Raw genomic sequence first — 263,386 nt, 5'->3', positions numbered from 1 at the left:
CCGCCCCATTTCCTTTGTCATTCAACAATGCACATTTGCTGCCTTTTTTTTTTTTTTTAATAAGCGATAGACAAGCTGTGGCCACAATAGCTGATGCCCTGGCACCTGCAAGTATTAGAAGCCAAATCTGTTCTGTGAATCTTAGCGATCCAAAAACTACCCACACCTGCCAGGTAGTAAAGGCAAGGATAAGGGAAACTGACCAAACAGTAACAACAACCCCGCAAGAACAACAATAAACCAGATTTAAAACACAAGACAGTAACCAGGTTTATCTTACACAGCCTACATTCACCTCCAGATTCCTAGACATGCAAAAGAGCCTGAGAAGATTTTTGGTCCTCCCCACTCCCCAAGAATAGCTATTCACAAGAGTTTAATACCCATGCCCCTATACTGCCTTAGGAGATGAAACTCGGGACTACTAGTTTTCACTTGCTTTCTCCCAATTGAGAAAGAAAATAACTGCCAGCAATATTTTTTTTCATCCACTTTCTCTCTTCATGTTATCTTTCAGGGCTTCATAAATATTAGTACCACCAATTACTATTATATTGTAAGAATAATCATATTACCTTCACCTCAGCCACACCTAACCTTCTTGCACAAATGCACAGGTCAGAATTCTTTAATTTGCACCAAATTAAGTATCTCAGCTCCAGCCAGCATTCTTATCTCAATAGCCTCTAGGACTCGGTGGCTCTCTTTAGTACTGGCACCTGGCTTTTCAGCACCAAGGACAGTTCCCAGAACAGCGGGATTGGGAGACACCTCCAACCTCTTCGCTCCAGAGCCTCAGAAACCTCTTTCCCACCCCCAGGTGATGCTCACAACTATAATGTACCTATGGTTGTCTTCTCTTTGCCTTTCAGAATATATAGAACATCTCACAAAGAAATATCCAAAACGAATCTGCCCTTCTTACCCTCGCAGCCCCCTCTCCTCTTACAAGAACAAAAGCAAACACTCACCATGTCTGAAACGGGCAACAGAGTCAACGAGTAGAGAGTGAAACCAGCTATTGACAAGACTGGGTTTGGCTCCAGCAAGAGAGGCGCTTTCTATATCTCCTTGGGAAAGGCCGGGTTTGCGTCAGTGCAAAGCAAGGTGCCCTTCGTTTGACATTTTCTTGATAATACAAGTTTGATAAATCATTACCCCCTTGGATTCGAGTTTTAAAGGGACATCAGCTGAGAGTACGCTGGCCAGTTGTCACTCAGGCGGGAGGGGGCTGCGTGTTCGGCGTGACTCATGTGGGTCTGATTACTAAACCGAAGCCGGCGGGAGGGGATGACAGTTTTCCTCCTCCTAATTAAGGGAAACATGGGAGGGACACGTCCCACTGCACCCAAGCCAAGGCGCAGCCACCAATGGATCGGATTGGGCTGCCGAGGTGGGCGTAGGGGAAAGAGTTAAATCACTGTCGTGTTTCCTTCTTTCTCTTCGGCTAGATCCCCTTGCCACCTCTCCAAACCTGCAGGAAGAGGATTCCGCAGTACCATGCTAAAGAGATGGAGCGTCGCACGAAGCACCACAGCCCTGCAACGGCTGTGCACAGGGCCCCTGCATTTCAAAGGCTGTACCAACCTTGCCTGTACCTGACTTCAGATTCCCAACCTCCCTGTCAACTAGTGTTGGGGGGAATCCTTAAAAAATAGGTCTTCACTTAAAAAATTGAGGTCTAGTGTTTGCATTTCTACATTATCTCCATGAACACAATGACGAGACATTCCTAAGTAAAATTAGGATTATTCTCATTGCATGTTTTAAGCTCCTCTGACAATATTATAGAGAAATAAAAAAGAAATTATTCCCAACACTGATCTGGTTCTTAGGTCACTTTCAAAGTCAAAGGAACTCCATTCTTTCTTCCTGTCCCTGTTGATAAAAATCCGCCACAGGCAGGGAATGACGCACAAGGTGTAATAGACCCTCCAAATCACCATCCGCGGCAGCTGGGCGGCAGGGCTGGCCCTCCGGGTGCCAGCAGAGGACGTTCTACCATACTGAGGTTAGGGTGGCCACGGTGAGAAAAAACGACGGGCTTTCCTGCTGGTATAAAGCAATGCCTGCAATCATAAGACAGGGAAGACATCTTTACAAAAGGGGTAGTTTGGAGCCTGGCAGGGGAATCGTAGCAAACGCTTCCCCTCTGGCCAGGCCAGTTCAGGGAACCCCAGGCCTTGGAAATGTGGAGCTCCGCAAAGCATTTTGTCCCTACCCTGCTGCCCGCAGCCGTGCCCAATGCCTCGGGGTCGGCGGCGTCGCACTCGACTGGGCTGTCCCCACGCGGCGTGAGGACAATGCTGCGGCGCCCGCAGGCGAGGCTGCGGCGGCAGATTGCGGTGGGCGCCCAGGGCATTCCTGCCGGGTCCCTCCGCCTCCTTCCGAGCCGCGCCAGTGCACACGGATGGCTCAGCTCACTGGCTCTGCCCCTCCAAGAGCAGCCGGCTAGGGACCCACGGTCTGCAGGATGATGGAAGGGGGAGAGGTTCCCTGAAGTGCCATTCCTCCCCAAGTTTACTGGGGGGCGGGGCGGGGAGCTTCAGGCCTCTTTCAGTTTTGATTGAACATTTATTAAGCTCTCAACATTGAACAATCGTTCAAGGGCTTTCCATGAATGGGCTTTTCCATTTAGCTTCAAAAACAGTGTTTGAGAAACTCCGTTAGAAAGCGGCAGACGGAGGCTCAGAAAGTCACCTTCGAATCCTGGAGAGTCTTCCTAACCCTCCCACAAGGCCGTCTGGGGGCCCGATAGCGCTTTCCAGGAGGGAAACCCAGCTAGGTGGCAGAGAGGGGAAGGCAAGTGGAGTGGGACTGTGGTGGGCTCTCGCTGCAGGAGGGTGAGAAGAGCAGGTGAGGCCAGGAATCCCACATGGGGCGCTTGCTTCGACCCTGGCGGGATCGTGGAAACACCTTGGACTCCCGGAGCCTCGGGGAAATCCAGTGGGCTCTGCCAGGCGATTCTTCCCAAACAGTCCGCAAAGAGTCAAAGCAGGATTCGAGAACTTAGGTAAAGGGCAGGCAAGGCAGCCCCGAATTTCTGCGCCAGGATGCGCACCCTTAGATCCGGGTAGGCCTCGCCCTCCCGGCCCTGGGCTGACTTCCAAAAGAAAGTCACGACTTCGAAGTCAGTTTTCGCAATTTGCATTTGAGCCGCCTCCGCCAAGTGCCAGATGCCAGCGCGCTGACGCTTCGGGGCGCACAGACGTCCCGACCCGGGCGGGAGACTGGAAAGTGCGCAAAGGCGGCGGCGTGCTGCTGCCTGCCGCCCCGAGCCCTGGCTCAGCCCCCCACCCCCGGGTCTGGCCTTTCCCCCGCAGGCCCTCCCCGGCCAAGTGCGCACTCGGTTCCCGCGTGGGGCCCGACGTGCGTCAGGCCCTTTGGAGGTGGTTGAAGTGGAGGTTGCAGTGCGTTAGCGGAGGCGCAGCTTTGGCTTCCCACCTCCTCCCCTTCCAGTGGCTAGACCCTGCAGAGGAGGGGCCGCGTGCAGAGGGAGGGGGAGTGCGGAGCGGGGAGACCTAGATGGGTCGATCTGAAGTCGACTGGGGTGTGGAGTGGCGGGCATCAGCCTAGCAGCAGGGCAAGGGTGCGAGGGCTGGGGAGAACGCGGGGCGGGCAGCGCCGAGGAGGGAGCCGCAGTATTAAAAACAAGAAGGCTCCGGTCCTGCCATTGCGGGCCTCCATCCCCCGCCCTCTGCCGCCGCCTGTTTGGAGTGATAATCTGGCTCTGAGCACCGCCGCCGAGCAGGCCGTAAATCCGCATCCATCAACGCGCAGCCATTCGGTCGGAATTAGCCAGTCACTATGGCCTTAATTACTTTGTCAAAGATGAAAAATAGTAATTGATTTTGCCCTCGATCGCTCTGCTCCCCCTCCTCCTCTTGCAGTTAAGCAAATAAATAGCTATTTTTGAAAACTCGTGTCTACCCGGCGGAATGTGGAGGTGGGGAGGGGGCAGAATTTAGTTAAAAAGAGGCCATCCAGTGGCAGCCCTGACGCCAGCCCTTGTATCAGTCGCAAGGGGCAAACTGGGACCCAGGCAGGGGAGGACTAGAAGCCCAGCCTTTGGCATTCAAGATGCTGCCTTCAACCGCTCTAGAGGAGGAAACAAAAGGGAGAGGAAGCGGTGTTTAAAACCCCTGGCTCTGGTGGTAGCCTGGCGCTTGCGGTGCCAGCTTCCTCGAGTCCGCAGGGCAGCAGGTGACAAACAGCTGCCCGGCCAGTTTGACAGAATGGCGAAGAAACTTGCCTGAGGTCAGAGCGCAGAGCCAGAATTTGAGTGCTGACTCTGGTCCATCGTCTGTATCTATGTTCAGATGATTTTGCTAGGAGCCACAAAGACCTAAAACTTCTACAGATGACAGGTGCACGGGCTCAATGTGGGTTTCAGGAGACAGTGAGAAAGCTGCAGGAAAGCCGGGCGGTTATTTTTGTCCCTCTTGTCTGCTAGCGCCTGGTTCTACTGGAGTGTTGTTCTGTGTTAAGAATGTGGGTGCTGCCAGACACACTACACCACCTCCTGGCTTCTGTGACCTTGGGGAGACATTCTCAATCTGTAAAATGACGATAGTAAGAATATGTATTAACCTCCCTAAAGGGTTGTTGGTGGATTAAATGGAAGTATGCCCGTGAAGTACCTACCCTGAGGCTGGATGCCTGGTATTCTTTCAATAAGCAAATGGTCATTTTCCAGACTTCAAGAATTATCTGTTTGAAGCCCTTTAGGTTTAACAAATAAATCTTTCTTTGTTTGAAGCCCCTTAGATCTAGTAAATAAACCCAGTTCTTTCTCCCTGGTCCAGAAGATTCACTGTTGGTAAACACGCACAGGATAGAGAGCCTAACAAGGGAGATAACCACTGTGCAATGCTTGGCCTCCTCAGTCAGTGGTGTGGTCACGTGACAATCAAGCATTTACCTCATTAAAAGACAACTGAGAGCGTCCTGAGAAAGTACTCAAACACAGCGCCTGCTCTGCTCGGAGTGTGTCCTGTTTAGGTGAAGGTACATCTCAACATACTCAGCAGAACCTTAGATCTCTGTAATCAGCTTCACTGTCCAGTTCGCCCTTGAACCTTGGGTATCAGGGGGACGCCAACTAATCAGGGCATGCCTCCCTCACCAAAGCATTTCAGAGGAGCCTGGAAGCAACTAGTCTGTGTGTAAAATGTAGGTCCAAAATAACGAGACTCAGACAGGCAGGACGCTTGTTCCTGAGTCAGCAACAGTGGTCATTTTCAGTTCACTGCAGCAAAACACAGGACAGTGGGCGCAGGCGCAGAAGCAGAGAAGTTTAAAACAAGATGCAGAGGACGTTCAAGGTCATCATAGTCCCATATGTCTGCTTCACAGTGAGGAAACGGAGGTCCAGGGAGGAAAAGAGAGTGTTCAAGGTCACTTGCAAATTAAGAAACAAAGTCTAGCATCATCTCTTTTTTTTTAAAGGATAAAAAAATCCACATTAGATCAACAGTGTGTCTAAAGCATGAAATGATTTTGTAGCCTTGAAAAGAATGGTTTAGAGCCATACAGTCGGTTTGGACAGATTCTCATAAATAAGAATGGCAGATACACTAAAGCATGTATATCATTCCAGTGTGTGTGTGTGTCTGTCTGTCTGTCTGTCTGTCTTCCAGTAAAATGTGGAAGCACACGCACTATATAGTACCTAGGATTACTGGTGGGCAGTGTGGGCATTGACATGAACAGAGAGGAGAGGGCAAGAGGTAAAAAAAAAAAAAAAGGAAGAAAAGGAAGAGTATACTTTGAAAAAAAATGGTTGTAATGGATCATATGTATAAATTTATGTTAAAATGTATATAAACAAGTTTTAAAAGAAAAAATTCAGTACTAAAACCTACTGCTTTAATTAATGAGACTATTCACCAGGCTACTTTCATTAGGAAGTATTAAGCCTACATCTATTTGACTGTCTTTCTCTAAGGAGTAGAACTCAGAAAAATGAATTCAGTTAATTAAGGATCTCAGCTACCGATATTTGGCTAATCCTCCTTCCTAAAGTCCTGCTGTTTGTCTCCTAGCTCTGCTGGGCTGGAACCAGGGTCTAATCAAAACCTTTAGGGGACATAGTTTTGGAAAATATGATGATTTGCTGCTCACCTACCCCCATTCTTGCAATGTCCATTAAGCTATAAGATAATTTAAACTCAAACAACACTAAACTGAAATTTTCTGATTGCTTATTCCATAATGACATTGATATTTTTCTGAACAACAACATATTCACTTCTTTCCCCTGCCTTCCCACAACCACTCGCCCCCCTGCTTTTTTTAAATCATTCTTTTGGTAGACCTGCTTTGTGAAAAGTATGAAAGTGTTAGTCGCTCAGTCATGCCCAACTCTGTTGGATCCCATGGACTGTAGCCCACCAGGCTCCACTGTTCATGGGATTTCCCAGAAAATAATACTGGAGTGGGTAGCCATTCCCTTCTCCAGGGGATCTTCCTGACCCAGGGATCAAACCTGGGTCTCCTACATTGCAGGCGGATACTTTACCTTCTGAGCCACCAGGGAAGCCCTAAGACCTACTTTAATGGTTGCATATGTTTGGGATAACTACTTAGTAATCAATATCCAAGTTTAAGTCTTGTGTTTATTCTGCTCTAAGTTCCCAACCAAAGTTGGGGAAACATGTTTTGAAAGAGACCAGGTCTCAAATATATTCACTATTAGAAAAAGAAATTTTCTAATACATGCAGTAGGCTTCTCTGGTGGCTCAGACAGTAAAGAATCTGCCTGCAATGTGGGGGACTCAGGTTCAATTCCTGGGTCAGGAAGATCTCCCACAGAAGGAAATGGAAACCCACTCTAGTATGCTTGCTTGGGAAATTCCATGGACAGAGGAGTCTTGGGGGCTACAGTCCATGGGTTGCAAAGAGTCAAACACGACTGGGCAACTAACACTTCACTTCAATGAACGGGACAAGAGAACTGACATTTTATTAAATGCTAATAAAGAAGAGTCTTTTTTCTTTCTCTCTTGAATGTCCCTATTTCCCCTGGCCTTCCGTTGCTCTCCTAATTAGTGGGGATGGGGTGGTGGTGGTGAGATTTGAGTTCAATGTCATGCAAACCTAGCAGGAATTCCCACAAGTAGAGCAGAACAGATGTTGGGAATCTTTACTGTATAGGTAGTTGATGGAGTTAACTCAAGGCTATTGAGTCAAATCAGAGTAAGGTTCAAAAACACACAATGGTGAGGACAGTGGCCCAGAAAGTGGGACATTGAAAATTCAAGATCTTTTACACCAGTGGGAGCTGCCAGGCAGCATAGATAGGTTTCTGAACCTTAGATTTTGTCATTTGGTAATGCCCTTGTAAATCAGGCCTAGGGGACATGGACATTGGCACTAAATTTGGTTCTATTGGTTCTAGTAATCTACAGCATTTGATATGGTATGAGATCATATCAAACAATGGCCTGGAAGAGTTCAGCTCAGTCTTGTCTATCGTTGATAGACAACTCAGAGTTCATTAATCATGATGGTAGTTGTCCCCTGGGATGTCACCGTTACGGCTTAGAAATGACCCATGATATGTTTAAAAATAAAGTCGTGGAGTCTGTATTCCACTAAAGAATGTTTCTATGTTCTATTTAAGCCTATTTCTGGGTGGGTTAACATGATATGCTCAGTGGTGTCCGACTCTTTGCAACCCCATGGACTGTAGCCTAGCTGGGTCTTCCGTCCATCCATGGGATTTTCCAGGCAAGAGTCCTGGAATGGGTTGGCATTTCCTCCCCCAACAGTGAAAATAGGGCTTTAGAATTAGCTGAGTTAGAAGTTTGAATCCAAGTTAAGCTACTTACTAGCTGTGTGTTCTTGGGCAATTACTTATCCTTCAAGCCTTGCTTTCCTTTTTAGTAAAATGTAGTAATTAAATGAGATTAAGCATATAAAGATGAACAGAGATCATTGCATCCAAGTACTGCATTTCTACTCTTTTGTTGACCATGATGGCTACTCCATTTCTTCATTCAATATCACAGTTATCCAAGTCTATGCCCCAGCCAGTAACACTGAAGAAGCTGTAGTTGAATGGTTTTATGAAGACCTACAAGACCTTTTAGACCTAACACCCAAAAAAGATGTTCTTTTCATTATAGGGGACTGGAATGCAAAAGTAGGAAGTCAAGAAACACCTGGACTAACAGGCACATTTGGCCTTGGAATGCGGAATGAAGCAGGGCAAAGACTAATAGAGTTTTGCCAAGAAAATGCACTGGTCATAGCAAACACCCTCTTCCAACAACACAAGAGAAGATTCTACACATGGACATCACCAAATGTTCAACACTGAAATCAGATTGATTATATTCTTTGCAGCCAAAGATGGAGAAGCTCTATACAGTCAACAAAAACAAGACCAGGAGCTGACTGTGGCTCAGATCATGAACTCCTTATTACCAAATTCAGACTCAAATTGAAGAAAGTAGAGAAAACCGCTAGACCATTCAGGTATGACCTAAATCAAATCCCTTATGATTATACAGTGGAAGTGAGAAATAGATTTAAGGGCCTAGATCTGATAGATAAGAGTGCCTGATGAACTATGGAATGAGGTTTGTGACATTGTACAGGAGACAGGCATCAAGACCATCCCCATGGAAAAGAAATGCAAAAAAGCAAAATGGCTGTCTGAGGAGGCCGTACAAATAGCTGTGAAAAGAAGAGAGGCAAAAAGCAAAGGAGAAAAGGAAAGATATAAGCATCTGAAAGCAGAGTTCCAAAGAACAGCAAGAAGAGATAAGAAAGCCTTCTTCAGCAATGAATGCAAAGAAATAGAGGGAAAAAACAGAATGGGAAGGACTAGAGATCTCTTCAAGAAAATTAGAGATACCAAGGGAACATTTCATGCAAAGATGGGCTCAATAAAGGACAGAAATGGCATGGACCTAACAGAAGCAGAAGATATTAAGAAGAGGTGGCAAGAATACACAGAAGAACTGTACAAAAAAGATCTTCATGACCCAGATAGTCATGATGATGTGATCATTAATCAGAGCCAGACATCTTGGAATGTGAAGTCAAGTGGGCCTTAGAAAGCATCACAACGAACAAAGCTAGTGGAGGTGATGGAATTCCAGTTGAGCTATTTCAAATCCTGAAAGATGATGCTGTGAAAGTGCTGCACTCAATATGCCAGAAAATTTGGAAAACTCAGCAGTGGCCACAGGACTGGAAAAGGTCCGTTTTCATTCCAATTCCAAAGAAAGGCAATGCCAAGGAATGCTCAAACTACCACAGAATTGCACTCATCTCACATGCTAGTAAAGTAATACTCAAAATTCTCCAAGCCAGGCTTCAGCAATACATGAACCGTGAACTTCCTGATGTTCAAGCTGGTTTTAGACAAGGCAGAGGAACCAGAGATCAAATTGCCAACATCTGCTGGATCATCGGAAAAGCAAGAGAGTTCCAGAAAAAATCTATTTCTGCTTTATTGACTATGCCAAAGCCTTTGACTGTGTGGATCACAATCAACTGTGGAAAATTCTGAGAGAGATGGGAATACCAGACCACCTGACCTGCCTCCTGAGAAATATGTATGCAGGTCAGGAAGCAAAAGTTAGAACTGGACATGGAACAACAGACTGGTTCTAAATAGGAAAAGGAGTACGTCAAGGCTGTATATTGTCACCCTGCTTATTTAACTTATATACAGAGTACATCATGAGAAACGCTGGACTGGAAGAAACACAAGCTGGAATCAAGATTGCCAGGAGAAATATCAATAAGCTCAGATATGCAGATGACACCACCCTTATGGCAGAAATTGAAGAGGAACTAAAAAGCCTCTTGATGAAAGTGAAGGAAGAGAGTGAAAAAGTTGGCTTAAAGTTCAACATTCAGAAAACGAAGATTATGGCATCCGGTCCCATCACTTCATAGGAAATAGATGGAGAAACAGTGGAAACAGTGTCAGACTTTATTTTTTTGGGCTCCAAAATCACCTAGATGGTGATTGCAGCCATGAAATTAATAGACACTTACTCCTTAGAAGAAAAGTTATGACCAACCTAGACAGTATATTCAAAAGCAGAGACATTACTTTGCCAACTAAGGTCCGTCTAGTCAAGGCTATGGTTTTTCCTGTGTTCATGTATGGATGCGAGAGTTGGACTGTAAAGAAGGCTGAGCGCCAAAGAATTGATGCTTTTGAACTGTGGTGTTGGAGAAGACTCTTGAGAATCCCCTGGACTGCAAGGAGATCCAACCAGTCCATTCTGAAGGAGATCAGCCCTGGGATTTCTTTGGAAGGAATGGTGCTAAAGCTGAAACTCCAGTACTTTGGCCTCCTGATGCGAAGAGTTGACTCATTGGAAAAGACTCTGATGCTGGGAGGGATTGGGGGCAGGAGGGGAAGGGGACGACACAGGATGAGATGGCTGGATGGCATCACGGACTCGATGGACGTGAGTCTGAGTGAACTATGGGAGATGGTGATGGACAGGGAGGCCTGGTGTGCTGTGATTCATGGGGTTGCAAAGAGTCAGACCCGACTGAGCAACTGAACTGAACTGAAGCATATGAAAGCTTCTAGTACAGTGCTTGGCACAGAGTAAGAGCTCTTCCTACCTTGAGATTGTGGGTTTTGATTGACACTATTCCCCATGAGATGTAGCAAAAAGACTCCTTCCTCTAGAGCTTAATTTTTTAAGCTTGGCTTAAAAAAAAGCTTTAAGCCAACTTTTTCTGTCTTTTTGAGAAAGACAGAAAACAAAAAGCAAATAAAAAAGGTTACCAGAAAAAGCTCAGAAAACAAACAACAAAGCAAAACAGAAAAGGACACCAGAAAAAGCTCATGTCTCCTTAAGAAGGATGGGGAGAATACAATTTGGCTAAAAAATACAGTAAGTGATGGACGTGAGTCTGAGTGAACTCCGGGAGATGGTGATGAACAGGGAGGCCTGGCGTGCTGCAATTCATGGGGTCACAAAGAGTCGGACATGACTGAGCAACTGAACTGAACTGAACACTTCTACTTGTACTGACATAGAGTAGGCCCTTAGTATTTTTGAATGAGTGACTTAAAAATCACAGGATAACCTCTTGATTTCTTATGTCATCTTACGGCATTTTCTAAATCATATTATTCTAACTTTTTGCTTTTTCATTTTGTTTTTCTGATTATAAAGATAATACAGGCTCATTAGAGAAAATCTAGAAAAGCCTAAAGATCATAAAAGTATATATTCCCCACACCCCAAAATACAGCCTATTAATATTTTTGTATAGGCCTTCTAGACTTTCATGTTATGAAGATTTTGTCTTCAGAAAATTGAGATCATGCCGTTCATGGCAAACAGCTGGAAAAAAAACGGAAACAGGGACAGATTTTATTTCGGGAGGCTCCAAAATCACTGTGGATGGTGATTGCAGCCATGAAATTAAAAGATGTTTACTCCTTGGGAGACAAGCTATGACAAACCTAGCTGCTGCGGCTGCTGCTAAGTCGCCTCAGTCGTGTCTGATTCTGTGCGACCCCATAGACGGCAGCCCACCAGGCTCCCTCATCCCTGGGATTCTCCAGGCAAGAACACTGGAGTGGGTTGCCATTTCTTTCTCCAATGCATGAAAGTGAAAAGTGAAAGTGAAGTCGCTCAGTCGTGTCCAACTCTTCGCAACCCCATGGACTGTAGCCCACCAGGCTCCTCCGCCCATGGGATTTTCCAGGCAAGAGTACTGGAGTTGGGTGCCACTGCCTTCTCCATGACAAACCTAGACAGTGTACTAAAAAAGGAGAAACATAATTTTGCCAACTAAGGTTGATCCATATAGTCAAAGCTATGGTTTTTCCAGTAGTCATGTACAGATATGGAAGTTGGACCACAGAGAAGGCTGAGAGCTGAGGAACTGATGCTTTCAAAGTGTGGTACTGGAGAAGATTCTCTTGAGAGCCCCTTGGACTGCAAGGAGATCAAACCAGTCAGTCCTAAAGGAAATCAACCCTGAATACTGATTGGAAGGACTGATGCTGAAGCTGAAACTCCAATACTTCAGCCACCTGATCCGAAGAGCGTACTCACTGGGAAAGACCCTGATGCTGGGAAAGATTGAGGGCAGGAGGAGAAGGGGAAGACAGAAGATGAGAGGGTGATGGCTTCCCAGTAATGGCTGGCATCATTGACTTAACAGACATGAGTTTGTGCAGAGTCTGGGAGATGGTGATGGAGAGGGAAGCCTGGCGTGCTGCAGTCCATGGGGTCACAAAGAGCCAGGCACAACTTAGTGACTGAACAATCTGCCTTTTCTCTCGCTTATATTGTAGATTTAGCTCTTCCCCATTGCCATGAAATATATATTATTTTTAATTGCTGCACAGATTTTCATGATATGAATACACCACAATTTAACTAATAAGTAATTATTGTGCATTTGAATTGTTTCCAATATTTATTATAAGTACTACTATTTATCTATCTATCTATATCTATCTATCTATCTATCTATATATCTTTGCTCACAGCTCTAATCTGGATTCTTAGTGCAGATTTCTAAATATGAAATTACAGTTTAAAGGAATTACACATTTTTGAGAACCAGAACCAGTTTGATTTTGTTACATTGATGCTTGCCTCCAGATACAGACATGGAGCTGTGTATGAAAACGTAATTGTGCTCTGAGCAGAGGGTGACAGTACTCTGCGTTTTTCTCCATTCGTCTTCCCAGCAATACCCAGCAATCTGCGAACACTTCTGGCTATAAAAAAGCCACAGGAACATAAAGCCTTAGTATGTTTCTGTAAAGACTAAACCAGCTTTCTCTTTAGCATGAAGGCATTTTTAAATGGAAAGAATATTACTTGGTAAATACAAATATTTGTAATTATCAGTATGCACGATATACAAGTTTTATTAATATAACTCTTAGGACCAAACAAATAAGCCCATCTGTTTACACAGGATTTATAATGACTAAATAGTTGTGAGAAATAACACGTTGTTAAAACGTGCAGGATCAGTGAATGCTTGCTCTGCATTGGAAATGCCTGGTTCAGGGCTCTCCCTGGATTCTGCAGATTCCATGGATGATGACATGGTTTTCCAAGTCATTAACTAGGGCACAGCTTTGGGGCCAAATGAGAAGCAACATCCAAATCATTCTAAGAGTCGGGGTGATTGGTGGAGCTGACAAAGGAAGCCCGCTCTGTCATTCAGCACTGTGGGAGCATTTGGGGAGTGTGCTTGCCTGTGAAGACTCATGGTTCACTGAGTCCATTGTTTCACAAAGGCCTGGTTTCACTGATAGTAAGAGAAGACGGTGAACTCTGCCCATACATGGGCTATTTAGGTGACACTGTCAAAGACATTTCCATTGTTTTTTTCCTTTTTTTCCTTAGAACTTTATTCTGCCTTTTTTTGGCATACCACACAACTTGCAGGATATCAGTTCACCAAGCAGGAACTGAACCCGAACCATGGCAGTGAAAGCGCCGAATCCTAACCGCTAGACCACCAAGGAGCTCCTCTATTCTGCCCACATTTTTTTTTTCAATAAAAAGCTTTTGTGTATTGCATGAGAGAAAAACATACGCAAAAAGAAGAAAATAAACATCACCCCACCAGGACTCTTTTGCTTGCAAGAGACAGAAACTCAATTCAAAACTAGTTGAAACTCCAGATAATAAAGTAATGTAATGTCTAGGTCAAGGTCAGAGTGGAGTTGACCTCAAGGTGGGCTGAATCCCAGGATGCTCACAGCCTGAGCATTCTCTCTCTAAGTCTTGGACGCTGTCGGTCCATCTGTCACATGTTCTCAGTCAGATTGCAGAAGTCATGCCACCAGAATTCTAGATTTCGTGCTCATGGATTATCATCCAAGGGGAAAGAGACAGCTACATCTGTACCTCAGTTTGGGAAGTTTTCGGAAAAGACCCTAATAGGTTAGACCCCAAGACAAGGCTTTTGGTGCAGGTAGAGTATTTGGGAAAGAGTACAAGGAAGCACAGATGAGGAGGCAAAGAAAGTTCACCAGATGGGAGAAGAGTCAACAGGGTGTTAATGAGTGAGTTACCACTGTGGGCAGCTGGAGTGCAGGTCTGGTGGGTCCCTCAGAGGCACCATATGGAACGTAGGTCAGAATTCTCCCTCCAGGGGACAGGGAAGCCAGGAGGCAATTTGTCCACAGACTCTCACCCCTAATTGGCTGAGGATGGTCCCTGAGGGTGTCAATCCCCAGCACTTGTGAACACTCTGCACTTGGGTTGAGCCGGGTTTCTATAGCGCTGGAAAAATGTCCGAGATAGAGAAACGAGAGAGACACGGGTGTCGGAGGTGGGAAACCGTCAGTATTCTGGGAACTGCCCAGCACTGCTGCAGGTGAGCTCCGAGAAGGGACAGAGCAGTGTGGGTGGATATCAAGAGCACTTTAGTTTGCTGCCCATTGAGACCAGTCACACCGGACACTGATTGGTCCAGGCTTGGTCACATGTCCGTTTCTTGGGTGCAGTGAGGCAGCATGCTGACCTCATGGAGGGGGAAGAAATTTCCCACCCAAAAAAGGAGGACAATTACAGTTATCAATATAAGTGCAGGAGAGACGACGGACATCATTATAATTATAAAAGATATTCACTTCCAAATTTTAATTCTATTATAGGATTATAGCCATTGAATGTCTTAGTAAATATCCTCCTAGATTGTACCTATTTACACATTTTTCTTTCTAAACTGGAAACATGTCATCTATGTATACTTTCACTTTTTCTTAATAGGATGTAATCCTTTCAATATATAGTGAACACTTTTCTCTATATGAAGATATTGTAGAAATATAAAAAACATATCAGTCAATATATTAAAATTTTTTGTACTAAATTATTTGATTAAAAGTAGAGTTGAAGGATAAATACATGAAATCCCATCCCCAGTAACCTCTCTACCCAGATGAAGAAGTGTTAGTGGTCAAACTGAGGGTATCAGAGGAAGCAATGCTAAAAAAGCACCAATTTTGGAATTATAGGGCTTGGGGTTTGAAGTCTAATTTTTAATATGGCCTTGGTCAATGTATTTAACCTTACAAAACCTCATATCTTAATTTACACATAGTAAAGGCTAAGTATTTAGCCTCTACTAACTTCCCTAACTTTACTAACTTGGGGCTTCCCTGGTGGCTCAGAGAGTAAAGCATCTGCCTGCAATGCAGGAGACCTGAGTTTGATCCCCAGGTCAGGAAGATCCCCCGGAGAAGGAAGTGGAAACCCTCTCTAGTACTCTTGCCTGGAAAATTCCATGGATGGAGGAACCTGGTAGGCTACAGTCCATCGGATCACAAAGAGTTGCATACAACTGAGCAACTTCACTTCTCAAAGGCTAAACAAAATGGCAGCTCTTACTATCATCATCTGTAATATAAGGTCCATCACTCCTTACTGATAGCATTGTTCTAAGGCTTGAATTAGGTCATTCAAATAATATGCCCAGGAGAGAGCTAGAGACATAGTGGGTCTTAATCAATGATAATGTGTTGCTGTGATCCCTTGGTCTTACTTTAAGGCAGACTTTCCTGCCAGGAGAAGATTCTGGGCACCATAGCAATCAAAGGAGCTGTTGTTCAGTTGCTAAGTTGTGTCTGACTCTGCGACTCCGTGGACTGCAGCACACCAGGGTTCCCTGTCCTTCTTCACTATCTCCTGGCGTTTGCTCAGACTCACGTCCATTGAGTTAATAATGCCATCCAACCATCTCATCCTCTGTCACCCTCTTCTCCTCATGCCTTCAATCTTTCTCAGCATCAGGGTCTTTTCCAGTGAGTCAACTCTTCGCATCAGGTGGCCAAAGTATTAGGGCTTCAGCTTCAGCATCGGTCTTTCCAATAAATATTCAGGTTTGATTTCTTTTAGAATAGACTGGTTTGATCTCCTTGCAGTCCAAAAGACTCGCAAGAGACTTATCCAGCACCATAGTTTGAGAGCATCATTCTTTGGTGTTCAGCTTTCTTTTGTGGTCCAACTCTCACATCCGTATATGACCACTGGAAAAACCATAGCTTGACTATATGGACCCTTATTGGTAAAAGGAGTGCGTTATGCCTAAAGAACCTTCCAAACTCAAAGATTTTTTACTTGGCTACTGACTCCCCTGAAATTCTACCAATTCAAAGTTCATTTAGGAGCATAACCAAGTTTTTTTTTTTTAACTTTAACATACTCCATGAACAACTAATTACACATTTACATCCTGGTGTCAACTTTATTATAGGGCTTTCCTCCTTACAGCTAATTGACACCTGCAGTATCCATAAACAAACACCCTTGTTAACAAAGATAGGCATGGACAGTGTTGTACCATAAGCTATCGTAGTGGAGGCCCCGAACAGTAGACATATTTGTGCTGTCAGAAGAGAACATGATGTTTCTGATCCTTGTAGCTATTGGAAGAGAGGTATCAGGAGGTGCAAAGATGCCTTAGAAAGGTAAACTTTCTCTCTGGTTTTTCAACTATTTTCAATCTGAGAAAGGTAAACTTTCTGTCTTGTTTTTCAACCACTGTCAATCCCATAAAATTACTAATAAGAATGAATGAATTTGTTCCGATTGAATTGAGTTCCAGTTTTCCACCTTTTCCCCTAGCTGTGGATGAAAATGCTCTAAATTAGGTCAGATGCCCTGAGTCTAGCACCAGTGAATTGTGCTGCCTCAGATAAATTACACATTTCTCTGAGACTCACTTTTTGCTGTTGGAAGGAGATGATAAATCTTGTTGTGACTAACTCTCAAAGCTGAGATAAAGATCAAATAAGATAATGGAATGGAACGAGCTAGGTGATTATAAACTACCATGCGATCATGGGAACCTGAAGCTCTATATTCCAATATTCAAGGGCCTAATGCCCACACCTCTGGGCTGAATCACAGGTGTGTGTGTGTGTGTGTGTGTGTGTATGTGTGTGTGTGTGTGTGTGTGTGTGTGTTTTGCCAGGAGAAGAAAGTGAAAGTGAAAGTTGCTCAGTTGTGTCTGATTGTTTGCAACCCATGGTATAATCCATAGAATTCTCTGGGCCAGAATACTGGAGTTAGGCACAACAAGATTTATTATCTCCTTCCAACTGTAGAAAGCGAGTCTCAGAGAAATGTGTAATTTATCCAAGTGGGTAGCCTTTCCCTTCTCCAGGGGATCTTCCCCAACCCAGGGATCGAACCCAGGTCTCCCACATTGCAGGTGCATTCTTTATCAGCTGAGCCAACAAGGGAAGCCCAAGAATGCTGGAGTGGGTAGCCTATCCCTTCTCCTGTGGACCTTCCCAACCCAGGAATGGAACTAGGGTCTCCTGCATTGCAGGTGGATTCTTTACCAACTGAACTATGAGGGAAGGGTGTTTCTTAAAAAGGAGCATAATCAAGGCTACTTACCTAAGGAATGGACCATTGTCAGGCCCAGAATGAGAAAAAGATGCCATGAGCTGCGTGAGGCAGTCTGCTGGGTGTATTCCTCTCTCTTCTTTTCCTGTAATAATTAAGTTTAGCTGGGCACATGGCAACCCAGCTAAAGATGGCATATCTAAGGGACTGCCCTGGTGGTCCAGTGGTTAAGAGTTTGCACTTTCAATGGAGAGAGTACAGGGAACTAGTCAGGGAACTTAGATCCCACATACCATGCATTACAGCCAGAAAAAAAACAGCAACAAAAAGCAAACTGTACCATGTGTTTGTGTGACTGAATCCCTTTGCTGTCCACATGAAACTGTCAGAACATTGTTAATTAGCTATACTCCAATAAAAAACAAAAAGCTAAAAATAAAAGAAATCCACCCCTCCCCCTCCCACCCGCTGCCAAACACAACAGCAACAACAACAAAAAAGAATGTATCTCAGCCTTCCTTATAGCTCAGTGAGCCCTTGTCACTAGCTTCTGGCCAAATGAGATATAAGCTAATGATGGGTGAACCCAGGGTCTTAACTTAAAACCTTGAGCATACGCTCTCCGTTCCTGCTAGGAAAGAGATGATGGCCACCACTTTGCGTCTACAAGGAAGAGCCACATGTTAACGGCTGCCTATCAACTTAGCACCCCTTCATTCATGCCTCTACTATGACATAAAGACAAACTCTTATCTAGTTTAAGGTACTGATATTTGGGGTCTGTTAGTTACAGCAGCTCAGACTTTACCCTAACACATTGGACATTCCATACAACATCAACAGGCCCCTGCCCCTAGTGGGAGCAAAAGTCTTTTTTCAAATTGAGGCAGTGTCCATGCAACTGACTGAAGGATTCCTTGCCTCCTTGATTTACTGGATGACCAATGAGACATTTTTCTTGAAAGCCATATCTGTCAGGATGGCCTGCCCAGGTCACATCCACGAGGCAAGCAGCATCTGTCTCAGATTGAAAGGAGAGCCTGAGTCGCCGCCTCTGCTGCTTTATTCTGTGCTGCTGTTGAGCTAGACTCCCAGGGGCAGAGTGGAGTATGTGTTCATTAATTGTATCCACCCATAATGATAATGGGTCTCTGCACGCCTGCTAGGATCCAGACAGAGTTTGGTACTTTATATCCATAGCATTCCCTGGTAGCTCAGCTGGTAAAGAATCCACCTGCAATGCAGGAGACCCTGGTTTGATTCCTGGGTTGGGATGATCCCCTGGAGAAGGGATAGGCTACCCACTCCAGAATTCTTGGGCTTCCCTTGTGGCTTAGACCATAAAGAATCCGCAATGCGGGAGACATGGGTTTGATCCCTGGGTTGGGAAGATCCCCTGGAGAAGGGAATAGCTACCCACTCCAGTATTCTGGTCTAGAGAATTCCATGGACTGTAATTTATCAACGTTTAAGCTTCCCTGGTTGGTCAGATGATAAAGAGACTGCCTGCAATGCAGGAGACCCACATTCAATCCCTGGGTGGAGAAGATCCATAGAGAAGGAAATGGCAACCCACTCCAGTATTCTTGCCTGGAGAGTCCCAGGGACGGCAGAGCCTGGTGGGCTGCCGTCTACAGGGTCACACAGAGTTGGACAAGACTGAAGCAACTTAGCAGCAGCAGCAGCAGAGTCCTATTTCCTGAAAACCTTCCAATGCCTACAATGATAATACTATCAAAAACAAACAAAAAGCATTTAGGCCTACCTTGATAATCCAAGATAATCTCTCCATCTCAAAACTCTCAATCATATCTGCAAAGTTCTCTCTTTCTCTGTTGTCATATGATAACATCCACAGGTTCCAGGAATTAGACAAGGGCATCTTTTAGGGGAACATCATTCAGCCTACTGTGATTTGTCTTCTGGGCTCCAAAGGTGCATGCCTGTCCCACACAGGCAAAATGCATTGACCCCATCCCTACATTCCCCCAAATTTCAACCCATTAAAGCATCAGTGCATCTGAAACTCCCATCTAAATATCATCAATTCAGACTTCCCTGGTGGGCCAGTGATTAAGAATCTGCCTGCCTATGCAGGTGACATGAATTTGGTCACTGGTTGAGGTGGATCCCACATGCTGTGAGGCAAGTGAGCCCATGCACCATACATAACTATTGAGCCCGCATGCTCTAGCGCCTGTACTCTGCAACAAGAGACACCAAGAGAAGCCACCGTGATGAGAAGCCCTCACAAGGCAACTAGAGTAGCTCCTGCTCACTACAACCAGAGAAAGTCCACGTGCAGCAGCAGCAAAGACCCAGCGCAGCCCAAACTGAATACATAAATAAGCTAATTAAAAATATAAATATCATCAGCTCAAAATTCCCAAATCTCATCATTTAAATCATCTAAATCAAGCATGAGACTCTGTATAGTAACATCCTAGGCCAGAATTCCCCTCCATCTGTGAACCTGTGAAATTAGAAAGCCAGTCATCTGCTCCCAAAATGGTGGGGTGGACAGTGACAGATATTCCCATTCCAAAGGGAGGAAAGGCAAAGAAGAAAGAGGCAAAACCCAGCAGGGCAAACTCCACTGGGTTTCAAGGCTTGGGGATGATCCTCTGGGTTGGAAGTTCTGTTCTCGGGGCCCATGACTTGAGGCAGGTGCTATTATTATATTCACTTTCCAGATGAGAGAAAGGAGGTGAGGAACCTCGAGAAGATCCTACAGCTGGGGACAGTGGACAAAGGAGACGTTACCAGGGCCTCCATCCACAGAGGTTCTGCATTTACAGAGGGCCCCAAAAAGACATGGGCGGTTTGGCTGTTGCAACTTACAAACATTTGCCTAGACATAGAAAGCAGACTTGTGGGTGCAGTGGGGGAAGGAGAGGGTGGGACGAATTAAAAGAGTGGAAACAGATACATTACCATATGTATGGAGAAGAGCCAGCCAGTGGGAATTTGCTATATGACTCAGGGGTGGGATAGGGTGGGAAGTGGGAGGGAGTTTCAAGAGGGAGGGGACAAGTGTTTACCTATGGCTGACTCATGCTGATGTGTGGCAGAAATCAACACAATATTGTGAAGCAATTATCCTTCAATTAAAAATATATTTTTTAACTTAAAAAAAGCCCTGCCTAATTACATAGTCTTTAAAAATGTTTTTGAACTAAGCAAAGCATATGTGGAGCTGTACTTTGCCCTCTCTGCCTAAATACTTTGTTTGCTGCTATAATTTTGACCAAAACCAGGCTTTTCAAACCATGAGAACTTGAATGGGAGACCCCTGACAAAATGGAGGCAGTTTTGCAATCATCCAGGAAACCTTCCCATGCTGGTCATGCATGTTATGAGTTTTCAGGCTGGTTGATATTGTAGGCTTTCGAGTCAGACCTAGTTTGGGGTCTGACTTTTTAGTTCCATGACCATAGGTAAGTTATTTTTAACCTCTCTCAGCTTTGGTTTCTTTTTTTTTTTTTTTTAAGGTCAAGCCTTTTACTTTTATTTTTTTATTTTTTATTTTTTTACATTTCTTATTTTCCTGATTTTTTAAAATATTTATTTATTTTTATTTTTTTACTTTACAATACTGTATTGGTTTTGCCATACACTAACATGAACCCACCACAGGTGTACATGAGTTCCCAACCCTGAACCCCCCTCCCACCTCCCTGGTTTCATTTTTTGAAAGTGAGGTAATAATGGAAACTACTTCTGGGTTTGCTGGCAATGAATACTGTAATGACATATGGAGTACTTAGCATGATCCTTAATAAACATGATCAATTGCTAATATTATTACTGTCGTTGTCATTTCTCTGTTATGGAATGCTCTCTGGAGCTGACATCCTCCCAGAAGGATAGTTCAAAGTCTCTGGTCCAGAGACTAAAAATCTTTTTTAAATACTTTTTTTTTTCTTTTTCCTGGCTATGCTGCACACGTGGCATGGAAGGTCTTAGTTCCCTGACCAGGGATGAACCCAAGCCCCTGCAGTGGAAAAGTAGAGTTTTATCAACATGGACCTTGAGGGAAGTCTCTAAAACAGATCTTTAGCAGTGTATTATTCAAAATATCAAATCCCTGTGCCCTTTTCACATTCTTCCTGAAAAACAATAACTGGAAATATTAAACAAATTCAATTTTCATCTTTTAGATTTCACGAAAATGTGTCCTTTCCCCGCTTCCTCTTCTCTTTCCCTTGGTTCTGTGTGTGATAAGGAAAAACACTTTCAGTGAATAAAAAGTTAGCAGACTTGTAAACCGGTTTTCCAATTACTGAGCTTCTATAACAACAACAAAAAAAGAAGGCATAGTAGCTCAAGGTGAGTGGAAAAGACAGAGATAAGAAAGCAAAGCATCATGAGGATCGATGAGAGCAGCTTTCCGAAGACCCAGCTAGTACTTTTCCCATCTTACTTGTCAGCAGACATGAGGGAATGAAGCTGCACGCTCACCACAAAATGCACATGTGCAATCATCCTTGCGCTAGATCTTCCTTCACTACTTTTACACAAACACACACACATGCAAACACACACTACAAAGAATAGCTCGGTCATGTGGTTCCAGCCCAAGTGAAGGTTAAGGATGAACTGAAAGTCCCGAGAGTGGAAATGGCCCTGCTAACAGTGTGAGTGGCAAGAGAAAGCATCCTGAGTCAAAATGAAAGAAGGAAGATCCTGGGGGAGTGATTATCTGGAATCAGCGTGCTTTGATTCATTGGTATTTTCCACGTTCCGTCTTTGATTACAGACTCCATCTTTAGAAGGCCAGATTTGGACAAGGACAGGGCAAATTGCTGAGGCCCAGCACTGACTGCTAAATAGCTCTTGGCGACTCTACTGACTATCTTCTTGACTGAGTGGATAGCCAGGGGCTTTGTGAGCACATGGGTATTTATCCTTTGAACCAACTATGGGAATTTTCCTGCAGTAGCCCGCTAGACTAGGTATGACCTAAATCAAATCCCTTATGATTATACAGTGGAAGTGAGAAATAGATTTAAGGGACTGGATCTAATAGAGTGCCTGATGAACTATGGACAGAGGTTCATGACATTGTACAGGAAACAAGGATCAAGACCATCCCCACGGAAAAGAAATGCAAAAAAGCAAAATGGCCGTCTGAGGAGGCCTTACAAATAGCTGTGAAAAGAAGAAAAGTGAAAAGCAAAGGAGAAAAGGAAAGATATAAGCATCTGAATACAGAGTTCCAGAGAATATCAAGGAGAGATAAGAAAGCCTTCCTCAGCAATCAATGCAAAGAAATAGAGGAAAAGAACAGAATGGGAAAGACTAGAGATCTCTTCAAGAAAATCAGAGATACCAAGGGAATACTGCATGCAAACATGGGCTCGATAAAGGACAGAAATGGTATGGACCTAACAGAAGCAGAAGATATTAAGAAGAGGTGGCAAGAATACACAGAAGAACTGTACAAAAAAGAGCTTCACGACCCAGATAATCACGATGGTGTGATCACTCACCTAGAGCCAGACATCCTGGAATGTGAAGTCAAGTGGGCCTTAGGAAGAATCACTACAAACAAAGCTAGTGGAGGTGATGGAATTCCAGTTGAACTATTTCAAATCCTGAAAGATGATGCTGTGAAAGTGCTGCACTCAATATGCCAGCAAATTTGGAAAACTCAGCAGTGGCAACAGGACTGGAAAAGGTCAGTTTTCCTTCCAATTCCAAAGAAAGGCAATGCCAAGGAATGCTCAAACTACCGCACAATTGCACTCACCTCACACGCTAGTAATGTTCAAAATTCTCCAAGCCAGGCTTCAGCAGTATGTGAACCGTGAACTTCCAGATGTTCAAGCTGGTTTTAGAAAAGGCAGAGGAACCAGAGATCAAATTGCCAACATCTGCTGGAGCATCGAAAAAGCAAGAGTTCCAGAAAAACATTTCTGCTTTACTGACTATGCCAAAGCCTTTGACTGTGTGGATCACAATCAACTGTGGAAAATTCTGAAAGAGATGGGAATACCAGACCACCTGACCTGCCTCTTGAGAAACCTGTATGCAGGTCAGGAAGCAACAGTTAGAACTGGTCATGGAACAATAGACTAGTTCCAAATAGGAAAAGGAGTGCGTCAAGGCTGTATATTGTCACCCTGCTTCTTTAACTTACATGCAGAGTACATCATGAGAAACGCTGGGCTGGAAGAAGCACAAGCTGGAATCAAGACTGCCGGGAGAAATATCAATCACCTCAGATATGCAGATGACACCACCCTTATGGCAGAAAGTGAAGAAGAACTAAAAAGCCTCTTGATGAAAATGAAAGAGGAGAGTGAAAAAGTTGGCTTGAAGCTCAACATTCAGAAAACGAAGATCATGGCATCTGGTCCCATCACTTCATGGGAAATAGATGGGGAAACAGTGGAAACAGTGTCAGACTTTATTTTTCTGGGCTCCAAAATCACTGCAGATAGTGACTGCAGCCATGAAATTAAAAGGCGCTTACTCCTTGGAAGGAAAGTTATGACCAACCTAGATAGCATATTCAAAAGCAGAGACATTACTTTGCCAAAAAAGGTCCCGTCTAGTCAAGGCTATGGTTTTTCCAGTGGTCATGTATGGATGTGAGAGTTGGACTGTGAAGAAGGCTGAGCGCCGAAGAATTGATGCTTTTGAACTGTGGTGTTGGAGAAGACTCTTGAGAGTCCCTTGGACTGCAAGGAGATCCAACCAGTCCATCCTAAAGGAGATCAGTCCTGGGTGTTCACTGGAAGGACTGTTGCTAAAGGTGAAACTCCCAATACTTTGGCCACCTCATGCGAAGAGCTGACTCATTGGAAAAGGCCCTGATGCTGGAAAGGATTGGGGGCAGGAGAAGAGGATGACAGAGGCCGTGATGGCTGGATCGCATCATCGACTCGATGGACATGAGTTTGAGTAGGCTCTGGGAGTTGGTGATGGACAGGGAGGCCTGGCATGCTGAGATTCATGGGGTCGCAAAGAGTCTGACATGACTGAGCGACTGAACTGAACTGAACTGAACTGAGCTCCTCTCCTGGCCTCATGTAAAAAAAAGTCATCCCAACTGGATTAACACAGCTCTCTTTTTTAAAATAGAAGACAAGTGTTTCATAATGTTGTGTTGTGTTGGTTTCTGGTATAAAGGTGAATCAGCCATAATTATATATACATTCTCTCCCTGTTGAGCCTCCCTCCCATTGAGAGAGTTAATTCCTAGGCAGGTTGATAAGAAGTCCACGGTCCCTGAGGTGGAGAAAGGGATCTGGGGCTCTTGAAGTGGAGATAGGGGTCTGGGGTTTTCAAAGAGGAGGTAAGGACAAACTTTTTTTTTTCCTTTACATTACTTAGTCTTAGTCACATTTTCTTTAAGCCTGGAACTGATGATTATACAACAAACAACTCAGTTTAAACTCTGTACTAGGGATTATATAACAATAATGTATCCTGCTTGAGGACAGTTTCTCCTTCCTGAAAACCTTCTGGCTAATCCTGTTATCTTAAAATGTAAATTATGGGAGTGGGTCTAGTAAGATCTTTACAACCTTGAGACATTCTTTTGATTTATTGTAATAACTAATTAAAACAGTATATAACTTCCTTGCTAACACTAAGAGGGGGGCACTCTCCACCCCACTTCTGATGTCTATGTCAGAAGCTTTCTCTGTCCCTTTTTATACAGTAATAAAACTCTGCTACACAAAAGCTCTTGAGTGATCAATCCTGGTCCCTGGTCTTGAAGTTAAATCTTCTTTGGAGATCACGAATCCAACACCATTCACTGTAAGCTATCACCATCCTGCCTCATCTTACCCCTCTTCCACTTGGTTTACCTTTCATACACAGTTCACTTTGTGTGACATATATTTATTCAGTAAATGTTACTGAATGCAGTGTTCCAGAGAATAGTAAGGAGAGATAAGAAAGCCTTCTTTAGTGAACAATGCAAAAAAAAAAAAGAAAGAAAGAAAGAAAACAATAGAATAGGATCTGGATAAAGATGGCGGAGGAATAGGACGGGAAGACCACTCTCTCCCTCACTAATTCCTCAAAAGAACATTTCAACGCTGAGCAAACTCCACAAAACAACCTCTGTAGGCTGGCAGAGGACAGCAGGCAACCAGAAAAGCAGACCATTGTCTTCAAAAACAGGTAGGGATAAATATAAACGACGAAAAAGGAGACAAAGGAGGTGGGGAGGGAACTCCGTCCCGGGAAGGGAAGCCCGTCCCGGGAAGGGAAGCCCGTCCCGGGAAGGGAATTTTAAGAAGAGAGGTTTCCAAACACCAGGAAACACTCTCCCTGCCGAGTCTGTGGCGAGTCTTGGAAACCCAGAGGGCAACGTAACAGGAAGGAAAAATAAAGAAATAATTAAAACCAAGAGATTACAAGCCCAACAGTAACTCCCCCAGCGGAAAAGCAGCACAGACGCCGGCATCCGCCATTGGGAAGTGGGGGCAGGGCAGGGACGCGCGGGAGGCGCGGGCTGCAGTGCTTTGTAAGAATCGGGCAGGAACGCCCCACGCGCAACCAGAACGATCTAACTTGCGCTAGCAAACCAGACTGTGGGATAGCTACAGCACGAAAAGCTCGAACATAAGACGCCGCCAGGACCGAGCACAGAACAAAGGACGGAACGGAAAAAGCCGGCTGCAGACCATCCCCCGCCGGGGACAGGCAGCCAGAGCCGTAAGGACTGGAAAGGGGCAATTGCAGACCCGGAGAGACTTTACTTACCTAACTGCAAGCGGGCTTCTTTGCTAAGACTTCTGGGGGTGCTGGACAGTCACAATCTGCCTCACGGGGGACGCCAGCGGTCCACCCAGAAAGTTGAGCAGCAGCGACAGAAAAGGTGACAAGCCGCGGCGATCACGCTCGCCAAACTCCTGAGCTACTCGGACCTGGGAAGGGCACAAAGCGCAGTCCCAGCCGAATCTGTGCCTCTGAGGGCTGCCTGAGCGCCAAACATGAGCGGCTTGGACCGGGAAGTGCACGCAGCCTAGGGCCAGCCCCAGACGGTTCCCGGCTGTGCATAGTAGAGCCGGAGCGGTTTGTGCGCCGCGAGAAGGGACAGGTCAAGCGGGGCTGTGACACTGAGAGCACACGACAGCGCTATTAGTTTGCGGCATTCCCCCTCCCCACAGCGCGACTGAACTAGTGAGCCTGAAAAACCAGCAAACGGAAGAAGTTAAACAGAGGGAACCACCTTGGAAGTGATCCCACACGGCCCAAAACATCAGAGAAGAGCCAGATATATTTTTACTATTTTAAAAATCATTCCTTTTTTTTTTTTTTCTTTCTTTTTTTTTTCTCTTTTTTTTTTCCTAACCTTTTTTTTAATTGTTAAATCTTCTATTTCTCCTCTAATTTTTATTACTATAACCTATTATTACTATTTTAAAAAAAAAAAAAAGACTTTTTTTTTTTTTTTTTTTAAGGCAAACACCATATATAGCCTTTGGATGGTTGTTGGTGGGGTTTTTGTTTGTTTGTTTGTTTTGGTTTTTTTTTGTTTGCTTGTTTTTTTTAAATAATTCTTGGTTTTTTTTTCTTTCTTTCTTTCCTGCTTTTTCCTTCTGCTTCTTTTCTTTAATATTGTATTTTTGAAAATCCAACCTCTACTCTAGATTTTTAACCTTTGCTCTTAGGTTTTTGTTGTCAATTATGTTCATTTAAAAACCCAAACTTCACGACCCAAGTTTACCTGAGAGCGAGATTACTGGCTTGACCACTCTCTTCTCCTATAGACTCTCCTTTTTCTCCACCAGGTGGCCTCTGTCTCTTTTCTCCCCCATCTCTTCTCTATCCAACTCTGTGAATCTCTGTGTGTTCCAGACAGTGGAGAACACCTAAGGAACTGGTTACTGGCAGGATTTGTCTCTCTCCTTCTCATTCCTCTCTCTTATCCTCCTGGCCACCTCTGTCTACTTCCTCCCTCTCCTCTTCCCTGTATAACTCCGTAAATACCTGAGCGGGCCAGACTATAGAGCGCACATAAGGAAGTGACTACTGCCTAGCTTGCTCTCTCCTCTTTTGATCTCACCGCATCTCATTCCAGTTACCTCTAACTACCCCCTCCATCTTCTCTTCTCCTTGTAACTCAGTGAACCTCTCTGAGTGTCCCTCAATGTGGAGAAACTTTTCATCTTTAACCTAGATGTTTTATCATCGGTGCTGTATAGATGGAGAAGTCTAGAGGCTACTGTAAAAACTGAAGACCAGAAGCAGGAGGCTTAAATACAAAACCTGAAAACATTAGAGAACTCTTGAATTCAGGGAACATTAAGCAATAGGAGCTCATCAAATGCCTTCATACTTACACTGAAACCAAGCTCCACCCAAGGGCCAACAAGTTCCAAAACAAGACATATCACTCAAATTCTCCAGCAACACAGGAACACTCCCCTGAGCTTGAATATACAGGCAGCTCAAAATTATTCCAAAACCTTTGATGTCTCATAACCCATCACTGGTCACTCCACTGCACTCCAGAGAGAAGAAACCCAGCTCCACCCACCGGAACTCCAAGATAAGCCTCCCTAACCAGGAAACCTTGACAAGCCACTGATAGAACCCCACCCACAGTGAGGAAGCTCCATAATAAAGAGAACTCCACAAATCACCAGAATATAAAAAGACCACCCCAAACGCAGCAATATAACCAAGATGAAGAGACAGAGGAATACTCAGCAGGTAAAGGAACAGGAGAGTTGCCCACCAAACCAAACAAAAGAGGAAGAAGTAGGGAATCTACCTGAGAAGGAATTCCGAATATTGATAGTGAAAATGATCCAAAATCTTGAAATCAAAATGGAATCACAGATAAATAGCCTAGAGACAAGGATTGAGAAGATGCAAGAAAGGTTTAACAAGGACCTAGAAGAAATAAAAAAGAGTCAAAATATAATGAATAATGCAATAAATGAGATCAGAAACACTCTGGAGGCAACAAATAGTAGAATAACGGAGGCAGAAGATAGGATTAGTGAAATAGAAGATAGAATGGTAGAAATAAATGAATCAGAGAGGAAACAAGAAATACGAATTAAAAGAAACGAGGACAATCTCAGAGACCTCCAGGACAATATGAAACGCTCCAACATTCGAATTATAGGAGTCCCAGAAGAAGAAGACAGAAAGAAAGATCATGAGAAAATCCTTGAGGAGATAATAGTTGAAAACTTCCCTAAAATGGGGAAGGAAATAATCACCCAAGTCCAAGAAACACAGAGAGTTCCAAATAGGATAAACCCAAGGCGAAACACCCCAAGACACATATTAATTAAATTAACTAAGGTCAAACACAAAGAACAAATATTAAAAGCAGCAAGGGAAAAACAACAAATAACACACAAGGGGATTCCCATAAGGATAACAGCGGATCTTTCAATAGAAACTCTTCAGGCCAGGAGGGAATGGCAAGACATACTTAAAGTGATGAAAGACAATAACCTACAGCCCAGATTACTGTACCCAGCAAGGATCTCATTCAAATACGAAGGAGAAATCAAAAGCTTTACAGACAAGCAAAAGCTGAGAGAATTCAGCACCACCAAACCAGCTCTCCAACAAATTCTAAAGGATATTCTCTAGACAGGAAACCGAAAAGGGTGTATAAACCCGAACCCAAAACAATAAAGTAAATGGTAACGGGATCATACTTATCAATAATTACCTTAAACGTAAATGGGTTGAACGCCCCAACCAAAAGGCAAAGACTGGCCGAATGGATACAAAAACAAGACCCCTCTATATGTTGCTTACAAGAGACCCACCTCAAAACAAGGGACACATATAGACTGAAAGTGAAGGGCTGGAATAAGATATACCACGCAAATAGAGACCAAAAGAAAGCAGGAGTGGCAATACTCATATCTGATAAAATAGACTTTAAAACAAAGGCTGTGAAAAGAGACAAAGAAGGTCACTACATAATGATCAAAGGATCAATCCAAGAAGAAGATATAACAATTATAAATATATATGCACCCAATATAGGAGCACCGCAATATGTAAGACAAATGCTAACAAGTATGAAAGGGGAAATCAACAATAACACAATAATAGTGGGAGACTTTAATACCCCACTCACACCTATGGACAGATCAACTAAACAGAAAATTAACAAAGAAACGCAAACTTTAAATGATACATTAGATCAATTAGACCTAATTGATATCTATAGGACATTTCACCCCAAAACAATGAATTTCACCTTTTTTTCAAGTGCTCATGGAACCTTCTCCAGGATAGATCACATCCTGGGCCATAAATCTAAACTTGATAAATTCAAAAAAATCGAAATCATTCCAAGCATCTTTTCTGACCATAATGCATTAAGATTAGATCTCAATTACAGGAGAAAAACTACTAAAAATTCCAACATATGGAGGTTGAACAACACACTTCTGAATAACCAACAAATCACAGAAGAAATCAAAAAAGAAATCAAAATATGCATAGAAACTAATGAAAATGAAAACACAACAACCCAAAACCTGTGGGACACTATAAAAGCAGTGCTAAGAGGAAAGTTCATAGCAATACAGGCATACCTCAAGAAACAAGAAAAAAGTCAAATAAATAACCTAACTCTACAACTAAAGCAACTAGAAAAGGAAGAATTGGAGAACCCCAGAGTTAGTAGAAGGAAAGAAATCTTAAAAATTAGGGCAGAAATAAATGCTAAAGAAACAAAAGAGACCATAGCAAAAATCAACAAGGCCAAAAGCTGGTTCTTTGAAAGGATAAATAAAATTGACAAACCACTAGCCAGACTCATCAAGAAGCAAAGAGAGAAAAATCAAATCAATAAAATTAGAAATGAAAATGGAGAGATCACAACAGACGACACAGAAATACAAAAGATCATAAGAGACTACTATCAGCAGTTGTATGCCAATAAAATGGACAATGTGGAAGAAATGGACAAATTCTTAGAAAAGTACAATTTTCCAAAACTGAACCAGGAAGAAATAGAAAATCTTAACAGACCCATCACCAGCACGGAAATTGAAACTGTAATCAGAAATCTTCCAGCAAACAAAAGCCCAGGTCCAGACGGCTTCACAGCTGAATTCTACCAAAAATTTCGAGAAGAGCTAACACCTATCCTACTCAAACTCTTCCAGAAAATTGCAGAGGAAGGTAAACTTCCAAACTCATTCTATGAGGCCACCATCACCCTAATACCAAAACCTGACAAAGATGTCACAAAAAAAGAAAACTACAGGCCAATATCACTGATGAACATAGATGCAAAAATCCTCAACAAAATTCTAGCAATCAGAATCCAACAACATATTAAAAAGATCATACACCATGACCAAGTGGGCTTTATCCCAGGGATGCAAGGATTCTTCAATATCCGCAAATCAATCAATGTAATTCACCACATTAACAAATTGAAAAATAAAAACCATATGATTATCTCAATAGATGCAGAGAAGGCCTTTGACAAAATTCAACATCCATTTATGATAAAAACTCTCCAGAAAGCAGGAATAGAAGGAACATACCTCAACATAATAAAAGCTATATATGACAAACCCACTGCAAACATTATCCTTAATGGTGAAAAATTGAAAGCATTTCCCCTAAAGTCAGGAACAAGACAAGGGTGTCCACTTTCACCGCTACTATTCAACATAGTTCTGGAAGTTTTGGCCACAGCAATCAGAGCAGAAAAAGAAATAAAAGGAATCCAAATTGGAAAAGAAGAAGTAAAACTCTCACTGTTTGCAGATGACATGATCCTCTACATGGAAAACCCTAAAGACTCCACCAGAAAATTACTAGAGCTCATCAATGAATATAGTAAAGTTGCAGGATATAAAATCAACACACAGAAATCCCTTGCATTCCTATACACTAATAATGAGAAAGTAGAAAAAGAAATTAAGGAAACAATTCCATTCACCATTGCAACAAAAAGAATAAAATACTTAGGAATATATCTACCCAAAGAAACTAAAGACCTATATATAGAAAACTATAAAACACTGATGAAAGAAATCAAAGAGGACACTAATAGATGGAGAAATATACCATGTTCATGGATTGGAAGAATCAATATAGTGAAAATGAGTATACTACCCAAAGCAATTTACAAATTCAACGCAATCCCTATCAAGCTACCAGCCATATTTTTCACAGAACTAGAACAAATAATTTCAAGATTTGTATGGAAATACAAAAAACCTCGAATAGCCAAAGCAATCTTGAGAAAGAAGAATGGAACTGGAGGAATCAACTTGCCTGACTTCAGGCTCTACTACAAAGCCACAGTCATCAAAACAGTATGGTACTGGCACAAAGACAGACATATAGATCAATGGAACAAAATAGAAAGCCCAGAGATAAATCCACACACATATGGACACCTTATCTTTGACAAAGGAGGCAAGAATATACAATGGAGTAAAGACAATCTCTTTAACAAGTGGTGCTGGGAAAACTGGTCAACCACTTGTAAAAGAATGAAACTAGATCACTTTCTAACACCGCACACAAAAATAAACTCAAAATGGATTAAAGATCTAAATGTAAGACCAGAAACTATAAAACTCCTAGAGGAGAATATAGGCAAAACACTCTCAGACATAAATCACAGCAGGATCCTCTATGATCCACCTCCCAGAATTCTGGAAATAAAAGCAAAAATAAACAAATGGGATCTAATTAAAATTAAAAGCTTCTGCACAACAAAGGAAACTATAAGCAAGGTGAAAAGACAGCCTTCTGAATGGGAGAAAATAATAGCAAATGAAGCAACTGACAAACAACTAATCTCAAAAATATACAAGCAACTTATGCAGCTCAATTCCAGAAAAATAAACGACCCAATCAAAAAATGGGCCAAAGAACTAAATAGACATTTCTCCAAAGAAGACATACGGATGGCTAACAAACACATGAAAAGATGCTCAACATCACTCATTATCAGAGAAATGCAAATCAAAACCACAATGAGGTACCACTTCACACCAGTCAGAATGGCTGCGATCCAAAAATCTGCAAGCAACAAATGCTGGAGAGGGTGTGGAGAAAAGGGAACCCTCCTACACTGTTGGTGGGAATGCAAACTAGTACAGCCACTATGGAGAACAGTGTGGAGATTCCTTAAAAAATTGCAAATAGAACTACCTTATGACCCAGCAATCCCACTGCTGGGTATACACACCGAGAAAACCAGAATTGAAAGAGACACATGTACCCCAATGTTCATCGCAGCACTGTTTATAATAGCCAGGACATGGAAACAACCTAGATGTCCATCAGCAGATGAATGGATAAGGAAGCTTTGGTACATATACACGATGGAGTATTACTCAGCCGTTAAAAAGAATTCATTTGAATCAGTTCTGATGAGATGGATGAAACTGGAGCCGATTATACAGAGTGAAGTAAGCCAGAAAGAAAAACACCAATACAGTATACTAACACATATATATGGAATTTAGAAAGATGGCAATGACGACCCTGTATGCAAGACAGGAAAAAAGACACAGCTGTGTATAACGGACTTTTGGACTCAGAGAGAGAGGGAGAGGGCGGGATGATTTGGGAGAATGGCATTCTATCATGTATACTATCATGTAAGAATTGAATCGCCAGTCTATGTCTGACGCAGGATACAGCATGATTGGGGCTGGTGCATGGGGATCACCCACAGAGATGTTATGGGGAGGGAGGTGGGAGGGGGTTTCATGTTTGGGTACACATGTAAGAATTAAAGATTTTAAAATTTAATAAAAAAAAAAAATTAAAAAAAAAAATAAAAAAAATAAACCTCAAAAAAAAAAAAAAAAAAAAAAAGAAAACAATAGAATAGGAAAGACTAGAGATCTCTTCAAGAAAACTGGAGATACCAGGGGAATATTTCATGCAAAGATGGGCACAATAAAGGACAGAAATGGCAAGACCTAACATAAGCAGAAGAGATTAAGAAGAGATGGCAAGAATACACAGAACTATACAAAAAAGGTCTTTATGACCTAGATAACCATGGTGGTGTGATCACTCACCTAGAGCCAGACATCCTGGAGTGTGAAGTCAAGTGGGACTTAGGAAGTATTACTATGAATAAAGCTAGTGGAGGTGATGGAATTCCAGCTGAGCTATTTCAAATCCTACATCATGATGCTGTTAAAGTGTTGCATTCACATGTCAGCAAATTCAGAAAACTCAGCAGTGGCCACAGGACTGGAGAAAGTCAGTTTTCTTTCTAATCTCAAAGGAGGCCAATGCCAAAGAATGTTCAAACTACTGAACAACTGTGCTCATTTTACATGCTAGCAAGATAGTGCTCAAAATCCTTCAAGCCAGGCTTCAACAGTATGTGAACCAAGCACTTCCAGATATACAAGCTGGATTTAGAAAAGGCAGAGGAACCAGAGATCAAATTGCCAACATTCACTGGATCATAGAGAAAGCAAGGGAATTCCAGAAAAAATCTACTTCTGCTTCATTGACTACGCTAAAGCCTTTTGTTGTTTGGATCACAACAGACTGCAAAACTCTTAGAGAGATGGGAATACTAGACAACCTTACCTGCCTCCTGAGAAACCTGTATGCAGGTCAAGAAGCAGTAGTTAGAACTGGACATGGAACAATGGATTGGTTCAAAATTGGGAAAGGAGTATATCAAGGCTATATACTGTCACCCTGCTTATTGAACTAACATGCAGGACATCGTGCAAAATGCCAGGCTCAATGGATCACAAACTAGAAGCAAGATTGCCAGGAAAAATAGCAACAACCTCAGATATGCAGATGATATTCACTCTAGTGACAAAAAGGGAAGAGGAACTAAAGAGCCTCTTGATAAGGGTGAAAGAAGAGAGTGAAAAATATAGCTCTGAACTCAACATTCAAAAAACCAAGATCATGGCATCCAGTCTCAACACTCGATGGCAAATAAAAAGGGGAAAAGAGGAAACTGACAGATTTTATTTTCTTGGGCTCCAAAATCACTGCAGATGGTGACTGCAGCTATGAAACTAAAAGATGCTTGCTCCTTGGAAGGAAAGCCATGACAAACATAGACAGTGTATTAAAAGCAGAGATATTACCTTGCCAACAAAGGTCCGTATAGCTAAAGCTACGGTTTTTCCAGTAGTCATGTACAGATGTGAGAGCTAGACAATAAAAAGGCTTAGTGCCAAAGAATTGATGCCTTTGAACTGTGGTGCTGGAGAAGACTCTTGCAAGTCCCTTGGACTGCAAGGGGGTCAAACCAGTCAATCGTAAAGAAAATCAGTCCTGAATAGTCATTGGAAGGACTGATGCTGAAGCTGAAGCTCCAATAATTTGGTCATCTGATGAGAAGAGCCAACTTATTGGAAAAGACCCTGATATGAGAAAGACAGAGGGCAGGAGGAGAAGTGGGGGGTGGCAGAGGATGAGATGGTTGGATGGCATCACTGACTCAATGGACAAGAGTTTGAGCAAACTCTGGGAGATGGTGAAGGACAGGGAAGTCTGGTGTGCTGCAGTCCATGGGGTGGCAAAGAGTTGGACACAACTGAGCAAGTGAACAACTCCTTTGATTGCTGTGGTGCCCAAAATCTTTTCCTGGCAGGAGAGTCTGCCTTAAAGTAAGATCAAGGGATCACATCAACATATTATCATTAATTAAGCACCTACTATGCTGCAGTCCATGGGGTCTTGAAGAGTCAGACAACTTAGCGACTAAACAAGAAACTATTACTGGGCAGTATCTCTAGGCAAAGTATCCCTGAGAATACCATAAATTTGACAGACGCGTCTCTTCATTCATTAACCTATTCATACACTGAATGAAATTCATTCATTAATCTCAGGGAAGATGACTCTTAGGCTATTGTAATACAATATGATGAAGCTTGTATTAATAACAATAAACATTAACTGAATGATTATCAGGAGCCAGATAGGAAGTATATTACATACATTAACTCATTTAACCCCTATGACAATTAGATGAAGTTAATAACATTCTCACCCCTGTTAAATAGATAAGGAAACTGAGGCACAGAAAGGGTAAATAACTTGTTTAAGGTGACCAACTAGCAAGTAGGAGAGCTGGGCTCTGAACCTAGACAGCATGGCTTCAGAGTGGGTGCTTTTTGCCATTATGTTGGTACACAAAGAAGCTCTAGGCACCCAGGGTCAGGGGACAGAGTGTTTCAATCTGGTTCAGGTGGTAACTTTGCTGAGTATGGTAGGATGAGCAAGATTTAGTTTGGGGAGGTAGGTATATCCAGAATAAACGCTTTAGGCTTTAAGAGATACCCAGTGAACAGTGGCACAAACAAAGAGGAGGTTATTTTTCAACATAACAAAATGTCTGGCGGTAAGAGGTTTCTGACACTGATGCGGAAGCTCTGTGAAGTCTGGGTTCTAGTCACCTTCCCTTTCCTTTCCCCTACTGGTCTACAGCAGGTCCAGTTTCCAGGGAAGAAAGCTAGAGGGAAATGGGGTTGAGAGTTTTGACTGACATACCTTCCTCTTGGCGGGAAGGGAAAATCTTTCCTTATGTTCCACAGTGGCTTCCTCTAACAATCATTGAGAATTAGCCAGAACTAGGTTACATGCCCATGCCTAGACCAGGGCTAAGGCTCACCTTCAAGGGGTCTTCAGGATTCTGTAGGCAAAAATCAAAGAGTTTTGAGTAGGCAACCAACAAAAGTCTGCCAGAGGGAATCCAACGTGCAAAAACTTGACAGAAAAGCAGAGCATGGCAAAAATGAGGGGCAGGAAGAGGCTCAGTATCTGGAGGCAAGCTTGACAGTGGGCAAGATGTGAGTCTGGAAAGGTGAGAGCCCAGAGCATGAGGGGCCACGTGTGCCATTCTATGGAGCTTACCCTTCGTCCTGTGGACACAGGAAAATCAAAACCCGATTTTAGACAGGGCCACAACCCCAGGTGACTTGTTTAGAAAGATCATTCTGGCATCTCAGTGAAGATTAATGGAGGGGAAGAAGGAAGATGAGAGGCAGGGAAACTAGTTCAGAAGATGCTGCGGTGGTTCAGAAGAGTGATGGCGTCCTGTGCTCTTGCAGGGGCATGGTGGTGGAGGGAGGTGGACTGCCGTGTTTAGGAAGTAGAATCAAAGACGATGATTGGATTTGGGAATGAGGTCCCAAGCAGCATGATGAGAACTACTGATGAATACTGCCTCCATTTCCACTAGTGAAAACAGCAGTCATGAAGACAAGATTGCTGAAACCAAGCCTAAGGACTCAAGTCCAGGATCGTGAGTCGGCAGTCACTACAGAAAGAAATCCAAAAAGTCCATTCATTTTTTTAAATCTGAACTTTGTTTCTATCTGTTACCCATATACACAGCTCACATAGAGTATTTTCACCAGGCTTACAATAAGAAGCCTCAAGCCTTTGTCCCAACTCACCCCACTGCCTTCAAAAGAACACATTAGCTTCTCTAATGACATTACTTTTTATTCTTGAATACATCTGGTCCTTCTGGCCCAGTGTGGAGTGATTATTCTCTGAGTCTGTGGATCAGTAAGCTGTTTCTACATACTAAATCATCCTGACATTTAGTGGTTAAAAGCAATAATCATTTGTTTAGCTCACAATTCTGCAGGTTGGACTTAGGCCTGAATTCGGCTGGGTAGTCCTCCTGATCTCAGAAGGAGCTGGACTCCTTCAGGCATCCGTAGTTAACTGCAAGCTCTGCCCGGGGAAAGGCTGGGTAGCTGGCTATTGGACGGCATGCCTCATGGTCTCTTATCCTCCAGCAGGTTAGGCAAGACTTCATGGAGGATATAAGGATCCAAGAGAGAGAAAGGAAATATGCACGCCTTCTCAAGCATAAGATTGCTACTGGCTCACCACAACTCCTATCATATTTCATTGGCCAAACAAGTCACAAGATCAGAATCAACAACAGAAATGGATGTCCCATCTTGATGGAAAAATCTGAAAAGCCACTTTGCAAAGAACATGGATACAGAAGGTCATGAACTGGGGCCCTCAACTCATGCAACCCACCAGTCTGATGCATAGCTATTGCCCTGGAATCTCCTGTCAGTATTATCCTTGGAGTTCTTATCTTTTATTGTTGGATCCCCCGTATATCAGTCAGGCTTCAGAAACCATGCCAGTTATTTTATCTGTGTGTATGGGATGTGAAGGAGGTGGCTTAGCCAGTGCTGGTATCTCTAAAGGGCCATAGTAAAGTTGCTTCTGCAAGTGTTGGGAAAGCTGCAAACTGGACTCAACTGTCGCTACAGGAAGGAACTGGTTCTGCTCGGGTGAGTCCATTGTGATTCTCTCAGGAACTACAAGCACACAGGAAGCAAACAGGAAGGAGCAAGTCACTTTTTCCTTCTCCAGTCTCCCTCTAGTAACCGCTCCCCATTAGCAAGCTTAACCGGGGGCTAGCTGGCCACGGCATAGAGGCTTTTAGAGCCTCGGCCTCAGCATCACACAGCACAGTATAGAAGTGTGGGGTTGATACTAAGAATCAATAAGCTAATAACTGGCACACCTGTTGTCAGATTTCTAGGTCTTCCTCATTTCTTGTAACTCTGTAAGGAAGAATGCCTGTAAGGTGTATTTCCTCACATCTTCAATGTCTAAAATATGCTTAGTCTATATCACAATTCTGGTTTGGCACTCCAGTGTGCAAATTATTTCCACTCCTTATTTTGAAGACTTTGATCCATTATCATTTAGCGTCTCCTGTGGCCACTAAGTCTGATGCCATGTGGGTTTCTGAATTTTTGTATGTCACCTGTTTTCCTTCTTGTCTCTTGGAACTTTTCTCTGTGGAAGCTTTTAGGATTTTCTCTTTATCTTATCCCTGGTATCCTAATATCCTGGTATCCATTTCACAATGATTTGCCTTAGCTCTGTTTTTTTTTTTTTTTAATTCATCTGCAAAGTGCACGAAGTCTTTTCCTTAAGTTCTGGAAAATTTTATTGAAATGTATTGAAGTCTTTAATAACCTCTTCACCTCCTTTTTTTTCTGTCTTCTTGTTCTTTGGAATTACTATTAATCAGTTGTGGAATCATCTAATTTTCTCAGTGTCATCTGGCTTATCTCCCTGTCTTCAGTATGGTGCCCCTACCTTTAGCAATGCCTGATATCCCAATATAAGAATCTTTTCATTTTTACCTCTCCAGAGTATCCCTCAATCCTGGGATATGGAAGGATATTCAGTTGATTGTGTGGGGGTGGCAATAAAGAAGGTCAAGACACTACTTCTTACACAGACTTTCAGCTTATTCTGTTTTTAGTCACACTGGGACTCTGAATTTCAGATACATTTGATGCCTTCATTTTCTGAGTCTTTAGGATTCTATAGAATGAACCCGTCAGGTTTTGGTTTCCATTTTCTCTGATCAGCTAAGTTGGTCTTTCTTGCCCAACTTTTTTCTGCTTTTCATCTCTTTTAATCTAGTTTTGACCGTCAGAAACACTGGGTAGCATCGCCATTAAAAAGAGACAGGAGACATGCTCATCTTAATTAGGGAAGATGGCGTATGTGTTTCATAGGTTGTGGTAGACTGTTGCAGGAATGAACCAGAGTATCTGTGACCTTGTGTAGATCCCTCCCATATTGAGTCTGGGCTCGTTCCCTGAATCTGTGACTTGCTAATGGGACATTAGCAAATGTGAGGCATGCAGAGGCTAGTATACTGAGTTTTATCCTCTGGTTACTGGGAACTGGGTGGAGAAGCAAAAGCCAGCATCCTGGATGGTGAGACCACATGGAGGGAGAAGTCAAATCATCCCAGCTGAGCCCAGCACTCAGTCATACCAGCTCCCAGCTGACTGCAAATAAGTGAGCTAGTTAATTCCAACAGAACATCCACTTACCTGCTGCTGCTGCTGCTAAGTCACTTCAGTCGTGTCCGACTCTGTGAGACCCCATAGACAGCAGCCCACCAGGCTCCCCCGTCCCTGGGATTCTCCAGGCAAGAACACTGGAATGGGTTGCCATTTCCTTTCCCAATGCATGAAAGTGAAAAGTGAAAGTGAAGTCGCTCAGTCGTGTCCGACTCTTTGCGACCCCATGGACTGCAGCCTACCAGGTTCCTCCATTCATAGGATTTTCTAGGCAAGAGTACTAGAGTGGGGTGTCACCGCCTTCTCCGCCACTTACCTGAGCCTAGCCCAAATCACTGACTCACACACTTGTGAGCAAATAAAATGATACTTATTTTAAACTATTAGGTTTTGGGGTGGTTTGTTACAGAAGTGATAGTGATACAGAGGTGTTACATCGAGGTTCTCTTTGGTTCCCTTTGCATTTGTAGATTTCACATATCAAGGCTATGCTGTTTTTGTTCTATGTGTCCTTGCAGGTTAAGCCTTTTTTTAGCTCTGTAATATGACTTTAGTGTGGTTTGCTAAAGGAGTGGGCTTCCCTGATAGCTCAATTGGTAAAGAATCCACTTGCAATGCAAGAAGACCCCAGTTCATTTCCTGGGTCGGGAAGATCCCCTGGAGAAGGGATAAATCATATACGTAAATTACACCACATTTAATTGGAAGTCTCCACTCCTGCTTCATCAGCCCAACAGGTTATTTATTGAGCATCTAGTAGGTATCAGCAGCAATGGGCACTTGTAATGTGACTCTCACTTAATCTTTACAATAACATTCATTCGTCTCTGGTTTCTTCCTTAAACTGTTATGACCACATCTCAGAATTAAGTGATTTGCTGGAAGTCAACAATTAGAAAGGAGCATTGTTAGGATTTGTGCCCTCGACTGAGTGTTGACAAAACTCCAGTAGTTTTAGTAAACTCTGTTCATCTAGGAAATACACATTAGCAATGCACAGAGTGGGATGAACAGAAGACCCATTGCTGAGTAGACCTGACCCACAGCTGATTAGATATACTGGCTTCCCTTGAGGCTCAGTTGGTAAAGAATCTGCCCGCAGTGCAGGAGACCTGGGTTCAATTCCTGGGTAGGGAAGATTCCCTGGAGAAGGAAATGGCAACTTACTCCAGTATTCTTGCCTGGAGAATCCCATGGACATACAAGACCCATCGCTGAGTAGACCTGACCCATAGCCAACTAGATATGAGAGATGATAGTAACAATGTCTGTGAATCCAGCTCCTACAGATCTGCCTTTAACCCCGAGATTGCTAAGGGACAGCACCACCAACAAAATGTAACCACAGAGGCATGGACGTCTTAACTGGGGAAGATGGGGTATTTGCTGCTAAGGGGCTTCCTTGGGGCTCGCTGTCTGTTCTCCTTGGCATGTTCAGATCAAGGCCCCTCAGAGTACCACTGTCAGCATTGCCTGCAGTCTGCCCTTATTGGGGGAAGATTGGTTGGTGATACTTACAGGGCATTTTCCCAGGGTAAATGGGAGTTCCTGATCGAGCTCCTCAGTGGTGGGTGGGGAGCTAAGCCCTGTGAGGCTCAATATGGTTAATGGCTGTCAAATGGTTAAAACCCCAGGCGTTGCCTGGGAAGTATTCCCAGAAGGCCGCCAAAATGCCTTCAGTGCTCCATGTAAGGGAAATTAAGTGCCGAGAAAAGCGTGTTTAATTTAGATCCATCTGGTTTGTGTTGTTTCTTTTCCTTCTTTTTCTCCTTTTTCTCCAGGAAAGAGACCTATTCAAAGATACTTGTGATCACTCTAATCTGCTAGGAAGCTAGGGTATTGCCAGCCCAGCACAATGAAGAGCAGAGAGAGAAACTGCTCTGGTTCCAGATTAGCAAGGAGACGTCTTTGAGGCATAGGGATGGGGTTTGAGCTGGGGGCAGTATCAAGCCTGTCTTGCTCAACACTCTAACCTAGTATCTAGCACCAGGTCTGGTCACATAATAGGAACTCCTAGGGGTTGATGTGGACTTCTATAAGCGCATTTTTCAGTGTCACAGTGATTAGAGGCTGCTTCTGGAATTTAGTGGGCAGGGCACAAGAATGTTAGATATCCTACAGTGTCCAGGAAAGTCCCTCACAGTGAAGAATTATCCCATACCCAACACAGCTGTCACACGTGCTACTGGACACAGGGAGCTGAAGAACTTATTCATAGTTACCTGACTCTGGAATGTAGCTCTGCTTTAAATAATGGACGCAGGACTTCCCTCTGCCAAGGCAGGGGACACAGGTTTGATGCCTGGTCTGGGAAGATTCCATACGCTGCCAGGCTACTAAGCCCATGTGCCGCAAATACTGGGCCCATGCTCTAAAGCTCACCAACTACTGAAACCCGAGCACCCTAGCACCTGTGCACCACAAGAAGCCACCGCAGTGAGAAGCCTGTGCCCCACAGCGAGGGAGCAGCCTCAGCTCGCCACAACTGGAGGAAAGCTCGAGCACAGCAACAAAGACCCAGCGCAGCTGAAAACCCACAAAAATAACTGCTGGGATTTAGAAATGAATCCATCTTTGAAAAATTAGGAGCACAATTCATGTTTTCACAACCTGTATACACTGAATTTTTTTAAAATGGAATTATCGTGTAAATCAAGGGTAAAGTACACTTACAGTATGTAAATCATAACTATTTTTCTTTCTAATTGAAATATAGTTTCAATTAAAAAGAAAAAATAGAGAAACACAAAAGACTACATACTGTATGGTTCTATGTGAAACTCTAAAAAAAGAGACAACTAAATTCACTCATTTTACATACTATAAAATCCACTCATTTTTAAAGCGTTAACAATTCAGGCAAGCTTTTAATCAATTCAGTGATTTGGTAAAATTGATAAGTTGGGCTACCATCACCAAAAGGCAATTTCAGAACATTTCCATCCTCCTAAAGTGTTCCCTTTGGTCTCTTTGCAGTCAATTTTCATGCCCACCTTCAGCCCCAGGAAATCACTGATCTGATTACTGTCTCTATAGAGTTGTCTTCTTTTTTTCTTCCCCCAAGTCGTCTTTTCTAAAATTTCACATAAATAGAATCATACAGTATATACAGTCTTTTGCGTTTCTCTTCTTTTACTGAGCATATTTTTTTGAGGGTCATCCATACTGTGCCATGGATCATTATATATAAATAAGGATATAACAGTGATTTTTTAAAAATTATGTACACAGGTGGCTTATATGAGTTCTACTTCAGGATTGTAAGGAGGGTATTATAAAGAAAGAGTTTCAGGACTGGTGATTTTAAGGACTTTGACACCCGTGAATTTTTAAATCCTGTCCTCAGAAAGGCTTAATTAGAAGGGTAACTGGTAATCCAGATTTGAAGCAAACAGCAAATCTAAGCAATTGTCTTGCACCAGTTGCTTTGATCATCAAACTGTGGCCTACATTCAGATTCAGGCCAGAGTCAGAGAGACTGAGAGGGATAAGCAAACCCATGAGAACCATCATGAAACTTACAGGAAGAGCTTCAGATTCTTTAACTCAACCTGGGTTTCAGCGTGAATAACAGCTCAGACAGGCTGCTGCAAAAGGTCCAACCCTGAGAGAGCCCTGTGGGGGTCTATATTCCACACATCAGAAAGAGAGGGCTGGAAAAGGAGTCGGGGTCGGGGGATGGGCCAGTCCCATAGCCAGACCAGGTCTGGGGGATCCAGGGGGGGCTGGTAATTAGGTGCCTCTTCAGTCAGACATTCTGCAGTCATTTAGAGAAGAGTCTGAGCGGGAGACCCAAGTTTGATCCCTGGGTGGGGACGATCTCCAGGAGAAGGAAATGACCATCCACTCCAGTATTCTTGCCTGAAAAAGAAGCCTGGTGGCCTATAGTCCAGGAGGTCGCAAAGAGTCAGACATGACTTAGCAACTAAACCACCAACACTGAGCCGTGTGGGGGATGGTTGAGATGGAGAACGCGGAGAGCAGAGCTGTGTCCCCTTCCTGCCTCAAGCAGCCCTGGCTCAGGCTTGCCTCTCCTCTAGTTAACCTGACCCACCTTTCCAGCCCAGAAGGCAACACTTATCTGCTGTTACTCCAGAAATGGTGTTAAGGTCTCCCCACTGGCAACCACTCTTGGTAATTTTTCAGAGTATGCCTGTGTTCCTTTACCTCCATGGAGTCCTGGAAGAATACACAGAATGTTCTCCATTCCCTTAGTTTATTGCCGCTTTCTGGGCACTCCTTGTTGCAGGGACTGGAGACAGTAGATTTGCCCTTTGACCTGGCTCTGCGCCCAGTCAGGCTCTTCTCTCTCTCTCCTGGCAGCCTCGATAGTTAAAGCAGAGATGAGCATTCGTTAGAGCAGTAAATCTGACTCCGAGGAGATCAGGCCATGCAACAAGGTAGCTCGAGGGTGGCCTTGGAACCCTCTCTCGACCACCCCTTCAATCTGTGGTAGACAAGGAATCCAAGGGTTGGGCTCAGCCCTTCCCAGGGGGGCCCTCACTGGAAGTGAGGTGTGTGGAGACCCAGATACCTGTATGGAGCTGGCAGTTCCTGCCCAGGCTTGGGCACCAGCCTTCCATATAGCCACAGCAAGCTCCAAAGCTGGACTGGAGTTAAAAGCAGACACACAAGTCCTTTTGTGGGTTTAAGTCCTTTGTTGGGTTTAAGCTTTGGCCTGGGCCTCCTGGGTGAGCAGCAAGAGGTGGGTGGAGAGGCAAGCGCCCTGCAGCCTGGGCTGTGATGCCAGGAGAGCCCACGGCAAAGGCTGGCAGCACAATTCCTGTCTCCTGCTGCTCACCACATTCCCAGAGTCATTTTCCGCATGTTTATGATGGAGGAATCACTGGCTGTGGAACAGTCACTGTGTTGCAAACAAAGCATTATGGTTGGAGGTGAGAGGCAAAACAAATAGTAGGCACTTTAAAATCTGGCTCTTTTAAGGCGTCTGTAGCAAACTTCCCAGGTGTGGGGCGATTGGAGCTCCTGGAGCCCAGCAGGAAGCTGCTGAATTAAAGACATTTGCACAGGAAAGATAACAGTCAGCCTGGTTTAGATAGAGCAGTGCACATCTAGCTCTGGGAAGCCTGGAGCGTGTGCCTTGCAAGCAAACAGCAGTGCCTGTCTGAGCACTGAGAAAGCTGAACGAAGGGCTTTTAAAAATGAAATGATCATACCCATTGCTGTCAAGAACTAGAGCAAGAAACGGTAAGGTTATTTTTAACTCAGTTATTTGCTCACTGCTGATGAAGCACACGCTTCCTTGCACCCAGGTGGATGTAGACAGACAGCAGTGGAGAGAAAGCTGGGCAGGATGGAGAGAGATTAGGACCACAGGCTTTGGGCCACCGGTCAAGCTGTCTGCATTTGCATCTGACCCCTCAACTTTCTATCTTTGTAACCCTCTGATATTGTTTCTCATCTGAAGCCTCAAAGGGCTTTCATGAGGATTAAATGAGATCCATAGAAAATGCTTCTGTGTGTGTTAGTCGCTCAGTCATGTCTGACCCTTTGCAACCCCACAGATTGTAGCCCACCAGTCTCCTCTGTCCATGAGATTCTCCAGGCAAGAATAGTGCAGTGGGTTGCCATGCCCTCCACTAGGGGATCTTCCCAGCCCAGGGGTTGAACCTGGGTCTCCAGCACTGCAGGCAGATTCTTTATCATCTGAGCGACCAAAAAATGCTTCAGTTCAGTTCAGTCACTCAGTCGTGTCCCACCCTTTGCGACCCCATGAACCGCAGCACGCCGGGCCTCCCTGTCGATCACCAACTCCCAGAGTCCACCCAAACCCATGACCACTGAGTTGGTGATGCCATCCAACCATCTCATCCTCTGTCGTCCCCTTTTCCTCCTGCCCCCAATCCCTCCCAGCATCAGGGTCTTTCCCAATGAGTCAGCTCTTCGCATGAGGTGGCCAAAGTATTGGAGTTTCAGCTTCAACATCAGTCCTTCCAATGAACACCCAGGACTGATCTCCTTTAGGATGGACTGATTGGAACTCCTTGCAGTCCAAGGGACTCTCAAGAGTCTTCTCCAACACCACACTTCAAAAGCATCAATTCTTTGGCACTCAGCTTTCTTCACAATCCAACTCTCACATCCATACATGACCACTGGAAAAACCATAGCCTTGACTAGACAGACCTTTGCTGGCAAAGTAACATCTCTGCTTTTTAATATGCTGTCTAGGTTGGTCATAACTTTCCTTCCAAAGAGTAAGTGTCTTTTAATTTCATGGCTGCAATCACCATCTGCAGTGATTTTGGTGCCCAGAAAAATAGTCAGCCACTGTTTCCCCATCTGTTTGCCATGAAGTGATGGGACCAGATGCCATGATCTTAGTTTTCTGAATATTGAGCCTCAAGCCAACTTTTTCACTCTCCTCTTTCACTTTCATCAAGAGGTTCTTTAGTTCTTCTTCACTTTCTGCCATAAGTGTGGTGTCATCTGCATATCTGAGGTTATTGATATTTTCCCTGGCAATCTTGATTGTAGCTTGTGCTTCTTCCAGCCCAGCGTTTCTCATGATGTACTCTGCATGTAAGTTAAATAAGCAGGGTGACAGTATACAGCCTTGACGTACTCCAAATAGGAAAAATTTGGAACCAGTCTGTTGTTCCATGTCCAGTTCTAACTGTTGCTTCCTGACCTGCATACAGGTTTCTCAAGAGGCAGGTCAGGTGGTCTGGTATTCCCATCTCTTTCAGAATTTTCCACAGTTTATCGTGATCTACACAGTCAAAGGCTTTGGCATAGTCAATAAAGCAGAAATAGATGTTTAGACCCAGGCAAATGGCAAGTAGCCCATCAAGCATTGGTGACTGTCAATCACGTGACCACTAGTTTGTATACTTGGCAGCTAGCTTGTGAATTATCTAATGCTTACAGAGGTGGGGTCCTGTCATGGACACAGGTGAAGTCACCCACTCTTTCTCCCTTCTTGATGCACTCACATGGCCAGAGACATTCTTTTCCAGTAGGGCCTGGCTCCATTCTAAGGTGTGCTTCTCATCCAGAAAATGTTAAATTGGGCAAGATCCAAACGAATCATCATGTCTAGACCATTTAGTTTTTTAAGTGTACAATTCAGTGGTTTTTAGCATATTTTCAGAGTTGATTAACTATTACCATAATCTAATTTTGAAACATTTTCATCACACCACCCCAAAAAAATGGTACCTGGGAGCAGTCATTTTCTAGTTCCTCTCCCCACCAGCCCCCAGCCTTGGGCAACTACTCATCTACTTCTGTCCCTATAGACTTGGCTATTCTGAACACTTGATAAAAATAGAATCATATAATATGTAGCTTTTTGTCACTGACTTCTTCACTTAGCCTAATGCTTTCAAGAGTCATCATCACTTTATACCCATCAGAATGGCTATAATAAAAAAGACAATAACAAGTGTTGGTGATGATGTGGAGAAATGGGGACATTCATACATTGCCAGTGTGAAGTAAAATGTCTCAGCCACTTTTGGAAAAGTTTGGAAGTTCCTCAAAGGATGAATGTAGAGTTTCTATAAGCCCTAGCAGTTCCAGTCCTGGTACCTAAGAGAAATGAAGACATACGCCCACACAGAATCTTGTACATGAATATTCACAGCAGCAATATTCATAATAGCCAAAAAGTAGCAACAACCAAATGTCCGTTGACTGACGATTACTCTTTTCATTTTCTTGATGGTGTCCTTTGAAGCACAAAATTTTCAATTCAGATATAGTCCCAACTTCTCTTTTATCGCTTACACACTTTTTGTCATATCTAAGAAATCACTGCCTAATCCAAGATCACGAAAATTTACTCCATTGTTTTCTTCTGGGAATTTTATAGTTTTAGCTTCAACTATTTAATTTAAACCAACAGAGAAACTAAGACCAACTGAAGATATGATTTGCTCCAAATTACACTGCTAATAAGTGTCAGATGAGTAATTTTAAAAATAGTTTAATTTTGTATAATCTGAAATCAATATAACTTTAAGACCAAAGAGGGTCTCAAGTCATGTGAAAAAAAAAATCAGAGTCTAAAACCCAATTTATATTCACCCTTAAATAGAATCAACCTTTTATTTGAGGCCAATAATGATAAGAACAGAACCCATTTCTTGAGCAATCAGTCTGGGTCAGGCACTGTGCAACATGTATTCTCTTTCTAATTCTCAAAGCCACATAGTAAGTAAGTGCTATTATTATCCTTATTTTAAAGATGGGGAAATGCATGCTAAGAAAGCTTTTTAAGTAAGTTTTCTTAAAAGTCCCACAGTTAATAAGAGGCAGAGCTGGGTTTTAAACTCACGGCTCCTGCTCTTCTCGTAGGGTGTCCTATTAGAAAAACTAATGATTATTGCTGAAACCCTAATAAGTGGCTTCTAACAAGATAGGAATCTCCTGATGACTTGAACTGGACCCCAACTGTCATGCCCACTCTTTGTCACATCTGCAGTAATTTCTCTTGGTGGGGTTGTGTTGATTTGTGGAGGTGAGAATCCAGACACAACAAGCATTTGGGTTGCCATGAAGTCTTGATCCTTTTCCTTTAAATCCAATTTTCCACTTGGTTTGGCCACGGCAGGAGGATGTCAAATTCTGTGGCAGAGGTCAGTCCTATAAGGTGTTTATCTCTATTTACATAATTCATTAGAACATTTCATGAGGGGAAAATCCATCTTCCCTGACATGAGTCTTAGGATGGAGAGAAGCAATCCTAGGCTTAGCCATGCACAGAGGTCTAGGTTTGCAGTTTCAATCAGGCATATTATTTACATGTGGAAATTCCCGGTGGGAAGCTGAAGAACACAACTTAGGAGTGGTCCCCAAGTGGGAAATTGAACAGTACACTGAGCTCCTTTTATTTCCATTTAATTTACCATCGGTATCATTACCATTATTTTCTTAATCATTTCGCTAGCAATGCTGTAACTTGGGACCAAGGTAATTGCAGTCAAATGGGGAAGATGCTTATCTGCAGTATTAGTTAGCAAAGGCTTTCATTCACCTTTTTAGGGATGGGTATTAGTTCTTTCCTTTATTCATGGAGCATAGAGCTGCCTGGAAACACCAAAGATATTAAGAGCTCCCTGCAGCTTAATGAACTCTGTATTTGGTAGAAGAGAGATTTCTGTAATTTTTAGCTCACTGCTGCCTGAGAATGTATCACACTACACAGGAAGAGGCTTCCTGAGATGCTAAGAAGCCTGTGTGAAACAGGTCAGGCCTGCCCCACAGTCAGCAATGTGGAGTCAATGATCGTAACTTTGCCTTCAGTGACCTGACTCTACTATTTGACAGCTGTGTGACTTTGGGCAAGTGGCTTATGCTCTCTGAGTCTCTATTTTCTTGGCACTACTACTTATCTCACAGCTTGTTGGGCAGTAAATGAAGTAAGATGGGTGAAGGCTCAGAGCATTCCTTGGCCCATAACAGGGGTTCATTAAATGCTCTTTCTTTCCTGAGGAAGTGCTGGTGTGGAGGACTTTTCTGCTGAGTCTCAGGATTCTTTGAGAGCCAAAGGCAAGAAAAGTTTTGAGGACTGACTAGATAGGTGGTACCTTTTGGTTGGCAAGAATGAAGACCTTGGAGGGGCCACAGATGTGTTGGTGAGGGGACTTGGTCTCCATACTCACCATTAGATTCCAGGGATCATCTTGGCTGGGGAGCTGGAAACCCCATGGGACCCAGCCCCGCCCACTTCTGCACGTCACCCTTGACCTCTCCCCCACGTGCTCCACGCATTCCCCTCCCTGTCCCCTCCCCCATTTCCTCTGATGTGCTAGACATCCCGTCTCAGGGTCTTTGCATAGGCCCTCCCTCAGCCTGGTCTATTCTCTTCCTTCACTCCCTCCACTTGGCTGGAGCCTCCTCATCCCCACGGTCTTGTCTTCTTTGTCATGTCCTCACTGGACACGCCCCTGACGGGCTCTCATAGATCACCCTGTGCTTCTCAACAGGGCACAGATTGGGTTTGTAGCTAAATGGCTTCTGTTTGTCTGGGGTTTTTCATTTGAAACACCTTCACCACCACCTAGCACTCCGTTACTAGGCATATACCCTGAGAAAATCATAACAGAAAAGGACACATATGCCCCACCGTTCACTGAAGCAGTGTTTACAATACCCAGGACATGCAAGTAACCTAGATGTCCACTGCCAGATGAATGGATAAAGGTATGGTACATATACGCAGTGGAACATTACTCATCCCTAAAAGGAGCAAACCTAGAGTCAGTTCTAAGAAGGGAGGTGGACCTACAGCCTATTCTACAGAGTGAAATCATTCAGAAAGAGAAAAACCAGTATCATATAGTAACACACATATATGGAATTTAGAAAAATGGTACTGATGAACCTATCTGCAGGGCAGGAAGAGAAACTCAGACAGAGAGCACAGACACAGCAGGAGAAGGTGGGGTGAACTGAGAGAGTAGCATTGAAACATATACATTCCCACACGTGAAACAGATAGCTAATGGCTATATAGCTATATAGCACATAAAGCTACATAACCCAGAGAGCTCTGCCTGGGGCTCTGTGACAGCCTAAAGGAGTGGGATGGGGAGGGGCGTGGGAGGGAGGTTCAAGAGGGAGGGGACATATGTATACCTATGGTTGATTCATGTTACTGTATGGCAGAAACCAACACAACACTGTAAAGCAATTATTCTCCAATTAAAAATACATGAATTTAAAGTAAAAAAAAAATACCTTCACCACTAGCCAGTTAGTTCCTTGAAGCCTGGGTCTGGGAGGATTTTCCTACAACATCTCCCCTAGAGGTGTTCAGTCATATTCGTTGAATGGATGAGTTCAACATTGGGGAAAATGAAAAGGGGCTTTCGATGCTGTTGAACCCTCACAGTCTTGGGCTGAGACTTTTAAGCAAAGGCAGAATGAAATTGTTGATATTAACGGACGCAGTGCCCTTTCCATCCAGCCAGGACTCTTCTAAGTACTTCTGGGCGTTACCTTTGCCAATCTTCATAACCATCCTATTGTTACTGCTCCCTCCATTGTAAAGATGAGAAACTGGGACATAGATGTCTTTCTCAGGTAATAAATGGCTGAGCCATGACTTAGACCTAGACACTCTGGCTACCCAACGCATGCGCTTCACCCCTACATTCTACTGTTCAACAGGCATTCCTTCTCCCCTAGAGTATGTTGTCCTTCTCCAATTCTCCCCTTCCTACCACACCCACACATTTGAGGCCTCAGGTTTGAGGTGAAATAGCCCTTCCTCAGGAAGACGTTCTCACCTCCTGAATTTCCTATCCACAAATCCTGATCGGTTATTTCCTTGCCAATGTCAGGGCATGTCTTGTTTATCTCTGGACTCTGTAGCACCTAGAACAAGGCTCAGCACACAGTAGGTGCTCAAAAACTTGCTGTCAGTGTGCAATGCTCCAGTGTTCCCAGAAATCAGCTGTTAATAATACTGTACCCACTTTTGGTGATATGTCAACACCAAATGTTGAATATGTGTAGGTTTGACCCAACAAGCCCACATCCAGGAATTTATCCTAAGGAGATAATCAAGCAAGTTCAAAAGGATGTGGATGCAGGAATTGTTGACACTGGGAAAAAACTAGGAACAATCTAAGATGGTGATCAACGGGGGACTCGTTAAATAAATTACGTTCTCGCCATATAATGAAATCCTATGCAGCTATTGAAAAGGATAATATAATATAATACAGGTGATAACACAGAACTTTACCCATGTTATACTGGTGTTTAAAAAAAAAAGCAGACTAACAACTAGTGCTGAAAGATTCCTGCCAGGTGCCATGCTAAGCCCTTTTATACACATTAGCTCATTCAGTCCTCACACTGGTCCTGTGAAGTAGGCTTGTTCTATCATGATCCCTAATTTATAAACCAATGAACTGAAAAGTAACTGGGGAAGCCAGATTTCAGTCCATAGTCATCTTCAGAGCCTGTATTCTCTATTATACTGTCTCTGTGATCCTGTTAAGTAATGCTGCATAAACAGTATGACAAAGACTGCAAGATACCCCTTCATATCCCACTTCTCCACTTCTTAGTAAGACGATTTCTAGCTGGGCACACGGCTGTCAGAGTAAGGACTACATTTCCCAAAGTCCCTTGCAGCTGGGTATAACCATGTAACTTAGTTCTGGCCAATGGGATATAAACAGAAATATTATGCATTCATTTGGCACTTCTCTCTCTCAGTCTCTCTTTTGTTTCTTCCTCTTCCTGCTTTCTAGAATGCAGATGCTGTCCTTTGGACCATGAGGTGGAGGCCATAAACAGTAGAATGAGAAGATGGCGCAAGCCTGTACAACTGACACCAGGGAGGACCTTGCCAGTCCTGAACCACCCACCGAGCGCTGCGCGTGAGAGAGGAATGAGCTGCTATCCCAGTTCCATCATTGATATTTTGGTTGTCCATCATTTGTAGCTAAGCATAACCTAACGTGTGCACACACATGTGTGTGTGCACACGCCTAAAAACATTCCTGCAAGGATGTCCATCATCATGTTGACAGTGACTGCCTTAGGAGTGCAGGGTTTGTAGTGATTTTTACATTAGCTTTACCATTCTCTGGATATATGGGCCACTTCTTACAAAAGCACTACATTAAAGAAAAATATAGCATAATAACTTCTACCTTCTGCCCTACAGTTTTGGTTCAGTGGCCAAATTCTCACCTGCCTTCAGCCCATCCATAGCACTGTGACTCTGGCTGACAGCTCACCATGACTCTGGGTGACAGCTCATCGTGACTCCAGGAGACAGCTCACTGTCACTCTGGGTGACAGCTCTCTGGGGCACACTTCTGTCTTGCCTCTACTGAGATTCAAGCTTACATGTGCAAAAATGCATTTGCAGTACACCATCATTTTAGGAGGGGGAAGAAATATTAGCTCCATGCCCTCTTCCCCAAAGAGGGAAAGAAAACCAGAAAATCAAGCTAGTGTATCCAAAGAGAAGACAGATGGAAATACGCCTGGAGTTCGTTCATTTATTCAATAAATGTTGAAGGAGGGCCTATCTGTGCCAAGCTCTGCTCTAGCTGTGGGGATACAGCAGTGAGCAGGAAGGAGTCTTTGTTGTCATGAGTGCACAGCCTAGAGAAAGGGACAAATGTCACCCAGCACACACTGAGAGGCCTCCATGTTACTCTGCCATGTCGATCTGGTCAGTGTTTGAACCCATCTGTTAGTGACAGTTCCACTTTCCAGAAGATCTCAATGTCTCATTGCCTCCTTCAATCACTGGGAAAACCTTTTCTGTGTGCCTAGAAGCTCCAGGATGTAAACGGAATTCAAAAGGCAAGCAGGATAATCTGTTCTCAAGATTCAGCCAGTCTGATGGGAGCAGCAGCACTAAAAAATGGCAGCAGCTGGGACTCTCCTGGTGGCCCAGTGGTTAAGAATCCACCTTGCAATGCAGGGGACAAGGGTTTGATACCTGATCAGGGAACTAAGATCCCACGTGCTGTGGAGCAACTAAGCCTGAGTACTGCAACTACTGAGCCCCCGAGTCACAGCTAATCTGTGTGCTGCAATGTGAGACCCCACATTATGCAGTGAAGAAAATTAATTTAAAAATTAAAACATAAACGGCTGCCACCAAGTCAGACGGGAGTCAGATCCCCCACAGGCCTCTGCCTGAAGATCAAAAGGAGCCCTCCACTTGTCTGGAGAAGGGGTGCCAAGAAGGCTTTGGGCCACAGGGGCTGAGAGAAGTTCTGAGAGTGAATGAAAGCCACTGGGCTATGTCTCAGGGCCAGTGAAAATGATTCCACCTGAAGCACAGGCATCAGCAGTAGTAAAATTCCTGGGGACTCTTTATCGGTCAGGTATACCAGAAGACTCAGCTAAAGTCTAAACGTAGGATTCCGCCATCCATGAGATGAACAGATGAGCTGGGCTTCCTAATCCTGAAATGTGGCTGGAGTTAAGGGGGAAAAACAGGGTTGGGGGAGGGGGTCTGCTCAGCTGCTTATCCCCGCCTGGTCCCACAGACTCATGTGTGAGCCCTACAGGACAGGCAGAGGCTGGAGGAGTGGTTTTCCTGGGGCTGTGTGAAACCTGGAGACAAGAGGAGCCTGCTGAATAGACAAGCAGTGACCCCGCTGGTGGGAGGGGGAGACAGTTTGGCAGTAGCTGTTAAAATGTAAAACCTTCAAATATCGGGACTCAGTGGTTCTGTTTCTCAATATGTTCCTTAGAGGAGCACCCACACCGGCCTATGGGGATACCCATAAAGCACGGTGACTCCAGCATTGTCATTTCTACACAAACAAGACAAAACAGCAACAAATACAGGAGGAGAGGAAGCCGCTTCAGTGCTGGTCTATAAATAAACCTGTGTTTGATGTTATGCAGTAATATGCAAAACAAGAAGAGTGTGAAACTAACATTGTAAAGTAACTATGCTCCAGTGAGGGAAAAAAAAAAATAAAAACCCTCATGAAACATAAAAATAAAATAAGTTGCATATGTTACTACATTTCAAAAAAAAAAGAAAAGTGTGGTGGTGTTATGTACTGACATGGAAAAATCCATAACACACACCCATAGGTGAAAAAAAGGGTAAATTGTGGAATAAAAGAGTATGATACCATCACAGGAAACAGTAATCAATTGTTCCCATAGAAACTGTATAGAAGAGAGCCTGGAAACATAAATGCCAAATAGACAGCATAAATTTGTGCTGGGGAAAGGGAGACAAGAATCACGGCTGGGGAACCCTTGTCTTTACTGCTCTGGCTTGTTTAGAAAGGCAATGTATTTGTGCATGACTTGTGTAACCTTAAAGATTTTTTTTCAAATATTAAAATATATTAGCAGTTGATGGCTGGTAGGCTCCCTTTTTCCTAGGCTCCAAGGAACAGAATTCCTACTCCATAAATTACAGGATCACCCCAAACCACCCCCTCCCGCAGCATGTGCCTCGCCCGGCTCTGCACTCAGTCCTCTGCCTCCCACGCCCATCCCAGGGGCCAGGCCCTCATCGTCCCCTTTCAAAGATTCCATTACAGTTGTTGGCAGCGCCTTGACATTTGTTCACCCAGAGCTAACTGCAGGGCAATTCTACAATTACAGCGCAGTCTTTTATTTTATTTTTTCAATCAAGAGAAAGGTTGAACTTGTAATGTTAACCTGGTGTAAAAACATTTCAACCCAAAGACTTTGGAAATTGATTTTTGTGGTGAGCAACCTGGGAAACATTTGTTAAAAAGTTGCTCGTGTTTTGAACTATGAACCAGTAAGAGGTGGTGTGGGTGTTCATTGAGAGCAGTGGTTCTCAAAGGGTGGCCCCCAGATCAGCAGCATCTGGGAATCTGTTAGATATGCACATAGTCAGGCCCCACCCAGACATACAGAATCAGAAACTTAAGAGAGGGAAGGCCCAGCAGTCAGTGTATTAACAGGCCCTCCTAGATGATTCAAGGGCACACCAAGTTTGAGAATCTCTGATTTATACAGTGAGATATAAATGGGACAGCTGATCTGTGCATCTATGGAGTAATAGCCTGAGCTAAACTCTGCTCACATTTCTACTCTCCTTCAGATCTCAGCTGAATCATCACTTTCCCAGGAAACATTTTCCAGTTCTATGCTTCCATCACCTCCTGTATCACAGGCATATGTTACATTTATTTGTATGCACATTAGATGAATATTTGTCCCTCACTATGTCACACACACACACCCTAATCTACTTGAGGAGACTAGTGTACCAGGCACATGGCAAGCACTTCACACATTTGTGAATAAATGAATGAATGAACAAATGCTTCATAGAGAGTTTTCTCCTGACTTTTCAATACATTTCAACAAACAGATAATGAAGATCATCACTATTTTGCCTGACCAGCATTCCCACTGCCGGCCATGAGCCAAGCTCATCACTACACTCACAGGTCAGGTGAGCAGGCTCTCAGTTGACTCCAAGCTCATGTCAGCCTACTTGGTCAATTTCCTTTAACTACTGTATTCACTCAAATTACAGATCACAACGATTAGTATCTGATTAGCATTTTACAATGGCACCCCACTCCAGTACTCTTGCCTGGAAAACCCCATGGACAGAGGAGCCTGGTAGGCTGCAGTTCATAGGGTCACTAAGAGTTGGACATGACTGAACGACTTCACTTTCACTTTTCACTTTCATGCATTGGAAAAGAAAATGGCAACCCACTCCAGTGTTCTTGGCTAGAGAATCCCAGGGATGGGGGAGCCTGGTGGGCTGCCGTATATGGGGTCGCACAGGGTCGGACACGATTGAAGCGACTTAGCAGCAGCAGCAGCATTTTACAATTTCCAGAGTGCCTCTACTTAAAATATTAGCAATCATTTATTGGTATCTTTGGTGCCAGGTGCTGAAGTGATTCCTCTGAGTATGTGAGATACTTGTTATTTACTCTATGTCTTCATGGAAGGAGAAAGCCAGAGGTGGAGGGGCTGAAGTAACTGGCGCAGAATTTCTCAGTTCTTAAGTGCAGGCATGGGATTTGACCTCTGACTCTGACTGATTCTGTGACCTACGCCCTCTGCTCTCATGTTCTCTACTTATCTCTTATTCACAGACCCTCAGGTATTTGGATTCCATAACTGCTGCTTCAAGGTTACTTCTCCATGTCACTCCTGCTCACAGCATGCAATGAGAAAAAGTGTGTATCCCAGAGAGAAGATGAGCTCCGGACACAGACTGGGTTTAAATCCAAGCTGTGTGAAAGTACAAGTCACTCAGTCATGTCCGACTCTTTGTGATGCCATGGACAATCCACGGAATTCTCCAGGCCAGAATACTGAAGTGGGTAGCCTTTCCCTTCTCCAGGGGATCTTCACAACCCAGGGATTGAACCAGGGTCTCCCACATGGCAGGAAGATTCTTTACCAGCTGAGACACAAGAGGAGCCTGAGAATACTGGAGTGGGTAGTCTATCCCTTCTCCAGCGGATCTTCTGAACCTCGGAATTGAACCAGGGTCTCCTGCATTGCAGGCAGATTTTTTACCAGAGTCACCAGGGAGGCCCCCTCAAATGGTTGCTATGAGAACCAAATGAGGCTCTGGATGTACTGGCATACTTAGCGTAAGCAATAATCAATGCTAACTATATTACTGTATCTACTTCGAGTTCTTTATACATCAACTCTGATCTCTAGACACCTTTCAAGGCTGCATGTAATCTAGGCTCTTCTTTTCCTAACATTTCTCTTTATTCTACAAAGGTTCATCTTTTTGTTCTCCCAGGACAGGACATATGATAATCATTGCTATTGCCCTATTTCCAATTATAAAATGGGTGGATGCACTTTGAGAAATAAAATCAAACAATATACAAAACTACAGAGAAAAGTAAAAAAATTTCCAGATTCCAGCCCCCCACCCACCCAAGAAATAACCACTATAAAACATCCTTTCTTACTTCTGCGTGTGTATGTTCGTGTGTGTAATTGTGCCTAGACTGTGTTCTGAAATCTGGTTTCTTTCACTTAATAATATTGAATAGACATCTTTTTATGTCAGTAAATATTGATCATATCACCATTTATAACAGTTGCATAGTATGGTTTATTAAAATATGTTCTACTGATAGACTGTATTGGATAATTAGTGCTATATAACAGTGACTTAAAACAATTATAAGCAATATACATATTCTGTATAAATTATACATATTATATGTAAATTTCATTTATATATCACATGTCTGCAGGTTGGCTGGAGTTTGGCTGACCTAGCCTGGCCTCAGCTGGGCAACTCTGCTTCCATCTATAGCTGCTCTATTTATAGTTAACAAGGATGGTTCTTCTCCATGTATCTCTTTATCCTCTCTCTGGAGCCAAACAGCCAACTGAGGAATGCTAGAGAGAATACAAAAACACAGGAGGGAAAGCAGAAACACTTGAAGCCTCTTAAAGTTTAGGCTTAATGTCACTTCTGCCCACATACCATTGATCAAAGCATACCCATGGCCAAGTCCAAAGTCATGGGGTGGGGAAACAGATATTGCTGACAATGATGACACATACAGATGGAGGTGAAGAGGACCAACCATTCAGTCTATTATATAGATAACTAGTATGGTTGTTCAGTTGCTACGTTGGTACGACTCTGTGACCCCATGGGCTGCACCACGCCAGGTTCCTCTGTCCTTTACTCTCTCTCAGAGAGTTCTATATGAGAACCTTTCACTTTAATCTAGTTTGTTTCACTTTTTCTATTTTATATTCAGTGCTCCCATTTCATTTAGTTTATGTTTTCCAATTTCTCCATCTCTCTTATTAGATGTTCTTTCTCAAGCCTTTATCAAGCATAATAGAAAAACTTTTGTATATATATATATAAATAATATGTATGATAATATATTTTAGAAAACTTATAAATTTTTGCCTAACTAAAAATTTATGACATTTTGATGCCACTTGTTTGACTCAGTATGAACAGAATGCTAGATGAGATGATTGGATGGCATCACCAATTCAATGGACCTGAACTTGGGCAAACTTTACAAACTAGGCCAGGACCATTTCTCTAGGCCATCTAGAGGATGTGCAAATACACAGTTTGGAAATTGTATTTAGTAATTTTCTTTACTGTCAGGAGCTTTTTAACTTGTCTTGCAAACAAATCTCAACAAGGCAGAGACACCAGGATTTAAGTACAGGCCGCTCTAATTCTCCATGCATCATTCACACCAGAAAGTGAAAGTTGCTCAGTCGTGTCCGACTTTTTGCGACCCCATGTACTGCACAGTCCATGGAATTCTCCAGGCCAGAATACTGGAGTGGGTAGCCTTTCCCTTCTCCAGGGGATCTTCCCAACCCAGGGATCAAACCAGGGTCCCCTGCATTGCAGGTGGATTCTTTACCAACTGAGCTGTAAAGGAAGCCCCTGAACAAGGCCAAAAGCCAACCAAAGCTGATGTACCGAACCAGACCCCTGACCCAGACATCCCAGAAGCCATCCTGCCTCTCCAGCCCATCCCAGCCTCACTTTCAGAGGGGTCACTAGTTTTGGCTCAATTTCAAATGTTTTATTACCTAGAAGATATATCTATATGACCATACACATTGGTTACAAAATAAAAAACTATGAGATCATCATAAGAAGACTCCATTTTCCCATCCCTCTTCAACTCCACCCCTCCTTCCCAGAACCAACCTATTTTAACTTGCTAAACAATTTGCTTTAAATTTTTGCCATCACCTTTAAATCCTTAAATAATGTAACTGCTTTTTGACACATTCATTTTAGGCAATATCTGTTACTGTCTTTCTCTACAGTAGGAGAGGACTTTAACCTTCATAGCACCTAATATTCTTCCTGTGTCCATAATTGATTAAACACTTTACACATAAACTTTTTTTGGCTTATCCCATTGACACTAGATTGTGTTTTGAGTTACTTCAGCAGAAAAATTTTAGTGTCCATGCTTTCTTCTCTGCTTTCCTGCACACACTCCTTTCTGCTCCCAGCTTGTGGCTTGTCTTTCTACATTATGAAGGCTAGGTGGGCTTTTGCGAGATATAACCTGCACAGCCACAGCTGAGATTTGAGCTTAAGTAACCACTGTGATCTTCTGGGCTCAACATATTCAGGCCCGTCATCAAATATTGGTCACATATAATGACAGAAAACAGAGAACATAATTTTGAATTTCCTCAGCTATCTATTTAAGGAAAAAGGCTTTTATTTTTTTTTCCTGGATCACAGGAGTTGACTCATTAAACCAAACATCATAGCACAGCATGAGAAGCCAGGGCAGATGAAGGTGTAAGGGGAAGAAATCCTATTAGGGTTCCCAGCAGGAGGGTCCTTGGAGAGACACACACACTAATGAAACAAAGACCTGGGGCTGCATTCACATTCACGCAGACTCAGCTCCAGTCACCCAGGAGGAAAAAATGTGCTGCTTCCAAAAAGCATTCCAAAGGCACTGCTTAAACCACACAAGACCTTTTGTCTTTCTAGGGGTAAACATCCTCTAAGGTAGAGATGGGGACAAAATTTTGACTTAAAAAATTCCTTGCTGTTACTACTGTTATAAACTCTGTAAAGTTTGGAAGAGTTACCTGGTCAAAATTTCTCATTAGCTAAAATGTTCCTAATTATTAATGTCATTAGTTTATGTGGCTGTGTGCTGAAGAGATTTTGAGAGTCACTCATAATTGTGTCCTTATTTTCTTAGCTATTAATTCCTAATGAAGAAAAACTGTATTTCGAAATAATTTATTGGATTTTTAAAAATGTTTTAAAAGAAGTTTAAACTACATCTGTGTGCTGTTTCCACACACTTACTGAAACACCAGAATTAGCCTTTGCCAAATCTAAATTATACAAAATTATCTACTTTTTGAAAAGGATCAACATATAAATCAATTACAAACAGTATTAATGTGTATATGTCGATTAAACGATTTATCCATTTGCAAACCCATGGTTCTGTGGGCTCAAAACCATGTGATGGTCACAGGCTCTGAAATTTTATTCAAAAAAATTATTTTTCACTTTACTTCACAATACTGTATTGGTTTTGCCATACATCAGCATGAATCCGCCACAGGTGTACATGAGTTCCCAATCCTGAAGCCCCCTCCCACCTCCCTCCCCATACCATCTCTCTGGGTCATCCCAGTGCACCAGCCCCAAGCATCCTGTATCCTGCATCGAACCTAGACTGGAGATTTCTTACATGTTATTATACATGTTTCAATGCCATTCTCCCAAATCATCCCACCCTCGCCTTCTCCCACAGAGTCCAAAAGTCTGTTCTATACATCTGTGTCTCTTTTGCTGTCTCGCATACAGGGTTATTGTTACCATCTTTCTAAATTCCATATATATGTGTTAGTATACTGTATTGGTGTTTTTCTTTCTGGCTTACTTCACTCCGTATAATTGGCTCCAGTTTCATACACCTCATTAGAACTGATTCAAATGTATTCTTCTTAATGGCTGAGTAATACTCCATTGTGTATATGTACCACAGCTTTCTTATCCATTCACCTGCTGATGGACATCTAGGTTGCTTCCATGTCCTGGCTATTATAAAGAGTGCTGCGATGAACATTGGAGTACACGTGTCTCTTTCAATTCTGGTTTCCTCGGTGTGTATGCCCAGCAGTGGGATTGCTGGGTCATAAGGCAGTTCTATTTCCAGTTTTTTAAGGAACCTCCACACTGTTCTCCATAGTGGCTGTACTAGTTTGCATTCCCACCAACAGTGTAAGAGGGTTCCCTTTTCTCCACACCCTCTCCAGCATTTATTGCTTGCAGACTTTTGGATCATAGCCATTCTGACTGGCGTGAAATGGTACCTCATTGTGGTCTTGATTTGCATTTCTCTGATAATGAGTGATGTTACAACATCCAAGTGGTTGAGAAAAATAAACATTTAAATATGTAAAAATTATATGCAAGGTTTCCTAATTCAGAAAAGCAAAAATAAATTCAGATAATAAAATAATTAGGTAGAAGAAACTGGCATCGTATCATTGGTTAACTGCAGTAAACCACTCATCTAGATGATCGGCCAGTTAGATGATGCATTCCTTTTTTTGTTTGTTGATCTTAGTTTGCCAATCAGGGATTGAACCCAGGTCACAGCAGTGAAAGTACCAAGTCCTAACCACTGGACCACAAGGGAATTACTTGCATTCATTTTAAAATTCAACAGATGCTTATTGAGCTCCTATCATATGCCAGGGCACAATATAGCAGTTAATAAAATACACAAAAATCCTTTTTCCTCTGGAACTTTCATTTCTGGACTAATTATATTGAATAACAAACTCACACATTGACAGGAATAATTTTTTAATGAAAATAACTTTAAAAAAATAATGACCAGAGTGGTATTCTATAACATGTTTAGAAATCTCTATTATCAGGTTTAGAATAGCACACAGCTGGATCATAGCAGCTTCTGCATGCAGTCTGCAAGTATATGAAGAAAATATGTGGTATGTGCCTAGACACTCAGTTGTGTCCAACTCTTTGTGACCTCATGGACTGTAGCCCACAAGGCTCCTCTGTCTATGGGATTCTCCAGGCAAGGATACTGGAGTGGGGTGTCATAATCTTCAATACTAAAGCCAAACAGGACCAACAGTTTACCCTTTGAAAGAATATTTGTTAACATTATGCAATTTGGTGCTGGTGGGGGATATACTTTTAGCTCATCGAATGAATCATCTTCCAAGATTGACATGTTTTATTATACAGCATCAAAAATCAGTTATTACACCACCATGACTGGTTCACCATATGTGACCTCCAAATATGGTACCTTGGCATAGTATTTCAAGCTGAAGAAATCTGAGAGATGGCACATGAGGGGAAGAGTCTTTTTTTTTTTTGCTTGTCTGCTTGACTCGTTGCTTCTCAGTAAACAGGTGAACTGAAATCCACAGTGTCCAACAGAGGACATTAGAATAAACATTGATTTGTTCTGGTGATTTGTTTCATCTTCAGGAAGGACTTCCTAGGCTTCCCCTGAAGCAGGTCATAACACCCTCACGTTGAGAGTTGCGCTCCCAGTGCCCAGAGGAAAGGCACATCCTTATCTCCAAAGACACTGGGATGCCAGGAAGAACAGGCATCAGTCAGGGCTTGCAAAGTGTCCCCGTCTACTAAGCTCAGCTCAGCTTTGTCCTATGACACCTTTCCAAGACTTTCCACTCTTCATTCAGCCTAACATAAAGCCACTTGGGCTTTTTCCTTCTTCAGGTCTTCACTCACTTCCTTGTGAAGGCTTATGTGTCACATAAAAACTTCTATTAGATACATCCATATGCTCTTCTCTTTTGTTACAGAGGTTTCAGCTGAGAACATCAAGTGGTAGCTGCTGCTGCTAAGTCACTTCAGTCGTGTCTGACTCTGTGCGACCCCATACACGGCAGCCCACCAGGTTCCCCCATCCCTGGGATTCTCCAGACAAGAACGCTTGAGTGGGTTGGCATTTCCTTCTCCATCAAATGTTAGAGGAAGAGGTTTTCCTTCCTTGTCCCACTTACCTCAGTCTGAAAGAATTAGGAAGCTGTCAAGCCCTTGGTGATGGATACACACTTTCCAAAATTATAACTTTAGCTTAAAAACTGGAAACTAGAAACAAATTACATCAGTTGTCTTCACTTGAAGTAATGTCACTTTTTTTCTTTCCAGGACAATGTCTGTCATAGTTATTCTTTCCAAGTAAAAATGTTACATTAAAAAAGTGGCCAGATCAGCTTGCAACTCAGTGACACAAATGCTTTCGTGGAGACAGATATTGTTATTGCCATATACAATAAAAGTGCTTTATTAGTATATCATATAGAATGTTACAAGATGAGTACTCAAGATTTAATGAAATTTGTTTTGTTTTTTTTTAATCAAGGACATTTTAAATAGAGTATGTGGCAATGAAGAATACAATGACTTAGTATAGTTTGATGACTTGATCTGTGCTAGAGCCAGCAATTTTACCCGATTGCTTTTGTACCATCGGTATAAATATGAATACAGTGAAAAAGGCAAACAATACCTTAGTACTACTGCAAAAATAGTTTTGATTTCCTGGACTTCCTCTAAGAGGTTTTCAGGAGTCATGAGGGGTCCGCTGACCACAGTTTGAGAACCAGGGATCGAGGTTTAGACTGCTGTTGATTACCTTAATTTTAAATAACTCAGTGATAGACGATCTTTATGTATGTATTTAACTATACTCTAGATGTAAATGAATCTTAACCATATTTCATCATTCTGCGTGGAAAAGTTTACCTTTTCAGGAAGGAAACAGACACAAGATCTTAAAGCAACACAGCTTTGGGTTTTCCCTGGTGGCCCAGTGATTAAGAATCCACCTTCCAACACAGGGACATGGTCTCAATCCCTGGTCCAAGAAGATTTCACATGATGAGGAGCAACTAAGTCCATGCACCACAACTACTGAGCATGCACACTGCAAGTACTGAAGCCGGCGCACCTACAGCCTATGGTCCACAAGAGAAGCCTGCACTCCACAACAAAGAGCAGCCCCTGCTCGCTGAAACTACAGAAGCCCCACGGACAGCAACGAAGACCCACTGTAACCAAAAATAAATAAATGAACACATCTTTAAAAAAAAAAGCAACCTGGTCTTATCTGATAGCTAGGAAGGGACTTCACATACCTGCCCAGGATGCCTAGTACCTTAGTACAAAAACAATGCCACATTTTAGGCTAAAACCAAGCAAGGAAGGCATCGAGGAGCCTCAAGTCATGTTGAAAAGCACTGATATAAGGCCATTCCCCCAATTGTCTTTCCTAAGGTTGACAGTTTCGGGCCCTAAGTCTCTTAAAAACCCAGAGGTTAATGAGCTGCATGCGAATTCTTTCTTTTAGGCTCAGAAGTCATTCATTAGCTGACTCTGCTTGAAGCTTGTGGGTAAGGTTCAATCATCTCTAACTGTGAAAATTTGTCCATTTCTCTACTTTTTTTAAAAAACTTTCTACATGAAGCTGATAATCAGCTAGTTTTAACTTAGATTCCTGTTGCAGATCATTAAATGTTACAGTTTAAGACATCAGTCTCATAAATATTAATATTGTAATTTTAGGTACATCTTGGTCAATCCTTGAAGTCTTCATAAATGGAAGGTCTCCATTATTTTAAGAAATAGTCCTTATAAGCTATAACTTATTGTCTTCTTTGCCATGGCCATTAGTGAGTCATATGAAGAAATACAATTTCTAAAATATTGCCTATCTCAGGTTCAGTAAAATTTAATTTACTGAAATGAGCAACGTGGTGGAGTTGGCTCTGGCCTGCAGTTCACCAATCCAATAGTAGACAACACTTGACTTCAACTCTATTTTACTTACTTAACCTTTCATAATAGGCTGAAACTCCATGATAGTAACTGCATAAGAGATATGCATTTTGAGATATTTCATTACACAGAAAAAGTCTGAATACTGGGATGTTTAGATTTGCTGCAGTCCAGCAGCTTAATATATGGCCAGCAGAAGCTAAACAGGGCCTCATTCTGTTTTATTTTTTTCTGTTGAAGCTCTTAGCAGCACTGTCACCGTACTTCCTCTACTTGATAGCATGGGCATGATCAGTGAGATTAAAGTGATCTCAAATCCATAAGGTCACACAGTACATTCTAAATATTCCATTCTAAGAAGTAATAGGGGTAGAATGCTGAAAAACACAGGTGAATCAAACTATAGATTAAGTGATAAGAAACAAAAAAACTCAATATTTAAGCAGTATTACTTACTCACCTCCACTGAGAGGAATTATTTCAAAGATATCTGACAGCTCCCTGATTCACTTTGAAGTGTGTTCCTAGCATTTAGGGCTACTCACTCGACCACCTTGTCTATGCAATGCTGTACACCTGCAGTTCTGTTTTCTTGGAACACTGCTTCCAAAGTGCTCTGTTTAGAAAATACTGCTCTACCAGAGATGACTATTAACCTTGGATGAACCCCACACATTATAACATTAGTTTTCACAAAGGAAAATAGGAGAAAAAAATGTATTTTCTTAATGGGAATAAGATTCCTGGGACAGAGCAAACTGCTATCCCTAAATGCCCATCTGCCACAGCAGGAAAGAACGCTGTATTTATCACTATAAAGAGCTATGAAGTAGTTATTTTCTATAGCAGTTTAATGGCTGAAATTCTAACCAAAGAGCTAATATTCAGACACTTACATCTCAGAAAATATTTAGGTACACAAATTAGGATGTTCCACCCTGGGGAGGCTACCAGGAGGAGAATATCAAAAGAGACACTGGCTGCAAACCCCCTGAAAATCAAGCAAGACTTTTAATGAGAAATCATTTTGGAGAAGTACTTTTTTAAATACTAAAAACTACTTGTTAAGAAAGAAAAAAAAATTAAATGTTTTCCGGTTACTTTAAAAATTTAATGGTAAATCTTCATATATGGTAAATCTGACATATATATACTACCACTAGATAGCTAGTGGGAAGCTGCTATATAACCAGGAGCTCAGCTCGGGGCTCTGTGATGACCCAGATGGGGATAGGGGGCGGAAAGGAGGTTCAGGAGGGAGAAGATAGACATAGAAGATAGACACGGACACAGAAGATAGCTGATTCACGTTGTTGTACAGCAGAAACACAACAGTGTAAAGTAATTATATGCTATTAAAAATTTTTTTAAAGTTAATGGTAAATCTTTTTACTTTTGATCCATCATCCCATTACTCAAATTGTTATATGAAATACCCTAGACAGAAATTTAAAATATTTTGAGCTGTATTAGCAACAGTACACATTTCCAGTAGTGGCCGGAATCCAAACCATGGTGAAAACAAGCTGACTAGTTTAGCTCAGTGAAAAAAGAAACCATGCTTACGAAGAACGAAGACTTACATTAAGGTCTGAAATACCATCGTTTGATGGGGCTATTTTTCCTATTGCTGGAACTCCAGTTTTCTACTGAAGGCCAAAAGACAGCTTCTTCTTGATGTATTTTTTTGCTAAATAAATATTAAATTCTCTTGTAATCTTCCCACTCACTCACACACTACAGTAGTATCTCATAAGGTTGACAATTCTCAAACTGACGTAATGTAGATGCCACCACAGTCTTTGGAAGGGGTCCTTGACTGTATGCTGATGATGATATCACTGAGCAGGGACTAAGTGTTTTCTATGTGCCAGGCACATAGAAGTTGTTGAAATGTATCAGTTGAAATGTATACATTTCAGTAGTTTAAATGTATCAGCTCATGAATTGGCACATTTATGGAGGGAGAGAGAGGTTAAGGAACCTAGGATTACACAGCAAGTAACAGCTGCAGCCAAGGCTTGAACTGGCTCCAGAATTCATGCTTCTCAACACAACACTACGCTGCTTTGTGTGTGTCCTGTTGTGAAAATGAACCAGCTGATGAATGGAAATGAACCATGTGATCCACCTCTTCTTAAAATTCCTATTTTCTTAAAAACGATTCCTTTGCTAAGACTTGTTTTAAATGTTTCTAATTTTGTAAACGGCTTTGGTATGTGGAAATGTCACTTTATAATATTAATGGCTGTTGTATATGTTTACTGGAATGTTTTCTGTATTTCAAACTGGGTCAATAATTGTAAATGACACAATTGTACAGAGTGATAAAAGTATATTAACAGTTACATGTTTAACTTTGTACATAAAACTAGTTTGAAAAAAGTATTAGTAAATAAATACAATATATATCCCAATCTTTTAAATTTTTCTTTTGAAATCTAGGGCAAATGTATTGAAATGATTTCCTGGGCAGTAGTAGAAAACTATATGACTGAAGAATATTTGCAAAGAGAGAAGCAGCTAAAAAATGGGAACAGAATTATATACAACAATCAACTAAGCTGTCTTCAAATACAGTTTGTGTGGTCTCTTTTCCACATTTTAGTCCCTTACACTTGCTCTATACTATATCCTGATATTCTAGCAGATACAATTAAAACTATTTCTTAGAAAGGAAATTTTCAATAAAATGTGTAATACCTTGTGTACAGTTACTAGTTTCATAAAACATTATCCAAATAACAATCAATTACTAGTGTTTAAAATTTGTAGTAAGAAAATTATTAAAAACAACAAAAGATTATACCTCTGTTCCAAATTTAGGCCAATTTGAATGACTTTCAATACAGCTAAACTCAATGCAGGGATTATATTTTGTTAAATCTCACCGGCCAGACTTTCAAGAATGTGATTACAGAGGTGGATCACGAGGATCAGTTCACTCTGTAGCTAAATTACCAGATTCAAAGATTCAACATCCATGTGTTCACATAAGCTTCCTCCCCTACTGCCCGCCCCACCCCGACCATAAAAGCTGCAGATTAGTTGGCGCTTTTGTAGCCTTTTTACTGGAGACCATAAGTTTGAGTTGTATTGTTCAATGTAAGGGTCACAATGAGAGAACGTGGATCTTTCTTATTCTTGTGCACTGTGATCTTTCCTTTCAAGGCTTCACCTAAAGAAGAAAGGCAAAAATTGGGTTTCAGAATTCAAGGAATACAGTGTAGCAGAAAAGCAACATGGTACACTTAGAATTGATACTTATTTTTTGTTGTGAGAATGTTTCACTTTTTTTTAACTTAAAAATTTTCAGGACAATTTTATGTTTAATTTTTGAAGAAAGCAGATCTAATTTAGCTAGCATGGGTGTCAAATGCTTGTGAAAAAGTGTAACTACAGTGGTCACTGCAGCGTTGGGGACTGTTTATTGGACTCCTCAATATGACGCCCTGAGGTATGTCCTGGGCATATTATAAAAAAGACATGGTCCCTGACCTCAAAGCATTCACAGTTCAGGGCGAAGAAAATAGAGGTACTGACAATTATGCAACAGGTCTAATAGGGTATGCTGGCACAGAGGACTGGGGATGCTTGGAAGGCAGTAAAAGGCAAGGTTTCACAAGAATTAATTCACATGCTAGCAAGGTAACGCTCAAAATCCTTCAAGCTAGGCTTCACCATTATGTGAACTGAGTATTATCTAGATGTACAAGCTCAATTTAGAAAAGGCAGAGGAACCACAGATCAATTGCCAACATCTGTTAGATCACAGAAAAAGCAAGAGAATTCCAGAAAAATATCTACTTCTGCTTCATTGACTATGCTAAAGCCTTTGACTGTGTAGACCACAGTCATAAACTGGAAATTCTTAAAGAGATGGGAATACCACACCACCATAACTGCCTCCTGAGAAACCTATATGCAGGTCAAGAAGCAACAGTTAGAATCAGAAATGGAGCAATGGACTGGTTCAAAATTGGGAAAGGAGTACGTCAAGGCTACATATTGTCACTTATTTCACTTACTTGCAGAGTATCATGTGAAATGCAGGGCTGGAAGCAAAAGCTGGGAAAGATTGCTGGGAGAAATATCAACAACCTTAGATATGCAGATGACATCACCCTTATTGCAGAAAGCAAAGAGGAACTAAAGAGCCTCTTGATGAAAGTGAAAGAAAACTGTGAAAAAGCTGCCTTAAAACTCAACATCCAAAAAATGAAGATCATGGCATCTGGTCCCATCACTTCATGGCAAATAGATGGGGAAAGAATGGAAGCAGTGTCAGACTTTATTTTTTTGGGCTCCAAAATCACTGTAGATGGTTACTGTAGCTGTGAAATTAAAAGACGCTTACTCCTTGGAAGAAAAGGTATAACAAACCTAGACAGCATATTAAAAAGCAGAGATATTACTTTGCCGACAAAGGTCTCTATAGTCAAAGCTATGGTTTTTCCAGCAATCATGTACGGATGTGAGAGTTGGACCATAAACACTGAGTGTTGAAGAATTGATGCTTTTGAATTGTGGTGCTGGAAAAGACTCTTGAGAGTCCCTTGGACTGCAAGGAGAACAAACCAGTCAATCCTAAAGGAAATTAATCCTGAATACTGATTGGAAGGACTGATGCTGAAGCTCCAATACTTTGGCCACCTGACGCGAAGGACTGACTCCTTGGAAAAAGAAAAGAAAACAGCTACTAAAACTCTCAGAAAACAGCTACTAAAACAGCAATCTCAGGACATAAGATCAATATAAAAAATTAACTGCATTTCTATACATGAGCAATGAAGAATGAGAAACTGAAATAAAAAACAATAGCATTTATAATAGCATTGAAAAAGCATATAATTCTTGAGATAAATATAACAACATATATGCATCATTTAGTTATATCAAATTATGAAACACTGCTAAAGATGATCTAAGTAAATGAGACATCTTGTTTGTGGATGACACTCAATACTGTTTTAAGATGTCAATTCTCCCCAAAGTAATCTATAGATTCAACAGTCTCAATCAAAATCCCAGCAGGACTGTTTCATTTGGGCAGAATTTAAGTTGACTCGAAAACGCATATGCAAATTTAAAGAGCCCAGAATGGTGAGAGAACAGAATAAAGCAGGAGGATTTATATCATCTTACAGTGTCTTACTGGCATAAGAAAAGACACATAGATCAAGGAAACAAAGTTCAGAAACAGACATGCATACATGGTTAATTAATTTCTGACAAAAGAACCAAGGTAATTAAACAGGAAAAGAAAAGTCTTTTCAAGAAAAGATGATGAAACAACCTAATATAAATTTGGAAAAAGATGAATATTACTTTAAAAATCAACATGAAATAGTTTATAATCCTAAATGTACAGGCAAAAATATAAAGCTTTTAGAAGAACCATATAGGAAAAGCTGTGATGTTAGAGTAGCAAAGATTTCTTAACTTAGGCCACAGTAGCACAAAGTTCAAAAGACCTTACGAAAATGAAAGGACAAACTAGGATTGAGATAGAAATATCAGCAATGCATATGTCGGACAAACAACTTGTACCTTATTAAGATTCTTATAGCACAGTGAGATGACAACCCAACCAAAAATTGAGCAAAGTATCTTAAAAGAAACCTCACCGAAGAAGACATACAAATGACCAATGAACATATGAAAAGATGCCTCAACATCATTAGTCACGAGGTAAATGCAAATTAAAAACACAGCTGTCGCTACATCACTTGCAACACAATGACATATTAAACCTTATATTAAAATGACTGCCATTTTATATAAGTGTCGACAAAGACGTGGAGCAAACAAACCCACAACAGTGTAGGAACCTTGAATAGTATAGTCATTGTAAAAAAGTTTGCCAGCTTCTTATGAAGTTAAGTATTTATTTATCGTAAGACCTAATAATTCCACTTCTAGGTATTGCCTAGGAGAAATGAAAACATATGTTCACACAAAAAATTTTGCAAGAATGTTCATATTAATTTTATCCATAATGGTGCCTAACTGAAAACAATCCAAAAGTCTATCAGCAAGTGAAACCCTACTTACAGTAAGTCCATACAAAGGAACACTACTTGGCAACAAAAAGGAACAAATTACTGACTCACAGATGCACTTTAAAATATGCTAAAAGCAAAGAAGCTGGAGTATGTTCTGTATAATAACTTTGATATAAAATTCTAAAGAATACTAATGCCTTACTATTATTAATAGTAATATAATACATAGTGACAGAAAGCAGATCAATGGTTGTCCAGACTGAAAACTGAAGATGGGGATGACTAAATGCACAAGGGATCAACATGGAAACTTTTTAGGGTGAAGTAAATATTCTATATCTTGAAAGAGATGGGAATACCACACCACTCGACCTGCGTCTTCAGAAACCTGTACACAGGTCAGGAAGCAACAGTTAGAACTGGACATGGAACAACAGACTGGTTTCAAATAGGAAAAGGAGTACGTCTAGGCTGTATATTGTCACCTTGCTTATTTAACTGATCTACAGAGTACATCATGAGAAACGCTGGGCTGGAGGAAGCACAAGCTGGAATCAAGATTGCCGGGAGAAATATCAATCACCTCGGATATGCAGATGACACCACCCTTATGGCAGAAAGTGAAGAGGAACTAAAAAGCCTCTTGAGGAAAGTGAAAGAGGACAGTGAAAAAGTTGGTTAAAGCTCAACATTCAGAAAACAAAGATCATGGCATCTGGTCCCATCACTTCATGGGAAAGAGATGGGGAAACAGTGGAAACTATGGCTGATTATTTTTCTGGGCTCCAAAATCACTGCGAATGGTGACTGCAGCCATGAAATTAAAAGATGCTTGCTCCTTGGAAGGAAAGTTATGACCAACCTAGACAGCATATTAAAAAGCAGAGACATTACTTTGCCAACAAAGGTCCATCTAGTCAAGGCTATGGTTTTTCCAGTGGTCATGTATGGATGTGAGAGTTGGACTGTGAAGAAAGCTGAATGCCGAAGAACTGATGCTTTTGAACTGTGGTGTTGGAGAAGACTCTTGAGAGTCTCTTGGACTGCAAGGAGATCCAATCAGTCCATCCTAAAGGAAATCAGTCCTGGGTGTTCATTGGAGGGACAGATTTTGAAGCTGAAACTCCAATACTTTGGCCACCTGATGCAGAGAGCTGACTCATTTGAAAAGACCCTGATGCTGGGAAAGATTGAGGGCAGGAGGAGAAGGGGACGACAGAGGATGAGATGGTTGGATGGCATCACTGACACAATGGACAAGGGTTTGGGTGAACTCTGGGAGTTGGTGAGGGACAGGGAGGCCTGGCATGCTGCGGTTCATGGGGTCACAAAGTGTCGTACATGACTGAGCGACTGAACTGAACTGAATAGAGTGGAACATACATTTGCCAAAATTTATTAAACTGTATAAATAAAATGCGTAAATTTTTACTGTATGTAAATACAGAATAAAGTGTTTTTTAAAATGTGATGGCTTAGGAATAAATTCATAGATAAATGGAATAAAGATTCATTATAGAGATTCAGTAGATTCTAATTGGGGCATTTTACATCACTGAGCAAGAAAGGAGTCAACAGAAATGTATAAACGTAGTAACACAATATTTCGTAGTATGGAAAAAAAGTTAGAAACCAAAAGGAAAAAGTTGATGATTTGTTTATACAAAAATGAAACAAATTCTATAAAGCAAGATACTTTAAAAAGGCATAAAATGTGTCCCATTTTTACATTCCAGCCATCTTCACCAAAATTTGGCTGTTATTAGAATCCAAGCAACAACAGATAAAGAACGAAAGAAACCGGTAACAAACCACCACCAGTATCTGACTGCTTTGATTTGCATTTTGGTGATTATCAGTAGTGATGCTATTATTTTAAACGTTTAACCACCATCTAAAAAGATTTTTTGAGCATTTTATTTAACTCAGTGATTTTCTTGCTGATGTGCCCTAAGGGTAGTTGCTCTTTAAGTGGCTTTAGACATGTTAAAATGTGGCTTGTTTATAAATATCCTAGTTGATCCTTAGTGTAGGGTCAAAAAGGAAATGTTCCCTGGTGCCTATAAAGCAGGTTATCAAATACTGCATTTCAAGTTTAAAAAATATGTTAAAAAAGAATGTATTTAAGAGGTTTATGTATCCCTTAACTTAAAATACAGCTCAACATGTACGAGTAACAGATAATTAAATTTTCACAGAAGAAAAAATTTTCAGCATCAATATTAAATAGAATATTTGAGTAATTAAAAAGTCTTAACACTGTCTTATAAGCTAATATTGTAATTTTCGTGTTTTAAAACAAAACACAAACAAAATAACTTGCTGTAATAGTTATTTTGTAACCTTAATTTCAAAATGGAGATGCAAAACAATACTTATTTAAGTTAATTATACAGCACGAAGGGTCACAGTAATAAATCCACAGTTCACACTGCTGCACCCACTTCAATTGTTCAAGCCTGGCTAAAGTGCCAAGGTAACGGCTATAATGCAGTAGAGATAGAAGTAATTAATCAGTGTCAAATAGATATAAAGTGACTGATGTTGTTAAGCGTGTAAACTGGTGAGAGCTGCAAAGGACAGTCTCTATGCAGCTGAGCTGTATCACCTTGTTTTTATCATCAGCAGACGGCTATTAGTAAGCAGCACTGCAGTTCAATCAAGAACAAAACTGATTTCATTTCAATTCAGTCCTAGTGGTTTTTTCAAATTAGTTTCTTCCAGAGCAATAAAATTTCATTCCCCACAAGGGGGATAAATAAAAATCAGTATTATCACTACCAAAGCTTAGAGTTAAAAAAATGAAAACAAAAAAGGATTCTCCATCACATAAAAGCTTACTAATAACATATAAAGAGAACTAAATAGTATGATTTTAATAATATTTTTCAAAGCCAAACCACAAGAAAAAAATCTGGATCTTTTTAAAGAAAAAGGGGGGGGGGAAACCACTCTGAATTTAAACTTTAAAAGTGATCTTTAAATCCTTTAAAAGTATTCATTCTGGGAGGCTGGTTTCTAACTCCCACAATGCTGGGAATGCTCAAATGTTGTAGAGTATTTCTTTGGAAACTATTGTTAGAACTATGTTGTGGAAATAACAATAACAACAACAAACGAAATCCCACACCAAAGCAAAAACACATTAGGTTCATCATCTTATAGTTACCTTGTGCTGTTGGTCAAATGTAAAATTCCTATTCTAAGAAATTTCCTATTACACTGTCTTTTTCTTTGCTTTCCAAATATCCTGTCTGCCCCCAATGGTAGATTTTGTTGTTGTTTACTAGATAAGTTGTGTTCAACTCTTTGTGACCCCACAGACTAAGCCTGCCAGGCTCCACTGTCCATGGGATTTCCCAGGCAAGAATACTGGAGTGGGTTGCCATTTCCTTTTCTAAGGGATCTTCCCGACCCAGGGATCAAATGTCTTCTGCATTGTCAGGTGGATTCTTTACCACTGAGCTGGCAGGGAAGTTCAATGGTATATTTACCATTACCAAAAAATGACTTATCATTATTCAAAATATTAACATGTACACATACACACACACAAGCTGCATGGAAAAACTGTATAGGTATGTTCACAATATCTTGTTAAAAAAAATCTTGTCACATTACTATCTGGACAGTAAAATAAACTTGACATGCACAGCAAATTGTCATGATTAGACGCTTGGCTTTATTTAATTTTATCTAAAAATTGTACACCATATTAAGTCAAAAAGTAGTTTTTGACTCAAGCTATTTTTCGACTCAACAGTACTCTCCTCAGCCATGCCACAATTTCGGAGAACATCAGAGCTGACAAAATGGGGCAACAAAATACAGCAACTAGATAAATGCCCCTGGCATGTGTCACCCACGGTGATGAAAGGAAGTTATATTTCAATGACAATGCATATTACTGTACTTATTCATTCATTCAGGAGCATATTTATGACATGCCAAATATTGCACCAGATAAAAAAAGAAGTGAGAAAAGCAAATAACTCATCTATGAGAACCCCGTATCAGAGCACACTGGTATGTTATAACACAGATATACATATGCATTATCTGGGAGAAAAAATAACAGAACAGTTAACTTTTTAAGACAATGAGGAAAGATGTACAGAAATAAGCTGGGTTATAAAGGGAAAAGTGTAATTCATCAAGTGAAAGAGGTCAAAGTAGTTTGCTAGGTAGAAAAGTATCTCAGATAAAGGCAATGAGGAAGAAAAGACAGGAAAACTAGCTAAAAAATGAGCAGTACAGCTGGAGCATATCATGGGCTTCTGTGGGGCTCTGACAGGTCAGGGCTGGAAACGATGAAGAATGGTCAGACTGTAAAGGGTCATGGTAAAGAATCTGGATTCTACCCTGGGTATACTGAGGGTCCAGTGAGGGCTTTTTTAAAATTTTAAATTAATTAATTAATTTTAATTGAAGGCTAATTACAATATTGTAGTGGTTTTTGTCATACATTGACATGAATCAGCCATGGGTGTACATGTGTTCCCCATTCCGAACCCCCTTCCCATCCCTCAGGGTCATCCCAGTACAGCAGCCCTGAGCACCCTGTCTCATGCATCAAACCTGGACTGACGACCTATTTCACATATGATAATGTACATATTTCAGTGCTTTTCTCTCAAATCACTGCACCCTCGCCTTAACTTTATTAAGGTATAGATTATATATAATAAAACTATAACATGTAAAATTGCAGTTCAATGACTTTTACTTAATATTTCACTTCTGTAAACTTTCACCTACCTCAAGTATCAAGGTGCTCTCTTATGTTATTATCTAGAAATTTCAGTTTTAAGCTTTTATGTTTATGTCTATTATCCATTTAAAGTCAGTTTTTATATATTTGGTGTCAGAGAAGAAGAGTCATTATTTTCCTTTATGAATATTCAGCTGTTCTAACACAATTTTCTGAGAAGACTATCCTTTTCCAATTAAATTTATACTGGCCCTCTGAAAAAACTTCATTGACTATACAAAAATAAGGCTATTTCTGCATTTTCTATCACTGTATTAATCTATATATCCATCTTTTATATGTCAATACTATACTGCTTGTGTTAATATAATTTTTAAGTTCAGAATTTACATAGTGTAAGAAGTACAATATGGTTCTTAAAATTGTTTGGCTACAATAGTCTAGATCATTTGTATATAAATTTTAGAATCAGCACATTAATTTCTCTCTTGCTCAATTCACTAGCTCTGTATTTTTTGATAGATTTCCTAGAATTTTCTACGTATACATTATCTATAAATAATAACAGCTTTATTTCTTCCTTCCCAATGGTTTTAATTCTTTTTCACTTCTTATTGCACTGGCTAAGACTTCCAGTTTAAGAGTGCAGGAGTGCAGACATAAACACTGGTCACAGTGTATTTTCTTTTTACACATCACTGGATTCAATTTGCTACTATTTTGTTAAGGATTTATTCATGAGGGACATTGGTCTGTAGTTTAATTTTCTTGTACCATCTTTGTCTAATTTTTGCTTAGGCTAATAAACAAATGAAAATATGCTCAACATCACTTATTATTACAGAAATGCAAATCAAAACCACAATGAAGTATCATCTCACACCAGTCAGAATGGCCATCATCAAAAAGTCTACAAATAACAAATGCTGGAGAAGGTGTGGAGAAAAGGGAACCTTGTTACACTGTTGGTGGGAATGCAAACGGATACAACCACTATGGAGAACAGTACGAAGATTCCTTAAAAAACTAGGAATAACACTACCATATGACCCAGCAATCCCATTTCTGGGCATATACTCTAAGGAAACCAAAACTGAAAAAGACACATGTACCTGAATGTTCAATGCAGCACTATTTACAACAGCTAGGATATGGAAGCAACCTAGATGTCCATCAGCAGATGAATGGGTAAGTAAGTTGTGGTATATATACACAATGGAATATTACTCAGCCTTTATAAAGGAATGCATTTGAGTCAGTTCTAACAAGGCAGATGAACCTAGAGCCTATTATACAGAGTGAAGTAAGTCAGAAAGAGAAAGACAAATACTGCATATTAACACATATATATGGAATCTAGAAAGATGGTACCAATGATCCTACATAAATGGCAGCAAAGGAGACCCAGATGTAAAGAAGAGACTTTTGGAGTCAGTGGGAAAAGGAGAAGGTGGGATGATTTGAGAGAATAGCATTCAAACATATACATTGTCATATGTAAAACAGATAACCAGTGCAAGTTTGATGCATGAAGCAGGGCACCCAAAACTGGTGCTCTGTGACAACCCAGAGGGATAGGGTAGGGAGGGAGGCAAGACGGGGTTCAGGATGGAGGGAACACATGTTATTACCTATGGCCAATTCATGCTGATACATGGAAAAAACCATCACAATACTATACAGTAATTATCCTCCAATTAAAATAAATTCTAAAAAAACAAAACAAAACAGTGTAGGAGTGGAGCAAGTAGACACATGGCCTTGTCTCAAATTTAGTCTTTCTTTATTCAGCATGATGCTAGTGGTAGGCTGTATGGATGCCATCTGTCAGGATGAGGAAGCTCTCTTTTATTTCTAGTTTGCTGTATTTGTCATGAATTGATATTACACTTTGTCAAACTTTTTTTTTCTGCATCCACTGATACGATCATGTAGCTTTTCTTCTTTAGATTGCTAGCATGGTGGACTACAATATATGATTTTAAAATACTGAATCAGCCTTGAATTCTTGGAATAAAACCCATCTGGTCACAGTGTATTTTCTTTTTACGCATCACTGGATTTAATTTGCTACTATCCTGTTGAGGATTTATTAATGAGGGACATTGGTCTATAGTTTAATTTCTTATACTATCTTCGTCTAATTTTTGATATCAAAGAAATACCACCCTCATAAAATCAGTTCTTTTCTATTTTCTGGAAGAGACTGTGTAGAGTTGGTGTTATTTCTTTAAGTGGTTGGTTTCTTTCACTCAGTAATATGGGTTTAAGATTCCTCCATGTTTTTTCACAGGTTGATAGTTCATTTCTTTTTAGCACTGAATGAAATTTCATCTTCTAGATGTATGGACCATTTATATTTAATAAAATTATCAACATGTTCGATATTGATACAGAGGTCCCTAGAGCTCTTTTTTCTGACTAGCTTCTATCCCAATACTCTGCTCCACAGCTTCTGGCTTCTATTTATCAGTAATACCATCAGAGGCTAATGATTAGTAGAGTAAAAAAAAAATTCTTGTAACTGAGAATGACTATTTTTTCCTTTCTTTGAAATTTTGTTTTCACAAACTTTCCTCAGGTTGTACTCTTTTAGGGGAGCCTATTGGACTTACTATTTAAATGTAAGTACACACAATGGCAATAAAAGAAATACAGAATGTAGATGGTGCCACAGGGCAACATTAGAATCATGTATCTTCTTCACAGTATTCTGAGAAATCAATTACTCAAAGGATTACTGTGTAAAGAATAGTTAGGATTTCAAAATTTCACTAGATATAAATAATATTGTGTTGCAATTAGGTAGGAGAAAATTCAAAGGCTATCTTAAATCTCTCTGAAGATTAAAACATGAAAGAATTAGTATTGCCTTTAGAATTCTAGTAGTAAGACAACAAACAGTTACAGCGAGGGAAAAAGCAGTATTTTCAATTTTCCCAAAGTTAATCCAAATAGCAGAGTAAAAAAAAGCAAAGAAACATAAATGAAGATGTCTTTGCTTCATTGCAGTTTTGCTGTGCTATAGCTTTCCAGAGAAAGAGAAAATGACACCATCAAAGTTTTATTTCCATAGCATTACAACCTCAAAGTGAAAGAATGACAACACAGTGCTGCTTTACTCTGATGGTGTTTATTTGCATCTACTAAATTCCTTTATGCTTCAATAGTGAAATCAAAACTATATTACAATTTTATGAAATATTTTAAACATGGAGAATGATATAATAACCACTTGTTCAGTTTTGTCAAATCTTGACATTCTGCACAGTTCCTTCAGTTTTTCAAAGAAAAAGTTCATATATATGGCACTAAAGCCCCTGTCTGCAATCGTATTTCTATCCTCCTCTAGAGGTGACCACGTTGATGAATTCAGTGGTTATCGTAAGTGTTGCTTCTTAATTTACTACGTGTGTGTATAGCCTGTTGTTTTACATGTTTTTAAAACTTCATATAAATCAAACTCATATATTTTAGGAATCCTTCTGCAAATCTGTGCTCAATGTTGCTTTTAAGTGAAGTCACTCAGTCGTGTCCCACTCTTTGTGACCCCGTGGACTGTAGCCTACCAAGCTCCTCTGTCCATGGGATTCTCCAGGCAAGAACACTGGAGTGGGTTGCCATTTCCTTCTCCAGGGGATCTTCCCGATCCAGGGATCGAACCCGGGTTTTCCACATTGCAGGCAGACGCTTTAACCTCTGAGCCACCAGAGACACACAAACAATCTGATGTTGAGCATCTCTACACTGAAGTTTGGTGTACATTCAGTTTTCCCACAGTCAAGAGGCTTTCAGTGAAGATGGGACAAGACATACATGTAACAAGCAGTTAAAAAAAAAAAAAGATTCCATAATCAAATTCTAACTTTTGGTGTTAAATGTGTAGAAATATAAGAACTATAGGTGCTCATGTAAGTGAACAATCAGTGAGATGTAAAACAAAGGAATGCAGCATTGGATCAGCCTTTAAACACTATGCAAGATCTGAGGAGGTGGACCCAGTGGAAAGCATTCTAAACAAATAGATTTTGAATATAATAACTACTGAATGACAGTCTTTTTAAATTTACACTTTACTTCTATTGGTGATATTTCTGTTTAGTCACTTGGGAAATTAAAATATTTTCTTTTAGTTATAGTTTCAACTTAGTATATACTAGTTAATGCTTAACGAAAAATTTTCTGAATTACTGTGTAGTACTCAACATAGAGCTACACAATGGCATTGTAACTGGCAGACATCAGATTTACTTATGTAATGAAATGATATGCTACCTAAACTTTATGTACATGGTAAACTCTTAAGAACTACTTACCTTAGTATGCTATATTGCTTCAAATACAGTGGGCACAGAAAAAGCGGTTGTAGAATGGATGAATACTGTTTATTTCAGAATGAGTAAGACATCCACCCCTCTTTCTTTCTTACCTGCTTTAACTGAAAATGGCTTTTCCAATAGAAATATTGTTTGTTTCCAGTGTGTTTTGGTGCTCAGTGGGCCCGTAGAAAACACAACCTGCATTGGCAGAGTTCAAAAATGTCTGATGAAGTACAAGACTTTTAATATCACGGTACATTAATTTACTACATCAAATACAAGCTCCAACTACTCACAAAAGCAAAATGCTTATGATCAAATACCTTGGGGCACGAAAATAAAATACTTGCCTAGTTATGAGATACTTACCTTGTTGTGGCAATTCTTCTCAAAATATATATCGAAGTAGCCAGCAATTGCCTGTTTTTTAAAAAGAAGTAATATAAATAATTATTAAGCTAATCATGTAACAATTGATTTCATGGTCTTTTAAGTCACGGCAAGTAAGAAACCATTTCAAAGATTAGACATTCTTAAACAAATGGCACGTCACTATTTTCTCTAGAAAAAAAGATGTTAAAAATAAAGTAATGTAACTTGGCTTTCCCCCATATAAACAAGATAATAAGGGTAACAAGGCTAATCAGATACTCAATATGTGTTTAATTAGAGAAATGACAGTGCTGGACCACTGAAAAGTGAGAATCTACATGGAAAGAGGCTCATCCGGCCCCTTACCCATCCAGACTCTCCCACTGAGATGCTGCCATGTGAGTCTCATACAGCCGCTTCATACAGCCGCAGCAGTGTGAGACAGCCCAGGAGAGACCAGTAGAACTAGTACTGAACTAGACCAGCAGAACAGTCCAGACTATAGAAACACAGACAAATAAATCTACGTGATTTTGACATCAAGCCACTAAGTTTTGGAGTGGTGTGCTACACAGAAATAAATAACTGACACATACTATTTTGTACAAACCCAGTTCATTTCATTTCTTCTGATTTAATTCATCCAATTTTAAAGCAAAGTAGTATGATTATGTTTGTGATGAGATAAATGAAATTTTTAAATATTATATATTTTGTTTCTGAAAATAAAAATTACACCATTCAAATAAAACTTATGTTTTAGGTATATACTCCCAAAGAAGAAATCTGATGTAACTCTTAAGGTTCACTATAACTGCATAAAAGGCTGCTAGAAGAAATTAATATGTTCAATCAAATATAAATTTTAATTTCTTTTTGTGTAAAATTTAAATGATACCATTCCTTTGTCTTTTACTAGTGGGACAGACTTGACTCAACCTATTTTAAAACTGGCATTAAATAAAGCTTATAAAGTGTAAAAGTTAGAAACTGATTATCAAAAAGTCATATAAAGCTAATTTGTATACTTTCCTGCTTTTGTTAAAAACATGGAGTTTTACTGATTCCACATGGTTAATGCAGATTGAGCCCAAACCAAATCCAGTATTTAACCTTGAGGTTCATTATGCTTCAGATACCAAGAGAGAATCAAAATACTATTTATAATTCTGTCAAACAGAAAACAACCATGTAAGTCTCAGACCAATTCTTAAACTGCGTTCCTGCAGGAGAGAACTCCAAAACAGAACAGCACACTCTCAGAGAACAGAAATGAGGTTTGAACCACTGTCTGCTGAGATACTGCTGACAGAACTTATGTTCTGACCTTCACTGGACTGACTGCCTGTTAACGCCAAACATCAATATGGTCCAGATTAAGTCAGCAAAGAGTCCACAATATCCAGGATACAATGCAATACTACTCAGCATACAAAGTCCAGGAAAATGGAACCAACTGTCAAGAGGAAACAGTCAACAGATGTCAGTGCTGAGATGACCCAGATGCTGAATTATCAAACAAAGACGTAAAGCAGAAACGATAACTATGCTGGTATGAGTTAACAGCAAAGACACAACAGAGACACACTGAAATAAATCAAAGAGAAATTCTCAGTGGAGAAACAGAAATGACAAAAAGGGAACCTAAAGGGAATTTCAGAACTGAAAAACACAATTAACTGAAACAAAAAACTTCCTAGGCTGAATTGCAGAATGGAGAAGACACAGGGAAAAAAGTCAGTGAATTTGAAGTGAAATCAATTGAAAGGAACCAATTTTAAAAAACAAGGGGAAAAGAATGAAATAAAATGCCCAGAGACTAGGGGACCTATGGAGCTAACAGACATCTGACTGGAGGTCCAGACTGAAAAGAAAAATATGATAGAACAGGAAAAAAAAACCCAACACTTTTAAAATTCTATATCCAGGAAAAATATCCTTTAGAGAATGAAGGATAAAAATATTCCCAAGTGAAGGAAAATTAAAGAATCTATTGACAACAGGCTTTTTAGAAGACATTTTAAAGGAAGTTCTTTAGGCTGACAGGCAATTATATTGGAAGGAAACCTGAAATATCAAAAATAAGAAAACAACAGAAATGATAAATAGTTGGATAACTATAAAACACTACGTTCCCCCTCTGAATTTCTTTGATACCTATGATTATTTAAGGCAAAAAATTATAACATCATCTGGTGGGGTTTTCAATGTAAGCACACATAAGCACAAAACTCAGTGCAGGGGCTAGAGGGTAGGAGGAAGAATGAAATCTAAACCATAAATAATGTCTATAAAGTCTGCAAATAAAGAAGGCTCTTCAAGCAGCATAAACAAGGCAGAAACTTAATATAAGAAAATTTTTAATTTTAGTATCAAAACTAAAAGATAGAGATGAGAGAATATTTGCCATACATATAACAAATGGTCACTGTTCTTTGTACACTCAGTTCAGTTCAGTCGCTCAGTCGTGTCCGACTCTTTGCGACCTCATCAACTGTCGCACTCCAGGCCTCCCTGTCCATCACTAACTCCCAGAGTTCACCCAAACTCTTGTCCATCAAGTCAGTGATGCCATCCAGCCATCTCATCCTCTGTCGTCCCCTTCTCCTCCTGCCCCCAATCCCTCCCAGCATCAGTCTTTTCCAATGAGTCAGCTCCCTAAGCTACTACAAATTAGTAAAACAGCAATGCATCAAAAGAAGCTAACAAAAGACAAAGCTAGAGAATTACAAAAGAAAAACAAATGATTAATAGACATATTAAGAAAAAGTTTCACCTACTTAGAAAAAAATAAGTAAATTAAGACAACTGGATACAATTTTCTTTGATTGTGTTTTTTAAATGACATTATTCACAGTTGGTGGAGAAAGCAGCATTCATGCTGGGAAAATAAAATGAAATAACTTTTCTATGGAAAATAACTAATACATATTAAAAAGAAATCAGATGCAAAATAGCACACATGATATGACTCAATTTATATACAGAAATCCAAAAATAGCAAACTTAATTCATAGTGTTACAAGTCAGAAGAGGAGTTATCCTTGCAACAAGGATAGAACCTGGAAGGGGTTACATGGTAGGCTCCTGGGTTTCTAGTAATATTCTGTTTCTTAAGTTGAATGCTGGGTATATACACATGAGGGAAAAATTACTTTGTGTAATTTCGTTAAACTATACTTATGACTTGTGTACTTTTCTGTTTTTGTTCACTCAACTAAGATTTTTTATAATTTAATACTGGTTGATCCAGTAATTCAAAACTTCCAAAAAGTTATTCTAAGGAAATTATTAAGTATGCTTGCAAAGATTTAACTATGTCAATTTTAGCTGAAATTTTCGAAAACAGGTAATCAGTTAATAAATCACAAAATCTACAAATAATAGAATACTATTTGGCCATCAAAAGTAAACCTACAGATAAGTATTTACTGATTTGGAAAAAGAGTTGTGGTATACTATTAAGAGAAAAGAATAATATGTATTTATTTGGGGCACTTATTCTGTGTTACACAAATGTGAATATATAACTATCTGGAAAGATTTGACCAAGCTATTGAAAGTAATAGATAGACTTGGAATATCGATATTCTTCATGTTTATCTATCCAATTCTCACAAATATGGAGAACTGTGGTAAGTTATTTTTAATAGGACTTGAGCTAAATAATCCATAGCATTGCATAGAGAGGCATTCAATTCAGCTGTTATCTCTGATTATTTCCCTTAGTGACTCTCAAAAAAATCCGTCCTCTCTGTACCCCAAAGGCTAGGGCAGTGTCTAACATGTAAAACGAACTAAACTGATTTAAAGAATGACAAGTTTTACCCAGCTAGTAATTCTAGAAAAATAACATTTTCCAGGGCTTCCCTGGTGACTGAGATGGTAAAGAATCTGCTTGCAATGCAGGAGACCTGGGTTTGATCCCTGGGTCAGGAAGATCCCGTGTGGAAGGGAATGGCCACCCACTCCAGTATTCTTGCCTGGAGAATTCCATGGATAGAGGAGCCTGGTGGGCTACAGTCCACAGATCACAAAGAGTTAGGTATGACTGAACGACTAACACACACATTTTCCAATGAGGAGAGTAGCAAAAGTGAAAGTTTAGTCACTCAGTCATGTCCGAAACTTTGCGACCCCATGGACTGTAGAGTGACAGGCTCCACCGTCCATGGGATTTTCCAGGCAAGAGTACTGGAGTGGGTTGCCACTGCCTTCTCCAGAGGATCTTCCTGACCCAGGGATCGAACCCAGGTCTTCCACATTGTAGGCAGACACTTTACCGTCTGAGCCACCAGGGAAGTCCCTAAAGTTCCAAGTAGAGAAGATGCAAATGGGAAAGTAACAGCAATAGAAATTATTGAAACCCTCTCTATATGTATATATATTTTATTATAAAATCGTTGAAAAATGATAAATTTTATTTGTATTGGTTTGTATTAATTTTTATTGAAGAATAGTTGCTTTGCAATGTTATATTTGTTTCTGCTATACAGCAAACTGAAACAGTTAAATGTATACATATATCCCCTCTTTTTGGATTTCCATCTCATTTAGGTCTCCACAGAGCACTGAGTAGAGCTCCGTCTGCTATCTAGTACGTTCTCATTAGTTACCTATTTTATACATAGTTTATATACGGGGATGGGCTTTCCAGGTGGCTTAGTGATAAAGAATCTGCCTGCCAGTGCACGAGATGCAGGTTCAATCCCTGGGATGGGAAGATTCCCCTGGAGTAGGAAATGGCAATTCACACCACTATTCTTGTCTAGATAATTCCATGGACAGAGGAGTCTGTCCGGCTGCAAAGAGTCGGACATGACTGAACAACTGAGCAAGCACACAGTGTATACATTAAAACATTATGAAGACTTCTAAAGATTTTAGTAAGTGGGTTCTAGAGGGAGAGGGTTACTTTATAATTATTCTTTAAGTTATACATATGTTGTATCCTCTATGTTACCAAAAATGGAAGTGAAGAAAGAAAAAACTTCAGTGACCTAATAAAACCTTTCGTGAAAACAACAAATTTGGGCTGAAAAGCAGCTGTTACAGTGCTATCAGAAAATGTGACCAGAGTTTGAAATATATAAACTATATGAAGAGAAATGACCTATTTAACTCTGATTTAAAAAAAAACAAAACAGGCTGGTAATGTTAATATAACAGAACATTATAGAACTATAATCATGGAGTATAGGTTTTAATGAACACAAGAGGCTGATACACAAGTTTACAAAAAGTTAAAAAATAAACAAGATCTGAGAATATAAAGGCAATTTAGAATTGTCTTTCAATCCCTAAATATAACTTCTGTGAAATTTACTTCTCAAAAAAGAAACTAACCTTCCCGCAGATACCCAAAAATACAGTGAAAGAAATACTGGGTAGTTTAGCATAACCAAAAAACAAATAGTTTATAAACCCAAAGACAAACAAATAAAATAAGAAAGAAAAATAGAAGACATATCTATATCACAGTGCCCTGTGAAGGACATTATAGGATCTCCAACTCTTCATGCAGATCTACCTTCCTAATGATGTTTGCTTAAGGGTAGTGTTAAGATCAGTTCCACGGCAAACATTAAGCAGAAGCATGAGAAGTCAGGGAAAAATTCACCTGGGATTTAAAATCACATGCACATAATGTACTTATCAGAGAACTAAATGGTATTTACCCTCTAATACAAGCAACGCCTAGAATGACACTTTAAGGAAAGAGCTTTTTCTTCTTTTTAATAAAGTGATCCTTGATAATTAAAATAGAGATTAGGAAAAAAGGAAAAAAATCCTTAAACTTGAAACATCATATAAACTAGTTGAACTATGATCACTGTTTTTATTTCTGCAAAGATGTTATAAACAGTCAAATATGTCAGATGATTTGGGGACAAAACTATTCATTTCACTGCAGAATATAAACATGCAAATGTTTTTCAATTACAGTTTAACCTCCTTGTTACCACCACTTTGACACGATATCTCTAGGTGTTTTAAATGTTAATTTCAATGAACTCTGTGGAAGTCATTCAAATACAAGAATAAACAACCAGCACAGGAAATTGAAAATGATGCCAAACAGGCAATGGCAATAAATAACTGGAGCACATCTTGACATGTGCTTAAAAAAGGTCAGATAGATTGGAAGACCTGGCCACAGAATGAATTTCCCTTTTGTTCCATATATATCTCTAATTAGGGGCAAGGGGAATGCTAAGGAGAGAAATAAGCTTTGAAATTAAGTATCTATAGGAGCTAGGTTAGTTTGCAAAGGCAAGGTCACAATGAAATAAATAAAATTCACTGCCTTATACCACAGGCAGAAAAATACAGGTATAAAGTCACTAAGACTGAGAGAAAGTTAATGGTAATTAAGAACAACAGTGATAACGACATAAACAAACAGAATGAAAGGAAAATATATGCATACAGTAAATTTCTGGGATAGTTTGATCATGCTTATAATTTGGTGAGAATCTTCCATAATTACTCTGAAGTACATAGGAAAATAATACTGACATGTAGCTTTATTGTGCATCTTAAATATTCCGAAGTATTACAAGGGAGTTTCAGAATGAGCTATTTGTTTCTGCTTTGTGGATTTCACAAATCATTTCATGTGTACATTGAACCATTTAAAAAATCTGTTTTAAGCTACATTTTGTTTTTTCATCCCATACATACAAAGTAGGATATGATACATGCTCATTTGAAGAACAATAACATGGAATAAAAATGAATTGCTTTCTCAAGTATTTTAGTGTGATGAGTATTTCTTTAAAGAGGACGTATCTTGTGTGCATATAACAGGATGGCAGCCAATGAAGTGAGATCAGGCTAGACCTTATGAGGAAGAAGGAAATTAAAAATTATCATTATCACTATCACCTGCAGGGAGTAATTTATCATTTCTGTTCTTCATTGGTATCATGTTCCAGCAGCGTGTGGTTACAGCAGATACAATTAGGCAGCTGGCCACAGAAATAGGAGGATAATGTGCTTTTGATGGAGTTTATCCAAGCATGGAGATAGAGTGCTTGTAATCCATGCAGCAGAATCACTATAACAAAAATACAGTTCATTTTTTGTTGGAGTATTTCTTTCAAAATCTTAACATGGAATTCAAACGCTAACTGATGATGAGTCTGAAGCAAGTAAAGCAAGAATAAGAAGATAATGCGTAAAAAAGATTATACATTTTAAACTTACATCATTGTCTATAAACCAATCAGATGAGAATACAAATATAGGCCATAAAAAGCTGCTGCATAAAGAGCATGAACTCTGCTGGTGATAACTGGTATTTAAGAAGACATAACCAAGAAAATGAAAATTACATACTACATTATTCTCCCAATATTAACTATAGCTTAAATTATAGACTCTTCCCTCTTCAATTAATTTTTGATTTTATCCCAGGAGGAAATTTGCATCTTTTCTTTCTTTCATGATTCCTCTAGGGAACAATACACATTAAGTGCCATATACTTCTCAAGGGGTATCACCAAACTGAGTATCGTTTAGAAATAGATCAAGCAATATGGAAAGCATCTAAACAGACAATAGGTCTAAGAATATTTTTAAAAGGCACTTTTACTAAAAAAATTCAACATAAATCATTTTTGATCTACTAAAATATTCCCAAAGTACAACTGAAATTCCTTTAAAATTTACTAAGATTGCTCCCTTTTAGTCTACCTACAAAACTACCTACAAAGGCAGTTTTACAGAGCAGAAGGGATCACTACTTCAGAGACTAAAACATAGGTACTTGAATTCTGACATTTCATAAATCAATAGCTTATATGGCCTTACTCACCACTTCTTCCTAGCTAGAAACACAAGATACTATTAATTTATAGTCAATGATGTAACTAACCTAACAATATATAAGGTGTGTCATATGTTGACTTGATACTTACATACCGCAAAACGATTACCACCAAAGCATTAACTAAACCTCCATCATGCCACATGATTATCACTTTTCTTTTGCAGTGAGAACATTTAAAATCTACTTTTCATAATCTTCAACTATATGATATAGCATCGTTAACTACGGTATAATCACCTTGATGTACAATGGAGCCCCAGAACTTACTCAACTTCTAACTAGAAGTCTGTACTCTTAACCAACATTTCCCCATTTTTCCCAGTCCTCCACCCACTGGTAACCACCATTCTGTTCTCTGTTTCGGAATCTGGCCTTTTCATTTAGGTTCTAAGTATAAGAGATATCAAACAGTTATTTGTTTCCCTCTGACTTTTTTCACTTAGCCTAATACCCTCAAGATCCATCCACGCTGTGGTAAATGGCAAGATTTCCTTCTTTTTACAGTGGAATACTCCTCCACTGCATGTGTGTGTATATACAGTGTGCACATGTGCGTATATATAGTGTGCACATGTGCGTATATATAATCTTGTATCTTCTTTATCTAGTCCATTGTACACACCTCGGATGTTTCTATATCTTGACTATTGTGAATAATCAAGACCCTGTTTTCACTTCCTCTGGACATATACCCAGAAGCAGGGTTGCTGGGTCAAATGGCGGTTCTATTTTTAATTTTCTGAGGAACCTCTGCACTGTTTCCTATAGTGGTTGTACCTACTTACATTTCCACTGAAAGTGTATAGAGTTCCCTTTTCTGTATGTCCTTGCCAAGACTTATCTCTCCAATTTCTAAGCGCAAATTCATTTTCCCTATTACATGCTTCACCAATATCATATAGTCTTTTGTGCCTAGCTAATTTTATTATTGTTTTTGACATTCACTTATATGACTGCATATTACCTAGTTATCTGGCTCTAAGACATTTGTGACTATACAATTTATGTATCCAGTCTACTGTTGACAAGTATTAAGTGCCATCTTTATGAACATTCTTTTATGAATGTATCTTGGTGAACTGAAGTACTCAGTGCTGTTGGGTACATACCTAGGAGTGGAACTACTGCTATATGTACATATACCACTTCTGTTCACTTTCATTGCTTCCTGTATTTCTGGACTTCCATCCAGGATCACTTTTTGTTTGCTTTTATTATCTTCATTAATCAGTTTCCTGGGGCAAATTCTTTTTTGTTCACCTGAAATACCTATTTCAGCTTCATTCTTCATTTCTTAAGTTTATTTTTGGTTGTGCTGGGTTTCACTGCTGCATGTGATCTTCCCCCAGCTGCAGTGAGTGGGGGCTATTCTTTGTTGCAGTGCACAGGCTTCTCACGGAGGCAGCTTCCCTTGTTGCGAAGCACAGGCTCTAGGGGTGCAGGCTTCAGTAGTTGTGTGTGGCACATGGGCTCAGCTGCTCTGTGGCATGTGGGATCTTCCCAGACCAGGGATAGAACCCATGTCTCCTGCACTGGCAGGTGGGTTCCAATCCACTGTTTCACCAGGGAAGCTCTCAGCTTCATTCTTAAAAGTTATTTTCAGTTCAGTTCAGTTCACTTACTCAGTCGTGTCTGACTGTGACCCCATGGACTGCAGCACACCAGGCTTCCCTATCCATCACCAATTCCCGGAGCTTACTCAAACTCATGTCTATCAAGTCATGATGCCATTCAATCATCTCATCCCCTTCTCCTCCTGCTTTCAATCTTTCCCAGCAGCAGGGTCTATTCCAGTGAGTCTGTTCTTTGCATCAGGTGGCCAAAGTATTGGAGCTTCAGCTTCAGCATCAGTCCTTCCAATGAATATTCAGGACTGATTTCCTTTAGGATTGATTAGTTGGATCTCCTTGCTGTTCAAGGGACTCAAGAGTCTTCTCCAACACCACAGTTCAAAAGTATCACTCTTGGAGCTCAGCTTTCTTTATAGTCCAACTCTCACATTCACACATGACTACTGGAAACGTCACAGCTTTGACTAGACGGACCTTTGTTGGCAAAGTTATTTTAGTTGGGTAAAATTAAGGGTTGGCAGTTATTTTCTTTCAGCACAGTGAGGATGTCATCACTGAATTACCTTCTGTCTTCCAATTCTATTGTTCCTGCTGAGAAATCATCTATTTATTGTTCTTTTGAAGATAATTTCAGTGTTCTTCTTACAGCCCCACTGAGGCTTTTAAGATGTTCTCTTTGATTTTAGTAGAATGTATCTAGGGATATTCTAGGGAAAGTCTTCTGCCTTTTTAAACTGAAATACAATTCACATTCCATAAAAATTTCCCCATTTAAGTAAACTGTATAATTCAGTTTTTAAAAACTGAGTTGTACAATCATCACCACAATCTAATTTTATATTTTTATCAACCCCAAAGAAACCTTGTATCCATACTGCTCCTTTTATCCTCAGTTCTCAGATTTGCCTAGTATGAACATGTCAGATAAGTGGAATCATCACATAAATGGAATCCTCTCACAGCAGGCCCTTTTCACTTAGCATTTTCACTCATTATTTCAGGGTTCATACATTCTGCAGCATGTATCAGGATTTCACTGTTCTCTATACCCACATAATATTTCATTATATGGCTATACCACGTTTTGTTTATTCATTCTTCAGGTGATGGACATCTGGACTGCTTCCCTTTGTTAGCTGTTAAAAGTAGTGCTGCTATGTACATTTATGAACAAGTATTTGTATGGATGTATGTTTTCATTTCTCTGGGGCATGTATCTAAAAATGGAAGGATTTTTAAAATCATGAGACTGTTTCTTGTTTCTTCTGTATCTCTTGCCCTTCCCAATGCTGCATTCTGACATCCCTGTGTTGTTCCGGATATTTCCTTCTGACATAAAATCTAGTTCAATAATCCTCTCTACACTAATGACTTAATATTTGCCACTAAACTCTTTAGTTTTTTAGAATATCTGTTCAGTTCTTTTTCAAATCTGTTAAATTATTTCTTAAATATTCCCAACTCTTTTGTTCATAATTTTCCATTTTTGTTCTTGAACTTAGTAAGCATAGTTAAAGTCCATCTCTGATCTACCTACCATCTGTAACTCCTGGAGCTGTATTTTTAAACACACGTGTACTGATCTGGCTGCACAGCCTCAGTTGTGGCCTGTAGGATCTTTGCTGTGGTTTGACTGCTAGTTGCAGCATGTGGAATCCTAGTGCCCTGAACAGAGATCGAACCCGGGGTCCCTCATCGGGAGTGCAGACTCTCGGCCACTGGACCACCAGGGAAGTCCCTGGAGCTCTATTTTTATTGCCTGTGTTACCTGGTTCCTGATTATGCTGTCTTGTGTTCTTGTGCAACTGATTACTTTTGATTATGTTCTGACCATTATATATGAAAAACTAGAGAAATCATTCCAGATGCATAAAAATGCCCTTCTGGAAAGAATCTTTTTTTCCTGCAAAGAACATGAGGGTGCTGGCAAAAACCAAGGTCATCTTAATCTAATAATGGGGTTTGAGAATTTTTTGGGCCACGCAGATGATATGAAGTGGGCCTGAAGCCCTTCCAAGGGCTCATTTACTTCTGTTAATTCTCTATTCTTGGGTGCAATCTTTCTGGATTCCAAGGCAAAGCACTGGGGAACTTTTAAATGGCTCCATTTTTGTATTTCTGCCCATGTGAGGATATCAAAAGGGTTATACAAGTCCGTTAGCTGCTTCCTCTGAAGTGGTAAATGCCTACAGGGCAAAAGCAGTCCCAAATGCCAGTCTTGTTTCTTAGGATTTCCTTCTGAGTCTTGGCTTGGTAATGCTTCATTGATATATCTTTCTGGTACTTTCAAATAGATAGTATTTAGTTTTTTTTCAGCTTTTGAAGGTCTCAGTAAAAGGGTTACTCCATTTTACATGGTCTGCTGTTACAGGAGGCAGATTCATCACTGGACTGTTTTTGGTTTTTTTCCTATCTAAGGTCCGTCATCCTCTAAACTAGCTCCTTCTCACTTGTTGTGTCTCAGTTTAAATGTTACTTTCCCTGAGCAGCCTTCCCTAATTCCACAGAGATTATAACACACTCATTAAATGTTCCTGCATTTCCTGTAACAATATTCATTATATTCATAATGCTTTCTGTTCGACTGAAAATCCCAATAGGCCCTTTAGGGCAATCTCTCTGCATCTGTGCTTACCTCCCTATATTCACTGCCTAGGCACAATGACCGGGTGTTCAATCTAAACATTTAGTGAAAACAGCCGTGCAGTTACAAGGGCATGAAATAGCCTGGGATGTTCAGGGACCACAGGAAATTAATAAAGATTTGTTAATTGAGAGAACAATTAAAGAACGAAATGATATAATATGCTCCACTCCTATCAACCTTCAGGAAAAGGAAACTATGATGCTTTACTTCTCTTATCATTTCCTACTTTTTATTCAAAACTGGAATTTGATGTCAACTGCTCTAGAGGAATATTTCTTGATGTCTGTACTAACAAATAATCACTCCCCACTAATTTAGTGCAAACTGTATTATGAAGGCTTTTTGGAAGAAAGTCATGCCTAAGGTAAAACCTTAAATATGAGTAAGAGCTTGCCAGGTCAAGGGTACCTTTTACATATGCCTGTATCATTAAAATTCTATTACAGAGCACCATAGTACAATTATCTGTTTATATGCTGACCTCTCCTACTAAGTGAAGGTCTCTGGTGTCAGAGACTATATTTTCTGTTGCCCTCACTATGCCTAATACAGCACTAGAATCCAATACATGCCTGAATAAAAAGTCATCGTGAAAAGGTGTGTGTGCGCTTGCTTGCTTGCCATTTAAGAACTCTTGCAGCCACTGCTTCTTGAGCTTTCTATCTCTTGCTTCCTCACGTCATCAGTTTCTCACAGCTCAATGTCAATGGTTACTGTTTCATTATTATTCCACCTTTCATGCTGCTTTCCAATATTCCATAAAAGATATAAGAACTATATGGCCCATTAGTTATTCTTCAAATGGCAGAAAATACTATCAATGGTAAGAAAACATTAAATTTAAAAGTTTAAGAACAAAATAGTAGATAAACTGAATTTAAAAAATCAATGCAGAACAAAAAAAATTAGTTTTCTGACTGCTACAGAGGTTTAAAATCGAAAACTATTAAAACTCATTTTTGTGGCTAGGAGATTAAGCTCTACAAGATACTTCTTGTTTTTATAAACCTTCAGAAGTATAAACTAAGAGATGGAATACTGAAAGAAATCCTGACAGACAGGAAAGAAAAAGGCGGGGCAGGTAGAAGATGTGATATACTTTAATTTCCAGGAATGAACAGGGCTGTTTTTTCTCTCTTGAAATGTGAACTAAAAAGAGGGCTATTACCTTTCCATCTGAGCCCTTCTAAAAAGCATCCAACATCTGAGTTAGTAGACATTCAGTTTTTTTTTTATTGTGATCTTTGAATACTAAGTGAGACTAGCCCATCCCACATTCATGGGGTTGGATGCTGAATAAAAGGATGAGAAGAAAAGAAAAAAGAAATCAGATTTAAGGCTATGGTACAGTCTTCAGGGACAGCCAGGACATATCACCTGTAAAAGGAAGCGGTCTGCTGTAATAGTTATGTCACTGTCTTAGTGATCTAGAGGGGAAAACTGTGACTCTGAAAAACAGTAGGCATTAAAGAGTGATTTTGCTTTGAGAAGCACCTGGTTTGCACAAATGTGGCATTTTGAAAGAATGACTCATTTCTCTAATACATTAGGTATTCAGGGATATGAACAGCTTACAAAGTTTACTGCATATCTTTGGCTGTAAAGAAATTGGTACTGACAGACAAATCAGGGCTTCCCAAGTGGCACCAGTGGTAAAGAACCCACCTGCAATGCAAGAGACATAATGAGATATGGATTCGATGCCTGGATGGGGAAGGGCCTGGGAGGAGGGCCTGGCAACCCATGCCAGTATTCTTGCCTGGAGAATTCCACAGACAGAGGAGCCTGGTGGGCAACAGTCCAATGGGTTGCAAAGAGTCGGACATAACTGGAGCAACTTAGCACACACGATAGACAAACCAGTGACACTTATTTAATCCTGATGGAGTAAGTAAGTTCAACCTATGAAATCACACTCCCCATAAACAAACGAATCAGTTAAAAATAAATAAACAAACCCTTCTTTAAAAAGATAGGGAAGTGAATGGAAATATTAATCAGATCATTTTATGAGCATTTCTATGTGCCAGACAGTGGTAAATGCTTTTATGCACCGCCTCATTTCACCCTCAAAATGACACCCAGGAGGTAATTATTGGTATTATAATCTCCTCTTTTCACATAAAAAATGTCAAGGTCAGGTGAAGTTAAATGCCTCTTCTAAAGTCATGCTGCGAAAAAAAAAAATCATACTGGTAAACATGGCCCACTGGATTTACAGTTTGAAGTTTTTAACTGCGGCACTATGTTACCATCGTCTAAACTTTCCTCTTTGATTTACATTATTTTTTAGAAAACTCTATTTTAAGACTGGTCCTTTTCTATCTAGTCTTCTAGAAAAGAGAAAGACTGACTTCAGTTCAGTTCAGTTGCTCAGTCGTGTCCGACTCTTTGCGACCCCATGAATTGCAGCACGACAGGCCTCCCTGTCCATCACCATCTCCCGGAGTTCACTCAGATTCACGTCCATCGAGTCCGTGATGCCATCCAGCCATCTCATCCTCGGTCATCCCCTTCTCCTCCTGCTCACAATCCCTCCCAGCATCAGTCTTTTCCAATGAGTCAACTCTTCGCATGAGGTGGCCAAAGTACTGGAGCTTCAGCTTTAGCATCATTCCTTCCAAAGAAATCCCAGGGTTGATCTCCTTCAGAATGGACTGGTTGGATCTCCTTGCAGTCCAAGGGACTCTCAAGAGTCTTCTCCAACACCACAGTTCAAAAGCATCAATTCTTTGGCGCTCAGCCTTCTTCACAGTCCAACTCTCACATCCATACATGAACACAGGAAAAACCATAGCCTTGACTAGACGGACCTTAGTCGGCAAAGTAATGTCTCTGCTTTTGAATATACTATCTAGGTCAGTCATAAATTTTCTTCCAAGGAGTAAGTGTCTTTTAATTTCATGGCTGTAGTCACCATCTGCAGTGATTTTGGAGCCCCAAAAAATAAAGTCTGACACTGTTGCCACTGTTTCCCCATCTATTTCCCATGAAGTGATGGGACCAGATGCCATGATCTTCGTTTTCTGAATGTTGAGCTTTAAGCCAACTTTTTCACTCTCCTCTTTCACTTTCATCAAGAGGCTTTTTAGCTCCTCTTCACTCTCTGCCATAAGGGTGGTGTCATCTGCATATAAGGTAAATATTAAGTTCTGAGCCATCTGGTATATAGAACAAAAATTTATTTTTCCAATTCTTGACTCATCGTTCCACAAGAACTGATCTTTCCTTATGAATATATATATATAGATATATATATATATGTCTGGAAACATTGGATGTTTTAGGATTTTTTGAAGACCTGGATGCCAATATTAATGATGGTTTCTGCCAGAACATAAGTCAAAGGGAATTTGAACTGAGAAAATTACTTAGAGGTCATTACTCCAGGGATAACTGCCTCAATCAGAGAGGAAAATACCTGGTCAAACTCATTTATTATCACAACATAACAATGCTAATTGGCAGCCTCTGAGATAAGTCTGGGGAGAACTCCCCTGACATCTCTAATCAAGAGTTCACTAATACTGATTATTTCATTTTTATGCTTATTGCTGTGCTGAAGACAATATTTTAGTCCTGCTTGAGTGTGATTATTTCTCTCATAAATTTATTCTGATCCTGGGCTGACTTCAAGCATGACCCTATACCTATCTAGAATTAAATTGTGATTGGAATGTAGCTTAAGATTTTAACGTTCCACTCTAACTGTATTTCAGAACTGATGTTAGAATCCTTTACTCAATTTCAAGGTTCCTCATTTTGTGGACTTCTGCACTCTTGTCTCCGTAGGTTAAATAATGGTTTAATACTGCAGATGATCCCTTCCACTGTTCTACTCAATGGACGTGAAAAGACTTTAATAGGATGCTTTGTCTCTTATTTGAAGGGATTCAAAGTTAATATGAAGTGTGAAAGATAACTTTTTTAAAATTAAGTTTTTATTAATGATATGTTTCCAACGACAGAGAATGGAAGTAGGTAAGAAGGCAACTAAACATAGAGAATGGGTTCAAGAAATCTAGATTTTAAAAGGTTAAAACCCTCAGGGGTCCAGTTTCCTTCTGTGGCTGGGAAGATTGAAAACTAAGAGAGGATTAAGTGGAAATGTCCAAAATTTTGTAGACAATGCATAGGGTACACCTGGATTTTAATCAAATATAAAAAAATGAGAACTAACTAGGATCCCTTCAAATAAGAGACAAAGCATCCTATTACAGTAGAGTCATATATTATATATTGGGTAAGTCACATAAGGAAAAATCTTAAGATAATCAAAATCACTCAGGAAAATCCCCTTAAGGTTTTACATTGGAAAGTGAAATATAAACCATTCTTCAGTATGTTCAAGACAACCAGTTCTCCTGGCAATGGCAAAAATCAACATTTCTTTGGCTGGAATCCAGATGAAGTAGATGGCTTTCAGGGTGTCATGCTGTATTAAAAATACAGTACTCCCCACTTACCTGCAATTTTTCTTTCTTTGGTTATCTGCTACCCAGGAAAGTACTGAATGAAAATTTCCAGAAAGCAACAGTAAGTTTTAAATTTCAAGACCTTCTGAGTAGTGTGACAAAACTTCACGCTTTCTTGCTCCATTTTGTGGACAATCATCCTTCTGTCCACAGTATCACTGCTGTTTACACTACCTACTCATTAATCACTTTAATAGACTACTAAGTTATCAGATTGTTGAGTAAACCTTACTGTACTTAGTAATGGCCCTGAAGTGCAAGAGTATGATGCAGATAGTTTGAACATTCCCTTATTATGTCTAGTTATAAATTAAAGTTTACCACAGGTATGTATATATAAGAAAAAACACAGTGTATATAAAAAGTATGGTACGATCCTTGATTTTAGGCATATCTTAGAATGTGTCCTATGAGCATGACGGTGACTACTGCAAACACCTTGAGAGACAAGAATCACATGCAATCCAGCAAGATATTCATACTACTGATAAACTTGCAAACTGAACATAACTGAAGAAAGAACATATGTATTTCCCACCTCAGGCTCATTCTAGGGCACATATTCATTAAGTAAAATGGAGGGTAGTATCATCTGCACTAATTAGACCATTTTTTCTCTCATGGCCTCTTTTTCTTCTACTTGAATAGTTAATTTGGATTAAGTTCTATTTGACATGATGCTACTCCACTGGATTTGATTATTAAAAAGAAAAAAGAGAAAAAAAAAAAAACCTTCTAGAGCCTATTAACCTTGAGAAGTACCACAGGTTAGAAAATGCATCCACTTCAAGAGCAATTTGTGTAATTTTTTTTATTGCTTCTGCTTTCACTATCACATATCATATCTGGATGGAATATGTCACAAGTCTGACTTGATAGAACCAACCATGGAGTGAGTGAGTGAGTGAATTCGCTCAGTCGTGTCTGACTCTCTGCAACCCCATGGAATAGTTAATTTGGATTAAGTTCTATTTGCACATGATGCTACTCCATTGGATTTGATACAAGTCTGGCTTGATAGTACCGACCATGGAAGAGTGTCCTAATTTTCAACTGGAAATCACCACTTGGATATCTCAGAGGCATTTCAAATTCAACACACCAATAAACGAGCTTCTTATCCTTACCTCTAAACCTGTTCTTCTTCCAGGTTTCTTTGTCTCACAAAATAGTATCATAATTCTTCAAATAGTAAAAGAGAGAAACCATAGAGTCACCATTGTGACTTCCTTCCTTCATCCCCCCCCCTATCTAATCCATCCTCAAGTCTGGACATTTTACTTTCTAGGTAGCTCTCAAACACATCCGCTTTTCTCCATCTCCACTAAAGCTATCTTTATGTAAGTCTATTTCTTGTTTGAGGTACTGTGACAGCGGACCCATCAGTTCAGTTCAGTCACTTACTCGTGTCCAACTCTTTGCGGCCCCAGGGACTGCAGCATGCCAGGCTTCTCTGTCCATCACCAACTCTGAGAGCTTACTCAAACTCACGTCCATCTCATCAGTGATGCCATCCAACCATCCCATCCTGTCATTCCCTTCTCCTCCTGCCATAAATCTTTCCCAGCAGCAGGGTCTTTTCCAATGAGTCCGTTCTTTACATCAGGTGGCCAAAGTATTGGAGCTTCAGCTTCAGCATCAGTCCTTCCAACGAATATTCAAGACTGATTTCCTTTAGGATGGACTGGTTTGAACTCCTTGCAGTCCAAGGGACTCTCAAGAGTCTTCTCCAACAAGACAGTTCAAAAGCATCAACTCTTTGGTGCTCAGTTTTCTTTATAGTCCAACTCTCACATCCACATATACACTCTAGTCTCATAATTGTTCTTCATATTCCATCCATGATCTTTTCAATGTGCCCTTCAGGTCACATCATTCTCTTTAACAAAAACCTCCATTACTTCCCACTGATTTAAGGAAAAGCGTAAACAGCACAGGTGCTAAATGACCTGGACAGCTTACCACTTTTCTTCAAAAGCAGTCTACGTCTTCCAGCCACACTGGGCTTCTCTGAGCTCCTTTCACTCACCAAGTTTCTGACCAAAGGGGGCCCTTGTGTGGTTTGTTCTTTATAACCTTTTTAACTGAAATATTATATACATGTAAAACTAGAGATATTTCTTTTAGCTCAATGTAAGAATCATTTATTTTAGAATACAAGAATAAAATATACAACACACATCTAAAAGTGAGGAAATCACTGATAGAGCCCAGTGAACTTTACAGTGAGTCTTTACAAAGTAAAGACATTCAACTGTTACCCAGATCACGATGCAGGGCCTCTATTATTCCCCTTCCAATGATTAAGCTATTTCAAATCCTAAAAGATGATGCTGTTAAAGTGCTATACTCAATATGCCAGCAAATTTGGAAAACTCAGCAGTGGCCACAGGACTGGTAAAGGTCAGTTTTCAGTCCAATCCCAAAGAAAGGCAATGCCAAAGAATGTTCAAACTACCACACACTTGCATTCATCTCACATGCTAGCAGAGTAATGCTCAAAATCCGCCAAGCCAGGCTTCAACAGTACGTGAACCAAAAACTGCCAGATGTTCAAGTTGGACTTAGAAAAGGCAGAGGAACTAAAGAACAAATTGCAAACATCTGGATCATAGAAAAAATAAGAGAATTCCAGAAAAATATCTACTTCTGCTTTATTGACTATGCCAAAGACTTTGTGTGGATCACAACAAACTCTGGAAAAGTCTTAAAGAGTTGGGAATACCAGACCACCTGACCTGCCTCCTGAAAAATCTGTATGCTGGTCAAGAAGCAACAGTCAGAACTAGACATGGAACAATGAACTGGTTCCAAATTGGGAAAGGAGTACGTCAAGGCTGTTTACTGTCACCCTGCTTATATAACTTATATGCAGAGTACATCATGAGAAATGCTGGGCTGGAAGAAGCACAAGCTGGAATCAAGATTGCTGGGGAAAATATCAATAAGCTCAGATATGCAGATGATACCACCCTTATGGCAGAAAGTGAACAGGAACTAAAGAGCCTTTTGATGAAGGTGAAAGAAGAAGAGTGAAATAGCTGGCTTAAAACTCAACATTCAAAAAACAAGTATCATGGCATCCAGTCCCATCACTTCATGGCAAATAGATGGGGAAAGAATGGAAACAGTGAAAGACTTTATTTTCTTGGACTCCAAAATCACTGCAGACAGTGACTGCAGCCATGAAATTAAAAGATACTTGTTCCATGGAAGAAAAGCTATGCCAAACAGAGAAAGCCTATTAAAAGCAGAGATATTACTTTGCCAACAAAGGTCCATCTAGTCAAAGCTATGGTTTTTCCAGTAGTCATGTACATATGTGAGAACTGTACCATAAAGAAAGCTGAGCGCTGAAGAACTGATGCTTTTGAATTGTGGCATTGGAGAGAACTCTTGGGAGTCCCTTGGACTGCAAGGAGATCAAAGGAGTCAATCCTAAAGGAAATCAATCATGAATATTCATTGGAAGGACTGATGCTGAAGCTCCAACACTTTGGCCACCTCACGCAAAGAACGGACTCATTGGAAAAGACCCTGCTGCTGGGAAAGATTGATGGCAGGAGGAGAAGGGGATGACAGGGGATGGGATGGTTGGATGGCATCACCAACTCGACAGACATGAGTCTGAGCAAGCTACAGGAGTTGGTGATGGACAAGGAAGCCTGGTGTGCTGCAGTCCATGGGGTCACAAAGAGTTGGACACGACTGAGTGATTGAACTGAACTGAATCATTAAGTCCTCCCACAAAATGTAACCATTATTCTGATGTTTATCACTATACTAATCTAGCTTTTTATGAAAATTTAAAGACAAAAGCTTTTGTGTATTTGGCTTTCTCCCCCTTTTTCATGAATGTTCCATTCATGAAATTCATCCATATCATAGTGTACAGTCAAGATCACATTTTTCTCCCCACTGATGTATATTACTTCATAAATATACTGCACCATTTATCCATTCTACTACTGATGAATGTCTCGCTTACTCCTAGTCTAGGTATCCAGAAACAATGCTGCAATAGAATTCTTGTACAGGTCTTTTTGGTGAACATATGAACACATCTCTAAGTGTGAAAACGTGAAGCACGGTGCAAGCATGTGTTTAGCCTTGGTAGCTATAGCAGAGAGCTGAGTTTTGCAGAAACAGCGTAGGATAGCACCTTTGCCTCATCACTCTTATGTGTTTCTTAGAATACTGTTGTTAGTATGATTCTTTAAAAATATCAGATTATGAAAAAACTTCAAACATATACACGATTGTAGAACCTGAGCACCTATCACCTATACACAACAGTGACCAATACTTGGCACATTTGCTTCATATATTCTCCCTCTGCTTCACCTTTTTGGCTCAACTATCTTGAAGCAAATAAATGCCCGACACATTATTTCTCCCTTACCTGTGCACATCTCTAAAAAAATATGAACATTTCCTTATATAACTATAATACCTTTATCACATGTAACTAAATTCTCAATAATTCCTTGATATTATCTAATATCCACAAAGTGAACTTTAACATCTATCTCCCCCACTGATGCCTCATGAAGAAAAGAGCTGCTCGTTCTGGCTTATTACTATATTCCCAATGCCCAGTAGCCCTTAACACATCCTACTACTCAAAAACCAGTTCATGGAAATATAGAGATTTAAGTACTCTCAACAACATCTAAGCCTAACTCCAAAGGTTCACAGAAAGAGCAGGAAGTTCAGGACCAGGCTCTAGATTGTATGGTCATTCATTAAAGTAGAAACCTAAAACTGACTGTAGAGGTGGAATCTCATAATTAGAAATGCTCTCCCTCTAAGACATAAAACTTATTTAATGAAGCCTGTTAAGATATATAGCAGATGTCCCATTAAAATCTATGATGCAAGTTCAAGACAAATCTTACTATTTTGAAGCAGTGCAGATGTGTTTTAATAATTAGTTTCTCTAGCTGATTAGCTCGGCTGGGTCAAAATTAGGTCAATTTACACCCCAAAGTACTAAGAACTGATTCAATACCAAAGAATGAGTTTAAAATTAGTAGGCTTCAACTGTCAGGAATTTTTCAAAAGCTTTAAAAGAAGACTTAAAAGAATACAATTGCAAAGAAATGGGCTCATTTTGATGTCTCTTAAGGCATTAGAAAAATTTAAAGCTTAATTAAAACATAAAATGAAAACAAGGAGTACCATGAGTACTTCTTGAGAACCATGAAAGTTTGAATGGGAAACGTTTTAAAGTTTCTTTTAATAACATCTGTATTAGCCTTAAAAAACTGTAACTTAAGACCTGTTCTAAGTATCAGTGCCTCTTAAATATGTTTCTACTGTTTATCAAGTATATCATACTTCTTTAAAATAGAAAAAAAAAAAAACTGAGAGGTAACACATAATTCAGTTTCAGTTAACTTTTATTTTCATAAAATTCTACTTTTCCTAACTTAAAATCCTAAATACCTTAACTTTTGGTCCATCTAGTCAAGGCTATGGTTTTCCAGTGGTCATGTATGGATGTCAAAGTTGGACTGTGAAGAAAGCTGAGCACCAAAGAACTGATGCTTTTGAACTGTGGGGTTGGAGAAGACGCTTGAGAGTCCCTTGGACTACAAGGAGATCCAACCAGTCCATTCTGAAGGAGATCAGCCCTGGGTGTTCTTTGGAAGGAATGATGCTGAAGCTGAAACTCCAATACTTTGGCCACCTCATCTGAAGAGTTGACTCATTGGAAAAGACTCTGATGCTGGGAGGGATTGGGGGCAGGAGGAAAAGGGGACGACAGAGGATGAGATGGCTGGATGGCATCAACGCCTTGATGGACATGGGTCTGAGTGAACTCCAGGAGTTGGTGATGGACAGGGAGGCCTGGCATGCTGTGATTCATGGGGTCACAAAGAGTCGGACACGACTGAGCGACTGAACTGAACTGAAGAGGGATTAGCACTTCCTAGTCAAGGAAACAGTTGCTTTCACCTGCGAGCATCTATTCAATGCAGGGGCAAAGAAGCAAAAATGTCACGGCACGGGAACCTTGCTGGGACAAGGAAAAACCAACCAACTTTTAACAGCCAAGTCTGGGGTAGTATGGTGCACTGGATTCTGGAAAATTCTCAAAGGCTTGGCTAGTCCTCTCTGCAAGCTAAGAAAGTTGATGAAGCTGGTGCTTATACTAGAAAGTAGGAAGAGAGAGGTTTTCTTGTGGTGTTTAGATCTCAAAGCCAAAATCATCTGCAACCACATGGTTCACCGGCACCATTAGCCTGGTCTTGCTATTCAGCTCTCTTGTTATTCCACGAACTCTTGTCCAGGAAGATGAGGCAGTTTGTTTCAGGTACCTCAAGAAAATCCATGTATATGAACAATAACCCTGTTTCCAACTAACCCTGAGAGTAAAATATCCTCTTCTCAAACAGAAGGCTCAACTACACTGTTAACTCTTCAAAACTCAAGCTGAAACCCAACCATTACTATGTCTATGGTCAATCAAAAAAAAAAAGCACAATGTGAGAATTGTGAGTTATCTTATTTGGGGCAAAATGAGGACTAAAGCCCAGGAGACAGCATCTTAAGACAGCTCTGAGGAAGTGCTTTGAAGAAATGGGGTGGGGAGGGTTAGTACACATGTCATTTTGGGGACACGTGCAGTCAAGGACACATTTGGGCAGAGGGTTGCTGCTAGTCATGAGAAAGCTGTTGCTAGCCATGAGGGACAGATGTCTCCTTCAATGATTTTAGTGCTTTTCTAGATAAGAGGGATGCCAAGAAACTGGTCTCATAAAATCTTACCAAAATATCTATCTGTACGCCTCTGTTTTTCCCAGAGCACAGAGGGCATCATTCCACTCTGAACTCTTTTTATAGAGTGTTGAAGGTCAGCGACTGCAATGGCTAGTGACCTTGCAGAGGCAGAAGGAAACTGACAATTTTTGACTGGCATCATGAACCATGCCAAACCCAGATCAGAACCTTTCCTCACCCCTTTAATCCCTTGCTCTGAAATGAGAGACCCTTCAAAAATCAGATCTCCTAAACCTTACAAATATCTTGATTTTGTTTTCCTCCCTAAAGTCAGCTCTATTTTGATGGTCTTTCCATGAAGTTGGAATGAGGGAGAGGTCTAATTTTATGCTCAAGACCAAGTAAATTAACTGCAGTGGAATCTAGACCCAATCAAGCTCAACTTCAGATTAGATAAAAGGGATCAGGCCCTCAGAGTAGCTACCAGACAGAGGTAAGTGGAGATCTTTCTAGGTGAAAATATTAGATAAGTCTGTACTATCTTTTAACTTGGGCTGGTCAAAAAGTTAGTTCAGATTTTTCTATGTGATCTTATTTAAAAAACCGGAACAAACTTTTTGGGCAATGCAACACAATGACTAGCATAAAATACAAAGTTATGAAAAATGAGAAGAAATAGGAAAATCTGACCCACAGTGAAAAGAAACAGCAATAGAAGTAGAATCACAGGCAGCTGATAGAATCAGTAAACAGATCTTAAAAGAATTAGGTTAAGCAATTGAGATAAAAAGATTAACCAAAGTGGTCAGAAAGATGAAATATAACTCAAAAAAAAATCAAAATAAGAATGCTAGAACTAAAAAAGATGGTATTTAAAATGAAAATATTTATTGGTGACCTTAGCAATAGAAAGAATACAGATAAAGAAAAGACTAGCAAATTAAAAATTAGGTGAACAAAAATTATCCCAAAGTCAAGTTATTACATGGCTATCATACCTCAGCTTTTCTGTCAGTCTTTACATCCTTGGAAATAGGATAGACTTTCTTGTTTAAAATACTAATCTTTTTTTTTTTTTAGGGGGCAATGATTTTTATCTTTCTTTGTCATGAAATCTTGGCTATAAAATCTGATCACCAACTATAATTTTTCCATCAGAAAAATACCTCACTTCTGAACCCCCAAACTCAGACCACACTATTCATCCCTCTATATTCCTATCTTCACTATTCATACTACAAAATTTTACATTGTTATAAAGATTTTTAAAGTTACATTAAAAACCAAATAGCTCTCAAATGCCACTGAACTCATGCACTTTGATGAAATTCAAAATAAAGACTTTATTGTAAGAGATCATTAAATCCAAAATAAAGGTTACTAAATCCAAATATTTAAAAAGTGTGATTTTTTTAACTTTAATCCACTGTTTTATGTTTAACAAGTGCAATAAAAAAAAATTGCTGGAAAAATATTCTTCTTTAAATGAGGTTTAAAAACATATTAAGGAAAGTTTATACAAACTGAACATTATTAGTCCATGCTTTTACAGAGGTAGAATAAAAGAAAACATAATGCTAAAATTAAGGTATAAAAATCATTGCTTTAAGAGATGATGCACTAAATAAAAAACCTTTACATGTCAAAGACATTATTGAGCATGTAATCTGATAAAACCAGCTTAAATATTTTCATTTTTAAGGTATAAACAACTCATTTTTATATGAAAGGAACTATAAGAAGTCATTTAATGTATAGGATTAGGAAAAAGGATGCTTTTCTGTATCTTTATGGAGCTTATTCAGAAAGATATCAATATAAATGCTACTAGAATACACAGTAAGAGAACATTACACAATTATATAAATGGCATTAAAAAATAAACCTAAACTCACAAGATAAAACACACTGGTTCTAAATGATATAGCCTTAAATCATTTGCTTCTGAACACCTATGAACTTTCCATGAAAATAATGTTCACTTACTGCAAGGTTAGACAGGCTGATATGATAGCTCGGAAGTCAGCTGCTAACTAAAGCTGCATACCTCATCATAAGAGTAAAAGTGATTTGACCTTAACTGTGGATAATACCTTATGATACAGTAAAAAATGCTCAGGAAACTGCTGTGTATGTGTCACCAGCATTCATTGGAAAATTATCCTTCAATCATTACAGACAACCAAGACCTAAATCAAACCCTTTACGATTATACAGTGGAAGTGACAAATAGATTCAAGGGATTAGATCTAATAGACAGAGGGCCTAAAGATCTGTGGATGGAGGTTCCTGACGTTGTACAGGAGGCAAGGGATCAAGACCATCCTCAAGGAAAAGAAATGCAAAAAGGTTGTCTGAGGAGGCCTTACAAATAGCTGTGAAAAGAAGAGAAGCAAAAGCAAAGGAGAAAATATCCATCTGAATACCCATCTAAATGGAGAGTTCCAAAGAATAGCAAGGAGAGATAAGAAAGCCTCCTTCAGCAATCAATGCAAAGAAATAGAGGAAAGCAACAGAATGGGAAAGTCTAGAGATCTCTTTAAGAAAATTCGAGATTCCAAGGGAACATTTCATGCAAAGATGGGCTCAATCAAGGACAGAAATGGTATGGACCTAACAGAAGCAGAAGATATTAAGAAGAGGTGGCAAGAATACACAGAAGAACTGTACAAAAAAGAGCTTCACAACCCAGATAATCATGATGGTGTGATCACCAACATAGAGGCAGACATCTTGGAATATGAAGTCAAGTGGGCCTTAGAAAGCATCACTATGAACAAAGCTAGTGGAGGTGATGGGATTCCAGTTCAGCTAATTCAAATCCTAAAAGATGATGTTGTGAAAGTGCTGCACTCAATATGCCAGCAAATTTGGAAAACTCAGCAGCAGCCACAGGATTGGAAAAGGTCAGTTTTCAGTCTAGTCCCAAAGAAAGGCAATGCCAAAGAATTCAAACTACCGCAAAATTGCACTCATCTCCCACACTAGTGTGCTGCTGCTGCAAAGTTGCTTCAGTTGTGTCCGACTCTGTACGACTACATAGATGGCAGCCCACCAGGCTCCACTATCCCTGGGATTCTCCAAGGAAGAACACTGGAGTGGGTTGCCATTTCCTTTTCCAGTGCATGAAAATGAAAAGTGAAAGTGAAGTCGCTCAAATGTGTCCGATTCTTTGTGACCCCATGGACTGCAGCCTAGCGGGCTCCTCCATCCATGGGATTTTCCAGGCAAGAGTACTGGACTGGACTGCCATTGCCTTCTCCACAACACTAGCACAGTAATGCTCAAAATCCTCCAAGCCAGGCTTCAACAGCATACGGACTGTGAACCTCCAGACATTCAAGCTGGTTTTAGAAAAGGCAGAGGAACCAGAGATCAAATTGCCAACATCCACTGGATCATCAAAAAAGCAAGAGAGTTCCAGAAAAACATCTATTTCTGCTTTATTGACTATGCCAAAGTCACTGTGTGGACCACAACAAACTGGAAAATTCTTAAAGAGATGGGAATACCAGACCACCTGACCTGCCTCCTGAGAAATCTGTATGCAGGTCAAGAAGCACCAGTTAGAACTAGACATGGAACAACAGACTGGTTCCAAATAGGAAAAGGAGTATATCAAGGATGTCTACCGTCACCCTGCTTATTTCACTTCTATGCAGAGTACATCATGAGAAACACTGGGCTGGATGAAGCACAAGCTGGAATCAAGATTGCTGGGAGAAATATCATTAACCTCAGATATGCAGATGACACCACCCTTATGGCAGAAAGTGAAGAAGAACTAAAGAGTCTCTTGAAAGTGAAAGATGAGAGTGAAAAAGTTGGCTTAAAACTCAACATTCAGAAAATTAAGATAATGGCATCTGGTCTCGTCACTTCATGGGAAATAGATGGGGAAACAGTGGAAACAGTGACAGAGTTTGTATTTTGGGGCTCCAAAAGCACTGCAGATGGTGACTGCAGCCAGGATATTAAAGACACTTGCTCCTTGGAAGGAAAGTTATGACCAACCTAGACAGCATATTGAAAAGCAGAGACATCACTTTGATGACAAGGGTCCATATAGTCTTGTGCTGCAGTCCATGGGGTCGCAAAGAGTCGGACACGACTGAGCAACTGAACTGAAGGCTCAAAACATTTATATACAAATACTGCACCATGCTATATTTCCCAAAACATAAAGTCTGGTAATGCAAAATGTTAAATGGTAAATGTTAAAATGGTAATGCAAAATCAGAAATGCTATCAAATTTCTTTTGTGGTGTGGATATGTGTCTGTGTGTACGTTGGTGGAGGAGACTGCAAAGAAAAGATATTTTCCATTAAAGGCTCTAACAAACTTGAGAAAGCCATCTAAAAGCACTATCAGTTTACAGCACACACGCAATCGAAATTAAATGCAAAGAGGGTGTTCTAAGCATCTTGCTAGTTTGAAAAATGCAATTTCCTCCAATGTATTAATTAGGCCACAAATTGAGAATCTCACTAATAAATAAATGGTTATGCATATATTTAAAATGGGCTTAACGACTCAGAGAAATTCTCTATCTTATTTTTTAGCTATGCATTCAGGTTTCAAGCACAAGAAAGAAAGAGTTTAATGTATTTGAAGGTTTGTACTTAGCAATAAAAAACTGGGTACTGTTCTCTTCACTCTAAGAAAGCCATACCTCTTCCTCCCCGGGGTAACTTTCTCCATCTCTTTACCAGGCATTGCTTTTTATTTCCCACATTTTAATTAATTTTTCTGATTATGTAACTGAATAACTAAATTCCAATTAGACACTCATCCTCTTAATACCTTTGTTAATGGATTATTCCCAAGTAACCAGGCAAATAATCTAAAAAGTAGCCTTGAAGACTAGGCTTGCAGAGTAGCTCCAGACACTTGTTAAGTGAAGAGAGTAAGGAGTTGGCACTCCATCAAAGAGCAAATGCTAAATGCCAGGCTGGATGAAGCACAAGCTGGAATCAAGATTGCCAGAGAAATATCAATAACCTCAGATATGCAGATGATACCACCCTTATGGCAGAAAGCAAAGAGGAACAAAAGAGCCTCTTGATGAAGGTGAAAAGGAGAGTGAAATAGCTGGCTTAAAACAACATTCAAAAAACTAAGATTATGGCATCTGGTCCCATCTCCTCATAGCAAGTAGATGGGGAAACAATGGAAACAGTGACAGACTTTATTTTCTTGGGCTCTAAAATTACTGCAGACTGTAACTGCAGCCATGAAATTTAAAGACACTTACTCCCTGGAAGAAAAGCTATGACAAACCTAGACAGCGTATTAAAAAGCAGAGATGTCACTTTGATGACAGGGGTCCATATAATCAAAGTTATGGTTTATGCACTAGTCTAATACGGATATGAGAGTTGGACCTAAAGAAGGATAAGCACTGAACAATTGATGCTTTCAAACTGTGCTGCTGGAGAAGGCTCTTGAGAGTCCCTTGGACTGCAAGGAGATCAAACACCCAGGAGATCAGTCCTGGGTGTTCTTTGGAAGGACTGATGCTGAAGCTGAAGCCCCAGTACTTTGGCCACCTGATGTGAAGAGCCGACTCATTGCAAAGGACCCTGATGCTGGGAAAGATTGAAGGCAGGAGGAGAAGGGGATGACAGAGGACGAGAAGGCTGGATGGCATCACTGATGCAATGGACATGAGTTTGAACAAGCTCTGGGAGATGGTGAAGGACAGGGAAGCCTGGTGGCAAAAGTCGGATACAAGTGAGTGACTAAACAATGACAACAAAAGAGCAAAAGATAACTGGAGTAGATATGGGTGGATGGTTGAGATTCACAAACAATGAAAATGCAATACAAGCATTAGGCCACAAAATCTCACTCAAGTCAGGTTCATGTCAGAGTAACATACTTGGAAGGAAAGGAAGGTTTTACAAAATGTACATGATTAATCAAACAACTATAAGCTTACTTTGACAGAGTAAAGAGAAGATTTTTCTAAGATATACTTTTTCTTTGCTGCAAAGAGGATGGGCTATGGGGCTTATTGTATCCTATGAGCCAGTCAGTCCTACCCCTGACGAAGAGCACACTGATCATACACATTCTCTTCCCTCTTCCTCTCAACAACTGCTGGATTACTGGCTAGGAATAAGATTTTCAAACCTGTTTCAAATAGAGAACATGCAACCTCCTGTCTTTCACACCTGGAAGAACTCATTCATAACGTTTCTCAATGTTCCTTTAATAGTTTGTATGATCCCACTATGAAAGTTTCTTTGGGTTAGGAAAGAGTAAGTATGTTTCTCAAGATATTACAGTAATTTATCTTTTTCTTCACCCATAACATGGGAATATTAGTATCCATGTCAACTAATCATTATGCAAACTAAACGAAATAATGCTTTTAAAGTGATTATCACATTGCCTAACATACAAATGTTCAATGCCTGCTAGATAGTATCATCAACAAAGATAATTTATATTGACTATCTGACCACATAGTATCAGAAGAGTTAGCATAAATGTTGAGTACTAAAATTTTTATTTTCAATACCTGGCAGGCAGCCAATAAATATGATTTGAGACTATACATTCCTCTCAAGGTGAGTTACAGAACTATGTTATTTAGCAGTGTGATCACACACATATGCATCCCTTCCAATCTCCTGCCACTTTCTCTCAAACTCCGGGCCAGTCTCAATCCAGACTTTTACATTAAGATCATTCAGGCAAGCTGGGAATAAAACTGTAATTCTAAATGGTTCTTCATAGATATGGAACTCCAAATGTACAAGGACAAATGCAGCAGCACCTATTTGATACATTATTTTTCAACATAAATATTTTCATTACAATCTTTGGATTAAACAGACTACCAGTTTTTTTCCCTTTTTTCATTCTATTTTACTCTTTAAGTATACAAAATAAAACTAAGATCATCAAAGGATAAATACAATTTCTTTTAACATAAAGCTGCTTTCTTGTACTCTATTCCAAATAACAACAGAAATAATTCTATACAGGTATCTCCTGCTTTTCAAAAGCTCAGTTTACACCATGTCCCTTTTACAAAAGACCTACATTATTATGTTTTCCCTAACAGAAATAAATTTGAAGAGGATTTTTGCTTTTACAAAAGAAGGTGAAAAGCAAAAGTAGCATTCAGTGTTTGTTTTGGAGAGTGCCACACTCCTTTCCCAGGATTCACACTAGGCATCTCAGCATCAAGCCACAAGAGTTATGCATTGTATCTACACCTTATATCAATTTAGCTTATGTATCTTTAGCAAGATGTGTTCAAAGGTAACTTTCTTTGCTTTACACCATTTCAGCTTACAAAAAGTTTCACAGAACTCTCTACTTTCAGATAGCAAGGGAACCCAGCTTACGTGTTATGATACTTTCTCTAGCCTAACACTTCTGTGGCTAAAAGTATTTCCCAAGACTTTCTGTAACTAGGGTACGACATAATCTGCATTCAGCTATGCGGAGGTGTTGAATGAAGACTTGTAAGGAGGAACTGGACAGCATGGGTCGGGTTGGGGGTGGAGGACAGGAACAGAATGGTAGTGAAGTGGTTATTCATCTGGGGCTGTCAGTGGTGGCTACCTGAGTGGGCCAGGGGTACTGGGGCTAATAAGGCCTGCAGTGGGGAAGACAGCTTTTATAGCAGGCCAGTTCTGAGGTGGTGTGGTTCTATAAGTTGTTTCTGGAAGTTCAAAATATAGCCTATCCTCTAGCTCTGCCATTGTGTCTGGAAATCCTCTTATTTTCTTTAGTAAATTCTTTCTGCTTAAACAAGCTTATCTGGATTCTGTTGTCTGAAACTAAGAACCTTGACCAATACTCAGAAAATAAAAAACATTTCAATGAAACTCAATAAACTCATCTAATAAAGTTCAAAAATATGCACAACTAAAAACAAACACAGTTTTGAGGTCTTCACCAGTTTCATATTTGCTCTACTTTGATTTGTGCGGAGGTCATTGCAAGTAGATTTGAAATAATATTATTTAATAGTAGTGGTAATACAACAAGTAATGTCTAAGAATTACTTTATAGATCAATGGCCATTAATCAAGAGGTCTCTTTTAGACAGTCTCTTCAGCAAGCAGTGTAGGCAAAGTTGGACAGTCACATGTAAATCAATGAAATCAGAACATATCCTCACACCATACTCAAAAATAAACTCAAAACGGCTCAAAGATTTAAACATAAGACATGACCCCATAAAACTAGAAGGGAACGTAAGCAAGATATTCTCTCACATAAATTGTACCACTGTTTTCTTAGGGCAGTCTCCCAAGACAATGGAAGTAAAAGGAAAAATAAACAAATGGGACCTAATCAAACATGAGCTTTTGCACAGCAAACGAAACCATAAGCAAAAGAAAAAACAACCTACAGACTGGGAGAAAATATTTGCAAAGATGACAACCACCACCACCACCTCCAAGGGACTAATATCCAAACTATACAAACAGCTCATGCAACTCAGTAACAAAAAAACCAACTCAATCAAAAAATGGGCAGAAGACCTAAATAAATGACCTAAATAAGGACCTAAATTTCTCCAAAGAAGACATACAGCTGGCTGACAGGCACATGAAAAGATGCTCAATATCACTAATTATTAGAGGAATGTAAATCAAATCTGAGTCGGTAAAGAGTCTGCCTGCAATGCGGGTGCCCTGGGTTTGATCCCTGGCTTGGGAAGATCCCCTGGAGAAGGAAATGGCAACCCACTCCAGAACTCTTGCCTGGAGAATTCCATGGACAGAGGAGCCTGGTGGGCTACAGTCCATGGGGTCACAAAGAGTCAGACATGACTGAATGACTAACTTTCACTTTTCAAATCAAAACTACAAGGTACCGGCTCACACCAGTCAGAATGGTCACCATTAAAAATCTACAAATAACAAATGCTGGAGAGGGTGTGGAGAAAAGGGAATCCTCCTACATTGTTGGGGGCAATGTACATTGGTATAGCTACTATGGAAAGCCGTATGGAGGTTGCTAAAAAAACTAAAAATAGAGCTACCATATGATTCGCCAATCCCACTCCTAGGCACTTATCTAGAAAAAATTATAACTCAAAAAGATACACGTACCCCGATGTTCATAATACCACTATTCATAGTAACCAAAACATGAAAGCAACCTAAATGTCGACAGATGAATGGATAAAAAAGATGAGGTACAGATATACACAACAGAATACTCCTTAGCCACAGAAAAAGAATGAGATAATGCCATTTGCAGCAACAGGATGGACCTAGAGATTGTCATACTAACTGAAATAAGTCAGAGGACAAATATCATATGACGTCAATTATATGTGGAATCTAAAATATGACACAAATGAAATTACCTACAAAACAGAAACAGACCCATGGATACAGAGAACAGACTGTGGTTTGGTGTAGTGGAGAGGGATGGAGTGGGTGGTTGGGATTAGCAGACACAAAGTACACAGTATGGATAAACAACAAGGTCCTACCGTATACCACAGGGAACTATATTCAACATCGTATAATAAACCATAAAGAAAAAGAATATGAAAAAGAATGTATATATATGTATAACTGAATCACTCTGCTGTACAGCAGAAATTAACACATTTGTAGATCAACCACACTTCAATAAAATAATTTTTTAAAAAACGAGGTCATTTTTAACACTCAAGGATTATGAGTATCAAAACACAAAGTCTAGGAGTTAAAGGCTGGAGTCTGTAATTTCAACTGACCAAAATAACTTCAGTTTTTATTAATAAAAAGCAGAATTACAAAGTCTGGGATAAACAAATGGGAAAAATGAAATTTTGCTTTTCACCAATTAAATACATGAATATAATGGGTGCTTAACAATCATAAGTCTGGGATTTAGATATTTTTTTAAACTATAAAACCAACTTTGATAAAAAAAGACTTTCTCATAACATCAAAAAATAGCTAAAACATTTTTGGATATAAAATAATTATTGGCTCAAAATGAACTGAAAAAACTCTTAAAGAAATCACATAATCTTTTGTACGTTGATCTGAACAAATTATTTAAAAGAATCAGGTTGAAGAGTCAAAGTTTACATGACCATAATCTGTTTCACAGTTTCTGATGATAGTTTTCAATAAAAATTTTCATTTTGAAGATATAATTAGTATTTTTAAACCATGTAATTAAATTTTAAAATGATAAAAATATACCTATAATACCTATGTAAATTTATACATTGGTAAGGAAAGGTCTACGTTTTGTTAACATTCTAAGTCTCCTGGTAAAGGTATATACTATAAACTTAGTGTTAATACACATTTAGAAATTATTTAAGAAAAATTAATATATTTTAGTAATAACATTTCTGGCTACATTGTAGGTGTTTTCACATATTATATCTCACTAATCCATATAACTAGCCTTCAACACAGAAAGAATAACCATTTTTCTTAAAGCAGTTAATTAGTCTGCAGTACTTATTACCTAGGTAAGCTGAACAAAGTAACAAACTATGGGGCGGCAGAACCAAATGTGAATCTACGTTTGTCTAACTTTTCTAAAGCACCTACTTATTTCTATTAGAGCAGGCTGAATCTTTCAAGACAGGTATGCCATCAGTTTCTTCATTATTTTTCTCACAGGAATATAAAATATTATACCAAATAATCATCTTATTTCCATCTAAATTGAGTGTTAAGAGTCAGTGAGAGGAGCAGGACATTTCACTTTTATCTATGAAGATAAAGTTGAGTGCTCTCCATTAATTATATGATAAGTAACAGTGAAGAGTTTATAAAGAAATATCACTATGTAAACATGGTTTCCTAATACTTTCTCTTCTCAACTTTCTGACATCCAGTGACTTATTAAAACAGACCTATTCAACAGACAGATTCGATAGACTGTCAAAGGCAATAGTCTTTTTCATTTATCACAAACCTGGTAATTAATTCATTAGCCTGCCAATCAACCACACTACTAGAGAGATTTGTGAAGGTAGAATGAAACAGCTTACCGTGCACAATGATGTCTCTGTGATTTTTAGGGTAAAATCTGAAGAAAATTCCAAATCTGAAACAGATGTCGTATGACAATCTATATGCTACCCATTAAAAAAACAGTAGAGGAAAGGAAAAATAGTAAAAACAAAATCAGAAACACATAAATATTACTTTTTATGCAAAAAAATTACTATAAACCAATGCTTTGCAAACTTTAATCACCCACACTCTACTTTGGGGATTACTTCTAAACTTAAGGGCTACTAGCACTAATATTTAATTACATCTTCTTTAAATCAAATCAGTATTTTTTACTTAGACTGGTTATATGAATAATATATACAAATCATGGCTCTGTTGTGCTAAAGTTTTTTCTAAGATAGATTAAAATACTCTCAAATAAGAAGTGTTTTCCTGTGTTCCAACTAGAATCATTTTGTAAACCACCACTGGTACACATTCGCAATAAATTATGTGTGGTAAGTCAATCTTTATTGTAGGAAATGCCAACTTGAAAACACATGCTATTTAAAAGAACAAGGTGTTTTAGAATTCATTTTTGTAAGTGCATTTGAAGTTTGTTAGATATTAAGAACAACCATAACAATTCCAACCAATGAACAAAATCAACTATGAAGATTCACTTCAGGGAAAAAAATGGCCAAATATCCTTATTTTCCTGTTCTGTCCTAGTTCAAAGCCTTCTCCATTTCACTATGGACAGGAGATGGACTTGGGTACAGCAGTGTGACCCAAGGATGCTGTGCTGTGAAGGCTCTCATTGGCATTTGGCTGACCACGAATAGGTTGTAACACAGTGAACACAATTCACACGACTACTTGAGGCATTATTCTATTTTAAACAGTGAGAAAATTTTAAAGAAGCTACATTCTGGTTGCCTTTTATTTGTAACAGAATTGGGGAATACAGAACAGGCAACATTTACCTAAACAAACAAAAAGAGAAAGGCTATGTATACTTTTTAAACACCTTTGTTTATCAGTCCTAAATTTTCTATTTCAACTATTTTATTTACCCATAGCATTTTCGGGAATTAAGCCAAGAAATAACTAGAAAGAGAAATTAGCACCACGACATGGGACCCTTCTCTTTCTGTTCCGTCTTAAGATTGAATTGGCTATAACCATACATCCTTCCCTGAGTGGAAGAATCCAAATAAATCCTTTACACTCAGTGTACCAGGGCACTGAACAGTCCTATAGTCATTAACCATGCTATATTTTTTCTTAAAAGCTGAATGCAAGTTTAATCAGCTTGTTTTCTTGTTGAGAAACTTTACATATTAATTTAAGACTTTATCTACTTAAGAAAATTAATGAACTTTTACTGATTATCTGTTGAATACTTTGTGCCAAGAATAATTATTGATACTATGAAAGTAACAGTGTGATTAAAAAGAGACAGTGTTCTGAATTTAACACTAAACAAGCCATATTTATTTAATTATACAACTGAAATAGATAAATTAAGGAGTCTTTCACCAAAACCAACAGTACTATCACTAACTGCAAAATTACTCAACCTATGCAAATTTGACATAGCAAATTGTCAATAAAACTAGAGATTAACATGGTGAAGAATATAAAATTAAAATAGCAGGGTTTTAGTCTCATGGACATAGTCACTATAATTAATCTGAACAGGCTGGAAGAAATCTGAATGAGAAGTTAAACTGTGTGAAATATACATAATGAATAACCTGGCTGTAAATAAGAAGCTTAGAACTAAGGGCAGGAGGTGGTGGTGAAACAGAAATGACAATACCACAGGACTTTCTGCCTTTACTAAATCAATGATTCAAGCTTTCAGTGTAAGAAACTGTACTGCATAAAGAGAAGTGATTCCAAACAGATAGCACAGTCAACTGGTAAATATTATGACATCAAGTTGCTTTAATTAAAATGAAGAATGGTTAGTTTTGAAGACCCATACTTAAAATCAATTCATTAATTTGAAATACTAATCTCATAAATGAAAAATAAGAAAAAGCCACACCGTTAAAGAAAATTAGTACAGTACCCACCTTAATACTACAGGCGTCTGAAATAAGTGTCTTTGGATCTAAAATATCCACCACAGCCTCCGGAATGACTGTTTTCTTCATGCAGGACATGTTGAAGCCATAGACGTCATCCCAAAAAGCAATTCTATCAGCATGCTTATTCATATCACTTACTGCCACAAGGCTGATAGTGCAAATATCAGGGTAGACTGTAACAAATAAAACACCCAACAATTTAGTATTATCTCCCTTTATAACAAAATATAATCATTAAGGCTAAACAGAAATACCAAATCCAAAATAGAGATTACTAGCAATGGAGGGTAGGAAGATTACAATAAGGATTTCAATGATGAGCTCCTATTCAAATTATTTTAAAAGGGTGACACAATCTTGAATTTATTAATATTAAACATGCTGACTGTAAAAAGGTACTAGATTTTTACCTTATATGCTCCTCTGAAAAGTGTAAAGACAAGTCATTTCTAAAGATGTTATGTGACATGTAAAGAAAATTATGGGACAGAATTTTATAGCTGTATAGGAGACCAGTTCATATTACCCTTTCTTATTTATTATAAAAGGTAAATATTTAGGAGCACTAAATATGTGCCAATAAGTTACTAATTTACAGACTGTGGATACATGACCCTACTCAAACTTACATTTATACAATTTTGACAAATAAACTGACAATTATTTGTGATGTAATAAATACTAAGAAAGCAGAAGCATAAGGTACTAAGAGACCTACAGAAAAGAAAAAAAAAAAACAGCTAACTCAGGTTTGTTTATGGCAAGGAAACAAGGATATTATTACAATGAGAGCTGAAGAACAAGTAAGTTTGGAACAGGGAGGGGGAGATATGTTCTAGATAGGGTGGGCAGTGGGCATCTAGGAGCAGAGTACACTCCAACTTGAGAGGAATACGTAAGGAATACTAAGCTACAAAGGTAAGTAGAAACCAAAAGAAATAAAGCCAGTGCTGAGTAAACCACATTAATAAACTGGACTTTATTCTGAGAATAAGGATAACCCAGTGAAAAATTTTATATGAAGAAGCACCTGGTCAAATTTTGGTTTCAGAAAAGCCACCTGGAGTGCAATGTGGAGAATAAATGGTAGGAAGCAAGACTTAAGAAAGAGGCACTTGTAATAACTGAGCTGATCTGAGGTAGAGTGACGGCTGTGGGAATGCAGAGGAGGGGATCCAGTCAAGGGAAGTTTAGGAGGCAGAACTTACAGACTAAGACAGGCCGGCTATGAAAGCGAGAAACAGGGAAGAGGCAAGGATGACACGATTTATACTCAGTGACTGGACAAACTATGGTATTAACCAGGGGAACAGGGAATAAAATAAGGGCAGATTCAAGAGGACTATGAGAGTTTAATGCTTAGACAAATAGGTAAAAATTCCCAATCACCAGCTGATATATAGGCCTGGAATTCAAAAGAGGTGATCTGGATTCAATGCCAAGTGAGTAACTGTTGAGAGGTAGGGGAATAGTGTGTTAAGAGAAGACTCTTCCTTTTTATTTCCTTAGTTTTGGCTGTGCTGGTCTCCACTGCTGTGTGGCCTTTCCTGTAGTTTCGGAGAACGGGGGCTACTCTCTAGTTGTGGTGCGTGGGCTTCTCACTGCGGGGGCCTCTTTTGTTGCAGAGCATGGGCTCTAGAGCACAGGCTCAGCAGTTGTGGCGCGTGGACTTGGTAGCTCCATGGCACGTACGATCTGCTCGGATAAGGGAATGAACCTGTGTCCTTTGCATTGCCAGGTGGATTCTTTACCACTGAGCCACCAGGGAAGCTGAGAGAAACCCTCTTCTAGTAACAAGTAAAAGTCTGTAACACAAAATTTTTAAAATATTGATGCTCTTTTTTTTGGACTAATAATAAAATTAACTTTGTCCTTCAAATGTCAACATTTAGGAAATTGTATCAACACACTGAAAGCAAGTACATGTGTGCCGAAGAAACAAAAGAAATAATTTCACTCTTATTAACTTAGCCTTCAGACTTAAACATCAGAGGAATAACCCTCCTTCCTCCGAACTTTCTTTCCACAGCTGTAGGAATTTTATTATTCAACGAGAGCGGTACTAAATTATCTTCTAAATAAAGCCCATGATAAGATCTGTTGACAACAAAGCAACTGCTTCTTCCAAACCTGACATCTGAGATACCCAGAAAAAACCCTGGTGTACTGATAAGAAGTTTCCGAAGTCTTGTCTAAAGCAGCGAGTGAGTCAGGTGTGACAGCTGCACTGGGCTGGAGTCGACTGCTGGGTAACCTGAATTACTTCTATTTTCCTCTTCCTCCACTAACGTGGTAAGCCTCTTGACTGTGTTTAAATTTCTGATTGATATAAATTCTTCAAAGGAAAAGATATGCTACTGCAAATGGTGATTCAGCAAGAGTTATCTGCTATAGGAAAGGTATGCATGTTTAGTTTCCTGAACTAGGACCTTATGATGAGGAACACATGCCCTCGCAACTAAACTACCACCAAGTTTACACTTTGTCAGACTTAATATGATCATCACAGAAGCTTTCCAACATTATGTCCTGTAGTTTCACCCTTAAAGAGGAACATAATAGATCAGGGGTCAGCAAACATTTTATATAAAATGACTGCATTAGGTTTTGTAGGCTATATGGTCTTTACTGAAACTATTCATCTCTGGTGCTATGATGTAAAAGCCCCACAGATAATTATAAATACATAAGCATGGCTATTTTCTAATAAAACTTTATCTACAAAAATAAGCAGGACACTAGGTATCAGTTCAGTTCAGTCCCTCAGTCATGTCCAACTCTTTGCGACCCCATGAACTGCAGTCATGCACGCCAGGCTTCCTTGTTCATCATCACCAATTCTGGAGGCTTGCTCAAACTCATGTCTATCAAGTCAGTAACGCCATCTCATCCCCTGTCGTCCTCTGCTCCTCCCGCTTTTAATCTTTCCCAGCATCAGGGTCTTTTCAAATGACTCAGTTCTTCGCAACAGGTGGCCAAAGTATTGGAGTTTCAGCTTCAACATCAGTCCTTCCAATGCATATGCAGGACTGATTTCCTTTAGGATGGACTAGTTGGATCTCCTTGCAGTCCAAGGGACTCTCAAGAGTCTTCTCCAACACCACAATTCAAAAGCATCAATTCTTTGGCGCTCAGCTTTCTTCACAGTCCAACTCTCACATCCATACATGACTATTAGAAACAACATAGCTTTGGCTAGACGGACCTTTGTTGGCAAAGTAACATCTCTGCTTTTTTAACATGCTGTCTAGGTTGGTCATAACTTTTCTTCCAAGAAGCAAGCGTCTTACGGATATTGCTAACACAGATGAGGCAGTGTACATTCAAGCCACTTAACATGGTTCATGTAATGTAGTAATGTAGTAAAGTCGCTCAGTCGTGTCCGACTCTTTGCGGGTCCCATGGACTGCAGCCTATCAGGCTCCTCCATCCATGGGATTTTCCAGGCAAGAGTGCTGGAGTGGATTGCCATTTCCTTCTCCAGGGCCTTCTCCATGGGATCTTCCCGACCGAGGAATCAAACTTGGGTCTCCCGCATTGCGGGCAGACGTTTTACCGTCTGAGCCACTTAGAAACAGCATTAAGAAGTAAGGATAACTTTTCCACTGTTTTTATAAGGAAAAACTCAGTTACTACAATTAATTAAAAAGCAATTCTGATATTAGAGAAATGCAAATCAAAACTACAATGAGGTATCACCTCATACCAGTCAGAATGACCACCATTAAAAATTCTACAAATGATAAATCCTGGAGAGGATGTGGAGAGAAGGGAACCCTCTTGCTACTGGTGGGAATATAAATTGATATAGTCACTATGGAGACTCCTTAAACAGCTAGGAACAGAACTACCATATGACACAAAAATCCCACTACTGGGCATATACCCTGAGAAAACCATAACTGAAAGAGATGCATGTACCCAAATGTTTGTGGCAGCACTTTTTACAATAGCCAGTACGTGGAAGTAACCTAGATGTCCATCGACAGATGAATCTTACAGAAATCGTGGTGGGTGGGTGTGTGTGTGTGTTTGTAATGGAATATTACTCAACTATAAAAAAGAACCCATTAGAGTCAGTCCTAATGAGGTGGTTGAACCTAGAGCCTATTATACTGAGTAAAGGAAGTCAAAAAGACATTGTATATTAATGCATGCGTACGGAATCTGGAAAGACAGTACTGGGGAACCTATCTGCAGGGCAGCTATGGAGACAGAGACACAGGGAACAGACTTGTGGACACAGCTGCGGAAGCAGAGGGTGGGACAAATCGAGAGAACAGCATGGAAACATATCTATCACCATACGTAAAATAGATAGCCAGTGGGAATTTGCTGTGTGACACAAGGAGCTCAACTCAGCACCCTGGGACAACCCAGAGAGGTGGGATGGAGAGGGAGATGGAAGGGGAGTTGAGGAGGGAGGGGACATATATATATCTGGGGCCAGTTCATGTTGATATATGGCAAAAACCAACACAATACTGTAAAGCAATTATCCTCCAATTAAAAAAATTTGCTAACACAATTAGCATATTATAGGAAGTAACAATAACATATTTTAACTGTTAAAAAACAATTAAAAATATGTTGGTAATAAGAAGAAACAGACTAAAGAGGAATATGACTTAATTTTTTGAAGTTTATTTTTCAAGCTAATTATCAAATATATTTCACAAAGATATAAAAAATCATGGCCTCTGTATTTGTTAGAATTTAGAAATAAGTTTTTATCTTTCAGTTAGTAAGATCTATGAATATTCATGAAAGACTTGCTATCAGTGCTATAGGTCAATTTGATTCTTTATCCACCTCCTCACAGCTGGCTAACATTTTGGGCCACCTGCCAGCATCCTGACTAACCCTCTACCTTTGCATTCTGATACATTTGTCATCTGATTTTTGTCAGATACAAGCATAATTGAATAATTATTCCCTCTTGTAGGTGAAATTAACAAAGCACTGACTGGACAAAAGCCTTCTCTTAGCAGACCATTTATAAATTCATGGCTTTGACATCTGTGTCCTTCTCGATTCATTGCCCAGAATTCATTTGTCACTAGAACAGCTCACATGGTGAACAGATAAAGATGGGAAATCCTTTATCCCTTACAAATGCCTCACAAACTTTTGGACACTAAAGGATAAGGCTGAGATGCATGAAAAAACAACTCCTAGTAAACACTAGCATCATTGTTTGTATATAAATAACCAGAGAAGGAAAAGGTTTATAACAAAAAGGAGATAATAAATAAGTCAAAACAGACTGTTCTTTTCACAGTATATGAACCACATAGAGGAAAACTTTAGTGAAATAATAGTCAATGATAAAATGACTGTCACAGATCAAGGAAAATGCACTACTAGCTAACTACGTCATCAAATAATCGCAGAGTTTAAAAAAACTAATTTATATAATAAGGTTATCTTAAAAATCAACTGTTTATTTGGAAATTGGAACATTTCCTCATCATTAACATAATACTGACTGGGCCCACACTAAAGCTTAGCTAGGCTAAATTGTTGCTGTAATACACTGAAAAATTATACTAAAAAAGGTAGAAAATGATAGTACTGCAATATCACTGAACAAAACCAAAATAATAAATGTGGGAAAAATGAATCTGAAGATGAGGAAGGACACAGTGAATTATGGAAATACTGAAGGAAACCTCTAAGCACTATGACACAGAGTCAGTGACTGGTTATACTGAGATAAGTTATGGAAAAGTCAAGTACTATACAAAAGGCAGGTGAAGATGCCTAAACTGACTGCAAACTTTTATAATGTATAAATTTAACATGAATCTCATGTTTATCAGCTATAACTCAGGAGTGGAATTAACGTTTATTGAGCAACTACTTTATGTCAAGCACCTTATTTAGACTTTTGACTGATTCTGTAAAGCTAGATTATAATCTTCATTTTTCAGATAAGGAAACTGAAGTTCAGAGGAATAAAATAACTTGCCCAAATTACTGTTCTTAATCAGATAACTAGGAACTAGTCATCTGATGAAGCAGGGATTTAATTCGAGGTCTGACTGCAAAATTTTGTGCTTTCCATTATTCATGATGCCACATTTTGTGCTTTTCAAACGGAGAAAAAGGAAAGAGGAACTCAAGTGCCCTAATGAGCACCTGTTGGAAAAGAATGAGGAAAGAGAAAAGCATTGAGAAAGGTTAAAGATTAATAAAACTTCAGGGCAAAGTGAGGAAAACGGGAACGTTCTGCCTTACCCATGCCATCTGAGTAAAGGAATGAGGTGACAAAGCAAAAAGACACTAAAAAGGAGAGCAACCAAGCAGAAATGGGGGAGGAGTAAATACACTCTAGAGTTCAGCTTGCAAGGGAAAGGCATTCATAAACCTGGAATTCATAACAGAGGCAATTTCTTACTAGCATAGACCAATATTCCAGTGTATGTATCTGCCACTCTGTTCTGCCGCCCTCTTCTGACCTGTGTGTGAGATTTCCTGTTATGAGGCAGATCTGCTTTCTTTTACAGAAGCTGAAAATGAGAAAAAGTTGCTTTCCCTCCTTTGCAAGTTAGGCACGAGTCCATGACTGAGGCTCCACTAATGATACACACCTAAATCTCTGTCTACTTTTCAGAGGCAGCAATACCTACTATTGTGTACTGTCGCTGTTTACTTGCTAAATCATGTCAGACTCTGCGATCCCAGGCACAGTAGCCCTCCAGGGTCCTCTGTCCATGGGATTACTCAGGCAAGAATACTGGAGTGGGCCACCACTTCCTTCTCCAGGGGATCTCTCCGACCCTGGGATCCAACCTGAGTCTCCGGCTAGGAAGGCAGATTCTTTACCAATGAACCACCAAAGGAGTCCACTACTGTGTACATCTTAAATAAATTTGAAAAATAGGATGATTCCCGAGTTTTTGGTTCAAAAGTATCTGGAATTTTAATAAAAGGTCCCAGACATTGTGATGGTCTGTCAAGACTGGGAAATAATGACTTAGGAAATGGCTGTCTGAAAACTCTGCTTTGCATAAACAAAGTTCTCAACTTAATAATCCTGACGATTTATAAATTAGAGAAGCAGTATACTGAGAAGGACCTCATAAGGAAGCTGAATTTTGTTCTGACCGTATGAGAGGGGAAGAAAACTTTCATTTTCCTTGTAATGAAGGGCAATGAAAATAACATTCTTTTCCAATACCAGAGAAGATGTCTCCTTTAATGGGCCTCTACATTTTTATGCAAACTATAATTTTACAAAACTGTTATCAGTTCTGAGGAAGTTTCAAAACAACAAATTATTTCTTCGTGCTCCAACAGTATCAATTAGTCCAATTCTGGAGGATGCCAACTCTGATTATGACTAAAAGTGGAGTCTGCTAGGCTTCTACGGAGAAATTTACTCTTTTCCCTTTTATAATGAGAAGATATTTTGTGGGGGAGATTCTCAGAAACAAACAACTTAAGTATGCCATTCTTAACCAAATTTTCAGACTGTTCATGTATTTTATATACATCAACCTTTTCAGTAGCTATGAAGATGGGCATGATTTTGCTACTTAGTGCTAAGCCTTATTTTTATGATTAATTATATACTTTGCCCAAATTCTCTTTTGTTAGGTATCAATATCATAATTGTTTTTTCTTATTTGCTTGAGTATCTTTTTTTTGTCCTGACTTTTCTATGTAATTTTGTTTTGGGTGTACCATAGAATCAGGGTTTCTCTTGTGTTCCAACCTAAAATTCTTTTTCTTTTATAAATTAGTTTAGTCCATGTACACTACTGATATGAAAAGTTTTCTTGTTCCTATCATGTTACTCTGTATCTGCAGTTTTTGTTTTGTTTTTCAAGCAGTTCAACTGCACGACCTTTTCCCTTTTTTCTTAAGTATTAATTCTTTTATTTACGAAGTATGCCTTTTTTGTTCTAATAGCTAACTTTATAATTACAACCTTACAGAATATCTTCTGTTTGTCTCCTTTAATAGTATTTACTAATCTCCTATCACGAGTAATGATAAAGTTAGTGTATTTACTTGGTTCTTCCCCTTTCCTTTCCTCTTCTTAATCACCCAATTAATTTTTAGTTATAGAGATATATTGATAATACTAACAAAAATTACAGAAATGGCCATAAAGTTAGTACATAGCTTTATTTTTCAAAATAGCTAGAAATCAAATTATATCATGATTCATTTGACCTGATGGAGGTAATACTGCTTCATTTTTTTTTTTTAAGTCAATTCTACTAAGGTAAAATTTACATGCAATAAAACTCACTCTCTTTGCCCTTTTTGGTGTATAATCCTATGTGATTTGACAAATACGCTAGTTATACAATCACCACCACAATCAAGACACAGACAGGATTGATGACCACAAGCTTCACCACTCAATTTTAATCAACAGTATCATTTTAATATTACCTTTGTAGTACTAAATGTACTTATAATGCTATTATGTTAGTTGTCAATTTTAAATGACATAAACAGCCAACCCTCAAATTATGAAATAATGAATTCCATAAATTCCTATTAAAGATAAATCTGTGTAGGTATTTTGACACTTTTAGTGTATAAAACATTTGCATCTATGCTTCAATCCTAAAATATACATTGGTTTTCAACTTCCTTGTAAAAATATGCACTGGTCATGATCTAACATTTTCCTGGTTTTCCTCCTGATTTTTTGGTTGGTTGAATGTAAAACCACTACATTTCTGATATACAATTGGTAAACTGATAATAAGCAGAAAGTAGTTAACCCACTTTCAGTAACTTTACAAAACTTAAAAAAAATTATTTTATTTTTTTATTTGGCCTCACCACATGGCATGTGGAATCTTAGTTCCCCAATCGAGGACTGAACACAGGCACAAGGCAATGAATGCACCGCGTCCTAACCACTGGACTGCCAGGGAATCCCAACGGAAGTTTCATTAGTGATAACAACAGAAATGAGCACCTCTACAGTACTGTGGAATTACTTGGTGATTAGGAGAGCGAATACTTCAGTTATTGGCTGACTATGTTTTATAAAGGCCTTGCCATTATATATAAAGTGAGACATAAATTGAACTAAGATTCCTATAAAAATAAATTGTGGTCCCTCCATGCTTATATAGTCTTCAATAGTCTGTTTTTCATAATTCAGTTATTCTTTCTTAAATCTTTACATTACTAATTGCTTAGTAAATCTTTCATTAAGGAAAACATAAAACCCTTGTTTGCAATAAAAGAATGAGCATCTAGATGACCGATGATATTCACTGAAGCATGCTCAAACACACGAAATAGGCTAAACCACTTCATGTTACTCACTTCTGTCTTTTCCTACTTTTTTGATTCTGTTGACAAGTGACATTCAATAGCACCACTGAGGCAGCTGAATGCTGACCTCTCTTTAATACACCCCTAGAAAATCTGAGTGCTAAAAGCAGCTATATAAAAATATGGAGAGAGAGATTTATGCGTCTCTATCCCTCCGATGATGGAAAATAGCTCTGCCACTGCTACAACCTCTTTATTCACATGGCTGTAAGTTCTTAATGAATTTCATCAAGAATTCAATTTAAAGGTATTAAGCTGCTGTCAGTCCTTCAGTAAGATCAATGAACACCACTCAGGGAGGTATGGAAACAGTTTTCTGAAATCTTCCCCTGAAACAACTTCAAGGCAAGAATGAGATTCAATAAAATGCACTTTAGTAAAGAAACAACAAGGGACAGTCAATAGAACATGAATACTAGAGTCTGGCAGATCTGTGTTTAGAAAAACAAGTTCAAGGCTTGGATATTTAAATGTACCATCCAGGACATCTATGTTTCTAAAATCTCAAAGGGCTGTTGTGACGATTATATGTAATACAATAAATAAAGGCAGACTGTATTATTTGGCAACTAGTAGACAAACAGTAGATAATATTAGTTTTTAGTCATTAAGTATACTTGTCATAAAAAAAGCCACTGCAATTATTAAAAGATATAGCCAATTATTACAGGGTAAAATACATCTAAAACATTCTAGCCACATTCATGTCACAGATCAGAAACATATCTTGAATTGGTTGCAGAAAATACAGTGATAAAATGAGAGCATTTTGCAAAAGAAAGGCAATCCACTTAAATGTTATCATAAAAAGACCTCAATTGTACTGGAGAATTTTCTGTGCACTTTCTGTTTTGGCCTTACTGATTTTTACTGCCAAAGTAATTTCATAGAACATGAATGGGCTGGAGGCATATGTATGCTCAAGTGCTTTATGATATCAGTTCAAAATGTATCCTCCTTTTCATCTACTTTTATATAGCAGTTTTATCAACTATACTCTGACCACAGAAATGACTTACTAATTCTAAAGCTTTGAGAAAGGGAAGGTCCAGGGAAAGGTGAGTGAAGGGAGACAGATGCTATTCAACTCAGTTTTAATGATTCAATGCAATAAACATGTGTTATGTACTATCTATAGTCCAGGAGCTGTAGAGCTCAGTAAAGAGCCAAAGATGAGCAAAACATAATCCTGAGGACACTCTATCTGTATACAGCTGTTTACAGCAGAAAGCCTATAAAACACAATCTCACCAAGTATGCAGATAATGTGAGTGAAAGTTCACTACAGACATGAAAAGGAAGCCTTCCACATTTATTGGGATCTATTTTAAAATACTGACTGGTATGCGGTGCTTTATAAATTTAACAGAAACCAATATTTAAATGTTCTTGTTAAATCACAGGAAAGACAGCTTTATACATTTAGTGAAGCCATGGAAAATTTGCTACCAAAGTAAATGATTTTCAACCTAGTATGAAAAATTGTTTTGGGGAAAAACAACAACTAAATGTCATAAATACAAACAAACAAATCAAAAGACTCACGTGTTTACGAGAATACCATTAACTCGGGAGTCCTGCCTATCTTATATTAATATAATGTTCTACTATCAACAGTACACTAAACAAATGTCTTAAACCTTCCTCTAATGGAAACATCTTTCATCTCTATTGGGAACTTTCTCAGTCATGCATAGTTTATTTGAAATCCAAAGGTTCATTTGGTTCTGCCAGACTAAAATTAGATTACTAAAACTAGAATTTTATACTCACCCGATCCTCCTTTTGCCAAGTATTTGTTCTTTGCATAAAGGACAGAATCTAACATAGACTCAAAGAGAAGAAAATAGCCCTATTTAAAAAAAAGGAAAAAATGTTTTCAGAAATGTGCAATATCATCATAAGCAGATAACTTTAAATATCTAGGCTACTATTTCAGCAAAAAATAATTTTTTGACTCTACAATATAATAGTCTTCAAAGTTTGAAATTACTTTTTGCAGGAAATTCCCCATGTAATAATTAAATCAAGCCAGGGTACAAAGTGGATCCAGAATGTTTATTATAGTAGAATGTAATGAACCTTCTCCACCTGTGCTTCCACTTCCTAGACTACTGCTTCTTCCCCATTAAAAGCAAAGTTTCACATAGAAATTACTAATATTATATAACTTCCTGGAATATTGCAGTATGAATCTAGACCAATTGTCCTATTTGCCCTCAGAGAACATTTTTGATTGTCACAACTATTTAGGAGGTAAACATCCTTTACTGATAAACATCTTTTACTGACACAGGATGGCCCCCCAAACAAACAAATGTCTGATCTCAAATGTCTATAGGGCTAAGGCTGAGAAACTGGTCTAGAATATCTTTTCCCAAAGTTATTTTCTGCCCAAAGACAATCTCTTTAGAGAGTTTTTTAAAAAAAGACGAGAGGGGACTTTTAATCAAAGAGGTGAGGAAGAGCAGATGCTCTATTCTCCTCAGAGAGATTCATAATGCAAAATAGCACATTAACAAGTTCTGAAAAGTGTTACAGTGAAGAGTATGGCATATTTCCCACTTTTTGACTAGAGACCTTTCTTTTTCTATGTAACATATATCAACATCTTGCAGAACTCTGCTGTCTGAAACACACTGCGTGAAACTTGGCCCCAGTGTACTCCAGATTCTGGAGAACACCACTGACTTCTTCACCAAAAACGGATAATCACAGCACAAATGAAAAGATAACTCACCACTTCAGTAAGTCCCCTACATACGAACCAGTTCCATTCTGAGAGCACGGCTGTAAGTCCGATTTGTAAATCCAACAAAGTTAGCCTAAGTAACAAGCTAACACAACTGGCTATATACTACTGTACTGTAACAGGTTTATAATATGTTTCATACAATAAAACAAAAAACAAAAAATTAAGAAAACGTTGTTACTCTTACAGTAAAGCAACTTGAAAAGTACAGTAGTACAGTGTGATAGCTGGGCATATTTGAATCTTTCAAAGTTTGCTACTTGAAGGTTCGTATGTAGAGGGCTTCCTGTATCGGTGTCACATACACAGCATATTCTAGCAGTATGCTACACAGTTTATTATAGAAATGATAAAGTAATTATAAGTGAGAGATCAAAGCCAGTTTCTATTAGTCTTCTTCTGGGACCCATCTCCCAATAGCCCTGAACAGTATGGAAAAGTAAGTCTTCAGTACAGTGCTTATTAGCATATAGTAAACCCTATTATTGCTAATATGGATTTAACTCAGATGACCATCATGTCTACTACTGCGGACAGGAATCCTTTAGAAGAAATGGAGTAGCCATCATGGTCAACAAGAGAGTCCAAAATGCAGTACTTGGATGCAATCTCAAAAACGACAGAATGATCTCTATTCGTTTCCAAGGCAAACCATTCAATATCACAGTTATCCAAGTCTATGTCCCAACCAGTAACGCTGAAGAAGCTGAAGTTGAACGGTTCTATTAAGACCTACAGGACCTTTTAAAACACCCAAAAAAGATATCCTTTTCATTATAGGGGACTGGAATGCAAAAGTAGGAAGTCAAGAAACACCTGGAGTAACAGGCACATTTGGCCTTGGAATACGGAATGAAGCGGGGCAAAGAGTTTTGCCAAGAAAATGCACTGGTCATAGCAAACATCCTCTTCCAACAACACAAGAGAAGACTCTGCACATGGACATCACCAGATGGTCAACACCGAAATCAGATTGATTATATTCTTTGCAGCCAAAGATGGAGAAGCTCTATACAGTCAACAAAAACAAGATCGGGAGCTGACTGTGGCTCAGATCATGAACTCCTTATTGCCAAACTCAAGACTAAATTGAAGAAAGTAGGGAAAACCACTAGAACATTCAGATATGACCTAAATCAAATCCTTATGATTATACAGTGGAAGTGAAAAATAGATTTAAGGGCCTAGATATAGAGTGCCTGATGAACTATGGATGGAGGTTCGTGACATTGTACAGGAGACAGGCATCAAGACCATCCCCATGGAAAAGAAATGCAAAAAAACAAAATGGCTGTCTGAGGAGGACTTACAAATAGCTGTGAAAAGAAGAGAAGCGAAAAGCAAAGGAGTCCAGAAAGAAAAACACCAATACAGTATACTAACACATATATATGGAATTTAGAAAGAAGGTAATGATGAGCCTGCAAGCGAGACAGTAAAAGAGACACAGATGTGTAGAGCGGGCTTTTGGACTCTGAGGGAGAGGGAGAGGGTGGGATGATTTGGGAGAATGGCATTGAAACATGTATATTATCATGTAAGAAATGAATTACCAGTCTATGTTCGATGCAGGATACAGGGTGCTTGGGGCTGGTGCATGGGGATGATCCAGAGAGATGATATGGGGTGGGAGGTGGGAGGGGGGGTTCATGTTTGGGAACTCATGTACACTCGTGGCAGATTCATGTCAATGTATGGCAAAACCAATACAGTATTGTAAAGTAAAATAAAGCAAAAATAAAATTAAAAAAAAAAAAAAAGAAAAGAAAAGGAGAAAAGGAAAGATATAAGCATCTGAATGCAGAGTTCCAAAGAATACCAAGAAGAGATAAGAAAACCTTCCTTGGTGATCAATGCAAAGAAATAGAGGCAAACAACAGAATGGGAAAGAAGAGATCTCTTCAAGAAAATTAGAGATACCAAGAGAACATTTCATGCAAGGATGGGCTCAATAAAGGACAAATGGTAGGGACCTAACAGAAGCAGAAGATATTAAGGAGAGGTGGCAAGAATACACAGAAGAACTGTACAAAAAAGATCTTCATGACCCAGATAATCACGATGGTGTGATCACTCACCTAGAGTCAGACATCCTGGAATGTGAAGTCAAGTGGGCCTTAGAAAGCATCACAACGAACAAAGCTAGTGGAGGTGATGGAATTCCAGTTGAGCTATTTCAAATCCTGAAAGATGATGCTGTGAAAGTGCTGCACTCAATATGCCAGCAAATTTGGAAAACTCAGCAGTGGCCACAGGACTGGAAAAGGTCCGTTTTCATTCCAATCCCAAAGAAAGGCAATGCCAAAGAATGCTCAAACTACCACACAATTGCACTCACTTCACACGCTAGTAAAGAAATGCTCAAAATCCTCCAAGCCAGGCTTCAGAAATACGTGAACCGTGAACTTCCTGATGTTCAAGGTGGATTTAGAAAAGGCAGAGGAACCAGGGATCAAATTGCCAACATCTGCTGGATCATCGAAAAAGCAAGAGAGTTCCAGAAAAACATATATTTCTGCTTCATTGACTATGCCAAAGCCTTTGACTGTGTGAATCACAATAAACTGTGGACAATTCTGAAAGAGATGGGAATACCAGACCACCTGACCTGCCTCTTGAGAAATCTGTATGCAGGTCAGGAAGCAACAGTTAGAACTGGACATGGAACAACAGACTGGTTCCAAACAGGAAAAAGGAGTATGTCAAGGCTGTATATTGTCACCCTGCTTATTTAACTTATATGCAGGGTACATCATGAGAAACGCTGGGCTGGAAGAAGCACAATCTGGAAACAAGATTGCCAGGAGAAACATCAATAACCTCAGATATGCAGGTGACACCACCCTTATGGCAGAAAGTGAAGAGGAACTAAAAAGCCTCTTGATGAAAGTGAAAGTGGAGAAAGTGAAAAAGTTGGCTTAAAGCTCAACATTCAGAAAACGAAGATCATGGCATCTGGTCCCATCACTTCATGGGAAATAGATAGGAAAACAGTGGAAACAGTGTCAAGACTTTATTTTGGGGGGCTCCAAAATCACTGCAGATGGTGACTGCAGCCATGAAACTAAAAGACGCTTACTCCTTGGAAGAAAAGTTATGACCTACCTAGATAACATGTTGAAAAGCAGAGACATTACTCTGTCAACAAAGGTCCGTCTAATCAAGGCTATGGTTTTTCCAGTGGTCATGTATGGATGTGAGAGTTGGACTGTGAAGAAGGCTGAGCGCCAAAGAATTGATGCTTTTGAACTGTGGTGTTGGAGAACACTCTTGAGAGTCCCTTGGACTACAAGGAGATCCAACCAGTCCATTCTGAAGGAGATCAGCCCTGGGATTTCTTTGGAAGGAATGATGCTAAAGCTGAAACTCCAGTACTTTGGCCACCTGATGCGAAGAGCTGACTCACTGGAAAAGACTCTGATGCTGGGAGGGATTGGGGGCAGGAGGAGAAGGGGATAACAGAGGATGAGATGGCTGGATGGCATCACTGACTTGATGGACATCTGAGTGAACTCCGGGAGCTGGTGATGGACAGGGAGGCCTGGCGTGCTGAGATTCATAGGGTCGCAAAGAGTCAGACACGACTGAGTGTAGAATGAATGAATGAATGAATTATTGCTAAAGGTGAACAAATATCAGTGTTACCCTCACTCAGCATTGTGAAACAAAACTGTTTTCATTCATTTGCTCTGTGCACAAATTAAGTGTCTAACAAGATCAATATACAACACAATGAACGATGTTTCAAAGGTTTCTATACAACCAGAAAAATCTGCAAAGCCTGAATGGGTAATTTTCCCAAGAGATTAAACAGCAAATTTAAATTTACAGAAAACACAGTTCTCATGTTTGAATCACTTAAAATGGAACCTAATTAAATTGCTGCTAGCAACTCTACACTGGCATTTACCTTTTCCCCCCAACTCACTAATTTATTGATAAGAAAATAACTGCCTACAAAACACAGACTTAGCAACAAAACTCTTATTAATGTGTTTACTTAGGAAAATTAAGGATTTGGACTTCCCTGGTGGCTCAGACAGTAAAGATCTGCCTGCAGTGCAGGAGACCCAGGTTCAATCCCTGGGTCCAGAAGATCCCCTGGAGAGGGAAATGGCAACCCACTCCAGTATTCTTGCCTGGGAAATCCCATGGACAGAGGAGCCTGGCAGGCTACAGCCCGTGGGGTCTCAAGGAGTTGGACACAACTGAATATGCGTGCATACATGCATGATAACAACAGTGACAATAACAATGGTATTCTATATCATAGTGCTGTTGCGAGACCTAAATATGTTAATAAATGTAAAAGGGTTTACAGCAGTAAATCAACTTATCAGTTTAACTAAAAAAAATGAGTACTTAAAAAATTATATTTGTAAAGGCTACTGAGATTTTTAAAATTATGTTTAATACATTAGAGAACGAAGGTTTACCAGATTCTTCAGAATCATATAGTATTTACTTAGTGAATGGTCCTTTATTAAAAATCCTTGACTCAGAACTAAAATTCCTCTTCTTTTTTCCCCAGGAGTCACTTTTTTCCAGACTATCCAAGACTATGTATATGTGTGTGCATACAAAAAATAAAAAGACCCTTCTTTAAAATCCTTGAAATCTCTTTGAAATTCATAAACAAAATTTTAAGCCCAATCAAAATAATCTGATCAAGTTGGCCAAATTAGTGCCAATTCAAACTTCAAGGTTCTCAGATTTTTTTCCCCTGGGTTAAAAATGTCAATTTTTCTTAATCCTCTGAAGTTTGGTATTTATACTTAATTTCCTATATGTCTACTTTCATTCAAAATAAAAAATATCAATAAACCGTTTTCCACATACCGCAGAATGATTACCCAGAATCCTGATCAAACAATATCAGAAAGCGCTTCTGAGGTTCTAACTATTTAAACAACGTAATTTTCACATCAGAGAAATCAGTACTAGTGAGGTTAAGTGACTTATTTTAGGATATGTAACTGGAAAAATAACTCTGGACAATCTTCAGATCCTATCATAAACACTGGCTTTAAGATTCAATTCCAAATGCTGCTAACCAAACTCAACCTGAGATAGCGGGCAAGCAAACAAAGGAAGGATAATCATCCCTTGAAGCACGAACATCCTTTCCTAGATGCCACGCCTTTATGTCACAATTTTTAGAGCGAGCCACCATTATTAGGTGGGAGAATTTCTGAAAGCAAATGATCAAATGTTTTTGTTGATACATGTAAAGGATTTAGCACAGTGCCTGGCACAGAGTTAACACATAAAACCTATTAAAGACTATATCACACAACTCTATTTTGGCAGAAGTCATAGGGGGTCTGCTACTATGGGATAGAACTGGGCTAAAATGGTAGAAGCAGGTTTCCTTCTTTCCCCATTCCCTTCCCTGCCTTTTTCTCTCTTCATTGGTGTATAACTTTAAACAATACTTTAAATCTACTTAACTTTGGTGTTTTTAATAATTTTGTTTGTTTTGGTTGTGCTAGATGTCCACTGCTGCACTTTTCCCTCGTTACAGCAAGCAGGGTCCACTCTAGCTGTGGTGCACGGTCTCACTGTGGTGGCTCTGTTACAGAGCAGGGGCTCGGGGGCGGGGCGGGGGTGGGGGTCGCTTCAGTAGTTTCAGATCCCAGGCTCTAGAGCACAGGCTCAAGAGGTGTGGCAAATGGGCCTAACTGCTCTGTGGCATGTGGGATCTTCCCAAACAGGGATCAAACCTCTCTCCAGCACGGGCAGGCGAGCTCCTCACCACTGAGCCACCAGGGAAGACCCTATATCAATTTCTGATAATACCTTTCTTCATTTCTGTAGCAAGATATTTGAATGGACATGAACTTGGGCAAACTCCAGGAGATGGTGAGGGACAGGGAAGCCTGGCTTGCTGCAGTCCATGGGGTCACAAAGAATCGGATTACAACTTGTCAACTGAACAACAGTAAGATATTTCTAGTATAAGTATACGACAAGGGCTCTATTCTGTCAGAGTACTTTTCTAAACTTTATGGTAAAGATCAACTGAACTAGCAAATCAGTAGAACAGCATTTCTTCAAAATAACAATGGATTACACATATTCATATTTAGCCCATCTACTAAATATGCCACATTATTATTATTATGGTCTAATTTTACAGCTAGTGGGCTCTTAGTTCCCCTATCAGGGATCAATCTTAGGCCCTGGCAGTGAAAACGCTGAGTCCTAATCACTGGCATACGTGCATGCTCAGCTGGGTTTGGCTCTTTGCAAACCCATGGACTGTTTAGTCCACAAGGCTCCTCAGGACATGAGATTATACTGGCAAGAATATTGGACTGGGTTCCCATTTCCTCCTCCAGGGGAATCTGCCTGACCCAGAGACTGAACCTGTGTCTCCTGCACTGGCAGGCGGATTCTTTACCACTGAGCCACCTGGGAAGCCCCTCTAACCACTGGACCACCAGGGAAAACTCAAGCCACATTATTTAATACTTGATGAAGACTGACAATTTTACTAGTCATTTATTTCACTTCGTATCTGGCTATCTGTTCAACTACTACCTCCTCAAAAAGGATTTTCTGGATTCTCCATATTAAATATCTTCTTTCCCCACCAAACTCCACCTCTTTATTCTGCTTTGTACTCTTATCATGGCACTTTAACAAGAACTGGTTATTTTAAAAAGCTGTTTTGCTTTCTAAAATTAATTTTCAAATGTTAATAGTGGTAAATATCATCATAGTAATATTATGTGGCCTTTATGGAATATCTTATTAAATTCATCCCTAAAGCACATGTTATTATTTTCATTCAGTTGACAAGGAAAATAAGGCTTAGAAATGTTAAATAACCTAAAATCATGAGACTTAAAAAATACAGCTCACAGTTAAAGAAACAGTTGAACAAGTCAAAATGTGAATCCTGGTCCATCTGACTATAGAGGCCAAGTTCTGAGTATCTATTCTATGTTGCTTCTTATTGATTTACCTGAGTAAAAACAAGACTTGGTATTCATATTATATTACGGAGCTTCCCAGGTGGCTCAGTGGTAAAGAATCCCCCTGCCAATACAGGAGATGCAGGTTTGATCCCTAGGTCAGGAAGATCCCCTGGAGAAGGAAATGGCAACAGTGTCCAGTATTCTTGCCTGGAAAATCCCATGGACATAGCAGCTCAGTGGGCTACAGTCCATGGAGTGGCAAAGAGTCAGACATGACTTACCACACACATTTGTATTATATTATGTTTGTAATTAAGGACTCAAGCGTTCTGAAATAAAAAATACCCAGCACATATTAAACAAGATTAGATTTACAACAGGTACCTGATTGATAATATTTCAGAGTGAAAGCTTAGTTGGCAAGTGGCTGTTAGCCAGCATTCACTGTGAAAAATATTACTTTAGAAAATCTATGAATATATGTAGAAACAAAACTTAATTACTTGTGAGATAAATTAAAATGTCTAGTTAAGTATATTAGCAGATGAAAAGATTCATATACGGACTGCTCACAGTTATTGTCCTTTCTCTCAACTTTCCACTTTGCTAAACTTCATTTTACTATAGGCTCCCTACGTGACAGAATGGGCTTTAATTTCCTGGGAATTGTCCTTGGTTCTGAACCAAGTCATTTATTACTGATATCACAAGGCTTTGCTCCAAATGCCCTGCTTGTCTGCAGTGTGATTCAGACTGTAATTTCACAGGCTGCTGCCTTACCTGTAGGGGTGCCATCTGGAAGAGAATTATACTCTGTACTTTCTCCCATGATGCTCATGGAGTACTCTTCTTCCCAAATTGACATTCATTTTTTAAAATTAAAATTTGCATTTACACTTCAAAAATTAATTACTACAAAAGGAACACACTGGATCAAATCTGGAACTAAAAGAGCCATTAACATTATTCATTGAAATGAATAATGGAACCTTATTTTTAAATGCCTGTTCATGATATCTATTCTTGGAATAGACAAAACTAACGATAAAAAGAAAGTTGTGATATCTTCAGAATAAGGTGCTTCTCCTGACTTTTTTTTTTTTTCAGTTCAAATAACTGAATTACTGATACACTCTTAGGCAGAATTAGCTAGTTAAAAAACTGAGGCTAGGGGAAAGCAAAAATAAAACAAAAAGCTAATCTGTAGAAAGTCTAGTGACAAACAGGCAATAATATGGATTTAAAGATAAAAATAAAAGATTATTTCAAAAACTAAACAAGCCTATAAAATCTAATCCCAAATTCTTTTTCATATTCTTTTCCATTACAGATTACAAGATACTGAATATAGCTCCTTGTGTTATGGACTTCCGAGGTTGCTCAGTGGTAAAGAATACTCCTGTCAATGCTGCAGATGCAGGTTCAATCTCTGGGTCTGGAAGACCCCTGGAGGAGAAAATGAACCCATTCCAGGATTCTTGCCTGGAAAATCCCATGGCAGATGAGCCTGGCGGGCTAGTCTATAGGGCTGCAAAAGTCTGACGCGACTGGGCGTGTACATGCGCATATCTTGCATTATACAGGAGGTCCCGGTGGTGTATCTATTTTATATACAGCAGTGTGTATATGTCAACCCCTTTCCCGTCTGGTAACCATAAGTTTGTTTTCTATATCTATGAGTCACTTCTGTTTTGTAAATAAGTTCACTTGCCCCATTTCTTTTTATTATTTTTTTATTTTTTTAATATTTTAATTTATTTTTTGGCCTTGCTACGTGGCATATGGGATCTTAGTTCCCTGACCAGGAATTGAACCCACATCCCCTGCGTTGGAAGCACAGAGTCTTAACCACTCAACCACCAGGGAAGTCCCCGCCCCATTTCTTTTAGACTGCACATATAAATAGTATCATGATGAGCTGTCTTTACCTGACTTACTTCAGTTACTATGATAATCTCTAGGTTCATCCATGCTGCTGCAAATAGCATTATTATTTTATTCTTTTTAATGGCTAATATCCCATTATGTGTATACACACATACACACACACACACAGTTTTTTCTTTTTCCATTTATCTGTCAATGGACATTTAGGTTGCTTCCATGACTTGGCTATTATAAATAGTGCTGCTATAAACATTGGGGTACATGTATCTTTTCAAATTAGAATTTTCTCCAGATTTATAAGCCCAAGAGTGGCATAGCTGGATCGTATGGTAACTCTATTTTTAGTTTACTAAGGAATTTTCATACTTTTCTCCATAGGGGCTGCACCAATTTCATTCCCACCAACAGTGTAGTAGGGTTCCTTTTTCTCCATACCTTCTCCAGTATTTTTATTTGTAGACTTTCTGATAATGGCCATTCTGATTGGTGTGAGGTGTACTTCACTGTAGTTATGATTTTCATTTCTCTAATAATTAGTAATACTGAGCATTTTTTCATGTGCCTGCTGGCCACTTGTATGCCTTCTTTGGAGAAAGATATATGTGAATTTCTGAAACAATATTCCCAATTCCCCACAGTGATTGAAAAAAATTGTTAATTATAACTGGATATTCTACTTATAAAAATAAAACAATTACTTGCTAACTCTTTTATTAAAGAGAATTATTGACATATTAAGTTACATTTATATAACAGAGTAGTCATACAATATTCATAAATTATAGATATTTGAGACTACAGGAAAGATGAACTCTATTAACAGCATGGATTCAAGGCTTGAAGAACAAGATCACATTCTGTTTCCTGCAAAAATGCATTTTAGGAGCTACTGATCCTCTGAGTTCAACATATATACCAGAAGAAAAAAAACAGACCATCTAGTTAGATGCATCAGTAAGCTAGTTGTCACCTTGAGAGTCATTTGCTAAAGCTATTATAAAGTGAATAAACTGGGAAACAGGAGATAAAGCCTATCGTCCAGCCCAAGTGAGGAATAGGAAAGGAAATGATCCTAAATAACAAAACAGAGACAACCAAATATATCTGCAGAGTAAATATAAACTTAAAATCTCATCTGCTGCCACCTTGCCCCCTCCCTGCCAACCCAGTTTAGAACCATGGTCAAATACGTCATCTCCCCACCCCAACACCATTTCCAGTAATTCTTAACATAAGCTAGTCCTCTTGTTAATTCACCACGCTAAATTACAATGTCCAGGTGGCAGGAAAAACTTCAATCATTTAAAAGTAATTCTGCAAAATACTTTGTTGGTAAGACTGAAAAAACAGGAATTCTCATACTACTGTTGGCAAGAAAGCAGAATGGTAAGATAAGTGCTATGAAGAATTTGGTAAAAATTGTTAATACTGTATATGCATTAAGTCTTTGACCCATCAATCCCACCTCCAGGAACATGAAATAAAATGAATAATGTATAAGAATATGCAATACATTTTTATTTGTAATAGCAAAAGAATAATAGAATTTTCATGAATGTTAGTTATTTATATTACATTTATCTAGACAATGGAATATTATCCAGCCATAGAAAAGAATGAGGAGTATTTCTCTACAATGATACAGAACGATGGTCAAGATATAATTTAAAATTTTTAATTTTACACAAAGCATAGAACAATACACAGAGTATGTTAACTCTCCATAACACAAGGGTAAAAATGTAAATATATACATATCTAATATTTTAAAAATAAGCCAAAAGCTAAAAAGGAAACAAAAATTTATCTATTAACTAAGGGATAGAAGAATGGAATCACTGAACTTTTCTGTAATTAAAACATAAATTTAAACTAAAAAGAGAAAAAAGCAATTCTTCCAAACTGAGGAGAAAGAAAACAAATACATCTGAAGGTATGTCAAGTTGGTTACATAACCAAAGGAAACTCATTACTTCAAATAACTGTGTGTGTATGCTCAGTTGTGTCTGACTCTTTGTGACTCCACGGACTGTACTCGGCCAGGCTCCTCTGTACAAGAAATTTTCCAGGCAAGAATACTGGAGCAGGTTGCCATTTTCTACTCCAGGGATTGAACCCATGTCTCTTGCATCTCCTGCACTGGCAGGCAGATTCTTTACCACTGCATCACCTGGAAAGTCCCCCTCAAGTAACTTTAAAACACAGTATTTAGACTATGTATTTCTCATGAGATATATATTCTAGGACAAAAGAAAATATAAGGAAATCATAAGTGAAGTTATAAAACTTCATTTACAAATTTTGTTACTAGTAAAATTCATATAAAATTTTTGAAACTATTATATAGATATATGATAGAACAAATAAGCAATTATTATTCTAAGAATCAAGATTTTTCTACGAAGAGATACAGTATAAAATCAAAGAATTAAAAATTCCATAATCTTAAATTGGAAATATCAGTGTAAATTCAAGGCTTTTTTTAATATTAAAAAAATAAAGAGACACATGCACCCCAATGTTTATCGCAGCACTGTTTATCATAGCCAGGACATGGAAGCAACCTAGATGTCCATCAGCAGATGAATGGATAAGAAAGCTGTGGTATATTACTCAACCATTAAAAATACATTTGAATCAGTTCTAATGAGATGGATGAAACTGGAGCCGATTATACAGAGTGAAGTAAGCCAGAAAGAAAAACACCAATACAGTATACTAACACATATATATGGAATTTAGAAAGATGGTAATGATAACCCTGTATGCGAGACAGCAAAAGAGACACAGATGTATAGAATGGACTTTTGGACTCTGAGGGAGAGGGAGAGGGTGGGATGATTTGGGAAAATGGCATTGAAACATGTATACTATCATGTAAGAAACGAATCACCAGTCTATGTTCGATACAGGATACAGGATGCTTGGGGCTGGTGCATGGGTATGATCCAGAGAGATGATATGGGGTGGGAGGTGGGAGTGGGGTTCAGGATTGGTAACTCATGTACACCCGTGGCGGATTCATGTCAATGTATGCCAAAACCAATACAGTATTGTAAAGTAAAATAAAGTAAAAATAAAAATTTAATTTTAAAAAAATAGCTATATCTGTCTACTAAGAATAACATACAACCAATGACAGTCCAGTAGTAATGAGCACTCCTAGATCCCAGACTGTGATCTCTAGATACTATTTCCCAGTGAAAGAATCAGGATTCTTTGGTTCCTTCCAAGTTTAGGCAGTATAAAGTGACTGTAAAGAGTTTTATACCAGCAGAAAGTATAATCTGAAATACAAACATACATTTTTTCTTTTCATCATTATACTGAGGATAACTAGAAATTGTTAAAGGGATCTAAGAGGTTAATTCAAATGCTTATCATTAGCTAAACATGGGCCAATTCAAAAATCAAAATAATAATTACAATGATTCAAAACACATCAAATATGAGTTCATAATGACACTACAAAAAAAAAAAACCCTCCAAAAATTTCTTTAGAAAATGCTGCAGAACAATTCATTATTCTAAAAATGTTACATAGAAAATATCCAGCATTTATTGCCCTTTCAACTATAAACTATAGTTCATAACCAAGTATTTGATGAAAGTACTTAGTAACAAAGAACAAATGATAGAATACCACAATTTTGCAATTTCTAATGAAATAATGAATCTAAGAGATCATTTTCAATGAATTCTAAAATCTTTAAGTCAAACACTGATAGGGAAATTTTTTTCCTGTTTTGAATTCCAACTAAGATCCTGAGAACAGAAAAAGGGAGGAAAGGAAGGAGAGAGTGTTCCACCATGACAATCCCACTAAAGCCACATGGAGTAGAGTAAAACGTTGTGATGGGGAAAGTGGTTACTTCTGAGTACTAAATCTGTGACTAGTTTGTATGATTCAGTTTTAGAAGAACTGAAAAATTAAAACAAACAAATCCAATTTAAAAATGGGCAGAAGACCTGAATAGATATTTTTCCAAATAAGACATAAAGATGGCTAACAAGCACATGAAAAGATGTTCAATGTTGCTAATTATTAGAGAAATGCAAATCAAAACCACAATGAAATAAATATCACTCACATCTGTTACAATGGCTATCATCAAAAAGTCTACAAATAACAAATGCTGAAGAGGATGTGAAGAAAAGGGAACCCTTCTACACTGTTGCTGAGAATGTACATTGGTGCAGCCATTATACAAAACAGACTGGAGGTTCCTTAAATCACAAACAGAACTACCATAAGATCCAGCAATTCCACTCCCGGGTGTATATCCAGAAAAAAACAGAAACACTAAATGAACAGGATACATATACCCCAATGTTCATAGCAGCACTATTTGTAATACTTCAGACATAGATTTTGAAGGACAGGGAAGCCTGGAGTGCTGCAGTGCATAGGGTTGCAAATATCAGACATGACTTAGAGACTGAACAATAAGACACAAAAGCAATTCAAGTGCCCAGCACTAGATGACTGGCCTAGGAAGATGTGAAACACACACACACGAATATTACTCAGCCATAAAAAATAGTGAAACACTGCCATTTGCAGCAACATGAACAGACCTAGAGAATTTTATGCTTAGTGAAATGTCAGAGAAAGACAAATGCTATATAATATCATCTATCCGTGGAACCTAAAAAATAGCACAAATGAATGTATATGCACAACAGAAATAGACTCACAAACTTGCGATCACCAAAGAGAGAAAAAGGAGAAGGGACAAATTAGGGGTACAGACTAACCGATACAAATTGTGAAGTGTTAGTCACTGTCAAGTCTGACTCTTTGTGACCCCATGGACTGTAGCCCGCCAGGTTCCTCTGTCCACAGAGTTGTCCAGGCAAGAATACTGGAGTGGGTTGCCATTTCCTTCTGGGTATCTTCCTGAACCAGGGATCGAACTCAGGTCTCCTGCATTGGCAGGCAAATTCTCTACCATATGAGCCACCAGATACATAAGCAACAAGGAAATGCTATATATCAGATGAATTATACCCATTATCTTATAATAACCTGTAATGGAATATAATCTGCAAAAATCACGAATCACCATGCTGAAAGTAACACAATATTGTAAATAACACACATATTGTAAATAGCACCATACTGTAAATCAAACTATCCTTCAATTAAAAATAAAAATCTAGAAGAGGATATAAAAAACAGATGAGTTTAACCGACTGTGAAAAATAACTTCAGAAAAAACCAGGTGGAAAATTATCCAGAGTGCAGTTCAGAAAGCCAAAACATTAGAAAATATGAAAGAGGTGAAGGGGCATGGAAAATGGAGAAGTCTAATAAATATACAATGGTAATTTTAGAAAGATTTACTAAAACAAGATACAAAAAACTCAAACCATAAAGTTTGATAAATTTGATACACAAAATTAAGAACGTCTATTCATCAAATTACACCAAAAAAAAGAGAAAAATGACAAGCCACAAACTGCCAACAAATATAATTGATAGAGAATAATGTATCTGTCAAGACAAGCTAGGTTACTCTGCACTAACAAACACCCAAATAACCAACTAAAACCAAAATAGACTTCTTTCCGATATGACAGATTGACAAGAAACATTGCTTATTATAATCACTCAGGGATCAGGGAAGTCACAGGGCCATATCTAACTTCACAGGAGACAGAAAGAAACATTCTATTATGAGCCTCAAAATAAAGAGAAGCAAAAGACAGAGTAGGCCAAGTAACAGTGTGATAATTGTAATAGATAAGAAACTCTTTCAGAAAATAAAAAGACAAAAGTCACAAACAGAATGATAAGCAAAAGAAATGAACAGAAATTTTATAGAAGACAATGCTGAAATGAGCTATAAGCTCATTTAAACCTGTTGTAGTTTTGATTTCCATTTATCTAATAATGAGCAATCTTGAGCATCTTTTCATGTGTTTATCAGCCATCTGGATGTCTTCTTTAGAGAAATGTCTGTTGAGGTCTTCTGCCCATTTTTTGATTGGGTTGTTTGTTTTTCTGATACTGAACTACATGAGCTGCTTATATATTTTGGAGATTAATCCTCTGTCAACTGCTTCATTTGCAATTATATCCTCCCATTCTGAGGGGTGCCTTTTTATCTTGTTTTTTGCCTTCCTTTGCTGCAATTTTTTTTAAGAAGTAAAACTCTTTGCAGATGACATGATACTATACAGAGAAAACCCTAAAGATACTATCAGAAAATTACTAGAGCTAATCAGTGAATACAGTAAAGTCCCAGGATACAAAATCAGTACACAAAAATCCTTTGCATTCCTAGACACTAACAATGAAAACTCAGAAAGAGAAATTAAGGAAATCAACCCACTCACCACTGCAACAACCAAAAAAAGACACCTAGAAGAGCTGGACTATAAAGAAAGCTGAGTGCCGAAGAATTGATCTTTCTGAACTGTGGTGTTGAAGACTCTTGAGAGTCCCTTGGACAGCAAGGAGATCCTAAAGGAAATCAGTCCTGAATATTCACTGGAAAGACTGATGCTGAAGCTGAAGCTCCAATGCTTTGGCCACCTGATGCAAATGACTGACTCCTTGGAAAAGACCCTGATGCTGGGAAAGACTGAAAGTGGAAGAAGGGGACGACAGAGAATAAGATTGTTGGATGGCATCACCAACTTGATGGACATGAGTTTGAGTAAGCTCCGGGAACTGGTGGTGGACAGGGAAGCCCGGAGTACTGCAGTCCATAGGGTTGCAGAGAGTCAGACACAACTGAGTGGCTGAACTGAACTGAGGAATAAACCTATCTATGGAGACATAAGAGCTGTATACAGAAAACTATAAGACATGAATGAACAGGTAGAGAGACATACGATGTTCTTGGATTGAAAGAATCGATATTGTGAAAATGACTACTACCCAAACCAATCTACAGATTCAATGCAATCCCTATCAAATTACAATGGCATTTTTTCACAGAGCTAGAACAAAAATTTACCAATTTGTATGGAAATGCAAAAGACCACAAACATCCAGAGCAACCTTGAGAAAGAAGAATCAAGTTGGTTTTCGTGACTTCAGACTATACTACAAAGCTACAGTCATCAGGAGAGTACGGTACTGGCACAAAACAAAATACAGACCAATGGAACAAGATAGAAAGCCCAGAGATAAATTCACATACCTAGGCACAACCTGTCTTTGACAAAGGAGGATATATTAAGAATAAGAATATATTATAAGATATATAATAAGAATATGTTAAGACAATGGAAAAAACATAGTCTCTTCAATAAGTACTGCTGGGAAAACTGGACAACTACGTGTAAAAGAATTAAATTAGAACATTTCCTAACACCATACACAAAGATAAACTCAAAATGGATTGAAGACCTAAAGGTAAGACCAGAAACTATAAAACTATTAGAGAGAAACATAAACAGAACACTCTTGGACATAAATCACAACAAGATCCTCTATGACCCACCTCCTAAGGTAATGAAAATCATGGCTTCTTTAACTTGTCCCTCGAAGTACTAAGAATAGCACAAGAGAATGAACTGAAATTCCAAGGAATTAGGGAGTACTTAACTAAAATCAGCTCTGTAAGGGCTCAAAAAAGTATGAAAGGTAGGTGTTTTAAGAGGCTGTGAGAATTTTGTATTTCGCTCCACAAAAATGATGATGATGCCCCCCCTTGAAGCTTCATAAAGATATAATTTGTCATTTCTCAATCACATGATTAGAGGTTTTCTAAATCCATGTTGTGAAGCACTGGAGCAAGATTATTTATTATAAACTGGTGGAATTTATATGATTACTCATGGCATGTGAATCAAATATCTGTCCCAGGATAATCCTTAAGTAGAACCACTTCATATTAATTATTATAATAATTATGACTAAGCCAACTCAGTTACATGAAACAGAGCTTGTAATGAACACCCATCTGCTTGCAAATGTAAACTGTTAAATTTTAGGAGCTTACTTTCATTCCCTGGCAAAGGTAAACAGTATTATTGAAAAAAAATTTTTTTAAATTGTTATACAATTTTAGAGTTTGAAATCAAAATTAACAAAAACTTCCTGTTCTCTGGCTAATATACTGAAAAATTTTTGTAAGGACAGTTGATTCATACTCCTGAGTAACTTATGCCCTTTACCTTCATAATTAAAATAATTTACAACTTATTGAGCAAAATGATTTTTTTTTAAAGTAATGCATACAGGACTTAAGCACAAGTAGAATGCAACATGGCACAGGGAATTATGGAGAGCCAAAAACAAATAAACCCAATCCAATCAATCATATATGAGCACAGAATCTCTTGGTAACTGCCACTTCCAGAACTCTGATGAAAGAGATACAAAACATCTAAAATATATTTCAAAAGCAAAAACTTTATCCACAATACATAAGTGTTTCAATATAAACACTTTGTTTAAAGGACTAAATATTTTCACTTACATTTGGTCTCAAGCCCCAAAGGGTTAAATTTCTCCTATAGCTTTCAAGATTATTAAAACAGCCTCCTCTCTAGAGTAACAAATAAAATGGCTGCAGAGTGTGATCTAAATTTTAATCTAAACAAATATTAAATAAAGGAGAGGCTGGGAAGCGATTAAGAATGCAAGTAAGAACATAGGTAAAGATTATAAAACTGAAATAACTGAACATAAGAGGCCTAGTCTTAATTATATTTTTACTGTTTTCATTTTATTCTTAATTCAGAATAAAGAAAAAAATTTAAGAAAAAAAATACTTACAAACCACAATTTCTGATTCAGTGTTCAAGTACTGTAACTATTTCTGTTAATATTTAAAATACTAAAAAAAAAAGCCTACTGAATGTATATTTTGTACTTTACCTGAAATAATCATGTAATATTAGTATGCTGCTGCTAAGTCACTTCAGTCGTGTCCGACTCTGTGCGATCCCATAGACCGCAGCCCCCAGGCTCTCCCGTCCCTGGGATTCTCCAGGCAAGAACACTGGAGTGGGTTGCCATTTCCTTCTCCAATGCATGCAAGTGAAAAGGGAAAGGGAAGTCGCTCAGTCGTGTCCGACTCTTCGTGACCCCATGGACTGCAGCCTTCCAGGCTCCTCCACCCATGGGATTTTCCAGGCCAGAGCTTCTAATTTATTTACAGAGCAGCAAACTGATAATTATTTTTGAAATATACATATAATACATTTTAATATGAAGAAAAATATAAAAAATCCCAACCCCAATAATCCACATTCATCAGCTGATGTTTGTATTTCTTTGCATTCATTATAGGCAGAGTCAATTAGTAAATACTAGCCATGGAAATAGAGGGTCTTCTGCTTTTACAAAGGGCTCAAAAGCTAAGAGAGAAGCACCCAGTATGTTCTTCCCTCAAGTATTAATATTCCTGATTTCACATATATTATCATTTCCAGCTTTTATTAACTGAATAATCTACTCAAGCAGCTCATTCTTTAGTTACAGAGTCCTTAAAAGTCTGTACAACTTTCAAAATGAAGTCTTAAGAGTAATCGACAGATCTCACCTCAGGAATTCATCTATGAACTGAAGATGGGGTCTGCAGATGAGAGACTCTTCACGTACCTGGAGTCCCTCCGTGTGTCTTTGACAAGTAATCCTGTGAGGTAATTCGTCTATATGAACATGAGGGCATGTACTGAATTAAACAGATGCCATGACTTGTCACTTTTATACTTCATGGTGCCTGTGAATAAATAGCTGGTCTACCTCAACAACTTCTCAAGGAAACAACTGAATACCTAATATTTATATTCATGTGGAAATATAGTTTCAATATACTTTTTGTGTTTATTACTGAGAAATATATAGCTTGCTGACTTTTAAAAAATCACGCCTTTTTTCCCTCAGAATTTTAAAAAACTTAAGCTATTTTTCAAAAGAGAATTAATCATAATCAGAAACTCCTGATTTAATGTGGTTGAGTTTCACACTGAGTTTTGGCACTGTATATATACTGGCTCATTTCTGTTTGACATAGCAAGAAATGCCAATAATTTTTTTTTTCTTTTATTGGAAGGGATATCTTTATAGGAGCCCGTAGGTTAGTGTTGTCAGGTTTAGCAAATAAAAAAATAGGATGCCTAGCAAAATCTGGATTTTAGACATACCTACAGTACGAAATTATTTGTTATTTTTTTCAGAAATCCAGATTTCACTAGGTGCCCTGTATCTAGCCATACTACAGTAGGTGCCTTGATAAACCAATTTTTAGACTTTTTAGCCCAGCATAGTCTTGAAAAATTTTAAATAAGGATTGTTATAAATTGATCAGTCATAGAATTTCCAAACTGTAAGAGTCTAAGGTAGGTTAGTTTTGATTTCTTATTTGTATAATAAATGCTTATTTCTATGCAAATATAAAAATATATTCTAGCCTTCTCTCTATATGCATATTTATGCATACATGTATGTGTGTATAAAATGTAGATAAAGGGTCAGAGGGCCAGAGTGACAAACTATGGTTGGAGGTTAATGATATGTAAAAGAATTTTTTTGATATTCTGATATTCTGGATATTTCTTAATTTTGGCTACAGTAAGATAAAAATCCTTGACAGTATAATTTTTAAAATAAAAAGACCCTACCTGCTGAGAGACATGAGAGTGAGGTTTAACTAAGGAGTACGAAGGTGAAGGGTGAAGGTGAAGTTGCTCAGTCGTGTCCGACTCTTTGTGACACCGTGGACTGTAACCTACTAGGCTTCTCCGTCCATGGGATTCTCCAGGCAAGAATACTGGAGTGGATTGCCATTTCCTTCTCCAGGGGATCTTCCCAACCCAGGGATCGAACTCGGGTCTCCCGCATTGGAGGCATATGAAGAGTGAGCAAACAATCTCTATTATTTCAACTTTATCTTTCCATGTTTTACCATTTTAGTCTGTTCTCTAGGGTGTAAGGAGAAGGCAATGGCAATCCACTCCAGTACTCTTGCCTGGAGAATCCTGTGGACAGAGGAGCCTGGTGGGCTCCATGGGGTCGCACAGGGTTGGACATGACTGAAGCGACTTAGCATAGCATATTATGTGCCAGAATGTTTTATGAAATTTCCATGTATTAATTCATTTAATCCTCACAAAATCCCTATAAGGTAAGTACAATTGCTGTCTTCATTTTAGAGAGAAGGAAACTGAGGCACAGACAGGTTCAGTAATATACCCAAGGTAACAAACCAAGATGCAGCAAAAGAGCACCAAGAATTCAGGTGTCTGACTCTAGAGCAATAAATATTCTTAACTCTGTTTCATCTGTGCCTTCCTCTGATGTATAGAAAATTATAAATAAGATTGTGTCTGTGGCCAGTGAATTTCTGTCTGGAAAAGTTCTCTTAAATATTCTCTCATCATTTACTCATACTGATCCCTTTGACAAATTCTGACCATATCAAGTAAATCCTGGTTCCCAGTCTCAGAGAATGGAGAAAGGTTTATGAACAATTAATACTAATACACTGTAAAAGTATATAATAGAAGCTTAAACTAAATTGCAAAGAAAGGGGGAAAGAGATTTATGTGATCAAGGTGCAAAAAGGGAAAGCTGCACAGGTGAGGTGATGTCTGAAATGAGTCGTGCAGAAATTGTGGCAAGTTGGCAGACAGGGAAGGTAGAACACATCAAATGAAATAAGTCAATCTGCTAACACAGATTTCTCTCATCATCAGTATATCCCATTAAAAGACAGATTATTTGTCAAAAATATAAATAACATGATTTTAGAAAGAGAAATAAAGGACATTAAAACAACAGTAGTCTCTGTAATCAAAAGAACATATTTTACAATTAATTTTATGCAACAAGTTACCTTATTTTTTATTTTGAAGCGTTTATTGGCTTCCCAATGGTAAAGAACATGCCTGCCAATGCAGGACACATGGGCATGGCAACCCACTCCAGTATTCTTGCCTGGAGAATCCCATGGACAGAGGAGCCTGGCAGGCTGCAGTCCAAAGGGGTGCACAGAATCAGACACGACTGAAGTGATTAAGCAAGCACTTGTTTGTTTAATTATTATCATACTGATTGATTTTAAAAAATACCAGAAGTCAGGCAATGAAAAGATGACTTTTTCTCTGATGGGACAACAAAAGAAATAAGAAAAATAAGGGGAAAGATTGACCAGAGAATATAAAGTTCAAAGTTACATCTTACATTCCTTATCTTGAACCACTGGACATTAGATTATGTCTACTTTTAAGTAAACAAAATACATACTAGACATAGACAATTTTATTTTGCTTAAAACTTTTCAGAGTAATATACATAAAAGAGAAAAAAAAGACGACTAAAAAAATCCTTAAATTCTGGTCATAAGCATATTTCTTATCAGGGACTGGAAAGGCAAAAATGTACCTATACAATTAAAAATTTGTGTTGCGAATCAATCTCTTATACTTTCTCTAACACTAAGATTAATTTAGCTTATCTAACTTACTAAACTACTTACATAACTATTATTACATCATTTAAGGTAAGAAGAGAAATCAGGAAAGGCCACCTAATCTTCATGGCAGTTGGCTAACATGGCATGGCTTCACTGCCAGACCAAACTAAAAACAACAAACACATTTCAACAGTTGAAAATGTAACCTATGACACGCTTCACAGCCGAGATTCTACAGTGTTGATAAACCAAATGACAAGTCATGTTTCTAAGTGATAAAGTCTAAAGTGATAAAATCCTGAAAAGCTATTTACCAACAATAAAGAGTATTAAGTGTGAACGAAAGGTACCCCATTATTGTCGGTGTGGGTGGTACATGCATACACACTACACAGACACCGGTGGTGGTAAAATGGGATGGGAAAGCTGAGAAAATTTTAGGTCATTTCTGTGAAAAGCAAGCCTAGACAGAAAAATCACAATGGACAATTTGAATGTATATAGTATGTGATCGTGACAATGTAACTTAAAGTTCACCTAATATATAATTTTGCTGATGGTCCTGATGACACAAAATAACATGTCCAAACAAGATTCATCTCTGGCAATTGTATTATGCAGTGCCACGATGTTATCTATGTAAACATTTGTAAGGAGAACATGCTGAAAGCCTAGATGGCAAACAACAACATCAAATCAGTCTATCTGGGCTTATTGGCTCATAGGACAAGAATCAAGGATGCTTACTTTGAACAGCATTATTAGGCCATCAGTAATGACAGGTCATAAAGAATGGCTCTATTGGTACAATAAAATGTAAAATATGAGAACAGATATTCATAGGCATGCATAGTAACATCTATATAAACTTTCTATTTAACCAATAGCAATTTTATCTATTTAGAAATTTCATTCAATAGAAATAAAAATGTAAAATTAAAGAGAGACCTAAATATGGAAACTCGTAATTCTAAGAGGCAAGTTTATTAAATGACACGCTAACAACGATTTGGGTTTTAAAAACACATTCTTATCTGAGAACATCTCGCAAAATAAAAGCAAAGTTCATGAACATCTGCAGACAAAAAACATATCTAAATTAAGCCATGAAAGAGTTAGTGGACCACAGTCGAAGCAAACAGATGTACATCTCTACAATATATGATGCCTACACTGCTATATTGGATTACAAGTTCATTAAACATCTGTGTCCAATTCTTCAAGGTACATTCTTTTTTTTTTTTTTTTTTTGGTTCTTTCTGGTTCAAAACACTTTTAAAAAGAAAAAAAAAAACACTACGCCATAGTTTAAATTTGAATTATTTTAATTTTTGCATCCCTACTGCTGTATGTAAAAAAAAAAAAAGAAAGGAACTTCCAAAGACAGGATTCTAATGCAAGGTATTTTAATTCTAAAATGCCAGTTCAAGAAAACGTGGCTTTAAAAATCATTGTTTAAACAACTTGGGTTTAAGTAGGAATATCTGAAAAAATGTTGGCTGTATTTTAGCAAGCATACTTGCTTCTTGTTTAGTTACGTAATTAGAATTTTCCAGCATCCAGGCTCAGAAATTCTAATATGTGTACCAAAGTTAGGAGAGGATCTAGAATATATTATAAATGATATTGCCAAGCCACAAAGATGACTCTATGACTGCTGTAAGTTACAGTGTCAAATGCTCCCTCTAACGTGTTTAACAAATCTGCTAGACACCAACCTCACTGATGCATACAAGGAAAGGCTGACAGCAAGATAATGCAAACTCTAAAATTACATCTTTGTGCGGAGAAAAAGAAATTTCTTAGCCATCACATGCTGGACACATGTATTTTTTTCCCTTTCTGAAGGGTTTCTGAAAGCATCTCAGTTGCAAAGAACGCACCCTTTTCATATCGGGTTCCAGTGACTCTGTATTGCTTATGTGACTGCCTTCCTGATAGAGGCAGAGATCATTCCTGACCAAACCCCCAGAATAAAAAAGTACTGGAACAAGAGCCCAGGGTCAGGGTTACACAGTGGATGCGGGAATTATGAGAGGTTTGTCAGGTAGGAACTGGAGCCACAAAAGAAACAATTTCTGCCAGCAACACCACCAGAGGCAAAAAAAAGAAAATGCCCTGGCTTCTCCTTTCATAAATCTCCCATTCAGTTCAGTTCAGTTACTCAGTCATGTCCGACTCTTTGTGACTCCATGAATCGCAGCATGCCAGGCCTCCCTGTCCATTACCAACTCCTGGAGTTCACTCAGACTCACGTCCACTGAGTCAGTGATGCCATCCAGCCATCTCATCCTGTCGTCCCCTTCTCATCCTGTCCCCAATCTCTGCTTTTTAATAATGCTATCTAGGTTGGTCATAACTTTCTTTTCAAAGGAGCAAGCGTCTTTTAATTTCATGGCTGCAATCACCATCTGCAGTGATTTTGGAGCCCCCCAAAATAAAGTCTGACACTGTTTCCACTGTTTCCCCATCTATTTCCCATGAAGTGATGGGACCGGATGCCATGATCTTTGTTTTCTGAATGTTGAGCTTTAAGCCAACTTTTTCACTCTCCACTTTCACTTTCATCAAGAGGCTTTTTAGTTCCTCTTCACTTTCTGCCATAAGGGTGGTGTCATCTGCATATCTGAGGTTACTGATATTTCTCCCATTAGATTTCCCAAGTCCAACTGAAGTTGGCAGTCACAGGAGCCGAGGAAAAGCCACCTGCAGTTTTAGCCCATCTCCATCAGACAGCAGAAAACAGAAGGGTGTAAAATGAGTCTTAGGGAAACAAGCCCAAGACCAGCACAGCTTTCAATAAAGCTCACATCATAATCGTGACAATCTCATAAATTCACTCAACATAGTCAGGTTTTTGTTATTGTACCAATCATGGGGTCGCCAAGAGTCAGACACGACTGAGCGACTTCACTTTCACTTTTCACTTTCCTGCATTGGAGAAGGAAATGGCAACCCACTCCAGTGTTCTTGCCTGGAGAATCCCACGGATGGAGGAGCCTGGTGAGCTGCCATCTATGGGGTCACACAGAGTCAGACACGACTGAAGCAACTTAGCAGCAGCAGCAGCAGCAGCAACTGGCTCTAAGATTTCAATTTCATATTAATACTTCTCTTGAGAGTCCCTTGGACTGCAAGATCAAACCAGTCCAACCTAAAGGAAATCAGTCCTGAATATTCATTGGAAAGACTGATGATGAAGCTGAAACTCATATATTCTGGCCACCTGATGTGAAGAGCAGACTCACTGGGAAAGACTCTGATGCTGGGAAAGACTGAGGGCAGGAGAAGGGGAGGACAGAGGATGAGATGGTTGGATGGCATCACCAACTCAATGGGTATGAGTTTGAGCAAACTCCCGCAGACAGCGAAGGAGGCAAGCCTGGTGTGCTGCAGTCCATGGGTTGCAAAAAGTCAGACATGACTGAGCAACTGAATGACAGTTAATACTTCTAGACAGTGTTTCAAGTTTCAAAGTTCCTGAAACATCAATATCCAGAAGGATAATTCTGCTAGCCTGGTCAAGAACTATCAGCTGGTTAACTGAGGTGACAGGAAGTTTTAGTAAGGTCTTTTTTTAGTTTGCTTACAGTGTAATCTGGGGTAATTTAAAAGATGCATTTCCCAAGAAAAATAAAATGATCCTTAGAGAAATAAGGGCTACATTAGGCAATACTTAGTACAAACTACTTAAGCTGCTGTCAGGCAGATGCCTCAAATGCACTTTCCCAAAGCACCTTTCTGTAGTCTTTAAAGAGGTGTTAGGTTTTCAGTTAGATGTAACTAAATTCATTCCTTCTCACTCAATTTTTAAGGGAAATCAGAGTACTGATACACATTACTTTGTTAAGAAGAATAAGGGTATTACGATCAAGAATTGTTAGAAGACAACCTTAGCAGGAAAAAACTCAACATACTGTTTTAGATGCAAAAGAGAAACTGCCAACAGTGACTGTCACAGGCTCTGAACTGAAATCACAACATTAAATCTAAAAGCGCCCTAATTCTAGCTATTTTGCTAGAATTGTTATTCAAAATTTATAGATAATTATAAAGCAAAACTCAATCTTTCCAAGAAGTTTTGATAAATTCACTTAATTAAAATACAGGTATCAAATACAGTTTCTTTAAAAAAACCTTAATACTTTCCAAATAGTTATCAAGAACTACTATATACTTGTCTAATAGAAGTAGCATATCAACAGGTCAAATCAGTTGACAAATACCATTAATTTTACTTTATAGACACTTTAAATACTCTGACCTTGATTTGTGGTTTCAAAAGAAACTATAAAGCTATAGAATAATATACCTTTATTTCATTATTTTAATAATGCCAATAAATACTATTTTATGAGGCATAGGTGGAGAAGGAAATGGCAACCCACTCCAGTTTTCTTGCCTGGAGAATCCCATGGACGGAGGAGCCTGGTGGGCTACAGTCCACAAGGTCGCAAAGAGTCGGACACGAATGAGCGACTTCACTTCAATAACTCACAGAGAAGGCAATGGCAACCCACTCCAGTACTCTTGCCTGGAAAATCTCATGGACGGAGGAGCCTGGTAGGCTGCAGTCCATGGGGTCGCTAGGAGTCACAACTGAGCGACTTCACTTTCACTTTATGTGGTATAGGACACATGGCCAAAGAGATCAGAAAGATAGGCTATTCAATATGACAACAACAGTAGCAACACCACATTATTTTGACATGAACAGTCTTAGTAAATCCTTAAAGAATCCTTGTAGGCTTTTAAGCAAACATAGTTAGGTCTCAACAAATCTAGAAAGTAGTATTATGACTTTAAAATTTAAAAAGATAATATATTCTCTTCTTAAAGACTACAAATTGCCAGTAAATAATTGCCACTGCAGAATAAACTACCATAAAAACACTGTAGCTGTTTTTAAAATAATGCTACCATTCTGCCATTTATCAAATATAATAAAATACGGAATACTTGCTACTTTATTCATTGCCTTCAAAAAAAATTAATGAAAGTAGTTTTGTGTGCAAACACTTACCATCCATTCAGATATAATAACATCCACTTTTTCTACAGGAAGACGAACTTCTTCAATTTTTCCTTTAATTAGTGTAATAGTATCTTCAAGTTTATTTAATCTGAAAAATGCCATAATGGACAAATTAAAACAAATTCTGAAAACTAGTCAAACTACAAAAATTCTCGGCAACTGTTCTTATTACTTTATAGAACTCAAAGTATGTTTGTTCAAAGTTTTCTTATTCCCCAGCATTACAATCGCTCTTTGGTCACTTCATGAATCCCCAAGAATGTTTGTGGTTAACAACACAATACAGCTGAACCAGTGTTTAAAAGTACAGCATAAAAAGAAACTCAAATGCTATTAAGAATACATGTCAATAAAGTAAAAAATAAAAGTTTTTTAAAAGGACAGGTGGAAACAGACCAGACAACAAAAGTATATTTTAAAGGGAAGTAGTTTGCCATAGCAGAGAGTTAGGGCCAGAAGCTTTACTCTGAATTCCAGGTCCTCTAGCACTTGTCAGCTAAGTGATTTTCAACAAATCATGTAACATCTCATTGAGCCTGAAATCATGTATAAAACAGAAATAGATACCTTCCCAAACTATTAACACTTCTACTAACAGTCTATTATGAGGATGAGATATTTGTGAAAGCTATGTACACATCCTTTAGCACTATATAACAGCAAGGTATTATCATAACAATATACTGCATGTTACATAAACTTGAAACTTTACTCCCATCATAAATTATTTAACTTTGTCCAACAGCATTCATTAGATACTTTTATATCCCTGGTCATAAGATTAGCACATATTTTTCATCCCTTCCCTTTGCAATTTCAAATAAATAACACAGATAATTTCAAAAAGCTAAAATTAAGCTACTAAGTTTGTATCTAGTTAAATAAATTTACAGTCTTCAAAGGCTGTATATCTGAATTACAAAAGATTTTTTTCTGCAAACAATGGAGGGATTCTCCTCCTGTAAATTTCACTGAAGTATTACATACATAAAATTAAATGCATTTTTATGGGTAAATTTTTTTGAACTTAAAAAAAAAAGAGAGAGACCTGAGTGGCCACTATCATCATACAGATTATTTTATGTAGAATATTACAATTTTCTCAAAAAGATTCATCACTGCCCTTTCCCACAAAACTCTACTATCCACAGGTAACTATTAATTTCTTTCTTTTACTACATATTATGATTTGTATTTTGTAGTTTTATATAAACAGATCATATTGAATGTACTCATTTGTGTCTGGCTTCTTTCAATAAGCGTACTTTTTAGATTCATGCCTATTTTTCTGTATATGAGAAGTTCAATCCCTAGTTACTGTTGAGTAGTATCCAACTGTATAAATAAAACACTTTTTGTCTATCCACACATCTGACAATGGATTTCTGGATTTCCACTTTTGGACTACAATGAATAAAGCTGCTACATGTTTATGTATGTACCAGAAGTACTCAGTTAAATGGAAGTGATAGAACTTTTTAAGAAATTGCCAGTTTGTTTCACAAAGTTCATATATGATTTTACATTCTTACAACATGTGAGCATTTCTGTTGTTTCACATCCTTGTAAACTTAGTATAGTATCTTTTTAATATTAACTGTGTGGTAAGATCTCATTATGGTTAAAAATTGAACTTTCCTAATGCAAGTCTTTTTTCCATATGCTTACTAGTCATAATCCCCTATTATCTTTTGCTCAAACATTTTAACCATTTAAAAAACTGGACCAGTTGTATTCTTATTTTTGAATTTTAAAAGTTCTTTACATTTCTGGATAAAAACTCTGGAAGAAAATACTGAATATTTTCTTCCAACCTGTGGCTTTTATTTCTGTAATAATATGTTTTAAAAACTAAAGTTTTTAATTTCGATAAAGACCAATTTATCTTTTGCTTTTCATATCCAAGAAATCCTTGCCTACATCAAGTATTTTGACCTATGCTTTCTTCTAAATTTTTTGTTTCCATTTTGAGTTAATTTTTCCAATATATCATCATGATCCTTTTTCCCATATATAAATATATAATGAAAAAACTTTTGTTAGAAAAACTACCATGAGTGATAGCTGCAACTCTATTGAAGAAAGTTTCACCAACCCATGGAATTACTTCAGAATCATTGTCAAAAACCAGCTAAGCACAGATGTGTAAGCTTATCTCTGGACTTTCAATTCTGCCCCAAGATTTAGATGCACGTCCTTGCACTAATACAACACTTTGTTGATTCTTATACTTTTAAGTCACAAAGTCTGACTGTATATATCCTTTAATTTCATTCTTCTTTTAAAATTCTTTTGGATATTCTAGGCCATTTGTGTTTCCATATGAATTTTAGGATCAGCTCATGGTATCGTTCTGCATTTTTTAGTGTTTATGCTTTGAACATAAACATATTTTGCTAAATTTACCCCTAAATGTTTAATGATTTTGATTGCATTGTAATGGTATGTACTTTTTAAGTTTCAACTTCCAGTTGTTTATGGATAATAACAGAAGCATAATTGATTTTCATATTTTGACCCTGAATCCCTCTGACTGTTGTAAAGGTTTTAGCTTTAGCACAGTTTTAGTGGCTATTTTACAGATTTCTTAGGATTCTACGTGTACTTGATCATGTCACTTGGGAGTAACGAGTCTTAGTTCTTTCAAATCTATTGTATTTACTGCCATTTATTGCCTTCCTTTAAAAGTTATTTATGGCACTTGTTAGATCCCCCGATACAACGCTGAATAGAATTGGTAAGAGTGGACATTCCTTGTTTTATTTTCAGTTATAAGGTGACAGCATTCATTTACTGTTACTTAAGATACACTTTCTGATGGTCCAGTGGTTAAGAATCCATCTGCCAATACAGCAACATGGGTTTGATCCCTGGTTCGGGAAGATTCCACATGCTGCAGAGCATCTAAACCCATGTGTCATAACTACTGAAGTCAACCTACCTAGAGACTGTAGGCTGCAACTACTGGGCTTGCATGCTGCAACTACGGAAACCTGTGCACCTAGAGCTTGTCCTCTGCAACAAGAGAAGTCACTTCAATGAGAACCCCATGCACCACAAGGAAGAGTAGCCCCTGCTTGCCACAACCAGGGGAAGTCCATGTACAGCAACAATGACCCAGTGCAGGCAAAAATAAATATTTAAAATATCCTCAAAAAAAAAAAAAAAAAAGAAGTCAGAAAACATTTCTACTGAGTTATTAATAAGTTTTGTAGGGAATGGTTCAAATCCTGGTGATCACGAGCATCTTCACAGGCTTTTTCTTTGCAGATTATCACTGTAGAAAATGTTGCAAGATACCAGAGAAACACATGACAAGGAAATACTGACCAATGTCAGAGGGTACACTGGGGAAGAAGCTGTTAAAACAGTTCATGCACAGCACCTATTGGAGGACATTCATTTCATGGATGAATTTTCCATTAAACGTGACTTACCATCCTAGCATTGTCTAAAAAGTTGTTAGAAATATTAGCAATACACTTTGATATGCTTTAATTTTCACTGTCTTGTTTTGTGTTTTTTACAGAAATACAACCAATATTTACATACTATGTTTTCGCACTATGAACAATTATATGCCAACAAACTGAACAACCTAGAAGAAATGGACAAGTTTCTAGAAATACATGCCTACCAAAACTAAATCAAGAAGAAATAGATAATTTGAAGAGACAAACCACTAGAAGTGAAATAGAATCTGCAATAATAAAAAATTCCCTGCAAACAAAAGTCCAGGAACAGATGGCTTCACTGAGGAATTCTACCAAACATACAAAAAAGAATTTACATTGATCCTTCTCAAACTCTTCCAAAGACTAAAGTGGAGGGAGCACTCCCAAAGTCATTCTATGAAGCCATCAACACAGTGATATCAAAATCAAAGATAATACCTAATATATATATATGTATGTATATATAATTAGAGGCCAGAATACCTAATATATACATACTTTGGTCTCTATCTTTGATGAATTCATCAAAGAAGCCAATATTTTTAATGAATACAGATGCAAAAATTTTCAACAAAGTATTAGTAAACTAAATCCAAAAACACATAAAAAAGATCATACGCCATGATCAAGCTGGATTCATCCAAGGGTCAAAAGGATATGTCAACACACTCAAATCAGTCAATGTGATACACCACATCAACAAAAGACAAGACAAAACCACATGATCATCTCAATAGATGGAGAAAAAGCATCTGAAAAAGATTCAACATAACTTCACAATAAAAACTCATATCAATGTGGTGACAGAGAGAACATATTTCAAATAATAAAAGCCATTTATGAGAAATCTACAGCCAACATATACTCAATGGTGGAAAAGTTGAAAGCCTTCCAACTGACTACAGAAAGAAGACAAGAATGTCCACTCTCATTGCTTCTGTTTAGCATAGTATTAGAAGTCCTAGCCACAGCGATGAAACAAGAAATAAAAGGTATCCAAATTGGAAGGGAAGAGGTAAAACTGTCATGATATACAGATGATATGATACTTAACTCTAAAGCCTTCACACAAAAACTACTAGAACTGATAAACAAATTCAGCAAGGTAGCAGGAGATTAATATACAAAAACTAATTGCATTTCTTTACCCTGAAATAGGAAAAAAAAAATCTCTTGAAACTGCATCAAAAAAATAAAATCCTGAGGAATAAACATGATCAAGGTGACAGACTTACACACTGTGAAATATAAAACACTGATAAAGGAAACTGAAGACAATTTAAAAAAATGGAAGGATATCCCATGCTCTTGGACTGGAAGAACTAATATTGTTAAATGGTCATACTACCCAAAGCAAGCCAAAGATTTAATGTGATCCCTATCAAATTACCCATGACATTTTTCAAAGAACTAGACAAATAATTCTAAAATTTATATGGAATCACAAAAGGCTCAGAATTGCCAAAGAAATCCTGAGGAAAAAGAACAAAGCTGGAGTTCCTGAAGTTCAAACTATGCTATAAAGCTACAGCCATCAAATCTACATAGTATTGGCACAAAAACAGACATGGGTCAATGGAACTGAAAAGAGCCCCAAAATAAACCACATACCTACAGTCAATGAATCTCTGACATAAGAGGCAAGAATATACAATAGAGAAAAGATAGTCTCTTCAGCAAGTGGTGGTGGGAAAGGTAACAATATATAAATCAATGAAGTCAGAACACTCCATCACAGCATATATAAAAATGAACTCAAAATGGCTTAAAGACTCAAAGACACGACACCATAAAATTCCTAGGAGGAAACATAGGCAAAACAATCTCTGACATACATCATAACAATGTTTTCTTAGGTCAATCTTCCAAGGCAACAGAAATAAAAGCAAAAATAAACAAATGGTACCTCATCAACCTTATAACCTTTTGCACAGCAAAGGAAACCATAAATAAAACAGAAAGATCACCTACAGACAGGGAGAAAATATTTGCAAATAATGCAGCAGACAAGGGCTTAATTTCCAGAATACACAAATGCAAAAAAGCAAAATGGCTGTCTGGGGAGGCCTTACAAATAGCTGTGAAAAGAAGAGAGGCGAAAAGCAAAGGAGAAAAGGAAAGATATAAGCATCTGAATGCAGAGTTCCAAAGAATAGCAAGAAGAGATAAGAAAGCCTTCTTCAGCAATCAATGCAAAGAAATAGAGGAAAACAACAGAATGGGAAAGGAGATCTCTTCAAGAAAATTAGAGATATCAAGGGAACATTTCATGAAAAGATGGGCTCAATAAAGGACAGAAATGGTATGGACCTAACAGAAGCAGAAGATATTAAGAAGAGATGGCAAGAATACACAGAAGAACTGTACAAAAAGGATCTTCACGACCGGGAGAATCACGATGGTGTGATCACTCATCTAGTGCCAGACATCTTGGAATGTGAAGTCTAGTGGGCCTTGGAAAGCATCACTACGAACAAAGCTAGTAGAGGTGATGGAATTCCAGTAGAGCTATTTCAAATCCTGAAAGATGATGCTGTGAAAGTGCTGTACTCAATATACCAGCAAATTTGGAAAACTCAGCAGTGGCCACAGGACTGGAAAAGGTCCGTTTTCATTCCAATCCCAAAGAAAGGCAATGCCAAAGAATGCTCAAACTACCGCACAATTGCACTCATCTCACACCCTAGTAAAATAATGCTTAAAATTCTCCAAGCTAGGCTTCAGCAATACGTGTACCATGAACTTCCTGACGTTCAAGCTGGTTTTAGAAAAGGCAGAGAAACCAGAGATCAAATTGCCAACATCTGCTGGGTCATGGAAAAAGCAAGAATTCCAGAAAAACATCTATTTCTGCTTTATTGACTATGCCAAAGCCTTTGACTCTGTGGGTCACAATAAACTGTGGAAAATCTGAGAGATGGGAATACCAGACCACCTAACCTGCCTCTTTAGAAATCTGTATGCAGGTCAGGAAGCAAAAGTTAGAACTGGACATGGAACAACAGACTGGTTCCAAACAGGAAAAGGAGTACATCAAGGCTGTATATTGTCACCCTGCTTCTTTAACTTATATGCAGAGTACATCATGAGAAACGCTGGACTGGAAGAAACACAAGCTGGAATCAAGATTGCCGGGAGAAATATCAATAACCTCAGATATGCAGATGACACCACCCTTATGGCAGAAACACAAGCTGGAATCAAGACTGCCAGGAGAAATATCAATAACCTCAGATATGCAGATGACACCACCTTTATGGCAGAAAGTGAAGAGGAACTAAAAAGCCTCTTGATGAAAGTAAAAGAGGAGAGTGAAAAAGTTGGCTTAAAGCTCAACATTCAGAAAACAAAGATCATGGCATCCGGTCCCATCACTTCATGGGAAATAGATGGGGAAACAGTGAAAACAGTGTCAGACTTTATTTTTTGGGGCTCCAAAATCACTGCAGAGGGTGATTGCACCCATGAAATTAAAAGACGCTTACTCCTTGGAAGAAAAGCTATGACCAACCTAGATAGTATATTCAAAAGCAGAGACATTACTTTGCCGACTAAGGTCCGTCTAGTCAAGGCTATGGTTTTTCCAGTCGTCATGTATGGATGTGAGAGTTGGACTGTGAAGAAGGCTGAGCGCCGAAGAATTGATACTTATGAACTGTTGTGTTGGAGCAGACTCTTGAGAGTCCCTTGGACTGCAAGGAGATCCAACCAGTCCATTCTGAAGGAGATCAGCCCTGGGATTTCTTTGGAAGGAATGAAGCTAAAGCTGAAACTCCAGTACTTTGGCCACCTCATGCAAAGAGTTGACTCATTGGAAAGGACTCTGATGATGGGAGGGATTGGGGGCAGGAGGAGAAGGGAATGACAGAGGATGAGATGGCTGGATGAGATCACTGACTCGAAGGACGCGTGAACTCCGGGAGTTGGTGATGGACAGAGAGGCCTGGTGTGCTGTGATTCATGGGGTCGCAAAGTGTCGGACACGACTGAGCAACTGAACTGAACAAACAGCTCATACAATGACCAAAAAAAAAAAAAAATCAAAAAATAGGCAGAAGACCTAAATAGGCATTTCTCCAAAGAGATACAGATGGTCAACAGGCACTTGAGAAGATGCTCATTATCACTACTAATTAATTATTAGAGAAATGTAAATCAAAACTATAATATTATACTACCTCTCTGATCCGAATGACCGCCATTAAAAAGTCTCCAATTAACAAATGCTGAAGAGGATGTGGAGAAATGGGAACCCTCCTATGCTGCCGGTGGGAATGTGAATTGGTGCAGACACTATGGAAAACATTATGGAGGTTCCTTAAAAAATTAAAAATAGAACTACCATCTGATCTAGTAACTCCACTCTTAGGTAAAAATCCAAAAAAAACAGAAACATTAATTCAAAAAGATACATTCACCATCATGTTCACAGCAGCACTATATACAAAAGCCAGGACATGGAAGCTACCCAAGTGCCCATCAACAGATCACTGGATTAATAAGATAAGGCAGGGACTTTCCTTATGGTCCAGTGATTAAGAATCTGCCTTGTAATGCAGGCTTGATCCCTGGTCGGGGAACTAAGATCTCACAAGCCGCAGAGCAACTAAGTCTATGTGCTGCGACGACTGGGCCCTCACACTGTGGAGCCCGTGTGCCACAACTGCTGAAGGTCGAGCACTCTGCGGTCTAAGTGCGGCAACTATTGAGCCCTCATGCCACAACCAGAGAGTCTCTGCACTATAACAAAAGATCCCATGTGCTGCAACTGAGTCCAGGGGCAGCCAAATAAATCATTTTTTTTAAGATCTCACACACACAAAGATATACACAATGAAATATTACCCAGCCATTAAAATATGAAACATGGATGGACCTAGAGCAAATCATGCTTAGTGAAATAAGTCAGAGAAAGATACTGTATGACATTCATATGTGGAATCTATAAAGTAACAGAAATGAATGTATACACAAAACAGAAACAGATTCACATAAATAGAATTCGACTTATGGTTACCAAAGGGGAAAGGTGGCATGAGGAGAGGGCAGGAATAAATTAGGAGTTTGGGATTAGCAGATACAAACTGCTATATATAAAATAGATACAAACAAGGTCCTACTGAATAGCACAGAGAACTATATTCAATAGCTTATAATAAACCATAGTGGAAAAGAATACATATATGTATAGCTGATCACTCTGCTGTACACCAGGAACTAATACTGCACTGTAAATCATGTCAAATTTAAAAATTATGTATCACATTTAAAAATACATAATAAAATATTAAGCACCTTAATACTTTTACTGCTGTAATAACTTATTTATAGTTTATTTCTGATATCTATATTCATAAACATATTACTAGGGAACATGAAAAGTCTTGATCCTCCATTTCCAATTCTTGTATCTTTCTTTTATTGCCTTGTTCCATTGTCCAGGATCTCCTTTACAGTATTGAATAGCAGAGATGATGGCAAGTGTCCCTGTCCTGTTTCTGAACTTAAACTCCAAAGATTCATCAAGTTGTGGGCTGTAGTTTTTGTTTTTGGAGATACACTGTATTGTGTTATAACACATTCTAATTCTAGTTTGCTAAGAGTTTAATATATAGACTGAAAGGATATGGAATTTTATCAAACTTTCTTTCCTGAGATACATCAATAAATTTTTCTGGTTAATTTTCTCAAATTTAACCAAACTTGTATTCCTGGGATAAACTTTATCTTCCAATATATCGCTCAATGGGCTTTCCCAATAGCTCAGAAGGTACAGAATCTGCTTGCAATGTAGGAGACCCGGGTAGAGAAGATCCCCTGGAGAAGGGCATGGCAATCCACTCCAATATTCTTGCCTGGAGAATTCCATGGACAGAGGAGCCTGGTGGGCTCCAGTCCAAGGGGTTGAAAGAGTCAGACACAACTGAGCAACTAAACAGACACTGCTCAATTAAGTTTCCTAACAGTTTGAATAGGATGTTCTCCATATATGTTTGACCAGTAAGTTTTTGTCCTGCCTTAGTAGAGTTCTGGTATAAAGGTTATACTGGCTTCATATATGGATGCTTGAGTCCTGACAAAGATGACACAGTACAAAGCAGAGGGGAAAATATGGTCTTTGGAACAACTAGGTCATTTTTAAACAGATTAATACTACTATTACTACTGCTACTAAGTTTTAAAAAGCTGGACCACTACCTCATACCATATACAAAAACAATGCCAAGTAGATTACAAATCTAAATATTTAAAAAAAAAACTATAAAATTTTACACAAGAATATAGGAAAACACCTCCATAAGGATTTTTACCCAATTCACATATAGTGGTAACCATAAACGATGATACATGAAAACTGAGAATTTCAGTACATCAAAAGATACTTGAAGAGAGTAAAAAAGCTAGAAGAATTTTTTCATTACATAAAGCTTACAAACATTTCAAACACACACACACACACACACACACACACACACACAAAATAGACTGTCTACAAATAAATAAGAAAAGGCCCAAGTCAATGGAAACCTGAACAAAAGACATAAACACATACTTCACAGAAAAGGAAATCCAAATGCCAATAATCACAGGAAAAAGTGCTCAGTCACATTGACAATCACAGAAATGCAAATTTAAATTTCAATGAGACACTGCTATACAACCAACTGGAAAAAATTCTTAAAGGTAGGCAATACCAACCCAAACTGTTATATACTACTGGTAGAAGTATAAATTGGTATTACCACTTTGGAAAACAGTCTGGCAATACCAAGAAAATCTGAAAAAACGTATTCCCTAAAGTCTGAACTATTTTGTCAATATATACCCCACAGATGTGTACCAGGCACATGGACAAAAAGGTTCATAACAAAATTGTTCTAAACAGACCTAAATTGGAAAACACAAAAATTCCCATCAAGAATAGAAAAGATAAATTGGGATATGCTAATCAATACCATTCTATGTAACAATAAACATAAATGAACACTAAAAATAATGTTGAACAAAACAAGCTAGACCAAAATAATGCATAATAAATGATTAAAGTGAAATATAAAGCAATATTAAGCAAGTGATTACTACAAAAGCCAGGATGGTCATTACCTCAATCAAGCAGGGAGAGCATCTTAATGATAAAGGACAGATGGAGATGGGAGGAAATCTAAAGTGCTGGAAATATTCTCTTTTCTATTACTTATTTGTATTTATGTTGCCACGTAATTTATGTGCTACATACCTTTTAATATGTGTATTTCACACAAAGTTTAAAAAGGATGCTTATATATCATATTTGAGCTTTTTAAAAGAGGTATTCAATAAAATTCTCTATGATGAAATTGCTGTAGTTGATTACATTCACTGAAATATTTTATTAAGGCTTAACAAGTACAAACACTTCAAAAGAAACAAAGAGCAATCTTCTTAGAAGATCAAAATGTTCCTACTGCCTTAGAAATATTTTCAGGATGCTCATGCTGAAACAAGACATGTCCTGTAAAAGGCCATCTGCTCAGGCTGTTTATTGTCTGCTACAAGTCATAATCCTATCTGCCTCAGTAATTACTTGTTGGAATATAAATACAACTGGAAAGATTAAGATTTCAGGGAATACACAGAAAAAAAGACAAAAGGCCATAATTCCCAGTGATTCTATATTAAAACATTGCAACACAGACGTGATTCAGAGATAATCCCTTTTACGAGCCTGCTCATCTTAATCACCACCTGATTTTACCATTCATGAAAAAAAACTATAGATTTTTACTTACTTTTCTTCTCTCAAGAGGCCAATCACTAAACATTACTTCAGCATAAAAGCATTCCAAATGAATTCTATCTCTGAAAACACCTGCTCAAAAACTAGCATAGCTTTAATTTTCAGAAATACAACACCATAATATAAACGGTATGTTAAGTCTCTTAACTAATCCAATAAACACTGAAATTATTTTTCCAAGTAGATATTTTGTTAGAGCAATAATCACTATCCTATATTATTTCCTATCTCAGAAGCAGCAATTTAACTTTTATCTCATGATACAGGGACATCATCATGAGTAATTATCTGATACTGGGCTTACAGAGATAAGACAGAGTCCGTGCACTTAAGAACATGGTCTAAGGCACTGAGAAGGGTGAAGAACACAGGCTTCACAGGAGCTAATATAATAAGACCTTACCTGAGTGACATTTGAGTTTAATCAGAAAAAGAGCATCCAAGACAGAGATATATGTGAATATGGGGGTAAAAGAAGGTGCCTCATCTCTGTATGCACAAACTGCCTGTGTGTGTATGTATGTGCGTATGGAAGACAAATCGCAAATTTGAAGAGCTATAAATAGTTTAGTATGATTAGAGCAACAAGAGGCAGTATGTAGTGACAAAGCTGGGAAGTAGTTAGAGGTAATGCTAAGGAGTCTAGTTTTTAGAGGCAATGAGGAGCCATTTCAGGATTTTTAGAGTGAGAAAACACGATCAAATTTGTAATGTACTTCTGCCCAATGCAATTTTGATAAAAAAAGACACAGTCTAGGTTCTAAGGAAGAACATGGTCTAGCAGGGAGACAGACGTGTAAACAGCATAAAGTACCACCAGTGTTCATACAATGAACACCTTATCAATTAAATGACATTTAAAGTTGGTGACAAAACGACTATAAAATTCACCTAGAAGACTACCTAGGTGATAATTATTTTTTCAAAATGCATACGGGGGTGGGGTGGGGGGAATACCATGATACAAAAATATACAAGGCATTTTATTTTGTTTTCAGTTCACTATGGCACCCAAACATACATGTTTTCCCCGTTCCCCAAGCATGCCCCAATGACAATAAAGTAATACAAAATGTAATAGATTGATAAATGCATGGAGATTTTAGATGGTACTATCAAAGAACCAAAGATATAATTCAGTGGAGGAAGAAAGGGCAATCAAATCATTTGGTAAACTTGTGAGGAAGGATCCAGTGCTCACTGCACACACCAGAAGACTCAAGTGTTGCCCAGAGCAGATCTCCCTCTTTTCTTCTGAGGCAGATAACAGAAAACACATACCAATTACCTTTATTAAGTGTATTTCATGAGCTGTCTCCCTCCCAAATGTATAATTTCTGTTTATAGGCGTGTCGCTAACACTGAGGACATTTACTGTTTAAAGTTAGCAATAACTTAGCTTCTCATAAAATGGGGGAAAAAAAAGGTTAGAGAATAATGCAAATTCAAGCAGAAAGATAATGGGTTTTCATCAAGCTTTGAATATTTCATGTCCTGGGTAGTACAAACGCATTCACTGATTCAACAAGTATTTAACTGAATACCTGCATGCCTGGTACCCTTCCAGATGGTTGCGCTATGTCCATGAATAAGAAAAAATCCCTGTCTAACCTTGGGGAGCTGATATTCTAGTAAAGCTTACATTTTCATGTGATAAGTCTTTAAAAAGCCTTACCAAAGTGCTGATAGTGAGATCTCATAGCAGGATCAGAGGTAATTTTTAGTTTTTCCATTTTCCTCTCACATCTTCTCAACACAAAAACATCTGTTTACTCCCTTTCTTCCTTTATTTAAAAGAGACGAGAACTGGTAGGGAAATCAACCTGGCCACACTAACAGAGTAGATGACAGGGAGCCAAATACATTAATTCAGGTAAGCATATAAAAAATACAAGAATGTGAATGAAGGCACAGATTTAAGCTACATCAACGAGTAGAAGTAGGATGGATTTGAGAAACAGCAAGGATTCTCATGAGGACTCTATCTCCAGTAAGTCTGCTGGTAAAAGAGAAGGCGAGGTCAAGTATCAGCCCCAGGTTTTCAATTTTAACCTGTGAGAAGAGCTAATGCAGGTCTGTTCTCTTCGTTCTTATCTCTGTAACCATGTCAATAACTCTCGATCAAACCCTAAAAACAAAACTCCTGAACATTCTTGTATTTACCGGTTAATGATGCTATTCAATTCACCTGAAGACGTGCTGCTGCTGCTGCTAAGTTGCTTCAGTCGTGTCCGACTCTGTGCGACCCCATAGATGGTAGCCCACCAGGCTCCTCCATCCCTGGGATTCTCCAGGCAAGAGCACTGGAGCAGGTTGCCATTTCCTTCTCCAATGCATGAAAAGTGAAAAGTGAACTCACTTAGTCGTGTCTGACTCTTTGCAACCCCATGGACTGCAACCTACCAGGCCCCTCCATTCATGGGATTTTCCGGGCAAAAGTAAAGGAGTGGGGTGCCATTGCGTTCTCCGCCTGAAGATGTGAACCAAGACAAATCAGGAGAACAGCATGTGTGAAGTTAACAGGAAGATTCCTGATACGCACCTGGCATCTGACACCACTGCACAATGGCTGATCACACAGCGGTCATGTGCCTATGCCCCCAGTTCTCTTTGAGAACCATAAACTCTTAGGACTCGAATTTCCTTGGGTTGAGGCATCTCTTGACAGTCTCTGAGGTTCACAGCTAGAGGGAAAAGCACATCCTGCGTGACTTTGTGGGAGCCTGTATGTGACCTCTTTACTGATGGGTATCTTTTAAAGAAAAGCTGTCCCTGGACTGCATTCTTTGCTATAATAAATCTTAGCAGTGAAGCTGTGAATACAACTTTATACTGAATCATGTGAGTTCTTTCAGTGAATCACTGAACTAGTAGGTAGTCATGGGATCCCCAAGACAGGACCATTGAGTAGACAGGAAATTAAGGAGGTGGCAGGATGTGAGAAAAACAGAATTTAGTTTCCATGTAAACCACCTTAATCACCTTCATTAGAAGACTTTTGAGCAGCAAGTTGTTTTTAACCATTTTTATCCTCATCACTGGTTCAAAGTTTCCTTCAGCTTTCATTTACTCTTTTATTATTTCTATTAAATTTAGAGGACCTCCCTGGTTGTTCAGTGATTAAGAATATGCCTGCCAGGGCAGGAATAGAGATTCAGACAGAACAGACGTATGGACACAGTGGGGGAAGGAGAGGGAGGGACAAATTGAGAGAGTAGCACTGAAATATATACATTACCATGTGTAAAACAGGGAACTAATGGGAAGTTGCTGTATAGCGCAAGGGGTTCACCTGGTGCTCTGTGACAACCTAGAGGGGTGGGACGGGGTAGCAGGTGGGAGGGAGGTTCAAGAGCGAGGAGACACGTGTACACCTATGGTTGATGTAGGGAGCAACCAACACAACACTGTAAAGCAGAGTTAACCTCTAATTTTTTTAAAAAAAGAATCCACCTGGCAATGCTGTTAACAAGGGTTTGATCCCTGGTCTGGGAAGATTCCACATGCCATGAAGCACCTAAGCCTGTGCACCACGATAACTAAGCCCACACTCTAGAGCCCGCAAGCAACTACTGAAGCTAGTGTGCTCTACAAGAGAAGCTACCACAGTAAGAAGCTGCCACCTCAGTGAAGAGTAGCCCCCACTTGCTCCAACTAGAGAAAGCCTGCACGCAGCAATGAAAACCTAGCACAGCTGAAAATAAATAAATGAACAAAAATAAATGAATTTAGAAACAAGATATGACAGAATATCCCTTACTTCAAGAATATATCCTAGTATATTTTGTGATCTTGTTCCAAATCTTATACATACCACCACTATCTTTAAATTCATTGTGTTAAGTTGCTGAGGCTGCTGCTGCTAAGTCACTTCAGTCGTGTCCAACTCTGTGCGACGCCATAGACGGCAGCCCACCAGGCTCCCCTGTCCCTGGGATTCTCCAGGCAAGAACACTGGAGTAGGTTGCCATTTCCTTCTCGTTACTAAGTGCCTAAAAATATTAAGATAAAGCTCCTGTCCTAGAATCTAGAGAACACTTACATGAATATGACTCGGCTCTTGGCATAAAAATGAAACAGATCTGCTTCATTTCTAACGGTATTCTAGGCACAGATAATATAAAAGATTGCATCTTTAAAGTTATACTGAGATTGAAAGTACTGCATTACAGTCACATGACAGATCAACCTTCTCATGAAAACTTTGCAAAAACATCCAAAAATCTGAAGAACGAGCTTTCCACTGCAGAGTCAATGAGAAACCAGAGGCAGTCAGACTGAAGGTAAATACTACCAGAAGCTACCTCTGCTTCCTGAGGTGAACAGTGCATACGATCGTCTGACAACTAGAGAGCTTTGCTATCCTCAGGATGTTTATGCTTCTGGAATGATTAGTCACCAGAAAGTGAGAGCAAGAAAAAGAAACAATTTCTCATTCCTCCCACGTATTACTTTGAGTCCTATTTGCCTCTTTAGAAATGCTGTATCTCCTTTTTAAATAAAAGAGATAAAATTATTTTATCATCTTTTTGAGCACCATTCAGGGATTGTTAAGTTGAATATGTTTAAAAGAATATGAAACATGTAATTATTCATCTTTTATGTATGGCAGAAACCAACACAATTCTATAAAACAACTACCGTCCAATTAAAAATAAATATATTTACAAACAAAACAAATCTCTTTCAATCCGTTTGACTTAAAATAGCCAGTGGTATATTTTGTTGGTTGAAATCTAGTTCCATGACTGGTACAATAAAAATGTTTTCCTACCCAAAGATTGGTGGTGGGGGGAACTATCCATCTTTTAGAATTTAAAGTATCTTGTTATAGATGTAAGCTTAGGGAGGTTTACAGAAATTCTGCTGTGTACAAATTTCTGGCAGCAAAAGAAGCCTCAGAATTGCTAAAGACAATTCACAGCCTGCTAATCAGAAGAGCTGCTTTCATTGATTGATGATGGTTCTAGAAAGATCCAGTGCAATAATAGACAAGTATAAGAGAAGCTGAAGTAAATTTCAAGGGAGGAGAGTGAATACATAATAAAGCTGACTAAAGCTTGAAACTTTATGGTATAAAAGAACAGAGATCATGAAACAGAATACAGAAAAGAGAATCAGCATATGTTGGTGGGATAGCAGCAAGAAATGATCATTTCAGAAACATAACCAATCAAATGTAAAGTGTTATTGGAGGCACTGGTGCCAAATCAAACATATCACTGTAATTATCTATTAATATTATCATAATTACTACAAACATTTAGTAAGCAGTTACATATCAACCGGGCTTCTCTGGTGGCTCAGACTATAAAGAATCCACCTGCAATGCAGGAGACCTGGGTTCCTTCCTGGGTTGGTAAGATCCCCTGGAGAAGGGAATAGATAGCTACCCACTGCCAGTATTCTGGCCTGGAGAATCCCACAGACAGAGGAGCCTGGGGTCTGTGGGGTCACATTTGAGTCCATGGAGTCACAAAGAGTCAGACACGACCAAATAACTTTCACTTCACTTCACTTACATGTCAGCCACTTTGCGAAGCACTGTAAGTGGATCCAATCTTTACAACAATCTTGTGAGACAGATACTACCATCAACCTCATTTTATAAATGAAGAAACCAGGGTTAAAGAAGTTAAGCAATTTGCCCATCAGCATAAAGCTAGTCAAAAAGCCAGTTAGAAATCAAGTCATATGGTTCTAGATGCTGAGAGCAGTATGCTATTCTGCTTTCTCATCTGGTAGAAAAATGAGCCAGAAAACACTGCAGATATTAACAATAAACTGTTTCACGGAAATTCTTCTATAGATAAATCCACAAACAGAAGAACAGAGGTTACTTCATCCACAGTGTACATTTCAAGTTTCTGAATGGAAAACGACGGAGAGATACTATGAACACTATGGAAATAGCTATCTTATCTTTTCACGATATAAAAAAGGCAAAGGAAAACATCTTTGAAGAAAAGTATAATGTTGGCTCATCCAAAACAAAAAGGTCTAATATTCAAATGCTATAGGTTCTAAGTAAAGCAAACTACTGGCCACAATAAATATGTGCCCTGTGAGCAGTGCAATGGAGACACAGCATAGCAGACTGGCTGTCAGGGTCAACTATGGGGTCCAATCCTGGCACTACTACAAATAAGGAAACGAATGTGTTCTCCATGTCTCAATGTCTTAATCTCTACTAAAAAAATAATATTATACTGTTTTTGTACCTACCTCAAAAAAAAATTCAATAGGAAGTACTAAGTTAATGTTAGCAACTTTTATTATTAAGTTGAAGTGCCTAAAACAGAATGCTAAGTCACTTTCAATAGATGCTCTCATGTAAAATTTCTATATATTCCAGCACTAAGTTTTATACACAAAGAATCTGAATATAATTATTGTAAAAATGTATCTCTAAAACGTCACTAGGAATTAGGGCTTCTGTGAAATAAAATGAAAATCAAATGAGTGGTATCACCACCCTTTTCTTCCACAGAGGAATTAAAATGAGAGTACACTGGACCCTCCTGGTGGTGCAGTGGTTAAGAATCTGCCTGCCAGTGCAGGGGACATGGGTTCAATTCCTGGACGGGGAAGATCCCACATACCACGGGGCAACTAAGCCCATGCACCTCACCTACTAAGCCCGAGCTCTAGAGCCTATGAGCACCAACTACAAAGCCCAAAAACCTAGAGGCCATGCTCCACAACAAGAGAAGCCACCACACTGAGAAGCCTGCACAACACAACAAAGAGTAGACCCCACTCAATGCAACTCAAGTCGGCACACAGCAACAAAGAACCAGAGCAGCCAAAAATAAATAATTTTTAAAAATTATTCTTAAAAAAAAGAGAGAACATCTAGTCTCATAGAAATCAAAAATGACGAATAAATATATAAATGAACATGGGTCTCCCATATTTCTAATAGATCCCTATCTTACATAATCTTACTATCACCAATAAATGTCATTAATTTATGTAAAACAATCTGTTCTTTGGGATAGTAGTTCTCACACCTGTTTGGAAAGCAAGGTACAAGCAAGAAGAGGGTGCTATTTACAGAACCCTCAAAATGATGTTGTAGTTAATGGTAACAAAAGAACTAAAAAAACTTTCCCAGATTATGGAATTGCATACACATATGCAACATATATGCATATTCTCCAATATGAAAATAATAACCACCAGTCTCTATCTATGAAAAAATCTAAGCAAGAGCAATGTAATTTTTTCATTAACATTCATTTGGTGCTTGTTAACAGTTAACAGTTGCTAACTTCTGAATACCTACTATTTGTCAGGTCAGGCAATATGCCAGAGACTGAGGTGTGTATTTTACTTACAACTTATTTACCTTGCTCACAACCATTACTGACTCCTAGTCATCATTACTTTCATTTTTACAATCAAACAGCTGAGGTTTCAAAGAGGTTAGATATTTAATTGAAGTTCCAACAATGGGGAAGGGGCAGAGCAAAACTGTCCAACTGAAACTGTTTGTGTATGTGCTTAGTTGCTCAGTCATGTCCGACTCTTTGTGAACCATGGACTGTAGCCCGCCAGGCTCCTCTGTCCATGGGATTCTCCAGGGAAGAATACTGCAGTGGGTTGCCATGCCCTCCTCCAAGGGATCTTCCCAGGCCAGGGATCAAACCCAGATCTCTTGCACTGCAGATGGTCTCTTAACCTCTGAGCCATGAGGGAAGCCTGAAACTTTGCATGCTTAACCACAACACTACACTCTACACTATGCAATAAAATCTTAAACATTTTATACAATTGTATTTAAATGTTATACGAATCAGAAAAGATCAACATTAATCAATTTTAAGAATAAAATATACGCATCAGTGAGAGGACCATTGAAGGATCATTGCCAAGAATGTAATGTAAGCATGGTGAAAGTTGTTTAGAGAGTATACCTTTAATGTTCTCCCTCCAAAAAAGAAATGGTAATTATCGGGTTGGCCAAGAAGTTGATTCAGGATTTTCTATAAGATGTGAGGGAAAACCAGAACAAACTTTTTGGCCAACCTAATATTTCATGTGACACAATGGAGGTGTTAACTAACACTATGGTGGTAGCTATTATGTTAATATATTAACGTATCAAAGAAATACATTTATAATTTGTTTTCATTAAACTCACACAATGTTATGTGTCAATTACATCTCAATAACCCTCGGGGGAAAAAGAATTGCTGAGAAGCCTGCTATTAAAATTATTTTGGAAATTATTCCTAAGTTGCAAATGTAACATGCTTTGGTTAAGTACACAACTAACAAAATCTAGTTTTATAAGTTGTAATTCAAATAAAGGTCTTCCTACTAGAATATAAGCCAACTGTGAGATCAACCACTGGTCAATTAACCTAACTTAATTCCTCAGAGAGAGGATGTATTTTTAGAGAATAAAATTAAGTTTTAGGGGATAAACTAAATCCACTCTAATCTGTGTGTAGCCATTTTCGACTTCACATTTTAATTTGAGTAGGCACAGGGCTACCAGTACTGTCAAAAGGAAAACGATAACCTTTAGTTTTCTTTTAGCTGAATTGTTATCTGGTAAACAAAATACTACTGATATATTGAATTTTGTAGCATATCTTCTAACATTACCCTATACATCCATGATTTCTAATTTAATATTATTATAATTAGCATATCCACAGTCATAATTGAAAAGAAAACTATATAAAAATAATTCTCAAGAGGAGTGAAAAGATTGTTCATACTTCAAACATGTTTAGGTCAATTCAACTTAAAATCTTCTTGTGCTGGAATGAAATTTTGCTAAAAGATAAGGGCCTTAGGTCTGCACTGGACAGCTATTAAAGACAAGAAAATCTACTAATCATCAAATTTAAAAATAATCTTAAAAAAAAAAAATAATAATAATAATCTTAACTGAAGCCTTAAAATGTGTTTACCTTATGATATCCATTGCCTGGTAAAGTATTTCAGACTGATCAACTCCAAGAACCTTCTTTGCCCCTGCTTTAGCAGCAAACATAGAAAGAATTCCAGTTCCACAACCAACATCCAAAACTACCTGGTATAATAATAAAAGAAAAAGAACAGATGTTATTGAGAAGGTCTAACACTTTAAATCCTATTCATATATGATGATGTTTCTGGCTAGAAATAGATAACAAAATTTAAACGTTACCAGTCAAACATGCTAATAATTTCTATTTGGGTAAACTGAACATATAATTACATTAAATTATTTTAAATTCATAACTGTTTTTGGCCACAGTTTATTGCAATCATATGCAACAATGTAAATTTAAGAAATGTTTTATATGAAATGAGCAATTCCCACAGACTTACTAGGGAAGTACTCTGTCTTTAATTTAGGTTCAGTAATTCTAAATTTTAACAGAAATAAGCTTTCTCAAGTTTGAATACCAGAAATTAGCCTAAGCAGGACAGTCTGATCCAATACAATTTAGAAATGGTTATAAATGAATCATGGATGTAGAATGTTGTCATACCCACTCCACTTTCTAAGTTTAATATTAAACTCATTTTAATTATAGAGGTACAATAAAAAACAGGCTTTTAGAATTCAGTAATTGGAGAATTTAAGTTTTCAAAAAGATATTATCAATGGTAGAAACAGTAAGAAGAATGAAATTTAAGATGTTATTGGGGATTGGAATGTAATAATTATTTCTAATCAAGAATTTCATACGGTTCTTCCCAGAATAGTAATAATGAAATCTGCATGGTCCACAGTAAAAAAAAAAAAAAAAAAAAAAAATTACCAAGGAAACACATTAAGCAAAATACTCAGAAACAACCAAGAATAAAGAATAGAGAGCAAAAGAGAATAGTAGTGTGATAAAGAAAACTCAAGCACAGAGCAGAGCTTAGGGCAAGGGGAGAGGATACACACACTCTCAGAATTTTAAATAGCTCCATGAACGCTTTTCCTAGCAAGAATATTGGAAAGGGTTTCCATTTCCTTTTCCAGGGTATCTTTCTGACCCAGGGATCAAACCCGTGAGACATCTCTTGCTTGGCAGGTAGATTCTTTACCACTGCACCACCTGGGGAGCCACTATAGGAAAAACAGAACTAGAATTTTTCTATCATATTGTTCAATCTATAGGGCTTCCCTAGTGGCTCAACAGGAAAGAATCTGCCAGCAATGTAGGAGATGCAGGTTCAATCCCTGGGTTGGGAAGATCTCCTGAAGGAGGAATTGGCAACCCACTCCAGTATGCTTGCCTCGGAAATCCCACAGACAGAGAAGCCTGGTGGGCTATAGTCCATGGGATTGCAAAGAGTCAGACACGACTGAGCAACTGAGCAATGTTCAATTTTTGTAAATAAACTTATTTACAAAACAGAAACAGGCTCACATGCTTAAAGAATAAACTTATGGTTGCCAGAGCGGGGCGAATTGGGGGAAGAGATAGTTAGGAAGTTCCGGATAGATATGTACACATTGCTTTACTTAAAATGGAAACCAACAAGGACCTACTGTATAGCACAGGGAACTCTGCTCAATGAGACAGCCTGGATGGGAGAGGAATGTGGGAGAGAATGGATACATGTATATGTATGGCTGAGTCCCTTTGCTGTCTACCTGAAACTATCATAACGTTAATTGGCTATACTCCAATATAAAAATTTTTTTAAAAGAATCTATTACATTGTTCAACAGCTATTTTTTCACTAGGTATTTTTCCACAAGCATAAGATAGTCAGCTTGTCTATTTTTTTTTAAGTCTTAGTATTTTTATGGGGACTGAACTAAAATATAAATTTACAGAACACAGACAATTTCAGTTTGTGTTTTCTATTCAGGAACATGGTAAGAATTTCAATTTGTTTTAAGCATCTTTTATGTTCTTTAGGAGTTTGGGATTTTTTAAAAATCTCTTTCATGTAAGTCCTGCACACTTGTTAAATAACATCTGTTCCTATGCATTTTATCTTCTGCACTGTTTACTAGTATAAGGGAAGTCTGTTCCATTACATTTTTAAAATATACCAGACCTGACTCCAAAGGAGAGAATCTGAACAGTCTTAATTTCTATTGAAGAAATAAGGTTGTCAAAAGGCTGCTACTCTGTGTCCCCTATCCTCTCTGCCCCTCTTAGAAGGTAGAAGCTGCTTAGGGAGAATGCGACTGTCCCTGACCATAATGTTACCTGTTTGGGTGAGTCAGCACATTTTAATATAACCACTTCACACATTAAGAAAGTTCAAAACTGTAAGATGAACTCTATAAAATACCACTGCAAAACCATTTTTTTAAGTTACAAATAAAATATACTAACCACACCATCAAGTAAATACTGTAACACAGAGCATATATATTTATAGCATGGTTATAGTATATCAACTTGAAATATTACATGCAATAAAATGATAATAAAATGTAAAAATATATACAACACAACAGTAAGTGATGACTTCCCAGAAACTTTCATTGAAATATTTGCAAAATTAAAAATAAAAGATCAGTGTAGAATTTACCAAGTTTGACAGCACAGTGCTTTGACGATGGTGTTTGGGAATACTGAATATCAACACTCATGAACTGTTTCTGGAAAGACAAGCTGGCAGCACTAACTCCATCCAGGGTAGAACCTTTCTGAACCAGAGAGTCCTCTGCTAGAATTTATCTTATTATTCTATTCCTACATTTATAAAAAGATTTTTAATATTTTTACAAGCATTATTTCTAATATAAAAAATTTGAACTTACGGACAATTTACACTGAATTTTTGAGCCATTAAAATAACATTAATAAGGGATTATCTTAGAGAAACTGCTAAGTGACAACAACTAAGTACAGCAGGATATATATCATGTACTCCAATTCAAGTATGTATTCTCTTGTAAAACTATACACATACATAATTTATATACATATGCATATATATATATATATAAAATCTTACTTAATTCTTTCTGAAGGAAGAGAGCTTTAGAGAAAGAAACAGATTCAGGATCATACAGCTGGTAATTTGTAAAGCTGAAACTCAAACATAGGTCAAGCTGCTTTTTTAAAAGTGCATACTTAAATTATACTTTTAGTTGCATACTAATTATTTATTACATCTAGCTCAGAGTTAGGTATTTGGGCGAATAAACTAAAACTTGATAGAACCAAGAAAGAGGGAGAATGATAACAGAATACACTAACATTATTTTTCAAAACAATGAAGGAATGTATATAAAACATTTTAACTGTAGATAACAATCAAAAGCATAAAAAAGGCACCAAACTGTGAATTTCTTCAATGAACTACAAATAGAAATTAATTATGAGTGAGTGAGAACAACATTACGCCACCCAACGTTAAATTAAATCTGAGAAACCATATGGCCTCCACAGGAGCTTTGTGAATTAAAACAATATTAAGAAAGGAAAGAAGGAAAGGAAGCAGGAAGGATGGAGGAAGAGGAAAAGAAACTTTAATTTTAATCCCTTTTCTGAAAAATAAATTTCTCTTATGCCCTAAACAATATATGATACAGAAGCTAGAGCTGTGATATGAAATTTATCTACCGAATGAAGAAAAATGAAACAAAAACAATGGTATAAAACTTAAGAAATGTTATTCCATACATTTTTTAAAAGAACTATATTTAAATAATTTCATGCACATGTTCTGTCATGCCACACAGGACCCATGCATGAAAAATAACGAGAACTAAAATGTCATTAATGAATCTCACCCAAATTATTTTCTCCTTAAATTGCAGTGGCACAGGGTTAAGGGCACTAGACTAGGACTAAAACCTTCAAGTCGTTTTTTTAGTTGCCTATTTTAGGACAAGTCTTTAACCTATTGGTTTCAAATTCTTCATGTATTAAATACCTACCATCCCTAGTTACAGGTATATTATACAGCAGAGAGACAACATGTTTGAAAATAGTCTGTAAGTTATCAAACACTATTTAAATGTATGGTAGTATATTTTCTACATCTGCACCCATAGTATAATACAAAGAAGAGTATTCCAAATCACATAAAATCTCTAGATTACTATTGTTAATTACGGAGAATTATATCCTGAATATGCTTTAAAGAATTAGAAATTGATACATATTTTACATTATACTCTTAAGAAACCATAAATGCCAAGCAAACCTAACCACACATTGATAAAAGAAAGCATGTTAGCCAAATTCCAATTTATTAATAAGCCCTGTCCTAACTGTGACAGATTTAATCTCTTCAGCAAAAGCAGTAGGTACAATACAAAATAAACTTTATATGTTTTCCATGGTCATGTATTTTGTCTGAAAGTGTATAATATATATGGTATTTCTATAACAGTTACTATCAAAAAATTAACAGCAGATAATGACTGTGTACAGGTCTATGAACCCAGTAAGATGTGTTTCATATACATAGAAATATTCATAATTACTCAATTTCCTGATTAATCTGATGATTACAAATACTTTTGTCTTTTCACTATTTTCTTATGTAATACAAGACAAAAGTCTATTCAGAGCATATTGAAAAAGAAACTGCTGCTAAGTCACTTCAGTCATGTCTGACTCTGTGCGACCCCATAGACGGCAGCCCACCAGGCTCCCCCATCTCTGGGATTCTCCAGGCAAGAACACTGGAGTGGGTTGCCATTTCTTTCTCCAATGCATGAAAGTGAAAAGTCAAAGTGAAGTCGTTCAGTTGTGTCCGACTCTTAGCGACCCCATGGACTGCAGCCTACCAGGCTCCTCCACCCACAGGATTTTCCAGGCAAGAGTACTGGAGTGGGGTGCCATTGTCTTCTCCGGAAAAAGAAACTACTTTTACTTAAAAAATTCCTACCTCATTGGTATCAAAAAATATTTACAGCATTCATATCAAAAAGTATTTTTAAAATATTTTACAAGATAGTTCAAAGATACTGCTTTTATAAAAACAGAAGTCCTAAAGTTTTAGAACCAGAAAAAAATTTTTTTAATCATTTTATAGATGAGGTCCAGAGACTCACCACTGTCTAAAATTATTCTGTGGCTGGATCCTGAGTAGCCAGGCAGAACTAGTGATTCCCAGACTAGTACATGTTTAAATTGTACACAACATATTAAGGAAAAAATAAAACCTAGGCATAATCTAACTAACTTGAAAGCAAAATGTTAATAGTAACATTATTTGCTTCACTGGAAAGTGTTTTTTTAGATATTAAATAAACTGTTCTAGAATTTTAGGTGCAAATATAAAAACTACTAAAAAAATGATAAGAGTGCTATAATAATAAATAGAAAGCAAATAAAAAAGCCAACAAAGAACTGATAAAAACTAATATTTAAAAAAATGAAATAATCTGCCTGTTGGGGAATTAGCAAAAACAAAGAAATACACGCCGTCATTACCTTATAGGTAATGAGTTGGCCAAAAGATATCAGAACCATATAAATTTCACATCTCCAACTCGGCTAAGTCACAAGTTAAACACTGCTCTTAGGAAACAGGTATGGAAAACAAAAAGCCAGTCATATATATATATATATATATATATATGTTATTCCAAGCAACATAAAACTCAGGAAAACAGTCTTTTCAATATATTAAGGTCGTGGGTCACTACTGCAATATCATATAAGGTCCATGAAATAACCTTAGAAAAGTATCTTTTAAAATTAAGGGGAACTATGAAAACCTGATGTTACCAGTATATATATTCTTCAAGTAGAAAGTGTGTGTGTATGTTAGTCACTCAGTCGTGTCTGACTCTTTGCAATCCCATGGACTACAGCCCACCAGGCTCCTCTGTCCATAGGATTCTCCAGGCAAGAATGCTGGAGTGGGTTGCCATACCCTTCTTCAGGGGATCTTCCCGACCCAGGGACTGAACCCAGGTCTCGCACACTGCAGGCAGATACTTTACCATGTGAGCCACCTGGGAAGCCCCTCAAGTAGAAAGAGAGGGGGAAAATTTCCAAGCAAAGGTATGTGAGTGGCACAGACAATCATATACTAGACTAAATTAGTGGATTAACTTCCAGTAAGGTGGAACAAATAGAAAACCTGAACTCTTAGGTAACATGCCAATGTAGAGAAGGAGGGAAAGAGAAAGTGAAGAAAAAATGGAAAAATTCACAAGGGAGGAAAAAATATATGACACAAATTTCACACACATACTCATACACACCATGAAGGATCATCTTTGAAATAACCAGAGGCAGTATAAAGACTAATTGTAAAATATAAAGTATCTCATAAAATGGTCTCAAAAAAAGGCACATAAAATAAATTCTACCTGAAAATATTTGACCCTATTTACCAAATGAGTTTTTAAATTGTTTTAACTAATTAATGTAAACTAAAATAATAATTAAATGCTTTGATATGGGGTTTATCTTGTACATTTGAAATTAACAAGAATCACAGTAAATCAAAAACATGGTTTAAGAAAAACTTACCTAACTGAGCAAAGTTTAAGTTAAATCACTATAATTAATGAATTTCAATTAAAAAAAAGTATAATGAATAACACCAATCAGCATTTCTGTTATCAGTATTCTGCACCACAGATCAGCATCACAAAAGTCTTCCATTAAATAAAGCCATTATACATGAAATCGGGCTTCCCTGGTAGCTCAGCTGGTAAAGAATCCGCCTGCAATGCAGGAGACCCTGGTTTGATTCCTGGGACAGGAAGATCCCCTTGAGAAGGGATAGGCTACCCACTCCAGTCTTCTTGGGCTTTCCTGATGGCTCAGACGGTAAAGAATCCACCTGCAACGCGTGAGATCTGGGTTTGATCCCTGGGTTGGAAAGACCCCCTGGAGGAGGGCATGGCAAACCACTCCAGTCTTCTTGCCTGGAGAATCTCTGCGGACAGAGGAGCCTGGCGGGCTACAGTTCATGGGGTCACAAAGAGTGGGACACGACTGAGTGACTAAGCACAGCACACACATGAATCAACTGCTGTCACAATGACCTAAGAGAGGATTTCTGCTACCCGAGATCCACATGAAACATGTAATTCTATAGAATATGCTACTCACCTTGTCTTTGAAGATATGCGGGTTTTGGTATATAAAATCTCGGTAACTTTTTGTTCGTACTTTGTCCTAGGGCAGAGAAAGGAAAACATCACATTGTACTTAACAAATAAAATTTTTTAAGAAGATATCTGCTAATTATCACATACATTTCTACAGCTCCTTTCTGCCTAGAAACCCATGTTTAATCTTTTTTTGCTACAAGAAAATAATAGGGACTTCCCTGCTAGTCCACTGGCTAAGACTTCAAGCTCTCAATGCAGGGGGCTCAGGTTCGATCCCTGGTAGGGGAACTAGATCCCATAAGCCACAACTAAAGATCCCGTGTGGTGAAACTAACACCGAGCACAGCCAAATAAATATTTTTTCAAAAAGAAAATAGGAACAGTAACAGCGACAACACACAAAGAAAACATTTAATAACATCACTGAAAGTCAAATAAGACCTAAGTTCTTAAAAATGTACATATTTTTGTCTTGACGTGCACCATCACTGTAAGACTTCAAGTGATAATTAATACTAATAGACCTGATTCCCTGTAGTAGAACTAGGTTAAAATATGAGAGAAAAAGGACAAAACAGACAGATTTGAAAATCAGTTACATAATGAAAACTGAAGCTAAACTGAGTACAGTTTTCTGAGAAAGTCATCGATCAGCACCTACGTGATTTATAATCCTGTTTTGTTTCTAGAACTGTCTGTAGTAGGAAATGATGCTTAAAAGCCTATAAGCCTAAAAGTAAATCATTTGAGCCCTACAGCCCACATTATGAGACTTCTCCACTCCGGCGTCTCACATGACCTGTGACTCAGGCAGGCACTGAACGTTAACATTTATGTTGGTTCCTGAACAGTGCCGATTCCCTTTTAAATCACCTCAGCTGAGACATGTACTGACAGCAAATTAAGGAGTAAAGGGCACAGTTGCTAAGGGAGGAAAATGAGTCTGATACAAATATCTCAAACCGGGAATTTTAAATTTCACACTTGGTAAAAAGTAATTATCAACAAACACTACATTTATACCACTCACATCACTGACAAAAAAAACATGTTCATGCCAATACTGGAATTAAAAAAGATATATATATGTCTTAAATTAGAAGTTGTTTTACGGGGGAATTCCGTAATTAATTCCATGTTTTATGACAGAATTAGTTCTAACTGCTTTACAAACAAAATTTTTAATCAGGTTTATTAAATTTATATATTTTAAGAATTATTATGAGAATCTAATATTCAAATGAATTTAGACATACTATTGAGTAATTAATTTTACAAATCTTTAAAAAAATAATATTTCATACATTTTTACTATTTTTATACTCTTCTTACACTATAACCAGTGATTTTTGCTGACACAACAAAACCCACAAAGGGTGAACATCAGTCAAGAAGGCAGTCACTCAGAAAGCTCTCACCAATCACACTGCTCTCATTTAATCACTAACATCCCAACTCCTGTCCTTAGTCCATGCACTGCTGCTCAGTTCAACCATAATCCTTCATCCGGCTCTTCCTACATATCCATCTGCTTTCACTCAGATGCTCACCCTGGTGCAATGAAATTCAAAGTATACTAATAAACACAGTGCTTTGGACATAGCAGAGCTTTGATTTAATAAATGCATTTTTGAGAGGAAAATCCACTGAATGTGAAAATCCAAACAAATTAAAGACAAGCCCTTAAACCATTCCTAAAAATTTATTCCAACAAAGGACTAAAACTGTTCAATATAAAATAAGGTAATAAACAAAAACAAAATAATCTTTTGCACTCACCTATTAAAACTAAGAAACACAAAAGAACAAGAGGTTCTTTTGCTTCTCAATATTAAGAAGCAAAATAATCTTTTAAGACTAGTTACATGGTGTCATGGAATTATTCCTACAAATATTTTAAAAATTTAAGTATGAGACTAAAGACAACAGAAAAATTATATACTATAAATTTTCCTGATATAAGTTACAGCATGTTTTAAAATACAGGCTCATAAAGGTGGACAGAATGCCTGAGTCAGCTACAAATACAATGAAGAAAATGAAGTAAAGAAAAATTATTTAATGGTACTATAGTCTAGATAAATGTTCACCAGGATAAACAATATTTTTCTTGGGGGAAAAAAAACAGAGAGAGAGAGAGATACATCTCAGATTTAAAACATTAGCAACAGCTCCTTTCAGAAAGATAAAGTGGTGAAGGATTTTGAAAGTTCATGTCATCTATTCTGCGATCAACTACATCTCTGGAATTCAAAGTTACCTTCATCTTGATTCTGAAAAATAAGATTATAAACTATCCTTATTTATAATCACTAAATAAGGCATATACAAAATAGTGTCATTAAAATACTGTATCTGAGACTAAGCAACAAAAAATCCAAATAATATTTTTATAAAAGCAAGGCCAATTCAAAGCATAAAAATAAGTCCTGTATGTATGGCTTCTCAATTTAAAATGATCATGTGAGATGATCAATTTTAATGATCTTAAATGTAAAGATCATGTGAGATTCTGGTAGTAACACAACCTTGAACAAATTATATGTGCTAAGAATTGTTTTGATAGGAAACAGAAGAAATATTGTGTGACATAAGGCAATATTTCATATTCGTCCACAGTATATAACTTAGCAAAATATAAAATGGACAAATAGTCTTTTTGAATGAACTATATCCATATTTCCTATGATCCAAGGAGAGGTGGTTACACTGTATATCAGCCACAGGGAATTAAGGCATGAGAAATTATATTAATAAAAATTCTTAAGTGATTCCAGATCTACAAGTGAAAAGACAGCACTGGGAATTTTCCGCTGGAACTTCTTAATGTACATCAAAAGGACTTAAAGATACTCTATCTGGTATGAAATCCTCTAGTTACTGAAATATAGCTACAAGGGTCCAGGAGAGAGATTTGGAAGTAAGTCCAAACTGGATTTCCCAGATGACTGAACCGAGAGCACGCAGATGTACTATCTTCTAGGAGTCTCGGTAACTTACCAGTCTGAAAAATCCAATACAATTTCCCTATCAAAAGCATTAAAGGTTTATGGCATTGAAACTGATGGGGTGATTTAAAATGACAAAATGGGCAAAGAAAAACTCCTTTAAAAAAAATATTCTAGACACAATAAAATTAATTTTAACGAGGAAAACGATGTGTGTCCATTTATTTTAAATAAATGCATCCTGGACTTAAAATAATTTATTACTTATAACTGTTACTTGCAATCCTATGCAACTACCCAAGGAACAACAAAAAGCACAACCAACCATGACAAGTCATTAGTGAAGAAATGACATGACTTTGCTTTAAAAGATCCCAAATAATTACAATTACTATTAATCAGCAAACCTCCAACTCTGCAATCCTGCAAAACTGACTCAACAAAATATATACATGTTATTAAATATTCCTGATTGTTTTAAATAGGTGTTTCAAGGAACACAGTCTTCAGGCTTCCATAAAATAAATCAATCTTCTGAGGAAGGATTCAAAAGGGAATTTTCCTTTTGTTGGTTTTAAGAAAGGAAAAAAAAAGGTAGTGACATCTAAAATTGACAGATAAACATCAAAAATTTTCAATAATGTTTAAACTCCAACATTTGTTAGCTATTTTCACTTTTACTAAATTAAAAAATTACACTTTGCTTTTTTATAATCTATAATAGATGATAAAATGTATCTATTATACCAGGTACAGCTAGAAATCTACTTATAGTTTATATAAACATTACCATTATAAAAATTAAAACCAACCAAGTTCAAGTATCTAATCTGACTTAGGAAATTCTTTCTATCATTGATTTCAAATGTAAAAAAGTTATGCCATAACTGTGAGAATTATCTACAACTAACTTTATACCAAAGAATTATTCTTTGCCTAAACTAATGACAGGACTGCTAATTAAAACACTAATTTCTCCTTCACACATTAAAAGGCAAACATATATTTCTTCCTATTTAAAAGTTGCTCTTGAGAAGCCTAAAATCATTAGCAATTTTTCCCATTGTCCCATTTTAAGCAAAAGTAATCTCATAATAAAGATTAATAATGATCTTAAGTAGAATTTACAGTAATTCTGATACTTCTATAATCTTTTCAACGTAAGATGAGCTATCAAGTACCAAAAAGATCTAAAAAGCAGTTCTCAAAAAAAAGAAAAAGGCAGTTCTACCACAGCATGTGTGTTAAGAACCAGTTTCACTCTATCTTTCCTTCAGCATGGACTTGGCACATCTGTGCTCTTTTCTAACCTTGAGCATTTCTTCGTGTATCCCATAATGCCCGTAGGAGCTGAAATAAACACCATCCTCATCCTCCAGGAGGTCTGCAATGGCAGTGGCAGATGACGGGCAGGCTCTGACATCTGCGTTCATCACAAAATCCTGAGCAAATTGTCTGTAATCAATTTGAAATACACCCTTGAGACAAGTTTATTGGACCATGAAAAAAGGAAAGGCTAGAGGCTGAGAGGCAGAGGCAGGAGGGGAGTGTGGAGTGTGATGAGCCTCTAAATCACGCTCTATCTTAAGCAACAAAAAGCTCCCCCTGCTGGATTTTAAGCAATATGCCCAACTGGGCATATTCAAACCCAGTTGGAGTAGCCAACTGCAAATTATGGCTGTTGATACCTTTCGACCAACAAAATAAGCATATTATGACTCTATTCACTTTTCTACTGTTTCAAAATCTTATTATATCATGGAAAGGTTATATGAGCAGAAAGCAGATCCAAACTGGAAATTATTTACACACACCAACACCATCCACTCAGCCTCTAAGACTCAGTTCCCTCTCTGATCACAACACATCAGGAGCCTATAACGTATACATGGGAAAGAAGTGTAAAGAGGCAGATAGAGCTGTTGGTTACTAGGTTACTCAGCATAAAATATCAGAAAAGGGGAAGGGAAACTACAATTCACTTGACTATTTTTCCTGCTGGACATTCTGGCAAACCATCAAATGGGTACTCAGGCAGTAGCAGCCAACTTACAAATCTAACAGGTTAAGCTGGAGGTATATATATATACTTGACAGAAAGGCAGAATCTCAGACTCTATCTATTCAAGGCCTCCTGAATCAGAATCTGTAGTTTATTGCATTACCCAGGTGATCTGTATACACGTAAAATTCTGACAAGTACTAAGCCAGCAGAATGCTAATTTACACACTGTAGAAAACCATCTTATGGAGCCAGTTTTCTGATTACGTATTTCACCATAATTATCATTTGATTCTCTAAAAGCAAATATCTCAACTGTGTATTTTCCCCAAGTCTAAAAGTATTCATCCTTATACTTTAAAAAGCCTAGGAGAAGAAAAGCAAAGTGGAGAAAGCTATTAGAAAGAAGGTAATTCAAAAGAAGGTAGCATTAAGGAACAAAAGCACTCAAGAGGAAAACACTCCTGAGAACAATTACCATTAATATAAAGTAATTACATAGAAGTATATGAGAACAGAATTTCATGTTAATTAGTTATAGCCACAATGTACAAAAATACTGCATATCCTCAATATTACTAAAATTAAATATCTACACTGTGCTTTCTAGTACATGAAATATTTTACTGTATTCCACCTTGAACTGTATTATTTCGGGGATCTAAACCATTAATTTTCTGTAAGATTGATAAATTACTTCATTTTTTGCAGGTCCTCACGTGCTCCAGCCAATGCAGCTTCAGCAGCTAGTGCCCTGGCTTCCATGTGTTTCAATTTCTCAACAAGAGATGCATTTTCACTGAGCCCATTGGGATATGAGAATGGGACTGACAGCGGTTCATAAAGATCTTCTACATCTAAAAAAAATGAATGGACATTATTTTCAGGCCATCTTATATGTGCAACAACGAAGCACATATGCATGTGTTACAAATACATATATACTAAGTGCCTATTATGCAGCCAACTGAGAAAAATCAGTACATTTAATTAAATATTTAATATCCAAATTATTTTGAGTTTATAAAGAACATGCTATTAGTCTAAGTTTTTCACTAGTTGGCTAAACTGAACACACAAACAAACAGTAATTGTACTGAATCAAACCCAGGACAAAGCAAAAAAGTAGAAGGAAAAAAAAAATGCTAATATTTATTGATTGGGTATCTTCCAAATTCATGTATCACATCTCATTTCATCTTCAAAACAAACCTAAAATATAAACATTTATCCCTGTTTTAAAACATGGGAAAAATAAATTTCAGAGAAATTGACTAGCCCAAAGTCATACAGCTGTTTAATGAGTGAACTATGATTCAAACCCATGCCTGCCTTTCTAGCCCATGTCGTGCCATCACAGAGGGCCACCTCTAGTCTCTGGGTCTTTACCTATAGAAAAACAGGTATTACATTTAGCTATTCCTTAAGGACAGCATGGAGGTTAAGGAATTTTCTACATTCACTAAGTTTTTCATCTTGGGTAAGGTGGTATGCAATCTATACACTGTCTTAGCGCTGATATTGTTAAATATCCTAATTTCTAAAATTATTAAAAATTGATTTAAATTTAATTTCACTATATGTAAATTAGTAACTTCTGCTATAGAAGTTAATGTATGTAAATCATTAATTCTGCAAACAGAAATTAATATACAGAGCTAGTGAGTTGTACAAAACTTCAATGTCCATTGACTAGTCTAATTAACTTTCACATCAACTAAAGCAATAAAAACAATACAGGTATTATACTGTCTCCTCAGAGCAGCACTGAGGGAAACAGGACTTTTTTCCCCCATTCAGTCTTTACTTGCAACAATTCTTTAGAGCTGAGACAAAATACTAGGTTTAACAAATTCACAATAATATTATATAACTTAAAGACTAACGCCTAAATTGAACTTGTCATAAAAGCAGTGCAGGATAATCAGTCTGGCAGAATGCTGACTCTTTGCTATAAAAACTATAGATTCATCCACTATTTAATTCATCCAAAATTAACAATAGCAACAAAACACTGCCAAACTGTTAAAGGATGGTGTACCATTTCTCTACTTCCTACTATAATTCTCATTGTGTATCTTGTCTTCAAAATTCTTTGAACTGTTTGCAAACCACCTTGTTAAAGAACTGAACAAAGAAACTGGCTTGTTTCAGCTAGTTTCTGTGATTTGCTTTCTGCTGCAATAGGTGAGTCACAATAAAAACTTAAAGTATTAATAATACAGTTTTCCCTTGGTATCTGCAAGGGCTCTGTTTCAGGACCTCCCTCAGATACCAAAACCCACAGATGCTCAAGCCCCTGTATAAAATGGCAATTTACACTTAGCACTTTAAATCATCTCTAGATTCCTTATAGTAACTAGTACAATATAAATGCTATACAAATAGTTGTAAATAGAATGCAAGTAGTTGGCACTGGGCACCAAATTCAAGTTTTTTTTTTAATTTTCTGGAATTTTTTTTCCTAAATATTTTTGATCTTTGGTTGAATCCAAAGATGCAGAACTCCTGCATACAACAGGCCAGTTGCACACAAATAATTATAAATTAAAGGTTAAGTGTATAGCTTTGAAAATGAGAAAGGATTCAGTAAACATTAACATTCATACCTACAGTATATCGAAACAGTCCTAAACCACACTCAGGAAGAACTGCCACATCTACATTCTATCTGAGGAAGTTTAAATCACCTAGACACTCTATCCTGGCTGCTGGAAACTACCACAAAAGATAGTTTATCACGAAGACCTAACAATTATGAGAATAAATCTCACAAAATCTCTCAAAATACATGAAGCCAAAGCTGACAGAATTAATGGTAAAAGCAGAAAATCCTCTAAACACAGTCAGGGATTCAAATACACCTTAATCAACAACTGACAGGGGAAGATTTTTAAAATTCCAAAAAGACATAAAAAATCTGAAGAAAAATACTAGCATGGTGACCCATTTATACAATAATGTGCCCAATAACTATCTTGACACTTGTGAAGAATACTCATCAGTAATTTTGTAGAATGTCCCTCAACCTGGGACTGTCTGATGACTTTTTCATTACTGGAAGGAGGTTATACATTTTTGGCAAGAACAATAGAGAAACAATGCTGTCTCCTCAGAGCATTACACAAAGGGGTTCATGATGTCAATATGGTTATTACTGGTGATGTTAACCTTGATCACTCGGTTGTGGTGGGGTCTGCTTGGTTTTTCCACAAAAGTTAACATCTCCTTTGTAACAGATTTCTTAGGGGAGATACTTTGAACTATGCAAATCCTATCTCACCCACCTAAGTTTTCACCCACTAATCTTAGCATCCATGGGTGGCTCTTCTCTGCAAGTTACTACTGCAGTACTTGCCTAATGCTGATTTTCTGTCTTTCTTCTTCAACATTTATTAATAGAAATTCTATGCCAAAGAAAGGCAATGCCAAAGAATGCTCAAACTACCACACAATTGCACTCATCTCACATGCTAGTAAAGTAATGCTCAAAATTCTCCAAGCCAGGCTTCAGCAATACGTGAACCGTGAACTTCCTGATGTTCAAGCTGGTTTTAGAAAAGGCAGAAGAACCAGAGATCAAATTGCCAACATCCACTGGATCATGGGAAACGGAAGAGAGTTCCAGAAAAACATCTATTTCTCTTTATTGACTATGCCAAAGCCTTTGACTGTGTGGATCACAATAAACTGTGGAAAATTCTGAGAGATGGGAATACTAGACCACCTGACCTGCCTCTTGAGAAACCTGTATACAGGTCAGGAAGCAACAGTTAGAACTGGACATGGAACAACAGACTGGTTCCAAATAGGAAAAGGAGTACGTCAAGGTTGTATACTGTCACCCTGCTTATTTAACTTATATGCAGAGTACATGATGAGAAACGCTGGGCTGGAGGAAGCACAAGCTGGAATCAAGATTGCCGGGAGAAATATCAATAACCTCAGATATGCAAATGACATCACCCTTATGGCAGAAAGTGAAGAGGAACTAAAGAAACTCTTGATGAAAGTGAAAAGAGAGTGAAAAAGTTGGCTTAAAGCTCAACATTCAGAAAATGAAGATCATGGCATCTGGTCCCTTCACTTCATGGCAAATAGATGGGGAAACAGTGGAAACAGTGGCTGACTTTATTTTTCTGGGCTCCAGGATCACTGCAGATGGTGATTGTAGCCGTGAAATTAAAAGACGCTTGCTCCTTTGAAAGCAAAGTTATGACCAACCTAGACAGCATTATTAAAAAGCAGAGATATTACTTTGCCAACAAAGGTCCGTCTAGTCAAGGCTATGGTTTTTCCAGTGGTCCTGTACGGATGTGAGAGCTGGACTATAAAGAAGGCTGAACGCTGAAGAATTGATGCTTTTTGAACTGTGGTGCTAGAGAAGACTCTTGAGAGTCCCTTGGACTGCAAGGAGATCCAACCAGTCCATCCTAAAGATCAGTCCTGGGTGTTCACTGGAGGGACTGATGTTAAAGCTGAAACTCCAATACTTTGGCCACCTGATGAGAAGAGCTGACTCACTTGAAAAGACCCTGATGCTGGGAAAGATTGAGGGCAGGAGAAGGGGACGACAGAGGATGAGATGGTTGGATGGCATCACCAACTCGATGGACATGGGTTTGGGTGGGCTCCAGGAGTTGGTGATGGACAGGGAGGCCTGGCGTGCTGCAGTTCATGGGGTCGCAAAGAGTCGGACACAACTGAGTGACTGAACTGAACGCTAAAGTGGAGCTACTTCTTCCCATTTGATTATTCATGTCAGTATGAATTCATGGACATTTATATTATCCTAAGGGTTAAACCCCAACACTGTCATTTTCTGTGTTAATCAAATTCTTCCATTAGTTTTGGCCATTAGGAGCTCCTTCATGTTGGTTTCTTGCATTCTTCAGGTAAGTCTCTTTTCACTTTTTCTTAGGTACTTCCTTACTTTCTGGAACAAGATGTCCCACGTTTATCTTGTATTTTCCCTGCCTTATCACGGAATCAATCACCTCTCTCAGGACCCTTGGCACCTTATATTAATAAAGGATTGTAAATCAAGGTCTGGACATGAGGGATGCTCATTGCTACTGACATGTTTCTAGGCCCTTACAGCAAAGCTAGACAGTATATAAATATGTATTATACTAATCCACACACATCTATACTTCTGTATCTGTCTATATGCACACACATCTGTATTTCTGTATCTATCTGTCTACATAAGAAATACTGTGAATTTGTACTTCTGATTCTAATCTCTCATCACAAGATTTATTTCATCCTTCAATTCATCCTCCTTCTCCAACAATGAGAAATCTGGCTCTTATCCATACCAACTTACTTTTTCCATTCTGCCATATGTGAAAATAGTGTCAGAATTGTTAATCCATACCCTCCAAGAAGGGCATCCCATGTGGCCAGTGGTAATGAATCTGCCCACCAATGCAGGAGACATGGGTTCAATCCCCAGGTTGAGAAGATCCCCTGGAGAAGGAAATGGCAACCCACTCCAGTATTCTTTTCTGGAAAATCCCATGGACAGAGGAGCCTGGCAGACTACAGACCATGGGGGCGTAGAGCTGGACATGACAGAGCAACTGAGTACACACATATATACACACATGCACCCTGCAAGAAACCCCTTTTCTTTCTGGATTACAGCAGTTCTTTTTATCTGCAGCCTCAGCACAACATCCAGTCAAGGTCTCACATAGTTCTTCTCCTCCCCTCTCTCTGCAGTAGGGTTACACTATTCCTTTGTATTACAGTTCAGTTCACCTGTTAGTGCTTGCATTCCACCTCACACCAACATCACCCTCATACCCCTTCAGACTCATCATTGCTGATTTAACTATATGAAAGCTACAAAAAACATGACTACAGTCCTGAGAGTCAGAGCTGCACAAAGATATGTTCAGTAAAGGTGTCACTCCCTCATCTCTGTTACCTCAGTCTCTGCTCTCTTCTTTCCAGCCTTGTCCCACAAATCCAAGTAAGTAACCAATCTCAGTTTCTAGTTTATCCTTCCTATATTTCATTTGCAAAAATGAGCAGACCCATATGCATTTTCTCAAATCTCTCCTACACGAACAGTATCATACTAGATATTCTTTTGAGCTTTGCCTTTTTCATTTGACACTACGTCTTGGAACTCCCCTAGCAGTCCAATGATTAAGACTCTGTGCTTCCAATGCAGGGGGTGCAGGTTTGATCCCTGTTCAGGGAACTAAGATCCCACATGCCACAGAGAGCAACCGAAAGATTACAAAAAAAGAAACGAAAACAACAAAAGAGACAGAATGTCCTGGACAGCATTCTGCACCAGCTCAGTTCATTCTTTTTAATACAGGATTACTGCTCTGTGGTATGGACGTGCCACAGTTTATTCAACCACTCTTCCATATATGGACAGTTAGGATGCTTTCAACATTGTGAAATTGCAATGCTGCAATGAATAATCATGTTTTCTATATATTTTCAGAGTGCTGGAGGTGTATCTTCAAGACCAATTCTTATGAGAGAAACTGCTGAGTTTAAAAGATCACGTCCAGGTTTGTTAGGTACTGCCAAATTTGATTCTACTAGCAGTGTATGACAGTGCCTCTCTCTCCACAGCCTTGTCAACAGACTGTGCTGTCATACTGTAAAAATCTTTACCAGTCTAAGAAGTGAGAAATGGTAACTTGCTGTTGGGTTATTTTTATACTTTTTTTGGTCTACAGTCCAACCACGTATCTTTCCCCATTGTTCCATCAACTGTTTGATCCTCTGTCCCTTAATTTTTAAGAGGCCTTTTACATGAAAAGGATATTAACCCCTTGTGGAATATGTTTCAAATACTATACCATACTTAAAAAAAAAACATTGACTAAACTCCATTTTATTCACTCAGATTTCATTAGTCTTTCCCTAATGTCCCCTTTCTGTCCCAAAATTTCACCCAGGACACTACACGTGTTTAGCGCAACCCTTCTTGGCTATGACAGTTTTTCAGGCTTCCCTTGTTTTTAACAACATGGGCAGTTTTCAGGAGCACTGGCCAGACACTCTGTGCAATGTCCCTCACTTTGTGTCTGTCTGATGGCTTTTCATGGTTATACTCAGGTTACTGGTCTGGAGGGAAGACCACTGAAGTAAAGTGTTATTTTCATCACATTGTACAAAGGGTTCATACTACCAAGATGACTTATTATTGACGACGCTAACCTTGATTACCTACCTATGGTAGTGTTTGCCAGGTTTTCCATCGTACAGTTACTTCTCCCCTCTTACACTATACATTCATTACCTATTTTCTTAGTCATCTTTTTAAATTTAGTTATCTTTATATCCTCAAAAGCCAAAATACAAAGCAGATGCTCAATAAATATTTACTGAAGGGCAGTGGAGGTGAAAAGGTCTGTCACCAAGCCAGGAGTCAGGGGGATAAAGACCTTCTCTTCCATCTCTCTCCACCAACGGCCAGGAGCACAGATCCTTTGTGAGGCTTTTCTGTTTTGGCTGCAGGATCTTAGTTTCCCAACCAGAGACTGAACCTGTGCCCCTTGCAGTGGAAGCATGGAGTCCTGAAGAGGGCCCACCAGGGAAACCCGCAGATCATTTGAGAGATGCAAACAGTTCACTAGTGAGCACACCCAGTTCAAGGTCCACTTCCTTCCCTAGGCCCTTTAACTGTTCCAAATCTCAGTCATGACTTCTTCATCTAACTCCTTAGAATCTATTTATGCTGCTGCTAAGTCACTTTAGTCATGTTCGATTCTGTGCGACACCATAGACGGCAGCCGACCAGGCTCTCCCATCCCTGGGATTCTCCAGGCAAGAACGCTGGAGTGGGTTGCCATTTCCTTCTCCAATGCATGAAAGTGAAAAGTGAAAGTGAAGTCGCTCAGTCGTGTCCGACTCTTTGCGACCCCATGGACTGCAGCCTACCAGGCTCCTCCATCCATGGGATTTTCCAGGCAAGAGTACTGGAGTGGGGTGCCATCGCCTTCTCCATCTATTTACTAGTAATAACAAATTCTCTGTCATTAAGCACTTACCCTGACACGTAATGTGCTAATATGCATTATCTTTGCAAAAATTTTGTAAGACAGGTGTCATTATCTCCTTTTTACAAATTAAAATTAAGGCTGAAAGAAGTTTATATGCCTTTGGAAAGTAAAGAGTTCCATACTGGTCTGCATCCATCATAATCACCACACAGCACTCAGTATCTATTGATCTGAGTAACTGCTCTCTCTTCTGAACTGCCCTATTCTTCCTACTTCGCATGAAACTTACTACATTCCACCACATATTATTAATATAATACAGGACAGTCACTCAAATACAAAACATACCTACTGTTAGATTATGGGCTCTCTACAGGAAGGACTCATTTGTTAGGTTTGTACAGAATTTAACATACTACTTTTAACCTATGAGTGTTCAATTTGAGCATAGGATGTCATGAAGGCCACCTAGTGGGCACTTCGTCATGTATCAAAGAGATCACTCTGGTCACTTCTGAGGAGAAAATAAAATTTAAGAGAGGTTATAAAAATAAGAGAATCAACCTAGGCCTCACCAAATTTTAGAATTAAAGTTGGAAATCTGGCCCAAGTTCTCATTTTACAGGTGAAGACTTCAAAACAGAAAGTGTAAGTGCTTTGTCCAGGGTCACTTAGTCCCTGAATCATACTTTAAGGTTCTTACTACAGCATCACACTGCCACACAACTCCTGTTAATGGTAATTCTTAAGGAAATGAGCGGTTTCCCACAGTTCTCACTTATCAGAGAACTGCTCAAATACATATTGTCAAACTGCTATCTGTGACAGTATGTGTCTATTTAAAACACTCTTGCTGATCTAAAGACAGCAACCCTCTATGTCACCCAACTGGCACAGAAACATGAAAGAAAGTAATAAATTAAAAAATAACAATAATAAATCATGAACTCCAATAAATTAGATCCATAAAGGATGAAAAAGAAGCCAAATGAATTTTCACAAGATTCCAGTTCAATAAGGAATGAACCAAAGCACAGAGCAAATAACTCAGAAAGAAAGCTACAGTCAAGAAATGAGTGAACCTGCCACAAGGCAGGCTTAAGAGTTAGTGTACATGGGTAAGCCCATGAGAATCTGCATGGAGTCTGCTCTGCACCAAAACAACAGCTCTGTAAATTAGATATCTTAAGAAAAGTCAATTATCTGATGATGAGGTAAAAGCAGCAAATTTTGCTAAATTTACTTAAATCTAATAAATATTATATGTGATTTAAATTTTTAAATTTAGATTTAAAAGTTGTCAATTTGAGTTACATTAAAAATTAGTCTGCCAACTAAAAATTACTCTCTTAAATTTTCCTGTTTCCAAACATCTTGTACACAATGTTTATCTCAAGCTCATAGCCCTCTCTGGTAACTGTTAGTGTGACTCACTTTTCAAGTGACTTAACTTAACCTACTGAAACCAACTACCCAAAAGGTCTTTCGAGAATCAAGGAGGTAACATATCTCCTGTAAAACCTAACCACTATTCTGCTGCAACAAATGACCCTACTTTAAAGTAGATGCTGTATGTTCAGCTTACCAAATTGAAGTAAAAGGTCATCTTCTAATACTGGCTTTAAATATTCTTCTTTCTCCCAAGGCACTGGGTTGTATATGGAATTCATATATTCAACTGTAGGATTCTGGAAGTAAAATCAATTGCATATTTTTTCACTGCACATAATCACACAATCCCCTTACCAAAAGAAAATTAAACAAAAAAGGAAAACATATCTACATTAATACACAATTGCTATTTAAAATGAATCTGTGTTAACCTGGCATTTCATTAACTTGACTGAATGACTGTTTAATTGTTTCGGTGCACAGTTTTATACTGTTTGGATTTGGGGGAAATGGCAATATAAATATCAACTGACCAGAAAAAAGTGTTTAAAAAAAGAGCAAACAAAGCACTTAAAAACCACACTAGAAATCAGAAATTTCTGATTTTACATAAAGACTGTATTCTTTATCTGACACTGAATTACTTTGCCACATAATACTGATTCATCTCTCACATGCAATTAAAAACCATACTTAAGTATGGTAAGTGTGTATGGCACCACACATAAGTATGGTACTTATATATGTATGTAAGCACCATGTATTTACCTGGTGCTATGCACTGTGCTAGTTCCTAATGTCCAGGATGCCAATACGGTGAGTGTCAAATTTAAAACACTTCCTTATATAGCAGCTCTTCATACTCTTAAAAATGGGTGCACTGATAATAACTGCAGTATTTCTTTAGGTTTTAAACGAAACTGTAAATTAAGCTACCATCTTACCTTAAGTCTAATAAAATTTATCAGTTTAATGTATCCATAAAATTCAAGTCCTAAAAGGGAAAAAAAAATTCACTTATTTCAATATGAGTTTTGTTTCACTGACTTGCTCCAGAGATGCTTCTCTGGTGAGACAACAGCCACAGATGACAAATTTTTAAATGCCTTCCTTGAATTTCTAGAAAACGGGAATTTTTAGAATTCTACTCTTCTCAGAAAAATACCAGTAAGGAAAATTAGGCCCTAGATTTTGCCAAGTATTTGGCAGTTGACACTAGAGCCAAATTTTCTAATTTCCCAATTTTTATAGCATCTACCAAACTATCATTTTGCCAAGACACAGAGTATACAAAGTGTACTAGCTTTTACATTAAGTTAAATGATACAAATGAAAAAACAATAAGGCTTGTATCTGTTCTTATCTTTTCAGAAATGAAGCAGCATTTAAAATAAGGGAGAACAAATAGCATGTCCAACCAATTATTATTTGTCATGAGAAAGACTGTTATGAGAACATGTGCTGTGCTAAGTCACTTCTCATGTCTGACTCTGCAACCCTACGGACTGCAGCCTTCCAGGTTCCTCTGTCCGTGGGGTTCTCCAGGCAAGAATACTGGAGGGGGTTGCCATGCCTTCCCCCAGGGGATCTTCCCGACCCAGGGATTGAACATGCAGCTCCTGTGCCTCCTGCACTGCAGGCGGATTCTTTACCGCTGAGCCACCAGGAAGGCGCTGGCAAAAGACTGTTATGAGAACATACTGGTATACGAAAGTGTTTCATACGCATAACAACATACAAAAACCCTATTTGATAAGTGAAAACATAAAATTATATTAAGCATGATTCCAATTTTAAAAGGCACATTAGAAATATGAAAAAAAACAAACAATGAAACAGTACTTTATGTCTTACAAAAATAGTTGCAGTTGAACTTATGGTTCACAAACATAACTGCATCATATGTGTATCCAAGACTTAAAATCTGCCCATTTGCTACTCTTCAGTAATGTCCTTTCTAGTTATTAGTAAACACAGGGACCAAAAAGTCAATTCTCTACTGAATTAATTTTAGTACCACACTGTAGCTCTTCAATATCTATTTAAAGCACAAGGCTCTAAGTGTGTCTAGATCCAAGTCAGAACAGAATCATCATCTGAACCTCTGGCTACACCTTAACTTTATCACTCCCTACTTCCATACTCTCTCACTGAACTCCTTATAAACTCAGTCTCCTATGCCCTGAAGCCTGTGTTGCGCTCTGAGCTGGTACACTGTCTTTTTTCATAATGATCTGCCTCCTTTTCCAAAGTCCACCTATACCCTTATTCTTCCTATTCTAATATTACCCCCTTCTCTTAAAATGACTAAAATGCAATCACATGCCAAGGGCATTTTTTTTTTCCCTTTCTAGCTATGAAGCCAACTTAAGCTTAAATACAGTGACTCTTCTCTAGAAGAATGACTTACTAATATTTCCTCAAAAGGCACTTGCCAAAAACACCTTATTTTCATAATCTGTTACTATATGTTTCACTATATTAGACTTGCATAGAAAAAGAAGAGATGTGGAAACACAAAGTTTGAATTTGAATTTCATTACTAAAATTTTATTTATTCTAAAAAATACTTACCATGTTTAAGAACCATGTTATCAATACTAAATTGATGCTCTGACTTACAATGTGAAAATGTTTCTTCAGCAGATGTAAATAACCTGAAAAATCAAGCAATAGCTTCATGGAATAGTCCCCTAACAACTCTAAGTACTGATTTCATACTTAATCAGATATAAACTTTTCCCCCTCACTCTACAAGTTTCCAGTTTTACTTCCAATTAATAATAATAATAAAAACCACCTGTAAAGAGGATCCCAGCACTTCTAAAGAGAATTAGTACTTCTGAGTTCCATTTTACACCTAAAACAAACTGTCCTTTAAAGGTCAAGATTAATTTGCTAAACAATAGCAATGAATTTATCACAAAGCTTTTGAGAGAGAGAAATCCCTTTGATAATCTCTCTCTCAAGACATGAACATTCCCCATGTAAGACTCTTTTTTCCTCAAAGTATCAACTCTTGTTTTCAGAGGCTCTGAACTGGCACAGCTCAAACATCTTTTAGTAATAAAGCATAAAATGTAATTTTATAACTGGCATATTTCCAAAGTGCCATATTTCAAAAAGTGGTCTTATCGTGCTCCACAAGGATTTGCATTACAGACACTGGGAGGCCCAAGCTCCTTTTTATGTTATCTGCAAAACTGAAGGATGCACAATGTTAGGAATTTACAACAGAGACACATCTTTATGCTTAGCATATAGGCAGCAGTTTTAAACAAACATTTACCAAGATAGGTTATTTTTGTAGTATTTAAGCAGCCTACCACCAAGAAGTACCTCCCTGATACTCAATAAATATTTTGTGACTAGAGTATATGCACACATCCCTTATTTACCCAAATGAGGCTACATGTGGAAACTGACGAAATCAAGAGAAGCTAATATACCATCAATCAGCACCATGCCCAAATTCAGGGGGCACTAGTAAAATGTTTATTAAAGTAATACTAGTCAATGCCAATCAGTCCTCTTTCATCCCCACTTGCCCAGAGAAGCAGCCAAAGTCAAAGCTTGTTGAGATGAAGAGGCAGAATTTTAAACGGAAAGAACACCATTTTGGATATGAGACAAACCACAGCTCCGCAACTCTGAACAAGTTACTGGTATTGCAATGTCTTTCTCACAAAGCAAAAAAGACATCAATTTCCTTCACCTTCAACAGGTGGGGATCCTCTAACAAAGATGATTCTTTAAATGGTTCAAATGGAACTATTTACACCTGAAAAGCTTTCTACTTGTCAAACAAATATAGAAAGGAAGAGCTGGAAGGATTCTGAGGGATTAATCTAGTTTAGTGACTCCCAAATTTGTTATTCTTTAGAATCACTTCGGATAGTGTCTTTGTTAAAAAGCAGATTCCTAGACACTAACCCTGATTTAGAAAGGCGGAGGTGCAAAATTTAGCATGTTATTTTTTTTTTTTAAGAGTTTTAGGTGACAACCAGACTAGGGAACCACAGATCCAGTCCAGAACACTTTTTACACAAGGGGAAACTAAGGCCCGTCGAAGACCAATACTGTAACCTGGCTTCCAGTTCACGGCTCCTCCCTCTGGACAAACCCTCACTCCCAAACACGGGTTCCACATTTCCAGGGCAGCCACTCGGGTTACAGACTCCAGCTGAACCGACCACGAAAACCCACGTGGCTCGGCCACGCTGGGCCTGAGCCTGGCGCTGAGGTGGACGAACCTGTCACAGAAGAGGCAGGGGGTCTGCTGCTCGGCGTGGGGGAGATCCGCATCGTCCTCATCCTCCCAGCTGGCCTCATCTCCGCTGTCCGACAGGCCTGGAGGGTCCTCCTCCTCCGCGGCGCCTAGCACACGCAAACGGTCAGACGGCCTCGGACACCAGTGCTAAACGGGCGCACGAGGGGCAGGGAGGGGAGAAGGCTCTGGGCCCGGCCGGCCCTCCCCCCCGCACCTCCCCGTCCCTCTCCGCTGGGCCCCTCCGCCCCGACCGGGGCGCAGGGCGAGAAAGGGGCTCTCACTGGCCCCACGGCGGCGCGGCCTGCACGCTGAGGGGTCGGGGTACCCACCGGTAGTGCCTGACGCTAACGAGCACATGGCTGGGGCGGCCCTGGGAGACCAGCGTGCCACGGGGGCGGGGAACGACTGGAAAAGCGCGCGCGTAGCCGCCTCAGGGAAACGCCGGCCCGGAAATCCCGGAAGTAACGTGAGCGCGCAGCGGCGCGGTTGCTCGGGGAAACCTCGGGGACGCCAGGAAACGTGAGAGCGCGCGCGCCGGCTCGCGAGCACTTCCGGCCTCAGGTGCGCGGCGTCTTTCGCGTGAGCTGGGGTAGGCGGGGCGAGGGCGGGGTTCTGCCCCGCGCGCACCCCCCCCCCCCCGCCAACGCAGGGAGGACGCTGCGCGCGCCGAATGTGCGCGGAAGTCTGGGTTGGGCTTTGCAGCTTGTAGGTAGTTTTTGTGTTCTCCTCGGGCTGCGGCAGGCATTAGCGTTGACGCCCTCGCCTACGGCCCAGAGCCAACAGCGGCTCCGCAGCCCGCATCGCTCCCCTAGTCCATCCCTTATTCGAGGGAAGAGCGGCTAGTAGAGGGCGATCCGCCTGCAGCGCCCTCTGGTGGCGGAGGTCAAGCGCAGGCGAGAGCCTGGGACTCCACCCTGGTTCGGGCCCCGAGGCGCCTCTGGGGTGCGACTGGGGAAAGGGAACTGCAGAGACCATTGAATGGAATGTACCAGGGGCCAAAGCCTGAAGGGCTGTTTTAAGCAGTTTTGGCTGTGACGTATATGTCCCAAGTTCTAGTAACAGATGTTAGCACTGGGCTTGGCACAAATTTATCCACTTAAACTGACTGCTGTGGCCTGGCAGGCTCTAATTTTGCTTAACATCTCAACTCATGCCTCCTCCTTGGGCCCCGCTCTCCAGGGACTTCCCTGGTGGCTCAGAAGGTAAAGAGTCTGTCTACATGTGAGAGACCTGGGTTGGATCCCTGGGTCAGGAAGATCCTCTGGAGAAGGAAATGGCAACCCACTCCAGTACCCTTCCCTGGAAAATCTCGTGGGAGGAGGAGCCTGGTAGTCTACAATCCAACACGACTAAGCGACTAAACTTTCACTCCAGCCTTTCATTTGGTGCTACCCATTTTCCCATCTCTATTGTCTGTGATAACAAAGTTCTACTGAAGAGGAGGTACTTTTGTCTTCGCCAGCAAGTCTCAGACTTTTTCTTAAGTACTTTCCATTGTCATCCTAGCAGCATCCAGTCAGTTTCTTAGCACCTGCGTGTGTGCTGTCTCTTCAGTCCCCTCCGACTCTTTGCAACCCCATGGACTGTAGCCCACCAGGTTCCTCTGTCCATGGGGATTCTTCAGGCAAGAATACTGGAGTGGGTTGCCATGTCTTTCTCCGGGGGATACTCCAGACCCAGGGATCGAACCCTTGTCTCCTACATTGCAGGTGGGTTCTTTACCACTAGTGCCACCTGGGAAGCCCCTTTTCCTTTCTTTCAGTCTTTAGCCACAATACTGTTTGAGCATGAGGGAAGGGCCATGTCTCTACTTTCATTTCCCTGGCACATAATATGTGGCCTAACTTATAGTAGGTACTCAATAAATTTGCAGAGTGAACAGAAGAAATCCTTAATGAGAATTCCTTGTATTACTGCTACAGTCTTCTGAAGTTTACTCCTTTTACTGCAACCCCTACGGGACAGAATCCATCAAATCCTAGTTTTGAGGTCCCCTTATATCAGGATGTGCCACTCTGCCTTCCTTAGTCACTCAGTCGCATCCAATTCTTTGCAAACCCCACGGACTACAGCCTGCCAGGCTCCTCTGTCCGTGGAATTATCCAGGCAGGAATACTGGAGTGGGTTGCTGTGCCCTTCTCCAGGGGATCTTCCAAACCCAGGGATTGAACCCAGTCTCTGGCATTGCAGGCAGATTCTTTAACGTCTGAGCCAGCAGGGAAGACCAAGAAAACTGGAGTGGGTAGGCTATCCCTTCTCCAGGGCATCTTCCTGACCCACAAATCAAACCCGGGTCTCCTGCATGGCAGGTGGATTGTTTACCAGCTGAGCCACCAGGGAAGCCCATGTTGTAGGATACTGCCAGACTATCTGCTGGCTTCGCTAGGTTAGACTTACTGTTCACTGTTTACTGCTGTAAACCCACTGACTACATGTCTAGTGGCACACAGAAGTGGCACATATTATTGAATGAACTAATGAATTCAAAGTCATTTGTTAACTGGGCTCATCCAGCTTTTTCCTTCATCCTTCCAACACACTCTCCAGCAAGGCTTATCTTTCCCGTCTGCATAACATTTGGAGGAAAATGTGCTAAATCCCACTAACACCCCAGGTAGCTCAGTGGAGCCACAGGTTTGATCCCTGGATTGGGAAGACCCCCTGCAGAAGGAAATGGCAACCCACTCCAGTATTCTCGCCTGGAAAATCCCATGAACAGAGGAGCCTGGCGGGCTACAGTCTGTGGAGTTGCATAGGAGTCGGACATGAACAGCATAAGAGACTGAACAACTCCATGTTAACAGCAATCAAAATAACACCAGGTCTAGAGGAGTGACAGGGTCCGAAGTTTATCTGTCACCACAATGCACGGAGCAGCTTTTTTCTTTACTCCAAAGATAAAACACAGACCCTCTCCCATCACCCCACTTCACTACTGAGATCAGAATAGAATGTTGAAGACCCGACAGAAGGTTTGTGGGTAAGGAAATAACAGAATAATTTAAAACTGGGCACTGGGTATAGCTGCTTTTAGAGCCCACCAGCCTCAAGATATCCTCATGGAGTCCCCTCACTTCATGACACACTTCTTGCAGCCCATGCTTGTTATCACCCAAACACAAAGACTCTTCAAGAGTTAAGCCCCAAAGGAAACCCACCCTCCATGAAGAAGGAAGATGTTCTACCTCCTTCTTAAAGCCCACATTCCAAGATCTTATCTCATCCTAAAATATGCCTCTTTCCTAGATGACTGACATTGGGCTTATCCCATCCTAAGATATGCCTCTTTCCTAGATGACTGACATTGGGAATGTCCAATACCTTCTAAAGACAGACATGTGCACGCACGCGTGCACACTTCCCTTATGGATCAGATGGTAAAGAATCCACCTGCAGTGCGGGAGACCTGGGTTCCATCCCTGGGTTGGGAAGATTCCCTGGAGGAGGGCACAGCAACCCACTCCAGTATTCTAGCCTGGAGAATCCCCATGGACAGAGGAGCCTGGCGGGCTACAGTCCGTGGAGTCGCAGAGTCCAACATGATTGAGCAACTAAGCACGACAAACACCCACCCATTAAAGGGGATAGCCTTTATCTTCTGGCGTCCACTGAAGCTTGAGATTCACTACTTGGCTTCCCCCAGCACAGAAGTTAAGACGAATTTCACTGCTATCCTTTGCCCCATGATGTGTGCTCCTCTTGACTCTAACCTTTCCTTCTGCATCTTCCTTTCCTTCTCCATAGTTTTTAAAGTGAAGCACTTTGAGACATGTTAACTGGCTATGTGAACATTTTGTGGTTAATCATTAGAGAGACTCTAGACCAACAGAGAAACCCAGATATTTCTATCTTATGCATCCATGGCATGTACTGATTCAGTAACAACAAATCCTAGGTGGAATTTCCTGGAAATACACGGATACTGGACCCTCTTGCCGAGTGGCTGAAAACAGAAGCTATGGATTCAGGCTGACTTGGGTTAGAATCCTGGTTCTGCTATTTTCTGGCTTTAGCTTTGGGCCCTTGGGTAAGGCACTTAGCCACAGTGAGCCTCAGTTTCCCCATCTAAGATATGGGGATGATGTGAATTATAAGGATTGCTTGGAGGGTTAAAGGACAGACAGCACATATAAAGGCTGGCATTTAGCAATCACCTGATAAATACTAGCTGCTATACTATCACCCCACTGGTCAATACACTGCATATTCCAAATGAAACCTGGGCAATCTAAGGGCACCCACGACTTGTCTGTTCATATTAATTATTTAATTCTCCCATGAATTATATAAGCTCGGTTACATAATAACTTTTATTATATATCCAAAAGTAGTAAGGCACAACGTTCACTTACACAATGAACACGCAGTCAGGACAGGGTAGCTCAGAGACACAAACGTAAACAATTTTAGTTCAGAACTCATCTGCATGATACATAAAGTGTGCACTGCTGCTGTGACTCTGCAGAAAAGTGTTTCAAAGCTGGCCTCTGTGCCAGCGGCATCAGAACATTAAGATTCAACAACAGATTTCTGTGCCCATAACGCAAAAGTTCTGAGTCAGAAAATTCTGACTCAGGCCCTCCTATGAACCTCTTATTTCTGTGCAGAATACCAGACACTAGGCCACCAGAGAGCTGGTGGGTCTCTATTTCTGAAAGGCTCCCCGGGTGATGTCTACTTATGTACAAGCAAGCAAATGTTAGTTGCTCAGTCGTGTCTGACTTTTTGCAACCCCATGGACTGTAGCCCGCCAGATTCCTCTGTCCATGGAATTCTCCAGGCAAGAATACTGGAGTGGGTAGCCATTCCTTTCTCCAGGGATCTTCACCACCCAGGGATTGAACCTGGGGTCTCCCACATTACAAGCAGGTTCTTTACCATCTAAGCCACGAGGTTAGAGCCCCGGGTTCTAAAACGCTGAGGCAGAGCACAATAATTTTTTGACTGGACAAAAACTGAAAACCATAGTTAAAGCACATTTTTTTTAAGACTCTGAAATGACCAATTATCTGGTAGGTGTTGAGTCTGCCAATAAAAAAAAAAAAAATTTCTCCAGTGTGGTCATGGCTTGAGAGAGTCATCGGCTTTCCCCAGGTCATGGATGGCCTTGTTATCCAGCAGTTCCTTCTTCTTGTCGCTTGGTCTCACCGCGTTGTTCAGCATTGCTCTGACCACAGTTATCACTGGCACAGAGTGCCCACTGGCCCAAGATTCTGGTAAGGAGCCAAAGAACTTCCTAACCAGCCATTCACCTGGGCGAGATTCCTGCCGATCACATAAGAGAACTCTAAAGAGAAAAAGGAAAGCAGGGGAAGAGATGGTAAATTGCATTCAGACCATTGTGTTGTTGCTCAGTCACTACGTCATGTCCAACTCTTTCCAACCCCGTGGAGTGCAGCACACCAGGCTTCCCTGTCCTCCCCTATCTCCCGGAGGCTCAGACCATACAGGATGCTAATTGAACATCCCCAAATTCACGTTAAAGCTCTAACCCCAAGCGAGATGTCACCCAACACTAACCCTGAGGGGACCTTAATCTTGGACTGGTAACCTCCCATTCTGTGGTGTTAGGGCAGCCCAAACACCAATCCAGTGTGAAATCAGTCTTATTTGGGCATGAAGAGGATTCTGAAGAAAGTAGCAAAAGCTACCCAGGAAATTCCAGACTATTCTGAACGTGGCACCAACAACCATCTACCCCTTTCTTGAAAGCCCAAAGCTGGGTTCTTCAAGGAAGTGCTCTCCCTCCATACAACGTCTATTCACATCACAGATATCTTATTTGTTAGTCTCTTCAAATGAAAAACCAGCTCCTATAGAATAACCAACTTAAAGGGGTACTCCTAGGCAGCAGGAATACTTACCCAGGCCTAAATATGGAGTAACGATCAAATTTTAACTCTTCAACTCTAGCTTCCACTTCTCCCTGTTAGCAAAAGAAACGTTTAGTATGTAATCAAGACTGACTTGCTGTAATGCTAACAAGAGTAACTTGGGGTTTTAAAGACAATCTGCTTCTGCAGGTCTCAATATTTGTAAATATCCTCTTCCAGAGTTTTAGACTCTAGAGTCTGTAAAGTGAAGGAAGAGATGACATGCAGTAGAAAATGAAAAATGATGCACTGAACTGTCTCAAAGTCTCTTCTGATGCTAGGGTTCTGAGCTTATCTTCAATACCAGAGATGGCAACATTTCATTTCATGCTTACCAGATAATCAACAAAGGGGAAGACACTGGAAACTATCTTTCGAATCACTCTTGATTACTAAATATATCCCTGCAAAAGAGCAGTCCCTGCAGCTATAAAAAATGCATAACATAATGCATTTAATGCATTTTGGTATTACCTAGCATTTTATGTTACTACTGCCAAAAAGCCAAGGTTCCCCAAAGTATATAAAAGACAGAAACAAGCACAAACCTTGACTTGCAGATATAAAAAATTGCTTGACTTATCAGCTCCCTTAGAGGAGAGTAAGTTGAAATGCTTGCACCCTCCAGACTTCGCAAGCTCTGCAGACTTCAGGACATAATCACGATCAACACGGACAAATCCCTCCTAAGGGCAAAAAGAATGAGTTATTTCCAAACAGCTGTGAGTTCGCCTTAAAAATTACTCCTCAGCTTGGGTGGCAGGTAAGCAGTCCTGCAGTGGGGAGGGGAGGGGATCCAAGCAAAATGAATCCGAGTAAAACATGAACGTCAGGCTCAGACCCTGGGAAGGGCTCCGATAAGACGCTCAGGATGGATGTTCCAGCTTCGGTAGCAAGGCCAGACTGTGATGAAAAAACAAGGTCAGTGACACTGAAACACAGACACCGAGCAAATCTGCAAGGAACAAAAGGAACGATAATACTATCAGGCTTGGAAACGGTGTTTAGCCTCACGTTTCTTTGTCTTTAGTCGCTTACAACCTTACCACCCTCCTCCTGTCTCCTCTGTTTTTTTTCAGTGTTAACTTTAACGTGGGAGTGTCTCAGAAGAATGGCTGCGGACACTATCCAGGCACTATGACAATGAAGTCTATTTAACTTCCAACTTTTATGTATGTTTTACAACATACTTCACATGTTAGTAAGGAGTGCATCTGCAAATTTTTTACTGACAGGTGTATAACCAAGGGGGGTTTCCCAGGTGGCTCAGTGTTAAAGAATCTACGTGACAGGCAGGAGACATGGGTTCGATCCCTGGGCTGGGAAGATACCCTGGAGAAGGCAACGACAACATGCTCCAGTATTCTTGCTTGGGAAATCCCATGGACAGAGGAGCCTAGTAGCCTACAGTCCATGGGGTCACAAAAGAGCTGAATAAACAACAACATATAATTAAGAATGTTGGGCGACCCCTGATCTAGACTCAGTCCAGTGAGGGTAGCAGTTGGATCTTTCTTAGTTCACATCTCAGCATCTGTACATGACCAGTACATCCAAAAATACTGGAATGAATGAAAGTCCAGTGAAAGCAGGAAAAAAGGCAAATCCAACTAGGAAAAAAATAAGAGGCAATCAAAGGAGGAGGGCACAGGATGGTGTAAACAAGAGAATACGGACTCATTTTTATTTTTAGGGTCTAACTGAAGGACACATGCCTGTATCCAGAAAAGCAAATTCCGTGTAATAGTTTCTTGGGACCACCACAAAGCCAGGCATCTTCAAACTCAGGACAGCTGAAAAGAAGTCTAACGTCCACTGAAGTTGAACTTCACAAGTACCCACGATTATATAATGAAGTTACACATAAGGAGGATTCCAAATCTGAAGGCTGAATTACTGTTCCAGTGATTTTTTTGTTGTTGTTTTTAATTAAAAATCTGCTCAAACAGAGGTTCTGTAACCGTCTAGAGGATGGGATGGGGAGAGAGATAGGAGGGAGGTTTGGGAGGGAGGGGACATGGGTGTACCTAAGGTTGATTCTTGTTGATGCTTGACAACAAAATTCTGTAAAGCAGTTATCCTTCAATTAAGAATAAATAAATTTTTAAAAATCTGCCCTCTCGTAGTTATTGACCCTAAATGTATGTATCTTTCATAGGATAGATAGAAGGCACTTTTGGAAACATCACCACCAACCCCCTCACTGTGGAGACGTGACCACAAGGTCCAGCAATCCAAGAACTCCCGGCTAACAAGTGAGAGAGATGAGAGCAGGATGCAAATTCCTGACTCTCTAAGCAGGGCTTCCCACTTGTACCCATATTCCTTCTTACCTCACACCATCTCCAGCTAATGACAGGACTAATTCATTGCTGTGGTAGGCAGAATAATGGCCCCTCAAAGATGCCCACATCCTAATCCCCACACCTGGGACTGTGTTAGAGGCTGCATGGCCCAGGTGAATGAAGGTTGCAGAATCAACCTATGGCTGCTAATCAGCCTTTCCACTCTCCTCTTTCACCCTCATCAAGAGGCTCTTTAGTTCCTCTTCACTTTCTGCCATTAAAGTGGTATCGTCTGTGCATCTGAGGTTGTTGATGCTTCTCCCAGCAATCTTGATTCCAGCTTGTTATTCACCCTAGCCTGGGCTTTTGCATGATTTACTCTGCATATAAATCAAATAAGTGGGGTGACAATACACAGGCCTGAAGTACTCCTTTCTCAAGTCTGAAACAGTCCTTGGTTTCATGTCCGGTTCTACCTGTTGACCTGTATATATAGGATTCTCAGGAGATATGGAAGGTGGCCTGGTATTCCCATCTCTTTAAGAACTTTCCACAGTCTGATGGGGTCGCAAAGAGTCGGGCACGACCTAGCGACTGAACAACAACACTCAGTAACAACAACCTTGATGCTGAAAAAGGTTATCCTGTATTATCCAAGCGGGCCCAATGTAATCACAAGAGTCCTTACAGTGGAAAAGGGTAGCAGAAAAGGAAGCTGGAGTCAGGCAGTGTGAGGCGCACTGGATCCCCCGTTGCTGGCCTTAAAGACGGAGGGAGGGACCATGAACCCCCGCGGCCTCTAGAGCAAGAAACGGTAAAGAAATGGATTCTCCCCTAGAGCCTGCAGGAGAGAAAGCAGCCCTGTCAACACCTTGATTTCATCTCAGCAAAATCCACATCAGCCTGCTAACCAGAAGATGATAAATTCACATTGTTTTAAGCCACTAACTTTGAGGGAATCTGTTACACCAGCAATAGGAAACTAATACAGAATTCAATTCTAAAACAAGGGGCCCCAGCGAACTTTTCTGACTTTGTATGGCAGTGGATCATAAAAGAAAACATATTCTCAGTATAGGACTGGCTATAAAGTGTTCATATACTAAACATCTTCTGCAACCAGCTCCCAGACCCCAAAATAGAGCGTCACTGTTACCCCAAAATCCTGTTTTGTCCTCTCTTCTCATCACTCCCCACAGAGAATCTTTGACCAGGTCCACGACCTGCAGGACAGGTCTGTTGTTCCTTTGCCTTTCCTTTTTTTAGATGATATAACCTTAACTCTTAGCCAGGTATCATCCCCATCTCCTTTTGTGTTGTAGACTTTGAGATTCAGTCCTAATACTGGACTCGAAGACCCATCCTACACACTGACTGCAATTCCCTCTTGCTGCTCTTCCAAATGGGTGTGCCGCACACTGATTTTAATACTCAGCACACTCTGAGAGTGGGATGAGACTGATCTCCTCTGAGCCATTCTCTGAATTGAGATTTTACATGTGCTGAAAATGTACCAAGAACCACTCAAAATGACATCGAAAAATTCAAAAACACTCTACTTCTCTTCCATATCTATTTTCTTCCCCTCACTCCAATTCAGCAGAACTCTGATTTTGGTAACAGGTCCATGATTTCCAATAAAATTACACTGGTGACTAGTGGAATTCTTTTTTGTTGCTGCTACTGGTTTAGCGCTATTTCTTAGAAGGATTATTAGAACTATCTCTGTTAAAAAATGTTTCTTCTTTCATCAGCATCTTTAAAAATAAGGGAAAGCTTCAGCCAATCACAAGGCTCTAGACTGACGCCGTGCCTCTCACTTAATCCAGGGCCAGTAAAGGGATAATTTGATTAAACTGAGACCCCAATTTATTTGGCTTTAGTTCTGGATCAACCTCTCCTTAATAGAGTCCTGTCGTCTCTGATTGTTTGATGAAAATTAAAGTGACATAAATACCATAGGACTTTTTCCAATCTGATTAGTCAGCTAAGGCACATCAATAGCACCCCAGCCATCAGCCTCTGGCGTCCCTCCTGTCACCCGCCTGGCGAAGGGCTGGCAAGGGCCCCTTGCGGGACGAGCACCCACGCCGCTGCTGCAACCCCCACGCTTGGCCCGTCAGCCCTGCTCAATGGGCCCTGCTGACAAGGTGCCCATACCTTTCTCCACCGCTGTTCTCTGGACAAAGCAAAATACTGTTTTATTAGCAATCAATGGCTGTTAATCCACAACGATTTCACAAATCCTCTGAGCCCTCAAGCTGATTATAAATACGCATTTTTCCAAGCCCACAAACTTTGAATTTCACTTCCCCCACCCTGATGCGTGGCCTTTTAGCTGGTGAATGAAACTCAAAAGCAAAGGGGTCAACGGCTTTCAAGGACTTGGAAACCAAACTAAACGTGGATCCCAGCGACTGAGTCAGAGACACCGACACACAGCTGGTTTTCTCTGGAGTAAGGAAGATGCTGTTTATAGACCGAAGGGAGCTATCTTTAAAATCTTATTATTAACACCCTTTCTTATTCTCCAGCAACTCAAATAAAAAAGCAATAGAAAAACAAACTAAAACACGCTACTCCATATCCCAGAAACACAATTTTCAGAAAAACCATATTTAGTTTCCCTAACCATATAGCAGGAAAAAAAAAAGACGTCTCTTCTGAGAGCATTAAAACCATTATATTATTGAGTCTTTACGATCCACAGTCGGTATGTTTTACTCTAAGACAGGAATCAGGGTCCTTCTAGAAAAAGGAATTGATTAAATAAATTGCCACTATAAATTTCCTTTTCCAGTACCTGCTCAAAAGAATAAACACAATATACTTATATGACACAGCAGAGAGAGCTTTGTGAGCTCCACAAACATGTAGGGAGACAAATTCTCTAATTACTCTTTAAGTCTTACGACAATCCAAAGCTACTAAGTATTCTTTCTAATCTTTGCCAACGCCTGCACACTGGGAACACTGTGCCTTAGGAATAATTCATCCTGACACAGCATTTCAATACTGACTGATATGACAGGCAAGCAGCAGGAATGAAGCAAAGTCAAGAAGGATCTTTTCCAAGAAGGGAGGATCTATCATCCCGCAAAGGGTCCCACTTGGCCATATTTCTGCTTCCGATTCTTTCTCCTCCACTCCCTTTTCAATCCAACCCTACGAATTAGACTAGAAACCAAAGAGATGCTGACCAACAATGGACAGTATGACCTGAGACCCTATTTGTTCCTGTCCTGGAGAGCACATCTGTACTTCACGTACAGAGTAGGAAGCAAGGTCTTGGTGAGCAAAGGAGCTCTGGAGAGAAAAACAGAATCTTACAGAGATTCCTGAGTCAATCTCCATGTTCTCACACTTTTTTTTTTTTTTCCCCCATTCGGGGCACTCTTTTCTCTGTGTTTTAAAAGTCAAAGAATTTTGCAGGCCAAAGGAGCTGCAGTGGTTACCTCCCTCTCAGCACAGACAAGGCGGCAGTGGTCCACAGGAGCTAACTGGCATACTCAAGGCCCCACAGCCACTTGGTATCCAAACAGACCCTATAATCTGGGTTCCCTGAACCATGTGGGACCTCACCACTTCAGAAGTCCCCTTCTAGACATCAAAGAAAACAGTAGAGGTGACAACAGGAGCTGGCAAACTTTCCCTGTACAAGATGAGATAGTAAATATTTACAGGTTTACAACTGTAATTACACAGCTCTGCCATCATCGTGCAAACGTGGCCATTAATCATACATAAAGTAATGAGACTATTTCAGTAAAATTTTATTTATGGATACAGAAATTAGAATTTTTTATATCCTCATGTGTCATGACACATTTTTCCTCTTTGAAAATTTTTAACCACTTAAAAATATAAAAACATTCTTAGCTCAAGGGTTATTCAAAAACAGGCAGGCTGTATTCAGCCCACAGCAGTGTGCAAGTGCCAGGTTTAGAAGAGTGTATTATTAGAATCAGAAGCCCAGAGACTTCAATGATGCCTAATAAACGTGACAGTAGCTGTGTTAATCACATTAATGGCACCGTTCATTTGATAGACTCCAAAAGCCTGGACTTTGGAATCCTGTGCTGAGCTGGTGAGGAGATAAATGAAAAGATGAAATTACAATAACACCCCCCCTCAAACTCACTAACCAAATCCTTCTCTTAATAAGGAGAAAGCACCATTCTCAGTGGCACCTGTGAGTTTTCTGCACTTCACTTACAGCCAATGTAGATCTGGTTTCCAAGTGATATTTCAAACTTCACTGGCATGTAAGTTACATACCAAAGCAATGTGAAGGTCATCTGGGTCAACAGTACCTGGAAAACCAGCAGGTGAGGAGGACTAATACTGCCCAACGCCTCCTGAAAGCAGGCCCAACAAGAGGAAGAGAGTGGGCTGCATCAGAACCCCCCAGGAAGCCTATTAAAAACAGGCTTTCAACCTCAGATTCTGATACAACACATCTGGATTAGGGTCAGGTCATGAAGTCCCTGCATTGATTAGACAACTGTGGTGTGTGAATGTGAAAAGATCAGCATCTCACCAGCTGCTGCTAAAGGAAATGGTTTTCCAAACAGCTCAAGACGGCTAACAGACCCTAGCACCAGTCTCAATAGAAATCTTGGTAGACTGTATTTTATGGTTGTTCGTATGTTGAAGGCCTAATCTCCAGTTAATGTGTCCTTGTTTGCAGATGTAATTAGTTCAGATGAGGTCATACTGAGTAGTTGTTCAGTCATGTCCAACTCCTTGCAACTCCATGGACTGTAGCCAGCCAGGCTCCTCTATCCATGGAATTCTGCAGGCAAGAATACTGGAGTGGGTAACTGTACCCTTCTCCAGGGGACACCCTCCAGGAAGCTATACCCTTCTGACCCAGGGACTGAACCCAGGTCTCCCGCATTGCGGGCAGATTCTTTACAGTCTGAGCCACAAGGGAAGCCCCATACTGAGAATGGTTTGACTAGTACTGTTATGAAAAGGAGAAATTTGGACCTGGCCACAGGCAGGTGGCGCTAGTGGTAAAGAACCCACCTGCCAATGCAGGAGACATTGACTTGGGTTTGACCCCTGGGTCAGGAAGATCCCTTGGAGAGGGGCCTGGCAACTCACTCCAGTATTCTTGCCTGGAGAATCCCATGGACCGAGGAGCCTGGCAGGCTATAGTCCATACGGTCGCATAGAGTCAGTCAGACTGAAGTGACTTAGCATGCACACACAAGTATGTAGGAAAAATGCCACGAGAAGAGACACAGGGAGAAGTCAGCCATCTGTAGGTCAAAGAGAGAAGCCTGGAAAGCATCCTTCCTTCCCAGCCCTCAAAACGGACCAACACTGCCAATACCCCGATCTCAGATGTTCAGGCTTCAGGACTGGGAGATAGGAAATTCCTGTTGTTTAAGCCACGGGGGTTATCATTTTTTGTTATGACAGCCCTAGCAAAGTAATACAATGAAGGTCAAAGGGAAATAAGCGGACTACTCAGATGACTTCAACACTAGAGATAGAAACCCTGAATTTCTCGAAGTTCCTCTACTGGAAACTCTGGGTACTAGACGAAAATGTGGGCTATTTCAGTTACAAAACAGCTACAGAACAGCACTTAGCTAGCCACCAACTTTGCAAAAGCCATCCAATGACCTTTAAAAAAAAAAAAAAACAGACAGGGTTCCTGACTAGAATACCAGGTGGGGTGAGGCCCCCATCAAACAAGTACCTAGCCACTTGTGAACTGTCACTTCTTTTAAACTGCCTTAAGTTATCACAACCTCCAAGCTTTATATTGCATCCAATCTAAATTAGTATCAAATTAAAAACAAAAAATACTTTCTGGAGGAAATGTCAGCTTATTTCCTATCACTATCTTCTTAAACCATTTATGCCTTAACTAATTTCTGAGATTATATATTTGGTTTACTAGTCTTTTCCTTACTCATTAGTTACTTTTATCTTTCCAAACTGTTTGGAGAATAAAAAGTATTGAGCAGCCTGTGGGGTGGGGAAAAAACTCCCATCAAAAGAAAAATATTCTAGATCGGGAACACACCCAAATCCTGATTAAAATTGCATTACACAATTTGAATGCAATAAAACAATTTAGACCTTCCCCTGGAGAGCCCTATGAGATTTGCCTTCTGTCATGAAAATCAACCGCTCTATGCCTAATGCAGTGTTTTTTATTTTGCTGAGTCACCACCAAAGTCAGGTTGGCAGTTGAGACCGTGGAACCTGCAGTGTACTAGAACAAAAATTTTTCCATGCTTTTAGAGGACACAAGGCTTGTGACTGTCCCTGGGACAGAAAAGACTGCATGAGCTGCTCGGCAGGAAAATGACCCTTCATAGGAGAGATGATGTGCCAATTCCTGGGGGAGTCAAACTTCTTGATAATCCTCACTTCTCAGCAAAGAACTCAAAAACCAGACTGCTCCTCTGGGCACATGGCAAAACTACAAAAAATCTGGAAATTCATCCCTAATGAAAGCATAAATAGAATTATTCTTTGGATCACGCAAACAGCCCAGAGAAATACATCTGAGCCTAACTTCTTGGTTGGTATAAATCAATAGTTCTTAACTGTGTGTTCTCTGAATGTTTCTGATGCCTGGGCCTGTTTATAAACCTATGGTAAGCCCGCATGGAACCACTGTTGTCCTGCATATTAACAGACATGTTTAACTCCAGCAAGTAAATTCTGTCAGAGATAAACTATAGTCAAGGTATAAATTAGATAAGATGTACGAATTAACACCTGCCCAGCATCTATATAGTAAGCTTTGATTTCTAACTACATAGTAAAGTTTGACTTCTAGATAGAGGCCGACGCAATTTAGAATGCAATTTATCATTAAAAAGCAAATAAAATGTGTGTGAAGATAGTTCTGCGTCAGTTAAGGCTGAATCACCACAGGGGTTGAATCATCGCTGGAGGCTGAGTCATCATTGGAAGCTAGCTGAATCGTGCCTCTGTTCTGATGTTCTAGCGCAGAAGCTTAAGGCTCTGCATGGAAACAGGTTGAAGCAAATCACTCAAGTAAGAGAGATCAATTTAAGACATTTATAAAGAAACAAAAAAACTTACTCCTAAGAGTATGAGCCAGTTACTTTTACTCAAACCTTAGTCAGAGGATGGAGTGACCACAATATCTGCAAAAGGCAAGACCATGAAATATCTATGATGGGATATGAACTCAAGGATTATGTTGAAGGAAAGATGAATTTATCAGTACTATTCAAAGTATAGCAAATACTAGGGCAGCACATGGAATCATAAATGTTAAGTGCTAACATACATTTAAAGCAAAAGGGGGAGCAAAAATAGAATCTTTGACGTGACTGACAAGAGAAAAGGGCAAAGGGTGTATTTCTTCCTTACCGCACCAGCTTTTTTTCTGGTGGTACCCAGGCAACAGAATCCAACATCATGACCTTGAAAGGCAGAAGCGTAGTCATCCAGTTTCTCAAAGTCCACCACTTCTTGATTCTAGACAACAGAGACATAGCTGTATATTACTTGATGTTATTAAAACAAAACCACCAGGAAAAAAATACCCCCTCGAGATTTAAAGAATAAATGAGAGAATATTACTAGAGTCAATTCACTTAACATCACATTTTGCAAGCTCATTTTCTTCCAGAAAAAGCAATAAATCTAAATTTAAACTTAATGTCTACTGTACTTAAATGTCTACAGTACACACAGCTGGACTACAGGTGATCTAGCTCTAAGTCAGGTTCAAATATAATTTTCTCTCTGGAAAAATAAAAGACCTCTCTGTATATTACCAGGAGAAATACCAATGAGGTATAATGTCAAGGAAAGAAATGGCGTCTGGAATCTCAAAACCCAGGTTTGAGTCTTGGGTTTGCTGCTTACTAGGCATGATAATCACTTTGGCCGAGTTATTCACATGCCTCAGTTCCTTCAGCAATAAAATGTGAAAGATAATCTTTCTTTCAGTCTAAACCAGCATTACAATCAGGCAGCAGGTGCTTGACAAAAAGCCATATTCCTAGGTCTCACGCCAACTCTGCACTTTTGATAAGCACCCTTGCTAATTCTCACACTTATGAATATTCATGACATTCCATCTAACCTCATAAGTTTGCTTTGAAATTTTAAAAAGAAAAGTTTCAGAAGTTCCCATGATCCAGGAGTTTACATAAAATGTTGCTTTTCCTCTCTTTCAAAAGCATTTTCCTGGCACTGTACCCAATGCTGAAGAAAGGAATGCTTACAGAAAGTGCCTGACCAAAAGAAGTGCCAACAAAACTCAACCATCAAAGCACACAACTCCATTTCAGTTTCTAATGGCCAGAAGTGTCTGACTTCGTGGCCCATGAAGTCAGACTATAAAGATCACATATTACCTGCCTAAGTCTGAACAAAGATGTCCATTTAGAATAGAAAAATCCTGAGAGACCAAAAACATATCAAAATGACCTGCAGGAGTCAAGGACATTTATCTGTTAGACAGTTAACTGGAATGTTCCACCTGTGAAACCTGTGGGAACAGTTGGAGATATCAGAATTACACCACAGTTTAATTTACCGCAGTTTACAAATTACTCCCTTTACAAACTTCCACCAAGCTCAAGCTTTAGCTATTTAGAGGATTAGCACCAGACTGCAATCTGCTGTATCAGTGGGTCAACCAAGAAAGTGTACGTGACAGTAAAAGGATGATTCAACTTACAGACACAAGCCTGCAGCCCTGAGAAGTCAGGCAGGGCAAATTCTTGCAGCTGAAAAACTGCACCTCTCAGAGCCAGAAAGTGTTTCCCACTCCACAAACCATCTTCTGATTCACTGACATTAGTGTGGAGTGGACAGGTAAACAAAACAAGCAATGGGGTTGAGAAAATTGCCCAAGGTCACAGGACTGTTTTCTCTAGAAGCCATATTGGAGAACCCTGGCAACGTGGCTCTTCTCTTCGTCCCTGGCCTCCCTTTCACCTAGGCTTCACCTTATGGGGGTCTGGACTGAGAGAAGGGCTTTGTTCAAGTGAGGAGGAAGCCCACCGGGACATACAATCCAGCTTCCAGTAAAGCCTCTCACAGACCAATCGTGGTCACACTTCACCTCTTAAAGTGAAGTGAAAGTTGCTCAGTCGTGTCCGACTCTTTGCGACCCCATGGATTATACAGTCCATGGAATTCTCCAGGCCAGAATACTGGAGTGGGTAGCCTTTCCCTTCTCCAGGGGATCTTCCCAACACAGGAACTGAACCAGGGTCTCATGCATTGCAGGCAATGAGCCTTTACCAACTGAGCTATGAGGGAAGCCCGAACACCTCTTGGGGCCACCGCAAGCAAGCCTTGCAGCAGAAAATACCCTCATCCTGCAGAAACACTGCGGGGACACTTTTGAGTCATAGCTCAAATACTCACCACATTTTTATAAGCTTCCTCGTCCAACGTGAGCTTCCTCCGGCCAATCAGCGTGACTTTGGAAAACAGGCCCTGTTCCAGAATTTCTTTCAAGAGCACTCTGCCGGTTTCCCCGCTGGCGCCCAGAATAAAGACGGATTTATTCTGCATCCTGAAGTCTTCCCGAAGCTTCGGCAGGGATTCTGTCTCGGCCATGCTGCAGAAATAACATTAACAGGTGCTGGTCTCGGGACGTTGAAGGGGCGGCCGTGCTTCCCCTGGAACAAGGGTGGGTGTGTGGGTTGGTCAGGAGGAAGGTAAGATTCTTCTCCGCAGTCTAGGCCCAGGGGAAAGTGCAGAGTCACCGGCAGGGTGTGGCGCCCTGGCCGTTCCCCAGCACCTGAGCCAACCCACACCTCAGAAGGGGATGGAACAGGGGCTGCACTCAGGTGTCACAAATTGCCGGTACCAGGGAGCCCGTGTCCCCGACTCCGGCCCCTCCTTCCTCCAACCACTGGGGGTGCGGAGCCCAGCTCGGTCCCCCAAGCGGAGGGGTTACCTGACGCTGGCCCCCTGCCCCACGTCCTCGGGCTGCAGCAGGAGCAAGGCGGCTACCAGCGCCGCCACCCCCGCCGCAGCCGCGGCGCTCAGAGCTGCGGGCCGGGACATCCGGCCATCCCTCCAGCCCCGCGTTCCTACTCCCCCGGCACGCCTCGTTGGGGCCCCTCCCAGCTCGACGCCTACCGGGACTTCGTCTTCCGGGTGACTTCCGGGTATCGCTGCTCGCCCCGCCCAGAGGGATGGGGCCCGGTGGGGGTCGGAGGGTGCGGCCCAGGCGCGCCTTGAGCACGTGGCCGCGCCCATCTGGGTAGAAAGCTCGGAGACCCCTACCTCAATGTCAGGGATCTCTGGACCCCTCTCTCCAGCGTTCTTCCTCACTCCCCGGGCTGAACTGGCCTGCATCCAAGGCCTCCGGCCAGTAGCCTTGACCTGCGTTTGACCCTTTTCAAAACCTATAATGTCAACTGCGTGTTGCACATCTTCATCTTGAATTCACATAGAAATGTAACCCTTCCCTTCCAACCTCCCCCAAACAGCAGTAAAACCAGTCTGTTCCTTGCCTCTCTTGGGTGTCACTGTCGATTCATTTCCACAATCTTCACCCCTTCCCTCTCGAGTCAGAAATTCCGACTCTCCCCTTTGACTGCTTTGGCAGGTCTTTCCACATTCTAGATTAATCACCAAGGCTTGCCATCCTCTCTGCCTTTCAAATATTTCTCTTATGCAATTCCGGCTCTCACTTTATCACACCAGTACAACAGGTTTCCCTGCTTAGGTTCTAGATGGTTGAGCCAGAGCAACCTTCTACACCCATTCCCCTGTACACTCTTCGGAGCCAAGATCCATCGATTAGTAAGTAGTAAAGTCGCTCAGTCGTGTCCGACTCTGTGACCCCATGGACTGTAGCCTACCAGGCTTCTCCATCCATGGGATTTTCCAGATAAGAATACTGGAGTGGGTTGCCATTTCCTTCTCCAGGAGATCTTCCCAACCCAGGGATTGAACCCGGGTCTCCTGGATTGTAGGCAGACGCTTTACCATCTAAGCCATCAGGATTAGGACATAGCTATCTACACTGGGCCTGTCCCGGATTTTGGAAGTCCTGGACAGGAGTTAGAATCATAAGCCAGAACCTGTACAACAGAGATAGATTGTGTTGTGGACTTTGGCCATTTTTGGCTGCCCAGCATTCAAATACTAGTCTTATTCTGTGCTGTGCTTAGTCATTCAGTTGTGTCCAACTCTTGGCGACCGCAGAGACTGTAGCCTGTCAGGCTCCTCTGTCTATGGGATTCACCAGGCAAGAATACTGGAGTGGTTGCCATTTCCTTCTCCTAGTCTTATTTTAGGGAATTTCAAAATTAATGGGATACAGGGCTCTACCTCCTACTCTGGAAGTCAAGTAAAACATGTTTCTTCTTCCAACTGCCAGGGAATTATTTTACATGCAGGTGAGACCTAGGCTCAGCCAGTCACACACTTCTCATCTAGGTTTTTCACTTTGGAAGGTTATACAATGATGCTGTGGGAAGCTGAGATAGAGTTTGGTTGGACAGAGCAACTGTATAGAATAAGGGCATCCTGGGATCTGCCAGTGATCTGATGATCTGATTGGTTGCTTCACTTTCTTTAATTCCTGCCTGTGTCCAAAGGCTGTTTATTATACTTCCTCTTATTCTTTTCTTTCTTTCCTTTTTTTTTTTTGGCAATAGTTTCATTTTCTGCTTTAGCTAACCAGAGCTATCTTCTGTTGCTTGCAACCAAAAACCTTAACTGATACAACGTGGAGTGTTTCCTTCCCTGCTGGTCTGCCACAGTGTTGGATTCTTCTATTAGAGTTCCTAGAGCTTTTCTGCTAAAAGGCAACTTAAAACCATGCCAGCTAACACTGTCTCAAGAATTCATTAATCAAATCTGTTGCAGAGATGATTAGCATTGTAGTGTTTATTCTCTTTTTAAAAAAATTGTGTCATAATTAATATACAATAAAATCAGTTAAGTTCAGTTGCTCAGTTGTGTCTGACTCTTTGCAACCCCACGGACTGCAGCATGCCAGGCTTCCCTGTCCATCACCAACTCCCTGAGCTTGCTCAAACTTATGCCCATCGAGTCGGTGATGCCATCTAACCATCTCATCCTCTGTCATCCCCTTCTCCTCCTGCCTTCAATCTTTCCCAGCATCAGGGTCTTTTCCAATGACTCAGCTCTTCACATCGGGTGGCCTAAGTACTGGAGTTTCAGCTTCAGCATCAGTCTTTCCAATGAATATTCAGGACTGATTTCCTTCAGGATGGACTGGTTGGATCTCCTTGCAGTCCAAGGGACTCTCAAGAGTCTTCTCCAACACCACAGTTCAAAAGCATCAATTCTTCAGCATGGATACATAGAATAAAATGCATGGGTGGAAAAGGTTCTATACCATGCTTTTAGACAATTGTGTATTCATCTTCACAACTACCACTAGAAACAAGATACAGAACATTTCTGTCACCCCAGAAAGTGCCTTCAATCCCTTCCATCCCAAAGGCAACCATTTTCTAATCTGTCAGTAGGTTAGTTTTGTCTGTTATAGGACTTCATTAAATATAATCATATAGCACATACTCTTTTGTATCTCAAGTTTTTTGCTCAGCATAATGTTTTTAAGATTCATCTCTATTGTTTGTAGCTGTGTTATGACTTTCATGGATACTATGCACTTCAATGAGCCCCTTCCTTCATAAAAAATAAAATTTATCTCCTATGACTGTGTTGCTATAATGACAAATATAATTATGTAATAAAACATTTTCATCAACCTAAAAGTTCATTTTTTCCTTTTTGATTTTAAAAGAAAACATTTTCATGGGCCTGGGCACTGTGCCTGCTATGCTAAATGGGTAAATCAACCTTGGTTGCTTCACATATCAGCAGTTTTGCTCCTTTTTTATTGCTAAGTAATAGTCCATTGGATGAATAGCCCATGACACGTTTAAACATTCTGTTGACGAACATTTGGTCTGTTTCCTGTTTTTGGCTATTATGACTAAGACTCCCATGAACATTTACCTGCTTGTCTTTCTGTGGACACAGGTTTGCATTACTCTTAGGTAAACACCTAGGACAGAAATGACCAAGGATTTCTCCCACCCGCTCTTTTAAAAATTTAGTCATTTCACTGGATATTACAGGGTCTTTCTTGTCTTTAACAATAGAGCTCTGAGTTTTATCAAGCCACATGGCTGACCATTTATATTCTATATTGTCCAACATCACTTGCAAGTCTGTTTGAACATGTGACAATGTGTTAGCCAATTAGCTGCAAGCAGAGATAATATGTGTGCACTCAAATCACATTTTAATAAGAAAACTACCTGCTTTCCCTTCCCTTTCCCTTTTCTCCCTTCCTTATGCCAAGATGTGAATGTGGTATGAGTGTGCCAGCTCTAACCATAAGCAGAGTGGCAGAGTAAGAAGTTGGACGCTGAGTCCCTGCATCAATTCATAGAACAGAGCTACCTGCCTACTACCCTGGACTGTTCACCCACTTCCGGGCTGTGGGATAGGCCAACTTCTGTCATGTTGGAGCCACTATAATGTGTCACAGCAGCTTCATCAGCATTTTGCCTAATATAAGATGCTTTGAGTCAATCATGTCAATGGGTACTCACTGGATACTGGATACTGATTCTCTAATGTGAGCTAAATACTGTTCTAGGTACTATAGACTTTTCCAGGATGAATCCAATACAAGATAAATGTACTCTCACCTGAGATGGTAAGTTATGAATACTTGGGGAGCTAAAGAAAAGTACAAGTTAACATTATCCAACATCTCCCAAACTTTCATAGGGTGCTGCTGCTGCTAAGTCCCTTCAGTCGTGTCTGACTCTGTGCAACCCCATAGACGGCAGCCCACCAGGCTCCCCTGTCCTTGGGATTCTCCAGGCAAGAACACTGGAGTGGGTTGCTATTTCATAGGGTAGCACATGCCAAATGCAAATGAGTGACAAGGGATGGAAACTCAGAAAAAGATAAGCCCGTGACTTTTCTTCTGTGACAGTTGGTGAGCATCAATGCCCTTAGATAAGATGACACAACCTAGACTACTAAGGCAACAGGGCCACAAAATTTCAGAGCAAATAGGAAGGGAAAAGCATAAGGGAGGGAGATAAAGGGAACACAAGAAAGCTGGGGTAGCATGGAAAGGCCCTGGGCCAGAAGACCTGCCTGCCAAGCCCACGTTTGACATTACCTTTGACTTAGATGAAGTTTCTTCATTTATCCTGGCATCCATTTTCTTATGTGTAAAATGGAAACTGTTTTATGATGTTCACTTTCCTCCAAGAAACAGAGACTCACTCATGCTAACTAAAGACAATGAATGTTGTAATACCCACGTAGTGTGTATGGGAGACAGAATTTCAGAGAAATCTGAAAACAGAACCAGCTGTAGGATCAGGCCTCAGGCAGAATGGAACTAGAAGGTAGTTTTGCATTCAAGTCAGATGTAGAGTCTTTACCATCAGGGATCCAGGTGTCTTCACTTCAGAGCTATATTTTTAGTAACACCTTCATTAAGACTTCTGTTTCAAGCTATTGAAACATCAGCTCAAGATGTTTTGAGCAAAGGAAAAAATATATACTGGATTACATAATAATAAAAAAAAAAAACAATTCTGTGTGTGAAAGCCTTGGGCATCACTGAAGTCAGGCGGTCAGCCAGTGAGGCCAAGATTCAGTCCCTCTTCCTGCCTTGGCTCCTCTCTCCTTCTTGTTGGCCTGACTCAGACCTCACAAGGTGACTCAAAAGCGGTGGGCAGGTCCAGCCTATCACCCCCTATTTTAGTCAAGGTTCAAGATGGGAAAGACATGGCACTCAAAATGGGTAATTGAAGGCAAGGGTACTAAATGGATGATGTTTCAAAGAGCGAAAGAGAAGAGGGGATCAGTTCATCAAAACTGAGACAGAGAGGGCTGTCTTATAGGACACAGTGAGTTTGGAGCAACTGCACAGAGAAGGAATTGAGGGAATAATAGCCCAACCTCACTCCCTTTCACCTTTTTGGTGCAGCTTGTGAGACCTTAGGTCCCACAAGGGAATCCCACAGGGAATCCTCTCCCCCCTCCCTTGATCTCCTGCTTGTACTAATTGGTCAGAAGGCACTTAGACTGTGAGACCAGTTTTATTCAGGGCACAGAGCCAGGGGCAGGGATGAAGAGAGTGGATTATTCAAGATATCAGTGCATCCTTTGAGATTTAAGTCCAGTGGAAAAGGCCAAATCATAAGCAAAAGTCCCTTCTTAGTCAACTGCATCTTCTTAGTTCCGAGTGAGAACTAAGGAGACCATCCTGACCATCAGTGTAGACAGAGGAATGAAGCCTAGATGAGGTCAACTCCTCATGTCTGAAAGTACCACCTCAAGGAAAGCAGCAATTTGGATTCCTTTCATTTCTTTTCTTCTCTGATTGCTGTAGCTAGAAAATAGAGGTCACTATTAAAAAAGAAAGAAGAATGGGTTTAAACAGTATTCAAGGTGACCATACTTCTTCCCCATTTATTATCCCATTTATTCATAAATATGTATGCTGGATGACTTTTCTGCAAAGGAGAGCTATAAATAAGTGTAGCACTATTAAGATATCTGGTGGGGCACAAAGAATTTAGATTTGGTAAAGGTTAGCTGTTTAGAAGAAAATTTTGCTATATTCTTGTCACAGAACAATATAGGCATGAACTGTATTCAGCAATTTAGGTGCTGATTTGGTATATTTACCATGTTCTTGACGGTAATTTTTTTCCCCTTTTGGAAGTTGTAGAAGTGAAGAGATGCTGGCATATGTACCCACATGTTTCCTGCTTCCATGCTAATTTTTGTTTCATTTTATAGATAAAAACTGAGTCACATTCCCATTAAATATTTTATGTAAGATCATAGAATTAAAGTCTGATGCCAGGACAAGATCTTAGACACCCAGATCAATGACCAAATGTTTAGTGATTCCAGTGCAATTCTAGAATAGTCTTCAGGAAAGCATAATTTCTCTTGTTTTTAGCTGACTGTCCTGTATGTGTTGTATTATTCAGTCCCCTAGCATTTTTAGGAGTGTTCTCTCATTGACCAATGCTAAAGAATAACCTATGCAAAGGCACTGTGGTGGGTGAGAGAATGGCTGGTTTTGAGGGGCCAAAAATCAATATGGCTGAAATGGAAGCATAAACACCTGGAGCAGGGGTGGGGACAGGATAAGCAGGCAGGGCCAGATGGTACCTGACCTCAAAAGATAAACAATCATTTATAATTATTAATTTTAATTTTTAAATTTGGGGAAATGATTTCTTTTCAGTATATTTTTAATGGTTTTCTTCTATTTAAGGTAGCCACATATTACCTGAATTACTAGTAATACATTTATTAGTTGTTGTTCAGTCTCTGAGTCATGTTTGACTCTTTGTGACCTATTAATACATCTAATAAGGTATTTAAAAGTGAGGATATTTAAAAAATATTAAGAATAGATGAATATATAGGATACATGGAATATGATGAATTCAAGAAGGTAATATCTGATTGGGAAACGTCGATGCAATACTGGTGTACTGGGCATTTCTCATTTGCCCCTTCATACTGACTTTCTACCCTCTACACCCTTCTCTGTGATGGCAGAGCTGACCTCTAAAGCTTGTAACATTCTGGCTTGTTCTCTAGTTTCTAGTTGGATTTGGCCAATGGGAGGCACTGGTTATCTGAAAAGGGGAAGAGAGTGAGATAAGGGTCTTTATTTCCCCATATCCTTCTCTACAGAGTCACTGGGGTTGGTCTTCTGCCAAGAGGCACAACCCCATCATTCGGATCTCCCTCACAGCTACAGACACCCTCTCCAAGTTCCTGTAACCACCTCCCCGCCACACCTCTTCAGACCCAGCTATTGTTAGCACTGGGGCACAGAACTATTCCCTGTGGATTTTCCTTAACCCTCCCCACACTCTTATAAATCTTCTCTTATTAAATTCTCCTCCACTGTCCCGTTTGAATAACTATGTTTTCCTGCCAGAAGTGAAGTGAAGTCGCTCAGTCATGTCCGACTCTTTGCGACCCCACGGACTTAAATTGAAGAAAGTAGGGAAAACTGCTAGACCATTCAGGTATGACCTAAATCAAATCCCTTATGATTATACCGTGGAAGTGAGAAATAGATTTAAGGGCCTAGATTTGATAGATAGAGTGCCTGATGAACTATGGAATGAGGTTCGTGACATTGTACAGGAGACAGGGATCAAGACCATCCCCATGGAAAAGAAATGCAAAATAGCAAAATGGCTGTCTGAGGAGCCCTTACAAATAGCTGTGGAAAGAAGAAAAGCGAAAAGCAAAGGAGAAAAGGAAAGATATAAGCATCTGAATGCAGAGTTCCAGAGAATAGCAAGAGGAGATAAGAAAGCCTTCTTCAGCAATCAGTGCAAAGAAATAGAGGAAAAGAACAGAATGGGAAAGTCTAGAGATCTCTTCAGGAAAATTAGAGATACCAAGGGAATATTTCATGCAAAGATGGGCTCAAAAAAGGACAGAAATGGTCTGGACCTAACAGAAGCAGAAGATATTAAGAAGAGGTGGCAAGAATACACAGAACTGTACAAAAAGGATCTTCACGACCAAGATAATCACGATGGTGTGATCACTCACCTAGAGCCAGACATCCTGGAATATGAAGTCAAGTGGGCCTTAGAAAGCATCACTACGAACAAAGCTAGTAGAGGTGATGGAATTCCAGTTGAGCTATTTCAAATCCTGAAAGATGATGCTGTGAAAGTGCTGCACTCAATATGTCAGCAAATTTGGAAAACTCAGCAGTGGCCACAGGACTGGAAAAGGTCCGTTTTCATTCTAATCCCAAAGAAAGGCAATGCCAAAGAATGCTCAAACTACCACACAATTGCACTCATCTCACATGTTAGTAAAGTAATGCTCAAAATTCTGCTTCAGCAGTACGTGAACCGTGAACTTCCTGATGTTCAAGCTGGTTTTAGAAAAGGCAGAGGAACCAGAGATCAAATTGCCAACATTCGCTGGATCATGGAAAAAGCAAGAGAGTTCCAGAAAAACATCTATTTCTGCTTTACTGACTATGCCAAAGCCTTTGACTGTGTGGATCACAATCAACTGTGGAAAATTCTGAAAGAGATGGGAATACCAGATCACCTGACCTGCCTCTTGAGAAATCTGTATGCAGGTCAGGAAGCAACAGTTAGCACTGGACATGGAACAACAGACGGGTTCCAAATAGGAAGAGGAGTACATCAAGGCTGTATATTGTCACCCTGCTTATTTAACTTACATGCAGAGTACATCATGAGAAATGCTGGACTGGAAGAAACACAAGCTGGAATCAAGATTGCCAGGAGAAATATCAATAACCTCAGATATGCAGATGACACCACCCTTATGGCAGAAAGTGAAGAGGAGCTAAAAAGCCTCTGGATGAAAGTGAAAGAGGAAAGTGAAAAAGTTGGCTTAAAGCTCAACATTCAGAAAACAAAGATCATGGCATCTGGTCCCATCACTTCATGGGAAATAGATGGGGAAACAGTGGAAACAGTGTCAGACTTTATTTTTTTGGGCTCCAAAATCACTGCAGATGGTGACTGCAGCCATGAAATTAAAAGATGCTTACTCCTTGGAAGAAAAGTTATGACCAACCTAGATAGCATATTCAAAAGCAGAGACATTACTTTGCCGACTAAGGTCCGTCTAGTCAAGGCTATGGTTTTTCCAGTGGTCATGTATGGATGTGAGAGTTGGACTGTGAAGAAGGCTGAGCGCCGAAGAATTGATGTTTTTGAACTGTGGTGTTGGAGAAGACTCTTGAGAGTCCCTTGGACTGCAAGGAGATCCAACCAGTCCATTCTGAAGGAGATCAGCCCTGGGATTTCTTTGGAAGGAATGATGCTAAAGCTGAAACTCCAGTACTTTGGCCACCTGATGGGAAGAATTGACTCATTGGAAAAGACTCTGATGCTGAGAGGGATGGGGGCAGGAGAAGGGGACGACAGAGAATGAGATGGCTGGATGGCATCACTGACTCGATGGACATGAATCTGAGTGAAATCCGGGAGTTGGTCATGGACAGGGAGGTCTGGCATGCTGCGATTCATGGGGTCACAGTCAGACACGACTGAGCGACTGAACTGAACTGGACTGTAGCCCACCAGGCTCCTGCGTCCATGGGGTTCTCCAGGCAAGAATACTGGAGTGGGTTGCCATTTCCTTCTCCAGGAAATCTTCCCAACCCAGCGATCGAATCCAGGCCTCCAGCATTGCAGGCAGACGTTTTAACCTCTGAGCCACCAAGGAAGCCCTGGTCATGCCAGAACACTGGTTAACAGGCATGATGTGGTAGAAAGCGTGAACTTTGAAATCAGATGTGAATCTTAGCCACTTAATAGCTTATGTGACCTTGGGCAAGTCCAAGTAGATAAGCATGGTATTCATCAACCCAGGAAGACTACCCTGTGAGTTCAGGCACCACATCTATCTCACTGATATAGTCCTGGTTCTTGGGGTAGTGTTTAATACTTATATTGACTAAAAAAGATGTGCAACTTGAGAGTTGTGAGTTAAGTTTTATTTGGGGCAAAATGAGGACTGCAGCCCAGGAGGCAGCATCTCAGATAGCTCTGAGAGACTGCTCCAAAGCGGCAGTGGGGGAAAGTCTATAAGGTTTTGGTGAAGGGGGAGTTCGATACCATGAACACTCATTTTACAAAAGGCTTTTTGTTAGTCACAAGGATCTGATGTCACCATGAAGGGAGTTAGTGCTTTTTTAGATGCAAGGATTGAGATCATAAAATCTGTTCCTAAAAACATCCGACTATCTAAAGACCTGTCCCACCAGATTCCCTGGAGCACAGAGTGCCTCACTCCATCCTGAACTCCCTCAGGGGTTGCTGAAGGTCAACAGCTAGAGCAGCATGGGGTTCAGTCTCCACAGAGGCAGATGGCAAATGCCTTTGTTGTTCAGTTATTGGCAATGCTCTTGGTAAGTGCCAATTTGTAGTTGACACTTAGCTGGTACTCATGAAAACCTTTTGTATGATATTTCATCTTTTATGTGACCCCAAAGGAGAGGAAGGAGTCAACTTGTCAAACATTCTTACTTTGCAGATGGTACCCAAAAATGAGGTACAAATTGTGCAGGTAGTAAGGCTCAGATGTGCTCTTTAATGGAAACAATGCAGGGAGGGATTAAAGGGGGTGGGGGGAGGGATTCCCTGATGGTCTAGTGGTAAAGAATCCTCCTACCAATGCAAGGGACACAGTTTCAATCACTGGTCCGAGAAGACCTCACATGCTGCAGGCAACTAAACCCATTGCAGCACAGCTACTGAGCCAGCACGCCTAGAGCCCACACTCTGCAACGAGACACCACCACAATGAGAAGAGCAGCCCCCACAACTAGAGAATAGCCCACGTGCAGCAACGAAGATCCAGCCAAAAGTAAACAAACAATAATTTATTTTTTTAAGAAAGGAGAAAACACAGAAAGGAACTCATGGGCAAATGGTGCTCTGCTTACACACCATCTGTCCCTACAGAGTTCATCTCCTTCCCCATGTTACCCAAAAGCCAGTTCCCTTCTGAGGGGGAACTTCTGTTGCCATGGCATGTCTTCTTTCCAACAAAGAAGCAACATGAGGGAGAGCACATAAAGGACCCGAGGGTCCCACACAGAAGACAGTGAAGGAGTCCCAGAAAGGCTGAGGGTTTATTTGAGGCACAGAGCCAAATGAGCAGGGAAGCCAGAGATGTCATGAACCCTCAAAGTCAAGAAGAGGTAAAGAAATGGTATATTAGTTTCCTACAGCTGCCATAACAAATTCACACTGAGTGGCTTATAACAACACCAGTGTATTCTGTCACAGTTCTGAAGGCTAGAAGTCTGAAATCAAGGTGCTGGTGGGGTCATGTTCCTTTTGGAGGCTCTTTGCTTCTTCCAGCTTCTGGTTTCTTCAGGGATCCCTTGGCTTATGGCTGGGGACACCAGTCTTTGCCTCTGTCTTCACATGGCCTTCTCTTCTGCCTTACAAGGATACTTAAGGCTGGATTTAGGGCCAACCCTGAAAAATACAGAATGATCTCACCTAGAGGTCTGTAACTTAGCTACACTTGTTTTTTTTTTTTTCCAAAACAACAAAACATTTCGAGATTTGAGAATAATGGGAAAATTAAGTAATGGGAATTGGACCCTTATCGGGGTCTTCTGGGAAATGAGAAGCACCGCCCTCTTCTGCAGCTCGACGCTTCTTCAGTTTGGCGATCAATTCTTTCGCTGGATTGAAGACTCCGTTGGTCTGCTGGTCACAGACGTAGCAGCGTGAGGTGGTGCGGAAATGCTGAAGTGCACAGCCCTCGCAGAAATAATGCTTGCATTTGGTGACCACAGGGTTTTGGAAGGTCTGGCGACAGATGAAACACTTGAATGGTAGTTCCTCCTCATCCCTTGCCACTTCATAGTTTTCATCCTCATCGACGCCATAGCGACCTTCGTCGAGCTCGCGTTGGACCTGCCACCCGTGCTTGTAATCTGAGCGGTCATGGAGGAATTTGCAACTATCTCCGAAGCCGCAAAAGCCGGTCTCTTTGTAGTCCTTACAAATGTCGGGCTGGTAATCCCAGCGCACGGTGGCACGAAGATGCTCGGGAGCTCGAATGGGGCCCTTCCTCGCCATTCCGGACGAACCACTACCCGCAGACACGTCTTTAGGCCTCATGTATTTCTGATAATTATTCATTCCCCGGTAGATCTTATCATCTTCCTTGCCTCTCAACTCCTCCCGGATCTTCCGGCTGCGCTCAAAGATGGCTTGTGCATCACGCTCCTTCTCCGTGTCTAGCTCGTACACAGCGGTTGCCCCCATGTCCTCCGGCCCAACGGGTTTCGCCGAACGAGTGGACTTATAGACCACGCCCAGACTCTCGGGCTCCTCTACTTCCTCCTCGCTACTCCGGTCCCCGGAAGCCCCCTTCTGTTTACCACCGCCCTGGGTCTTCTGGACCATCGGAGTGTGGATCACTCGCTTCTTTTCCGGACGAACCACCCTGTTGCCTTCGTCACCGCTGCTGCTGCTGCTGCTGCCGCTGCCGCCGCCGCCTCCGCCTCCAGACTCTTGGTCGCAGATCCGGCGTTTTCTACGGCCTGCACCCCCCTTTCGTCCAGGCTTTCTAAAAAGAAAGGTGCACACCTGGTCCGTCGTCTTTCCCGGGGAAAGCTGCTCTGCCATTTTAAGAGTCGCGAGCTCTGAAACTGTTGTGGCCAGCTGGGTGGCGCGGGGCTTCTGCGCGTCACTGCACTGGTGCGCTCCGCCACGAGGTGGATGCAAAACAGGTTCCGCAAAGAGGACTGTGGGAGCAAGGGGTGCGCGAGAGCAAGCGTGCGCGCGCCACTCCTTAGCTACATTTTAAAAGAGTCCCTCCGCCCCCCAATAAGGTCACGCTCACAGGTCCCAGGGGCTAGGGTATGTATATATATATATATATATATTTTTTTTTTTTTTGAGCCACCGTTCAACCTACTGCAAATGGCAGACACAACAGATGTTAGCCAAATTTTAATCTAAAGATTGATGAGCTCTGCATTTAGTAGATGAAGAAACTGGAAGTAGTGTGCAGAAAAGAGATAAAGATAGAAGAGGGCTTTTGGTTGAAGCTCTTGCCAGAGGGGATGATGGCATGGATCAAAGCAGTCATTGTAGGAAAGAGAAGGTAAAGCATATGAAAGATCTTATAAAAGAACTATCTACCTTGGTTTATTTGGGAGAAGGAAAGGGCAACCTACTCCAGTATTCTTGCCTGGAGAATTCCATGGACAGAGGTGCCTGGCAGGCTACTGTTCAAAAAGTCAGACATGACTGAGCAACTAATACTTTGGTTTATTTGAAGTTCTCTGTGACAATAGAGAAAGAGAATAGGATTTCAAGTTATAAGACCCAGGTGTAAGCCTCAGCTTGTACACTGACTAGCTGTGTATATTTGGTCCAGTCCTTAGTTTTAGTCTCTGCAGTTATAAACTATGAGTAATGGCAAAACCAGCTTACTGCACAGGCTTATGTGCAAGTTTGTTTTTATTTTTTTATGTGAAAGATTTATTCAAAGTTCAAATTAGACCCTATATGGGAAGGTAGTCTAAGCTGCTAGTTAAATGTACAGGCCATGGTATTGGTCCACTGGGTTTAAAATCCCCACTCTGCCACCAGCTATGAAAATGACCCTGGGCAAGTTCCTTACCTTCTTTTCCTTGGTTTTCCTGTCTGTAAAGTGTGGATGAAGTAGTTAGCTAACTCATGAAGCTTTTGTTGGAGGATTAAAATGAGATGATCCAAATAAAGCACTCAGTATATAGCATATAGAAACCCCTGAATAAATATTACCTTATTATGGAAAAGATCTTTGTCAACATCTAAGTACTACAGCAGTGACTTGTAGTTTTGGCTATAGATGAGTATCTCTTAAAACTTCAGAAAAATAAAGATGCTTGGGCTTTGCCCTAGACCTATTGAATTGGGATCAGTAGTTTTTAAAGATCCTTTGATGATTGTGCTGCACCCAGAAGAAATTCACCTTGCCTAGACGTGTTATTAGGATCCATTTCATAACAATATCCATTAAAAAAAAAGCATAATCTTCATCTTATTGAGAATATATAGTGGTCGGAACCAACCTAGGCTTCACTTCCTTTTGTAAAAGTACTTTTATAGCACTTAACGATATGCTAAGGACCATTAGCTCATTTAATACCTGCAATATGCTTCTGAAGCACGAGTTATTATACACAAGGAAACTGAGGCACAGAGAGATTAAGCAAATAACCGAAAGTCACACAGTTAGAAAGTAGTAGAGCCATCATTGGAACTGTAGTCTTGTGGCTCAGACAATTATAGCAGACAGATTCTCTCAAAGCTATGGTGTCTCTCAAATTATGTAACTTCTCTGCATCTCAGTTTTCCTATCTGTGAATGACAATTATAACACTACTTACTTCCTAGGAGACTTGTGAAAATGAAGCAAGACGCTGCCTTAAAACATGCAGCAATGTATTTAGTGTTTATTGCTTAACTATTAAGCACTAAATAAAATTCAGTCATTATTATTAATAATTTTCATATCATCATTATTCAGTTTCACGGAAATATAATGCAGGTTCCAGCTAAAGTTTAATAATCTGAAACATCTGAGCCTGTTTAGCCAACTGCTGGGGCAGGACAGCTCGTTTAAGGCAATGTAGAATCTATCACTTGCATTTTTACCTCCTGAGCCTCTATTGCTTTCCAGTGCTCACATGTCAGAGTCCAGTGATGCAGGGGGACATGAAAGGGGGACTTGAAAAGTAGTACCAGTGAACCAGTGAAAACTGCAAGACTTTGATGAATAAGCAGCGCTACCTCAGGGAGCCCTTTAAGGACAAGTAGATGGACTGCCCTCTTCCAAAGACAGCTTCCTGCAGCTTTAAATTTTTTTAAGGAAATCAGAGCCTTGACCCAAGGATGAGAGAGAGAGAAGGCAGTCCTGCCAGATAACACAAGTCACACATGCTTCCAAAAACACACATAAGTTCATTTTATAGGTTGTATGAATCTCTAGGAATAAGAGCTGGAGGAAATTCAAACTGGTTAGGTAAATTACTGGAGAAGGCAATGGCAGCCTACTCCGGTACTGTGGCCTGGAAAATCCCATGGACGGAGGAGCCTGGTAGGCTGCAGTCCATAGGGTCGCTAGGAGTCGGACACAACTGAGCGACTTCACTTTCACTTTTCATTTTCATGCATTGGAGAGGGAAATGGCAACCCACTCCAGTGTTCTTGCCTGGAGAATCCCAGGGACGGGGGAGCCTAGTGGGCTGCCATCTATGGGGTCGCACAGACTCGGACACGACTGAAGTGACTTAGCAGTAGCAGTAGATAAATTACAGCCTACCTGGTTAGGTAAAACCAGGTTACACAATATTTTACAATTCCTGACACAAGCACTGATTAGTGTAACACGGAAAGATGGGCGGAAAAGGGTTTAATCTCTAAGAGTGTGTGTGTTGAGTTTTTTAAGATTGTTTCACTTCTCAACTCCTGGAAGCATCAGCACTTTGGATTAGTTTCCATGACATAGCACAAGAGGGCGCCAGAGAAGGTGGAAATTTTTCTTTTCCAGGGACCCACTTCAGTGTTAGAAAGTCCTTTCTGATCTCAATATAGGGGTGTTTACTATTAGTTCTTTTCGAGTTTTTTAAAATGAAATAACTATGTGCCTAAGCTTGTTGGCTAATACTTTTGATCAAGGTGAGTAGTTAGCAAATGCAAAGCTAAAATACTTAAGGAGAAAGCAGAGAGTAAAGAAGATTGCTAATGCTGAATCAGTTCAGTTGTGAAATATTTATTAGTTGCTTTCTGTGTGCACGCTGGTTAGATGCTTTGGGTGCCAAGATAAATGAGCCCACAATTTTTCATTGAATTTATTAGTCACATGAGAAGTCAAAATTATCTATAATACTTTACTTTTTCTTATTTGAAACTCTATCCTCTTCACCTATTAATTTCTTCAGAAGGATTCTGTGTAATGGTTAAGCGCAAAGGTTCTAAAGTAAAACAGTTTTTGCTCTTTCCAGCTATTAACCTCCCTGTGTCCCAGTTTCCTCACTTGTAAAATGAGATGGTTATATCACCTACCTCATTGAGTGCTGTGAACATTAAATAATATAATCCGTTCAAAGTGCTTGGAACCATGTCATATTTAAGAGCTCGATATTTATGAATTTTTATTCAGATATTACTTGTTCTTGGGAACACAGCTGAAATAATAGACAGAATGATTGGGTCCAAAGGCATTGTTTGATATAACTATGTGGAGCAGTAACTTTTTTATTTCTATCACCTGCAACAGAAAGCATCCTGACTGACACAGCAGTTATATTTAATTTCTTGATTTGTGTTAGTTACTGTGCTAAATTTTCTTTATCTTATCTATCCTTTTAGTTTTCATAGTAGCTCTATGAGGTAGAGATACGATAGGTACTAATATTATTTCCATTTTACAGATGAGAAAACAGTAAAAACCACTGAGTAACACATCTCAGATCACACAACTAATAAAGACAGGAATCAAGATCTGAATCCATTTCTAGTCTTACTCTTATCATAAAACTGATATTCCCCCAAATGACACAAATAACCTCTGGTATAACACACATTAAAAAGTTTGACCTCAATCACTTGTGGTTCCATGTAACAGCAACATACTTCCTTGAACTTTCAGTGACTTCTTTTCCTGAGTATTGGCCGTGGTCACTATGAAAAGCCATCTGATTTATCCCTCAAATACCTACTCTGCTGTATACTACTTACTGTCTTGCTAGAATGAACAGTCTATGAAGTAGGACTTTGTTTTGCTCACTGTTATATCCCCAACACCTAGGATGGTACCTGACACAGCACAGATGCTAAATAGATATTTCCTGAATGAATGAACAAACAAATGTGGGCTGGCTTTCCTTGATCATATTGCACAACTTGGAGAGCAGAATGTTTGAGAACATTACACACTTGGTAGCCCTGGTCAAAAATCCTTGTGTGTTTTTCTATATTGTCATATCATAGGAGCTAAACACACATACACACACAGAAATTGACTGATAGATATATCAACTCTACCCTAAAAACAAGCTCAGTTCCCTCAGATTCCACAGCAAAATTCTGTGAACACCTGGTTAGTACATTGAAACTGAGTGTAAAAGTTCCTAAACTGTTATAGGCTCCATCCCTAAGGGCAAGGCAGGGTCTACATTCTTGCCACGATTGTGATGGAATTGGCCCCCGTATATAGCCTAAAGAAGGAAACAGCAACCCACTCCAGTATTCATGCCTGGAAAATTCCATGGACAACGAGCCTGGTGGGCTACAGTCCATGGAGTCGCAGAGACTTGGATGCTTGTCCACTAGCGAACCATGTGGCCTTGGACAAATCCTTTAACCTCACTGAAACTTCATTTCCTCCCATGTAAAACAGAAATAATCTCCTAGCTTTTTGTGAGGATCAAATTACATGGTTATGAAAACACTAAAAAATCAAGCAGGATATATAAGGGAGGACAAATTGAATTCATACCTTTCTAGGTAAAAAGTAAAAAAACCCTCATTTGGATGATTAAATTTCTTATATTGATTGGCTTGTGTGGGTAGCATGGGATTTGGCCAAAGACAAATTAGAAACAAGTTCTCACAATATGATTTGGAAGAAACCAGTTTGATTGAAATCAAACTGGCTCAGAGGACAATTACGTCAAATTAATAGTTTGAGGAAAGCAAGTTTCTCAGTTATTATTATTTTTTAATGGTTATTTTGGTTTACTTCGGGAGTCTTTTTACATGTCAGCATTTTTATCAGTTTAAATTTCTCAGAGTTTTTTTTTTCTTTCTGTTTAAAGTCATTTTAAGGATGCCTTGAATTAGGTTTTTCACTGGTTTGACCATTTGTCAAATGTGTTTCCTCTCAGATCTGATAACATCGATTATTTATAACTGGGAATTCATAATTGACTAATTATAAAAATGAAATACTGGAACACACACAACTTTGCAGCTCAATAGATATTGCAGTTTCTCTTTCGAACATTTGAGCTCTTGGAAACTGTCCGCTTTGGGGTCTTTTTACCTCTTTTATACAATTTAGTATTAAGAGAGAGCAATGAAGAGGAGAAAATCTTGAGTGCAGGGGAGGAAGTGTTCAGGATTCCAGTGTGGACAAAGACACCATTCTCTGCCAAGAGCCTTCATAAACCTTCATTTAAATTTAAAACAAGCGGGCAAACTCAACTGTTGAAGTGCTAGAGGGAAGATTGAGTGCAAAGAAGGCAGTGAGATTTTAATCGCCTTGATGCTGTAAATGTGGTCAAAAGCACAAGAGGGCAGTGCAGTGCTAAATATCTCAGCATCGACTGCTCGAAATGTACACTGACTTGCATCTAAACATGGCATTAAGCAAAGGAAAAAAGTCAAACTCATAGAAACAAAAAAGTAAACTGGTGTTTATCAAGGGCTGGGAGGTTGGAGGGATGGGGAAGGGTACAAGCATTCTGTAAAATGGATATTTTGGGAACACAGGAGTCTTGGGAGGATTATCTAAGACAGTGTATGGGAAGCGCCTGGGACCTAAAAGCTGCAACATAACTGGTAACTCTTATTATTGCCAAACATTAATTTCATAATACCTACCATCTCTGAACAAGTCAAGTAACACACAATCTGATTACAACAGCAGATAGTTCACTTTTGTCCTCATCACGGGTGAAAATTATAATTAGTTTAGCCCTTCCACATTCATTCTCATGCTAAAAAAATCATCTAATGATGACAGAGATCAGTATAACTCATTCAAATATAGAAATCAGAGTTCTAACAGAGCCACAGCAGATAAAAATGTCCTATTGTGTATTAAGATGATGTTAAGGAAAAGTTTCTGAGTAGAACCCATCAAGCCAAGAATCTATAATCCAGTTTTTCTTATCAAATCCCAATACCTGATTCAATAACAATAGTCATGGTAATGCCAATAGTCCTTATTTGTCCAGTCAACCAGACTACTAAGACTTAATTGATGAGAAGAATTCACCTGGGCATCCAACAGTTATTCTGCAAATAATGTCAGTCATGATAAATCACTGTGCTATGGTTAAATCACTCAGCAAATAAATAGTGGCTGGTAAGAGTATAGAGAAAAAAGCACCAAGGAATAGAAGGAGTCAGGGAAGCTTCCTGGTTCATTAGAGATTATCGCATGAGATTCTAACATTTAATAGCAGTTCAGAAAGATTTCTACCATCACTGCTGACCTGGACAAATCCAGTATTCAATCCAGTTTCATGTGGAATATTATTCAGCCATTAAAAAGAACAAGAGACTGTCATTTGCAGCAACATGGATGGACCTAGAGGTTGTGATACTGAGCAAAGTAAATCAGAAACAGAAAGATGAATACCATACACTATCACTTATACATAGACTCAAAAAGGAGTACAAATGAACTTCTTTACAAAATAAGTAGAGTCACAGATGTAGAAAACAAACTTATGGTTACTAAAGGATAATGAGGGGAGGGATAAATTGGGAGATTGGGACTGACGTATACACACTGCTATATATAAAATAGATAACTAGTAAGAACATGCTGCATAGCACAGGGAACTATACTCCATACTCTGCAATGGACTATTATGGGAAAAGAATCTTTAAAAAGAGAGTATATGTGTATATGTATAACTGATTCACTTTGTATACACTTGAAATCAACACAACATTGTAAATCAATTCTATTGCAATAAAAATTTTTTTTCAAATTTCAGAAAGTACTGTTGGACCCAAAGACTGGATAAATACTCCAGACAGTAATTAGTGAGGTGGTATATATATAGAAAACACCTGTGTATGTGTGTTGAGTTGCTCAGTCATGTCCAACTCTTTGTGACTCCATGAAGTGTAGCCCACCAGGCTCCTCTGTTCACGGAACTTTCCAGGCAAGAATACTGAAGTGGGTAGCCATTTCCTACTCCAGGGGATCTTCCTGACCCAGGGATGACACTTGTGTCTCCTGCATTGGAAAGCAGATTCTTTACCACTAGGCCACCAGGAAGCCCAGAAAACACCTTAGCTGGAAATTATTCATGTCCATTCAAGCTGGATTTTCCTTAAATTGTTACTTTTACATTTGGTTACTATTTCTTTCTCAGGGAAATATGTGTACCTTTTTGAACATGGAGGCTGAACTAGCCTGAATAGCTCCTGGAAAAGTTTTTTGTATAAATGAAAGTGAACTCATTAAAAAAAAAAAGGGAAGGAATTCATTTGGGAATTGAAAAGTGGAAAGATTCAGGTTTACTTTCAAATTGTATATAAACAAAAAGAAGAGAGTGAAGTTAGCTGATAATATTTTAAATTTCTTTTGTTAATCTGAAATAATCTATGTATGTGCATTTAAAAATCTTTTAAATTAAAAGACAGAATTCTGTTTTATGGAGTTACCCAGGTGGCTCAGTAGTAAAGAATCTGCCTGCCAGTGCAGGAGATGCTAGAGTTCAATCCCTGGGTCAGGAAATCCCCTGGAGTAGGAAATGGCAACCCACTCCAGTATTCTTGCCTGGTAAAGTCCATAGACAGAGGAGGAGCCTGGTGGGCTACAGTCCATGGGGTCACAAAGAGTTAGACACCACTGAGTGAGTGAGCACGGTTAACATTTTGCTTCATATTCTGTTTGGTACAAATCTAGCTATATGTAAAGAAATCAAATTAAATGAAAACATAGTAATTACATTTTAAAATAAACGTGCTTGTTGTGTTAAAATAAGTACATATGCTGATTAAGAAAAAACATCCAAAATACAAGTATGTATTCAAAGATAATGTATTTTGGTAATAGTTTCACTATGTAAACACAATACAAAATAACCCTCATATCTCCACTTTGAAGACAATTCACCATCTTCTCCAGTAACTTCAAATCCATCTGCTACAATTAGCTCTGCTTGTTAAAAGATTATCCTTCTGTTTTCTAATATGCTACAAAAATGGGATATCAAAATTACTGCCTTAAATGTATTATGCTTTTGTAAGGAAATGCATGCTATAACTATCGAACTTGCAAGGACTGTTATATAGGATTATACAACAAAAAACAAAACTGTGCTCTTTGTAGGAAAACTAGTGATTTAAATCAAACCTACTCGAATTCAAAGAGAGGCACGGTTATCAGTTGGATAACTGTGGTTAGTGGCCACAAGATGAATGACTTCATCTGCAAACCAAATTCCTCAGTTTAATATTGGATGGCCTTTTCCCTTGAAATTGCTTGGAGGGGATCACACACTTACTACAGAGCCAGCATGAATTCATTTGGTTGGTATTACTCTCTTTTTCCAAGATAAGATGGACTGCATGAGAACATTTGTTCCTTCTATAGTCATGGTTCAAAAGTGGACCTGATTGTTAGTAAAACCTGCCAGTTGTCAGAAACAGATGCTTTAATACGGGTAAGTTATTCTTAACAGTGTAATCAAAACTCTTGGAATGATGATCTGCGCTTGAAATATGGATTCTCAAATTTAAGAGCTGAAGGAGCCTTTAAGTCATTTAGCTCTTCCTATAGCCTCTGTTCGGATTAGGCTGGAGAGTCTTATGATTTGTAAAACTCTCTAAGGATGAAGATTCTATTCCTATCTTACTAATTGATTCTAAGTGCTTTTTAACACAGATGTCTAAGTCCTTTCCTAGAGTCTAAAGTGAAACTGATATTTTGTGGTCCCCATAAATTTCCAAATGTATATGCCATGCTGTTGTAGAAAGAGTACTGGACTTGGAATAAAAAAACCTGGACTTGACACTCCTTATTTGATCTTTGGCAAGTCCTTTATCCTTTCTGGGGTTCAGTTTCCTCATCTGCAAAGCTAATAATCCTTACCTGTCTCAAAGGAGGTTGGAAGGATCAAATAAGCTAAGACATATAAAAACATGAAATAATTATAAAACTGCAGATTTTATCTTATGTCTTATGATAATTAGGAAGTTCAGAAAGAAATAAAGATTTAGGGTTTAGATCTTGAATACCTATGCTATTAGGAATCTTGGTTATGTCAGTTCTCAGGCTACCCTAGACATACCACTCTCTTAGGGGCCTGACCGCAGGCTCAAAATCTACAAAATTTCAGCATCCATTGCTCTCAGACTCTTCTCAAACAATTTACGAACTGCAAGTCATCATACACATTAAGCTGTTACAAAAAAGCCAGAGTCACCTGTTTCAGAAAAGCCTGCAGTTAGATTGTCTAATAAGAGCTGGGCTGAGTTTTTTCTTGGAACCCTTAAGGTTTGCTGTTGTTCAGTTGCTAAGTCATGTCCGACTCTTTGTGAACTCATGGACTGTAGCCCACCAGGCTCTCTGTCCATGGGGATTTTCCAGGAGAATACTGGAGTCGCTTGCCACTTCCTTCTCCAAGGGATCTTCCTAGATCATGGATCAAATTTGTGTCTCCTGCACTGGCAGGCAGATTCTTTACCACCAAGCCACCAGGGAAGCTCATAAAGTTTATCCTTTATGACTCGGTCTAGTTACTGAGGAACTCAACTGTTCAGAGAATCACACGATCCTAACATACTCGCTAGTGTCTCCATTCTGACAAGCAAAGTAGCAAGAAAAGTATCTGCTATTTGCATAGTTGCTTTACAGTTCTCTAAGCTCTTCTATATATTACAAACCAAGTATATAATGACTTTCATCATGGCAGTAATCTCAGGCATTTGAAAGGTGGCAACAAAAAGGAAACAATGAAAGATCATGAATTAAATCACATAAATATCTTAAAACTATAAAATAAATATACAGATGTATGAGCTGTGGTACTACCATCCATCAGAATGTAAATCTGTGCCATTCATACAAAGGATTTGTGCCCACTCAGCATTTATTTTCTTTCTTTTTCCCCATTCTTAACTTTTTTTCCAGAAAATATCACTTGTTGTCCAGAATATTGGGTTATCCAAAAAGTTTGTTTGGGTTTTTCCTTAAGATATTACAAATGTTGGTGTGTGTGTGTGTGTGAAGTTGATTTTGTCGTGTCCAGCTCTTTGTAACCCTATGGACTATAGCCCACTAAGCTCCTCTGTCCATGGGATTCCCCAGACAAGAACACTGGAGTGGGTTCACGTGTCCTCTTCCAGGTATCTTCCCAACCCAGGGATCGGACCAGCATCTCTTACATCTCCTGCATTGGCAGATGGGTTCTCTACCACTAACACCACCTGGGAATTTGACCAACCCAGTATTTTGTGTGGTACTGGAGAACACTACTCTCTAGTAGAGCTGGAGAAAATAAAAGAAATATTGAAACAAACTATTTAAAAATAATTAAATTATATGTCTGTAACACTGAATCTGTTTACATAATGAATATCAGTGTGGGTCCAATTTTCAGAAAAGACTTAAAGAAGGTGGTGAAACATGAATCCAGAAAGAATAGGGGAAAATTTTTAATTTTCCTTAACAGAGGGTCCCTCTGCCTTGATAAGATTCACCTCCATGCATCTGACTCTAACTGCTTTAAATTAAGCAAAGATTCCAGCTTTTTAAGCTGATGTCATCATCCACAAAATAGGAACAAAACTACAACCTTCTTCATGGGGTGGTGATGACTATCCAATCATATGATGTCTGAAATGAAAGTATTTTTATATCAGTTGGGGTGCGTTCAGTTACAAGTAAGAGAAAACCAATTTTAATTTTGGCATACATACTACAAGGAATGTATTCTCTTTCCCAAAGAGAAATACATTACAACTATAGTAGCTCAAGCAAGCTTCAGGCACAGCTTGATTGGGGCTCTAACTTCATTTTTCTCTGAATTTCTCTAATTTTTCCTTCTTTGTGTAATGGCTTTATCCTCAGGCTGGCTTCCAGATTTTTTCAGAGTATGGTTCTGAGACCATCTTCATCAGACTCTCCTATTGAACCAGAATCTTGAGGTATATGGTAGGGAAAGATGTCCAGAAATCTTATGTTTGAACAATATTTCAGATAACTCAGACATGCTAAAAATTAGAAACCAGTGGAGAGCCCTGAAAGAGGAAGGCAGAAAGTACACAGTCCTATTCCAGATTTCCCAATCACAGCTTACAGCGATTATAGGGATTCAGCTAACTACTTACTAAAGCACAAATCCATTCATTCTTATTCCAAAGGCCCTCAGAGAGAAACTGAGGTTTCAGACTCTCTTAACATGATGTTTCACTCAAGACTCTTTGGCCTGTGTCCTTCCCTGCAGACATTTGACACATACACCACTGTCTTCACAGAGGAATCTACAGAGGGAGAGGCAGATGGAAAGTGAATCCGCAGAGAATATCACTGGGATTTTTTATTGCAGCAATAAAAACAGATTCTGGCTGTATTAGAAAAAAGGGGAGTTCATTAGCTAGATATTATTAATAGGTAGAGATGATGAGAAGGTGTTTGATCAAATGGTCAAATGAAAATCACATGTCTGTTCTTTTGCACATGAGATAGAGAATGAAATCTCGCATTTGGGGATTCTGAATTAAAAGCTACTCTCTTCTATGAAGACTATATATGAAAGGGAAGTATCCAGAGAAGAAATAAGAAGTGAGGCCTTCTTACCTATAAGAAGGTAAGAAGGAAAAAAAAAATTACCTGATTAAAACATGGGCAAAGGAAATAGATATTTCTCCAAAGAAGACATATGAATGGCCACCAGGTACATGAAAAAGTGCTCAGCATCACGAATCAACAGGAAGATGCAGATCAAAACCACAATGAGATATCCCCTTACACTCTACTTGCTGCTGCTGCTAAGTCGCTTCAGTCGTGTCCAACTCTGTGCGACCCCATAGATGGCAACCCACCAGGCTCCCCCGTTCCTGGGATTCTCCAGGCAAGAACACTGGAGTGGGTTGCCATCTCAGGATAGCTATTTTAAAAAAAGGATAAATATTGGCAAGAATGTACAGAAATCAGAACACTTGTACACTGTAGATGGGAGTGTAAAATAATATAGCTCCTATGGAAAACAGCATGGAGGTTCCTCAAAAAAATAAAAATAGAACTACCATGTTTAGCAATTTCACTTCTCCGTACTTTCTCAAAAAATTGAAATCAGGATCTTGAAGAGGAATCTACTTTTCCATGTTCAACGGAACATTATTTACGATAACCAAGATATGCAAACAACACAAACTGTCCAAAAACAGATGAACTGATAAGAAAAGGTGGCATATACACACAAAAGAATGTTATTCAGCTTAAAAAAGAAAGAAACCTTACCATTTACAACAACATGATAAAATTGGGACAAATGATAAGCTAAGTAAGCCAATCCCAGAAAGACAAATACCATAGGATTACACTAATATAAAAAGTCAAACTTATAGTCCACCTTCTAAAAGCAGAGAGTGGAATGGTGGTTGCCAGGAACTTAAGATGGGGAGTTGGTGTTCAATGGATATAAAGTTTTAATTATGCAAGATGAATAAGTTCTAGAGAACTTCTGGGCAACGTTTGCAACCCCAAGGACTGTATCCTGCCAGATTCCTCTGTCCATGGAATTCTCCAGGCAAGAATACTAGACTGGGTAACCATTCCCTTCTCTGAGGGATCTTCCCAATCCAGGTATCAAATATGGGTCTCCTGCATTGCAGGCTGAGCCACCAGGGATGTCCATAGCAGCATTAAGAAGGCACATCTCACATTAGGCATTCTTACCACAAAAAAGTATGAGGGAACACAAGGAAACTTTTGAAAGTTAAGAACATGTTTATTACCTTGATTATGCGGATAGTATCATGGGTGTATGCTCATATCCAAAGTCATCAAACTGTATACATTAAACATGTGCTTTTTTTGTATATAAATTATATCTAGTCATTTTTTTAAGTTTTGTTACTTTTCCCATATAATTTTTTTTAAGTTGATATGTTTTCATTTTTATTCAGTTCAAGAATTTTTTTTTTTTTTTTTTGGCTGCATGCCATGTGTTGGAATGTAGTTTCCCAACCAGGGATCGAACCTGTGGCCCCTGCAGTGGAAGCACAAAGACTTAATCACAGGACCTCCAAGGAAGTCCCAATAAAGTCATTTTTTTAAAAGGAATGCGATTAGATGCTGGGTAGCCAAATAACGACAAATGCCCACTGCAGAGATCTCTGCACTAAAGCATTTTCCAAGGAAAACTGAGCCTGCTTCTGGAAAACATCTCCCTGGATGTTAAAAGTAGATGATATGGGTGGTCAGACAGCACCACCAACGAATACCAAGAAGGAGCCAAAAGAAGTTCCAAATTCATATTCTTCCCATTTATATGACATGCAGGGGCTCTACTGAGCAAGCAAAACCTCTACAGTTCAGGAAAGATTCAGTAGGGAGGGATGGGTGAACGTCCTTATAATATTTACGTCTGAGATTCACACTTATCTTCAGTGAGATCTAAAATAAGAACTTGAGAGTTTTCAGAGAATCCTAGAAACTCCAATCTGTAAAAAAAATCATTAGAAATCAAATAGCACACTGGCTTGAAAATATTTTTGCTGCAGACACACTTCTTCAGAGCCTGATAAGGAAAGAAGATAAAAGCGGGGTCACTATGGCTGATTCTTGTTGATGTTTGACAGAAAACAACAAAATTCTGTAAAGCAATTATCCTTCAATTAAAAAATAAAGTGGCGAAAAAACTCATTAAAAAGTGGGGTACAATTCTAAGCCACCCGTTCAGCTTCCCCTACTTCATCCACACTCTCCCCACTCCCCAGACAACTCTCTTGAGTCACTCGTGTGATGCTATGAGAGTCACCTATTATTGCCAGATAGCTGGTCTAATAAGCCTGTCCTCAAACTCAATGGTTTCTAACAAAGAGCATTTATTTTAAATCGTGCAGTTCTACAGAAAGCATGGGGTGTGGCATGGATTAGGTGAAGGAAGGGTAGCTGGTTAGAGTTTAATGGGAGCAAAGAAGGCCCTGCTAGCTTAATATACATTGCAAATTGTTCCACCGATAATGCCCACCTTTGGGTCCTCTGCCATCCCTCCTATTTCTATCACATTCTACAAATTTATAGACTAACTGTTCAGTGCTTGACCCTACCTTGATAATTGAGAAGCAGAATTCAACCAGTGGTGGGAGCTTTTGGCACTAATTTACACTAAAGAATAAATGACTTCTTGGATCTGTTCTCTACATGACTGGTAGGACTTGCAACAGAGAGCACGGATGTCCAAGTAGATGAGAGCTGTAAGAAAGACAGTATTGCATAGAGGTTGTTGTTGTTATTTAGTCGCTCAGTCACATCCGACTCTTTGTGACTCCACGGACTATAGCCCACCAGATTCCCCTGTCCGTGGGATTTCCCAGGCAAGAATACTGGAGTGGGTTGCCATTTCCTTCTCCAAGGAATCTTCCCTGACCATCTTCTGCATTGCCAGGCATACTTCACCTCTGAGCCACCTGGGAAGCCCATTGTGTAGAAGGGCAGGACATAAACAGGGTGGCTGAAAGTCAAGTGAGCCTATTTTGCCAAATTTTGTATATTATACTTAAAAAAAAAAAGATATTTCCCAGGATGTGTAATGCATAGCTGTATATTCAAATCATGAAATAAACACTTCATTAACTTGTTCATTCATCAAATACCCATGTACCTCCTCTCTCCCAGGCAGCAGGAACTTGTCAGCTGATTGATCTGTCTAGCAAAACAGTGATTCCAAGAGATTATCACCATTTTTCTTCAACCACTACTTTCAAAGGACATTGAAAACACAGATCTGACAGGATAGTTAAAGGGCCAGGCTCTGTGAACTAGAGGGTTTAGTGCAAATATCAGAGATTTCCATTATCATCAGTATCACTGTAGATAGAGGAGGAAGGGGCTTAAAACATGATCCCTGCTTCAGGTTCCAGGAAGATAGAGACTTGGAGGATGATCAAAGCTATTTTTTGATCATGTGATCATTTACTGTATCTCCAGGTACTATGTCAGGTGCTGAGGATACAGCAGTGAATGAGACGGGTGCATTCTGTGTCCTTGTGGAAATAAACTCTAGTGGACTGAGGGTCAAGGGCCATGTGGTGATTGTAATTTCTTTGATTCAATATTTACTGAGTGTTTTTTCTGTACCAGCCCTGTGCTAGACATATAAAGATGAAAAAACAAAGCAAACCAATGACAACCATCCATCCTCGCTTGCCAGGTACTCACAGACACAAAGACAGCAGCTAGGCTGACATGTGAAAACCACTACTGTCCAAGATGTACTTTAGAGCTCCAGGGTACAGACGAAGTTGCTATTACTTCTAACTGGGGAGAAGGAGTCAGAGAAAACCACAAGGAAGTTTTGACATGGACTGAGCTTGGAAGGACAGAGTAGAGCTCACCAGATGGATCTGTGAGGTTGGGTTAAGATTTCATCCTTAGGGTTAAAAATGGGCCATTCAAAATGTTACTGCTTCTGAAAACACACCAAGAGAAACAGAAACAACTGCAGCAAAGCAGATTTAGGCTTCATTTGATTCATTTACAAGCACAGTTGCTTAAAAATTAGCTTTCTCTCTGATTTTGTTAATATGTCCCCAGAGAGACCACTCCAGTACCAGTCCAGATATTGGGTGGATGTTGACAAGACTGGCTGATGTAGTGACTCTTCTACTTATTTCTTTAAACTTTATCTCTCCTACATGTTGTTTACCAATTTGAGAAAAGAGAGAGAGAGGATGGAGAGAGAGTGGGAGGGAGGGAGGAGAGAGAAAGAAGGGAGGGGAAGGAGTTAAGGATAGAGGTTGATTCTGGGGGCTCATTCATTTGGAGATTAGAATCTAGTGCAAAAGAGACACTAGTTTTAGACAGGAACAGCAAGGACTGGCACCAAATGAGGTGTGAAAAAAAGCATGTGGAAAAGGTGAAAAAAATAACAATCAAGTAAGGGACTGAAAAGCTCTGAGAGGAGTAAGTCAGAGAAGAAAGGTGACAAGCAGCACATGGTACAGATAACCTAATTCCCCAAACGGCAGGCTAGGCTGTTGCTCTACTTACTAGGAAAAAAGTTAAAAACAGAAAAAAAAAAAAGTAAAATGTTACTTCTGTGCACATAATCACCTACAGATAAAAACTGCTTCAGCAGAGTGAAAGCAATTAAAAATTGGCAGTTTATAGGGTGGGAGTTGGGAGGGAGGTTTAAGAGGGAGAGGATGAGTGTGTACTTACAGCTGATTCACGTTGTTGTATGGCAGAAACCAGCACGACACTGTAAAGCAATTATCCTCCAGTTAAAAAAAAAAAAACACTGGCAGTTTGCAAAGAAAGAAAATTAAAACTTCACATTTTGTGTGACGTAAGCAGTCTGCAAACTGGCTCCTCTAAGCCAGCTGAGATTGTGCTCTGGGGGTCGTTGTCTTTAAAGGTCTACCAGGCTCATCTCCTGACCTTCTCTGGAGCCTTAGGCCCAGAGCAATTTCCTACTTTGATGGTGATTCCTACTTTTCATTCTCTCTGGTTCCATTCAAAAATCTCTTTCAGCCTTTTTTTTTTTTTTGCAAGAAAACAGTGGAAATAAGCTCCTGGGGAAGATGAAGCTATTCTATTTTTGATTGCTATGGCTGAGTCCTAGAAAGTTCCATTCCTTGAAATGTCTGGCTTATAGGCAGCTGCACATGACCTGATTTTCAAATAGAGTCCCAGACCATCCCTTCCCCAGGGGATTTGCCCTTTAAGCTGCACAGCCGACAGGCATCAAATGATACCCATCCCGACGCTGGGAGCCCAGAGAGAATTTTTCCGTTTCGCAGCTGAACCAAACTTCACAAATACACCAGGGGAAGAACTGGTAAAAGGTTGAGCTGGAGTGACTGTCTTCAAATTGGAATACTAATGATGACCTTTAATGAAGCCTGACAGTACAATCTGTTTCTCATTGTTGTTTAAGTGCCGGCTCCCAAGCACACCCTGGTTTTCAAGGAAGGGACAGACTGGGATAAATGGGCCCTGCTGGTGTGCAGGCCTGAATACAGCTGATCTTTCAGCTGGGATTAAATTAATTAAAGTGATTCTCTTGGCCACAGAATTCGTCTTTTTATCTGTCATTATTGTATTGTTGATTAATCTCCAGTGGAGGCTAATTGGAATCTGAGCTTTCGGAGGCGAGGGATCTTGGAGTGATTGGGATGAAATTGTCCTCATTTGGAATGGCGAGAACAGGAAGGGTTGTCTTAGTTCCAGACGTGAAATAAGTTTGTTAATTTAAGACCTCCATCAGAAGACTACAACAGCCCAAGGCAAGAACAGTAAGGCAAAATGAACCTATATGGAGAAAGCTTTAGCTGTGTGGGCTTTGCCCCAGATTAATAATCAATAGAATAGTCACTAAGAAACCTACTATAAGCATGGCTTTGTGCCAGGAAATTAGAGGGACCCATTCATATGCCATGGCTCCTTAAATTGGGTGCACTTTAGTTAATGAGATGCCTGAGTCCCGTGCCCTAGAGGAATCTGGAAAAAACTTGAAAACTCATCTAGTTCAAACTCTCATTTTACATATAAGATGGAAACTATAGTCAGCAGTGATGATGCTCATCAAAGCTAGGGTATTTCTTGAAGTGGGAAAAAGGTGCCAGGTCATGACTGGAAAATCAAGATGTCATCTGGGTTCAAAGAGAACACCATTTCCCCTTCTTCTCTGAAGGCTGGGATGAAACTGGAAGGATGACCCAAAGAGAGATTGGAACTGGGAATCCATGAGAAAACAAGACAAGCTGAGACAACTTGCAAGGGAAAAAAAGAACCAAAGTTCTGTTTCTATTAGTAAAGGCTTTTTAAGTTGCAAGTGGCAGATATTTGATTATCCTTGGCCTCCATGGCCACTCTAGGGAGGTATATTCTAGTGGAATTCCTATTCTGAAGGCTCTGCTGCTGCTGCTGCTGCTGCTAAGTCACTTTAGTCGTGTCCGACTCTGTGTGACCCCATAGATGGCAGCCCACCAGGCTCCCCTGTCCCTGGGATTCTCCAGGCAAGAACACTGGAGTGGGTTGCCATTGCCTTCTCCTCTGAAGGCTCTACTGTTAAGCCATTCTCTCCTATAAGTTTGAATTCTGGCATCTAGGTATTGACCAAAAAAGCTGGTTGACAAAGGGATACACACACACACATAAAATTATGACTGATTCACATTGCTGTGTGGCCGAAACCAACACAACACTGTAAAGCAATTTTCCTCCAACTAAAAAAACAAAAAGCTGATTGATTTCAAAACATTATTCTGCAAGCTTCTGACCTCTCTGGCAATAACAACACGTAAAATTGCAGTTGGCTGCTCCTGTTAGTATTCCGTGACCCTGAACTCGGGTCCAAAGTCCGAGATCTTATCTGTGATCCTTATGTGTAGACATCACCATTGCAGTTTCTGTCTCTTAGCAACAGTCTTCCCAATTTAACGAATTCTCGCTCTGATAGTAGGTGACACTTCAGCCTCTGCTAAGCAAAATAAAAGCCTGAGGTAGGAAACAGTTGATGTTTTCTTACCTCCAGGCTGCGTCTCAGTCAATGGCCGTCTCCGACAGAGCCAGATGGAGAGTGCACGACGGGAAGGAAGAACAGAGCAGGTCTGGCTTCCCTGTTCGATGGTTCTACTCGCATCCCAATATTATTTCCTATTCTGTATTCCATCTCCTTCCTCTTTTTCTTTGTTGTCACCCTTATTTTTGGTGGCCCTGGGTCTTCGTTGTTGAGTGTGGGCTTTCTCTAGTTGTAGAGAACAGGGTCTACTGCGGGCGCGGTGCACGGGCTTCTCACCGCTGCCGCTTCTCCCGTTGCACAGCACAGTCTCTAAGTGCCTGGGTTTTGTAGTTGTGGATTCCTCCCGAACCAGGGATCGAACCCATATCCCTCGCATTGGCAGGTGGACTCCTAACCACTGGGCCACCAGGAAAGTCTTGTCCCCTTCCTTTGTTTGTACGGCCTAAAGAGTTGATAAAGGATTCATGTTTTCCAGCTCAGGCAGATACAACCATCTTGAATGGCTGGCCACAGCAAAAAGGGTATCTCAATAATGTGACTGTGTTGCTCTTGGTGTGTGTCAGAAACTCGCAAGGGCTCAGTCCTGAAGCAGCCACCTCCACCATATGAATGTGGGGGAAAGGGTGGCCCTTCTTTGCTGGAACTCACCTGGTAGAGGGTGGGGAGAATCCCAAGAGCTTCACCGTCCTGGGGCCACTTCCGTTGCTGCTGCTGCCACACAGGTGGGGAGAGAGGTCTGCTGTTTCCTCACTGGCTCTCGCCTGGAGGAAGCCAGGGAACATTAAAAGACCTCTGTCCCACAGGATTCTCTCCCACAGGTCCTTGAAAGCATGAACTTTCCTCAAAGCCTTTTACATCTGTATCTACTTGTAGGTTTCAGGGTGCCCCCGAGTCTGGGACAAAGGCAGCAACCTAGGAGATCCACAGCCGGGCTGTCCCTCAAGGACTGGCTTCCCTACCCAGTCCTCCTGCTCTGATCCCCCTCACAGAGTCCTCTGACAGTTGCTTTACACATTCTACCCACAATTTTTTGTTGTAGTCAGAGAAAGCAATGGGGTGTATTATGCTTATTCCATTCTGACCAAAACCAGAAATCTTCTGTGTTTTTTCATCATGTCCCCATTAGTCTTTGAACACATCTTTGCTTTTGTATTCAATAAGGTATTCCAGGGTCATCTTATATTTTTCTTGTCCAGCTCTTGAATCAGTCATTTCTCAAGCGTCCTGATTCTGTTTGATAGAGAATGGTATTTAGGAGCCAAGATCTGGGCGCTAGATCACTATTTGCTGTTGCTACTGCTTTTGGGTTTTGCTCCTTAGAGACCCTTTCACGGCTCTTGGGTCCTCTCAGAGATCAGACCTTAAAAGAAGAAGCCATGGTACCACAGATAATAGTGCTACCTGGCTATTTATATATAAGTTTAAAATAATTAAAATTTAATGCCTCAGTTGCAGGAGCAACATTTCAAGTGCTCGACAGTCACATGTGGCTGGTGACAACATTGTAGATATGGAACATTTTGATCATTGCAGTGCTAGGTAATTTCTGCCCCAAATTTTCTGCATTATTTATTTCCGTTTGCTTATGAAAATGAAGCATAAAACTCAAGTCAAACTTTTCATAACATCGATAAATTAAATATACAAAAAACTATAGTTATCAAAGGAGAAAGAAGGCAGAGATAAATTAGGGGAAAGGGGGAGGGATTAACCAATACAAACTATTGTACATAAAATAGATAACAGACAAGGATTTACTGTAAAACACAGGGAACTGTAATATCTTAGTCTATAATGGGAAATAATCTTTAAAAATATATACATATAACTCAATCACTTTGCTGTACACCTGAAACTAACATGATCTTGTAACTCAACTATACTTCAATTAAAAAACTAAACGCCACCTGTAACAAGCATACAAACAACCCAGAATGGGCTTTAGAGCAAAAGAATGAGCAATGTCTTCAAAGTTGCCTTCCAGGCTAGCAGTTTATCTACTTAAAGTCAGTTTTAGCTTTCAAAGAACACCGGAGATTCTAACAGAAACTTCTCAAGGATTCCATCCAAGCTGTATTACCAACTAAAATGAGAAATTTCAATTTTCCTTCTCCATCTGTACTGTTTCCACTTAACCAGTGCGGGAGGGAAGGATACTAAGTGAACACACTGTTGATTACAGAAGATGTATTCTATTAAGAGCAGTTTGATGCATAATGCCCTTCCTCACCAGGGGACTGTAGGATGGACTTGGTCTTGATGAGCTGCTGAAGAAGCTAACATGGTTCTCACTATTTTAGCATTCGTACCAAAGTGTCATAAGTCTAGGCCTGCTGACAATGATTGGTCAGGGAAAAAACAGAGGGAAAAAAATGACACCAAAATTGTGTCAGAGATGAAAGAGGTATATGTCTGTCTGGTCAGTAGCATCAGTCATGTCCAACTCTAGGGCCTGTAGCCTGCCTGCCTATTCTATCCATGGGATTCTCCAGGCAAGAATACTGGAATTGGTCGCCGTGCCCTCCTCCAGGGGATCTTCCAAACCCAGAGACAGAACCCAGGTCTCTTGCGTCGTTTGCATTGCAGGTGGATTCTTTACCGCTGAGCCACTGGGTAAGCCCTCAAAAGGAGGTATATGTGCAATATATATATATCAATAATATCACATGTGTTATTGTATATGTAATTATAATACTATTATAACAACATAATGAAAGGAGATAATGCACATACAGAGTTTAGCATAAGACTCAGCACAAATAGCAAGCACCTGTTACACTTTAGCTATTCTTTTGATTCCCTTTTTTAAAAAAATGAAAGTTTAATTTCTGAGTGCAAGTATACTTCTCTTCCTCCTTCTCCTCCTATGATGACCAAGAGGAATTCCGTAACTACTTGGCAACCATTTTGGCAAATGTTTTGATTGTATTATCTCCTTTAACCCTGAAAACAACCCAGTGGGATAGGTAACATTATTATACTCAGCTCCAGGAAGATTAAATAACCTGCTCAAGATCACACAGCTTGAAAATCATAGAGGAAAAATTTTGTGCATGTCTTCTGGCTCTCAAACCACGACTCTTAATCCCAGTGTAAGAAATTCTAAACCAAGTTGTGAAATACTTTCACACCAATTTTGTGTGAAAAGGTTCAGAAAATATTGATCTCAAGCTTTGAAGCCTTGTACATCATAAGACACATACTCTATATACATATAACACACATACTCTGATATCTAGTGAAAAGAGAGGCTGGGGACATAGATTCACAAACAATGAAGATGATAGCACACACATACAGTCCTCCCTTGGGTGCTCAAGTCTCTCATATAAATGGCATAGTATTTGCATAAAACCTACATATATCCTCCTGATACTTTAAATCATCTCTAGGTTACTTATCATTCTCAATACAATGCAAATACTTTGTAATAGTCGCCACTGGTTGGCAAGGTCAAGTTTTGCTCTTTGGAACTGTATGAAAAAATATATTTTGTAATATTTTTGATCTGTGGTTGGTTAAATCTGCAGACTCAGAACCTGCAGATACTGAGGGCAGAGTGTATGGTACTTACTTTGTATCAGACTGTTCTCAGCCCTTTATTAATACTCATCCCATTTTCACAATAACCCTATTAGGTGGGTATTATTATGCCCATTTTTCAGAAAAGGAAACCAGGCAGTAAGATTTGGTGCCTCACACAACATCTCACACAACTATTAAGTTTTGGATGTGGGATTTGAACTCAGATACTCTGATTCCAGAGGCCACAGTATATTGTCCCAAATGTGTGCTATCACATAGCTAGTGACGTCAGTTACTAAAGAAGTGATCCAACCACAACAACCATGGCCACAACTTAAAAATTCCCTAAAACTGAAGCTACAAAGTCTTTAGCTTTATCTTAAGAGAAGCATCAAAATAGAACATTTAAAACAGTAAACCCAGTTGCTGTGGGTTTTCTAGTCCCATAGGCTACTAGGATTCTCCTCCACTCCCACGTTTTCTTGTTTTATTATTTCTTTATCACTTCACATAAACACATACACACAGCTCCTTCAGAAAAACTCGACCACTATGTTTGTCTTTCTGAATTATTCTGACCCTTCACACTTGAGACTTGTAGCTCCTTGAGTAGCAATATGCCTGAAACAAAAGAGGAGATCAGTTGAAAAACATGAGTGGATTTTCTTAGAAAATTGCATGCTTCCATCACAGGGCTGTTGTGAGGATCAAAGTGGGAATGTGTGTGATCTCGCTTTGAAAATTCTGAAGGCCTTCAGAAATGGAAGGAGTCATTATTATCACCATACTAAAACCAAAACCCTAAGCTCTCTTCCCAAAACAATTCCCGCAATCACAAAATCAATGGGAAGGCCAGGTCTGTGGTTCATGGTTTTTCTTTATATTGTGTCAGACTTCAGAGTTTTTGTGGTTCTCTAGTTGTTAATATTTGTTTCACTGGCATTGCATAAGACTTGTACAAGCTCATGAAGAGTGTGCAGTAAGATTCATTTATGAATGGCCCAACAGATGACACTTTTTTCTTTTTCAGGGAAATTTGCATTTGTCATTGCAATAATTGAATTCACTGCTCAACCCACAAGTAAATTCCTCAAAGAAGCCTTTGTGTTGTGCTTGGGATTAAGAGTATTTCTTTCTATCAAAGCAAGGCAAGTTTTGTCTGAAATGAGTTTCTTTTTGCAGCACACACACAAAAAAGTAAATTAGAAAAAGATACTAAGATGATCCTTTGGATATGATGACCTCAGTTGAACCAACTTGCCCTGTGGCCCAAGTAAAGTCATGCAATTTATCTGGACCTTGGTTTTCCTCACGACAAAATGGGGAGGGTGAACTAGGATTCTGCGATCTATTCTAACTCTTATTTTATGATTCTTCCCTTCTGATGTGCCCAAAAGATTAAATGTGGTGCATCTAGGACCTGATTGATAAACCTTAATGTTCCAGAAGGAAAAATGAGACTTATTCCAACTTCATTCTAATCAAAATACATTGTATCCCTCAGTTTATAGTTAACAGTGTTTCACATATATTATTTCATTCGATCCTTGCCATAAGCCTTTGCAGTAGCAATTTTTATTCAATTTTATAGATGATGATGAATTTGAAACTTAGAGGGAGTGGTTCAGTGTCTCTTCTAAAATTCCACATTTAATGAATGGTGAGCCCATTCATATAGGTCTGGAGTAGTGTAATTTCTACTACTCTATGATGCTTGATTATTAATTATAGGAGGAGAATTTTACTCTGTCCCTATGGATTACAAATGTTGGTATTGAAAATTATGCTAGTGATCCATATCTTTTCTCATGAAATGATAGTAAGAAACTAGTTGAGCCAGAAAGTTTGAAATCCTATTAGGTCTATTTCATAAAGACTGTAAATGTAAAATACAAAAAAACCTAAATACTATATCTTGACATTCATTCATCCATGATTTCTTTCATAAATTCAGCACATATTTTTCAAGTGTCTATGATTGCTAGGTATAGTGTTAGGAGGAATACTTAATAAGGCCAAACTCCTGCTCTCATAAAATGTATAACTTAACAGAAAAAAAATAAGCGTTGTCATGAGTGTTCGGCTAGGAAACGGTTAGGGTGCTGTAGGAGCATACAAAACAAGCTTGTGACAATCTGCAACAGTTAGAAAAGACTTCCCAAAGGATGTAGGGTTTAAACTGAGAACTGGAGGAGGAACAGACTCCTGATGATACAAATGGTGACAGAGAAGTTCCATCTGGAAGAACGAATACCTGCAAAGGCAATCTTACTTTTATTTTTGTAAAGTTACTACATCTTTTTAAAACATGTTTCTAAGATTTTAAAAGTACAAAAATAATATAAGTATGTTGTGCCACATGAAATAACATAAAGGTCTATAAATGATAAAGTTAAAAGACTTCCCTGGTGGTCTAGTGGTTAAGACTGCTCGCTCCCAGGGCAGAGAGTACAGGTTCCATCCCTGATGGAGGAAGCTCTGTATGCCATGCAGCTCAGCCAAAAACAACAGAATGGATAAACAACAAAGTCCTACCGTATGGCACAGGGAACTATATCCAATCTCCAGGATAAACCATAATGGAAAAGAATGTTTAAAAAAATGTACATATGTGTATAACTGAGTCACTTGTTGTATAGCAGAAATTAACAAACATTATAAATCAGCTATACTTCAATTTAAAAAGATAATGGAACACCCTTTAAAAAAGAATAAGTTAATATTCTCTTTATCTCCACTCTCCTTCCATTTCTACCCAGCCAATATGAATTACTTTTATGTGGAATCTTCCTCTTCCTCTCTATGAAACAATTAATATATAGCTAAATTGTTTCATAATGCTTGGACCCAGACAGGATGGTATTATGTGTGTGCTGGTTGGTTGAAGTCACAAGCCAAGAACAGCTAGTTGCTGTGACCCAGATGTGGCTGTTATAACTGCTTCCGTGATTTTCATCTTTTTTATGGACGCAAGAACATCTGATTGATTGTTTAGTGAAAGTCAGGAATGGATTTTTCACAGGTGAAATGAGTAGCTTTTTAGCATCATAGAGGTTAAAATACCCTCTTATTGGTGAAATTGGTGGTATTCAATTGTGTATGGCTTATCCAAAGTCTTTTAGAGACATTGCATTTCCTTGTATGGACAGAGATTAAGACTCCAGCAAGGTCTGCAGCCTTCTCCCTTAGGGATGGTGTCTGAGGCCTGATCCTAAAGGGTACTGTCCAGTGTGTTCTGGGGGGATTTCTGATGACCCAAAAGACCATAAAGAGAACAGAATCCCAGCCCTGCAGTATTGTCCCATCAGGCTCAAGGGAACCTGCTGTGCAAGACAGTGAGTAAAGCAACTAGAGGGCTTAACTAAGCTTCCAGAACCAGCGATAGGCCTTGTTTATGCTTGTTTGCTAAAAGTGTTTATTTATGCAGCAGAATTGAGTCAGACACTTGCTTTTACTATAGCCCAGTAGTGAGATTATCGGAGACTAACTACCTTTACCTGCCTGGAACTATTAAGAAGTTAGTATTGACTTCTTAGACCGATATGACCCTAAGAGTGGTACATGTCTAAGCTGTCTTAGATAAGTTCAAAATACATATACATAGACACACATACACACACACGTGTAAAGTTTTAAAAAGTAAAAATATGGCATGCCATATTCATTTCTATTTTTTACTAAATACATCATGGTTCACCTGGGTTAAAGGATAAAGGCAATCTACTTTTTTTAGAGGCTGAAAAATAGTCTATAGAGTAGACACGCTCACTTATCTGACCATTCACCATATACCACTATTATTGAATATTTCCAATTTTATTTCATTTTTGTTTTTATGATGATAAGCATTGTTATAACAAACACCCTTGAACTTCAAATCTTATTCTTGTTTTTGTTTCTGTGGAATGTATTTTTTTAAAGTAGGATTGTCAGGCCAAATGCAATTCTAACATATGAAAATGAAGAATATTTTAATAGATATTGCCAGACTGCTTTCCCAAAGGTTACAGTAATGGACAAATTTCCATACCCCATAAATTTATGGGAATGCTGGTTCTCTAGCATCTTCTCCAATTCACAACAGTATTGTTCTTTTTATTCTTTGTCAGTTTTATGGGTCAAAATGGTACATCATTGTTATTATATTTGGCATCTTCCTGACTATTAAGGTTAAGCCTTTTTTCCTTGTGTTTTGAGACTTTGGGATTTCCTCTTACGTGAATTTCCTGTTCATATCATTTGGTAAATTTTAAGGTGCCTTTTAAAATTTGTAGGAATGTTTAGTCTGGTAGAAATATTGGTTTTGTTTGCCATACATTTCATATTTTTTCTAAGCTACTACTTGCTTTTTGATTTTGTCATGGTGTATTTTGCCATGTTAAAAAAAAAAACATTTCTTTTCCTTCATGGCCTCCTGGTTTCCTGTGATGAAGATGGTCTCCCATATAACAGGTTTCCTTCAAATATTTTTCAAATTTTTCCAATTTATTTTAAAATGTTGAAATATTTAATCCACCTGTAATTCTTACATAAGATACGAATTGAGGGGTCTTTTTCTTCTGAGAGGAGAGCAAATACCATTTATAAAATGGAATGTCTATGTTTACTGAAATAGAATGCTATGTCTCATATGATAAGCTCTCAAATGCACTGTATCTTTTTTTTTAAGATTTTTCTATTTGATTCCAACACTGCAGTTTTCCTTTTCTATGTGCTTGCCAATGCTCTGTTGTTAGAACAGAGAGTTGGTTGTTGTTAGAACAGACTTATGGTAAATTTTGCTTTCCTTGGTTAGTTGTTATTTATTGATAAAAATAAGTTAATCAAGTGAAAAAGCAAATTATTGAAAGCTTATTATTCATAAGGTGAAAAAACCAAGTGGAAACAGGCAATAAAATCAGTTTTACCTAACCAAGCAACTTCAGAAACGCCCTTTACTTCCCTCAACTTCAGTTTGCTCATTTGTAAAATGGGCATTTATAATTATCACCTACTCCACAGGTTCATTGTAAGGAGCTAAATAAATCAGACAGAGAAAACAGCTTGTAAATTCTAAAGCATGTTACAAACGCCAGTTATTGTTGCTTACATATGTTGTAATACATGTGACCCCCTATTTCTTTATGGACTATTTCTGAGTATGTAAGCAGAATGACATTTATAAATCATGAACCTACTCTGGTTTCTCCACTCAAAATAGAGGAACAGCCGACAAGGCCTTAAAAATCCATGTGTTTTCAAAGTCCTGGCCAATTAATTGGGAAGAACTATAGAAAACAAATAGAGATGATGAACAATGCACTGTGGAAAAGCTGCCTCCCCAAATCCCCAGGTTAAATAGACTTAAGCATCATCCTACGTTGCAGCCTTCTCTGGGGAGGACTCTAAGAGGATCATTGCCCCATGGCAGGCTGGGTAAAGGGTGAAAGGTTAACAGGCCAATCCCAGGACAAGGTGTTGGCCCAAACGAGGTGTTTGAAACATTTGTTGAAGGATTTAGTCTGCTGAGTTCTTTATTTCCAACAGCAAAAGTATTTAGGGAACAAAACAAGACTTTTGTGTGGAAGAATTCGGGAAATTTAGTTAGGTCCTCTCTTCTCCAAGGGAACCAAAAAGATTAAAAAGTTTCCCCATATTCTGAGGACACTATTACAGATAAACAGACACGCGCGTGCGCGCGCCTACACACACACACACACACACACACACACACACACAAGCACATTTGTGTTCTGAGAACCAACATCATGCTGGCAAGACTCCTTGTTCAATAACTTTTATTTGGAATTGCTTTTCCTGAGAGCAAACAGAACCACCGAGAATACAAGTGGTTGCCTGATACCCTGACATCTAAACACTTTTAATAGCTCTTTTACTTTTAAGAGCAATGAATTTTTCAGTAAAAACTAGGTTTGAGGCAAGGGCAGGTAAGAAGGGAACAATTTCAGAGTATGAGGAAAGAAACTCATTGGACGCCTGCCCTCCCCTCACCCTCTAACCCTACACATTCCAAGGCCAGAAAAATTGTCCTCAGTCATGCATCGAAGTCTTTAAACATTGGCTTTGGCCACATTGTTATTCAAAAGCACTTCTGTAGGAATGAGATCAGGAACCTGGAAAATGACATTTTGAAGGGGAAAAACAGTATTTCTCCAGATGTTTGTACAACATACTCTGAAAAGGCCTCTGGTCAAATTTATCTGGAACCGGAATGTGCATATCACCTTTCTGAATTTTGAAGATGTTAGCAGTGATGGAATGCAAAGGATCACACAGCAAACTCATATGAACCTGGCACCAAACAGGTAGGAGTTCAGCTTGATTTTACAATGATAGGTCAGAAAATTTGTAAAACCAAAGTGACTGTATGAGAAACTAATTCCAAACCCTATAAACTACAAATTTTAACTGTATGGATCTGGAAGAAAGGTACATTTGTGGGGAGAGGGTTGCTGGAAGCATTAGTGGCAATCAATGCGTAGAAGGAATTGCAAATAGAACTTGGTTATATCCCTTTTTCTTCTTGCCTTAATTAAAAGAAAGGGTAGAATATAAACTCATTTTTATGCTATGATAACAAGTGTGTTATAATTGTGTATGCTTGTGGGCCAACTTTGAGAGACACCATGAAAAAATAATAAAACCAGTGTAGTACGGGGATTAGAGGTCATTTCGTCTCTTTCTCTCTCCCTCCCTCTTATAACAGTTAAAAAGTAACAGTTAAAAAAATTAACAAGTCCAACTTACTGTAAGATTATCCCCAGGAGGATAAAAGATACTTCTTCCCATAATGGGCAGATAAATTTGCTATTTGCCAGAGGAGATACACAGATGACACCACCCTTATGGCAGAAAGCAAAGAGGAACTAAAGAGCCTCTTGATGAAGGTGAAAGAGGAGAGTGAAAAAGCTGGCTTTAAACTCAACATTCAAAAAATGAAAATCATGACATCCGGTCCCATCACTTCATGGCAAATAGATGGGGGAACAATGGAAAGAGTGGCAGACTTTATTTTTTGGGCTCCAAAATCACTGGGGATGGTGACTGCAGCCATGAAATTAAAAGATGCTTGCTCCTTGGAAGAAAAGCTATGACAAACCTAGACCGCGTATTACAGAGCAGAGACATTACTTTGCCAACAAAGGTCCGTCTAGTTAAAGCTATGGTTTTTCCAATAGTCATTATGGATGTGAGAGTTGGACCATAAAGAAGATTGAGTGCTGAAGAATTGATGCTTTTGAACTGTGATGTTGGAGAAGACTGTTGAGTGTCCCTTGGACTACAAGGAGATCCAACCAGTCCATCCTAAAGGAGATCAGTCCTGAATATTCATTGGAAGGACTGATGGTGAAGTTGAAACTCCAATACTTTGGCCACCTGATGCAAAGAACTGAGCCATTGGCAAAGGCCCTGATGTTGGGAAAGATTGAAGGCAGGAGGAGAAGGGGACAACAGAGGATGAGATGGTTGCATGGCATCACTGAATCGATGGACATGAGTTTGAGCAAGCTCCAGGAGTTGGTGATGGACAGGGAAGCCTGGCGTGCTGCAGTCCATGGCGTCACAAAGAGTCGGACAAGACGGAATGACTGAACTGAGAAGAGAAAGTTTGTAGAAAATCAAGTTATAACAGGTTTTGTTATAAAGCTATGTGTTTTGAAAGGCCTGGCCAACTTACTAGGAGGAGCTATAACGTAAGTGTTTTTTTCCCCCATAAAAGAAAATTAGAGAAATTTAAAATTACAGATGTAAAATGTTCTAAGCCTGATTTTGCTCATTACACAAACCCTTCTATTCTTTCTGTGTATGCCAAAGATGACTTGCATCTCAAAAACCCTCGTCCAAAGAGGATCCTCACAAAGCACTGAGAAGTCCCCAGTTTTGCCCTGTTAGAAGAGTGAACCTCCTTTGGCAGTGTTCTCAAGTCCACACTGCTGTGAGGACCACAAAGAGAGCATAAATATGGGGACTGTGGGAGTGTAAGACATAAGGGAATGGTGGGGCCTGGAATAACCTGAACATCAAATTCAACTCCTAGGTGGGCAAACAAGGCTCCTGTCTGCTTCTGCAGCTTCACAATCTGTCCCTTGCCCCCATCGCTGCACTCTGGGGCACACATCTCAAATCCAGACATACTGACCTTCTTGCAGAAACCCAAGCAAATATTCTCTTAACCTCACACAGTCTGTTTGGCCTTCCCTTTCCATCATCTTCATTAGGAAAACTCTTACCCATTCTCCAAGACAAATGATAATATTCTTTTAGACCAGTGGTTCTCAAACTTCTTGGTCTCCGGACTCCTGAACACTCTTACAAATTGCTGGGAACTCCAAAGGTTTTTGTTGATGAAGGTTATTATTTCTTGATATTTACAGTATTAAAAAATGAAAAAGTTTTAAAAATATTTATTAGCTTATTAAAAACTAATTATATGTTTTATGAAAAATAACCATTTTCCAAAACAAAACTTATTTGGTATGCTTTTGCAAGTCCCTTTAGTGTCTAGGTTAGTAAAAGACAGCTGAATTCTCATATCTGCCTCGGCATTGAATCTGTTTAAATAAATATGTTGTTTTTGGTTGAAGTATATGAAGAATATCTGGTCTCACAGATATGTAGTTGGGAAAAAAGTGAGTATTTTAGTAACCTTTGCGGATAACTGGATTTTATTCTTGACATTATGCTCAAACTGGACAAACAATGATTTCTGAAAGGTTAGTTGCCATGTGGAATTTGAAACCACGTCAAAGGAATTTTCATACTGTGTTAAATTAAAATCTCAGTCCACCTGACATGCTGAATGGATCTTTTATCCATGTCTGATTTTGTAACACTAGCATTGGTCATTTGAAAAATATTGGTTCACTAAGGTAAGCAGATCTTCCAAATGTTGACGCATTTCATTACATAATATTGAAACACCATTGTCATTAATCTTACCACTAATCTTACTGAGAAAGTCTTTTTTATTGGGATATGTCAAGCTCATGATGCGGGGGGCAGAGGCAGGGCAGAGATACAGTTTTTAAAATTTTATCATCACCAAGAAGTACTGTCAATTGTTTCCCTTGAAATGTCAGGCCCACTTCATTCATTTGCAGGAAAATACTCTTTCAAGTAAAAATTGTGTTTCACCAGAAAAGCAGTCAGTTCAGCTCACAGGTTGAACAATCACACAATGCTTTGCCCTGAGGTCATCATCATGCTTTGGTATGAAGAATGCTTTATATATTACTTCCCAGGTCACTACACAGAATGTTAAAAACACGTACTCAAGGGCCAAAATTTGACAATATTAATAATTTGAACTCCTTCCTCAAGGAAATCCATAAAGGAACCTGGAATTTTTTTTTCCCTGCAAGTGTGCAGTCGTGAAGAAAGCCTAGACTAGCAGAGCCAGGCCTTCATTCACAGTAAGCCTCCAGTTTTATCACCACTGTTTTTGCACCATCAGTGCAAATGTCAACCAACATAGTGGGAAAAAGGGAGATAGTAGCTTAGAATACAGTGAAAATAGTTATGATCTCAAAGACCCCCTCCGAGAGCTATTGCACAAAACTGTAAGTAACATGAGGGCGAGGCCTATGTCCAGTGGTGTGCTGAAGTCAGGTGGTACTGGCTTGCAGGAGCTCATGGTTAACTTTTCAGGAATTTTTGCAAGCAGATTGACATCACATTGGCTGTGTGATTATCAGCCAGAGTAGGAAATGTTTAATTCACAGAAACCATCAGACATTACAAATCCGGGTCCTTATGGAGAATTGATTGTTAACTGTCTACCAAACACCACTCTCTGTGTGCCTAGTTCTTTGTAAATCAATGTCTTACATTGTTCTTGCCACACATAGGTATTTAATGAAAATCTGTTAAATAAATCAGTTAATCTATTGATGCTACCTTCTCCAGGAGGTTTTCCCAGATTCTTCAGGCAGTCAGTCTCTCCATGTGTTCTGTTTAACATCCTTACACTGGTTATGCATGCGTGTACATGCATGCTCAGTTGCTTCAGTCGTGTCCAGTTCTTTGTGACCCTGTGAACTGTAGCCCACCAGGCTCCTCTGTCCATGGGATTCTCCAGGCAAGAATACTGGAGTGGGTTGCCATGACATCCTTCAGGGGATCTTCCTGACCCAGAGATCACACCCACATCTCTTGGGTCTCCTGTATTGGTGGGACATGGCATACAGGATCTTAGTTCCTCAACCAGAGATGGAACCTGGGTCCCCTGACATTCAATGAGATAGAAAGATTATAAGAAGTCTCACATCTGTTCATGCCAGGCTTTTCTGCCAGATGAATTATTGAAACAAAACCAAAACACTTTGATTTCCTGAGCTTTGGGGATTTCAGAATTGCAGAGAAGGAGTGTGGACCATTTTAGGCTTTGGGTTGGCAGAGCTGGGCATCTGACCCTGTCTGGTAGTGACCTCTTCAAGGAAACCATCCAGCTGAAGCCAGTCGTCCTCAGATTCCTGTCCTTAGCTGCACGTTCTGCAGACAGGCTGTACAGGACTACAGGGCACACCCCTCTGCAGATGGGAAACTGAGTCATAGTGTTGAGCCACCAAGGAAAAAATAAGATGGGCTAGGTACAACTCCCAGATAGCATCTGCCTGATAGAGTCTGGAAAGCCAGTAACAAGTGATGAATCATGTTGGTAAAATCCCCTCTCACTGCTTCACAGCTGTCTCTCAGGCCCTTCCCGCCTGTGGGGGAGGAAGAAAAACTCCTTCTGGAGGCCACTCTTATGTTGCTGGGTATGCCTAAACACCCAATGGCCAGATTTATTAACTTCATATCTTTAGAAAGGCCTTCACGTCAGACCCACCGCAGGCCTAAAGGTGGCTCCTGCTGGGCCCCCAGCAGGAGGACAAACATTGAGGCTAAGAGTGCAAGCTAGCATGAATAGGCCTAAATTAGGCCGGGCCTAATAACCCGTTTACTAACACCTGTATTAGTCCTCCAGCACTCGGGGCGAACCGCTGTCAGACAAGCTGTAATCCCATAA

General features: G+C 39.4%; 3 protein-coding genes and 1 non-coding gene across 5 annotated transcripts; all 4 read right to left on the bottom strand.

Annotated features, from left to right (window-relative positions):
* Positions 1 to 66,953: 66,953 nt before the first annotated feature.
* Positions 66,954 to 200,122, bottom strand: PRMT3 (protein arginine methyltransferase 3). 2 transcript variants are annotated; one of them, XM_068978225.1, is made up of 16 exons: positions 200,026 to 200,122; positions 199,680 to 199,803; positions 198,001 to 198,083; positions 196,371 to 196,420; positions 195,620 to 195,722; positions 186,753 to 186,912; positions 185,364 to 185,508; positions 181,104 to 181,169; positions 174,039 to 174,160; positions 153,868 to 153,967; positions 126,676 to 126,754; positions 115,576 to 115,763; positions 113,545 to 113,631; positions 79,304 to 79,354; positions 79,045 to 79,132; positions 66,954 to 67,077 (listed from the first exon to the last, which is right to left on the bottom strand). In XM_068978225.1, exons 1-16 carry the CDS (start codon positions 200,051 to 200,053, stop codon positions 66,968 to 66,970), a joined length of 1,584 nt encoding a protein of 527 aa, XP_068834326.1. In that variant the 5' UTR covers positions 200,054 to 200,122; the 3' UTR covers positions 66,954 to 66,967. The 2 variants fall into 2 exon arrangements, with proteins under 2 accessions (XP_068834326.1, XP_068834327.1); XM_068978226.1 differs by lacking the exons at positions 196,371 to 196,420; positions 199,680 to 199,803 and having other exon boundaries at positions 200,026 to 200,053.
* On the bottom strand, positions 136,371 to 136,443 carry TRNAG-UCC (transfer RNA glycine (anticodon UCC)). The gene has a single exon. It is a non-coding gene; the product is annotated as a tRNA-Gly (tRNA).
* Positions 200,123 to 203,958: 3,836 nt separating the features above from the next.
* HTATIP2 (HIV-1 Tat interactive protein 2) lies at positions 203,959 to 217,925 on the bottom strand. The gene is made up of 6 exons (XM_068977874.1): positions 217,780 to 217,925; positions 217,242 to 217,437; positions 215,226 to 215,333; positions 206,118 to 206,255; positions 205,561 to 205,622; positions 203,959 to 204,983 (listed from the first exon to the last, which is right to left on the bottom strand). Exons 1-6 carry the CDS (start codon positions 217,887 to 217,889, stop codon positions 204,758 to 204,760), a joined length of 840 nt encoding a protein of 279 aa, XP_068833975.1. The 5' UTR covers positions 217,890 to 217,925; the 3' UTR covers positions 203,959 to 204,757.
* An 11,060-nt stretch (positions 217,926 to 228,985) lies between these two features.
* Positions 228,986 to 230,041, bottom strand: LOC138084693 (E3 ubiquitin-protein ligase RNF113A-like). The gene has a single exon (XM_068979059.1). It carries the CDS (start codon positions 230,039 to 230,041, stop codon positions 228,986 to 228,988), a length of 1,056 nt encoding a protein of 351 aa, XP_068835160.1.
* Positions 230,042 to 263,386: the final 33,345 nt, after the last annotated feature.

The sequence above is a fragment of the Capricornis sumatraensis genome, chromosome 8 (assembly GCF_032405125.1).
Source record: "Capricornis sumatraensis isolate serow.1 chromosome 8, serow.2, whole genome shotgun sequence".
Classification (NCBI taxonomy): domain Eukaryota; kingdom Metazoa; phylum Chordata; class Mammalia; order Artiodactyla; family Bovidae; genus Capricornis; species Capricornis sumatraensis.
The sequence above is the reverse complement of the archived record's forward strand: the minus strand, read 5'-3'. Positions and strand labels throughout refer to the sequence as shown.

Coding starts and splice junctions, on each gene's coding strand:
- HTATIP2 (XM_068977874.1), bottom strand. CDS start 217,889: ATGTCCCGGCCCGCAGCTCTGAGCGCCGCGGCTGCGGCGGGGGTGGCG. Junction 217,438..217,779: donor GGGCAGGGGGCCAGCGTCAG/GTAACCCCTCCG, acceptor TTATTTCTGCAG/CATGGCCGAGACAGAATCCC. Junction 206,256..215,225: donor CCAGAAAAAAAGCTGGTGCG/GTAAGGAAGAAA, acceptor TTTTGCCCTTAG/GAGGGATTTGTCCGTGTTGA.
- PRMT3 (XM_068978225.1), bottom strand. CDS start 200,053: ATGTGCTCGTTAGCGTCAGGCACTACCG. Junction 199,804..200,025: donor GTTAGCGTCAGGCACTACCG/GTGGGTACCCCG, acceptor TGCGTGTGCTAG/GCGCCGCGGAGGAGGAGGAC. Junction 185,509..186,752: donor GAGGACCTGCAAAAAATGAA/GTAATTTATCAA, acceptor AATTGATTACAG/ACAATTTGCTCAGGATTTTG.
- LOC138084693 (XM_068979059.1), bottom strand. CDS start 230,041: ATGGCAGAGCAGCTTTCCCCGGGAAAGACGACGGACCAGGTGTGCACC.